Genomic DNA, 255,763 nt, shown 5'->3' on the forward strand with positions numbered 1-255,763 from the left:
ATCAGGGAAATACAAATCAAAACCACACTCAGATATCACCTCACGCCAGTCAGAGTGGCCAAAATGAACAAATCAGGAGACTATAGATGCTGGAGAGGATGTGGAGAAACGGGAACCCTCTTGCACTGTTGGTGGGAATGCAAACTGGTGCAGCCACTCTGGAAAACAGTGTGGAGGTTCCTCAGAAAATTAAAAATAGACCTACCCTATGACCTAGCAATAGCACTGCTAGGAATTTACTCAAGGGATACAGGAATACTGATGCATAGGGGCACTGGTACCCCAATGTTTATAGCAGCACTCTCAACAATAGCCAAATTGTGGAAAGAGCCTAAATGTCCATCAACTGATGAATGGATAAAAAAATTGTGGTTTATATACACAATGGAGTACTACATGGCAATGATAAAGAATGAAATATGGCCCTTTGTAGCAACGTGGATGGAACTGGAGAGTGTGATGCTAAGTGAAATAAGCCATACAGAGAAAGACATATACCATATGGTTTCACTCTTATGTGGATCCTGAGAAACTTAACAGAAACCCATGGGGGAGGGGAAGAAAGAAAAAAAAAAAAAAAGAGGTTAGAGTGGGAGAGAGCCAAAGCATGAGAGACTCTTAAAAACTGAGAACAAACTGAGGGTTGATGGGGGGAGGGAGGGAGGGGAGGGTGGGGGATGGGTATTGAGGAGAGCACCTTTTGGGATGAGCACTGGGTGTTGTATGGAAACCAATTTGACAATAAATTTCATATATTGAAAAAAAAAAGATGAGAAACTTGGAAGTTGGGAAAAATTAAGCAATAAATAGTAAGTGGTTCTCTCTTAAACAAAAAAGAAAAAAGAAAGAAAACTTCTAAAACTCAACAACAAAAACAAACAATTTGAGTCAGAAATGGGCAAAAGACTTAAACAGACATTTCTCCAAAGAAGGCATACAGATGGTCCATAAACACATGAAAAGATGCTCAATATCACTAATCATTAAAGAAATGCAAACCAAAACCACAATGAGATACCACCTCACGAGGATGGCAACAAAGAGAAAAACAAGCAAACAAAAATCAAACAAGTGTCCTCAAGGATGTGGAGAAATTGGAACCCTTGCACACTGTTGGTGGGAATATAAAATGGTACCGTTGCTGCGGAAAACAGTATGGCAGTTCCTCAAAAAATTAAACATAGAATTACCGTATGATACATCAACATCACTCCCTCCCTACCCCTGCAAAACTGAAAGCAGGGTCTCAAAGAGACATTTGTATACCCATGTTCATAGCAGTATTATTCACAATACCAAAAACAGAAGCAACCTAACGGTCCATCAACGGATAAATTTAGATAAGCAAACTGTGGTAAATACACACAATAAGATATTATTCAGCCTTAAAAAGGCAGGAAATTCTGACACATTTGACAGCATGGTTAAACCTGAGGACATTGTGCTAAGTGACATAAACCAGTCAAAAAGAGATAAAAAATGCATGAGTTCACTGAGGTGCTATACTTAAAGTCACAGAAAGTAGAAGGGTGGTTATCAGGGGCTGAGGAAAAGGAAGAATGGAGGTTACTGTTTAATGGGCATAGAATTTCAGTTTTATAAGACGAAAAGAGTTCTAAAGATGCATGGTGGTGAGGGTAGCTCTTTATAAATGTGTTTAATACCATAAGCTGCACACTTAAAACTATTAAAATGGTAAATTTTATGTTTCTATCCTTTAACACATTAAAAGAACTGAAAAAAAAAAGTCAAAGTCTTGAGTGCAAGCATCAGACTGGGTACCTGGAGATTTTGGCCCCTGTTTCTAGATACAGAGGCTGGTAAGGAACCACTTCCTACTTCCAGAAACAGAGGCACAGCCCTGCCCTCCATCCTGCTTGGCATGAAACGAAACAGGTAGAGTGTTCTGTGAAGACTAAACCACAAAGATCTCTCATTCATCCTGTTGAAATGAAACAGCCATAGGGAGCTTTTATTCTCATCATCTGTCAAAACTAAGCTGGCTGGAATTCTTGGTTTTCCTGGACTGCTTGCCCTGCCCTGCACTGCCACCCTCCCCTGTGCTATCCACAATGTGGAAGTCCCCATGGCTGTGCAGGAAAGTCAGCGAGCTCTTTTCAAAATGAAGGACATAGGTCTCTGACTTCCTTCCAATTAACCAATGCATCACTTTTATTCACTCATCACTCATTCATTCAACACATGTGTACTTCTACATGCCTCGCACAGAGTCCAGTCCTGGAAATATAGTTATGAACTTGAAAGACAGTCAAAGCCCTAATGGAATGTATAGTCCAGTGACTCAATATTCACCCCTATGGAACCCTATAGAATATTCTTCTCTGGAGGCTGCTCATAATCCCCTAAATTGTGATCAGCATCATGGCCTCCAAGCAGCTATCCCTAAAACAAAACAAAACAAAACAAAACAAAACAAAACTGACCCCAATGACTCCTAAATTTCCCTCATCCTATGGGATATGTAAAGTTTTCAGATGTTGAGCTTTTTCATATTTTTAGAACTCTTGTAAACAGGTGACTATGAAGGAATAGAAATTACTCCATTAAATGGAGTTCCCTGAGATTTAAAACAGCAAAGCAGCCAGCTGTGGCTGTTTCTCTGATTACAGTTAGGCGTATTTCACACAAGGAGGTACAAGGCTAAGTAAACACAGACATTCTGATGGTCCCCAGGTATCCCTCTCTGGCCCTCAAAGCTTGCCTTTCAGAATAAAGTTGACTTTTATTTTGAAAAGACAACAAAGCTTTCAGCAGCTTCTCACCAATAAGCCTTGGAGAAGATAGAAAGTCTAGGAGGGTAATTACTCGACTTTGAGTTAAATGGGATATATATATATAAATTTATTTATGAGGTATTTTTATAAATCATTTTGTATCTGTTCTTAAAACCAACAGGACGGGCTGACAGGTTGTCAAATGGGACACAGACTCAATGCCAAGGAACACATGCATTTGGTATAAATACATAAAGTAGGCTGGGTGTAGGAAGAGAAGTCCTATTCTTGTATTGCAAATAAGAATAAATAAGCACTATTGTATATGATTAATCAAGTTCAACAAATCATGGTCATGTAACATCACTATAGGTTGCCTGCCTCGAGAAATGGAAAGGCAACCTACCTAGGTAGACCTTCTGGCTATACCTTTTATTAGTTGCACAACATCGGCCACTTTGCATCACATTTTGGCATTTTAAAGATTCAAGTGTAGAATATGAAACTCAAACCAGAAGAACCCTAAAGCCCTTTTTACCAACATAATAAAATATTTTCAGAGTCTAACATGTGCCCTACACTTTACACATACTGTACCTCCCAACAAAGATGAAAGATAACCATTATTATGTCCATTTTTCAGATGAGGGAATCAAGGCTCAGAGAATGTAGGTATGGCTGGCACTAGACTTCAGATCAATCTGGTTCCAAAGCCTGTGTTATTTCACTCTATAGTATTTTCCACTATGTATCCACGGATATGCATATAGGCCCCTGCAATTCTAAGGAAGCATGAGAGTAAAGACACAGTCTCATAACCTAAGCCTAAACCAAGCCAGCAAATCAGCAAGGGAAAATGCAGAAAATTGTATACAGCTAATGGAAAGCAAGGGGCAGAGGGAGAAGAAATAAAGAAAAAGAATGCTAAACAGAAAATATAAAATCATTATCTATGATAACTAGAAATGGAATAAATTACCTACTGAGTTGTGTCATTAAGGATATTGTTTCTTTCCATCTTCTGCTCTGCCTCTCTGTGTCCTGTGTCTATAAAGCTTGATTCTCCTCAAGGTCATAGAATAGCTGCTAGTTCAACTGGAGCTACGTGCTTCCTCATTCCAATCTGCCAAGAGAAATTTTGAGTATTTCAAGCAAGAGTCCCAAAGTTCACAGAATGACTTCTTAGGTCACACTCCCACCCCTGAAACCATGACCATAGCCAGAGCAGTAGGATGGCCTAATCCTCACCAAAACACTGTCCTTACTAACAGCTTCTCCCCTTTCTTCCTACTTTACCGGCCTTGCTTCCTCATTCACCCCACTGATTCTCAGATACAGCTTCAAGGACGTGTGACATGTGCAGCCACACAGGGCTTCACTCTTGGTTTAATGCTCTGCTGTCACCGTCTTGAAATTTTTAGTAAGTTTCGAACAAAGGGCCCCACATTTTCATTTTGCATTAATTAGGTTCTGCAAATTATGTAGCCAGTTGTTAACTACTCTTCTTCCCAATCTCTGCCTTGGGAGTGCCTTTAGGATTGATCTTGGACCCTCTTCCTTTCTCTGTTATCTCTCTTTGTGCTCTTGCTTAGGTGAATCATTTCTACGGCTTTAAATGTTCTCCATATGATAATAATTTCCAAAGATATTATTTAGCTCAGACATTCCTGAGCTCATCTGCTTATGTCCAACTTGACATCTTGATACCTCAACCTGGATGCCTTAACAGGCACCACACACTTAAAAATATATCAAATATGAATCTTTTTATTTCCTCCCCCAAATATGTCTTCTCCCATGCTCACTACAATCAAGCCTCTTTGGATAAACTTCTGTACCTTTCTACATCATCCCCCTTTCCTGACTCTAAGCATTTGTGTTTTTTGTTTCCTCTGTCCACCAGAAAGTTTGTATCAATTTACACTTCCACAAGCAATCTATCTTAAAGCTCATTTACCCACACCCTGACCATGACAGGTCATTCTTTCTTCTAGTCATTTGACAGATATAAAAAAATAATTTCTTATTGTCTTTTGTATTCCTTCAATTATGAAAAAGGCCAATTAATTGACATTTGCCTTTCTTCTTTGAAGAACTGACTTCTTTGTTCTATGTGTCCATTTTCCCTTGTGGAGTATCTTATAAATTTTTATGAGACCATTATATATGGAAAATATCAATTGTCTGTATTAATAAAAGAAAGTTAGAACAAACATGGAACAAGAAAAGACAAATCATTAGGAGGTCTCAATGGTCTCAATGTTCTTGATTCTCAGACTATAAAGATCTAAAGGGAGGGGCGCCTGGGTGGCTCAGTTGGTTGAGCGTCTGACTTCAGCTCAGGTCATGACCCCACAGTTGGTGAGTTTGGGCCCTGCATCGGGCTCTGTGCTGACAGCTCAGAGCCTGCAGCCTGCTTTGGATTCTGTCTCCCTCTCTCTCTGCCCCTCCATGACTCTCTCTCTCTCTCTGCCACTCAAAAATAAAGAACATTTTTAAAAATTTTTTAAAAAATCTTCTAAAAGATCTAAAGGAAGAGTGTTGCAGGCAAAGGGCAAAATCAGGTGCAAATGCCTTGCTTAGGAATTGAATTTTGCATGCTTGTGTTGCCAGATGGGTCCCTATGTGGTTGCCATTTGTGCATCAGGACTTTAAATGAATTCCACATGGATATGAGTCAATGGGCTTTAGTGAGACAAATCTACCAAAGTCAAGGCAAGCAGAAGAATAACAGGCAGGGGCCCCCATCCTCTCACAGAGATAGGCCGTGGTGGGGGTCTCTGATGGATACATTTGCAATCCGGTTGAGGGAGCTTGACCCACTTTTTCTCCCTTCATATGAAAGGTCAAGTACAACAAAGCTTTGTCAGACTGGTTGATGACATTCTGGCTTAGGGGTGACTTACACTAGGTAATCAGCAAAAATAGAAGTTGTCCATGTACATATTGACAGTAGACCCTGCAAAACTTGCTGATAGATTTGGATGTGATAAAGTGAGGGGGGGGGTGGAGGTTTCAGGGATGACTCTTGGGTTTTGTTTTGAGCACCTGGTAGGCAGTAGAGCCATTTATTAATATTGGAGAAGACTAGGGAAGAAGATATAGATGCAGATGACACTAAGCTTCAAATCCCAGTAGTTACTGATGCACCAGGTTTGAATAGGGAAATAGAAATAGGAATGAATTGTTTCTACAACCTTGTGTTTGAGGAAGTGGGCTATTCGAGAAGTGCTTAGGAGGTAACTGGTATCATTTCAATTCCACCACCTTTGGAAAGGTGAAGTTTGAAGGTAAGTAAAGATTCAGAACATTCTTGATTCAAGAACACAAAATTTGTTTCCAATGTGAAGGCTACAACTACAGTTATGCTTCTAGAATTCTCTATTTCTTATTGATAAACTCAGTGCCCAATATAATTCAAATATTAATTCTTCTGGGTCCCTGAATACAATTGCAGAGGCATCGTCACAGGCTGTTAACCTGTTTCTATTAAGATAGGAAGATTAGGAAAACTCACACAATTAACCTAGCTAACCTAAGAACTCCTCTGGGGCCATTATTCTTTACTAAATTATATGGGTATATAGACATTTACTGAGCAGTTACCATGTGCCAAACAGTGTGCTAAATGCAACATATGCATTATCTCACCACCTTCACAACAACCCAGAGGTAGTCAGGTTTGGTAACACATCCAAGTTCACACTGCTCTTAATCCAATCTATACTAGAATTAGAACCCAACAATTCAACATTTTTTTTTTATGTTTATTTTTGAGATAGAGTGAGAGAGCGAGCAGGGGACGGACAAAGAGGGAGAGAGAATCCCAAGCAGGCTCTGCACTGTCAGCACAGAGCCCAAAGCAGGGCTCAAAATCACAAACCATGAGATTATCATTGGTCAGATGCTTAACCAACTGCGTCACCCAGGCACTCCTCAACATCACTGCTTTTCAAAGACAGCAACTGTCTTATCTCTTGGTCCTCCAGAACTGATCACAGTTCCCGGCCCATGGGAGGTCACTACAGAGTGAATTGAATGAGAGAGTTAATATATGCTTGTGCTCAATACCCTCTCAGACTAAGAAAATTGTATTTCAAAACAAACAAAAGCAAGCAACTACTTCTATCTGCCTCTTCCTTGGCTGAGGAGTAGGAGGGTTGACACAAAGGCCACTTACCTCCAGAAGTAGGACTGCCAACAATCACTAGAAGATTCAGGTCAGAATCAGGTAACAAAATGAAGAACTTCAAAATCTTTTATAACGATATCTCAATATCAATGTTTTTCTCCATAAATGAATTGGGAAGAATCCATTGATAATTTTTACAAATGTTGTAATTCTACTAGTTTTAGCTTTGGGAAAATTCAACCAATTTAGATATATAATTCAGACTATGTTTACTTGTGGGGAGAAAAAAAAAAGCTTAAAGCCTTCACACCATGTTTCATTACCATCCCCTATACCTATCCTTCACTTTTCTTCCCACAGGCACTTTCTGCTACAGCCCTTGCTTTACTGACTCAACCTCCCAGGCTTAATTTGTTTGGTTGTAACCAAATCTTTCACTGCCTCAGCTTAATCAGATGACATTCTCTTTTGCTATTTGCCACCATTAAAAAAACGTTTTTCAGCTCCACCAATCATTTTAAATGTATATAATTACAAAATTAGTAACTTGTGACATCTGAGTGCTTGCTGTTACCAAGCACAATTCTGAGAGCTTTACATGCATTATACCTCAGTCTTCAAAACCAGATTGTCATCATTTTACAGATGGAGAAACTGAGGCCAAAATGGTTAAGATCAACATAGTAGCTTAAACTGCAAAAATACAAGATTTGCTGGCAATAAATGTCTTTATTAGGATTTTGTTAAAACTTGGTTTCCTAAAGTAGCAGCAGAATTTAAAAAATACAAAAACAAAAACTACCCCAAGCTTCTTAATGATTCATTTGGATTAACTGTAAAATTAAATGCCTAATTATTTAATACCTTCTAAAATAACACAAAATATATATAATATGTAATACAAACCTCAATAATTCAATTCTCCTGTTATGCATTTACTTACAAACTCTGAACTAAAGAAAAGATTTAGCTAAACAGAATAATTTAAAAACATGTCCTCATATAATTCTATCGTAAGTAATCTATTCTTTGGAGAATTACTTAATATGTCAATTTTATCAATTTTAGTTACATTTTGTTGGTGCCTGGAAAATACAACTATTCTTTTTAAAGCTACTCTGAATTTGTAATACAGTTTAATAATTCAGATTGTCATCCCACCCTACTTAAAGGTATAGAACTTAATGATACCTTTTTTGATAAATGGAACTTAACAATGTATTTTCCTTTCTAAACTGTATAGTTTTATTCAGTTAGCTACATAATATTATACACTAGTAAACAAAGCAAGCAACATTACTCTTTTTTAAATAACATCTTTAATTAAAGTTTTTGCAAAGGTAAAATATTAAACTTAAAATAGGTCTTAGTACATCAAAATACTAAGTTCTCTAATTGTATTCCAAGATGGTCTTTAAAACATAATATCCTGTATATCACAGAAGAGCAACCTTGATCTGCAATTGTACAGAATGAATTTTACAAACATAATAAATATATTTACGCCCTTACACATAACAGTATGTACAACAGCAGTTGACAATAGTAGCTCAGAACAGCAAAAGGATTAGCCCCTCCCCCAAAATTGTAGCCCTGACACATACTGGACTGATTTAAGGAACCTTGACTAAAATAGTAGTTACTAATTCCATGTAGTTCTTCCCTTAAGGGAAGAACTTGTTCTTGTTCTCTTGTTCCTCAAAATAAACAAAAATAGTAAGCTCGGTGCTTAAAGTTCTTCCTTAAATCATAAAAATGACAAAAGATAGACTAAGGCAGGCTTAAAAAGGGAATTATAAACTTGAGAATAATTTCCATAGCATAATAGATTAAAATGCAAAACTATTTAACATAAACTCATGAGGAACTATTTAAAGCAACTATGTTTTAACCAATGAATTCAAAATCTGAAATAGCTGACAGATAGATGGGAAACAGACATGAGATAAAATGAAAATGTACAAAGATGGATCAATAAAATATTCCATTGCACAAAAGCTCAAAAAAGTTCAAGATGAAATAATCTGAAAATATAGGAATTTTCTCAAGTGGAAGAAAATGCAAAGTTATAAAGGGAACTCCCAAGAGGAAATTATGTCTACATTCCTGTACAAGGCATATTTACCTTTTGAAAAGAATGGTGACATTATTGCTATAAGATAACCAAAAATTACTCTTAGAGGGAGTCAACCCTTTTTATTCCTCCATAAAATCCAGAAAAAAGAAAACCAAATCCTTGATTTTCATATAGCAAAAGAAAATCTTTATACAAAAGCTATTATATTTTTATGTTCTTGCTGTCTAAAACGAAAATCTATTAGAATACGCTCTTCAAGAACACATTTTAATCACTATACACATCGCTCAGATCCTGATGTATTCCTAAGAATAACATCAAGGTGGCTTTGATTTTAAGAGGCAACAATATAAATGTGATATGATGGCATTTAATTAACAGAAAGAAATGTTAAATGTGAACATTTAAAAAAAAATATAAAAGCCCAATATAAAGATCCCCCTCATATAACAGACATTTTACTCTAGAAACTAATTGCACATTAGAGTTGGTTTAGCCAAATGTGGCTCTCTACAGAAATTAAATGTGCTCTCAGGCAATTCAAATGGTCTGATTATACAAATGACCACCAAAAAAGGGTACATATACTGAAAGGCACACATTTCCCCACTTTACCCAGAATTTTGTGTAAATTTTCCTTAGCACTGTTAACATTAATCTTTTTTTTTTTTTTTTGGAATAAAAGGTGCCATCACCATCTGTGCAAATCTAAACTAATCTTCTTCTGAAACCTTTACTTATTTTCATAATACCAAGTCTGAACTACTTTCCCTCTTTAAAGTAACATGTTATTTTCATTTTCAAAATCTGAAAGTGGGAATCCTTGCCTTTTCAAAGGAATGACATTTTATGGAACCTAATGAAATGATTTGTTAAATACATTAAAAGCATGATTAAGAATTCAAGTACAGTAAAAGAGAAGCAAGTGGCATTCTTATAGCAAGCCACTATAATAAAACTAAAACATTCTATTTGATTAAAAAGGAACACGCAGTAATATAGAAGAGCACAATTTGGTATGCAGTGTTGTTTGGACCAGCTTTCAGAATTTTCACAGGTAAAAGAAAAGCATTTGCCAAGTATGCCATAATTAATATGCAATATACAGGTGCAAATACAAATGGTTATTTCCTGCTTCAAAATAGCCCTAGTGAGTCATTCTGAAAGCAGTGGTTGTTCATGTTTGAAAACGTTATAAAAACAGGCCAGTACACAATTCTACTATGAATACAAATGTTTGTCTACATAGAGGGCCCAAAACATGAGCTGAATATCATATAGTAATCCAAGGTTCAGTAGCAGAACTACGAGATAGCCAAAGGGTTTCAATCAACATTGCAGCACTGCTAAACTTTTATAGGTAGTTCAGGTCATTGACTTCTTCATTGGGTAAATATAAACCTACTAACAACTATACTGAAGGACAAATGAACAACAGGACTTCTGTGATTTCACCCCCTCCCTTCTCTTCTCCCAGTCTCACTAACAAAAAAAACCTGTGTGTGCTTTGAGAGTAGTGGGGTAAATAAACCTCACCTCCAAAAAACTAAATAGAGTAAAAATTAAAACCGTATTACCAGTTAATGGCATCTAAATAAAACCTAACTACTAGCATGCTAGAAACCATCATTTACACCAAAGTTCAGAACATAAGTTAAAGGGTCCAAGATGGTATGTGGGGTGGGAAGTAAGTACGCACACGCACGCACACACACACACACACAAACTGATTTGCCTTTTTGAGAAGTTTAAAGATCTGTGTTAAAAAAAACAAACATATAATAGCTCACAGTTTCTCTTTGCAATGTAAAGCGTTTCTATGTTACTTCTAGAAACACATATAAAGGCAAATAAAAAGGAAGACAAAAATGGAAGACTTAAAAAAAAATCAATATATGAGTAACTTTACCACATGTGAATTTTGCCAAGATAGACCATGAAAAGAATTAGTTATAAGAAAATATAGGTGAAGACAAGTGATCCTACAGTTCTCCCAGGCAACTAGTTCACACGGAACACAGCACTGCCACATTGTTCTTTAGAGCCCCTTACAGAATACAGAGCTGTGTATTCTTAATATACATATTAAATTTCTATTATTCTTAATATACAAGTCAAATTTCTATGCTTTCTTCTCGATGTGCAAACTGGAGCCCATGTATACATTATCAATGGCCTGGAAGGGCCACCAAATCAAAGAGAGGTAAATATGTACTTAGTGGCCCATCCCCCTCTAACCCCCAAAATTTCCCCTCAAATTACAAAGTTGCAATTAAAAGTGTTTTTTTTTCCCCAATTAGAAGAGTTTTTAAATTCTTTACTAGTAAATACAGGAAACTTTAATAGTTACTGAATCGTTTAAGAAAAATCCAGGTCCTCACCACCTGCCCAATGAATGCTTCAATCAATACAGAGAATTATCTGAATATTTAGCTTAAAGATTAAACACATATATAAGCATATTCTTCAGTCCAACAGGAAAAAAAATCTATCTATTCATGTGTATGTAATTTCAGCTAGATGGTACCTCTGTGAACTAAAACTGTATTCCTGAGGAGCCACTCCGGGGTTTCTTTTTAAGGTATGGGACTAAAAAACAACAACAAAAAAAAAATATGATTTTTCTGGAAGGAAACCGAAGTCATCATTTTAATTCTGCTCAACTCAATGAGACCCTAGTCTTTAAATTACATTTAATGAGAACCTAATTAAAATAAATATCCATTCCTGGGTCAAATTTTGTCTCCAAACTGTGATCACTGATTACTTCCTTTAACTCTTAAACAGATGTTTCATAAAGCAGGGAAGGAAGAGGTATATATTACTGAGGGAGAATAGCTAGTAAAAATATTTAAGACCTATTATGAGAGTTCTAAATTGTTTCCTTATACAAGTGAATTAAAATTCAACACCATAATTCTTACCCTTTTGTAAAAAGCTCACACGCAATTTTTACCAAATATAACCACATACAATAAGCAGTTTCAGGTCAATCTATCAAAAGGGAATTTTCTTCAGTTCGTTCCAACAAATATCTTCTGATTGAACCCAAGTTGGAGGAAGGAATATAGACAAAGCTTTACATGCTAATTACTGGTGGCAGGTACCTGTATTTAAAATCGACAATTATGGTTTTCCAAAACCCCAGCCTCCCCCACCCCAACAACCCCAGGTGCTACAGTTCCATGGCTTGCCAGTTAGAAGTAGTGTCTATGTTGTCAAGGTCTCTTTGTTCCAGTAGCTTTGATTCTACTGCACTTTTCTGACATGCAGAAGTTAAGTTTTGGTTGGTGTATGTCCCAAGTTTCAAACTGTCCACTTAAAATTTTTTTTTAAGTTTCTTTTGTTTATTTATAAAATAAAAGAACCAACTCTTCACCATTCTGCATCTCCAATGGCTTTGGAAAATATATAATCTCTTCCATTAAGATTCATAATGCCATCCTTGAGATGAAATTTCCATTTGTTTTTACTTCTGTGTATCTAAAGAAACAAAAAAAGAACGTAAGAGATACAAAAGATAGGAAACGAAAACCCATTCACATCAAAAAAACTTTTGTACATTATTGCATTTACAAATTATTTTTAATTGACAGATAACAGGTAACATTAGTTTCTGCTGCACAACATGATTCGGTATTATAAAATGATCATAAGTCTAATTAACACTCATCACTATATATAGTTGCAAATTTGTTTTCTTGTGATGAGAACTTTTAAGATCTACTCTTGGAAAACTTTCAAATATATAATATGGCATTACCTATAATCAACATGCTGTATTTCACACCTGTAGGACTTACTTATTTTGTAACTGCAAGTTTGTACTTTTGACCCCCTTCACACATTTGCCCCAGTCTCCAACCTCTGGCCTCTGGCAATGACCATTTTGTTTCTATGAGTTCAGTTGTTTTTTGGTTTATTTTTGCTTGGTTGTTGTAGAATCCACAAATAAGTGAAATAATACAGTACGTGCCTTTCTCTGACTTACTTCACCTAGCATAATGCTCTCAAGGTCCATCCAAGTTGTCATAAACAAGCCTCCTTTCTTTTATATGGCTGCATACAATAATATACAAATACATTATGTGTATATAAACATATACCATGTTTTCTTTATCCACCCATCCACTGATGGACACTTAGGTTGCTTCCTTGTCTCGACTACTGTAAATTATGCTGCAATGAACATGGGAGGACATAAACCTTTCAGAGTTAGTGCTTTCATTTCCTTCGAATAACTACCCAGGAAGCAGAACTGCTGGATCATATGTGGTTCCATTTTTGATTTTTCAAGGAACCTCCACAGTTGTCCACAGTGGCTATACCAATTTACACTCCTACCGAAGGTATACAAGGATTCCCTTTTTCCCACAACCTCACCAACACTTGTTTTTCTTGTCATTTGATAATAGTCATTCTAACAGGTATGAGGTGGTATCTCATTATGGTTTTGATGTGTATTTCTGACAGATAGTGATGTTGAGTACCTTTTCATGTACCTGTTGGCCATTTTACGTCTTCTTTGGAAAAACATCTATTCAGTTCTTCTGCCCCTGTTTTATTTACTTTTTATTTTGTTAAGTTTATTTATTTTGAGAGAGACAGAAGTGAGGAGGGGGGGTGGGGGGGGAGAGGGAGAGAGAGAGAGAGCGAGCGCCCGACGGAGGGCTCAAACTCACAAACCAGGAGATCATGACCTGAGTGAGCTTCCATACATTTTGGATATTAACTCTTTATCAGATATATAATTTGCAAGTATTTTCTCCTATTCTGTAGGCTGCCTTTTCATTTTGTTGATGGTTTCCTTTGCTGTGCAGGAGCTTTTTAGTTTAATGTATTCCCGTTTATTTTTGCTCTTGTTGCCTTTGCTTTTGGTGCCAAATCTAAAAAATCATCACCAAGACCCATGTCAAGGAACTTACTTCCACGTTTTCTTCTAGTTTTATGGTTTCAGATCTCACATTCAAGTCTTTAATCCATCTTATGTTGTAAGATAGCAGTCCAGTTTCATTCCTTTGCATGTGCCTGCCCAGTTTTCCCAGCACCATTCATGTAAGAGACTGTCCTTTCCCTACTGTATATTCTTAGCTCCTTTGTTGTAAATCAATTGACTATGTATATGTAGATTTATTTCTGGGCTCTCTTCTGTTCCACTGATCTGAACGTCTGGTTTTATGTCAATACCATACTGTTTTTTTACAGTATTGTAATATAGAATAAAATCAAAAAGCATGATGCCTCTTTCTTTCTTAAGTTACCTTTGGTTTTTCAGGGTCTTTTGAATTTTAGAATTTTTTGTTCCATTTCTATGAAAATCCCTTGGAAATCTGGTAGGGACTGAACTAAATCAGTAGATCACTTTACGTAGTATGGACACTTTAATATTAACTCTTCCAATCAATGAGCACAAATATTTTTTCATTTATTTGTGTCTTCGTCAATTTCTTTCACCAATGTCTCAGTTTTCAGTGCACAGGTCTTTCATCTCCTTGGTTATATTCATTCCAAAGTATTTTATTCTTTTTGATGCAATTATAAATGGGATTGTTTTCTTGACTTCCCTGATAGTTTATTAGCATACAGAAATGCAACATATGTTGTATATTGATTTTATACCTGGCAACTTCACTGAATTACTAGTTTTTTTGGTGGGGTCTTTAGGGTTTTCTATATATAATATGTAATACTATGTCATCTGTAAATAGTGACAGTTTTACTTCTTCCTTTCCAATTTGGATGCTATTTATTTCCTTTTTCTTGCCTAAATGCTCTGGCTAGAGCCTCTACTATTATGTTGAATAAAAATGGCAAGAATTAAACACCCATCTTGTTCCTGATCTTAGAGGAAAAGCTTTCAGCTTTTCATCTTTGAGTATGTTACCTGCACGTTTGTCATGAGTGCCTTTTATTATGTTGAGGTACATACAGCCCCTCTAATATTCACTTTGTTGAATTTTTATCATAAATGCATGCTGAATTCAGCCAAATGTTTTTTCTGCATCTACTGAAATGATCTTAAGAGTTTAAAAATTTTTTTAATTAAAAAAGTTTAAAAATTTTTTTATCACATTGATTGATTTGTGTATGTTGAATCATCCTTGGATCCCCTAAAATAAAGACCACTTGGTCCTGGTCATGGTATATGATCATCTCAATACATTGTTGAATTCAGCTTGCTGCTATTTTATTGAGGATTTTGGCATCTGTGTTCATTAGGAATATTGGCCTACTATGATTTTCTTGTGGTGTCCTTGTCTGGTTTCGGTGTCAGGGTAATATTGAACTTACAAAATGATTTTAGTAGAATGTTCCCTCTTCTATGTTTTACAAGAGTTCGAGGGGCGCCTGGGTGGCTCACTTAAGCGTCTGACTTTGGCTCAAGTCATGATCTCGTGGTTCGTGAGTTCAAGCCCCACATCGGGCTCTGTGCTGACAGCTCAGGGCCTGGAGCCTACTTTGGATTCTGTGTCTCCCTCTCTTTGTCCCTCCCCTACTCCCACTCTATCTCTCTCTCTCAAATATAAACAAACATTTAAAAAAAAAAAATCTAAAAAAAAAAACCAATCACCTCTGCTTGACTTTTTCTATTTCTAAATGACCTGGTAACAACTCACCTTCCAAGCTTATTTCCTACCTCCACATTTCTCAAAGACTTTATTTCAATCAAAAGAAGTCTCATCCCTTGCTCCCATTTTTACAAATTCAATTCCTATTTCAAGATCCACCTCAAAAATAACTATTCTCAAAACTTTCCCTAATCACATCAGCTAAAAGTACTTTTTTTTTTTTTTAATTTATTTATTTTGAGAGAGAGAGACAGAGAGAGAGAGCACCACGCATGCACGTGGTGGGGGTTGGGGGAGTGAGAGACAAGAGAATCCCAGGCAGGCTCTGCAATGTTAGCGCAGAGCCCTATGCGGGGCTCAATCTCATGAACCATGAGATCATGACCTGAGCTGAAATCAAGAGCCAGATGCATAACAAAATGAGCCACCCAGGTGCCTCAAAAAGTAGTCTAATTGTTAATTTTCAGTGGTATTCCTAAACACATTTCTAGTATCATTTCTAAGTATATATATATATATATAAATTATTTTCTCCTACCAAAGTAAAACATTGTTTTCTTAAGACCTAACGTGGAACCTTATGCTTGGCAGTATTTAACAAATATATCTGATTACTTAGATTTCAAAAACTATGTATATCTGCAATTAAGCCAAAGGGGGAATGGCAGTGTTCAAACTGGACCAGACCTTGGGCACTCCCATCTTTACTTTCATTTATAGTTTTTAGTTGTTTGCAATTCATGGATTTAAGGGGAAAAAGAAGTCACAAAATTTAATCAACTGAAATGACCTTTCTTCCTTTTCCAAGTCCCATGTATCATTCAATTTTCGGTTCAAGCTCCACATCTTCAAAGAAAGACCAACCGTTCTCCCTCTTCTCTGGTTTAAAGTGACTTCAAAATTGAGTAGGTTAGGCTTTCATATTCGAAAGAAGAAATCATGCCTGGAGACGTTCAATGAGTTGACCAGGGGTATATTGCTAATAAGTGACAAAGATGATTCTCAAGTTCTGGTCCAACACACTTTTTACTAAATCAGGTCATTTCATATAATTATCCAGAAATGTTCACTTGTACAGATACGTTCTGAGAACTCATTCCTAAAATTCCACAGTCTAACTTCCCAATGCAAATATTTCCATAGCATATTCTTGGCAAACTGCTGTTCACTGTCTGCTTAAGTAGGATTGGGGGGGGGGGGTGTCAAAGAATTGCAAATTAAGTTATTCCATTCTGGGGCTGCTCTCTACAAGTCTTTCATATTTTACCGCTTACTGAAATCTGCTTTCTCGAAACTTCCACTTACTGATCCTAACTCTACCTTCAGGGACTTAATTAAAAAAACAAAAAACAAACAAAATACACACACCCACCCACCCACCCACCCACCCACCCACACACATATATATATATATATATATATATATATATATACCCTTCATGTATTTGAAAACTGTCATACTTTTCCCCTAGATCACTGAGTTAAACTATATACACATTTAATATTTACCAAATTTTTCTTACTTAATACAAGAAAATAGAGCAACATAAAATTAAAACTGTAGACTGGGCAGAAACTCTTGCATTAAGTGGTCTTATAGCTCTGGTGAAAAATACACTATGTAGATAAGATGTTAAACCTCACATCTTAAGATGGATGATTTGAATTCCAAAAGACATACCAAACTTAAATCCCAAACCAATCACTCTCTTCTCCTAAACCTGCTCCATCTTCGGCCTTTCCCTTCTGAGCTGATGGCATCTCCATTCTTCTTTCTGGGTCCTCATCAAAAAATGTTGGAATCATTCTTGATTCCTCTTTTTCTTTTCTACCACATAGCCAGGAAGAGAAAATCTTGCTGATTCTGCCTTCAAGACATATCCAAGATTCAGCTGCTTCTCACCATTTCCAACACTATCCCCCAAGCCTGACTCACCACTGTCTCTCACTTGGATTACAACATCCTGTTAGTCTCCTTGTTTCACCTCTGCTTCCTCTACACAATCTACTCTCAATAAAGAAAGCAAAGTAATCCTTTTAGAATTAAAATGTAAGTGATAACTACATCTATCTATTTGAAACCTTCCAGTAACTTCCCAATTCACGCACAAGAACCCACATCCTTGCGAAGTTCCACACCACCTGCCCCCACTTACCTCTGACTTAATCTACTACTATATCCCCTCCCCTGCATCCCCAGTCCAACAATTCTGGTCTGGCCCCTGTGCCACTCCTCACACACAACAGGCAGGCTCTGTTACCAGATAATGACAAGGCTAACTCTCTCCAAGAGGTTTTTGTTGTTGTTGTTGTTGTTGTTTTAAGTTTATTTATTTTGCAAAAGGGAGTGTGAGCAGGGGATGGGCAGAGAGAGGAGAGAGGGAGAGAGGGAGAGAGGGAGAGAGGGAGAGAGGGAGAGAGGGAGAGAGGGGGAGAGGGAGAGAGGGGGAGAGGGAGAGGGGGAGAGGGAGAGAGGGAGAGGGGGAGAGGGGGAGAGGGAGAGGGAGGGAGAGAGAGAGAGAGAGAGAGAATCTCAAGCTGGCTCTCCACTCCGTGGGGCTCGAGCCCATTACCATGAAAATCATGACCTAAGCCAAAATCAAGAGACACAGCCAACTGAGCCACCCAGGTACCCCAGCTCTCTTCAAGTCTTGTTCAAATGTTATTTTCTCAAAAGATCTAATAAGACTAAAAACTGTAACCTGTCCCTTTCCTACCAATTATCCATACCAATTATCAGCTTCTAACATACCATAATAATTTATTATTAAGTTTTAGCATCTGTTTCCCTTGACTAAACTTCCTAATAGAAGGAACTGTTTTATTTTGTTCACTAGAGTATGTCAACCTCCTAGCACAGTTTCCTGGTACATCATAGACACTCTGTTGAATGAAAAGACGTCTGTTTCCTCTTTTCTTTACCACTCCTACAGAGAAAGTAGTAGCTATCCAAAAATGGGTACACAAATTTATTTCCAGCATGAAGCAAGTGACTGCAACCTGAAAGACAATGGGATTATATAAACAAGAAAGTGATGAGTAGCCCAGAAAAAGAAGTTCCCCAGACAAGTAAAGAAATGGATGGCATTCTGCTGTAAGACAACATGCAAAAAGCAAATGTAGAAAAGTTTCAGGATCAAATAATAGTCCATATACTCAACACTTCAAGCATATTAAGTAAAATTACCAATAAAGCTGAAGCCTCAACACCTAATGCCATCAGTCTTTATTCATAATAAGAGAGAACTCTGCCTCATTATTAGGTTTAACTATGGTTTTGATTGGCAACACTGACTTCATTATTCTTTTTTTTTTTTTTTTAATTTTTTTTAACGTTTATTTATTTTTGAGACAGAGAGAGACAGAGCATGAACGGGGGAGGGGCAGAGAGAGAGGGAGACACAGAATCGGAAGCAGGCTCCAGGCTCTGAGCCATCAGCCCAGAGCCTGATGCGGGGCTCGAACCCACGGACCGCGAGATCGTGACCTGAGCTGAAGTCGGACGCTTAACCGACTTGAGCTACCCAGGCGCCCCTCATTATTCTTTCTATAAATAAGATAATGTATTCTAAAATTGACTCATTATTGAAATTTAAAGTTTAGGCTTCAAATATAAAATCCTAAAATACAAGTTGCTCAAACTATATCCAACCCTATTTTAACAAATTCATAGAACACCAGCGTTCTTTATCATTGACTAAAACATCAAGCCCAGCCCTCCAGAACTCATTTGATTCTACAAATTAGATCTCTGTAAACTTTACAATTGTTTATCATTCAATATACTATTTACAGCTATTTTGAGTTTCTGTTTAAAACATTAAAATGTTTTTAGGAGCAAATCAAACCAATTTGAACATTTCAAATATTATATGCACAATTTATAACAAAGGAGAATACAACCATTCTTATAATATGAAAATACTGAGAAGTATATTCTTCAATCTAGCTAGGGTAAAGGCCTCCCTAGCCCAATAAATCTGACCTCTTGTCATCGTGAAATTGTGTTCTGGGGGTGCTTGGGTGGCTCCATCAGTTAAGCGTCTGACTCTTGATTTCAGCTCAGGTCATAATCTCATGCATGTTTCATGAGTTCGATCCCCACGTCAGGCTGTGCGCCGACAGCACAGAACCTGCTTGGGATTGTCTATCTCCCTCTCTCTCTGCCCTTCCCCTGCTTGCATGCTTGAAAGCTCTTTCTCAAAAATAAATAAACATTTAAAAAAAAAAAAAAAAAAAAAAAAAAAAATGTGTTCTGGATAATTTAGTTGTATGAGGTTCCTTTCACGTTTCCTGACAACAAAGGTTTATTGGTATCTATTTTAACCTTAATACTCTTCCTCTACATAAATGTAACAAGAAATTACATTTATTATAACATAAGGTTTTAAGAAGCTTATCCAAAAGTCACACAGTACAAGAGTGGATGCTCTGGTAATTCGGTATCAATGGCCTCACGGACTTTATTCCATAATCTCTCTGATAAGTTAACTGGTTTGACTTTACCTTTTCATTACAAAATGTTAAGATTCATTGTTTTGACATTTCCCTACAGTTCTCTTTGCAATAAGCATGGCTACTTAGGAAATTCATTTCTATAGAAGCAACACAAATTTAAGCTCTTCATCATTTGTTAAGGAAATTCATGCAGAGCACAAATTTTGCATAATCATGATTGCAGCTCCAGTGCCTGGCACATGTAGATACTTAGTAAGTATTTGTTTCATGAATGAGTGGTGCTTACAAACAAAAACCCAATTGCTTCGGTTAGGGTTTTCATCATTTTGTAAAGACCACTGCTGAAATTAAATTATAAATGCAATATACTTTGTAGATTTATTATAAATTTAATGATTATAATCAGCAAACAATTTTATTCCAAATTAAATGTTTCAGTAAGTAACAAAATCTCAACAATAATGCCTATAACTACAACAAAGATACTTGGATGGTAGCATCCTTCTGGAGAACTAGGAAAACAAAGATTCAATAACCAATTCTCACACACCTAGTTTAAAAATACCTAATGCTACCAAAATAAAGCAAAGCTGAATAACTTTTTAAATGATTTTTAGTAAAAACACATCTATTTGTTATCAGTCCTGTTTATTGCCCTAGTTCTGTCCTTAGTAATAAAAAAAGTGACAGAATTCAATTAAAGCCTTTTAGTTTTAAAGTAGTTGAAGCTAAAGGGAAAATGGGGTTATTCCACTAGATTATTAATGTTAAAGGACAACCTCAAAGTGGCTCTGTTTACTTTGTTAACAAGTGGAAGACAGAGTAAATTGGAAAACGCCTACCTCTCATGATTTTACTGTAACATTTTTCAAATGTACAGCTACATAAATAATTTCTCATTTTATTAAAATAATCAACTATAACAATGTTTTCATTCACTGTTTATACTGAATATAAGAGGCATCAATTAGCTGCCCAAATGTTTGAACAAGGTAGAACAGATATTTAGGGAAGAAATCATAACAAAAAAATGTCAGTAATCTGATAAAATCCTTACCTTATCATATTGGCATACAACAACATTTTCTGTATCAAAGAGTTCCTGTCCTTCCTCATCACTCACATCATCTTCACTGTTGAGGGGCTCCTACAAATAAGAAAGAACAGGATTTATTTGTACTTCATGTGTTACTAGAAAAAGCCCCTTCTAATACACAGTGACTTTGATGTTCTTTGAGAATGAAGGGTCAGATAGAAGCATACACACACACACATATACACCACAAACATATTGTTAATCAGCTATGGTTAAGACTTTGCCAAGGTTACTGAAATGCCAGCAAGAAACCAAAAATTAAAGTAGTTAAGCTACATAACTTTAAAGTCTGAAAAGAGATTTTATTTCCTTCATTCTTTCAGAATAGCACACGATTATTCTCTTCAATAACTGTTTAAATGCCTAGAAGGGGACCTAAGAAAATACAAAGGTTTAATGAGATAATGGCATTATGTACCACCAGAAGTAGCAGAGTAAAAGGGGAAAAAAATGGTGAAGTTGGAGGAAAAAGGGGCTCTAAAACAGGCTAGGAGTCTGGCTTGTGTATACAACACTGAGGACTAAGACTGTTTATAATATTAGCAGGTCTACCATTCTGATGGTAATGGTGGAGGCTTGCAGTATAATTACCTAAGGCATTCAAATGAAAAGGGGACGTGTGGAAGGGTGGGAAAGGATCTCAGTCCCCAAAAGAATTAAAGACCAAGATCTAACTAGTGTATAAAATGACCAAAGATATTAAATTTGACCTCAGTTATTTGAGAGGATAAAAGATATAACCCAGATTTTTAATTAACAGAGAAAGAGAAGACAGGACAAAATAAAAGTGGAAAGGAAAATAAGGTGACATTAAGTCTATGTCTATAACTAGCCCTGTATCTCACATATATGTGTATGTATATGTATTCTTTCATTTAAAATAGATATCACCAACGTAAATGTAAAAGCAATTTATTGAGGTAAAATTCACATAAAATTCACCACTTTAACCATTTTAAAGTGTACAACCAATCATACTTAGTACATTCACAATGTGTGCAATTATCACCACTATTTAATTCCAGAATAATTTCATCACCTTTACCATTAAGCAGTCACTCCCCATTCCCACCTCTTCCCAGCCCCCGACTTACTGCTTTCTGTCACTATATATTTACCTCTAGATATTTCATATAAATGGAAACATACAATATACACATATAACCTGTGCTGTGGTTTCTTTAACTTATAATGAGTGAGGTTCATCCATGCTGTAGCATAAGCCAGTACTTTGTTCCTTTTCCTGGCTAAATAATACTTCATTGTATGGATAAACCACATTTTAATTTGTCCCTCCACCAACTGATAGACATTTGGGTTATTTACATTTTTTTTGGATTTTGTAAATAGTTTTGAACATTCACACACAAGCTTCTGTTTGAATACCTATTTTCAATTTTCCTATACATATACTTAGAAGAATTGCTGGGTCATACGATATTTTTACGCTTAACATTTTGAGGAACTCCCAAACCATATTCCACAGCAGCTACACCATTTTGCATCTCCATCAGCGATGCACAAGAATTCCAATTTCTCCACATCTCCAACAGTATCTGGTCTCTCTCTTATTAGCGTTTTTTGTTTTTTTGTTTTTTTTTTCTGCGAGAGTGCATGGGAGCGGAGGGAGGGGGGAGAGGGAGAGAGGGAGAGGGAGGCGGGGGGGGGGGGGGGAGAGAGAGAGAGAGAGAGAGAGAGAGAGACTATCCCATACAGGCTCAGTGTGGAGTTTGAGATGGGGCTTGATCTCACAACTGTCAGATCATGACCTCGGCCAAAATCAAGAGTCGGACACTTAACCAACTGAGCCACCCAGGCGTGCCCCACATCTGTCTCCCTTTTTTCTTTTGTGATTACAGCCATCCCGGTAAACATCAAGTGGTATCTCTTTGTGGTTTGGAGATTTGCATTTCTGTAATAAACAGTAATATTGAACATTTTTTCACAGGCTTGTTGGCTATCTGTATATCCTCCTTGGAGAAATGTCTATTTAAGTCCTTTGCTCATTTTGGAATAGAGTTGTTTGTTGTAGAATTTTAAAAGCTCTCTATTCTGGATATTAAGCTCTAATCAGGTATGTGATTTGCAAATACTTTCCCCTATTTTGTAGACGGTCTTTTCACTTTTTGGACATAGTCCTTAGACACACATAAGTTTTTAATCTATTAAGTCCATGTTATTATTATTATTATTTTTATTCCCTGTGCTTTTGGTGTCCCATCTAAGAAACTATTAACAAAACCAGTGTTGTGAGGCTTCTGTCCTGTTTTCCTCTAAGAGTTTTATAGTTTTAGCTCTTACATTTAGGTCTTTGACCCATTAAGAGCTAATTTTGTATATGGTGTGAGGTAGGGGTCCAACTTCACTGTTTTGCATGCGGATGGATATTTGGTTGCTACATTTGTTGAATAAGACCATTCTTTCCTACTGAATAGTCTTGGCCCATATAAAAATTTTGTAACATGACAGCATACATAGCAGTATTTCACATAAAAAAGACACGCTTAAAACTTAGGGATCCAAAAAGATGTCGAAGTAAAAGAATGAATAGAGCCATACCAGGCAGGCAAATTCTAACTGAACAAAGTTGATATGGCTCTATTAATGTCACACAAAACAGACTGTATGGGGAAAAAAATTGTAGATAAAACAGGAAACTATATAATCATAAATGGTTCAATTCACTGGAAACACATATTTAAGCTTATGTACATCCATTTTTAGGTTCAAATTATAAAAAGCATAATGAAAACAAAACAAATCCACCATCATAGTAGGAGATCTGAACATATCTCACTCAGTAATCAATGATGGTGTCAGCACACAAAAAATTTCAGTAAGGTAGACATATCTTACCTTAGATATGTAAGCAGACTATCCAAAGAAAACGATTAACAATCTAATTCTAATGGTACATACAGAAGACAACAAAACAACTGCAGAAAACAGTCTTTTCAAATATACAGAAGCATATGCAAATAGTGACCACATAAAGCAAGTCCCGTCACACAGATCATATTCTCTACAAATGAAACAGTTTAGTCACAACAAAAATTAATGAAATAGAAAAAAATACACTAACGAGAATAAAGCTAAAAGTTGATTCTTAAAAAACATCAATGAAATCAATATGCCTCTGGCAAAACTGAACAAGAAAAGAAGGGCAAGAAGACACAAATAATATCAGAAATGAGAATATTAAAAAAAAGGAAATGACTACATATGATTCTGACACCAAAAAGATTATCATTAACTTTATGCTAATTAAACATTTAAATATGTAATACTAGAAAATGTAACTTATTCAGTCTCAAAAAGAAAGATACTTGAACAGAGTAAAGACATTACTAGCATCAGATATTTTTAACAGCATACTTTAACAAATATTCACAGAACAATTAAGTATAATCTTAGAAAAAAAAAAGTCCAAGGAAGATGGAATATTTGCCAGAATTCATTTTATAAGACTATCATAAACCTGAAAACCTAGTAAAAAGAGTATGAGAACAGAAAATCAGACAGTATTGTTCATGAATATACATGCAAAAATCCTGAACTAAGTGTAAGTAATTCAGCAATTCATAAAAAGGGCAATACTCAAGTCATGCTATCCCAGGAATACAAAATTGGTTTACATGTAGAAAACCAATTAGTGCAATTAGTTATAAATAACAGATTAAGGATAAGAAATTGTATGATGATCTAATAGTTGCAGAAAAAGTGTTTAATAAAATTCAATATTTATTTATATAAAAAATAAAGCAAAGCTCTTAGTTAATTTGAATAAAAGAGAACTTCCTTAACCAGAGAAAAGATATCCATAAAAAAATCTATAGTAAACATTATATTAAATAGTGAATCATAGAAAGGGTTCCCTTTAAGATTAAGAATAAGATAAGAAAGGGGCATCTGGGTGGCTCAGTGGTTGAGCGTCTCTTGATGTGGCTCTTTATTTCAGCTCAGGTCATGATCCCAGGGTCCTGAGATTGAACCCTACGTGGCTCCACACTCAGTGGAGCTCGGCATTCTCTCTCCCCGTCTTTCTCTTCTCCTCCCCTGCTTGCACGCACGTACTCTCTCAAAATAAATAAATAAACTTAAAAAAAAAACAAAAACAAGATAAGGGTGCCTGCTATTTTTAATCAATATTGTTCTGGAAGGTTTAGCCAATGAGGTAAGAAAAGCTGCCCTTTTTAATATTTAATTGTCAATTGAGAAAACATGAAAGAATCAAAGATGATAAATATCATGATTAATCAAGGAAATGCAAATTAAAACCAAAAAGAAACACCACTTTCTACCTATCAGACTGCCAAAAATTAAGAAGCCTAACAATATCAAGTATCAGTGAAGACATTAGTACAATCTGGCATTTTATTGTAAAGCTGAAGATGTGCATGCCTTAGAATCTAGTAATTCAATGGTTAGGTATAACACTTAAAAGAAAGTCATGCGTGTGTCCTCAGAAGACACACTCCAAAATATTTATAACAGTAAACAAGTAGACACAACCCATCACATCAGATATGGATAAATAAGCTATGGTATATTCAACAGTGAAAATAATTCTAGGTATATGCAGTAACTTAGGTGAACCTCAGAAATACCACCTTGAGGGAAAAAAAAGTCAACCTGCAGAAGAATACAGAAATTACTCCATTTATGTTATAAATAGGCATTCACAATTAAACAATATGCTCTTCAGGAATATAAATACAGATGGTAAACACAAAATTCATGAGCATGGTTACTCTGATGACAGAAGGAAGAGGGAAGAGAATGGGGATTGGGGCGAGACACTCAGGGGACTTGAACAAAGTATAGGATTATTTTTAACTAGAGGTGGATGTAAGGATGTTTTTATCTTAAATATTTTTTAAAAAAAATTAGATAATTTAAAGAAATTTGTACTAGGATAAACAAATTTACATCTTAGGTTGCAGAAAGCAGTAACAACGAAAACTGTTAAGACAAATGTCACCTCGAACACAAGTAACTAAGCAAGAACACTAAGGAAAACAAAGATATATAAACAAAGATATACGCTTCTAGAAATACATAACTAAGAAAGACTAAGAAAGAATACTTTGCTTAACTCATGATGGACACTAAGAGTAGATAAAGTGATGTAAGGAACTGATATGGAATACAGACCAAAAGGAAGTCACATTCAGCTTTTTTCTCAAGTTTCCTCTCTTCCCAAATGTTGCCATACCTTTCTAATTACTGAAGCAAAAGATTGACCATATTTATCTGTTCTACCAATGTCGTATGTTTAAACTATATCGTGAATGCATAAGCCAGAAAACTAGCATTACGTGTACTGTCTCCACCCCCTTTATAAATACAACTCAATTTGATACACATTTATTGTCAGCTATATGAAACAATACTTCATGAAGATAAATACAACCAGAAAAATCTAAAACCCTTATTAGGTTAAAAATCTAACTTTATATTAAAATCTGTATTGTATAATACCCTAACGGCCTCTGAAAAAAATAGAATATAATTCATCAGTTTGGCACCGGGTAAAAGAAACTAATAGTTTCTCGTTTCAAGTCTTTTACTACAAACTTACTTCTTCTACCTGCCCATCCTCAGCTCCATCTTTCTCTTTGTCTTCCTCCTCATCATCATCATAGTCTTCTTCTTCATCTTCATCTTCTTCAGATGACGTATCCCCAGTTCCATCAACCTGTAACACCAATGGAGCTTGTGGCTGAGCAGGCTGGGCCTGTGGTTGCTGTTGGCCAGCTGCAGTTATCTGTGCCTGTGCCGGTGTTGGTGCAGCCACTGTTGTAGGTATAACTTGAGTCTTATTTCCTGTAAATAAGATTTGCTGTGGCTGAATGATGACACCCGTCTGTGGTGAAATCCCTCCAGGAAGAGGGGCCAGTACCTAAGGCAAAAGAAACCCATATTAGAAACTAGTCAGAGGACCAAGCAGCTCAGTTTCATGTGGTACACAGACAGACCTAAAAGCTGAAGAGTCACCAAAAATAACAGTATCTCACACCGTTAAAACTACCAAGGCATAAAAGGAATGTTTAGTATACTGATCCACTTCCATTTTACCAAATTTCTGAAGGAAAAAAGATTTTCTGAAAATAACTGTTTCATTTACTGAGCACTTGCTATGTATATGTACATGGCAGATTCTGGACTAAGAGTTACATATAAGTTTATTTATTTGATGTATGGATAGGTATAGTAACTCACCAACCTGCCAGTCACTAAAAGGCAAAATCTTAAGCTAGACTTTCTGACTTTGCTCTAATTATTATGTTACACTGCCTCCCTGTGGAGAACACCGCACTGGAAATGTGAAGTCTTAGGTCCTAGTTTTGTCTAAGATCCCAGATAGAGATGTAGCAGAGGCATGTCACTTAACCTCCCTTGGCTTTTGTCACTTCACTGTTATACTAGGATCAATGGTTCTCAAACCTGGCTGCAAATTACAACCACCTGGTAACTTAAAAAATACTGGTACTTGGGCCCCAGTCCTATTATTCTGATTTAACTGGTGTGAGCAGAAATGTAATCATTTAAAGCTCCCCAGGTGATTCTCACCATGCAACCACACCAGATCAATTTCTCAAGTTCCTTTCAGCATCTGGAATTCTAAGGTAAACCACAACTCAAAAAGAACATACCAACAAATATTAATTATATCTTTTATAATAAACATATTTATAATTATACTTCTTAATAAATAAAAAGCAGAGACTTCCTAGTGATAAATAAAAACAATGAATGGCAATTACTTGCCTTTAGTTTCAAGGAATGCAAGATAAAACAATATTTCTCTTAAGAAGTTTACAGATTAATGGTGCATAGGCAAAGCAATAAAACAACTCAAGAAGATAGAAGGCTTAAGGACATCTGGGTGGCTCAAGTTGGGTGAGTGTCCAACTCTTGGTTTCAGAGTTCAAGCTCTGGACTTCATGCTGACAGTGCACAGCCTGCTTGGGATTCTCTCTCCCTCTCTCTCTGCCCCTCCCCTGCTTGCACGCTCTAATAAACAAACTTTAAAGAAAAAAAAAGACAGAAGGTGTAACAGAAATATGATATGATGTTATGAAAACACGGGACAGAGTATTAAATTCAGCTTGAGGGACAAGGTATGGTCAGAGAAGCCTTCCTAATAGGTTAATACTTGAGTTCATTTGTGCTTGGAAGATTAGCCAGGTTTTTCCATTTGGTCAGTTGGTTGGTTTGCCTGGGGGGCAGCGGGAGTGGAGGAAGTTGCTGGAACGAAGGCCAAAGGACATTCTAAGTAGAAGAGTAGTATCAAGTGAAACCCAAAAGTAATAGCAGGAGAAAATCTGGAAAGCTGTAAATCAGATGGATTAATGCTTCTCTGATCTTACCTCTATCTTCATACTATTATACAAACATTATGTATTTATGTGTCTCTTTTTTAAAGTACCTAAGTTCCTCAAGAAAATAACCATTTCTCTTTCCTCTTTGTCTTCATAGTATAAGAGTTTAACACCTGGCACACAAGTAGATACAAATATTTAACTTTAATCTAAACAGCAGCTGAAGCAGATAACTAGAAGCATGGCAAGAAATAAACCTGAAGAGAACAAAAAAACAAGATCCAAAAAAACCCAAAGATCCTGTGAACCATGCTGAGGAGTTTAGACTTTTTCCAATAGGCAAGGGGAAATCATTATTTTAAGGATTTTAGAAAAATAACTACAAATACAGAGTAACAGGTTAGGAGGGCACAAGACTAGAGTCAGGGAAATCAATTAGGAGGATAACATATAGTATTAAAGTGTGTATATATATGTATATAGTGTGTGTAATTTTATATATATATATATATATATATATATATATATATATATATACACACACACATATGTATATACACACACCTTCACATTTTTTTTAAATTTTATTTATTTTTTTTTTTAATTTTTTTTTTCAACATTTATTTATTTTTGGGAGAGAGAGAGACAGAGCATGAACGGGGGAGGGGCAGAGAGAGAGGGAGACACAGAATCGGAAACAGGCTCCAGGCTCTGAGCCATCAGCCCAGAGCCTGACGCGGGGCTCGAACTCCCGGACCGCGAGATCGTGACCTGGCTGAAGTCGGACGCTTAACCGACTGCGCCACCCAGGCGCCCCTTTAAATTTTATTTTTAACATTTATTTATTTTTGAGAGACAGAGAGAGACAGAGCACTACTGGGGGAGGGGCGGGACACAGAATCCAAACCAGGCTCCAGGCTCTGAGCTGCTAGCACACAGCCTGATGCAGGGCTCAAACTCACAGACCACGAGATCATGACCTGAGCCAAAGGCGGCCGCTTAACCAACTGAGCCACCGAGGTGCCCCGCTCACATTTTACACATAGTATATAGCGTGTGTGTATATATATATATAGTATTGAGAGGATAATTGTATTTTAAGTGAGAAATTAAGAAAGCATGAACTAAGGAAATGATAAGAGAGTCTGAGAAAAGAAAACTAGTTTCAAACCTATTAAGGAACTGCAAACATGTTAAAACTGCAGTCTGAAAAAAAAGGAGCTATTAAGAATTGGTAGGAAGGGGCGCCTGGGTGGCGCAGTCGGTTAAGCGTCCGACTTCAGCCAGGTCACGATCTCGCGGTCCGTGAGTTCGAGCCCCGCGTCGGGCTCTGGGCTGATGGCTCAGAGCCTGGAGCCTGTTTCCGATTCTGTGTCTCCCTCTCTCTCTGCCCCTCCCCCGTTCGTGCTCTGTCTCTCTCTGTCCCAAAAATAAATAAACGTTGAAAAAAAAAAAAATTAAAAAAAAAAAAAGAATTGGTAGGAATTTGTGATACGTTGCATATTAAAGGTAAAGGAGGGGGAGGATCCCACACCCCACACCCACTTCCAGAAAATGTATAAGCTTCATGAAACTAGATTCATGCCTGCCCTGTTCACTCTTAAATCTCTAGTCCCTTGCAAAGACCCTGATACACAGCCACAAAGTAAATATTTGTTGAATGAATACCAGATAACTTGGGAGGCTTAGGAAGCTGGAGAGTGGTGCCACTGACTGAAAAACATGTTCGGAGGGATGATGAAAGATAAGCAAGGATAATGACAACTTAGTCTTAAACATATTGAATATAAGTTAAGCTGTGACGTATACAGGAGTAATTTAGAATGACAGGATGTATAGTATTAGAGAATAGTCTAAGCATTCGTATAGACAAAGCCATGAGAAAGACAAAGGGAACCACCCAGAGAATTCAAACAGAAGAAGAAAAAAGAACCCCATGGTGATCATAACTTATGACTCTATTACCTGTTGTATAACAGGGGCTTGTACTCCACCAGGCTGCATTTGTGGTATAACTTGTTGTTGTAGAACCACTGACTGCTGAGGCTGGAAGATATACTGGGCACCATTGGCTGCTCTGACTACTTGAAGAAGCTGGCCTAAAGCAAAACATATATATTACAAGTTACCATTTTAGCAGTAACCATCTCAAAATAAATGAATTCATGGTAAATTTCAAACCACCAAAATGCCCTATTAATTCTCAAATAAGAAGTCTAACGATTTTATTAAGCGTTGTCACCCATACACAGCAAACTTACCTTCTTCACTTTTCTCCATGTTTTATAAATGTTTTAAAATGTTTTCTTTTCATTACTTATCCTCATAAAACTCTTTTCCAATAAAGTTTTAACAACAGATTATGAGAATTGATTAGAAGTTTAAATTATCTTTACTAACATGTTAGGAGTCATGAAAGAGCAATAAGCAAGATCAGATGTTTTCAGGGGCTCTTTGTTTTTAAAGCTTAAAGACATGGAAGTGTAACAGTTCGTTAGTATCTTGAGCCAAAGCACCAGGGTACTTAGTTCAAAATGCTTAAAAACAATCAAAGCTTGCTGAACCAATTATCATTGCCACATAATCCTAACTGTATGCATGGCTTATACACACAGAAGTGAATCCCTCTCTTTGTTGTTTTAGATGATGCAGAATCTTCAAATAATTAAAAAGCAACAATTACACGTTAAAAATATGTAGAAAGTTCTTTACAAATTTAGAATTTTATTGGCAAAATAATAAGAAATTATATAATTACGATTACAGAAAGAATACTTAAAAGCCACATAAATTCTTCCAACGTTAATATGCCAAAAATCCCAAGTAAATTTTGTTTATGCAGACATGCTATATAAAACAGAGTACTTAGTTTGATATCACAAATTTGTTCAAAGGAGTCAAGTTTAATTTATTTGGCAAGTTAAAGGTGTTTAATCTATGTAAGTATTAAATCTATGTACATATTAATCTATGTAAAGGTGTAAAAACCTATGTATTTCTATATGATTATACTTCATTCAATAAATAGGATTCTTATTCACAGGTCAAAAACTCAAGTGCAATTTTCATCTTCCCTACTGCATCCTCAGCAATAATTATCATTTAATGTGCAGTAGTACTTGATCTTATTTTAATAACCTAATAAGCTAAATCACAAAAGAAACACTGATTTTTTTTCAATGAGGACAAAACAAAGACTAGATGGTACAATTTTCTGAGTTATACATATAAATAATGGTGCTGTTATTCCTAATTACCTGAATTTGTTAATATCTGTTGAACAGGAGTCACGCCTGCAGGGAGTGCCAAGGTAGCAGCTGTAGCAGCAGCGCTCTGGGTGGGGGGGGAGCAAAGGAAAAAAATCAAAACCACATATGGGCACAAGAGTACCTCAGTTTAACTCTGGCACATTTTCATAGTATTTGGAAGTTTATTGTTTAGTGTATACTAATACTAAAAGTTCTAATGAGACTAAATCCCATTTTATAAAATGATACAATAAAGACTACCTAGCCTAAATGCTTTGTTTAAGTACTTCAACTGAGTAATATGAAGCGCCTGGGTGGCTCAGTCAGTTAAGTGTCTGACTTTGGCTCAGGTCATGATCTCATGGTTTGTGGGTTCGAGCCCCTCTTCACTGCTAGCACAGAGCCCACTTTGGATCCTCTGTCTCCCACTCTCTGCCCCTCCCCTGCTCACACAGTGCTCTCTCTCTCTCTCTCAAAAATAAACATTAAAAAAGAAAAGAAAAAGAAAATGTGTTTCTTCTTGTCATTTAATAGGCCTAAGTAATTTCTACACCTAAAGCCTCAAATTCCCACTATGTCCCCAGAATACAGCTATAGCCCCACCAGGTTCTCTTCATGAAATGCAGGTCCTGCATTTCATTTATTTTAATAAATCTTGTCTGTATAGGCAAATGAAAGGTAATCTAAGTCTGAGGAATAAGTTAACAGCCATTTACTACTGAGAAATATTATTTAGAAATACGAAGGGCCTAGAGGCACCTGGGTGGCCAGTTGCTTAGGCATCCGACTTCGGTCCTGGTCACGATCTCACAGTTTGTAGGTTAAGGCCCCATGTCAGGCTCTGTGCTGACAGCATGGAGCCTGCTTCGCATTCTCTGTCTCCCTCTCTCTCTGTCCTTCCCCCACTCGCTTTCTCTCTCTCAAACTAAACATTAAAAAAACATATTAAGGGCTTATAATTCATATTTTATAAGATTAATAGATCTCCCTATACTGGCAAAGTGACAACTCTAGTTTCTACACATCATACATGACACAATGACCACCTACACACCTCTACACGTTCAAGCTGCTACCAATAAATATTTCTGGAGTGACATACCATACACAAACCATCCTTTATTGATATCTACTGAAAATTTATTCTTGTATTATATGAAATAGCATTAGAATAATGCATTAGAGCAATTATTTCATAAAGAGAACCTGCAACACTGGTTTGATAGAAGATCCTGTTTTGTTTTTAATATTTTTGAAGTTTATTTATTTTGAGAGAGAGAGAGAGAGAGAGAGAGAGAGAGAGAGAGAGAGAGAGAGAAACTACAAGCAGGGAGGGCAGAGAGAGGGAAGATATGAAGAAAGCTCCACACTGTCAGCACAGAGCTGACAGATGGAGGCTTGAGCTGACTAACTAGGAGATCAAGACCTGAGCCAAAACCAAGAGTCGAACACATACCCAACTGAGCCACCCTGGTACCCTGGTCTTGTTTTGTAATTTCTCTGAAATACCTTTCTACCTAATATATTACCACTATCTTCCATTCTTACTGAATTACTTTACTTTTCAATGTGTTCATTTCCAAAGCATGCATAACTATTAAAAAAATCAAAACTGGGGTGCCTGGCTGGCTCAGTCAGTACAGCATGTGACCCAAGAGTTCAAGCCTCATGCTGGGTGTGGAGATTGCTTAAAAATAAAATCATTTTTTTAAAAAAAATTACAACTTTAAAAAAAAAATCTTTTTAAGTTTATTTATTCTGGGAGAGACAGAGACAGCATAAGTGGGCGAGGAGCAGAGAGAGAGAGGGAGACAGAGAATCCCAAGCAGACTCTGCACTGTTATCATGGAGCCTGACATGGGGCTCAAACTCACAAAACAGTGAGATCAGGACCTGAGCCAAACGAAGAGTCAGATGCGTAACCAACTGAGCCACCCAGTTTAATGGCTATCTTCTAATCAGGAATAATAATGCAAACAAAACCCAAAAACCTGTTATTGGTAAGGAGCCCACAGTGATTATGTTTCAGAACGTATAAAATGTATGAGGCAAATACTGACTGACAACATCAAGTAAAATACTAAAATACACATATATGCTAAGGCATTTTATTGACTGACGTTTCTGACCCATGATCTGTTTAAATACATGCTTTTTGAAATCAAGGAGATGTAAAAAACAGGTAAGAGATGGGCTACTGATTTTTCCCCAGTCTCTTTAAACACAACTTTAATTCAAAATTCTTTCGCAAACACTTAAAATTCTTAGAAAGTCTAAGTAAGATGGGCCTACTCCAAGTGATTCTACAAAACTTGGTTTTAAAATGACACAAGTTATTCCCTAGGAAACAGTCTCAATAGTACCAACTGCAATATATATCCTACAGTTACACTTTTATTTTTAAGGGTGGAGGTTAAAAAAAAATAATTGGGGGTATTAGACCTGAAATGGAATTTTTGAATGATAAAAATTCTTGTGATTCCATAATAGACTGGAATTTTGTGATTTTCATGCAGAAAAAATTAATTCCAGCAACTTTAACTGGAAGTACAAATAGATATGCTTGATTTTTTTTGTGAATTTAAAAACTGTAATTTCCACTATAGTGCAGAAATTTGCAATTCTGTCAAGTTATAAATTTATAAGGCTGGCATATTTTAAAAGGAATCATTTGTTTAGTAGGTGAGCCCTGTTTCCTATCTGGCTTATCAATCACAAATGAGTTTGAGGTTAACTACTCATCACTCACCAAACAGAAGTGATTTTTTAAAAAATACTCCTTTTTCAGGGGCACCTGGGTGGCTCAGTCGGTTAAGCGTCTGACTTCAGCTCAGGTCATGATCTCACAGTTCGTGAGTTCAAGCCCCGCCTCGGGCTCTGTGCTAACAGCTCAGAGTCTGGAGCCTGCTTCAGATTCTGTGTCTCCCTCTCTCTCTGCCCCTCCCATGCTCATGCACTGTCTCTGTCTCAAAAATAAACATTAAAAAAAAAATTAAAATACTCCTTTTTCATTTAAAAAAAAAAACTATCTGAAAAAAAATCTCATTGCTGGCGTTAGGCTAAGATTTTTTTTTAAAATGGTTCTTTAATCATTTAAATGACTCTTATGATTAAGTGATAACCATTTAATGATTCTTTAATCATTAAATAAAAGATCTGGCTGAATTTAAGAATGAAATGTTAGAACTGAGACACCACTAACAGTCTATATATTGTAAACAGAAGAAAAGTCATTTATAAGAAAGTGCTGGAGTAACTATTCTAATAAGACTTCATTTTAATGTTTTACTAAAAAAAAGCTTTAAGTATAGGTAAGGATTCTCTAAGGATCTGAAAAGGTTTTTTGAATTTTAGTTATATGGTACTGTATTTGATGGGAAATACTGTATGCCCTAAACGAAATGTGAAAATTTAAGGACTTATGTTCAGTGAATATCCCTTAGAAATATCAAAAGACTAATACATAACTCAACCGGTTAAAATGCACTTTAAAGTAGTAACATACACGTCGTAATAAATCTTAAAAGGCTATGCTATGGTTAAATCAGAGCAAAACTTTTTAAAAGTTTCATCTTAAAAAGTTATCTTGAACTATGCAAATAGTTCATTTTCATTTTTAGAGCTTATAATTCTCAGCATTCCTGACCTCTTGCAATTAATGGATCTTCTGAAACAGAACTATAATTGGCACAGTATGTCTGGTAGGTCTCAAAACCTATTTTCAAAAATAGCATGGAATAAAACAGCTCTCACAAAGCACCATTCTTTTGGTATTTTCAACAGAAAACTGTATAATTTTATGAACCTCAATGTCTAAGTATCAAGCTAAACTTTAGATTTGCTGCTAAATCCAGTATTTAGGAAACTAAATAAAACAGCCATTTTGCTCAAGTTTTGAATAAACTTCAGACTGTTAATACACAACATACCCAGGCATAATCACAATTTTGAGTTAAAGTAGAGCCAAGCAAAGTGCTACATTTTGAGTCTCACCATGTTTGATGCATTCATATGTTGTATCAGCTTAGAATCAGGAACTATAACTTGTGGTGCAGCAGCTAGTAAAAAGAAAAAAAAAAAAAAAGACACATGCAAACAAGGAACCATGAGGTTGTTTCATAATCCTAAGAATGCTATACAATGCTGAAAATTTTTTTCACATTTTCTGCATTCAAATGCCTTCAACCCATTTGATATCTCAGAATGTTATAAATATCTATAAATAACAGCTGTGACATACCCATCTTATACTAGAAAACATCAATGAAAAAAAGAATTAAGTAACAATACATAAGGACACAAGAGAATTTGGGAACATGAAGTAGTGAGACACCTAATATGTATACGTATACAGCTCTGTGCATTCTTAAACTGGAAATCATCAAACACAATTTAATCCTGTCTTGGTAACTCAGCATGAACTATTTTATCGATATAATGATGCTATTGTTGGAATGAATTATTAACCCCTTAAGAATGAGCTAAAAAAAAAACTCTAGTTTTTTTTAAACCTACAGAGCCCTTTTGTCCCATTTGACAGTTGCCAGAATCTTAAGTTACTTCCAACAATGTTTTTAAAAATATAAATCAGAAATAATGGCAATATTACAGAAGTATAAAAGGAATTAAGTGTTTGATTCCGCAAATTTCAGAGAATAAATGATAATCCCATTATCCTAATATTCTCTGAGTGAAGAAAATCAAATTTTAATTTATGATGACCTAAAATCCTAGTGCCAGACCTGAAGGCAATAGGAGGAACAGTCATCAAAACAGATTAAAAGGAATAAAAACAAACTAAAAACAAAAAAAGATTAAAAGGATAAAATTATTTGATGCAGATACAGAATAAAATCAAATATTAAAAGTCATATTTGGCATAACAGTAAAATAACCCAAATAGACAGTTCTACTGTACATCATTTACCATATATCACTATCAATTTTAAGTCTTAAGTATATTCTCAGATACTCTCAAATGAGGCATATGGGTAACTAAACTGTTACTTTGAAATAAAATTTTTTCATATACCTTCATTCTCCTTTCCAATAACAAGATTTACAAAACTCAAATGCTCGGAAGTTTCATAACTGAACACGTTTGTCATGACAGAAAATACTTGTTATATGCAACAGGCCAAGCTTCTTAGCCTTTTCAGGGCCCAAATTTTCCTGAGCATTGAAATGTTCGAAGAGCTACTTCCCAAAGCTTTTGTAAAGCTTCAGTGACACAAAATCTATGAAATTACTTGCACAGTACAAAGCACTATGGACACAATCTATAAATACTTGGTTTTTCTTACCTTGAAACCAAGTAATATAAATTAAGATATGTTATATATACACTCTTCGCTTAAAAGAAATCTAATTCAGTCAATTTACACTTACTAAATTACTAGGAAATTGAAATTTCCAATTGCCATCATTACAAAAATTCTCCAATGTTTCAGATATATTTATAAAAACTAAACTTAAATAGGTCTTTGGAGGAATAAATCAATTTCATTACGAAAGTAGATGATTTTCCCATATAAAATAATGAAACCCTTAAATAAACCTTTATAGATTTGACTTATTGTAGGAAATCCAGCATTATGTAGACTTCTCAAAAGTATTAATACACTTACCTGAATATCATCTTAGGCTCTCAATTAGTTAACCAGTTGTTTACTACAAAAATAAAATCTACTTTTTAAAATCTGTCGGCAAATATATATACACCAATCCCTCCGCCAATAGAAAGGAAAAACCTAGAGTATTTCTCTTCTTTGAAAATGACAAATTTCAATTCCAAGTTGTAAGTAGAAAAATATACCCAGCCTCACCTTGCTGTGAGGCAGGAATAAGGACCTGCTGGGTCTGCGCTTGCTGAGGTACCGTCTGCTGCGGTTGAGTTTGCTGATGGTGGTGGTGGTGGTGATGCTGCTGTTGCTGAGGTTGATGTTGTTGTTGAACTTGCAGTAAAAGCTGTTGCTCTTCTGAATGAAATCCATCGACTGCCCTAGACTGCATTAGTTTATTCTCCCACAACTAAGGTAAAGAAAAGAACATTCTAAGTGAACATCAAGGAAGATAAATCCAGACATGGACAAAACATATTTTATTAGTCTGTTCATAAAATTCTTCCATTTTCAAAACTGATACAACCACAAAATAAACCAACCCCTAATTCTTATCCAAGTGTATGCAATAACCAAAACTAATTTTTAAAGTATCAAATTTCAGGGGGGTCTGGGTGGTTCAGTCAGTTGAGCATCCGACTCTTGGCTCAAGACATGATCTCACGGATTGGTCTACACTCTCAGAACAGAGCCTGCTTAGGATTTGCTCTCTCTCTCTGTCCCCCCCATGCCCATATGCTCTCTCAAAATAAACAAAAAAACATTAAAGAAAGTATCAAATTTCATTTTTTGCTATCTTAGAGTACTGGAGAATTTTCTTTTTATATCTTCAAACTTTCTACAGTAATTCCTTAGTAATTCCACTCAGTTTCACAGAAGCAAGTTTTTAATAATCAAAGATTATCCTTTTGTAACACCAAATCAATTACTATTTTTATGGAAATCTTTAATGAAATACCTTTTAAATTATATATGCAAAACATAAATTCATCTTCTCTTGATTTGAACGAGAAACATTATACAGGCAATCCTCAAGTTAGAAAAAGGTAACTTTCCATCTGTCCAATCCTACACAAGGATAAAGCAGCAGCAATGCCCTAAGGCTTTTAGAGGCACGCTCAACCCTCTACACCTTTTGAAATTCCCCTGTCTTCCATCATGACAAGAAATGACAACCCTTTTCTGCTTTTCCCCTTCTCTTTTCTCATCACACCATAGGACAGCTTTTATGATGGGGGGGGGGGGGAGATCAAGACATGGGCAAAAGGAACACAGAAAATAAAGTTATTTATGACTATTTCATCCTTCTTCCTAACACATTTCCTCTCTACCAGACTGTGTTCAATCTAGAGAGCCTCAACCTTATAAGAAACTGCCCAAGAAAGGAACAAACTGTTCTTTAAATATACAAATGAAATTTAATTCAGTCATTTTGTACACAAGCACCTACACATACTTTGTTTTCTCCCCTAAGATATGCTCTTGGAATATTGCCTAACTCACCTGAGGCTTCTATCAGATCCTTCAAGAAGCTCCCTTTACCAATACTCACAAAGATTTTTATAATCTCCCGACACTTCCAACTTCTAGAAATTCTATATTTGTAGCTACATGCTAATTACAATTCCAGCATAGCTCTAATGGCTTGCTGAAAAAGTAAATTAATGGTCAATTTCCCAAAGCAACCATTCCCCTAACAGGCTTAGTATTTAGACTTGCCTGAAGACTATTCTTACAGAGATAGTAACAATATCTATCTCCTGGTTTGCTGTGAGGACTAAATAACATATTCATGTAGTTATCAGAGTCTAGCATAAAGTCAGCACTAATAAATGTTATTTTCATTATTATGGTGGTGGTGGTTATTAATTGTGTAACAGAACATGACACCAGAAGTCAGAAATCCAGTTAGTCCTAGTCTGGCCACTATTTAGCTTTGTGGACAAATTACATATCTTTCTTGGGCATTTTCCTCATCTAAAAACAGAACAAGTTCAATTACTTCTAAACTTTCAGCTAAGAAATCTAAGTCTCTGAAAAATCTCAGATTGAAAACAGCTAGAGTTCTTTCTAGGGTAACAAAGAATGACTTTCTTGGAGCCCAAGTTGCATCTGGTTCATCTCCATGAAGTGGGCATCTAGCATAGCACGCAGAGCAAAATGGACACCTACACGTTGAATAAAACACATTCCAACTAACATATAGTAAGGCTTCCAAACAGTCTGCACTCACCCAAACCTTCTACACTTTTGTCTGTTCTAAAACAAAACTGGAGCACCTGGGTAGCTCAGCTGGTTAAGCATTCGACTTCAGCATAGGTCATGATCTCACAGTCCGTAAGTTCGACCCCATGTCAGGTTCTGTGCTGACAGCTCAGAGCCTGGAGCCTGCTTCAGATTCTGTGTCTCCCTTTTTCTCTGCCCCTCCCCTCCCTCTCAAATATAAACATTAAAAAAAAAAAAAAAAGAGTCTAAAACAAAACAAAACCTGGTCTCTGGTGAGCCAAAAATCACGGTAAAAAAAGTACTATTAATTAATGCTTTAAAAAACAGTTGTGTTTAATCCATGTTTTTATTAAATTGAAAACTTCAGTTTTATCACCTCCAATTGATTTACCCACTGCAATCTGATCCATCACATTACTTCAATGAAACTTCCATGGAAATGGCAAATATTAGTAATTATGTATCATGTGCTAAGGGCTGGGTACTACTCACCTAGCCTCTGAAGTCAATGACCTATGGGTCAGAATCCACCCAACACCTCATCACTACCGTCACTATCCTTTCCAGAGGATTGTTTACTGTTATGGGCCTGCTTCAAGTCCTCTCCTCCCACCAGCACTACTGTAAACTGTAATGACTAAGTCCTCTGAGCTCCCCACATCAAGTCATAAATTCTGCAAATAATTACTGAGATCTCCTATCTACTAGACACTGATAGAGGCATTGAGAACAGTGAACAAACCTGATAAATATCCTTCTCCTCACAGAGACTACATTCTAGTGAAAACTTGTTCTTCCAATCTATCCTCTATTACAATAATCAGTGGTTCTCAAAATGTGGTCCCAGGACAAACAGCATCAGCATCACCTGAGAAACTGTTAGACATACCAATTCTCAGGCCCCACCCCAGACCCACTGAATCAGCAACTCTTGGGATAGAGCCAAAAATCTGTTTTAATAGTCTGTCCAGGTCACTTTAATGCATGCTATTAAAGTCTAAACTAATGCATTTCTAACTGCATACTGCAGCCCTTTAGTGGGTTGTTAAAATTTAATTTAATTTTTTTTTGTAAATATAACTGAATTAAAAAACAAATGTCAGACTACCTCTCTATCAAGTCACTCGCTGGAGCAGAAGTCCAAAAATCTGCATTTAACTAGCATCCCAGAGAATCTTTCTCACTTTAAGAAAAAATCAAGCTCCTTAGTACAGAATATGTCACCTCTCCTAGCTGCTACTATAACTTGTATTCTATTTTCCTAACAGTGTCCAACTACTTGCAGTTCCCAGAATACAGCATACATTATCTCATGTCTAAATCTTAGTAAACTACTCCCTCTGACAGTCTTTCCTCACAATTCCCCAAACAATGCAAATGTCAAAGTCACACAGCCTCAATGAAATCACTGACTGCCTCCATACCCTAGAAATATTTCTTCTGTACTGTACCCTGTATCATACAGGGTAGTGCCATAGGAAGTGTACAGAAAATACAGCATTCCTGGCTGTAGCCTACTAAATGCCAAGGGTGTCCACTAGTCACTAAGACAAGCAAACATGGCCCCATACATTTCCAACTGCTGGGGGTTGTGGGGAAGACAGAAGAAAGGGGTGATGGGAGTAGTCCACAAAGAATCCCCATTTACTAAGCACCAAATACTAGGTAATGTAAAAAATACAAATACAGTACCCTAAATACTTAACATTAAAATTTAACATCACATAATATAAAGTTGAAATTGGCTGAATGTTTTCTCTCCAATTTCATTTTTTATATGATTTTAATTGTATTTATCAAAATATTCTATTTTTTAAATTATCAGCTATTTAAACTAAACAATACCTACTTTCAACAGAGATAACATTAATACTAACAACAACCAAGAATACTGAATTGTTACTTACTTATTTATTTATTTATTTATTTATTTATTTATTTATTTATTTATTTTGCTAAGGAAATAGGAAGAACTATTTTTCTTCCTTTTCATAATACTATTTTCGCTCCAACACAGTAGCTATTATTTCTGGCAATCCTACTTCAGCCATCTTTGCCAGGTCTCTGAAATTAGACACGGAGAAAATTCTTTTTCTGTTCCCCAAATGACTCAGATATACACCTGTGTATCATGTTAACTAGACTAATACTGTATTCTAACTGTGCACTTTGTGAGTACTTTATAGGTACAGACTCATTTTTACAAAATCCTAGAACACTGACATTGTTACTAGCTCCTTTTTACAGCAAAAGAACCCAAGGAACAAGAAGTTATATAATTTATCCAAGACCACCAACTAAAAGCAGGCAAAAATGAAGAACAATCCAGGCAGCCTGACTCCACTGTTTCCAGTCAGGGCTGGACTCTGAGAGTGAGCAGGCACACTAGGCAACCTGCTTGCCTCACCCTAATCCCAGCTCTGGTCCAAGTTTCTAAACTCTACACTATATTCCTGTTATCAGAGCAGGCCTAGTCACAACTCTGGTACCTTCTTTTTACTGGTAAGTATTGAACGTCATCTGGAGACAAAGGCCTAGGTTCAAGTCTCTAGCCCATGATAAATGACCCCGTCAAAGCATATTCTCTCCAAGTCTATTTTTTGACCTATAAATTTTTATTAATCTACCGCTTCCTGGCAGTCTGCTAGGCTAGAAATTCTGAAGGATTCTACTTTCACAAAATATCTAGCTCCTGAATAAAACATAAGACAAATTCATTTACGTATGGGCTCTCTTGAACTGGGGTTGGGGAACAGAGTTTTCCACAGGGACAAATGAAATGGAATAATGGATTATTGTTCAAGTTATGACCCAAGTATTTATATATAACTAGAATATATTTAGAATAATCGTTCTCCATCAGGGGTGGTTTTGCCCCCAGGGACATTTGGCAATGCATGGACACATTTTTGGTTGTCAGAAATGAAGGGTGCTACTGGCATCTAGTGGGTAGAGGCCAGGTATGCTGCTAACATTCTACAATGAACAGGACAGCCCTCTACAACAAAGAATTAACAAATGACAGAAGTGTCAAGGTTGAGAAACCTGATCTAGAGACAAAGTGAGTTTCAGATTTGTCTCCAATCGAGAAAATTTTTTCTCGCGGTTTTATTGAGAAAAGAGGCCATGGTTTTTGTTTTTTATTTAAATCCAAGTTAGTTAACATATAGTGTAATGATGGTTTCAGGAGTAGAATTTAGTGATACATCACTTACATGTAACACCCAGTGCTCATCCCAACAAGTGCCCTCCCTAATGCCCATTATGCAGTTAGCCCATCCCCCACCCAACACCCCTCCAGCAACCCTTCCTTTCTTCTCTATATTTAAGAATCTCTTATGGTCTGCCTCCCTTTTTATCCAATTATGTTCATCTGTTTTCTTAAATTCCACATAAGTGAAATCATGATATCTACCTTTCCCTGACTTACTTCGCTTATTAGCATAATACACTCTAGTTCCATCCACGTTGTTGAAACAGCAAGATCTCATTTTTTTTGATTGCTGAGTAATAATCCATTGTGTGGAATATTATATATATGTGTGTGTGTGTGTACATATACATACATACACACACGTGCACAAACCACATCTTTTTCCATTCGTCAGTCGAGGGACGTTTGGACTCCTTCCATAATTTGGCTATTGTTGATAGTGTTGCTATCAACACTGGGGTGCATGTGTCCCTTCAAATCAGCATTTTTGTAACCTTTGGATAAATACCTAGTAGTGTATTGCTGAGTTGTAGGGTAGTTCTATTTTTAATTTTTTGAGTAACCTCTGTACTGTTTTCCAGAGAGACTGTGTCAGGTTGCATTCCCACCAGCAGTACAAAAGTGTTCCTCTTTCTCCACATCCTTGCCAACATCTGCTGTTTCCTGAGTTGTTAACTTTAGGAGAGGCCATGTTTTATATCTCCCATAGTATTTGCTGTTGAGATATGGGGAGCTCTGACAGTGTAGAAAGAAAGATGATTTTATCATTCACTTTAAAGAGGATTTCTAGACTGTCATTCCCATCCATAATCACTCACCAATCCAAATCACAACTTACATTCAAATAGAGATTAAAAAATGGGGCGCCTAGGTGGCTAAGTTGTTTAAGGGTCCAAGTTTGGCTCAGTCTCGCGGTTCATGGGTTTGAGTTTCGCGTCGGGCTCTGTGCTGATAGCTCAGAGCCTGGAACCTGCTTCAGATTCTGTGTCTCCCTCTCCCTCTGCCTCTGCCCCAACCCCACTCGTGCTCTGTGTCTCTAGTTCTCAAAAATAAACAGTAAAAAAATATATTTAAGGGGTGCCTGGGTGGCTCAGTTGGTTAAACATCCAACTTCAGTTCAGGTCATAATCTCATGGCTCCTGAGTTTGAGCCCAGCACTAGTCTCTGTGCTGACAGCTTAGAGCCTGGAGCCTGCTTCAGATTCTGTCTCCCTCTCTCTCTACCCCTCCCCGGCTTGCGCTCAGTCTCTCTCTCTCTCTCTCATATAAACAAACATTAAAAACATTTTTTAAATACATATATTTAAAATATGTATGTATAGATAGATCAAAAATCAAGACTGTGGTGTTTTTTTTTAATTTCCCATAGTTTATACATTAAAGTAGGCCTATAGTGTTTCAAGAGATAACCTAGAAAATTGGGTTGAATTTTTTTTTAAGTTTATTTTGAGAGAGAGAGAGAGAACATGCACAAGCAGGGGAGGGGCAGAGACAGAGAGAGGAAGAGAGAGAATCCCAAGCTGGCTCTGCACTGTCAGTGTGGAGCCCAATGCAGGGCTTAAAGTCATGAACTGTGAGATCATGACCTGAGCTGAAACCAAGAGTTGGATACTTAACCAACTGAGCCACCCTGGTGCCCGGGTTGATTTTTTTTTCCCCATCACTTCCCTTCCAGCATTATCTAGTTAAACTTTAAATTACATGCACAGTCACAACTCATCTTAATTCATAATCTATTCACCATGTATCCTTCACAGCAGTAGGGAAATTTTTGATAAAAGTTTGTGAAATAGCCCAAAAGAGGAGAGGAGGGGCTAGAACTAATGACAAAGTTCTTTGTAAAACATAAAACACAAAATCAATTGTTAGTCTTTATTAGCAAGAATGTCTAAACCTGTAGAATCTAATACAATATCCCCTAGCCACATACACATGGTGATTTAAATTGGAATTATAATTAAAAACTCAGTTCTTCAGTTCCACTAACTACATTTCCAGTGCTTAACAGCCATATGCTGCTAGTGGCTACTATACTGGAGAACACAGATATGGAATGTTTTCATCACCACAGACAGGGCACATTCTGGAAATTCTAATGAGATTCTGAAGAAATTTAGTACAGAGAATTAAAATAACATAAACTCAGTTTAGTCTAACAGTTTATTTTTAAATCCAGTGACAATCTAGAAAAGAAGAGTATGTCCCATTTGGAAAAACAGTAAAAATATTACAGTACTTTGTTCAGTTAGATTATGGAGTCATGTTTGTTATTAACCAATTTAATTAAATATTTACTGAATACCAACCACATATGGAAAGCACTGTGTTAGAGGCTAGGGATTCAAAGATGAGTAATTCACAATTTTTGTTATTAAAAACTAGCCACTAAACAAACAAAAGGTGCAAAATATATATATATATTATTCAATATATTACATACTCCATTGTATAGATTACACTAATATATATTTAAATAGCCAAACATAATAAAAATACAGGTAGAGCTATTTAATCTCAAAGACAACTCATTCTCTTTGAGAGAATGCCTTGATTCTATTGGAACCATTCAGAAAAACCAATTCCCCACACTTTGTGAAAAGCAAGAGTAGATAACCAACAACCTGGATTAACTGCCAGTATGACTTAAGGTAAGTCTTTGGGGCTGATTTCCTACATTTAAAAATGTTGCATCTTCTAAATAAGTTCAAAGTACTTTAAGGTCAACCATTATACCAGTGTAATGTAAACAGCAAAGTATTTGCTCCACAGAACACAAAGGAATCAAACTAATCTTACTCTTTTCTTATTCATACCCTGAGATACTTTATGCTGTTTCAGTAGTTCATATTGCTATTCTTCCAACTCATGCCTCAAGAGTTGGTGTCCTTTCACTAGCAATTCTGGATACCTACTCTTTACTTTTAGTAACCATTACATTTCTCTCAAGGTAAATAAAAATTTCCTCATTTCACTTAAATCTATATATTTTTCCTTCCTCCCACAGGCAGATTCTTGTTAAAAACTCTACAGAAGTTGCCCACAGATGCCTAAACACCCTAAGATACATTTTATCACCATAATAAATATGAGGTTTGCTTTATTTAAAGTAAGTTGCTAGGGGCACCTGGGTGGCTCAGTCTGTTAAGCAACCGACTTTGGCTCATGTCATGATCTCACAGTTTCTGGGTCCGAGCCCCGTCAGGCTCTGTGCTGGCAGCTCGGAGCCTGAAGCCTGCTTTGGTTTCTGGGTCTCCCCATCTCCCTGCCCCTCCCTAACTTGTGCTCTGTCTCTCTTTCTCTCAAAAATAAACATTAAAAAAATTAAAAAATAATAAAATAAGTTGCTAAGCTGCAGCCTCCACACTTCCACTGAATGGATAAATAATGCCAAAACAAATGTTCTTAGCATTGTGATTACTGTCCTCAAGGAACTCAATATCCAATTTCTAAGCCAGCAGTTCTAAACCTTTTTGGTCTCAGGATCTTTTATTCCTTTCAAAAATTACTGAGGACCTCAAAAAGCTTTTATGAAATTATAACTAAGTTGTTTTTTTTTTTATGTTTACGAATGCATTTAAAAACAGCAATGTATCCATTACATGTTAACATAAATAACATATCTTTAAAAAAAATAACCATATTTTCCAGATCAAATTTAGTTGACAAGTAGCTGAAAGAAAAAAAATAGCTGGATTCTCCTATCTGCTTCTACATCTACTTTGTTGTTTTGGTTGAAGTAGAAGAAAGTCTGTCTTCCCACAGCTAAGCAGTTGGGAAAAGAAAAAGTATTTTATTTTATTTTTTTTTTTAATTTTTTTTTTTTTCAACGTTTATTTATTTTTGGGACAGAGAGAGACAGAGCATGAACGGGGGAGGGGCAGAGAGAGAGGGAGACACAGAATCGGAAACAGGCTCCAGGCTCTGAGCCATCAGCCCAGAGCCTGACGCGGGGCTCGAACTCATGGACCGCGAGATCGTGACCTGGCTGAAGTCGGACGCTTAACCGACTGCGCCACCCAGGTGCCCCAAGAAAAAGTATTTTAAATTATGGTTTCTTAAAAGTTAGCTATAATATGGAATCTGAAACCATACACAAAATCCATTAATTTATCTTTCACTTTGAAAGGATTTTGCAACATCATGCATTGGTCATTTGGAAAATACAAATTCACTGAATTATGCAGATATTCCAAATGTTAATACATTTCATTAAAGAGTATCAAATAATGGCACTTCTTAATAGTAACAGTGATCTCCTCTGGACCCTTAAGTAAACATCTTTTTAATATTCACTGCATCAAAATGGGATGCATACATAAAGCACTGTGCATATGAAACAGTTACCTCAAGGAAAAGCACTTGTGCATTTGAGTAGCTACTTTAACTGGCCACTTCTCAGAACACAACTTTTACTGGAAATATGACAAACTATGATTTCCAGACTTGGGCATTTGGCCAACCTCATGGACCCCCTGAGGAAACCTCAGGACTCCACAGACCTTATTTTGAGAACCACTGTTCTGAGCAATATGGCAAAAAGATTGCATGATTTATTTCATGAGTCTTTACAATACCAAGAAAACATAAATGCTAAATAAGAATATCGAACTGCTTCCGCTTAAATCCAAAAAAATCCAAGAGACAGAAAACCAGTTCCAAAGTAAAATAGATTATAAACCCAATATTTGGCCCATGTAAAAAAAAAAAAAAAAAACAAACAAAAACAAAAAAACAAAAAAAACTTAAGAACGTGAATTTCTTTCACCCAGCACTTAATTTCTACAACATAAATACATTTTAGAATATATGTACATTAAAACCATAGAAATAAGGAAGAAAAAAAAAACTGCCAAATAATTAGACCATAACCATCCATTAATGGACTAAAACAAACCTATAAGGGGGAGCTTGGGTAGCTCAGTTGCTTAAGCCTCGGACTCTCAATTTTGGCTCAGGTTATATCTCACAGTTGTGAGATCGAGCTCCACACTGGGCTCTGCACTGAAAGCACAGAACCTGCTTGGGATTCTCTCCCTCTCTCACTCAAAATAAATAAACTTAAAAAAAAAAAAAAAAAAGGTAAGTCCTACTAATTTCCACATCACATACAAAGAAACTGAAATATAAGCAATGTGCCTAAAGTCAGAGGGAGGATGGACTGTAGTGCTGGTATTTAAAACTAGCACCCTTCACCTAACTTTATACTGCCTCCTGCAGCAAAGTTGAACGTTCATCCCATGGAAAAATTAGGGATCAGTCGCGGATTGAAGAGAGTATTTTAAGGGAGGAAGGAAAAAGTATGACTACTAAAAACAACAACAAAAAGAGGGAGGCAAACTCACAGTTTTCAGTTCCATCAGAACTTGCTCATCAACTCCATCATCCAAAAAGATGTCTCTCACATCGTTAATAACATCTTCAATCACAGATCTATACAATTTAGGCTTTAAAGGAAAAATAAAAGACTTGAAAAAGATCATTTTTTACATATTAAATGTATGACACGTTTTCACAAATTCAAAACAAATTAAATATAATCGTTTCTCCAAATATCTAAAACTTATTTTAGAAGATACAACTTTAAAGATATCACCATCTTAACAAACCTCATTTGCTTCAGTTAAAATGAATTATTTCATGACTGCATATTTTTTTAAAAGGCGTAGACTACTTAATGTAATTTGTATAGGGAAGATACTTACACATATAAGGTCCACACAATTTCCAGTTATAATTTCCTATGTTGTTATACTCAAAGCACCTAATGTGATCCAATAACAGCTTTACGGGTTGCTATGTCTGGTTCCCATTATTCTTTCCTTTGTTTGACTCCTCTTCTATCTCAGAACCTCCTCATTAAGCTTTAAACTAGAGAACCTTCATCCTACAGTTATTTGTGACATCTGCAACCTAAAAAACATTCAAATTTAAGTATCACCTAATTTTTTGTTGTTGTTGTTGTTGTTATTAACCAGTCTGTGCCTTTAAGCTACACCATTATACTGTTCATATACCCACACTAACAGGTCTCAGGGGTCCCAGAGAAACAAGCACACTGATCTCTTTCCCAAGATTTCTTTCCTTCAACCACTGCCCAAATGATATTATGAAATGGAATCATGGACAGCCTCAATGTTTGTTTTTTAAATTATTATTACTATTATTGTTGTTATTTCTTGGGAGGGGTTGGGGGGAAAGATGACTTCTAGAAAGTTGCCAGAAGAATAAAATGAAAACAGATGTGAAAGCACTTTCAAAAGCATAAAGTATTTTTTAAAAATCAAAAGGTGATAGACAGTAATTGGCCCAACCCACATCCTATTTTTAACATGTTAGGCAAAAAGTTTGCATGTCAGTGGGACAAAACTAGTGGTGCCTCATTATAAATCCTACCCATTATCACACACAGTTAAGATTATCAGACTTTTCCTTTTAATGTTTGTCATTTGTGTTTTATATCCTGCTTATAGTAAAAATTACTGGTTACCCAATAAAACCAAGGGTTTGCTCTCATAACCAAAGCTCAAACAAATTTAAATGTTTCATTAGCATCTCTATCAACAACATGGTTATCACAGGAGAACCCTCTAAGAAAATGTGTCCTTGCAATGCCCAAAATATAAATAATGAGTTCCACTGTACAATTTACCTCAACTATTAAAAATTATTCGTTCCTCTTCATTACAACCAGAAAAACAATTCACATATCTGGGTTCTCACTTTTGCTATTCCACTCACTAACCTTTTATTTTGCCAAATCTGCCTCTGTGAACTTTAAATTTTCACATGCAAAATGTAAAACTCTACAGGGCCTCCTTATGTTTAACATTGATTCTATATATAAGGAAAGTGTAACTGACTATGGGTATCACCTTATCCATGGTGACTTAACCACTGAATTACAAAAATAACATTTAAAAAGTTGTTTTATTTTAAGCCAGCAATGATCCTTAAAGCATTATAAAGAGGTGGTGAAACTTTAAATCGGTACTCGGAATCTTAAATTGATGATGAAAATTATTTTTTCAGCCAACTGGATACTTTGGTGTTTTCTGAAGTCAATCACTCCTAAAAATCTCCAGCTTGGAGATCCAGGCATTTACAAGTACAAAATTTGTTTTCTTCAGGTACTCCCCATTTAATGAAACCATTCTGTTTTAGGATTGTGCTTATGTGCAAAATCACCCACAACCTGACCATTTAAAGGATTCTTAAAAGCACTGTAGCTGAAAGGAAATGTGTATTCTTCATGAAGTATAAACACACAGAGAATAATTTAGCATTATTGTTCATAAGTTGATAAGTCCTCAAAATACTGATGTTTTTAAAAGCATGGAGGTACAAACACACTATTTGAAACAAGCAATTTCCAAGTTACTATTTAAAATGCTAAACCTTACTTGAGCCAAAATTTTTGCCTTCTACAAAATACCAAGTAATTTAGGTTTGTCCTGGTTTTCTTAACACAGATATTCCAAACTTAAAAACTGGTAAATGAAAGAGTCAAGACAGTGGCAGTACCCAATGATTAATTAGAAGGTTCCTTTCAAAAGTGTTAGTCTCCTGGGGTAATACTGGGAAATAAATTGGATTAACTTCTGTATGGGATATCGATATGCAATGAAACAAAATACTATCTACTTAGAATTTTAATTTTTTTCAATCCGGTTTGCACTAAACTTCTTCACTCTTACTATTTACAATTCCCTTATAGGTAAATGTACCGTGGGCATAAGGTCCTATGTTGCAGCTTTTAGGCACTTAACTATTTCTTCGAAAAGCTTTTTGTCTCCAACACTTAATAGAAAAACATGACACATCAGAAGCTTTGTTTCTAACATATTTTCTGAATACTTAATGATCAAAACACTACCAAAGTCCCCTGAAGCCGTTAATGTAGGAAGCATTTTTTTTTAATCCCCGTCAATAACGCACTTATTTTCCAATACAAAAACGATTTGACATCTGAGCTACAATTCTCTTTAAAAGCAAAAATAAAAATGAAAAGAATGGACACCAATTCTATTTTCCCCTAACAAAGACAGGAAATCCTAGCTACTGCACCAAAACAATAAAAAACTTGGGGCTCTGAGAGCGGCCCTGTTGGGTGCGAAATAACAGGGTAAGGAAAGGACCTAGAAATAAACTGAGCTCTGCACGTTCCTGCCTCTCGCCTCGGGAGCACGCACCTCCCAGCCCCGCTCTCAGCAGCTCTCACTATTTAAAGCCGGATCTAGTGTTTAAATGGAGAGGCGGTGACGTAGGCCTGAAAAGCACCTTCCCATCCTGGCAGAGTCTATATTAGAGAGCGGCAATGGCTCTATATAAACAGGGCAGCCAAAGGGAGGAGGACCACAAGGCTCAGGGACTGAAAAGCAGGGTAAGCGGCCGCAGCCATGATGGATCGACCCGAGTCGCCAACGGTACGGAGTCGGGCGGCCGCGGGCTTGTCTGCGGCATTTGGGACCGGGCAAAAACGTGTTTTATTGTCAGAATAAAAATAAGAGTGGGGTGGACTAGTGATCATATTGCGTTCGTGACTGAAAAGGTTATTTATGTGACTGCTTTTTGCAAACCTACGTGATCGCAAGTAACCAAAAAGGGTCAATGGGAGAAGTAGGCAAATTTCAAGGCGAAAGCGGGGGCACTTTGACCACTGTAGGCTTTTTTTTGTTTGCTTTGGTGCTTTTGCTAGTGGAAGATACGATGGGGGTTTTGCTTCCCCTTCGCCATTTTACCGATTCGGAAGGAACCGAGATAAGTGCTTTTCAACCTTCGTCCTTTTTTTTTTTTAAAAGAAATATAAAATGGCCCCAGTGAAGTCTCCCTAAGCACAACCGCCAGAAACACCCCAAGTAACCCCCAAAGTAGCCGTTCACCTTCCACCGCATTGAAGTGGACCACGGTGGGTATTGGGGACTCGCCCAATTCCCCAGACGCGGTTTTTGTTCTGAGGCTGCTCCGGGAGCCCTTCTCGAGCCAGTGTGGCCGGACCCGTCTCGGGGGGAAGCGGCGGTTTCCCACCCGCCCTCTCTCCCTCCCGGCGGCCGGGGTCTGGGGCCAGGGCCGCGCGCTCGCCCCGGCCCAACGGCCTTCGAGGCCCGGACCGCCCCGCGGCGGCCCCAGGCCCGGCCGGCGCCCCCGCCCTCCCCGCCGCTGCCGCCGCCGCCGCCGCGAGCCCGAGGCGCCCCCCCGCGCCCGCCGCCCCGGCCCGCTCCGCCCGAGGCGGGAAGTGGCGGCGGCGGCCGCGCGGGCGGCTGAGGAGAGTAGAGGCCGGGAGTCGCCGCCGTCCCCGCCCCCGCCCGGTCCGGCCGTTGCTGCCGCCTGAACGAAGCCCCCGCCGGCCACCAAACCACGTCCTTACCACGGTGTTTGTATTTGCCGAGTTCGCCATTTCCACACACAACACAAACAAGAGGGGGGCAAGCCCGAGAAAACAAGATAAAAACAAAACCAAAAAAGAAAAAGAAAACCAAAACACCCGGAGGGTGGCCCAAGCCACCGCAAGACTGGGGGTAAAAATTTCAAACAAAATCGGATCCTGAAAGAGTAGAGGGGAGCGGTGAGAAGAGGAGGAGGAGGGGGGCAGTCCTCCCGGAGCTAAAAAACCTCGAGAATCGCCCTTAAGAAAAAAGCCACGACCCTCGTGGGGTCCGGGGGGCGTTGCCCGCTCCCCACCCCGCGCCAAGGAGGGAAACCACCACCGGTCGCCGCTCCCCGCGCCGCCGCTGCCGCCACCGGCTGCAGCTCCAGCCGTCCGGTCCGCCCGCTTCTCCCCTTTATATAGTGAGCCAACGAGCTGCGCGAGCCGCCGCCGCCGCCGCTGCCGCCGAGAGACAGGGCGGAGGGGGAGGGAGGGGCGGAAAGGGCGGGGGCAGAGGTGGGCGGGGCTGAGCGCGAGACACCGCGAGAGCCGCGTGCGCAGGCGCGCCGGGGCGGAGGCCACCTTGGGCCGCGTCGTCACGCGCCGTGGAGAGCGCTGGGCGGGCGGAGCCTTGTGGCCTGGAGTAGTGAAGTCGCCCCGCAGGTTTCCCAAGTCTCGCGTGATCACGTGGTGGCCCCCACAGGCGGAAGTGTCCGGCAGCTCTTTTGGGATAAGAGGCTTTTAAAGTATTGCTGGAAACGACGTGAGTTCTGGTGACACTCGAGTTCAAAGCTACCTGGGACCCCTCTTGTCACGTGTTTCTGCATCTCCCTGAGCTGGAGGAGCTAAGAAATATGGAAGGGGCGCTGGCAAGCTGCCTCGCTAGCAATGGCTGCGGCCGAGGACTAGTCACGTGACCCCACTTCCGGTCCCGGAGGCGCTCGGACTCCGGGCAGAGTTTTAAATGCGGAGTCATCTCAAGAGAGTGAGCTAGTCTTGTACTTAGAGCGCCGAGGCTTTCGGTCGACTTGCGGAGGTTGGGCCTTTGGCCTGCGAAATTGTGTGCCTGTGCCTAAAGGGGAGGAAAGCTGGCTTGGGCCCACTGTTAACACATTGCAGAATTAGTAACCTCTGAAACCGTTTGAGTTGTCTCCCCCAGTACAGCTAAAAGTCTCTGGGTTTCATTTCCCTCAAGGTTAGTCCACCTAGTAGACCGTGTACTTTAAGTGATTTGTTGCGGTAGTGGAAATGCCAGAAACACACAACAATGAAACATGAGCCATCGGATTATGACAGCACCATAACGTTCCCCCCTTCGTTGTTTTGTTTTGTTAATACTGCCCAAATTCTGTGATTCCACGTGGACTGCGTGCAGTGACTAACACCTAAAATACTTGCCCTTGACCCACCAATTCTCGTGGCCTCTCGCTGTGAGAGAGCCGGCAGAAAAAGTCCATGTCTTGGAGTGTAATTAAATAGGCGTTTGCCCTGCTCTGCTCAGGCAAATCACGCCTTTATGGCAACATTTCACGCAGAACAGAGAATGCTCTGTTTGGAAGGCAGAACTCACAGTACCTAATTCTCTTGTACGTAGGAATTTTGAGAGACATGCGGAATGTAGTCTGGACAAGTGAAGGAGTTTATCCTCATAAAGCAAAACGAAATGTCACAGTTATATGCCTCTGAATGCAGATTTGGAGAATATCAAAGGCAGCTTACCAGAGAGGAAAATATGCGACCTGCCAGGACCTGAAGGAAGAACTTAGAGAAAGCAGAGCCATTAATACTCAGGAAATGGGAAGTTGTCGGTATGTTTGTGATGGGCAGAGAGAATATCAAATAATTTTGAGATTTCTTTTAAAACCTCCTGACCCTAAATTCTTGCCTTAACACTCAGGTGCATTTCAGTTCCCTGCACAGCTGCCTGTTTGTTGAGGAAACTTAAAGAAAAAAGTCGTAGGAAAACAGTGCTCTTGATACATAAAAATGGGGTTCCATCAATATTTGTAATTCATTTAATATTCAGGTGAACATTAGCCCGATAAGGTATTCTAAACAGTACAGACCCTGGTAAATTTTACCGCTTATTATTTTAAGAGGACTCCTTTTTACCTCATTATGTGTACATACTACCGAGTAATTTGCACATGGAATCCCTCTCCTTCCACCTCATTTTCTTCCCTAACCATTTGGTATTAACTAAATGATAAGATGTTTTGCCATCAGTTAAGATTAAGACCACTGTATACAGAACGTGGGTTAGAATCTAGATTTACTCTCCATGGACTTATTCCCAGGGGTATTAGTGACAGTTATATTCTGATTGAGTCTCATCTATGAAGTAACAAAATATAGTTTTTGGATTAAAAAGGCAGAAAACCCAGCCTTGCACTCCTTAAGACCTTCATACTTCCTAGAGGCTCTGAGATGGCCTCTTTCACACATTTTAAAAGCACTTGGCTAATATTTACCTAGAACTCTTCCCTCTCCCTCCAGTGTGCGGCACCTAAGTAACCACCATGTATTCCGTTCCAGTTTACTGTTTTCCAAATGCTCATTTAGTTGTAATATGCCTCCAATCACTATATATGTGTGCCAGCCAGCTTAATTTCAGGAAGAGATATTACCTTATCTTGCACCAAAATAGTCGGTGTGAATAATTTGAAGGCCACAGCCATTTAATTCACAAAACTGGAAATCTGTGAACAGAAATCTCTTCTCACGTAAGACTAGATTTAGCATTATTTTTAAATTGTTTTTATATGAACTTTTTGGGGAGGAGCAGAGCTTAAATATCTTTTCTAATTTTAGTACTTCTTGTACCATATATGAAGTATTTATACTGGATTATCAGTTTGCAAACTCATACTTTGTAACAACTATATACTTAAACAGATACATAATAGTGCTCTCTTTCTTTGTGATGAATCTTTTTTTTTTCAAAATTTACTGGATGAGAAAAAGTTACTTCTTTTAATGTTAATATTCTGCCTAAACCACTGGATAACTGCCAAACAACAAAAGCAAAGGAAAAATGTAGTGCATGAATTTTAATATTAAACAAAATGACACCAAACCTTGTATGTCCAAACATTAAAATGTTTTACTGTCCACATGACTATTTTAACAACAATGCCAAGAAAGAAAAAAATCTAAAAAGATTGCACCTGGAAATTTAGATTGCATTAAAATCTCATTATATAACTTACCTGCAGTCTCCATGTTCTTAAAATAATAGATCGGTAAAGCTAATTCTGGCATATTTAGGCATCACACAGCCCTTATATGCTCAATAATTTTGGGCGCTTGTGGAGAATATAGAAGTGAAGAGGAAAGATCTTGTTGCTCAAGCTTACCAATCCTAATGAAAGCCCCTATTGTAAAGTTAGTGCATAGTTACAGCATTTATTCAAGATCTTAGAAGCCCTGATGTATTTCAGTCCTACCAAAAAAATAATATTCAGAGTTCACCTATTTTTTAGGCTTTTGCAAGACAACAACAACAACAACAAAAAACCTGTTGGTTTCCATATGCAGTGATGTTTGATGTAGTATATAAAAAGAAATTACTGTTCACACAAATTACTTTTATACACATGAGGTGGAGATTTTTTAAATCTTTTTTTTTAATGTTCTCTCCCTCCCTTGTAACTTGCAGTTTAAAATTGCTACTCCATATCTTAAAACAGCAACTAACTTGCAATTCTTTTTTGTATATGGAAATATAAGTCAGTTAGTGGCGGCTTAGCAAAAATAACTTAGTGCAGAGTCTGTGCAATCAAGTTTGACAATGCGATTACTTTACTGTGAGACCTTCTGCAGTAACTAAACCTCTCTGTGCTGATAAGATGAAATAGTAACCACCACCTATGATTGTTAGGAAGATCAAGGGTACTAGAAAGTGTTTTGATAAGTATTGGGTGGATGTATTTATTATTAATGGTAAGTGTATTAACAGCTACATCAACGTAGGGGGAAGGTCTTTTTAACTCACTTTGTAGAACACTAGTATGAGATTTTAATAATTATGCCAGTGGTTGATGATGAATTTATTCACAAAATAAATTTGTTACCTTAATTTTTTTTGTTACTTTAATTTCGTTACTTAATTTACCTTTGGCTAAATTTTGATACCTTAAGTGGCTAGTATATAGCGTAACTTTTGTATATAAATATAATATATGCTGTCATGAGATAAGATTCCTTAAGCAAAATGTTGATTTATCATTGGAATTAATCAGGTTGCTTGGTTACACACATGTACAGTTATATCTAGCAAATTACAGATGAATTTATCCATTGACCCAGCAACGCCAATTCTAGGACTCTATCTCACAGATATAGTAGCAAAAATATGAAAAGTGTATGCCCAAGACTATTCATTATGGGACTGCTTATAACACCCAAAGAAAGGAAACACCCTTATATGTCTTTATAAGGTTGAATAAACCACGGTATTTGCACACAGTGAAATACTATGCAGCTATAACAAGGAATGAGAAATATCTCTATTTACCACTGTAGACTAATTTTCTCTTTTTCCTAATTTTTTTAACATTTATTCATTTTTGAGAGACAGAGAGAGACAGAGCATGAGTGGGGAAGGGGCAGAGAGAGGGAGACACAGAATCTGAAACAGGCTCCAGGCTCTGAGCTGTCAGCACAGAGCCCGACGCGGGGCTCGAACTCACAAACTGTGAGATCCTGACCTGAGCCGAAGTCAGACGCTCAACTGACTGAGCCACCCAGGCACCCTAGACTAATTTTCATATAGTGTGTTATGTGAAAAAAACAAGTAGGGATAAGTGTTTGTATGTTACCGTTTAAGAAAAGAGGAACTATAAAAACGTGTGTACATACATACATACTTGTTTATGTTAAAAAAAATAAAAAAAGGAAAGATAAGCCATAATTTTTTTTAAGGAAGGTTACCTATGAAGACAAGGAGAAAATAATATGATGACAGGAATAGAAACTAGAAAATATATTTTTATATTTTACTCTGGAAACGTTCATTTAATTATAAAATAAAATTATTTATAAAATAAAATTAATTTTAATTAGTCTCAAAACTGAAAGACAATAAAGCAAGTAAAGCTAACAGTATTTCATAACACACAGAGAGGAAGGAACCTTTTCAAGTGACTTTAAAACACAGTAATTTGAGTCTGCATCTTTAGTGAGATATTTTCTAAAAACAAATGTGAAAAAAAATATTTGCTCTTCTCTGTATTGTTGATGATAATGTTTGTATATCCTGTTTTTTTAATGGCATGTGGGATAAATAAAATGAGTAATTATGTGATGTTCTAATTACATTATCTCAATTATTCTTAAAAACTGAGATTCCCAACATGGGGGAAAGGAAATACAGATATAAGATAGAAGCGGGAAGAGTAAAAATTCTGTAGTCCTGAATCTGAATTAGAAGTATCATGGTGCAGGGGCACCTGGGTGGCTCATTAGGTTAAGCCTCCGACTTCAGCTCAGGTCATGATCTCATGGTTCGTGGATTTGAGCCCTGCATCAGGCTCTGTGCTGACAGCTCGGAGCCTGGAGCCTGCTTCAGATTCTGTGTCTCCCTCTCTCTCTCTCTCTGCCCCTTCCCCACTTGTGCTCGCTCACTCTCTCTCTCTCTCTCTCAAGAATAAATAAACATTGAAAAAAAATTTTTTTAAGTATCATGATGCATTTTGTCTTATTTTTTCCCCTGCCTCTGAAGAAGCCTAGAAATAACTAACCCAGTGGCAGTGAGTATACCTAGTACATAGATTATGGCCTTTCAAGAGCAGCACTCCTTGGATAAATGTCTTATTCTGATCCACATCAGGAACAAGAAATGTCTTTTTTTTTTTTAAATAATAAAAACCTAGACCCAATATATTTTAGCCTATGAAAGACACATAGCTCTGAAAGAGCCTAAACACAGTGACCAATCTAGTAACTGTGAGCATCTCTAGCTCCCAGATTATGATCTTGAAATACCATTTTCCACTGAAAGGAATCAAGGCTCCTTGCAGATATTGCTGACTCCAGAACTAGAGCAAGAAAAATATCAGTTTGAACCAAATGAAATTGCCAATTATTGCCTGACCTAATACAAACTGAATCTAGAATATATTTTCATACAGATAGCAAGGAAGATGTATTAGTTTGCCAGGGCAGCGGTGACAAAGTGCCACAAACTGGGTGGCTTAAGATAACGGAAATTCATGCTCTTACAGTCCTGGGAGCTAGAAGTCTGAAATCAAGGTGTCAGCAGGACCATGCTCTCCCTGACACTCTGAGTAGACTCCTCCCTTGCCTCTTCTCAGTTGCTGGTGGTGGCCAGCAGTCCTTCCTGTCTTTGGCTTAAGGTCACATCACTCCAATCTCTGCCTCCATCTGTACATGGCATTCTCCCTGTGTCTTCACATTGTTTTCCCTTTGCGCCTATCTGTCTCTGTGTCCAAAGTCCCCCTTTTTGTAAAGATGTCAGTCATATTGGATTAGGGCTTATTCTAATGACCACATTCTAACTTGACACCCTCTGTAAAGACCCTGTTTCCAAATAAGGCCACTTTCTGAAGTACTGGGGTTAGGATTTCAACATCTCTTTTTTGGAGGACACAATTCAGCCCATGAGAGAAGATATCAAAGACTCCTAGTGTCATGTCAAAAGAATTTAGGAGCCAACATGAAGAGGCTCCCACTGGACAAAGATGAGACACTTTCCATTAATTTATAATATCGCTACAAAACAAAATATGAAAATTCTAATTGGTCACTATTGGAGGATGCTAGGGATTAATTCATTATTTTGAAGATTGATAAATGGAGAAAAATAAGCATTTATCTAACCTTCCCTACATGAACTGTACCACCAAGTACCAAATAGTAGATGCAGTGGGTTGAATGGTGGCCCCCAAAAGAAAATGACCATGTCCTAACCCTCAAAACCTATGAATGTTATCTTACTTGAAAGGGGTCTCTACAGGTATAATTATGTCAAGGGTTTTGTGATGAGATTATCCTGGATTACCCTGATAGGCCCTAAATCCTATGGTGAGTGTTCTTATAGGAGATACATAGGGGTGCCTGGGTGGATTAGTCAGTTGAGCATCCGACTTCGGCTCAGGTCATGATCTCATGGTTCGTGAGTTCCAGTCCCACTTCTGGCCTGGAGCCTGCTCCAGATTCTGTGTCTCCCTCTTTCTCTGCCCCTCCCCTACTCACGCTCTGCCTCTCTCTCTCCCTCTCTCAAAAATAAATAAATGTTTAAAAATTTTTTAAAAAGATACATAGAAGTGAGTAAAAAGAAGAGGAAAGGGAAATGTAACCACAGTGGTAGAAATTGTAACAATGCACCCACAGGTAATGTGTAGCCCCCAGAAGTTGGAAGAAGCAAAGAACAGATTCTTCCCTAGAGCCTCTTGGGGGAATGTGGTCCTGGAAATACATTTATTTTAGACTTCTGGCCTCCACAACTGCAAGAGAATAAATTTCTGTTGGTGTTGAGCCACCAAGTTCATGCTTATTTCTTACAACAGCCTTAGGAAACTAATACAGTAGATGAAAAGAAGTTTCTCATTAAAGAAGTATTCCATCTAGGGGCACCTGGGTGGCTCAGTCAGCTAAGCATCCGACTCTTGATTTCATCTCAGGTCATGATCTCATGGTTTGTGAGATTGAGCCCCCCCTTTGAACTCCACTGGGTCAGCGTCAATGGGGAGCCTGCTTGGAATTCTCTCTCTCCTCTCCCTTTTTGCCCCTCCCCGACTTGTTCTCTCTCTCTTTCAAAATAAATAAATAAACATAAAAAAAGAGAAGTGTTCCAGCCAATAACCGAATAAAGAATGATAAAATATCACCATTGGGCAACCTCTAATGAATTGAGAGATGGAGGCGTTAAGCACTGACATCTGCCAACATTACAAAAAGGGAAACAACCAGAGGTATATGCCTTCCTGATAACATGCCACGACCTATAAGGTAGTCTTACCTTCATGACTACCACCGAAAAATATAAACCCAGAATCTAAGTTTGTAGACCCAACTAGCAATTCACAAAAAATACAGAGGGTTCAAGGACATATCAAACTATATATCAGGAATGCAATCAGCAAAAGCCAAGCCCTGGGAAGCTATAGTACAAATGGTCCAATTTCTTCAACAAATAAATTCAGGGAGAGAGGAACCTACAGATTAAAAGACACTTACGAGGGACGCCTGGGTGGCTCAGTCAGTTAAGTGTCTGACTTCAGCTCAGGTCTTGATCTCATGGTTTGTGAGGCTGAGCCCCTCATCAGCACAGAGCCTGCTTTGGATCCTCTGTCCCCCTCTCTCTCTGCCCCTACCCTGCTTGTCCTGTCTCTGTGTCTCTCTCTAAATAAATGAATGAATGAATAAATAAATAAATAAATTTTTTAGAAGGCACTTAAGAGACATATCAATTAATCACAATGTATGGAACTTATTTGGATCCCAATGCAAATAAACTGTAAAAGAAATGACAATTATGACACAATTTGAAATTTGAACTTATTGGATATTTGATGAAATTAAAGAGTTACTGAATTAAATGAAATTGTTCATGTAAAATATTAAAAATAAGCCAATGAAGCTTTATTTTACAATCAGTGATGATTCTTTATCCAGACAACTTGTCTTTCTGTCGAAAGACAGTTGATATTCCCAAGAAGGCCTGGTATTGTTACAAATGTAATTAATATTAAACACTTTAATTACATAGGTTTTTCTCTTTCTCTGTTTTTTGGACCTCAGCCACATATGCCTTTTTTTTGGGGGGGGGCACAAGTGAGCGAGGTGCAAAGAGAATCCCAGAAGGGGCAGAGGGAGAGAGAGAGAGAGAGAGAGAGAGAGAAGTAGAGAGAAAGAGAGAGAAAGTGAGGCTCTCCTGATGTGGGGTTCATGCCCAACTTGATGTGGGACTTGAACTCATGAACCATGAGATCATGACCTGAGCCAAAGTCAGATGCTTAACAACTGAGCCAACCAGGTGCCCTACATGTGCCTTATCTTGATTCACAAGTTGAACAGCTGTGCCTTAGGACAATTAAAAATGTTGAAAATGTGCTCTGATGTTTTTTATGTAAGTATTCTTCTAGTGGAGAAATTATCTTTGATTTACATGCCAACTTTATCTTCTTCATATACCTTCATCCAGATAGAGCCTCCTGATATGACAGGTAATTCTACATAGATAAGCTTCTTTCCTTTCTTCCCTTTCTTTCTTTCTTTCTGAGAGACAGAGGGAGAGAGCATGCACACATACTAGCAGGGGAGGGACAGAGGACAAGAGAGAATCTTGAGCAGACTCCACACCAGGAGCCAAGAGGGGGCTTGATCCCATTACTGTGAAATCATGACCTGAGCCAAAATCAAGAGTTGAACACTTAAACAACTGAGCCACCCAGGCACTCCTCTTTATTATTATTATTGTTGTTGTTGTTGTTGTTATTTTTTTTTAAGTAGGCTCCATGCCCAGCGTGGGGCTTGAACTCATGACCCTGAGATCAAGAGTCAGATGCTCTATCGACTGAGCCAGCCAGGTACCCCTACATAGATAACTTTATAATAAAATACATCACAGGGCTCAGTCTTGTGAGTTCGAGCTTCCAGTTGGGTTCTGGCTCTCTGTTGACAACATGGACCCTGCTTGGGATTCTCTCTCCTGCTCTTTCTGTCCCTACCCCACCTGTATGTACACTCTCTCTCTCTGTCTTACTTTCTCTCTCTCTCTCTTTCTCAAATAAATAAATAAGCTTAAAATAATACATTATAGAAGATAAATCTGCAGTTTATCTGTAAACTATATCTTAGAGAATTATTACTGTAACTGGAACTAGATGGACCCATTTCAGTTCTTCTCCTGAATCTACCTTCCTCTGGTAGCAGAGGTGGTAGAGATTGTAAAAGGGGAGGTGGCAGAAAGATTATCATAGATTCCAGACCAGAGTGGAAGTAAGGAATTGGCTTAACTACTGAGGGCTGGTCTTCCTTTTAATGGGTTTCTGTGAGAAAAATCAAGGGGTGTAGTTCAAATAACTTGTTGAAAACAAAGCTCTGGGTTAATGTTATTGGTTGTTTCTTCAAAGTAATGAGATAGCCAGTGGGCAAAAAATAATAGATGCTTAAGCAGGAAAAATGGAAATAAAAAAAAAAAAAGATGAGGAATTTGCCACTTTGTGTTCCTGCCAAGCTAAGAAACAACAACAACAACAACAACAATGGATTTATTGTAAAAGTTTTAATCACACAGTACCTCATTTAAAGCTTGTAACAGTCCAATGAGATAAGTAATATTATGCCTTTATTATGATTAGGAAACTGAGACTTACCTTCAACAGTGACTTGCCCAAGGTCATATTGCTGTTTACTTGTGAAATTTTAGAGGTACAAGTTCAGGGCTCTTTCCACCTGTCTTAGAAATAAGAAGCTGTCAATCCAGGAGAATGCAACGGTTTTGAATCGAATCATGTCGCTCCTTAAGTTTGTCAAGTATATGTTAATTATATAATGTGTTAAACTTCATTTGGGAGACAAGAAACTCTATGCAACATTGAGCCCTGAAACCAAGACTTTGCCCTGATTAAATATAATTGCCTTCATAAAAGTGTCATCAAGAAGCATTTATTAAATAATTTAAATAATCAATTCCTCTGTTTTTACATCACTTGAAAATCATCCATTTTCCATTTTAAATAGCACCTACTCAGTTACTCATTTCAGTTGAATGACTCAATTCAATTCTTGAATTTGTCAAGAACAGCCATTTTCTAGCAAGATTGTCTATAATCAAAACATTTATGTCTAGCTTTATCCTTACATTTTAAATGCTTTCATAAGACAAGAAAATAAAGGATGACCATTTTTAGAGGTAGAACATTAGGAAGGGGAATTCTTTCTATTTTATCTAATAAGCCAGTGGCATAACTCTAAATAAGTAGATAAAAAAAGTAAATTAAGCATGTGCTAATGTCATGGCACAATAAATTAGAAGAGGTAGTATATATCGATAGCTATACTGGTCTAGCAAGTATCCAAGCATGTGACCTTGGGTGTCAGGTAGACCAACATGCTTGTTCTTGCTCTGACCATGGGCAAGTGACCTCATCTGTAGAGTGGCAGGTTAGTAATATTACCTACTTTAGATAATTATGTGAGGATTAAGAAATGATCCACGTGCAGCCCCTTAGCACAATAACTGGCATAAAGTAGGTCCTTAGTAAATATTGAAGACCGTAGCAACAATAATAATATTGATGGTACAGAAAATTAAATGGGTTCCATTTTGTCTTTGTCTAGATCATGTTGAACAGTGGAGCGGAACAAATAGAAATTAGAACATATTTCTGAACTGAGTTCACCAATAAAGCAAAGCTGTATATATCTTCTGCACATGTAAGGTTTTTTTTTTTTTTCTTTCCCCGTCTATAAAATTAGAATCAAAGAAGGAAGCAATTCCAAGTTTGAGATGAAACACATACTACACTCTAAAGTAGTAAATTTTTCACCGGTTTCATTGAGGTTAAATCATTTGAATAACTGATTTCTGTTTCTACATCAGTTGAAAATCATCTACTTCCTGAAATGACTCAGACTGTTTAAAACTAGAAGCCTTATATAAATCTCTAGCCAAGAGATACAGTTGCTCATTTGTCAAGTGTAGAATGCATTACCATTCCTCAATAAATGTTAAATTGAAATGATAGATTTTTCAGCCCTCAGATATACTGTAGTGTGTGATAAAAGACAATCAATACTGCTATTTGGACACAGGATGACAAAATACACCTGAGCCCAGATAGAACGTAGAACCAGGAAACCACAGTCCCTTAGAGTGGTGTTCCATTTCTTCATAGATTTTGTAGCCTCCTTAGTAATAAATAACTATGGTCTTCTTTTCTTTATTATTTTTTAAAATGTTTATTTGTTTTTGAGAGAGAGAGACAGAGCGTAAGTGGGGGAGGGGCAGAGAGCGAGGGAGACACAGAATCAGAAGACAGGTTCCAGGCTCTGAGCTGTCAGGACAGAGACCGATGCACAGCTCAAACTCATGAACTGCAAGATCTTGACCTAAGCTGAAGTTGGACGCTTAACTGACAGAGCCACCCAAGTACCCCATGGTCTTATTTTCAAACGATAGAACTCATTATATAATTGCTTCTTAATTTTTCTCTGATTTTGGTGAACAACACAATTTCAAATCCCTTCTTTCTGTCTCCCCCTTTCCCTTCGTTTACTTTCCTTCCTCCCTCCCTCTTGCCTCCTCATTGTCTCCATTTGTCCCTTTGCTTTCCTTTTTACTTATTATTATCATTATTATTATTGAGAGAGTGAGCACACATGTGCATGCATGAGCAGGGGAGGTGCAGAGAGAGAGAGAGAAAGAGAGAGAGAGAATCCTAAGCAGGCCCCACGTCCAGCATGAGCCCAATGTGGGGCTTGATCTCACAATCATGAAATGATGACCTGAGCCAAAATCAAGAATCAGACGCCTAACCAACTGAGCCACCAAGTTGCCCCTTTTCTTCTTCTTTAATACAGTAGTTACAGAATACCAAACATAGCCTTTTTTCAATGCCCTTCATGTATTTTCATCCTTCCATTATTGGCTTAAAAAATCAAATCAAAATCTGTCTGACTTTTTAAAAATGGATAATGATTATCAAATACAGACCATTTTCAAAATCTCAGTATGTTCTTAGTCTCCATATTTAGCCCTCTTAATTTTATCCTTAAGCAATCATGACATTAAAAAAATATTTGGAAGGAAAAAAACACAACAAAACAAGAAAAATTAGATTACCCAAATCCATCAAATAAAAATATAAAAGATGAAATCTATGTATTTCTGTCTTTCCAATCATAGCTCTCAATCACATGTTTTTCCTATTTCCACAAAGCATCTCTGGATATATATATATGTAGATAAACATGACTACACTTTGTTTTTTACAAAAAAGAAATCATGCCTTTAATTTTATATACGATTTGCTTTTTCATATACCCAGTATATCACAGACCTCTTTCTAGACCAGTAAATGTTATGCTGTCTCAGGTGACTTTAAGTCACCTCTGTAGGTGCATAAAGGAATAGACTATTTCCTTTTGTGCTATTTTAAATTTTGCTACAACAATGTCCTTGTGAAGGTACCTTTATATACTTTTGCTATTATCTTTGTAGGATAGAGTCTTAGAAATGAAGTTGACTGATCTTAGGATTTCTACAAGTTAAATACTAGTCGATAGTCACAAGCCATCCATGGACGGGTTGTCCCCACTAGCTCTCTGACTCTATAAAGGTCCCACATAGCTGTCCTGTAAACTTGAGACCAATTCCTTTCTCATTCCTCCAGGAAAAGGAATTTTTAAAAATTTGTTTCTATATCTTTCTTCACATTGCACACTTACAATGTCTTTCTCCACTTACCTTTTTTCCTTTCTGGAAAAATCCAGCTCCTGGAAGCTTTAATTCCTTCCATTATTTCCCCCATCATTGTTTCTCTATATTTATTTTTGTAAATTATTTGGGAAGTGATCATATTTGATACAATTTCTTGCTTCAACATACATTCTAAAAGGAAAAGTAAGACAAATGTTTTCACAATGTTCTTTGTTCTTGGCTTATTTTTCTTTCATCCAAAAAGAAAGACTAAAGTTGTGTCTAATTCCCAAGATCTCCAAATATTCCCCTTTCTAAATTTTGTACACACTCCCATTTAAAAGAATGTATTATGATTCAGTTTTGCATGTCTGAGTCCCACTAGACTTTTCTTCCAATCACTCAAAAATATTCACTGAGAATCAGGCCCTATTCTAGGCTATGAGGGCACTAGTGTAAGAGAAAACAAACCAAATCCCCTTCCATTATGAAGCTCATGAGACTGATGAAATAGACAATAGACAAGATAAATAAGTAAAATGTTATACATTAGGCATTTGTAGAAATCCAGGTGAGTAGAGTGGAGGTAAGAAAGGTTCATCATAGGGGCACCTGGGTGGCTCAGTTGGTTAAGCCTCCAACTCTAGACTTCATGTCAGGTCATATTTTCAGGGTTCCTGAGATTGAGCCCTGCATTGGGCTCTGTGCTGACAGAGTGGAGCCTGTTTGGGATTCTCTCTCTCTGCCCCTCCCCCACTTGGGTGCTCTGTCTGTCTCTCTCTCAAAATAATAAAGTTTTTTTTTTTTTTTTTAAAAAAAAGATTCATCATATTTTTAAACTAGGTTTTTTCAAGTGATTTTTTTTAATGTTTATTTTTGAGAGTGAGAGAGCAGATGCATGAGAGTGGGGGAGGGGCACAGAGAGAGGAAGACAGAATCCCAGGCAGGCTCTGTGCTGAGCCTGATGTGGGGCTTGATGCAGGGCTTGAACTCATGAATTGTGACATCCTTAGCTGAGCCGAAATCAAGAGTCAGATCTTTAACCTATTGAGCTGCCCAGGAGCTCCCATCATATGTTTTGAAAAGGGATTCTGTAAGGCTTGCTTTGGATAGAACATGGGGTCTTAGAAAAATGAGCAAAGATTTTCACAGGTTTCTGTTAGGTAACTGGGAAGATGTTGGTGCCCTTTACGTAGGTTGGGGGAAATTGAGGGAAAGACACGTTTAGATGAGAAAAGTTCTGTTATGGTTAGGTTTAGGTGTCTGTTGAGCAGTCAAGTGGAGAGTCAAATAAACTGGTGAATACAAGCTTAGAACCCAGCAATTTGACCTAGAAATAAATGGGAATCATCTAACATATATAGGTACTTACAGCCATGGTAATGTATGAGATCCTGTGAGGAGTATAAGGGAAGAGAATAGAGGTATTCTGATGTTTAGAGAATGGACCAAGGAGAAAAAAAACCAAGAGCCAAAAAACAAGACTGGAAAGGAGTTGGCAATGATGTAGCATATAAACCAGGAGAACATTAGTGAGGGTGGGGGTGGGGGTGGACACCAAGGGAAGAGATTGCTGCAAGAAGAGAATAGTTAAAACTGTCAAATGCTGACGAGAAGCATATAAGATAGAAAAGATCTTAGATTTGTCAAGTTGCAGGACATTGATAAAAGTCATTATCATGTAGTAATGGAGATGGAAGATAAATTAAAGGCAACTGAGAAGAAAAGAAGTGAGAAAATGGTGAGAACAAATATATCTTCTTTGTATCTCTATGGTCAGAAATAGCAATCAGCAGTCAGAGCACAGATTCCCCATGTTCGGGGAACAGGGTCCTTTGTGTCTACTCTGGCTCCTGCAAGTGCATGCAAGCAGCTTCTGGAGGATGTACAGGGCTGCCTGCCACAGGGCTGGGAGGTGGGAAATGGGGAGCTGCTATTGTGCGAAGAGCTGACGTTGACTGAATCTAGCTGCAATTTACCGTCCAAGCCTTTGCCTGGAAGTTGCAAGCCTTCAATAGACTCCAGAGTTCCAACATGGTCATATCCCACAGATTCTGCCAATGCAATTGATGTCTAGGTGGGGAGACAGATTCCTGGTGCTTCAACTCCACCGACTTACCAGAGTCCTTTCTCCAAATCATTTTTTGAAGGTGGGATTTATTAGAAACTATTTCCAAGCTGCTGGGAATAGTCAACAGAAAAAAAAAACATAATGACACAAGAGAAATTGCATATGATTGCAGTCATCACTTTTTGAGAAATGCCAGTGAGGATAGGGTTCAGAGCAAAAAGGGAGCTGTTCATCTCTGCTGGGAACAGAGAGCTTCTACAAACTGTGCAACAAACAGGATGAGAACAAAGAAAGTTAGAATTGATGGTGGAAATGTGTAGGTGGGTTGATAGATTTGGTGGTCAGAAAGAAAAGAACTTCCCATGATGGTTTAAAATTTTTCAATAAAATACAACGGTTATCAGCTGAGAGTGCAGTTGTAAAATTGGGAAGGAATTGTTGAAGGTTTGAGAAGAGAGGAGAAAATATGAAATTGTCATTTTTTTGCAGGTAGAACATCAGATGTATTTTAAAAGTGTATAAGATTGTTATGGAAAAGCAATTGCTTTTTTGAGATTTAGGATAAGAATCATTATGGCTATGGTGCTTTTCTCTGGTCTCAGTCAGCTGCTTGTGGAAGACATAGAATAGGTAAATAATAGTGTTGCAGGTTGTTTTTTTTTTTACCTCGATACCCAGGATTTGTTCTCTTGCCACTTGGAAGAATAAAGAGGTGGACACAAAATAAAATGAGCAGTAGGCAAAAGTTCATAAGAGTATAAGATTAAGAAAGTAAGAACAGTATGAAAACTCTCATTGCAGAGAGGGGGCGTTCCAAAGTGAATGCCCATGACTATAGGCAAGGGACTTTGCTTTATAGGGTTTTGGTCAGCCCTCCCTTCCCTTCCCCCTTGCTCCTTCTCAGGTTCTACCATTATTGGCTTGATAACTCTAAATGCCTAGTCATTCCTTTTTGATTGGCTTGTTTCCATTGTATGAGGGGTGGTCTATGGCCATAGGTGCTTTGTGGGTCTGTTATTTTTAGCCAAGTCTTGTCAAATTCCTGAGGGAAACCTGAGGAGGAGTAGGTGGGGTCTGTCACATTCTCAAGAGGAACTTTATGCCTGAGGGAGTTTGCTCGAGGTCAGATGTTCCCAGAAGAAATGTTTTAAAATTTGTGTTTTTCCCCACCCGGGGACCTTCAAGACTTAGTCTCTCCCTTTCTGCCTACTGAATCCTATCTTTCCCTATCATAATAGGCTCAACTAATGTGACAAAGATCACTATCCCCAAATACCATTTTCCCCTTTCCTTTAGTAATAGAATTCCCTGAGTTTTAGCTGGTCTTATTCAGCAAGAGATTACATTTTTGAGCTTCCTTTGCAGCTGTCACCCTGTGCTTACATTTGATCCAATGGATATGTGATGTGGGCAACTTCTGGAACACTTTCCTAAAGGTGCCTTGGACCTCAGTGAGCGACTATTGACAAATAGTTCATAAATAGTTCATAAATAACAGAAAACCAATAAATCAGCAAAGTAGTAATTTGCAAAGGTTTATTGAGCACACACCAAAATACAGTTTGCAAACTGGGAGCATGCAAACCAAAGCATGGAATGAAGCTATTGTTGGATGACAATGGCCCTCCTGTAAGGGGTAGCTTATAGAGTGGAAAGGAAGTGATTATTTATACTTCACAGTGATTGGTTATATTAGAATTTTCTTAAATGATAGGGAATTGGTCAGTAGTGACTTCATATTAACCTTGGGAACCAGTTCAAGTTTTGCTTATGATTTCCAGATGCATAATTAAGAAATAACCCAGGTCAAGTTAGTCTTGCAAAATAAGCTAAATTAAGCTTTGTTTGTATGACTTGAAGGTCAATGAGATGGCAGTATTTGGGGTTATAGTGTCTGATAGCATGAATTTCATAGGATCTGAGTTTTGAAGAGGAAGGAGAATGATTGATGAAACTACAATAGAAGGCAAGTAGGATACTGCTTTCTCATCTTCAAGCCCAGAGGTACATGGTATAAGAGAAAAAAGCATGTCCTTTTGAGAAAAAAGCATGTCCCACATGCACAGCAGTGGGAGCAGTGTGCTCTTAGGGGATAACAGGATGGAATGAAGGGAGATGTGAGTGAAGGCACTGTCCAGAGAGGATATCACAGATCAAGAGTATTGATGACAGGTCTTGAGTCTTAGAGGCACAGAAAGTGTCCAGGGGGTTAGGGAGGAGTGTGAGAAGGAGTCATATTCATGGATGAATTGGGGTGATAGACTGAAAAGGATTTGGACTTCTAGTGGTTCCTGAATCTCATGGAAACACATATTGGCATAATGATCCTCAGTTCCAATTAGAGGAAGGTCAAGAATTGGTTTATGACAGGAAGCATGGGTGACCCAGCGCAGCCAGTTGTGGTCTAGCACCCAAAGGCAAAGACATCTTCTGAGAGTTTGGTCTCATGGACATTTTGCAGTGATGAGACAGCCACAGGAGCAGTAGTCTCACTGGAAGCTCCAGGAATTCTGTTAACTCACATTATTTTATGAAGTGAGTGGGATGGGGATGACAATAGTACTTACTTGATAATTATGGAGATTAAATATGCAGCAGATTGAATGGCTCCAATTCTTCACCCCTCCCTCTGTGCACACCCATGCCTGTGACTTTGCAGTATACTAAGTAGATGGAGTCTGTTTTCTCACCCCTTTAATCTGGGCCTGATCATGTGAGTCCATTGGCCAATAGAATTTGGTAGAAGTGTTGGTGTGCCATTTCTGACCTTAGGCCCTAAAAAGCCTATGTGTTTTTGTGCTCCTTCCTCTCCATGAAAATGACATACCCAGGGGCGCCTGGGTGGCGCAGTCGGTTAAGCGTCCGACTTCAGCCAGGTCACGATCTCGCGGTCCGTGAGTTCGAGCCCCGCGTCAGGCTCTGGGCTGATGGCTCAGAGCCTGGAGCCTGTTTCCGATTCTGTGTCTCCCTCTCTCTCTGCCCCTCGCCCGTTCATGCTCTGTCTCTCTCTCTGTCCCAAAAATAAATAAACGTTGAAAAAAAAAATTAAAAAAAAAAAAATAAAAATAAAAAAAAGAAAATGACATACCCAGTCAAGACTGTAAATTCCAAGAGGAAGATAAGAGATACCTACAGTGGATCTGTCCTTGCTAAGATGCCCCAGCCAAGCACAGGCTGGGCAGAGCTCCCAGGTAACACTTATATAAGTGAGCCTAGCCTTGGTCAGCCAATCCTCAACAGACCACACAACTCTGAGCTATAAAAATCAAGAACTATTGTGTTAAGCCCCTGAGGTTTCCAATGGCTTGCTACACAGAAATAGCTAAGTGATATAAAATACAAGGCATCCTACACAGTGTGTGGCACTTCTTAAATACTCAACGTTAGTGTTCTGGTGACTATGGCTATGTAACAAGTTGCCCCAGAACTTATTGGCCTGAAACCATTATTTATTAGGTTTAGGGGTTATGAGGATCGGAATTTGGACACAGTACAGCAGCAATGGCTTGTCTCTTCTCTGTGACATTGGGTGCCTCAGCTGGAAGACTCAAAGTCTGAGGGCTAGAATCCTCTAAATTTTCATGCACCTGTGTGTCTTCGTTGATTCCAGCTGTGAGCTGAGACCTTAGCTAAGACTGTTGAGTGGAATGCCTACATGTGGTCTCTGGGTTAAAAAATGTAACTCCTGGGGTTTGCTCTCAACAGGTGTAAAACAGATTTTATCTATTTCTGCTGCCTAGACTGTATGGGGGAGGAAAGGACAGGTAGTTTTGGCTCTAATTTCTTGTGAAAATATTATGTCATTTTTGAGACCTCTGAAGAAAAAAAATGTGTTTATGTAAATTCCTTTTGGAAATCTAAGATAGACTTCTCTCTGGTTTGGAAAGATACTTCAATGGGTCCATTACAGGGTGCAATGGAGTGGAACTAAAAATTGTTTTGCATAAGAAAGTGAACTATAATGGAGACTCATTATACGTCTATTCAAGTTATTCGGTCTGCCACTCCACTCAGTGGGTCTGTGAGGCAGATAAAAGATGCTGTCAAGCCTGAAATGGTCAATTCATGTTGGTAAAACTCAGGAAATAATTGTGACTCATTTTAATGGCTTCCCCACATTGACCATGAACTGGAACACATTGTTCAGGTAGCTGGGATTTGGGGCGTTGATGACTCTGTCAGTAATTCTCAATGAAGAAACTGAAAAATTAATTGAGGGTCATGGAGCAACTTTCATTAAAGAAGACTTACGCTTTTGTCTATTCTATGGCTACTTTGATTTTCAAGAGTGTTGACTTTAGAACTTAATCTCCACTTAACATGAGATTTTAAGAAGTTTTCAGTTTTCCCTTGGCAGTCAGGGAGACAGTAGTTTGGGGACTTGAGGTGTTGGTTCCATGTACTCAGACTAGAGACGAGGGAGAAAGATGTTTAACTATTCCCTCTGTGGGGTGTGAGCCATGAACTTTAGGTGCAGGGATGTCTGGCATTCAGTTTTAAATTCTTCCCTGTTTTGTGCTGCACTCACTATTAACTGCCACCCTTCAATAAATGTCAGTTGTACCATCAGCCTTGAATTATTAGTACCATGCAGAATGGAGAGGGGAGCTGCCTTCATTAGATAAGGATGCATCTAAAAGACTTAGCACACATGGTCGCATCAGAATATAAGCCCTACATAAATGCTAGCTCATGTTATGTTTCAGGAATACAGAAAGTTGCCCAGCATAGAGGACTAAAGAGGAAATAGAGGATCATGATGGAGAGGAGGTGGGAGGAGCTTGGAAAAGTGCTGACAAATGACACTGAGGATATTTAAATTCTCATCTTCACTTCCTCTCATTCTCAACTCCTCCTCCCCCACATGCTGAGAAACATTAAGGACATGCTTGGCTTCAAACAGCTACTTGCACAGTTATTCCATGTGAATATTAAAGGACAGGGGGACCTTAGCAGACTGAAACCTTGTGCCAATGTGGAACCTAGACAGGTCTCAAAACTTGGTTCAAGAGGATTCTTGGCAGACAGGGATAGGGGGAAGGAGTATATTATTCTTCAGATTCCCCAACCTAAGAAAATTTTATGCTGTTATTTGGCCATTAACCCTTCTGTGCATCTGCTATCAATTACTAATATCAGTTAATTTCAGACTGACCAGGCTATACAATTCTGTGTTCTGTTCAGCACAGAGTTCTTTCACTGGCAGGGGGCCATGGACCTGGTCTAAGTTCTCCTCTTAATAGATCACTGTATTTTGCAGTAAGATGTCTGTGGTCTATTTGAACTAAACACAAAGCTGTTTCTTTCTTGCCTTGTTTACTCCAAAAAAAGCCTTTGCTTTCTTTGCCCTTAAGCTTTCCTCTAGTCCAAAATATCTGGCACATTGTAGACAGATTAGCCTTTCTAGAATAATGCTTTATTAGTAAGATTCTAAAATGCCTTTGTAGCATTTACTAGACTGAGTCAACCTTAGACTAGATCTCAGCTTGGCTTCACTATCAACCTTCGGATGGGCAGGAACCCTTTGCTCAGGTCAGGCTCACCTCCTGCCAATCCAACATGCCACTTGTACACCTGACTTTTTCCAGTTCTAAACTCGCTTCCTCTTGCAACTGAGTCAAATTTTACCCCCACCTCAAGGTCTCACTTAAAAGTGATCTTTCCTCTGAAAACTTTCCAAGTATTCTAGTCCATATTGATTTTTTTCCCCAATCTGAATTTATGTTGACATTAGTCATTTGGATTCATCAATCGATTGAATAGTTATTTGTTGAGCGCTGACAGGAATATGTCAGGAACATATTGCAGAAATGATATTTTTTATGTATTCTTTTCTATTTCTCACTTACTATATGCATTTGCACTTATCACCAAGAAAACCTTAAGGGTTATATCATTTTAATTTGTTTTCTTGCACAATTGGGCACAAAATTGGAATGCAATAAATATATCTTGAATTGACTAAATTATATATATGATAAACTAGGATAAACAGTTTTTAATGTGTCACTTGTTAATTTGTCATCTTATGATCACACCACATTAACTGGGTGATAGGCCTTCTTTATAATAAACACTTTTCATTATGTCTTACCTCATTAAATCTTCCATGGTGACAGATTTTGTTAAAAAGTTTGTATTAATAGGATTTTAAGAAACAAAACAGATGAATGTATGGGAAGGGGGAAAAAGAGAGAGAGAGAGAGAGAGAAACCACACAAGACTTTACAGTAGAGAATGAACTGAGGATTGATAGAGGGAGGTGGGTGGGGGATGGGCTAGATGGGTGATGGCTGTTAAGGAGGCACTTGTTATGATGAGCACTGGGTGTTATATGTAAGTGATGAGTCACTAAATTCTACTCCTAAAAACAATAAAAAAAATTTATTAATAGCTCATTTTCATAGCTCAAAAAAAGGGTATTACAAATGAGAATCAGCAGAACAATTAAAAATAAAACCTCACCTCTATAAAGTTAGCCAGTGTGTAGACTTTATTACATAGGCACATATTCTTTTTTTTTTTTAAAGTAAACTGGTTTTACATAAAATTAATCACAATAGTACAAGAAGTTATATCAAATGAGGATGGATGATGAATGAAGGAAAAATACAAGCCTTGGATCAGCTGAATCACTCATTGGATCTAGGGTCCATCATCCTAACAGAATGAAATTCACTTACAGACATTACAAAAATGGAGGGTGAGAAGGAGTGCTCTTTCATCACACTCCCTAGCTAAAACACTGATTCTGTTTAATTTCTTGAATATGGTAGAGTTTTCTCCAGGCTCTGTTGGCAGGTGGACACAAAGGTTTAAATGAATGCTGGCTTAGGGTCAGAGGAGTTCATAATCTTCCTTTCTTTCACCCCCGTACTTCTAAACCCTTAAACCCTTTGGTCCAATAGGCTGCTGTCAGGTTCTGACTGCACATCTGCTTTCCCAGAACTGCTCACATTGGACACTACATGGAGTTGCTGATCCTGAAGCACATGGAGGCACGATGATGGTGGCTAGAGAGTGTCCATGACTGGCACTGAGGGTTTGATCCGAGGCACAGCATGGAGCTAAATAGGAAGGGGATGCCAGAATGTCTTGCTCTGTCCAGTTAGAATCGAGCCATTACATTTGACCCAATTCTAAGTATAAGAAACTAAAGTCACACTAACACATTAAAAAGATGGTATTTTGTAGCTTGTGCATGTTTAAAAAAAATTAAACTACATTTTCATGTTATTAAGAGACAGTGAGAATATAAAGAGGCCTGACCCTTTCTCTCATCTCATTTTGCCTTAACTGTTTTACAAATAGTCCCAGCATATTTACGGAGCACTTTTCCCCCCCTCCCTCAATTTCTGCAGTCTGTTGTGTAAAAGGACATATCTATAAATCACAGATCATTGTAACGTGGCCCCTCAGTACCTTGGAGGGTTAGATCTACTTCTGCTTCAAGTGATACTCAAATCCTAACATCCATTTCGGAGACCTGTTTGGTCTGTTCCTCTCCACATTCACACCACTGTTGTGCTGGGTGATGCCAGTGGAACTTACAGGGCAGTGTTCTAACTGATGTTCACCATCCTTTTGATACTCCAACTACACAATTACATAATAGAGGACTGTGTTTGTTGTCTGGGCAGATGGTAAGGGATGAAGACAGGAAAAGAAAAAAGATAGGCCAGCTGATTTTCCCAATCTTCAAATTTTAAATTTCTTGGTTCTTAAGACTATATGAAGAGCACCCATGACATGAAGTATCACTGACAGTGGCACCAAAGGATATTTTATAAAATAATCCATGAAACTGAAGTGGGCAGGGACCTAAGGGGACAATTAGTCCAGCTTCCTCACTTTTTTAGGTGAGGTTACTGAGTCCTTATTGGGAAAAGAGCAGGTTACTTCACATGGTGATTGTCTCCATGACTATGTCCTTCAAAGAGTCATAGAAACCCCAATTTTCCCTTGATAAAGTACACTCCCTCTGATGACTTCACATCAACAATTCTCAGTGTCCTTGGCTTTGACGTTACCTCCCTTTAGGGAAGCTGGCTGATAGCACAGCACTTTGACCAGAGTAGACACTTGATAAACATTTGTTGAACTGAAATCATTCTGTTTATCCTTGCTGCATAACCTTTTATTTGTCCCTTACTTTTAAGGGATAGCCTCTAGTTCAAGTTTGGTGGCTAGTGCTGTTTGTCACCTCTGTCCACTTTACCTTTTCATGTTGAAATTCTCATTTTTAAGTCTGCTCTTTTGTGGCTTTTCATTACCCACTATTATTTGCCTCTCTGTAGACACTACCAAACACCTTCCTATGGATAGTTTCTATCTGTACAGGCTTGGAATTGCAAGTTCAGAGATATATTTTTCCCCCAATTCTTAAAACAAACAAACAAAAAAAGATGAGACTCTCAGTCAGATTTGCTAAGGCACACTAGAAGAAATGTGAAACTCCGTATTTCTTCTTTGAGTTAATATGTGGGAAAATATTACTGATACATTTATTTTCTACATCTTGTTTACTTTTTAATTCCTTAAATACACAAATATAAGTCACAATACCCAATGCAAGTTTCCTTTACAAAAAGCACAATTAAGAAATGATGGAGAAATGGTGACTTGTAGGAAATTGGCAGACATCGGCAATGTTTAGAAAACATCTTGAAAACTTGGGGAGAATGAGATGACTATTTTTATATGAAGAGCAGTCATGGTTTGAATGGGACTTGGTATAAGTTGTTAAAGATGATTTGTTTACTAGGTGATTTTTTTTGTGTGTGTGGACATTTTTGGTCAGTTTTGTTTGAATTTTCTGTTAAATGGCATTCTTAACATGACCTAAAACTCTAGATATGCTAGAATTCACTTACGATCATCATCTGGAGAACCATTAAAGTTACCAGTCCCAAGTGGGAGAATTCTAAAAGTAGGCTAGGTGGCAATGCTTCCTACTGAAATTAATTTAATATTCCCAAGGCTTTTAGACAATTTCAGATCATTCTGTGCTTTCCCACAACTAACCTCATAAAGAGATTGAAAGCAGCTCTGAAATCATGATTTAATTTCACGAGTTTCATCCTTACCATCTCAGTCCTCCATCTGCCTATGGTGACAAAACACAGTAACACCAGTCAGTAGTTAATGGTGGGGAAACCAAAGACATAGCACACCAAGATTGGCCAAGCTTTCTCCTCCTGCTGACTATTCAAATGGGCAAGACATGTCTGACTTGAAGGAACAAAACTGAATCAATAATCTTGACTCATGGATAGCATCTGTGCTACTGTATTTTGGGCACAAAAATGTTTTTCAATATGAGTGAGAAAAACTGTAGTTTAAATTCAGCTGCACGTGAAGGCTATGTGCTGACAGTCATTAGTTGACAGTGGAAGCAGGAATAAAAAAAAAATTAAGTCTTTCAGGAAATAAAGCTTGCTTGCTTATTTTAATAGAAGTATTTGATGATAAGTAAGGGCTAACTTTCTTAGAGTTTCAGGTGAGTGTGCGTTTAACAAACATTTATTAAATACCTAATAATTTCTTTTTTTCTTTCTTTTAAAAGTAATCTCTACACCTAACATGGGGCTTGAACTCATGTCCCTGAGATCAAGAGTTGCAGGCTCCAGGCGCCTGAGTGGCTCAGTTGGTTAAGTGTTCAACTCTCGATTTCAGCTCTGGTCATGATCTCACGGTTCGTGAGATCGAGCCCTCTGTTGGGCACTGTGCTGGCAGAGCAGAACCTGCTTGGTATTCTTTCTCTACCTCTGTCTCTACTCCTCCCCTGCTTGCACACTGTCTCTCTCAAAATCAATAAAATAAATCTAAAGAAAACAAGGTGCATGCTCTACCAACTGAGCCAGCCAGGCACCCCCTAATAATTTCCTTTTATTTCACTAATATATGTTTGTCCTATCAGCAAGGATTTAAGGTGGCTGAAACCTTTCCCAAGCTTTCTCCTAGGTACTGAACATAAAGAATAAGATATATTCCTTGCCATCATGGATCATATTTCTTGGGGACTTTAATTTCTAAAGGAAATAAACTCTTGCTCTCACCCACTGGATTTGAATAGAAATTGCTCCCATTTCAAATAAGAAATATATTGCATTAAAAAAAATGTTCTCAAGGGTTATGAGTCCTGCCAATAATGCAGGAATGCTGAGAGCGGGGAAAGAACCAAACGAAAAAAAAAAATGTCCAGATGATATTTAAGTGAAATGTAAAATTTTGAGAAAAAATAACTAGTATTATGTTTACAAGAGTGACAAAGGGGGTTTAATGGCCCACCACAAAATACCTTAGCTTCTCTTGTTTGACATATCATGACAAGTACATTTCTTATCCTCTTTTACTATAAAGTCACAAAGCAAGCCATGAGACTCAAAAGAAAGCATAGCTCTTAATATCATGTGACATCTAATTTATGTTCTAATAGTAATACTATGTATTGGTAAAGTGAATTTACTTTTAATATCTTCACATTATTGATAACAAAGACAAGGACTACTTGTGACCACACACATACACACAATCCAGGTCCAGGGTAGTAAAAGAATCTGCACACCAAAAAGGTAATTTGCCTGTGTTTTCTATGTAGGCTATTCACATAACACTAGGCCTAAAAATAGATAGTATTATATCTCCCAAAGTCCCAAATGCTACCCATAATCAGTTTCCCGAAAACAGTAGTGGGAAAGCAAATTTGATGAAATCAAGGTGGTAGGTTTTTTTTTAAAAATTATTATTAATAATAATTTGCTTGCTGAATGCAGATAGCATGGAAAGGATTTTCCTAACCCTTGGTTGAAAGAAAAAAAAATCCACGTAAAAGCACAAAGGCAATGAGAATTAACTAAGATGGGGAGAAATCGTCCAACAGGCAGCACGCATGTGATGCTGGCAGGTGAGGCAGAGATCTTGACAGGGTGCGCAGGTGCTAACATTGGGTAAGGAAGGTGTCAGAATGACCTTCACCTTGCCAGTTCTTTAGCGCATCTTGATGTTTCTGTGAGGAATCTCATGTGCCTTTCGTACAACAGGGGAAGGGCTCTGCCTCACTTGACAGAGACCTTCAGGAAATCCCAATGTATTTCACAAAGTTTACAAAACCACTTATCAAGGAGAAAACAACTAGAGTTAGAGAGTTACTACTGAGATTAGCCTATATGCAAAAGGGATCTTGGGAGCCATCTAGCCCAAATCCAGTGCCCCTTTCACAGCATCTGGGATGGATGGTTATTTTAACCTTTGTTTGGGCATTTGCAGCAATAGGAAATATTACTACACAAGTCTTTTCCCCTTTAGAACCACCACATTTAGAACCTCTTATTAGAAAATTCTTTCTTATGTTGAAGCAAACATCTGTTATCTATAAAGTTCCTCTTTGTTCCTATTTTTGCCCTTTGAAGTTACACAGGTAAGTCTTATTCTTCTCCCTTGTTAAAACTCAACGGAAACTTCAGGGCAGCTATATTATTTTATTCTCTCCTATTCTATTCCCCTGTCCCTTATATAATTAGACCCTTCACAACCCTGGTCACCTGCCTCTGGACACAACTGATTAATGTCTCTCTCAAAACATAGCATCCACAATTGAATCCAACCCTCCATCCAAATGTGGACTGACCAGTGCAGCATGCAGGGCTCCCTGGGCTTCTGTTACCACAGGTTGAATGCATTAACTTTGTGATAGTCACCATACACTCCTAATTCAAAACTGAAGTCCTGTTTCCCTAAGAAAACATTTCTACAGGAACCATTGTGAAACCATGATTTTTCAACAACCTTCCTGTCAACACACACGTAGGTAACACCACTCTGTATTTAGAAGGTTGTATTTAAGCAACTCAGAATATAGTGTTTAAGCAACTCAGAATATAGTGTCTCGTTAATGCCTACTGAATTTTATCCTTTTAGTTTCAGTCTTAATTTCAGGTATTTCAAAAAAAATGGTAATGATGTCTATGTTCTAGTGTCAGTACGTAGTTACAATTCAGTGAAAATTCACTGGATAAATTAATCCCAAATCTGCCAGTTGAGACTGGATATATCATTTATTTCTCTGTGTCATCTGACAAATCTTACAGGTATGCTTTCTGTCCCCTTACTTTATTCTTCACAGGAGAAGAAGGCAGATAGAACCGGCCCTTAAGCTGCTGAGCAGGTATTCCCTTTGGGATGGCCAATATAGTTCCTTGTATGGTAAGGAGACACCAAGATAGAAATGAAGTAGAAGTACAGAATATAAGCAGGAACATATGAAGGGAAAGAAGATCGAGTGTCCCAGACTCTTGGAATCAGATTTAATGCTCCCAACATTAGAAAAATAGGCCTTTCCCCCATTTCTACCCTAGAGTCTTCTGCCTTTTAGATCTGTTACAATATTGTAATTATCAAACTCTGAATTTGGGGGGAGAGCTCATATACTAAAAGCTTGGTTTAAAACAGCTTTTAAATTTTTAAAACTAAAAGCTTAGTTTTAAAACAGCTTTTAAAATTATCTTTTCCACTTATATTTCCTGTAAAGTCTGAATTAAAGAGACATGCAACTGTCTATAGGCTTGAGGTATAAAAAGAGCTCCCAAATGCCCTGACAAATGCCTGAGGTATACATACATACATATATATATACACATATATATGTATATATATATATATATATAGGTGTGTGTATATATATGTGTGTGTGTATGTGTATATATATATATATATATATATATATATATATATCTCCATCCATTTGTTTCAGAAACAGAAATGGCCTGTATTTTTCAGTGTGAATTTGGGAATTCTCTGAGATTGAAGTTGTCTCCTGAATTGAATATTATGTTACAATTAATGGCCCTTTTCCCCAGAATGAAGAAAAATCAGCTCAGTTTTGCTTTCCCTTCAATAGCCACCCTTTGCAGAATGTGGGGCTAATCACAGAATAAAAAAGTATCCTATTGTGCCTTTTTTCCATTGTTTATTGTGACTCAGGGTGGTGAACCCTGGGAACAGAGAGATGGAAAAAGTGTTTTAATCAAAACCATCCAGAACTGGGAGGGAAACGTCTTGAAAACTTCTGTTGCATAGTGTTAACATTTAAAGAATGGAGACATGTACAAAGAGCCTAGTAGACCCAAAGAGGAAATTTGTTTTGTACTTCACCTCTTCTGAAGCTTTTTCTAGAGGGAGTGACAGAGGTGGATTCTGAATGAACTTTCTCAAGACTGTGTTTTCTAGAAAATCATGTAAGTGACAGATGAACATCAGAAGGAAATGGGGCCAACACTCATGTGGAAGGTTCTCTTCCTGACTCCAACAGTGACAACAAACCACACCCAACAGCTGTGAGATAAGCAGAGTGAAGAAAAGGAGGCTTAATTAGACAATAAGCCCCAAAAGTCAGGTGAACTAGGTGCATCATCAGGCATATCAGGGTCTCTCCAAAGCAACCACCTCAAGGTTCCCTGTTAAAATACAGGTAACTACAAAAGGAAGGTCCAAAATACTGTTCCCAACATGGAGTAGTCATGGTAGGTACTGACTTGAACTTCAGCTATTCATGAGAACTTGGGTCATGCCCCCTGCAGTAGGGCTTTGTCACTGGACCCCACACTCCTTGGGATTTTCCATTTCATCTCCTTCAAAGTCTGGCTTCAAACTCTTTTTTTGCTCAATTTCCACCTGCCAAGAATAGAAGTTGGAGAGAAATATCAGAAAGAGGAGAAAAACATCCCAATAATAAATAATCTCAAAGAGAATACCTCACCACGCTCGTTGAGATTCCCTGTAATTTTGTTAATGTTTTGGGCTTTAGCCACACTGAAGATACCGGCCCTGAGTATATTAGGATTATCTCCTTGCACATGCTCTTTGCTTGCTCTGGAATCCCCCTTCCTCACAGTCCACCTGGAAAATTCTTATTCTTTGTCTTGCATAGTTGTTCAAAGGTCACCTTGAGTCATGTTCCCAAGTCATTAGGTAGAGTGAGGCGTTCTTCCTGGGCATATTTCCACTGTACCTGGTACACCTGCCCGGCTCCCCCCCAACCACAGGCTCCATAGGACAGGGGTACGCCCTTGTTGACTGTTGTACTCCAATAATGTAGGTATACAGCAGGCGAGCACAAAGGTTTATCAAAATGACTGAATTCCTTTCCATCTGGCTGTTTATACTCTCCATTACTTTATCTCTTTCCAAAGTTAAGTATTCTAGTGTTTATAGTTCTTCCTGTGTCTCCTGCAAAATACGGCAGCTACAACTATGAAGGGATTAATAAATTCATCTTGCCTTGAAAGTGACACACGCTGAAGCCTTTGACAAGTCAGAAAGGAAATCTATCAAGCTAGAGAGTTTCATAATTAAAACTGCTCTTCTCTTCACCACTTTGGATATTTATGATGAAGGGAACAATTAAAGAAAAAACAGGGGCGCCTGGGTGGCGGAGTCGGTTAAGCGTCCGACTTCAGCCAGGTCACGATCTCGCGGTCCGTGAGTTCGAGCCCCGCGTCGGGCTCTGGGCTGATGGCTCAGAGCCTGGAGCCTGTTTCCGATTCTGTGTCTCCCTCTCTCTCTGCCCCTCCCCCGTTCATGCTCTGTCTCTCTCTGTCCCAAAAATAAATAAACGTTGAAAAAAAAATTTAAAAAAAAAAAAAAAAAAAGAAAAAACAGATGAGGGTCATGCTTGATGAAAGTGCTATATTTTCCCTGGCCACAAGATGGAGTATGTGTTCTTTTTGGTAGTTTAAGGTTTTAGATCACACAACTAAGGAAACATTGAAGAACAATAAATAACCTTGAAAAACTAAGGATATTATTATGAATAAAAAAATTATTAAACCGTTTGCAAAATAATTCTTCAATAACCCCCATTTTCTATCTTTGGCATTTAATCTGCTAGTGAATTTCCAATGCCTGAAGATAGAATCACTATTTATATCAGAACACTCCAACTTAGTTTCCTCCTTCCACAGCCCTGATCCTGTTACTATTACAGAAGCTTGCTTGGCTTTTGAATTTTGTCCTGGTATAGCCCAGTGACCAGGTCATAGGTGTCCTGACTTTACTCAGATCTACTTCACCAACTCTGAAGCTGAATGAAATACATGCTTTGGGTTAGCGCTTTCCTGAACTCCCCTCCACTTTCAAGTTCACAACTTCTGCAACATATATTATGAATGAGTAATACTAATTCCTTTACCCCATGACTCTTTTGTTGTTGTTCATGATGACTGAAAAACATTATACTCTCCTCTTTCATTCACCTCTTTATTTTTTCCCAACCTTTCTCTTGCCCACCAGTGAGACTATTCATTCAAATCAGAGCAGACTCATCCACGGCTATGCATGGTGTACCTCTCTCTAAGGCGGTAAGAGAACATCCTGCATTCAAGGCAGGCACTACTAAAGGGAACAAGACGGGAGGGGAAGGGGGTGAACAAATGGACCTGGAAACATTAGCCAGACGCCTCCCGAGGCTACCTTGTAGCTGTAGTGTGCAGAATAATTGACCCACTTCCTGACATCAGTCTTGTCTTCCACAGAGATGGATCTTACGGCAGCTTTAGAGGCAGAAGTTGTGGGCATGCTGAACTCAACATTCACGTGACTGGCAAATCTGGAAGGCACTTCCCGGTCAGAGCCAAGTTCAAGGTGGCAGAAGAAACAGTGTGGATGACCAGAAGCTATGAAAGGAAAAGAATTTAGACATTAGGTTCTTTGGGGAGGACATGGAAGAAGAGGCCAAAAGAGCCACTCAATAGCAAAGGAGGCTCAGCACCAGGCAGTCTTTCCGAGGGTCCAATGCTGAGCGGAGGACTTACAACAGAAATCACACTGCCTGTGTCTCAGACCCTTCTGATTACAGTAGCCTTGTATCCTAGCAATAAAACCCACGGCCTGAAAAACCCACTCAGGTCAGGGTGATAATGGGAACACAACACAAATAATAAGTAATAGAGGCTGTAAATTGGCAGGAAGGAATAAAAGGGATCAGCACTTAGCACCTAATAGAGCATCAATGGCAGCCATGTGGAGCAAAGTAATTAATTCCCTTTGAAAGATGGATTTTCTTTTTTTAATTAAAAAAAATTTAATGTTTATTTTTGAGAGACAGGGAGAGAGAGAGACAGAGTGCGAGCAAGGCAGGGGAAGAGAGAGAGGTAGACATAGAATCCAAAGCAGGCTCCAGGCTCTGAGATGTCAGCACAGAGCCCAACACGAAGCTCGAACCCACAAACCGCGAGATCATGACCTGAGCCAAAGTTGTAGACTTAACTAACTGAACCACCTAGGCACCCAGAAGATGAATTTTCTTAATCATCTTAATCATCTCATATTTTTACAAAGATGCTTTTGGAATGTCTCTGTGGGTAAATGGCACATGTAAATGATGAAGCCCTTATAAACAACAGCTTTGCATTAAGGAAGCACATGGTATGCTGGGTAGAACACAGGCCAACAGGACACCGAGTATGACTTCTAGCTCTCCTGCTAAGTGTCAGAAATCTTGCACCCACATCCTTGTTCTCTCCAGCTTCAAGTCCTGATTTGGGAAGTGGGGAAATGGAGGTAGGTCAATGCAAGGCACAGTCCTTTCCTGTTCTTTAATTCTACAAATCTATGGTTCATTCTACTGTACGTGGCTGAAAAACTTGAGGACCGTTATTAGCTATCTGAGTGAAAAGAGAGCTTAGTTCTGTGACTGTAACCTTTGAAGCATCGTTGTTTGTTGAGCATCCTTTACTGTCCCAGCTGCTGTGTGCACACCCTCTCCCCGCATCTTCATAACAATCCCTTGAGGTCATAGCCATTCCAGTCTACAGATGAGGCAACCAAGGCTTCGGGGAGGTAAAGCGAGCCGCCCAGTCAGAACTGCAAAGTGGCAGAATGAGAACTGAACCCAAGCAGTCAGTCTCCAAAGTGCTTTAGCCACTTAGTCTGAGTCACAGCCACCCTCATGGTCTCCCATCTCAAGACCAGGTTTTGCAGGGTGACATGAGTAGAGAAGTGAGCTGTAAGAACCCCCATACAACAACTAACCGTGGATAAACAACGTGACACGGCTTTGACTTTGTTATGTAACAGCAAGAGTCCTAAGTTATCTGAGCTTCCCCAAATGAACAATTTCAATTTTCTTTATTGGTCTGGACAGGACTTTTTAATCTCGGAGAGTGAGGACATACACACCCGCTCTCCAAGGAAAACATCACGCAGTGAAGTATTTGTTTTGCTCTATTTCACAAATAACATATTTCAGGGGTTATTTCTAAAGAGTAATACTTTGGGAAATTGAGAAACTTGCACTGGTTTCTAGGAAAGAAATTTAAATTTGATACATATGTTAGTAAAAATTATATTATCTAAAAATGAACCCAGGTGATTTATTTTAAATTACAATTGTGATTACACAGCTTTCAGTTACTGAGCATTTCTTACAGGCCAGAGACTGTGCTAAACACTTAAAAGCATTACCTAATTTCTATCTTAATGAGCTAGGTATTCATAATCCTCTTCTGTAAATGAGGAAAATAAGATTTCTCTGAGAGGTTTAAGTAAATGGCCTGAGGTCTTACAGCCACTAAATTGCAGCATTGGGAATAAAACTCAGATCTGACAGATTCCAAATTATGTCCTAAACTCCTCTCAATATATTGCTAGAGATTTAGATCACTCTGAAGTACACAGAGGAGTTTACTTTAATTCAATGGCAACTTGAACAACAGTTTTACCCAGTTACCCTTATTTAAACATTGTCAGAATACTGAGAAATCATTACTTTCCACAAAGCAGATGCCTCCTCTCACCTTCCAAAGTGTATTCACAGCAAACCCTATGAAAGCAGTATTCCCTCTGGATTCCAGGCGTCCACTAATGGACGCCCACGATGTATAGGGCTGAGGGACAGATAGGGATATGCAATTCTGAAAGCTAGTACAGTTTGATTTATGGTAATGAACTATGTGAACCCACACATTTTGTCATCTTCCTTGATGAAACCAAGAAAATTTAATTTAAAATTTAGATTTCTACTTTCCATAAAAGGTGAATTATATTGAAATTGTTTTTCTCTTGGTCTAATATTAGAGAACTGGAGTTCCAGCAAAGAAAGCTACCTGTGCAGGACAGAATGCTTTGTTTCCTGGCGGATGATCTGGGAAAGCAGTAGGACTTGTTCTGGTGCCTTCTAGGATTACGAAAAGCTTTTGGGGTCAGGGTGAAAAGGGTCCCCGAAGAGTGCAGGTGGGGGGGCAGGGGGCGTGGGGAGGGGATGACTGTACATGCACACAGCTGGGCTAGGCCCACCACTTCAGGCCACGTTGGACTCCAGTGGCAGCTTGTTAGTCTTTTGGTGACTGGGACTGGGACAAGCCCTCTGTGACTACAGCCTCAGATGCCAGCAAAGCCAGGGGTACAGACCTACAGACCCATGCTGCCTGTGGTCTGACTGTCCTGCCTGCTGCAAGTTAGGGATAGAGGGCCACTGCCGGTAGAAGTAAGCACGCAGAGGTTCAGGCCTCCTTTACTGTAAACAGAGGTGTGAGAATTATGGAAAATAACCTGTAAAAGGCACTTTCCCAAGGCTCTCTGAAGACCAAGATAGAGGAGCTCAGGAAAGGGATGATTACTAATAGATCATCAATTCGGTGGTTTCGTGGAGGGCACACTGGATGGGGACAGGAGGAGCTGGTCCCAGGGAACACCAGCAACGCTAAGAACCTGCTGTCTGACTTAATTCAGATTCCGTGTGTCTTGAGTTGCCAGAAAAGGGTGTTATCAATTTCCTGAACAGATCCAGAAATATACCATTGGTCAGGAGTAGTATTAGAAGCCCTTTGCCGGGGTGGGGGTGGGGGGTTGCTACTAAAAATGCATAACCATGAATAACAAAAGCAGGGATGAGGGGGTAGCTTAACTGAGAAACATTCCCAAATATCCTTATGCTGTCCTGGATTTCAAAAATCTTTCACAAAGGTTCCAGTAATCAGGAAATACATTTGTAATATATAAGCTTCATTAACTTGGCCTTGAGCCTACTGAACACTCACCTGCTGGGAAAGCATTAAAGAACGTGTTTGCTGAAGACCTATATTTACCCGTGTCCATTCCCCCCTTTCTTCTGGTAACAATCTTTTTCCCCTCCCTCTGCTTTGGGAGATAATCTTCCCCAGCACTGCATGTCATTTTGGAGGTCATGTCAGTCAAAATGCGCTGTCTTCCCCTTGACTCTTGACAGAAAACGGCTTGTGATGATTTATGCCAATAGCTGCGGACTGAGGAGGCATCTCACAGCTCTGCTTTCAAGAGCCATCCTTTCTATGCCTGCTCATTCAACCCTTCCAGCCTTTCCTTCAGCGCTCTGAGCTATCCTCCAATAATCTTTTGTTTCGTTTTGTTTTTGCTGCTTATAACCAAAACTCCTCATACAGTACTTTTAAATATTTGAGAGAAAGAACTTTGAAGCAAATGAGATAGAGGTGTACACATTGAGAAAACTGAAAATCTCTCTTGCCTTAGAGGAAGTTACTTCACGTCTGTGTCTATTTGGTGTCCTCTACTAAGAGGCAGCTGTGGTATTGAGAAAAGACCCCTGGATGTGGCTTTGTGACTTCAGATAAGTCCTATCACTCTCGGTCCTTAATTTTCTCATCTGTAGAATGAAGAGGTTTGACTCAAGTTATTCCCAAGGCCCCTTCCAGCTTGAAAACTCAGTAATCCCATAATGAAGTTATCTGAATCCATAGGTAACAAACTGAAGAGCTAAGCATTCTGATAAACATAAACCTGAGGCCTTGTCTTTTCTGATGTCAAGTCTCCAGCAGGTTAAACAGTGATTTGCTTTCTACCACCTCAGTCCTCTTCTCAGGGGCTTCTGTGCCAAAGGACAGTTCAGGGCTTCTCCTCTCCTCCGTCAGTTCAGGCGGGCCCCATGGCTGAGGTGGAGATCACCGTGCTATCACTAGGAGAATACAGTGCTGACCGGGAGAAACGAATATGCAAGCGCAGAGAGGAAGACTTTGTTTTTAAAAATCCTGTCAGTTTAGAAATGGCAGGGGGGCGGGGGATGGCCAACCCAGCCTCAAACACAGAGGTCCAATTGTCTTTTCATTTTGCACCGCTACACCCAGTGTCTGACACAGAATGCCCCGGTGTGTTCCACCCCCCTGGACTGCTTGGGGAGGTGACCAGATCATACTGCCTCTTGCCATCACATCACGATACATTTTGGGTACGATGACAGGACCACTCCACCCTCAGAACAGGAAATGAAGACTCTATAAACACACCACTAGGATTTAATAGTAGAATGGAAGAATATCTGCATAAGAGAAGGACATTTCCGTCAAGTTTTTCTAAACTTTACTCCTTTTGCTCGGCTCGGATATCTATTTGTTAACAGATGGGCACAATTTATTATAAACAAGAAGAGAAGTGCTTTAAAGGATCACAGGATCATGAGCTTACTGCCTGTCATGGGAGTCACTCGGACTTCCTCTAAGAAATAGGGCTATTAGAACTAGTTGGATCACTCCCTAGTTTTGTCATTTCGTTAAATTCACTGGACCCCTGAGGAAAGTCATTGCCTTCTGTGCTCACTCAAGCACAAAAGCCCCCCTGATAGCCGTGAGCAAGCCAGCTAGGGCTGGTTAGCTTGCTTTCTTTGTGTAATTCAAACATACCTTCCTTTATTGATTTGTTTTGTCTGACAGAATTTCAGCCCTATTGGACCTTCTGGTCCTGGCTGGATCTTCAGTCTCATCAGAGGCCATTTCTCCCCTTCCTGCATCCTCAAATCCCAACTCTGAGTTGGAGATGTTATGACTGACAGGTCTTGCACATGGTGACTGGAATCTTAAATCTAACTGAGAAAGATACCTCTTCAGAACCCAGAAGCCCGCTAGGATCTGGAAACAGCTTCCAGCACCACATATAATACTTATATGAGTCAGAAAAGAATACAAACTCAAAAGCTGCCCTGGAAACGTGCTTAGCGGCTCAACCCGCTAATAATGCAGAGTTCTCTGGAAGAAGCGTGATAACAAAGGGGTGAGAACATGTTGTGAACTGGGTCATTCACGTTTGTTCCTTACTCCGCACAAGTATTTTTGATTTTCTGGTCCCATTCCTCCATTACCATTTGTCACCCAACAGAAACCAGCACTTCATAGGGGAACAGAGTGTGGAACTTGGACCCCTGCTCTTCTGTAACCATGTGGCAGTTTTCACAGAAGAGAAGCCTGTACCTACCCGAGTTTTTGTCAGGCAGTCGGTTTATCCTCCACACAATGGAGTTGAAGGCATGCTCGTACTTGGCAGTTCCCAGAGTTACTCTCATGACAGGCTCAGAGCCAGATACACTAGTTGAACCAAAACTTGCCCCCCGGTTCACTTTAGCTTTTAGAGACTTTTCCCCCAGGACACTTTCCCTGCGGAAGTTTTTCACCCACTCACTGGGCACGGGGTAACGAACCATCACATTCTCACAGGGAACCTGGGTGAGAGGGTCTCGGTTAGAGGAGAAGCCGGTTGACATCCTCAGCCAGCTCTGCACCTCCACCTCTGCCCCATTGATGCTTGCTGCTGTCCTGAGTGTGAAAGGCAAGGTCTTTTCTGCAAATATTGTCCTGAACCGCATTAGCTCAAACCGGCAGGCGTCCAAAGGGTTGAACAGAATAACCCGTGAGCTGTTGAATACATCCTCATCCACGCACCCATGAAAATGGCACTGATGGAGCTTGATCCACTTTGTGGTGGTGGTCGGCATGATGTCCTGCCGGGAAACTATTTCGTTCCCTTTGACAAGGACATCGTTGAGGCCCAAGCGGCACTCTGCAAGCCCAGAGAGGAAACTCAGAATGTGGATCCGTGTCAGGACATGGTGCTGGAGAATCCGGTTGTCTCCCTTGCTCACAACGCCAGAGAACTCATCCCTGACATCCACAGTAATCTCCTCTTCAAGGTAGTTCAAGCCCACCGTGCTTAAGTCCATTGACAACACTGGCAGATTCATGAGCCGGTCCTGAACGGCTCGGATGAAACTGAGGAAGTCATCGTAATTGGTGGTGCCCAGCTTGATCACTTGTTCCCTCTCTGCTGTGTGGGCCACAGCAGGTTTGGGCTGGTATTTCTTCTTCTCCTTGTAGGTGACACGGTCTATTCGCAAGCTGTGGATCCTGCCATTCTCATCATAGTTTTGGAGCCGGGGTTCTGAAATTTCATGGCAGATCTCCAGCTTGAACTCACGGAATGGTTTTTCTAGGCCCTGCTCATAATACAGCTGCAAGTAACCACTGTCTGTCAGTTTGATGTAGATGGGTCCCCAGTGCCTAGACGACATGATGTTTTTCTTCTCAGGGATCCTTAGCATCATTGGCCATCCATCCCTGGGCTGGGACAGCACTGAACCAGGTGGGTGGTCATCTAGTTCAATCCAGGCTTTCGGGTCATCATCTGGTAGTGTCGCACTGCTTAAGTGATCAGGATCATCAATCTGGAGTTGTTTGAGTTTTTCAACGGCATCGGAGTGTGACTGGTTTTTGCTTGAGTCATCAAAACTGATGGCATCTTGGTAGATGACAATGAGAGAATCTCTTTGGCTTTTGCCTGTGGCACTGGAAATGGAATTGTTTTGGGAGCGTCTCTCCTGCTCCTCAAAAAAAGCAATGAAAGGGTTGATGGGGGAAGGCTGTACATCCTGCAGAGTCTCATTCAGGAAAGGATTGGTTGGCCTCCAAGGTGGAGCCTCGGTTATGGAAGGCGGATGGTTTAAGGAGGAAATGTCCAGCTTCTGAACTTTGGAAAAGTTCATCAATGTGCTCTTGGGACGTTCCCTCTTCTTAAATGACCCAGCTGAGTGATAAGGTACATCTGGGATCACAGATGCAGTAGGTGGTGGGTTTGGCTTCAGGGGAGAGGTGACTGGTGGCAAAGGGCAGCTGACTTCATTGTCATCAAAAGTGACCCAGCTGGGGAAACGAGCAGAAGTCACTGGAGTTGCAGGGTGTCCATTCGTGGCTGGACTACTGGCCGGCCAGCTGACAGCCTCCATCTCTACCTCTTCATCTTCCTGGAGTGAGGAAGAACTGTCTGCAAGAAAAAGGAGAGCTTATGAGGGCTGCTATTCAGGGCCTCTACAAGTACGGGAAACTGAGGTATGGGAATGAAGGATGAGTAGAATTTTATCTGGAATCTGATAAATTCAAAAGCAGCTCACTACCTGTCTCAAGTGCTAGTCTGGGCACAGAATCTCATAATTTTGTAATAAGCACACCAAAGGGGCCACACATCAAATGCAGTAAGAATACAAATAGGTCTATCAATACAGAAGCACTGATAGGCCCAAGGTCCCTTGCAGTTTAACTCTTATACATTCTCCCTTTATTTAATAGAAGTTTCTAGAATAGATTTTTTTTTTACTGTGCTATAAAGTATGCATTCTTAATTCTTAGACATTGAAAACCACCTCCTACATAAAATGATATAAAGCTGATCTCATTAGACAAGACATCTGCTCTACGTGATAATATGATTACAAATAACGTAATTGGGGGGAATTTGCCCAAATGTGATCAATAAATATTAAAAACAAAGTGTTAACATCCTGAATAAGGTCATACAGGTAAATAAGAAGGCTATAAAAACTCCAATAGAAATACAGACAAAGGACACATACAGAAAGCTCAGGAGAGAGAAACTAAAAATGTCTAATAAGCATGTGAAAATGTCCAATCTCACTGGAAATAAGAAAAAAATGCAGATTAAAAACAATCAGTGAAGATTCTTAAAGTTTTTACTCTTCAATGAAGGTAAGGGTACTATGATATGAACAGTAAATAGACTTTTAATAGGACTCTAAGTTGCTACAAACTCTCTGAAAGTGGTTTGGCCATTTGTATTAAGGCCTTACAAATGTGCATAAATAATAACTTTGTAATTCTTCCCTAAGGAAATAAATCTAAATTGTGAACGAAGTTTTGGGTGAATGTTAAGAAACCGAGGTACACAATAGAATACCCAGCCATTAAAATGTTTACAAGTATGCAATAACATGAGGAAATACTTATAATTTCTATTTTCTCTAAAATACTTTTCCATCTTGGAGTTTATTTTATGCAGATAAAAAAGTATTATTACAAATAAAACTCCACCCTGGCAGGGCCTTCAAGGAAGGGGAGGCAGAACTCGAGTTTCCATAAGGGAAAGATCCAAACCTTTCAGTCAGCATCAAGATCCTGTGTGTCTGCGGGGACTGTGGGAAGGGAGGGGAAAGTGAAGCCTTTAGCAAGGAGTGGATTCTGATGAAGGAGTGGCACGGAAAACAAATCTGGCATCCAGTAGATATTCAGTAAAAGTTTGTTGAGTGACTAAGTGAGAAAAGAGTTTGCACTGGAGCAGTTCTATTTACTCTGTTCCTGGAGAAATGTCGAGGGGGGACCTCTGCCACCACTTTACCCACTGTTTCTATTTCCAGTAATGTGGCATGAAAGAGAAATGGATGCTCAGTGGTTGAGTCAAGTAGTTGAGTTTTCTGACCACTTCCCTTAACTGTCACGAATATCATATCCGACCAAACCAAATTAGTAATGCTGCACATAAATGGAAGTAGAATTACATGTGGTGGGATGGCTGCTTGTCATTCATCTTTTTTTTTTTTTTAATTTATTTTGAGAGAGCATGAGGGAGGGGCAGAGAGAGAGGGGAGAGAGAATCCCAAGCAGGCTCTGTACTGTCAGTGCAAAACCCGATGTGGGGCTCAAACCCATGAACCTGGGTGAGATCATGACCTGAGCCGAAGTCAGGTGCTTAACTGACAGAGCCACCCAGGTGTCCCTCAAAGCATTTTAAAATTAAAAATGAGACTTCCCTTCAAATTAATCATTAATACACTTTTGTAGATGTGTGCTTTATTTTCTGAAAAAATGAAGGGAAAGGGGTCAAGAAAACCCAGGTTTGTAGGATTTATGTATTATTTTATTTATCTTTATTATCATTATCCTTATTACTACTATTACTGCAACAACTACTATTGTTATCATAATGAAGGCTAAAGGGAACAGTGTGGCCCGGAGTAAAATACAATCACTTCCTTGGAACAGTAACTGATCCTCCCTAGACAACTGGGGTTGCATCTCCAAACATCAGTTTCTTTTTTTTTTAATTTTTTTTTTCAACGTTTATTTATTTTTTTGGGACAGAGAGAGACAGAGCATGAACGGGGGAGGGGCAGAGAGAGAGGGAGACACAGAATCGGAAACAGGCTCCAGGCTCCGAGCCATCAGCCCAGAGCCGGACGCGGGGCTCGAACTCACGGACCGCGAGATCGTGACCTGGCTGAAGTCGGAACCAAACATCAGTTTCTTATGAAGCCACTCTAAGGAGCTTTTGTAACCTTAGTGCTCCCACCCGAACAGCCTGATACTGACCCAGCCCCTGTGGAGGGATATCCTTTTTGCCTTGGGGTTCATGACCACTCCCTCATTCAAACACGCCCAAGTCTTTTTCCTCTGGAGGGTGCTTTTCTGCCAAAGCTGTTTATTCTTGCTGCCAAAGGATTCCCTTCTGCTGGGAATCCTGTCCCCAAAATAGCATTTCTCATTTTCCTCTATGAAGCCAAAAAAGAAGGGGGGTGGAAAAAAAAAAAAAGAGGCTTTGTCTCCACTTGACACAATTTTCTTACAATAAATTTCTTTTTAAGTGAAGCTATTTAAAATCACACAAAGTCCTAGACGGTTTTGAAGCATTAGACTTAGGATACAATTTAAATGAATCTTCTTTAAATCTGGAGGGAAAGTTTTTAATTAAATTAATTTCTAGAGATTCTATATTCTCTTTGATGGCCATTGAAAAGTATTAAAAGACTTTGTTACAAAATATTCTCTCCTTTAACAGTTTCATCTCCCGTGATTACAAACTGCTTTAAAAAATCCATCATTTGGCACAGCAGTGGGACATAGGTCAAATTTCTGGAGATTTTTTTCCCTACAAAATCATTTATTAAATAAAAAATGTCTTAGGGGCACCTGGGTGGCTCAGTCGGCTAAGCATCCTACTCTTGGTTTTGGCTCAGGTCATGATCTCAGGGTTCAAGCCCTGCATTGGGCTCTGTGCTGACAGTGCAGAGTCTGCTTGGGATTCTCTCTCTCTCCCTCTCTCTCTCTGCCCCTCCCCTGTGTGCTCTGTCTCTCAAAATTAATAAATTTATAAAAAATGTCTTAATAAAGATACTTTTACAGATGAAAAGCAAAAGTGTCTCTAGCTCACATGAAAATAAAGCATTTCTTGGGGCAAACCCAAGGACTGACAAACACTACTTTGAAAAACTATCCCTTATTGACACTGACTTCTCTATTTGTAAGCTCTTAACTTTCTGTCATTTATCACTGAGATTTTCAATGGTTTTTGCAAAGATTAGGTCATATATTTTCTGAGTCTCTTTTAATTAAAACCTCTTTATTACATTATTTGAGACTTTCACATATAAAAAGTAACTTATCTGTATGTAAAATTTCTGGGGAAACATATATATCATATATGACAAAAACTTGACGTCCTTCACATAATAGTATGGTGTATTCTTTTTTTTTTTTTTTAATTTTTTTTTTAACGTTTATTTATTTTTGAGACAGAGAGAGACAGAGCATGAACGGGCAAGGGTCAGAGAGAGGGAGACACAGAATCTGAAACAGGCTCCAGGCTCTGAGCTGTCAGCACAGAGCCCGACGCGGGGCTCGAACTCACAGACCGCGAGATCATGACCTGAGCCGAAGTCGGCCACTTAACCGACTGAGCCACCCAGGTGCCCCAATAGTATGGTGTATTCTTAATAAAAATGACACACCCTTACAAAAATAAAGTAAAATAAAATAGGATAAGAACAGACAATTCATGGGGTACCTGGGTGTCTCAGTTGGTTGAGCATCCAACTTTTGGTTTTGGCTCAGGTCATGGTCTCATGGTTCATGGTTTGAGCCCCACATCGGGCTCTGTGATGACAGTGTGGAGTCTGCTTGGGATTCTCTCTCTCCCTCTCTCTGCCCTTCCCCCATTCACACTGTCTCTCTCTTAAAATAAAGATACTTTGAAAAAAAAAAAAAAGGAGGGGCGCCTGGGTGGCTCAGTTGTTTGGACGTCTGACTTCAGCTCAGGTCATGATCTCGTGGTTCATGGGTTCGAGCCTCGTGTCGGGCTCTGTGCTGACAGCTCAGAGGCTGGAGTCTGCTTTGGATTCTGTGTCTCCTTCTCTCTCTCTGTTCCTCCCCTGCTTGCACTCTGTCTCTCTCTCTCTCTCTCGAAGGTAAATAATATTTTAAAAATGTTTTTAAAAAGGAATAATTCACTAATGAAGAAATATAAATGTGTAATAACTATTTGGGAAAAAAAAAGAAGTTCAACCTTTTTATAAAACAATAAATACAATTCTCTCTGTGTCATAGAGACAAAAATTTGGAAAGATAATAATCATTATTGGTGACACAAGGAAACTTACACTCTGATGAAAGTTAAAAAAAATCTTTCTGGGGGCAATTTGAAAATTTGTACAAAAGTCTCAAAAAATGTGACCCCAAAATTCTACTCATACAACTGTATTGTAAGGAAAGAACAATACAGGCATGCAGAGATACATTTAGTGTAGGTTTATCACAGCAATGTTTGTATCAGAAAAATTGGAAAACAACATAAATGCCCAGCGATGGAGGATTGTTTATATCGAGTATTATGCTCCTAAAATAGAATCCCATGCAGCTATTAAGCACATGTTATTGACACATGTTTATTCACACAGAAGCTGATTATGACATACATTTTGCATGAACAGTAACAAGAGCCTACAATCTGGAGTCAAACTGCCTTGGTTTCAATTCCATACCTGTAGCACATTAGCCATGTGACTTTGGGCAAGTTTTTAAATTTCTCTGCACCTCAGTCTTCCCATCTATGACATTAAGAAAATATGATATCCCGGGGCTCTTGGGTGGCTCAGTTGGTTAAGTGTCTGACTCTTGATTTCAGCTCAGGTCATGGTCTCAAGGTTCATGGGATCGAGCCCCGTGTCGGGCTCTATGCTGACAGCGTGGAGCCTGCTTCAGATTATCTCTCTCCCATCCTCTCTCTGCCTCTCCCCTGCTTATGCTCTCTTTCTCTCTCAAAATAAATAAATACAACATTAAAAAAAATATTAAATCCTACCTGTCAGGGTTGTTGGGAAAATTTAATATAGATTTTAGAATTGTGCCTGGCAAGTAATAAATGGTAAGTGTTCAGGAGATGTTAGCTGCTATCACTACTCCTACTAGAAGGATACATTTTCATGATATAAAGTATACATATATTAAAAAAGCACTGGAATATAATATTTCAAAATATTTTGATGTGAAAACCAGTGTCTCCTGTGGGGTAAGAGGCGATTTAAAAAATATTAAATCTGTATTCTTTAAGAAAATGCTGTTTGCTTACAAGATAAATAGTAAAAGGTCAAAACACATCCTTAGCACTCCTGCTAATTAACCTTAGAGAAAGAGAACAGTTTAGCTGTAATCCACGTTGATAAAGCAGCAGTTAGATCTTTCCCATGACACTTATGACTAATGTAGTTGGTACTGAGAACAATGAGGGGAGAGAAAGAAAAAAAAAAAAAAGCCAGCAAATTTCTTCAGTAAGAAACAGGCAAAAACTAATTATGCTCAGAACAAAATTAACTATCATCCAGAATTTCATTTTATTGACTTATTAAAATAAAACCAAAGCCAAAAATCCAGCATAATTTTAATTACTATCTCTTCCACCTGCTACCTCCAAATTACTTTTATTATGAGTTGGGCTGCTGCCAAACCAAAGCCATGTATAAAAAATCAGGTTCTCATCGGCCCACTGGGAGAGCTAGCTAGTACCCACGAGCTTCCGAATGTCTTACTGATGCCAACAAAAAAGACACGGTGGATTCTTTCAATGCTAGACCACAATCTATTTTAAGTGCCCCAAAGACTCAGTTAAATGATTACAATGGTAGTCAAAGTTACCAAACCGAAGAAAAAGTAAGAACTATGGGGGAAGACTAAGTTTCTATATTTTGAATACAGCAGATACTCCGCCCTCTTCTTTCTCCATTTGTTAACCTAATTTGTTCATGCAATGACAAATGCAAAAACTGAGCGCTGTTCATTGAATTTATTTGCAGAGGCAAGAACAAATATTCTTAGATTATTGCCGTTTTCTCCAGATGAGACAGCAGTCACTATCACACAAGAGCATATACTTAAAACTGTATAAGCAGCCTCAGATGCACAGCAGGCCGTTACATATTTGTGGAATGATCTAGAAAGTGAAAAGAGGACCACAGAATTTTCAGGTTTGAAAAGATTTTAGAAATAATAAAACTTGACCTTCATTTTGCTGGGAAGACTGAGGGGCTCAGGAAGTTTAAGTAAAGTACCCAAGGTAACATTTACAAAGTCCTACTTTCAATGTTCACTACCTCTGTTATTTTCTTAATGCTTGTTCTCTAAGCTAAAATCTGGTTAATTTTTCCCACTGCCTTTGAGATGGGCAACAGTTACCTTGACACACAGCTTTTTGGGAGCACTGTTCAGTAGGGGAAAAGAAGTTAACTAAACAAGGATTTACATCCATTTACACAAAGAAGCCTCTGGGCATAAGGTCAGGTGATGTCAGCCCCTGATGTGTGAATGTGTAAGGGTGAGAAAAGAGTTAGTCATCTGAACCTTATCAACGGAGCTTCCAACTTGGATAAAGCAAGCTGAGACCTGCTTAGTCATCACAATACACTGATAAAGAGAGCCAGAGGGTTTTTGAGTCTCTTCATCTGTCCTTAGCATTATCCAGGAGAGGGGATGATTTGGCGCTGGTAAAGTTACCTGGTCAGGGATATCCCCAAAGTGAAGAAGCCAATTCATTAAACTAGTACTTCACCACTAGTTGACAGACTTCCTAGCAGGAGCATTTGACACTACATTCTGGTTTCTATTTGCTAAGAGGACCTATCAAGCAGTACTCAATTGCTCTGCCAACTCCCCCCACCCCTGCTTATCAAGATGAGCTCACCCAACACTCCTCATCTCTGTTTTGCTCAGAAAAGCAACATATATCATCTCTTGCTCAGAAAAGCAAGCATCAGACTTTAAGTTTGATGACTGTCCCAGGAACCTGTGTGTTCCTGGTGAATCTGTTCTCTCTGGTTCTAAACTTTTGTTTCTGCGTTATCACCCCCCACTTCACCGGTACTCAACCTTTGGATCCCTGCTTTTGGCTCCTTTCCTCTAACAACTAAATCTCCACTCAACTGGCTTACTGGTTCCCTGGCTTAATATCAGCTTCTCATGTTGTCTTAGACGAAGACTCTATTCTTCAACTCTCATCAGGGCAGAGATCCTACCAAAACACCTTGCTGTTGTCTGAGAGAGTCACTCCAGTTCCCCAGCAGAGGTCATAGGCAGGGAACAGGGATAGATGCCAATATCTATAACAAATTGAAAAATCAACATTCCATTTTATAAATTAATCTTTTAATATTTTACACACTGAGGTATATCAAAGACTTAACTAGTAATAAGGCCTGTTGAGAACCCAACCTGTGTTTTATTTGTCATTGCCATAGCAAAAAGCTCCTGTATTTCCTTCCTCAACTATTTGAGCACACCAAAGAGGGGTGAACAAAGGACTTTCTAGAGTCTAAGCCTTTTTGAACGGGCAATGAAGCTCTGCTTAATGGACCATAAAACTCTTCTATGGTCTCATAAATAGACATTTTCCAAAGAAGACATACAAATGGCCAACAGACATATGAAAAGATGCTCCACATCACTAATCATCAGCGAAATGCAAATCAAAACCACAATGAGTTATTCCCTTATACCATTCAGAATGGCTAAAATAAAAAAGGCAAGAAATAACAAGCATTGGTGAGGATGTGGAGGAAAAGTAACCCTCACAGACTGCTGGTGGGAATGTAAATTGGTACAGCCACCGTGGAAACAGTAAGGAGGTTCCTCCAAAAATTAAAAATAGAACTACCATATGACCCATTAATTCCACTACTAGTATTAACCAAAGAAAATGGAAACACTAATTTGATGAGATAGATGCACCCCTATGTTTATTACAGTATTATTTACAATAGCTGAGATCTAGAAGCAACCTAAGTGTCTACAGACAGATGAACAGATAAGGAATATCTCTCTCTCCTCTCTCTCTCTCTCTCTCTCTCTCTCTCTCTCTCTCTCTCACACACACACACACACACACACACACTATGCAGCCATAAAAATGATGAGGCTGTGCCAGTTGCAACAACATGGACAGACCCAGAAGGTATTATGATAAGTGAAATAAGTAAACTGAGAAAGACAAATACCATATGATTTCACTCATATGTGCAATCTAAAAAACAAATGAACAAACAAAAATAGACCTATAAATACAGAGGACAAACCGATAGTTGCTAGAGGGAAAGGAGTGCGGGGGGGGGGGGGGCGGGGGGGGGAGGGGCAAAATGAATGATGGGGACTGGGAGATGCAAGCCTCCAGTAATGGAATGAGTAAGTCACGAGAACAAAGAACACAGCATAGGGGATATAGTTAATGGTACTATAGTAGCATTGTATGGTGACAGATAGTAGTTACACTGTGGTGAGCATAGTAAGGTATAAGAGAAATTGAATCGCTATGTTGCGCATCTGAAACGAATGTAACCTCATGCGTCAACTATGTTCAAATAGAAATTAAAAACAACAACAACAACTCATCTCTGGTGTGATGAGAAGTAGAAAAGGTTCTTTTGGTTTAGGAGCTTAAAAGAGGAGAAGCATCCAGAAGTTACTCTAAGGGAGAACGTAAGGGAACGGCAAGGAAAAAAGAGGGTCTCCATCCTGACTCTAAGTGCAGCATGGTTTGCATATCCAGGAAGTGTCAGAGGTGCGGACCAGGACAAGGGCTACCTGCAGGGCCACTGGGACAGTGTCCTGAAAGAGTGGCAAGCCTACAGTGCCCATGCCCTTACTGTGACCAGGATAGCTGAGTCATTAGGACCGCCTGTCCCTCTGCCACTGTGGATGTGTCACTCATGTGTGCCCCCATATCCTTACTCACTATGCATCCGGCTACCATGTGAGGTAAGACCCCAGCAACCACCCACGTGAGTCTTAGTGACAGGGACTTGTTACTTCTCCAAGGTTGACCCGGTGAGTTCAACAGGGGGGTTGTGATAAGGGCAAAGGAACAGAGCTGGGGGCTCTCACACAGTATTACAGATGCTTGCTTGGGTACATGTGTGCTGGGGATGAGGAGCAAAGCGGGCTCCTAGCTCCATGTGTTAACTCTGCTAGGCTATAATACAGCTTCCAGGAGAAGTTCTAAAGGTCTGTTGGTGGTAGGGGTACCGTTAGCCAGTCTAAGATCACCCACAGAAAGGTTAAGGGCAATTGACAATAGCTGAAAAAATCTCTGTAAATCACTCCCTTTTCACCCATATTGCCCAAAGCTCATTGTTTTTCATGTGGACTTTCAGCAATGGCAGTAACAAAATAACCAACAGCTCGTGTGTGCAGTAAGCCACTTCTTCTCAATTGAATTTGGAGTTGGTAATTTCATTTCATTTCAGTACTTATCCAGCTCCTGTTTAGTTATCAAGATCGAAGGAGACATTCTTATGTAGACTGAGGGTAGATGAAACTTACAAACTGTAAACATATCAAGATAAGGTAATTTTTTAGAAAAACAGGAGAGCAACTAATTTCTAGCATGACAATAAATTTATTCTAGCTGGTGGAGCTCTATTTGTATTTCTGAACATCTCAAATTTTTCAGAAGCCCTCATGAGGTAGATAATCCACAGGCAAACAGTGAAGTGTTATTTCCAGATGATTTGCACACTTGGTACTTTTCCTGACTTGTTACAGCATTCCCACCATCTGGCATATATACACCAGCATCTCCTGAGTGGACACAAGGCTCACAAGGGAAAGGCTGGTTTAAAAGTGGTTTGTACCAGGGACGCCTGGGTGGCTCAGTTGGTTAAGCATCCGACTTCGGCTCAGGTCATGATCTCACCATTTGTGGGTTTGAACCCCATGTAGGGCTCTGTGCTGACAGCTCAGAGCCTGGAGCCTGCTTTAGATTCTGTCTGTCTGTCTGTCTGTCTGTCTCTCTCTCTGCCCCTCCTCCACTCACGCACTCACTCTCTCTCTCTCTTAAAAATAAGTAAACATTAAAAAAATTAAAAAAATTTTTAAAGTGGTTTGTACTAATGATGGATTGAATTCCTGGCTTCACGCTGGTCTCTACTGCCTGTTTTGTGTCACTGCAGACAGAAAAGGGTAAAGCTTGGGCTCTGGAGTCAGTTCGTCCAGGCTCTGCCATTAGAAAACTATGAGATCTTGGACACGTTACTTAACCCTCTCTAAACTGCAGGATTTCTCAATTCTCAAAGCAAATAATAACAGTACCCACTTAACAGGATTGTGAAGGGAAATGAGATCATTAACGGACACTGTATTTAACTGGGCTTCAGCTCAATAAATGTTAGCTATCACAATAAAAATATGTAAATATTATTAGAATTCTCAAGGAAGCAAAAGGAAGAGGGAAGGAAAAGAGGAGAGAGAATGCCTTTGAAGTTGTATTATCAATCTGATGGAGACTGAAGGGGAGACTGAAGAAGGAAAGGAGGAAGAAAACTGGAAGAAATGGAAAGGGGGATGGAGAGAGAAGAATATCTCAGGTTATGATTCCTTGAGTCCAAATCTTTCCACAATCATTGCATAGATAAATCCCCAAAGGCTTGGGAATGATAAGGGATCTGAGGGTCTGCATTCACAAAGTCATTGTGACTACAAAACAGCAGCACTAGCCTATCACATGAGGGAAGTGTTAAGTCTTGAGTACACTTTGGTCAAGACAGAACATCCAACTTTCTATTATTCCTCTGGTACAAAGAAGTGCCTTTGTAATTGTAGGGCAGGTCTAAGATGCTTTTGTATTCTGGACAAGTAATCCTCAAAGTGGAGAGGAATGCACTCAAGGAGGTATCCAGAATGATCCACTGGGGTGTGGGAAGAAAACATCAGAACCTCTATTTTTGTTCACTTTTTAACCCATCCTTTAAACATTTCTAATTTTTGTTTATATGTTCTAAAACATTTACTAAAATACCTAGTATGTTTGTAATATATAAATAAATTTATAATATATATACACACACAATACACACACACACACACACAAATATTAGAGGCTCATGATTAAGTCTTTGGAGAAACATGACCAAACATTTGGAGAAAATTGTTATAGTGCACTAGGCATGTTTCAAATACTTAGCATGACTTCACATACACACAAAGATATCACCTCTTCCCTGTCCTTTATAACAGTGGGCTGTTGTAACCAGAAAAAAAATGGTCTTGGTTATCAGTCCAAAGAGAGAAGTATTTTGCCAAATAAGATTTTTTATTCCCTTAAACTCTATTATTTGGGCAATAATTCAATCTTAAATACCCCAGTGCTCCTGTAGTCATGCTAACAACCTATCTCAGGTTTTCCCTCTTCCCTAGAATCATGCTAAATATGACTTCATCACCACTCCTCCCTGCTTTCTAGAAAGTTTTAGAAACAGTCTTCCAATTCTGCAGAAATTATGAAACTGACCTAAATAAATAACTGTTGGAGTCGATGCCAGGGCCAAAGACTGTGTGACCTCAATATCAGAACACCAGTCTCCTCATTTCCCTTTCTTGTTTACACTCTTGGTGCCCAGGGAATAAATAGCAATGGCAGGAAGATGTCTGTGAGATCCTGGTCCGTGCCAAGGACATCACCAGCTCAGCAAGTGTCTTCAAAGTAAATGTTTTAATTGTTGTTCAAGTAACAGGTTGCGACTGTTACCTTTGCTCTCAATAAAGCCCCGAGGAAAATTCAACCTACATGGTTCAGACCAGAAGGACAAAATCAATGGAGTCAACAATACCGATGGAAGAAATACTGTATTACCTATCCTGCAACCGCCACCCCCCCTATTTTGGGTAACCACTTCACAATCAGACTCCGCCCCCCCCCCCCGCCCCATTCAAGTCTTCATGGATCTTCACTCAGTGTGCCCCATCCATGGTGCATATGACCCAAGCAAAGTCAGATACTTGTTGGAAATCTTGAATAGACTGAAGCAAGCGCAGGAAAGTAGTGGGAGCTGAGTTATTCAGATAGAGGCACCCTAAAGAGCCTGCATATTAGTTCTTGCTGGCTTGATGCTTAAAGTTGCCAAGATTTCTGACCATCTCTGAGAGATGGCAAAAATGGCCTCAGATTCTTCTTTCCTCTCTCCACGCTCTTGGGCAGTCCCTTTCCATGTGGACTCTGAGCTGGAACATGGGATTCATTTTAGTCAGGATCAAATACACCACAAATGGAAACTTGAAAAGTGCTTGTGTGACGGTGCTTGCCCTCTTTTGCTGTACTTGGAACCCCAAGACCATGATGCAGTGAGTCTGCAGGGGGATAAATGACCATGTGGAGGAGATGCAAGGCACCCTAGCCAACCAGGCAGTGACTGCAGACCCATGAGTGAGCTCCTATGGTGAACAGCTTAGCCTGGCACAGACTAGGAATTGCTCAAGCTTGCCCGGACTGTGGATGTGCAGAATCTTGAGCTAAACAAATGATTGTTGGGGAGCTGGGTATGTGTGTGTGTCGGGGGCGGGGGGCTAATTTTCAATGTGGTTTTTATGTAGCACAGTAAAAGCTGATACACCAACTTCCTGGAGTTTGAGTTTTCAGCTTTTCTTCTAATTCTGTAAACTATCATATCCTTAGAATGAATTCATTTTACTTAAAGTTAGTAAAGTTGGCTTCTGTTGCTTGCAATCGAAATTATTTTAGTAGCCAGGTAGGAGACAGATGACCAGATCTTTGTAGGAAACATGGCAAATATAAATTTCTAGAAACTTCCAAACTTGTCTGTTTTTTCTTTTAATGTTTACTTATTTATTTTGAGAAAGAGAGAGCATGAGTGTGTGGGGGGTGGGGGGCAGAGAGAGAGAAAGAGTGAGAGAGAATCCCAAACAGGCTCCACACTGTCAGTGCAGAGCACCACACGGGGCTCAATCTCACGAACTGCGAGATCATGACCTCAGCCAAAATCAAGGGTCAGATGCTTAACAAACTGGGCCACCCAGGTGCCCCCAAACTTGTCTGGTTTTTGAGCAAAACTATTTTGTTGCTCCTCTCCATTCTCCCTTATTCTTTTCACAAGGAAATAGAATAGTATTCTTACTGTTGAAATAATATAAGACACACTTCAAACTCTAAGTTTAGAGGGGAGGAATTTTGAGACTCTTATTTGAAGAGCTGTCATCTTTGGTCTGGGTCACCCTAGACATAAACAGGTGGGAAGAAGTTAGGCTCTGACTGCATTGTCAAGTGGTCTGTGGACTGTGGCTCTAGCCTGGTTCATATCCTGGCTACTCTACCTATTAACATGGTGACCTTGGGCAAGTTACTTAAATGTAGTAGGCTTTAGTTCCCTCCACTGTAAAATGGAGATAATAATAATATTTACCTCTTAAGTGTGGTAAGGACTGAGTTAATACAGGTAAAGTTTACACAGCAAACATTACATAAATATTTGGTATTATTATTATAATGATTACTCCTTAGAGTCTAGGTTCCCTTGGGGAACATCTTGGAAAAAGACATTTGGTATTGTGCGAGCTTGGAAAAAGCCATGGAAGAGAAGGATTTATTGCTAGTCCTGGCTCTGCCACAAACCTGCTATGGTCTTGGGCAAGGCTCTTTGTGCCATTTCCCTCCCCATCTGTAACATGGGATAATCATAATCCCTGTTCTAGTTTGGAAGCAAATATGAAGTAACACACGTGAACATGTTTCTAAACATTCAAAAGTGCTCAATTGCTATTTGGTAAGGTCTATGATTATTATTCAGATAATGAGGTAGTTTTAGGTTCCAAATAAGTCCTACAACTTCTCATGCCATTTGAGTAGGTCCTAGGTGGAGAGTTATTGCATTTAGACAGAGAAAGAGAAATGCAAAAAGCAATCTTGGCATAAAGAGTTATTTACAGATATATTATACCAAAACCTGTGTGTTGAGGGGTGCCTGGGTGGGTCAGTCAGTTAAGCATCCAGCTCTTGATTTGATTTCAGGTCATGATCTCGGGGTGGTGGCATTGAGCCCTACATGGGACTCCGCACTGGCTGTGGAGCCTGCTTAAGATTCTCTCTCTCCCTCTGCCCTGCCCGGCTCATGCTATCTCAAACAAATTAATTAATTAAATTAAATAAATAACAGGAAAAAAACCCTGTATGTTGAGAGGCTTGATTACATATCAGATCAAAGAGGTCACAGCCTAGGGGTGCCTGGGTGGCTCAGCCAGTTAAGCGTGTGACTTTGGCTCAGCTCATGATCTCACAAGCTCAGGTCATGATCTCACAGTTCGTGAGTATGAAGCCCACATGGGGCTCTCTGCTCTCAGTATAGAGCCCACTTTGGATCCTCTGTCCCCCTCTCTCTCTGCCCCTCCCCCATGCATTCTCTCTCTCTCTCTCTCTCAAAAATAAACATTAAAAAAAAAAAAAGAGGTCATAGCCTTTTCAAAACTGTCCCAGAGACCATCAGTATTTCTGAGGATATAAATGGCATCAAGTAACCTGAGAGCAGGGAAAGTGGAAGACCAAAAACACATTCATACCTTTCTACATCCTGAAGTGACGGATGCTGCCTAATCAACTTGTTCCCCACCTGTCCACAGGACCAGGGTTGAGTGTTCTTTGCCTTAGCGGGGGACAACTCGGGATTTAAGGCCCAGTGAATCCAAGGCACTCATATGTGAATTCATGTTAAAGCACACTGGTTTTTTGAATTGTTCCAGTCACCAAGTTCTAATATAACTAACAATTTGTTTCTGTAATATAGAGGTTAACTTTTTTTGGATAATTTTAAGGAACAAGTTACATTTTAGAAAATTTGGATGGTGCAGAAACCCATACCATCAAAAGCACCTGAATCTTGCTGCCACTGGAGGTAAGTGACATCACATTCTAGTGTTTCCTTCAAGTTGTCTCACTGTGCAAGTACACATTCATGAACACACACCTATCTAAAAGTTAGGAGTATTCTGCATATACGGTTTTAGAACCTACTTTTGTTGTTGTTGTTAATATTCGCACATCAGAGTTTTCATGGGACAACACTGAAAACAGGCAGTGTGGAAGACAGTACGTGCCAGGAGCTGTTGGCAGTATCTGACCACGCTGTTAGGACGAGCATGATGGATGCTAAACGGGTTTGGAGGGCAGTTTGTATTAATTCCAGGATATACATGTAGTGTCTGGCTGCCTTGGTGGGGACATGCAGGGGACGTGAAGGGTCATGAGAAACTGAGATGCTGGATAAAGGGTGATCGATGCTGATAATTTGCTTCATGAAGTAAATGTGACTCCCACTGACATTTAGAGTCAGGGACTTCAGTAGACAGAGATGAGGTCATGGGATCAGGGCTTCTATTTTCAAATCTAAAGCTTGCCTGGCTGTGACATGCTGAAATGTTGACAAACATGCTGCCTTCCAGTCTTTAAAAATAGTAACCTTTGTTTCCCACACTGAGGGCATTTCCTAAGTGTCAGATCGAGTATCCTCTGCAGCTGGACACACAGCAGATTGGTATGTGTGGCTACCTGTTGCCCTGTCTTCGCATAAATGAGAGAAGTCAAGTGGAGGACATAAAGGCAGAATCATCCGCCCACTTCAAAGCATGAACCTTGGTGACTTTATAGGGCAGGTTGCACAACATAAAACAGAGGTTTGCTTCCTCAAAGACTTTTCAACAGCATGCACTACAGAGCAAAGGAATTTCTGCCCTATCTTCAAGAGCAGACTGGGGCAAATACACGAGTCAGCATTTGATAAAGGTTGTTAGCAAATAAAGAATAAATGGTCCCAAAAATATTTAGAGAGGATGAAGTATTCTAACGCCTTAAGATTTCTGGTTAAGAATAAGAGGGGTATGGTTAAGAATAAGAGAAGATAAGCACAAACTGTCTTCGGAAATCAGGGCAAAATTGAGCCATGGAAAGAGATCTTTATGGTGTTAGTTTTTCTTTAAAGTATTTCATTTGAGGGGCGCCTGGGTGGCGCAGTCGGTTAAGCGTCCGACTTCAGCCAGGTCACGATCTCGCGGTCCGTGAGTTCGAGCCCCGCGTCAGGCTCTGGGCTGATGGCTCAGAGCCTGGAGCCTGTTTCCGATTCTGTGTCTCCCTCGCTCTCTGCCCCTCCCCCGTTCATGCTCTGTCTCTCTCTGTCCCAAAAATAAATAAACGTTGAAAAAAAAAATTTTTTAAAGTATTTCATTTGAGATTGGATTGTCTAACCCCACATGGCCCTTGGTGACTTCTGGAGTGTGTCTAGAGTTCTCTGGTGACTTGAGGAGCAGACTTGAGGTCTTATGGCAAGAGAGGGAGCTGGAAGGAGAGAGGAAGAATAACTCACCACCGCCCCTATGTTCAAGACAACAGCAGTGGCTTGGCTGACGCTCCCCAATCGTGTACCGTATGCCAGATGCCCTGCTAGAACTGTATGGAAACTTTTAACTTGATCCTGGAACACTATATAACATAGATCCTACCTTCTCCCATTTTTATTGATGGGGACACTGAAGCACAGAGGTTAGATGACTTGACACAAGTCACAGACTAGTAAGTGGTGCAGCTAGAATCTGAACCCAGGAGGTCAGAGCTCACGACCTTCAGCTTGACCACTCTCGTGTACAGTAGCACTAGGATTGCAGCTCAACGTCTGTAGAACTAGCTAATCTCGAGCAAGTTACTCAATTTCTAAGTCTTAGTTTCCTCACTTTTAAAAAGGATAATAAAAATAAGCTGATCTATCTATCACAATAGGGTTGTGAGAACCAAACGAGACATGTGCATGTCACTTGTAAAATATGGCAAGCTACACATTTTTTTAAAAGCTTATTTATTTATTTATCTATTTACTTACTTATTTTGAGAGAGAGAGAAAGAGGGGGGGAGAGAGAGAGAGAGAGAGAGAGAGAGAATCCCAAGCAGGCTGAGCACTGTCAGTGCAGAGCCTAATGCGGGGCTCAAACTCATGACCTGTGAGATCATGACCTGAGCCAAAATCAGGAGTCAGATGCTTAACTGACTGAGCTACCCAGGTACCCCATGGCATGCTACACATTTTAAATTACTTTCATTATTACTGATGAAAGAAGAGAAAGAGGGCACTTATTTCTTCATTTTGAGGTTTGTTTTGTCTTGTTTTTGCTTAGTATGAACATTTTAATTTTAATAATCAACATAAAGCAACAAATATTCACTGGTAGGCACATTAGGTATTGAGAAAAAGCAGAAAACATTCCTGTATCAGGAACCTGTGACTAGAAAGAAAAAAAAAAATAGTGATTATTTTGACCAGGCAGTGACTTAGAATGACTTTGTGGGAGGCGGAGGGGCGGGGAGTGCTCTGCATCTCCAGTGATAAAAGCCTGTTCTGGGGCGCCTGGGTGGCGCAGTCGGTTAAGCGTCCGACTTCAGCCAGGTCACGATCTCGCCGTCCGTGAGTTCGAGCCCCGCGTCAGGCTCTGGGCTGATGGCTCAGAGCCTGGAGCCTGTTTCCGATTCTGTGTCTCCCTCTCTCTCTGCCCCTCCCCCCTACATGCTCTGTCTCTCTCTGTCCCAAAAATAAATAAACGTTGAAAAGCCTGTTCTAACTGCTGGCAGGCAAGTGACTCTTACTTCCCGGAAGTGGAATGAACTTTCAAGGACTTGTGGCTCTCCAGATAATGACTTCCAGTTCCATGAAAACAAAGCACAGCAGCTGGAAATAACAGCCTATCTGTTATTATCTAGTCCCTATTCCATATCTTAGAGCTATCATTCTCAGTCTGGTCTGACAGAGGTTTCTCCAGCTCCAGGATTCCAAATACCCAACTGTTTTGGATAGACATAAATGCCAGAACTTAAAACCAAGGTTAGAAGGGCACCTGGGTGGCTCAGTCAGTTGAGCGTCTGACTTTGGCTCAGGTCATGATCTCATGGTTCGAGGGTTCAAGCCCCACATTAGGCTTTGCACTGACAGGGCAGAGCCTGCTTCAGATTCTCTGTCTTCCTCTCTCTCTGCCCCTCTGCTGCTTATGCTCACTCTCTCTCTCTCTCAAAAATAAACAAACATTACAAAAAAAGTTTAGAAAGAATTACCTTTGAGCAAAATCACTCTGGAATCAGACCAACCTGCTGGAAGTCATTAAATTCTCAAGCAGGGCTAAAGTCCCTGATCTACACTTCTGCCAGAGCACACACAGGCATGATCTCTTTGTGTTTATTTTCCCACTCTGGCTACTACATTACAGTCTTTTGAACTTAATTGTGCTGGGAACTTCATCTAGGAACCCTAAGTTGGGAAAGCAGAAAAAAATGAACATCTTCAGAAATTAAGTAATAGAAAGATCAACAAAGAAGAGTTTAGTCATCTACCATTAAATTAAAAGGTGACTTGGGTATAATTTCAGAAAGAATTGATAGGAATGGGTCTAAAGTCTACTAATCTGTAATCTCATTAATTACACCAAAGGTTAAAAACTTCCTTCTAACACAAGCAGTTCATGTTCACTGAAGAAAATTTAGAAGATACAGGCAAGCGAAAAAAATAATAAAAAGCATCCAAAGTCCCACTTTTACCATCAAAATAAGAGACATCTGTACTATTATAAAGGTTGATGAAGGGGAAACTGAAAATAACATAGTTAACTGTAGGACTCAGGTGGGAATCATGGGACACAAAACTGTACTAGGACCTGGTGGTCACCTTACAATATGTGCCTGGGCTTCTGTCCTCTTAGGCAAGTCCTCTGAACCTCCTTGGAATATTACAGATGTTATTTACACACGCATACAATAATGTGTTGTATAAGAATATTTTGTGAGACCATCTCAATAAATGAATAAGATTTAATACCCATTTATGATAAAAACTTTCAGCATACTAGAAATGGAAGACAAATTCCTCAATCTGTTAAAGGGTGTATATATAAGAAAAAACTCAGCTAATATTATAATGATGAAATATTGAATGTTTTCTCCCAATTTCACTGCTTCTAGTCAATACTGTAGTGGAGTGCATATGCATGGCAACAAGGTAAGGAAAGGAAATGAAAAGCAAAATAAAGAGTTAAAATTCTTCATAGGTAGCATGATTATGTACTCAGCAAATCCAAAAATATCAACAAAATCATAGAAGTAATGAGTGAATACAGCAAGGTCTCAGGATACAAAATCATTACCTAAAAACAAATTGTATGTCTAAATACTAGTAACAAATGAATGGAAAATTTTATCTTATATTATTATTATTATGTATATTTTTTAAGTAGGGTTCACACCTATCGCAGAGCCCAACGTGGGGCTTGAACTCATGACCCTGAAATCAAGATCTGAGCTGAGATCAAGAGTAAGACACTTAACTTACTGAGCCACCCAGGCATCCCTGGAAAATGAAATTTTAAAAATTATGATTTACAATATGATAAAAATATCAAATACACAGAAGTAAATGTAATAAAAGATACAGAAGCTCTCTATACTTGAAAACCATGGAACACTGCTGAGTGACATTAAAGAAGGCGTAAATAATGGAGAGATTTCATGTTAATGGATTTGAAAAGTCAAAGTATAAGATGGAAAAATTTGTGAAATTGAATTATAGAGTCAATGCAATTCCAATCAAAATCCCCAGACTTTTTTTTTCCCTTTGGTAGAAATGGATAAGCTGTCAATTTTTATTAAAGCCTGTCAATAGCCAAGATAATCTTGAGGAAGAAAATTCTGGAGGGCTTACATTACTAAATTTTAAGATTTACAGTAAACACTCAGTAATTAAGACAGCATGATAGGAAAGACAAATAGGTTAATGGAACAGAATAGAGAGTCTAGAAGTAGACCCAAACATATACAGTCATTTGGGTTTTGACAAAAGTGCCAAAGAATTCAACGGGAAAGTTCTTTTCAATAAAATGTTCTAGAGCAACTAGACATACATGTGGAAAAAAAAAAATTGACCTTAATCTCTTCCTCTCTATATATATACTAAAATTAAACTGAGAAAGATCACAGATCTATATGAGAGCCAAAACTATAACACTTCTACAAGAAAACATAAAAAACCCACCTCATGACCTGTGGTAAGCAATGACTTCTGAGGACAAAGAAAGCACCACCATGAAGGAAAAAAAAAATTAATAAATTGATTTTGTCAAGTTATTTTTCTTTTTCATTTTTTAAAATTTTGTGTTTTTAATTTATACCCAAGTTAGCATATAGTGCAGCAATGATTTCAGGAGTAGATTCCTTAATGCCCCTTACCCATTTAGCCCATCCCCCCTCCCACAACCCCTATAGTAACCCTCTGTTGTTCTCCATATTTAAGAGTTTCTTATGTTTTGTCCCCCTCCCTGTTTTTATCTTATTTTTGCTTCCCTTCCCTTGTGTTCATCTGTTCTGTGTCTTAAAGTCCTCATGTGAGTGAAGTCATATGCTATTTGTCTTTCTCTGACTAATTTCGCTTAGCATAATACCCTCTAGTTCTATCCATGTAGTTGCAAATGGCAAGATTTCATTCTTTTTGATTGCCGAATAATACTCCATTGTATATATATACCACATCTTCTTTATCCATTCATCCATTGATGGACATTGGGCTTTTTCCATACTTTGGCTATTGTTGATTTTCTTAAATCAATTTATTTATCAAGATATCACTTTAACAGTAAAAAGGCAAGCTACCGAAAAGAGACATATTCAGAATACCTAAAGAATCCTCACAAATCAATAATAAAAAGAGAAATAACCCCCCCAAAACCCAGGCCCTTCATAAAAGAAGCTATATGAATGGCCACGGAGCACATGATAAGGTTATTAGACATCAAGGATGTGTAAATTAAACTACAATGAGATACCACACATCCACTAGAATGGCTAAAACTGGAAAGCATGATAATATCAAGTGTTACAGGATGAAGAACAACTAGAACTCTCTTATGTTGTTGGTTAGAGTATAAAGTTGTAAAATCACTTGGAAAAATGGTTTAGCAGCCTCTAATAAATTTACACATTCATCTAATGTATGATCCAGCAATTCCACTCCCATGTTTGTATACAAGAGAAGTGAAAAATATGTCCACAGATAGATTTGTTCAAGAATGTTCAGCAACTTTATTCATTAAAGAACTGGAAACACCCCAAATATCCATCAATAAGAGAATGGATAAGCAAATTGCATCATATTCATATAATAGAGGACTACAGTTATGATAAACCTAAATATTTAGACATGCAGCAACATGATAACCACTACCTGAATCTCAAAAGTCACTAGCACACCATCACTTACCCTGGTTCATTGATTCATCTAATCTCACACCAACCCTTCAAAGTAGATACTATTATCCATCAGTTTTAATAATGAAAAAGATTCACAGAGGAAAACTAATACCCAAGATTGTATTTACTCATTTATTAGTTCATTCAAGATTTACTGAGCATATACGGTTTGCTAACAGGTGGTGTGTCACATGCTAAGGATATAATGTTAGCAAAATTAGACACAAGATTTAAACTCAGTCCTTCCACTACACAACACTGCCAGGCACTGCAACAGGTCCTACATTTAAAAAAAAAACAATGTGTGCAGGATACAAAATCAATGTCCAGAAATCAGTTGCATTCTTATACACTAACAATGAAGCAACAGAAAGACAAATAAAGAAACTGATCCCATTTACAATTGCACCAAGAAGCATAAAATACCTAGGAATAAATCTAACCAAAGATGTAAAGGATCTGTATGCTGAAAACTATAGAAAGCTTATGAAGGCAATTGAAGAAGATTTAAAGAAATGGAAAGACATTCCCTGCTCATGGATTGGAAAAATAAATATTGTCAAAATGTCAATACTACCCAAAGCTATCTACACATTCAATGCAATCCCAATCAAAATTGCACCAGCATTCTTCTCGAAACTAGAACAAGCAATCCTAAAATTCATATGGAACCACAAAAGGCCCCGAATAGCCAAAGGAATTTTGAAGAAGAAGACCAAAGCAGGAGGCATCACAATCCCAGACTTCAGCCTCTACTACAAAGCTGTCATCATCAAGACAGCATGGTATTGGCACAAAAACAGACACACAGACCAATGGAATAGAATAGAAACCCCAGAACTAGACCCACAAACATATGGCCAACTCATCTTTGACAAAGCAGGAAAGAACATCCAATGGAAAAAAGACAGCCTCTTTAACAAATGGTGCTGGGAGAACTGGACAGCAACATGCAGAAGGTTGAAACTAGACCACTTTCTCACACCATTTACAAAAATAAACTCAAAATGGATAAAGGACCTAAATGTGAGACAGGAAACCATCAGAACCTTAGAGGAGAAAGCAGGAAAAGACCTCTCTGACCTCAGCCGTAGCAATCTCTTACTCGACACATCCCCAAAGGCAAGGGAATTAAAAGCAAAAGTGAATTACTGGGACCTTATGAAGATAAAAAGCTTCTGCACAGCAAAGGAAACAACCAACAAAACTAAAAGGCAACCAACGGAATGGGAAAAGATATTTGCAAATGACATATCGGACAAAGGGCTAGTATCTAAAATCTATAAAGAGCTCACCAAACTCCACACCCGAAAAACAAATAACCCAGTGAAGAAATGGGCAGAAAACATGAATAGACACTTCTCTAAAGAAGACATCCAGATGGCCAACTGGCACATGAAAAGATGTTCAGCGTCGCTCCTTATCAGGGAAATACAAATCAAAACCACACTCAGGTATCACCTCACGCCAGTCAGAGTGGCCAAAATGAACAAATCAGGAGACTATAGATGCTGGAGAGGATGTGGAGAAACGGGAACCCTCTTGCACTGTTGGTGGGAATGCAAATTGGTGCAGCCGCTCTGGAAAGCAGTGTGGAGGTTCCTCAGAAAATTAAAAATAGACCTACCGTATGACCCAGCAATAGCACTGCTAGGAATTTATCCAAGGGATACAGGAGTACTGATGCATAGGGGCACTTGTACCCCAATGTTCATAGCAGCACTCTCAACAATAGCCAAATTATGGAAAGAGCCTAAATGTCCATCAACTGATGAATGGATAAAGAAATTGTGGTTTATATACACAATGGAATACTACGTGGCAATGAGAAAAAATGAAATATGGCCTTTTGTAGCAACGTGGATGGAACTGGAGAGTGTGATGCTAAGTGAAATAAGCCATACAGAGAAAGACAGATACCATATGGTTTCACTCTTATGTGGATCCTGAGAAACTTAACAGGAACCCATGGGGGAGGGGAAGGAAAAAAAAAAAAAAAAAAAAAAAAAAGGACGTTAGAGTGGGAGAGAGCCAAAGCATAAGAGACTGTTAAAAACTGAGAACAAACTGAGGGTTGATGGGGGGTGGGAGGGAGGGGCGGGTGGGTGATGGGTATTGAGGAGGGCACCTTTTGGGATGAGCACTGGGTGTTGTATGGAAACCAATTTGTCAATAAACTTCATATAAAAAAAAAAATAAATAAATAAAAAAAAACAATGTGTAAGACACTGTCATTGCAATTATGATACAATACAAACTGTTCTCATAGGTTTATGCAAAGTGCTGTGTGATCCCAAAATGAAAAATGACTGATAATTCTGCCTGAGTTGGCTGAAGCCAAACTGGCAAAAGGAAGGGCATTTCAGCTGATAATATAACAGCAGATAGAATGCTTTCAGGCACTGAGGAAGAGTGGAAAGAGTATAAGATTTGGAACTAAGTCCACCTGGTTGGGATGCTGGCTCAGTACTGATATTTGTGAAATGTGAGTAACTATTCAGAAACTTGCGGGGTGGTTGTGAATACCTAAGGATCTAAGCACATGCAGAAGAAACTCAATTTATAGTAGCTTTTAGTTTTTGAACAAATAACTGGTGTTACTCATACTGCCAACATACATCTCCTATTGTAAATTGTGTGTCAATCTCCAGAAAGCCTTACCTCTCAAAACAAGAACATGATTGACTTTCTAGGCTTGAAAAGCTTAAGATTAGACCCCAAACCCATAGTGATTTGCTGGCTTTGATCTCCCTCCTCGTTTGAACATGACTTGTGCCCAATATACACCATGAGACTTGGGATTAAGTAGAGTTGGCTATCTTAGTTTGAGTGGCTTATACAGGGTTAGAAGCCAAGACCCAAAAACACTTGGACTAGTGGGAATAGCAGTCACTCTGCATTGTTCCTTTTTGTACAAAACCACTCAGAACATGTACTTTATCACTGTCTCCTCTGTGCCCAGCTCACAGCAATGCTCACTTTAATCTGCATGAGATACCCCTATCGGTGTACAGATTTCTAGAACAAAGGCTAGTGGTAAGAAATCAATCTGAGAGAGACAGCCTAGTAAGGGAAGACCAAAATGGCAGAATTTTCTCAATACATAAAGGCTCTTCCTGTGGCACCTGCATCCAAGATTTTAATATAGATCATGAAATAGGCTCAGTATCCCTTCCAATGGCACAGCAGGCTAGCGCTGCTGAATATTAAGGCATTTACAAAACAAGAGCTCAGAAGTTGTTTGCAAGGCTGAGTGGCTCTTTATTGACATATCCAGTCAAGGTAGAATAATTACAGCAAGAGTGACCATGGCACCAACCTCTCCTAACCACATAGGTTTATATGTGCACAGTTGACTGATGAACTGACTCAGAAGGGTGTTTACATTATTTAATCATCAGAGCAAACACTGCAAACAGCTTGACAATGAGCATGGCACGTGGGAGACAACAGGCTTGCTCTGTGGCAGCCACAAGCAGGCTGTAGATGATGTTAGGCAAATTATTTAAGTTCTTCAAGCCTCAGGTCCCTCACCTATAAAATGGAATAATGATGCCCTGCAAGATGCCGTGAGAGTTACAGATAATGTAGGCAAGTGCCTGGCATAATTCTTTGCATGTGCCAGACACCTAATAAGTGGTTATTCTTGTTATCATAATTAACCTAAGGCGTGGCTCTCTATAATTTGGGGGGAGCCAAGGAAAAGATACGTGCTACGAGTTGACTGCTTTTGTTGGATAGAGGCCATGTTCAATGGCTTTTAGCCTGCTTACATGGGGTGAATTTCAGGGAAGGGTTTGCATGTGATGGGGAGGGGGGTGTGCAAATGAGAACATGTACTGGGTGAGTGGAGGGTAACAGGACAAAGAGGGGAGAGAAGGGGGAAAAACGACTTTCAGAAAAAGAACTTGTATCTTATTACTAGACTATAAGCTATTTGAAGGCAAGGCCTATCTTTCATCTTATGTTATTTTTTACCCTGTTTTTATTCATCCCTACAAACTCCATCAGACTCTACCACAACACCTGACACCCAGTAGACACTCGGCAAATGTTTACTGATACACACCTGGATCAGACACTGACTCTCGCTCGCAGGTGTGGCTCTGACTAAGCAGGAAAAGGAAAAGGACAGTGGTGGTGTGGGACAACTGTCCAGCAGTGATTCTGATAAGCAGAAGTGCCCTTTGTCCCAGCAGCTGAGTCACCGTGCCTTCACACTGACACACTGCGACAGGTTCCACTCACAACACCAATAATGACATGAGGTCATTCCCTCAACAAAGCAATAAGCCCCAAACAAAGGCTCCAAATCTTAACACAGGGAAGGTCTGTCCCAGTCAGTCACCTTCTATCCCAGTTAGCACATCAGATACATGAAATATCTGTCCCATCCTGGACTAGGCATCCTACACACACTGCGTTCAATAATCCTCCTGACAACCCTATGGAAGGTGTTAGGTATAGTTTGGAGGTGAAGAAAATGAAATTCACAGGGGTTAAGTACCTTGCCTAAGGTCAAATGTCAACCAGGTTCAAAATCCTATAGGACAACACACATACTGAAAGGCGTACATATCAAAAATTTTTATATTCATGTAAGCAGTTCCAGCTGAAGAAACGAGTCCCCTCGTACTGCTTTCTTATCACACCCACTCCAAGGGCAGCCACTCTTCTGACTTCTCACAACTCTCTGAGTTTTGCTTGGAATACTCTAACATATTGTAATTTCTCCTTCCATTGAATTCTTCGATTTTTCTTATCTGTAATTTCCTAATACCCTCTTGTAGTGTCAATTATTTGTTCTTTTACATACCTTGTCTTTCTTTTTAAATTTTTTTTTTTTTCAACGTTTATTTATTTTTGGGACAGAGAGATACAGAGCATGAATGGGGGAGGGGCAGAGAGAGAGGGAGACACAGAATCGGAAACAGGCTCCAGGCTCTGAGCCATCAGCCCAGAGCCCGACGCGGGGCTCGAACTCACGGACCGCGAGATCGTGACCTGGCTGAAGTCGGACGCTTAACCGATTGCGCCACCCAGGCGCCCCACATACCTTGTCTTTCTAATTACTATTGTTATAAGCAACTCGAGGCCAAGGGTTTATACTTCTTTGCATTCCCCTGGTGCGTCCTGCATGGAGAAATGACTCCACAATATATGTACCTAACAGTTAACTTTTGCTTTCTGTGTACCTGGCACTGTTGTAAGCATTTTACCTGGATTATCTCATTTAATCCTTCTACCAGTCCAATGAGGTAGGTACTGCAATTGCCTCCCTTTTACAAATAACAATGCTGAGGCACAAAGCAGCAGCTTGCTCAAGGTCAAACAGTCAGAGACAGACAGGATTCAAACCCAGGCATTGTTATTCCAGGGCATGTGTCAATGGGAGGGCTTTCATTATTCTCTTCTCTTTTCCTAACGTTTTTATTCAAATATAAAACATCCGTAGAAAAAAGACAACATAAATCACACATTTAAAGTTCAATGCATTCTGAACGTGGGGAGAGCTTGTCTGAACTGGGCACTTGGATTCAGCGCCTTCATTTCCCACATGGAAGAAACGTACATGGATTCCCTGGATGCTGAAAAGCTATTACAATGCCCCTATGATAAAAACCACCAGATCAGGGCCTGTAGGTTTCTCTATCATCTTACCAAGTGCAGAAAGAATCATCCTGACGTCACAAACCAATTGGCTACTTGTCCCTTCACCAGGTTCCTTGGGCCAAAATCAGTCATCACATCTCAAGCTGTGATGATAAAAGTTGTATTAAGAAGAATGTTATCAACCAAACCAGGAACCCTAGAGGATAGGAGACTCTGGCTGAGAGCACATGGCAGTGCCTTCCTTGTGGTGAAGACTGGGATTAAGATCTATGGGAACAGAGCAGCACCCCCCTTTGTCTGGGGCACAGCCAACTACTGTGTCAACAACAGCCCCGCAGGCAACACACTTATGGAACATAAGAGTAACCTGGCTTCAGGCATGCGTATTCCCAAGTCTCTGCTCTATGTTCTGCCATGGAAAAACAATGGGAATGCCCAGCAACTGAATATCTACCTCATCAAATGCCAGACCCTAGAAGCTTCTTCCCACTAATAGTGGGATCATTTTTTGTCTCCTAATCTAATTATAGAAAGAAAAGCTATCTGTGACTTTCAAAATGACAAGCACCTTTCTTTTCTCCCTGCTTTGAATCTTCACTCATCTGATGCAAGAACCCTCTAACTCAGAAGAACTGTTTCAAATAAAGCATCAATGCAGATATCTTCAAAAAAATAAAAAATAAATACAATTCAATGGGTTTTTACAAAGTAAAGACACCTAGATAACTCACACCCAGATCAAGAGACAGAACATGGTCTGTACCCCAGAAGACCCCTTAGAGCCCCATTCTAGACACTAACTGCACCCTCCCAGGGTGTCCACTATCCTGACTCTTCACACCATATATTCATTTACTTACTGTTGAATTTTATATAAATGACATCATATAGTATGTCTTCTGTATATCCGTGAAATTCATTCACTTTGTTGCATACGGTGTGTTACTTTGCATTTCTATATTGTATTTTCTATACCGTATTGCATTTTCTATATTGAAGTGTGTGGGTGTGACATGATTTATCCATTCTGGCTGATGGACAGTTGATAGATTCCAAACTTAATTAACTGTAGCCAATGCTTCTGTGAATATTTTTATACGTGCTTTTTGGCACATACATGCGTGGGTTTTTCTTGGGTACCTAACCAGGTACAGAATTGAAATGACATTGGGTATGCAAAGTGATCATACCCACTTAAACTCCCATCTGCAGCGACTGAGAGTTCTTTTTGCTCTAAATCCTTGTCAACACTTGATATTGTCTAGTTTTTCATTTTAGCTATAATGGTAGGTGCGTGATGGTAGGTACTGTGGCTTTAATTGGGCTTTCGCTGATGCCTAATGAAGTTGTGCATGTACTGGTCATTTGGATATCCTCTTCTGCAAGCACCTTTTCAAGGCTTTTTTTCCATTGGGTGGTCTGCTGCTTTATAGAAGTTGATGTGTAGAAGTTCCTTATACATTCTGGATAGGAGTTCTCAGGTATGTATGTATTGCAAGTATCTTCTCTCGTGATGTAGCTTGCTTTTAACTCACCTACTGATAAACAGTTGTAACTTTAATGTAGTCTAGTTGATCAATTTTTTCCTTTACAGTTAGTACTTTCTGAGTCTTGTTTAAAATGTGCTTTTTAGGGGCGCCTGGGTGGCTCAGTCGGTTAAGCGTCCGACTTCGGCTCAGGTCATGATCTCGCGGTCCGTGAGTTCGAGCCCCGCGTCGGGCTCTGTGCTGACAGCTCAGAGCCTGGAGCCTGTTTCAGATTCTGTGTCTCCCTCTCTCTTTGACCCTCCCCCGTTCATGCTCTGTCTCTCTCTGTCTCAAAAATAAATAAACGTTAAAAAAATTTAAAAAAAATAAAATAAAATGTGCTTTTTAGGGGCTGCTTTATTAGAGACTGACTGGTGGGGCTGCCGGGCAAGGTCCCCAGTCTCCCTGAAGCCACATGTGCTAAGCTAAGCCACTGCAAAGCTCTTTCTCTGGAATTTTACTCTTTAGGAAAATAAAAATGAAACTGAAAATGGCTATTATTCATTCATCAAGATGACAGCACTGGAAGAAGCCACCTGCAAGTCCTCACTAGAGACCCAAATTCTGTTCTACCCCTGCTCTTTCTGAGTATGGCTTTTCAGCTTGATTTCTCAGTTTTTCCTTCAATTCTGTGAGCACACCTTTCCCCTCACCCCTCCATGTCCTTCCAATAAACTCTCCTTTAAAAAAAATTTCTGGGACACCTGGGTGGCTTTGTGGGTTAAGCATCCAACTCTTGATTTCGGCTCACATCACAATCTCACAGTTTGTGAGACTGAGCCCTGTGTTGGGCTCTGTACTGACAACACAGAGCCTGCTTGGGAGTCTCTCTCTCCCTCTCTCTCAAAATAAATAAATAAAATTAAAAAAATACTTTAAAAAACTTAACAATTTCTAGTTAGCCAGAGTCTATTTACTGTTGCTTACAATCAAAGAATTCTACTGATTCCTTCTTTCATTCTCCCTATATTGACATTACCTATTCATGTGGCACTAACCACAAAAGTATAGCTTGATCAGTTACACTGTGCAAATAAGAAATTTCATCTTCTTGAAACTCAGTCCTCAATTCTTTCATGACCGCAGTGTGATTTTTCTTTTCTTTTTACGTTTACTTATTTACTTTGAGAGGGAGAGAGAGAGAACAGGTGGGGGAGGAGCAGAGAGAGGACAGAGAAAACCTCTGTGCTGTCAGCGCAGAGCCTGACATGGGGCTCAATCCCATGAACCATGAGATCATAACCCCAGCTGATATCAATATCAAGTGTTGGATGCCCAACCAACTGAGCCACCCAGGTGCCCCAGTGCAGTACTGTTTTCAAAAACTATGAGCTTTCTGACATCCCAGAGATGGTTCTGCTGTGACACTTACATCAGGAAAAACAATGGCAGTTTCAACTCATTGGCTCCTAGAGAAATGAAGAAGGGGAAATCTAGCTAAATCTGTACATTCTCAAAAAAAAACCCCAGACAATAAAAAGGTATAACTGAGAGAGCATTAGCTACCCTCAACAAAGTATCAGGCAAAGATTGTTCTGCAGCTGTGCCTAAGTCTAATTACTATCTTTTCTTCACTGATAGCTATAATAATGAGCATTGATAATATAAGTAGAAGAGCAAACAATACTTTGTAGAATACTATTTAAATGAGCACTTCTAAAAATCAAATTATCCTAAGTAGGAAGCATGGGGGAAGGGGGTGGCAATCTGCAGAAGCACTGTTATAACTGGAAGGGTGTTTGGGGAACCAGCTCAATAATCATGCACCCAGACCCTTTATGTTTCACAAAATCAGACCACAGGTCAACATGAACAAGAGAGATTTTTTTAAAAACAAAGAAATTATATCTCCAAATGAGTCTAAGCTGGCAAGTCATACACATATTGCACTGATGCAGTTGTAACATTAGGCGTTTCTGGATTACATCTTTTTGAGATGTAATGTGTTTTTAGAAACTATGGTGTTTTTTTCAGCATGACCTTAATGGTGGCAAATCTCTATTCCTGGACATTGACTGGATTGGATTCTCAAAAACAGCCAAAACCCAGAGTCAAAGCTAGTGAGTAAATTTCTATAAATATATTTCCTTTTTTAAAAAATGGGGACAAACACATTGGGATGCCTGGTCGCTCAGTTCCTTGTATATCAGACTCTTGATTTTGGCCCAGGTCATGATCCCAGAGTTGTGGAACAGAGCCTCGCATTGGGCACCATGCTGAGCATGGAGTCTGTTTGAGATTCTCTCTCTCTCTCTCTCTCTCTCTCTCCCTTTGTCCCTCTCCCCCGCTTGTACTCTAAAATTAAAAAAAAAAAATTAATGAATTAAAAAAAATGGTAACACAACACAGTGTAGGCTTTGGAATTAGAGAAATCTGTATTATTATTATTTTTTAATTTTTTAGTGTTTTATTTTTATTTTTGAGTGAGAGACAGCACGAGCAGAGGAGGAGGGGAGAGAGAGAGAGAAAGAGGGAGACACAGAATCCGAAGTAGGCTTCAGGTTCTGAGCCGTTAGCACAGAGCCCGATGTGGGGCTTGAACCTGTGAACCAGAAGATCATGACCTGAGCCCAAGTCAGACGCCTAACTGACTGAGCCACCCAGGGTCCCCAAGAAATTTCTGACACTTGCTGGTATATGATCTTGAACACAAGACAGCCTACTTGAGTCCCAATATCCTTATATGTCAGAAGGGACTAACAGTCTGATGGGTGTAGTTGGTAAATGAGATAATGTATATGAAGCTATTATATCTTTAGCTTTTATTATTGTGACTAAGGAAGGAAAAGGCTTTTGTCTGTTGAGTGTAAACAGGTTCTGAAACGACTTGCCACAAAACAGTTTACAAATTTTAGTCATCACCATTAGTGAGTGACACAACTTGCACTGTCTGTGGATTTATGCAATCCAGCACAGACCCAGCAATTCTTTCTAAAAGGACCCTAAGAACAAAATACAATGACAGAGTCCAAGTACTAAAGCTGGAGCATTTATTCACAGGTGTGCCTCTTGGTGTCAGAGGAGGCCTAGATGCTCACGTTCTAATTCTGACCCATCCCTAGCAATGCCCATGATGAGGCCCATGCAGAGATGGTAGCTTTTGGTGCAGGGGAAAATGAAAGAACTGATGGAGGAAGGAGAAGGGAAACCGGATTCACTCAGAGGACATCTTTAACCCATAGACATATACACTAAGGCACTGCAGGAGGATCAGGGTCAGGATGGCTGCTTTAATAAGCTGCATCTTCAAAATTCAGAAGGGCTGTTTTCTACGGTGGTACTAGCCAGGAAGAATAGGCTGGTCTTCTGATGGTCAAGCTTCATTTGTTTCAGCAACTGAATTAACAATCTTTCCTTGGTGTTTGCCTAAAACCTTACTCTGCTCTACTTCTCTGGGAACAAAAATAGGTCATCAAACACCCCACAAAATCTGGTTACCTTGACCCCTGAGTCTTAGTGTCCTTGTCAATAAGATGAGGAAAATCACACCTATTTCACAGTACTATGCAAATTAAATGTGATCTCATAAAAGCATCATTATAGTGTCTGACACATAGTAGTTGCTTGATGAATAAGTTTTTATTGGCTTGAAACAAAGAAGCAAATGCAAAATGTTGCATCTGAACTACAAAGAAGATAATCTATAGATTGAGAGAAAAACTTAGTCTAGTCTGGATAATTCTACAATTTGCTGAATCTTGGTTTTGAACAATTGCTATTATATCTTTAATGTATATTTTCTCCAGATACTTTCTCTATACATCCTTGTTTATCTACATATATCTTACAATTTTGCTTTATTAAAAGAATTAAAAGCCACTTAACCAATTATCCTTGAGAAAATCTATTCATGAATATCCAGGTCTTGTGCTCCACAGGTCTGACATTTTCTTTGAATTACAGAGCTAGAGGATGAGATTCCACAGAGGATGGATATTCACTAGATGATGAAATATTCCTTCAATCAATCCCCTGGACCATGTGTGGAGTACAGGGGGTCTGTTTCTGTTGTGATCATGACTGTATACCTAACAGCACAGAGTTAGTAGAGGAGTTCTTTTTCAGAGGGGAAAAACAGGAACTGTTCATTCTGTCATCACTGCCTTTTTCACATAATAGATGTGTATGTCCTGTAGCGAGTCAGGGGTAATGTGCCAAAGACAGGAAGAGACTGGGTCAAAGGTGTGATTATCTTGTTTGAGACTTCTCCACACAGATGACCACCTTCACGCTTCAAAAACAATGGCTCTCCAATTGTTTTATGGCGATGGTCACTTTGGAAGAGCAATAAACCAAAAGACCAAACACAGGGGACCCTGAATTAGGGCTGGAAGACCTGTCCTTCTGCCACTCAGGGAGTTCATTTAATACCCTTGGGCCTCAACTTCCACATCTGTAAAGTGAGTAGGGTGAATTAAATAACACTGAATTTGTCTCGTGTTTAAAACTGTATAATTTATACCCATTCTTCTACTTTTTTATTGTGAAAGACACCAATGGAAACCACCCCACTTTCACCAGAATGAAGAATAAAATATGGCTTTGATCATAAAAATGAAAGAAATGATAAAATATGAATTCAAGTTAAACATATATACAGTGCTGGGGTACCTGGGTGGCATCTTAACCTGTCCATTAAGCATCTGACTTTGGCTCAGGTCATGATCTCACAGCATGTGAGTTTGAGCCCTGCATCGGACTGTCTGCTGTCAGCACAGAGCCCACTTTGGATCCTCTGTCCCCGCCCCTTCCCCACCCCTCCCCTGCTGGTGTGCGCTCTCAAAAATAAAATAAAACATATACATATACATACACACACACACACACACACACACACACACACACACATACTGCCATCCTGCAGTCATTATCAGAGAGCTGCCTGCCCCTTGTGTGAATGACAGAACACTATCTGTGAATCCTCAAAATGGCTCATTTAATTCCAACTTATGAACTGTCAAGACTAACCAGGGCTGCAGACAGATGTGATGCCTCCTCCCCACTAACTGTGGTCGACACGTAAGCTGTAGGCAGCATCAGGAACAAGTGGTGGAGGTTAAGTCACGTTGAACTGGGAAGCAAAAGTGGCAGCCAAATTGCTGAATACAGAGGTGTTCTGCATGAGCTGATCATGGCTAACATTTGTTGAGTATTTATTGGGCTTATAGGCATGTGCTTTATATACATTACCTAATGTTTACCACCTGTACTTTGTGGGTCAGGAGGCTAGGGCTACAGAAGCTTAGGGTCCCAGCTCTGCTACTCAGCTATAATGTAATGGCCACTCTTTCACAGAGGGGCTGAACCGGGAACCTCCTGTTTCCTTTCTCCTGTGCCTTCTTTCCAGGTCCAGTGATTCATATTCCTTCCTCTCATTCCTGAGAGATTGGGTAGCTCAGAAAGTTTGACACTTGACTTGCTCTTTGACTTTTAAACAGAGTTTTCCTCTAGGTGCCAAATTGTTCCATGACTACTCCTGTCTTCCTTGATCAAATCAACTCATACCAGTGGTAACCCTAGGGCGCTTGCTATGTTAGACATTAGTTGGTGTGGTCAGTTTGAGCTAGGATTTGAGCGTTTACAGCAAGACATGTTGTAGACTTGCAGAATAGGTAAAAGTGGGTCAGGAACTTAGATTACCACTTCCTAGAAGACAGAGCTGAATGCACATTCCTTTTTGCACTGCACTCAGTTTTGCATCCAGCCATCAACAGGTAAAGAATCAGTATGATATACCAGAAAGAGCAATGGAATAGGAGGGAGTAGAAGAACATGGGCACAGGTCTCCATCACCCCCATTCCTGCCCAGCCACTGCTCCCCTCTCTTCTGCCCACACTGGAATAAACCCTGATATTGAGAACTACCAAATGTCAAGGGGTGTTTCTAACTCAGGAGGAGGAAAGAAGAAAAAAGGCTGAAATCTCGTCATCATATTAAAAATGGCAACAAGTTTTCAACATACACTATATGCCAGACACTGTGCAAAAAATTTTTCTTAGATGATCTTATTTCCTTCCCACAAGGCTCCTATGAGAGAGACATTATTATTAACTCCATATAAAGACAAAGAAAATGAGGCACAGAGATGTTAAATAACATGCCCAAGCTGTACAGGTAGGAGCTGGTAGAGCTGAGATTTAAGAGAAGCTTTGCCACTGGAAACAAAGGGATTTAAAGAATTGTGTGAAAGTGCTAGAAAAGGGCAAATTCCTAGGAAACCAAGAGACGCCTGGAGCTGACCTGCTCTGAAACTACCTTGCAAGGGGATATCAAATAGAAAGGCAACACATTCCACATATTATCTTTGTTGAGCATAGTTTTGTAAATGAAGGAGGGGCCAGTTAATAATGCTTCGTGAGACACGTGAGCCTGATGGCCTGGCTGTTTGTCAACTCAACACAGTTACGTCCTGGTCTTTGGCCAACATGGCATACCGTACTATCTCTGCCCAAGTAAGTGAACAAGCAGAGTGGACATACGTGTGCATGTGTGCGCGCATGTGTGTGTGTGTGTGTGTGTGTGTGTGTGTAGGATGTGTGCAGCGTAGGCACAAAGCCCATAGGCACACCTTGCATTCTTGGCTAAAATTCCTTCCTCCCCATAAAGAAGAGAGATTATGTGACTGTTTTAGTCATTCTTCTCTTCCTGGAATGGCTTTGGGAGGCCTGTAGTCTGGCTGGGGTTTAACCCCCCGGTGGACCAAGCCTAAAGGCTGGCGACTGACACCCTCTGGGCCTGTGGGTTTGGGTGAGAAAGGGAAGCAGGAACAAGTGTGCAGGCAAAGGCTGTGCTCTGCCGGGAAAGCTGAACTCTCTAAAGAGAGTCAGAAGAGACACTACACCTCTCTCAGCTATCCATACTCTCTATACCTGTTCTCAAGATAAATTGAAGTTATTTGGCTTTTCGAAGCTAGAGATTTCATGCTTTCTACAGAAGCTTAATCAGTATAACCTCCCTAAGTCACTCTCCTCCAAACTGCAACTCAGTGAGACCAAAAGGAGTTAGTTGTATTTTCTAATTTAATCAACTCCCCCCTCTTCCTCCTGTACCTGGTTGATGAATTCTCGCTTTTCCCTCCTGGCAGCATCTGGTCTAGGCTTACTGTTCAAATGTGCAATGCTAGCTCTGGTTTCATAATGCGAAGGCCTGTATTGATCCTAACTGTACTGGTTTACAGGAACCTGCCAATCCTCTGGAAAATTGGTATCTTCCTGGTTTTTAAAGCAAAGAGATTTCTGGAGTCCCGTCAACTCTTTGTGTGCTTATAATCACCTTTTGATTGCAAACTCTTTGTGTTTCCATTACTCAACACTTCAGGTAAGAATTCTGTTTAAGAAACATGTCCTTGCTTGTAAAACCTGTCAGTCACATAAGGACACTTACAGGCAAATTAATTAAAAAGATAGAACCACATGATTTCAAAGCTCTTCTTGCTGTCTCCTCCTCCTCCTCCCTCCCTCCCTCCCTCCCTCTCTCTCTTTTTTTTTCTTTTTCATCCACTGCTTTTATTCTCTATACTGTCTTCTAACAACCTCCTTCCAGGACCTTGCTTCAGTTCATGGATTTTGTCACAAAAGACTAACCAGTCCCATCAAGGAAAATGAAAATCTATCTAATGATCAGATCAATGACAAGAGCCCTGGGTTTTTTGTTAATTTCTTACAGCATATTCTGGGTATGGGTTGAGATGGTAGGGAAGAGAAACAGGACAAGTAAATATGAAGAACCTGAAGGGCACAGACTGTGATGTGATCATCTTTGCACCCTCCAGACAGCCAAATGCAGCACTGTCAGTCTAAAACAAATGTTTACTGAGTGACTCCTATGCAGAATCAATGGTGAACAAAACAGATTGGGTGTTTGCCTCCCAAAGACCTTAGCCTCATTATGAGAGAGAAAATTGACTTAAAAAAAAATGGGGTGCCTGGATGGCTCAGTCAGCTAAGTGTCCAACTCTTGATTTCGGCTCAGATCACGATTTCACGGTTTTGTGAGTTTAAGCCTCGCATCGGGCTCCACACTGACAGTGTGGAGCCTGTCTGGGATTCTCTGTCTCCCTCCCTCTTTGCCCCTCCCCAACTCACTCTGTCTCTGTCTCTCTCAAAATAAATAAACTTAAAAAAAAAAGATAATTACAAACTATACTAAGTATGATGAAATAAAGGAACACGCTTAGCAGGGAGCATATGCCTGGAGCCCTTGCTCTAGCCTGGGGGGTCAGGGAAGTCTTCCCTGAGGAATCTTTGACACTGAAGTGTAGGCCTAAAGTATGAGGAGTTAAAGGAGCTGCAAATTACAAGACCTTCAAGAAAGCAAAGGCATTTTCTACTTTTCCAACAACCGGAGTTCCAGCTTTTGTGTGTGTATGAGAGACGTGAATGAAATGTTAGCAATGTCATCCACATCTCTCATTCTATATGCAGTGGAATTAAAATCCCCACTTGAGCTGCCCAAGGCCACTCAGGTTAGGACTAGACCCCCCAGGGGCTGCTGGCTCCCAGCCCAGAGCCCACTGGACCACACCGCAAGAACTGGGAGTTTCAGTGGCCACACCAGACTTAAAAAGCAGTGCTGAGGGAACTCTGAGACATACAGACCAAGGGCTTATCCCATATTCAAATGGTATGTAGTGGGTCAGGGATAAAAGTTTTTAAATTTTTTTTTTACATTTCTTTATGAGAGACAATGAGAGAGCACAAGTGGGGGAGGGGCAGAGAGAGAATGAGACACAGAATCGGAAGCAGGCTCCAGGTTCTGAGCTTTCAGCACAGAGCCCGATGTGAGCTCGAACCCACAAACCGTGAGATCATGACCTGAGCCAAAGTCGGACTCCCAACCCAAATGAGCCACCCAGGCGCCATAAAAGTTTTTAAAATGGAACTTTTAAGAACTCAGTGCTGCTTCTAAAGAATGGCTGGAGACGTTCAGATATTTCTGACCAAAATGTTTTTGTAAACCAGCAACAAAGAGTGAACCAGGCAGATTTCTCCATCTGTGTGCAAAGTGAAAACACTACTGTGGTGATGTGATTAATCAATTCAAAGTGGTATTTAAGGTCTGCTGACTTCACCCATTAGTCCAACAATAACTACAATTAGCCCTAAACTCTAATCTTAACCCACCTGAGAAGCAGCCCCGAGTAAACAGGCAGGGCATTTTTTAAATGCCAGTGACAGACACCTCCTGGGAAGTTAATACCACCTAAGTGACTTTTCCTCAGCAGCTTCCCCATTTTCGTTACTCTCTTTGCAACACTGCTACAGCAAGTAAAGACTAACACCTCCATTTCTCAGTCTCAGTTAACTTGTCCTTCCTTCTCAACAAAGATACAGAGTTGATTAGAAGGACTGGTAAATACAGAGGGAAAGACCCACATTCTGGTCGACTCTGGCATCTCCAAACTTAGAAGTGAACACAACACGGGCAATAATCCAAGAGCCTCACTACCACCTATTTGTTAAGCAAAGACAGTAAGAGAAAGGTTCCCGAGAGAGAGAGAGAGAGAGAGAGAGAGAGAGAGAGAGAGAGAGAGAAAGGTTTCCAAAAGCTGCCAGGAGGCATCTCTCAGAAGACAGGTCTCATTAAGAAGGCAGGGAAAGATACTATAGACTACCTCTAAACCTCAAATCCTTCTCCACTTCACATCTCTTCAGGGGACAAAAGATTGGAAATGTCCCTCCAATCAAAACAAGATCTCTCTCAGCCTTTCCATGATTCTTAGCCCCTGCTTTGTGTTGGCTTCTTTGTGTCTGCAAAGAAGCTGCTTCATTGAAACATCATAGAAAACACACACACACACACACACACACACACACACACACACACACACACAGTTGTCCCTCAGACAATGAGGTCGCCTGCATACAGGCATTTCCAATGTAGGCAGGAGACAAAGCCTGCAGAATTCTCAACCTGTTGCTATAGTAGCAGAAAGAATGTGATTCAGGCAGCTCTGCTGAGATCCATATCCAAATCCCTCCAGCTCCCAAAGAGAACATTAACCCTTCACTACCCCTTCTTGGGGGCAGAATCACTTGGGAAGAATCCTAAATTTGTCCTAGGCACTAGATGTCACACTCTCAGCATCCACTCACTCATGCATTCACTTAGTACCTAATTAGATTCTCTTATGTTGGATCCTAGGTTTTTGGTGGTAAACAATGCAGCTATGGCCCTTGAGACTGAGTAAGAGGAGGTGTAGGATATTAAATTATTGCTCAAATAACAATATATTATGCAGCATTAGTGTTATATGGGAGACACAAGAGGTTTCCAGCAAAACCATCACCAGAATGGAAACAACCTATCCAAGAGAACCAGCTTATACAGTAATGGTAGCAGACTCCATACATTCAGAGCCATTGCAATTACTTGATTGTTTGCATGTGCTAATTTGACAAGACTACCCCTAGAAATGCCTGTTCCAATCATATCATGGCTCCTACGAAGCATTAGTTTAAGTGAGTTGTTTAATTAAATCAGCTTTCCACATAAAATAGAAAGAGCGTTGTTTGTTAGAGAACCACTGCAAGCAATTGCTGAACAGTCACTAAGCAACAGAAATGGCAGGTGAGGGCTCAGAAAATACATGAAATAAGTACAGTCACAGGGACCCTGGGAGGACTTCTATCTAAACAGTCCCCACCCCAATTTATTTCTGTGATCAAAACAGTAACAAAGAAACCTTAGGAAATAGAATTTAGAAATGACCTATAATCCAGCTTATTTTCCTTAACATTATAATACAGAAATCTTATATTATTGAATACCTTCCTGCTAGAATTCTTTATTTCCCATGGAGCATAAATATTAGGAGGGAGGGGCTTTTTAGGAAGAGAAAGCCATTAGGTAATCGTAGCCTCATCTGCTTTTTGTGAAACAAGGCAGCATCGATAAGACTGCCAAGAAAAAGCTGAAAAACCAAGAGGACAGGTTTCTAATCTCAGATGGCCAGTAGATGTGGCTTCATGAAGTTACATAATCTTTTGTATCTCAGTTTCCTCGGAAGTAAATTTAATACACTATGCAGATCCAAAAGCACAGAATGGTCAATAGCAATGCCTATAAACCTGTGGCCTGAAATAAAGTACAGTTGACCCCTGAACAACCTGGGAGTTGGGGAAACGGACAACCCACACAGTTGAAAAATCCACATGTAACTTTTGACTCCCCAAAACCTAACCACTAATAGCCTACGGTTGACCACAAGCGTTACTGATAAGATTAACCCATGGGGCGCCTGGGTGGCGCAGTCGGTTAAGCGTCCGACTTCAGCCAGGTCACGATCTCGCAGTCCGTGAGTTCGAGCCCCGCGTCAGGCTCTGGGCTGATGGCTCAGAGCCTGGAGCCTGTTTCCGATTCTGTGTCTCCCTCTCTCTCTGCCCCTCCCCCGTTCATGCTCTGTCTCTCTCTGTCCCAAAAATAAATAAACGTTGAAAAAAAAATTTTTTTTTTAAAAAAAAAGATTAACCGTCAATTAACATATTTTGTATATGTTTTATATGCTGTATTCTTAATACTGTAAGCTAGAGGAAAGCAAATGTTATTAAGAAAATCATAAAGAAGAGAAAAATACATTTACATTACTGTAAAAAATCCATGTATATATGGACTTGTGCAGTTCAAACCCACGTTGTTCAACATCAACTGTACTCCATTGTTATTCTTAGTAACACCGTAAAACATAGTTTCTGTTGTGGAGAATATCTGAGAAGCTCAATCATATTTCGGAACATGGGTTTCCTATCTCGACCAGAGGCACAGGACTATAGATCTTTCATTAAGCAATCCAGAAAGAGACAGGCAATCAAAAAGTATATTCACGAAAATCTCTTTTAACCACTGCAACATTGGGCTAGTATTTGGGAAAAGGTTCCAAATGATCTGACTAGATGGAAACTCATTTCTTTTTGCCTTGGAAAGAAGTGATGGTAGCAAAGGGATGTGATGTGACCTAACACAATGACTTCACCCCAAATCATGCCCTTCCTGGAAGTGGCCAGTGAATAACCGAACTCATGATCCCTTTACATGTCAGGGAATGGGGTGAGAATAGAAATGGAGGCATTCTAGTGCCATCTTTCTTATCTATCAAGTTTGAGGTAATTATAGAAATTTTTTTCCCTTTAACACTCCATTGCAGATCACAGCAGCAAAGACACTTACTTCTACACTTTCTGGAACCCAGTTTTGACTTCACCAGCTTTTCAAAGAAGGAAAAAATATAAATCCCTCACATGTCCTTCCCCCATCATGGGAGTTTACTTTAATGACCCTAATTCTTTACTTCTCTCTGTACCCATGCCCTCTGCCACGTGACTTTGCGGTTTCTCTCTGCAAATTTGTATTTCCCTAGCTTTTGACAGTAGATTTGGCCATATGACCTGCTTTGTCCACCAGGATGTTAACAGTCAATGGCATAACCCAGAAGCTTGAAATGAGCTATAGCTCATTGTGGCTTCTTCTCTTCTATGTCTGCTATCATTGTGAGAAGAACGTGCCCAAACAGTTGATCCGAGAGAAAAATTGAGGGACATGTAAAATAAAGCCACCCCCGATGAAGCTAAGTCAAGATCAGTTGATTCTTCCCACCCTAACTTGCAGACATAGGGGTTAATAAAAATACATTGTTGTGGGGCACCCAGGTATCTCATTCAGTTAAGGATCCTACTCTCGGTTTTGGTTCAGGTCATGATCTCATGGTTCCTGGGATTGAGCCCCAGGTAGGGTTCTGTGCTGATGGTGCTGAGCCTGCTTGGGACTCTTTCTCCCTGTCTCTCTGCCCCTCCCTCCCCCCCCCCCATGAACTCATGCCTATTCTCTCTCTCAAAAATAAATAAATGAACTTAAAAAAAAAAGTGTATTGTTGTGTGCTAGTGAGATTTTGTGGTTGTTTGTACTGTAACGTTATTGTAGCAACAACTGATACACCCACCACAGCAAAAATACACCTGTAGTTTAAGGGCTAAAACATTGTTTGCCTTGTTTTCTTAATAAGTAACAAGGGCCCTATTACATCCCCAATGCCAAAGACTTATTCAGGAAATCTATACAATGTTCTAAATCTCACGGGATACAATAGTAAAAGTGTATAATTGCAGCCATCAATCTGCACCTGTGAACTTTTCTCATCCAGGATCCGGTCAATGTGATTGCTCAAAGGTGACTATAAACTTTTCTTATGGGGCTCGAGATACAGTAAAACCTTGATTTGCAAGCAAAACTCATTCCAGAAACATGCTTGTAATCCAAAGCACTTGTCTATCAAAGCGAATTTTGAGAATTGCCTCAGTTGTGATCATGTGACATTCAGCATCACGCACTACTCGTATTGCCAGACATTGCTCGTTTATCAAATTAAAATGTATTAGAAATGTTGCTCGTCTTGCGGAACACTCACAAAACAAGTTACTCGTGATCCAAGGTTGTACATATATCAAATCAGTAAAGAACTCTGAACCGCTGGAGTGTTGTTTGCCTAAGTACAGAGGAACCGGAATCACTGCATCTTTCAGTAATGTAAGGGACTAACAAGACCATTGGCTTACTGGTTTTCAATCCTAGCCAATCACCAGAGCTTTCTAAATTACAGATTCCTAGTCCCGTCTATAGATATTTAGTTGAATAATCTGACATAGGTATATGTGTTGTTAAAAAGTTCTCAAAGTAATGTTGATGATCACAAGAATTGGAAATGTCCCCCATCTAACAGAGTTCCTCCATTGACTGAATTTCTCATGCTGAGTTGCGCCAAGCATTTGTGGTGATGTTAGCAGACCAAGAAGTGAACACAGGAGCACTATCTCCAGGTGACCACACGAATTCATTCGTTATTATTAGCATAACAAACCATTCCAATGTTCAGTAGCTGAAAACAATATGCACTACTTATTGCTCCTGAGTCTTCGGACCCATTTGTGTGACCTCTCCTGGGCCCACTCACATGTCAGGTCAGCTGGCTGGTCCAGGATTTCCTCCTCACATATCTGCTCAAGACCACCATCAGCTGGGGATACAAGGGTCTCTGGGCCACAGCAAGTGGGTCCAGGAGTGTCCATATGGTGACCGGGCTAGATTCTAGGTGAGCAAGTAGAAGTATGAGAGGCCACTTAAGCCCTATGCTGGGGACTGGTACACATTCACCCTTCTACTTCTGCACATTCTATCGGTCAGAGTAAGTTACAAGGCCAAGCCCACATTCAGGGGCTGGGTAATTAGACCCTACCTCTTGACAAGAGGAGCTACAAAGTCATATCACAAGAGATTAGCTTCAAAGTCTATTATACAACCAAAGGGAGAAAAAGGTTGCCTTAAGTCAAATATGATTTCTCAGTGCGGGCCGAGGTTTTCACCCTAACCTCAGAAAAAGTTATACAATCGTTAGGGTGAAGTTTCATCTGATATTCCTCATTTCTACTCCTGCCTGCATTCACACACCTTACTTACTCCTCAAGACCTCGGTCTCATTCCTTTCAGCACTTTCATATTATCCTCTGAGGTTTTTAAAGATGATGTGAATGACATGCCATCCTTATGAGGACTTGTTCAGGGTGAGTCTTTCCATGATGTCTCTTCTTGGCTTAGGATGTGTCTACAGATGAAATGTGACCAAATGATCATAGGGCTACATCCTGCAAAGGACCCCACAGCATTAACCGAAGAGCACCAATGCCTAAGAAATATTACAGGAAAAAGATAACACACTAGACCAGAAAAGAGCCCTGAGGAGCAGGAAACTGGCACTCACTGAAGATTCCAGACCGAGGCTAATTATATTCTAGCCGCCAGCTGCTTCATTCCACTCCTACTTCACTCGCCGGTGTTTGATCACTTAGGAAGCGCACTAAAAGGGCGGTGACTGGATCAACAACCGTGCCCCTGACCCAGGCCCTAAGATGTATGCAGCCTGGGGGTATGTAGCAGCCACTTATTACAGCATCCCTACAATAAAGGTGTTGCTTCCTGTTTTTTTAGAAAAACCACCACGACCTTTGGAAGTCTCTAAACACCTCCTTGTGAGGTTTCGGACAGCAGGGGGTGGTAGGGAAAAGAATTCCAGCAACCAGGAAACACAGGATGGCAGAGAAGTGGCCAGAGCTGGGTAGTAGCGCGTGGAGGCTCTTTGGAAGGGATGTGGATACAAAGAATGGAAGGAGAAAGCATGTGCTGCTCACACGCAAGGTTGTCTTAAGTGCATATTTGGTTCCCAAGCATGTGGCCAGTCTTCAATCTGCTTGCTATCACTGCTCGAAAGACTAAGCAACAGGACTGGATGAAAAACACAATGAAATGAAAAGAAATGCTAAACTCACCAGAAAGATGCCTCAGAAAAGCCAAATTCAAGAAGGTATTGCGTATAATTTAGTTTGAGAAAAAAACTCCATAAAGTTTTGAAAATGTGTGGACAGGCCATCAATAGGAGGAAATGTTGCTGCACCCCTCCAAATTGTCTTCCACTCCCGAGCACTTGATCGGGGAGTGAGGAAGGTATGGTAGGACTGGTGATGTTTTACACCTGAACACGTAGGAACCAAACCGCAAACACTCGTGAAGGCTAGAAGCGCTACCAAGCGCGGTCAACTCTGCGGGTGGCTTGGAGTGGCATCCGTCTGTTCCTCAATCACAACTCAATAGAGTCGAAAATATAAACTTCGCATCCCAGGTAAAATTACCATAATCGTGCCCACCCTCACTAGGCAAAAAAAAAAAAAAAAAAAACAACAAAGTAAGTGACATTCTTGGATGGTCTCTTAATGAGCTGGCTGATTGGGCTGCAGTCAGACTATGCTTTTGATTAATTAGCCAAGAGGAAACCAAAGATATAAGAAAACAAACTACTCGTATGATCACCACAGGAACCTTGATAATGATAATGATGACGAATTACTCATTTCTTTTCAACAAAAGATAAAATGTATCGTCCTGAAACTCAGAAGAAGGGTATGCAATCTAAGAAGGGGATTTTCACCCTGCCTGTGCCCCTTCCCACTTACACACACACACATGCACACACAACTTCATACCCTTCTTGGTACAGTACTTTTTAGGGCTACTGTTTACCGCTGCTCTGAAAACTTACCTATGTGATGTACAGGTTGCTCCTTATAGAGAATCCTTAAGTTGCCTGCACAGTGGTGCCAAGAATGAACCTGTACTATATTTGCAGGGACACTTGGGCACAGGCCAAACTTCCACATGTGTCATGGGAGTGCCTCAGCTTTGGGCAGTTTCTAAGCCATTCTCTTACAAAACCCCCTTAGCTCAGATGTAACCACAATACAATTCCTCAAGGCTAAAGGAATGGGGCCGTCTCAAATATACTATAGTGGTGTAGTTTCAAATTCACATTACACTTCTAGCTTTATCTTTCCTACAACCTTTTTCCTGAAATCTCCCCAGGTAGTAAAGTTTGGGCTAGGCCAGGAACCAGAGGCAGCAGTTTTATTCTTTCCCATGCCAGTGCAATCAATGGCTTGTGTTTAGAATAAATATTTGAAACTCAGAAGCCTGCTAACAATGCAGCACTTGATTACTCTGAATTACTCTCACCCACAGCAATTGAGGGAGAAGTCGTTGGCACCAGCCCCACGAAAAAAAAAAAAAAACCTGCTTCCCAGCCTCCTCCGTTTGCCTTCCAACCCTCCCCTCAAAGAAGTCTCAACACACTACACAAAGATCTCAGTTTTCTCCCTTAAATACCACATGAATCCCACATTGAACATCTGACTTTCTTCTTCCCACAGCAGCACAGATTTACTTCAATACTTTCATGTTCATATATATTTAATTAGACCAACTTATCTTGTAACTCTCTTATTCACACCCCTCTGCCAGCATCCTTCATTCAACACTGAAATCTTTTAAAAAGGGTTTTCTGTTTGCTCATTTTAAGACAAAATGTCATCTTGGTCTGTTCTAAAGCTATAGTAACAAGCTACTTTTCAATTTAGTCAGAGGTGCCCATGTATTAAAATGGCCACAATCCTTAGCACTTTCCTTCCTTCAAAAGCTATCTGGTAAATGATATTCTTTGGGTTTCTTTCTTTCTTTCTTTCTTTCTTTCTTTTCTTTTTCTTTTTCTTTTTCTTTTCTTTTTTTTTAGGAGGGCCAAAAGGGTAAACTGTACTAACCAGAAATAATTAGTATGTTAAGTTTTGTTTCAAGGCCAGACTAACAGGTTACAAGTTCTAATAAACCCTGCTGGGGGAAGACATTTCTTTGTCTTGGGACCACTGAGAGCAAACAAACAAAACACCTTTAATTCCACCAGAAACTCTCCCATCTAAACATAACTGAAAAGAAAAGCCAACACCAAAGCAAATGAACTAAGTGGTCCCGCTGCTGGCAGCCCTTACCATTGGGAGCAGAGGCCCCCTCCGGACCCCCGCAGGGGCTCTGGCTCCTCCTGGGGTGGGGTAAGGGTGGTGAGGGGTCCAGGACTTGGGTGCAGGTAGAGGTATGCTCCGTGCATGCTTGAACAGGACTCACCGCCGTCTGCCTGCCTGTCTGCCACTCCGTCCTCTCGTCTGGGTGGGAAGGGCCAAGATGAAAAAAAAAAAAATGTGCAGGTTACTCACTGGCCTTCCCAGGCAGGCACACCCAGGAGGAGGGAGAGGCCAAGCACAGACAGGGAGATTCTTCAGAGGCCATGCCTGAGATCTTGATTCTGATTCCTTTTGTTAATACTTCCTGAACTTTAAACCCAATCTGCACCAACATGGGTATTTTGGGGGAGGCCAATAACACTTGGGTAATTAGATTCCAAGAGCTTCATGCAAAGGTTACTTTGAAAAGGCAGTGCTTTAGTGCACGTACTTTTAAATTTAATCCTGAAATTTGTTTCCGCTGTGTTTGAGCATTAACACTAGAACAGGAAATGAGAGTAAGGGGGCAACCTTGGTGCAGGGGCCTGGAAATGCCTGGAGCAGGCAAACCTGGGTGTGATTAAGACAGTGAATTTCTCTATCTTTTAGGCACTAAATTTTAGAGAAACAGGATTCTCAACAGTCTCCTAAAGTCTGTGAACCTTGCCTTGTATAAGAGACACAGGCTTGAAATAAATAGGTATCCAGAAATCAAGATTTTAGAAATGGATTCCCACTGAAAATGCAAGACCTTGTTTCCTGATAGCCTGACTTCTGATAAATCCTGAAATGAAGCCTTTCATAAATGGAGGGACCATTCAGTAATTTGTCCTTTTATCAATAGAAGGAGATGGGGAGATAGAGCCAAGGGTGAGGAGGACGGAACTAACCCTATTAGTACCGACTGTGGACGAGGTACTTCTCTTACCTAATCCTAAAAATGCCGTTCTGAGGGAAGTATTCTTCCTCCTTCACATGTGAGCACCCTGAGACTCTGAGGTTAGGTAGCCTGGCTAGGGCTCAGCCAGCTAGGGAATGGAAGACCCAGGATTTGGACCCAGGTTTGCTTGAATCTGAGACCCAGACTCATCCACCAGGTATGTCACCCACAGTTATGTCACCCAAATTTCCTGGTATTCCACCAGGTGTGTCCCCCACAATTCCTGAAGAAATAGTCACCTTTTCTCCTTTTGCAGTCCACCTAAGCCTAAGTTACCTTTTCTTAAATTTTTACATCAGTTCCAAAACTGATGTGCCGTGAAATACAATTCTGCAGGATATTAACAGGTGTAACAAAGGTTAAAAACAATGTATTGTATAGTTTTCTGTATGGTAGCTTTTCACAATCTTTAGTATACTACCATATATGGTACACCTCCAAGCTCGAGACTTAGTGTGCCACACGTCCTTTCCTGAAGCCTTTGGGAGTGGGAAAAGAGGATATTTTGGGTTGGGGAAACACTGTTCTAGAGATGGGTCACTGTTGTACTTTTCTCCCCCTCTGCTACAATCTGAATGTTAGCTTCCTTCCAAAATTAACATGTGGCATCCTAATGCCCAAAGTGGTGTCAGGAGGTGGGGCCTCTGGGAGGTGATTACATAATAAGGGTGGAGCCCTCATGAAAGGGATTCCAAAGGGGTTTCCACACACTTGCCTAGCCCCTTCCACCATGTGAGGACACAAGGAATCTTCCACCTACAAGAGGACCCCTGTCTGACCACGTTCCCACCCCAATCTCAGATTTCCAGCCTCCAGAACTGTGAGAAATAAATTTCTGTTGTTTACAAGCTACCCAGTCTGTGGTATCTTGTTACAGCAGCCCAAGTAGACCAGGAAATCTTTTTTTTTTTTTTTAATTTATAAAAAAATTCATGACAAAAAAGTTCAAACAGCATACAAGGGTATAAAGGAAAAAGTGAGGATCTACCTATTCTTTGTAACCACCAGTCCCACTCCCCAGAGGTAAGCATTCTTAGAAATTTCTTAGGAATCTGCTTTAGAAATTTTTATGCATATGAAGCACATATGAACACCCTTTTTAAGATATCACAATTGGGATTAAAGCATACCCACAACGTGTTATTTGGCACTTAAAAAAATGTTAATGATAGAGTTGAGATTTTTCATATCAGCCTACAGAATTGCTACTGATAAATCAGAGAAAAGCAAAAGGAACATCTATAATATGGGATTACTGCTTTATAAAAGGGTCCCCTACCTGGGTCACAGTATACCTCAAGACTAGAAGTCACAATACCCAGCCTCGCCTTCCGGTTCTGTGTAACCTCCACACTTGACACTCATGTATAAGATGGAAAGAACCTAAACCCTACCTCATATCACAGGTTGTCGTGAGGATCAGTAACAATGATGACAATGACATCCCAGCCACCATTTATTGAGCAGCTACTCTGTGCCAGGCATTTTTCTTAATGCCTTCTATGTATTAATTTAAGCCTTGCTCTCAACAACCCTGTGAAGTAGGTATTACTATTAGACCCATTTTACACATTGAAAGAGCCATCTCCCACTGCATACCCAGCACACAAGTGCACAATAAATGCTTGAAGTTGTATCAATTAAGTAAACATGATGTCAGCAACCTTGATCTTTGACACAATATATTCCTCACAGTGGCACTGTAAAGCGGATCCCATTTTTCCCTTAATAATGTTATAATTAAGGGTTCTGTTCCCAAACCTCACCTTGGCTTACTATAAATTCTAGACATAATAAAGTCTTGTAGAAACACAGCTACAACAAATCTCATAATCATTCAAAACAGTGAAATGAGGTTCCATGGCTCAGAGCATTTGAGAGATTGGCTGCTACAACCCCTCCTCTTTATTGATCAATGAAATCATATCCAGAAAATATGTGGGTCTTGTCTAAGACCTTGTTACACTATCTCAGCATGAAACAATTTTTAATTGTGCATACATTTCAAACCCATGTGATTAAGGGACTCCAACATAATTCTATATGTATATACAAAATATACCGTATCACAAATCTGACACAACATTAATACACACGTTAGAACAAGCATCGAACATTTAATTAGAAGTAGCTTTCCCTGCCTCCTTAGAATTTTAAAGGTCATTTCAGGAATGGTGTGACTGACTCAGTTCTCCTAGAAAGACTAGGAATAATGTGAATACCATCTTATTCTCTCAATATATTTTCCTATAGAAGCCATAGGCCTTCAAAATTAGTCCACTGGGTACTTTTCCCCTACACGTGGTGGTGGAAGCACTTCTACAGTTTGAGGCATCACGCTGGGCCTTAACTTTAGTTCGGGGTGCCCATGCTTTGACCCGATCCTCCTGTCCATCTCTCTCTCATTCTTTTCTTTTTTTTTTTCCCTCCCCATCTACCTTCTCAAGCAAAGAAAGCCTTGACTCCTTCCCTCCTCCAGCTGTGACTCTCACACCCATATTAGACTCTGGTCAACAGCACAGGATTGAGAATGTGATAGGAGCTTATTCGTTTGGGGGGGTATTTGTCCCCCATCCTGCCCTCTTAATTTAGCACAATCTTCACGTCCAATGCATTATTTCTTATTCCCAGTTACATTCAGCCATGACCATCCACGAAGAAAGAAGTCTACGCCAGGAATGGATGGCGCAGCACTGCTCTGACATATGCACACACTTAAAAGACACGAAATGCTTGCTTCAGCTGCTCTACAATCAGCAGTTGGGAAGGGGGCGCCTGGGGGGCTCAGTCGATTAAGTGTCTGACTTCAGCTCAGGTCATGATCTCACAGTTTGTGGCTCTGTGCTGACAGCTGGGAACCTGGAGCCTGCTTGGGATTCTGGTCCCCCCCTCTCTCTCTCTGCTCCTCCCCCACTCACAGTCTGTCTCTCTCTCAAAAATAAATAAACATTAAAAAAAAAAAAAAGGGTTGGGAAGGAACAACAGTGCTCGATTGCATCCAAGACAGGGCTTGGGTCCCAGTTTAGTTATGTTCTGATGAAGTCAGAGGTCAGAGTTCCAGTTTCCTGGTCTCTAAAGTGAGAATCATCTACCTCATAAGGCTGTGATTGAAGATTAACTGAAAGAAGTATGTAAAACATTTTGTAAATGGCACAGCACCACACAAATGTCAGATAGTGACCATCACGGCTTCCGGCTCTCTAAATGTGTTGGCGGTGGAGCACGATAATCGCTTTAAAAGAGGAACCAAGTTGTTTCTGTTCATCATCTCCCACCACATGGCCTACTCAGCTGCTGTTCCCAAGGGAGGTCCATCACGATATTAACTGGCAGGTGAGCATAGATCCAGTAGAAAACAGACCATCTTAATTTCATGTGGACACAGACGTTTTCCTCCATTCTTGCTTTATCAGATTTTCTGAACTACTTCCTTTTAGCATAATTATAAACCTTTTTGCTTTAAGCTTTTAAACTTTTTGTTATAGGGGCACCTGGGTGACTCAGTTGGTTAAGTGTCCGACTCTTGATTTTGGCTCAGGTCATGATCTCATGGTTCATGGGTTTGAGGCCCACTTCGGGCTTTGTGCTGACAGCACTGAGCTTGCTTGGGATTCTCTCTCTCCCTCTTTCTCTGCCCCTCCCCAGCTCACACACATGCTCTGTCTCTCTCTCAAAATAAATAAACTTAAAAAAAATCTTTTTGTCATAAAAAATTTCAAGCATATATAAAAGTGGAGACAAAGGTGTAACAAACCTCCATGTATACATCACCAGCTTCAACAATTACCAACTCATTCACATCTTGTTTCACCCATTTCCCTCCCCATTCTGGATTATTTGGAAGCAAATTTTCAGTATCATATCATTTTATCCATATACATTTTTGCAGGTATCTCTAAAAGATAAGGATTCTGTGTGTAAACATAACCAAAATATTACATCAAAACTAAACTATAATTACTATATTACTGTAATCCAATATCCGGTTAGTGTTTAAATTTCTACAAATCTTTGAAAGATTTTTTTTTTTTTTTGTACTTTGGTCAAATCAATTAGGCAACTGGTAGATACATGTTGTCTTTTCTAATCCAAAGCTTCTTCATCCATCTTTATTTTTTTTTCCTTGCGATTTATTTGTTAAAGAAGCTGGTTCGTCATATAGACTATCCCACAACCACATCTTGACAATGGTGTGATTTAACATGTTCATCTGCCCCTGTATTTCCTGTGAATTCACAGTTAAATCTAGAGGCTTGACCCAATTCATGTTTGGTTTTTGGACAGAATAGTTACTTGATAGGTGTTCTTGTGTACTTCCATCGGGAAGCAACTCATATTTGATTACCTCTGGTTGTGTGCACTTGGCAGCATTGAGAATCAGCGTCGAGGGCATTACTTCATGGGGACTGGAAAATGGTGATTTTTCTCCCTTTACTTCTTCATTTATTAAATGGGATGCTATTATTATTAAAAGTTGATATTTGACTGAAATTAAAGCATGAAATGAAATGAAATGAAATGAAAGACAAAAAAAGAAAACCATTTTTGTCTGATATATTTAAATTTTTTTTTAAATGTTTATTTATTTTTGAGACAGAGAGAGACAGAGCATGAACGGGGGAGGGGCAGAGAGAGAGGGAGACACAGAATCAGAAGCAGGCTCCAGGCTCTGAGCCATCAGCCCAGAGCCCGACGCGGGGCTCGAACTCACAGACTGTGAGATCGTGACCTGGCTGAAGTCGGACGCTTAACCAACTGAGCCACCCAGGCGCCCCTGTCTGATATATTTTAAACAATATATCAGTTCCTTCCTATCTACATATCTCATTAATAATGAAAAGATCATTTTAAAGTTTAATTAAAAAAAAAAACTACTCGACTTATGAGGGAAACCTTCAATCAAAAGGTAGAGAAGGACTGGTCCATGGTACATCATTCAGATTCAAATGTGATTCCTTCAATTGTGAGCTTTTTTTTTTAATTTTTAAAAATGTTTATTTATTTTTGAGAGAGAGAAAGAGTGTGAGCAGAGAGAGAGAGGCAGAGAGAGTCAGAGACACAGAATCTGCTGCAGGCTCCAGGCTCTGAGCTGTCAGCACAGAGCCCGACGTGGGGCTTGAGCCCATAAGCCGTGAGATCATGACCTGAGCCAAAAGCAAGAGTTGGACACTTAACCAACTGAGGCACCCAGGCACCCCACAATTGTGAGCTTTAGGACTTTGCTCAAGGTTTTTGGCATTCTTACCTTCATTTGGCATCCTTATTCTCTTTTCTCATCTATAAAATAGGCATAATAATGCCTATCTTATGACTCCTGTGAGGATTTATGGTAAAGTATGCAAAGAGCCTGTTCCAGTGGCTGAAAAATAGTAGATGCTCAATAAATTATAGTTACTACTAGTTGACCATTGTCTCTCCTGTAACTAGCACAGTGCCTGGCAAACAGCAGTAGCTCAATAAATGCTGGGTGGAAAAAGTGTTGATTCTTTTTACTCTGTCCCAAGCTGATGGTACTTTAATATTTCAAGACATTGGGGATACAGATGTGAACAAAAAGTCCCGTTCATGAATTTATGCAGGAATGGAAGAGGGAATTCTTTGCTCCCAGGGGAATTATTCCAGTCGGCTCTTTTGAAAATAAGTCCTATTAGTAACCCATGGGGTCAGGACATGAGAAGGCAGCACGACGAACTCAACTACATGAGAAGACATGAGAAGACATCAATTTTCACCAAAAGGAAAATATACCAGCATTGTCATCATATTTGACCTGAGGTGCATTAAGGCCTCACTCAGTGTGCCGGGTTTAACTGTGTCCCACAGAAATGGAGGCTAAAGTCCTAAGCTTCAGATTTGAGAATGTGACTTTATCTGAAAATAGTCTTTGAGAATGTAGCCAAGTTAATATGAGATTTTACAGCATTAGTGGGGGGCTCTAAATCTGATGACTGGTGTCCTTATAAGAGGCACCAGAGGTATCAAGGTACACAGGAAAAAAGACGGGATGAAGATAGAGTCAGAAATTAGTTATGCTGCATAAACCAAGAAATGGCAAGGATTGCCAGTAACTACCAGAAACTACAAGAGGCAGGAAGGACTGACTTTTCCCTACAGCTATCTGAGGGAACATGGCCCCACTGACATGCTGTTTGGGATTTCTAGCCCACAGAACTGTGAGAGAAAAAATTTCTCTTGTTTTAGGTCACCCAGTTTGTGGTAAGTTGTTATGGCAGCACTAGGAAACGAATACATCCAGTGAACCGAGACCAAAGGTATAGACCAATCAGCCCACCTGTGCCTGTAACTGTCTAGTGAGAAAGAGGAAAGGAGAGGGGGGACTCCCAGACAAGAGAACCTGTTCCATTTTAATTCATCTTGTATCAACTGGGCCTATGACTGACTCTTCAAAGCTATGCAAGTACCAGCAGGCAAGCCTGCTTTACCTGAAAAGCAAGTAGGCAGAAGTCATGGAACTTGCTGGCACTGACACTTTGGGAATGAGCATGCTCTCTGTGGAATCTGGCAGGCGGAAAGGGGCAACAGTGCTGTCCAGGCAGGCGTGGTGGGGACAGCACTCTAGCCTAGGCATCCACCTTTCTATCCTTAGTGTATCTCAGGAAGTCTCTATGGTCTAAAGGTGATGCTCCCAAACACTCCGGTAGTCACCTAATCACGCTGAGCCCCAGCAGACCACCCCTCAACAGTTAGAAGTCAATGCAACGGTGTGGTAGGGGACCTGGCACGCAGATGGTACTGGCTTGGTACCCTTTGCAAAACCATTGTCTGGATATCTGTAAACAGAAAATTGTGATGGGGGCCATTCACAAACACTCACTGGGCCCCCTTTGTGTGCCAGGCACTGGGCTGGACACTGGAAAAATGAAGAATGAGCTACAGTCTTCGATAAAGTGATTGGATGGGACGTGGGATCGGAGATGGCTTTTTTCCTTAAAATGTCTTTTCATGTTATAATAATGTTTTACAATAAAATGCTTAAAATTGAAACTCAGATCTAATTTTTTTTTAAAGATGTGGGAAAAGCGGTCACAGGCAGCTGTTTTGTTATTTATTTATTTATTTCACAAATATATATGTGTGTATATTTACAACACTGCTCAATCCTTCAGCAAAGCAATGCTCCAGGCACCTAGGGAGATAGTGCTGCCCTCCAATTTACCCCCACCCACACTGCACGCTAACATGATTTCACACTTAATTGGTAGCTAATTATTTCAGATGTGCTAGTTTTATTTTCCCAGATTAGCTCCCCCACGGCAGGAATGCTCTCCTTTCACACCATCTGTTAGCACCTACTCAAAAGCCCACCATGCCCCAGGATTAGCTGGCCTTGCAGATGGAACTCTGTGACTGACTTCTACCTTACCAGAAAACGAGCCATGACAAGCTGCCCCAGTGGTTACGTTAGGGCAAGGGAGGAGGCAGAAGAGACTGTGACTAAGAATCCCGCTCACTTTTAGGATCTGTTTAATCATTTCCTATTCGTTTGCCCTGAAATGGCACCACTGAGAGCATAGGGCAAAACATGCGAGTGGGTCTAAGGGATCCACCTATGAGGCACCAGTGCCCAGGAGACAGATGTGAGCATGCGTGTACACATGCGTGCATGTGCACTGGCATGCGTACAACACCTGCAGCCTAAAGCCAATAAAGGCCTTCTCAGCGACTTTAGAATTTTATTGTCCACTGTGGCTGCCACAGATGCTTGGGATACTTGCTGGAAGCAACAAGGAGAATTGGCCCCACACGTCTCAGAAATGTGGGGGCAGGCATATTAAGTGACAGACACTGTGCTAAGTTCTTCACATCTACTCTTTTATTTATTCCATTCAGAGGCGCTACCAGGTCGTCCTGACCCTGTTTCAGTGGTTGGGAAACTGGCCAGAAGGAGCAGAGCCAGGATTGGATCTCGTGCCTTGGTGAGTCTAGCAAAGACTTCCTGCATGACCACAGTTCAACGTTATGGCCATATGTGCTGAAAGAACCAGGATCAAGCAAAACTGTTAGTCCCCAGCCTTTTTTTTCTTCCATACCCAAAGCCATTGCTCACCAGTAGAAGCACTGAACTTTGGAGAATCAAATGATTCCACAAGGCTGGCCTCTACACATACCTCCAGCCTTGGGCAGAGGAGAAAAAGAGAACCCCACTGTTAACTACCAAAGTAAGTTGAAAAGCTGCATCCTCCCTCCTCTGCATGCTCAGCAGCTAATTGAGGTTAGAGCCATAGAAACCAAACAAAAGGCTCCCAGGAGCCCACACTGCCTAGCCTAACTGCTGCCAGCCACTGTGGGAAGAGAAAAAGGGAGCCCCTCCCTCCTTCATTCCTCAACAGCTTAATGAAGATTTGGCCTGTCATCTTCCCAGGAACAAATTCTGTGGCTATCTGAAAGGGACTGATTTTTATTCTCAAACAACATAGCAGATCCGCCTTTGAAACCAGAGTCAGCAATAAAATGGGTCATAAACATGTATATGAGGTTATAAGACCTGAGAGGTGACTGGATTTCTCCCAGCCCTAAAATTAAACTCCTTAGGAAGTCCCTCAATGTCACCACTGGGGAGGGAGGGAAAGTTGGTGGAGGTCATGGCTTTCACTGTGCCACTAATACAGATGGCACTTTTTAGGCCAGGACCTCCTTGGTCTTGAAGCTACAGGCTTAGCTGCCTGATGCCATGTACCAGCAAATGAGAATATCCAGCTTTCTTTGCAAGTTAGGCATGATTCTGAAAAAAAGCCACATTCACACTCTAAAATGTCCACGATTCTAGCATACAAATGGCAGACTGATGGACTGACCAACTGAATGAATAAATAAGTACCATAAGCAAATACTATCTTTGAATCCAGCAAAGAAAACCCAATCATTTTCTTCTTAAAGTTATTTTTTAATCTTCTTTAAATCCCTCTTTCAGGGAGAGAAATTTCTCAGGAAGAAGCTGTCATGATTCAGATATTAGAATATTTTACTATTAATATTTCCAAGGGCCTTGAACTTCTTTGTTGTCTTCAAAGAACTAAGCCGACAAGTTGGCTATTTCTGGGACTGAGCATGTCTAGCTGTTTTCACAAAGGGAAGAAGTTATCACATGAAAACAGATAGATTTTTCCTTTATGGGTCTAAGACATGGTGATCATAATAACTCTAATTATTATTAGTGACTCTAAAAATTATTATGATTTTATTGGACGATATGACATCTATTAAATACATCTAATATATCAAGTGTTTTTCTTTGTGTATTATAGTGTTTTTATTCACCTTCATAAGAACCCTCTAAAACTGTTACTAGATGGGTCTAATTTTGCATATGAAGACACTGACGCTTGGGGCCCCTGGGTGGCTCAGTCGGTTAAGCGGTCTGATTCTTGATTTTGGCTCAGGTCATGATCCCAGGGTGATGAGATGAGCCAGGTCAGGCTCTGTGCTGGCTGTGGAGTCTGCTTAAGATTCTCTCTCACTCTCTGCCCCTCCCCTCCTTAAAATAAAATAAAAAAATAAAATAAAATAAAATAAAATAAAATAAAATAAAATAAAATAAAATAAAATAAAATAAAATAAATAAAAACAAAGACACTGAAGCTCAGAAAAGTTAAGTGCATTATACAAAGTCAAACTGCTAGTAAGTAGGGAAGCCAGTGTTCAAATTAGGCAGCTAGCCTCCAAAGGACTAGTGGGTAGATGGTAAAGTGATACCTCATCCACTGCAACGGTATATGAACACAGCACGGGTTGCCTCTCTAGGAAGTGCTTCCTTCAAAACAAGAGGTGTTCAGGCAATGACTACCAGAGTGAGAACTTCAGCTGCACTTGGGATTCAGGTCCCTGGTGATACTCAGCTCTGCCAATTCCACTGCATTGCACTACTTAGTATCAACACGCTTTTATTTTCTAGGTTTGGACGGATCCTATAGATAGATTTTTCATCTTTGTCAGAAAGTATGCCATTCAAAGAGCAGAGGATCAGTTTGGGATCCCAGGTGATATCCGGATTCCTATCTAAAGAAAAGGTCTTGGTTTGCACACCTGTTCTGAAACTGCCTCTCTGCCTTCGTCTTGGAAGCGGACGGCAATCTGAGCTTGTCAAAGTTTCTGTTCTAAAGCCAGTCTCTGCAGTGGGAAAGATGCTACACGGCACCTGCAGTGCACATTACTCTCAAGCAAGCTCCAGTCAGAATGGATGTCAAGGTTCAAGCACGGCCATGAGGCTAAAGATAATCCTGATAATAAGAGGCCAGGTAAGACTCCATTAAACCAGCCTTACATAAGTCACCGTGGTGCCTCCAGAGCATTAGTAACTGGCCAAACCAATGCCCACGTCCTCTCTGTTGGAAGTGCTGAATCTAACAAGTACCTATAAAAAGAGAAGTGAAATAATATATTTGTTGAAAGATGGCTCATTTTTCCTCCCTGTTTTTTTTTCCTTCTCTTCATTTACTTAAATATTAGGACACCATTCAAGTCTCACCACCCATTATACAGCTTTCAAAACAAAGGAGTTTGATAACGTGCTGAGTTCATCATCCAGCCATGAATTAATTAAGGTAAGAATCATGACTAAGTTTCTAGAACCTCTAAAATAGTGAAAACAACCACCTTTTATTTTTCTGAGGGCCCACAACTAGAATTCTAGCCCTTAAGCAAGCTCTTCATATCTGTCTCCCTTTCTGCTTCCAGTTCTTTGCCAATGTCTCCAAAATGCCTTTCCTGGGCATCTGGAAGAAAAGGGATCTTCCTTTAGGGATCTGAAGCATGTGGGCTGTTGTAACTTCCACAAGTGAGGCTGGTGCAAGGAAGCCCTGGCAAGTGGAAGGCAGAGATAGAGCAGGGGAAGAGCGATGAAGAATAAACACGCCAGGAGGTTTGGAAACACCCGACAGCAACTGGTGTGCCACCACGGGGAGCCAGGCTGCTCTCCTGAATAAAGATGTACTGCCCCTTCAAGCCATCTCACTTATAAAATTAATAAGTACTGGGGCGCCTGCATGGCTCAGTTGGTTAAACGTCCGAGTCTTGATTTCAGCTCAGGTCATGATCCCAGGATCATGGGATCTAGCCCTGCATCTGCCTCTATGATGAGCATGGAGCCTGCTTAACGTTCGCTCTTTCTCTCCCTCTGCCCCTCTCTTCCACTCACGTGCACACACACACTCTATCTCTAAAATAAAAAAAAAATTAAAATAAATACTAGGGATGTAATGTATAACATGATGAGCATAGTTAACACCACTGTAGGATATACAGAAAAGTTACTAAGAGAGTAGATCCTAAGATTCTCATCACAAAGAGAAAATTTTTTAATTTTCTTCTTTTATATGAGAAGATGGATATTAGCTGAACTTACTGTAGTAGGCATTTCACAACATATGTATATCAAATCATTCCATGGTACACCTTAAACTTATACAGTGATGTAAGTCAGCTACTTTTTTCAATAAAACTGGAAAGAAAGAATGCCTTCCTTCCCAAAAGACTGGCTGCCAATTTTAACTACAAGAGTCAGCACTAAAAATGTGACCCTTTCCCTGTATGAAGACTGACAAGAGATACTCTTCAAGAACCAGCTCTCTGTGGTAATGGAAAGGAAAGGAAATAGGAAGAAAGAACTGAGAGAAACAAAAGAAGAAAGTAGGGAACAAGAGATCTTAGTACAAACCCTAATCATGATGCTCTCAAAACTGACCAAGTATGTCTTCCCCACCCTAACATTCCTGCTGTTTCCATCTAACAAGATGTTCAGGGACGGTCTGGAGAGACAGATGAAACAGAAGAAGGTGCTGGTTGAAGAAAAGCCACTGTTTCACCTCTCAAGAGCTGTTCTTTCTTTTGGTTCCATGGACACAGCTGGACTGTCAGTCCTGTGGCTACATGAAAAATCCTGCATCTACAAGGGAGATACAGGACAGAATGGAGGGAGGGGAAAAAGATCTAAATTAGAGGGAGACCAGGATTTCAAACCACAGCTGTGCATTCCACAAGCTTCATAAATAATATTCTTGGATTTACTATGGAGTCAGTCCTGCCAAAATTTACACTACAATTTGAAACCTAACTGAGGAAGGTCTTTCAAAAAAATGTCAACATGAGGGGCGCCTGGGTGGCTTGGTCGGTTGAACGTCTGACGTCGGCTCAGGTCATGATCTCACGGTCCGTGAGTTCAAGCCCCGCATCGGGCTCTGTGCTGACAGCTCAGAGCCTGGAGCCTGTTTCAGATTCTGTGTCTCCCTCTCTCTCTGCCCCTCCCCTGTTCATGCTCTGTCTCTCTCTGTCTCAAAAATAAATAAACATTAAAAAAAAATTTTTTTAAATGTCAACATGAGAAAAGGCAACATTGAAAAAACTGTTTTGCTAAGAGTAAGAATTAATGAAGCATATTTAGGGGAGAGAGAATTTAGTGATGTGGGAGAGAGACAAATACACAATATGCAATGGGGTGGTGCTTGAAGGAGCTAGGTTCTTGATGAGGCAAAAGGATCAAATCAAAACTTTGGTTTTTAGCAGAGCTTAGCAGCATAGAGACTGTGAATATCTGGTAGGAGTCACCCAGGACTGACAACTGTCCAAGGGTATGGTGGCAGGTCAGGGTTCTCTGACTGAGAACTCTAAGGCTACTCGTAGAGTATTGAAGAAAAAAACTGCCCTTGGGGTCCAGCCAGGGTTGGAAAGCAAGTGAAACCAGGAAATCACCCAACAAGGTCCAGCTGAAAATGAGATCCGAAGCTTGGCATGTCATAGAACAGCTGAGAGGACAAGTTCCAGTAATAGCTGACATCTATATAATGTTCCTGGTTTATAAGGTAACTTGACATTGCCTACTTCCTTATTTCTCAACAAATCCTGTGAGGTAGTCAGGTAGAGTGGGTATCACTATCGCTGTGTTCCCGATGGAGACTTGGAGAGGTGAGGTGATTTGCCAAAGTCTTATCGCTGCTAAGCTGGAGAGCAAGCCCTCCAAATGCTCATTTCACTACACCACGACCTCAGAGTACTGGAAATATCATTAAAGGAAAGATAGACTTAAGAGGACATAAGTCAAGGGCCAACATCAGCAGTGTGATGTGCATGAACTGGGCAGACAGTGGTAGAAGTGGGGCACTGGAGGTTCACCTAAGAGTGTGGAATGATGGCAGGTCAACAGTGGCACCGAAAGTAATTTAGGGGAGTGGGCATTACACTAGTCCTCCCAAGGTTTGAGAAATTAAGGCCACTGAGAGAGCAGGGGAAGCCAGACTCCTTCAGGACAAGGAATTATGAGGAACACACTATACAGGCAGAGAAGGCCGGAATATTTCCTCACCAGCAGCTAGGGTTCAACAGCTACAAGACGGCTTGGGGTAGAGTGAGTGTATGCATTAGTGAGTGAATAAATGAACGGAAGCCAAAGGAGCAGGGCAGAGGGTTCTGACCTCCAATACATGATCAGCAACAGCACGGCTGAGCAAGATTTCAGGCCAAGAGGTGGTAGGGTTCCATCAGTGACAGGAAAGGAGGTAGAAGAGGTCATGGAACCTTCCCAAGATTCTAACTAGAATATTAGTGTGAGGATGTGAGAACTTCTGTGAGCTTCAACTGAGACAGCATACGTCAAAGTAGCTGATGGTGCCTGGCAAATGGTAGGTACTCAATAAACTTTGGCCAAAGCTGCAATTGAGTCACGTGGACCTTGGGGAGTTTTCTCCTCACTGTTGACTTGTCTCTCGGTGAAATGTTTACTGATACTATTCTAGGCAATGTGTTTGAGGTGATCTAATAAGGAATCAGACATTGACATTGCTCTTACCCCCAGGGCACATCTGATAGAGACTACAGTATAATCGGGTGGCGAATATTCACTTGGTCAGCAAATAATTATCAAGCATCCGCTATGTGCCAGGCACTGGTGATACATCAGCAACATCACAAAGTCTCTGCACACACAGACTTTATGTGGGCACGACAATCAGAAACAGGCAAATATCCTCAGATGGGGTTAAGTGCAATGGAGAAACACAAGCAGGTAAGGAGACAGTAAATTGGGTGCAGGTGACTCTGTGTTAGATGGGGTGATCCAAGGAGGTGGTAAACGAGCAGAGACCTGAATGGAATAAGAGAGCAAGATATGTGAAATTATTGAAGAACAGCCTTGCAGACAGAGGGAACAGCAAGGGAAAGAGCCTAGAGGCACAGAACACCAAGTGTTCAGTCTGGGATGAATATGATAAACAAGAAGTTGGTAGGGACACAGTGGAGCTACTGAGAAGTGACTCCTACCTTGGGGTGTTGGTGCATCTCTGGGGCGCATGACAAGGAATCCAAGGTGGCTTCCCAGAGGAGTAGGCACTTGGGCTGGACCTTAATAGAGAAACACCATTTGTACTCGTGGCAAAGGAACACTGCAAAGCAAAGTCCAAAGGGAGGAAAGCAAAAGGTGTATGTGTGGAGAACAAAAAAGTTTGGTTTGGATGGAGAGCACATTTGATAGAGGGAAATGGTTAAAAATCATACTGGAAAGGTAAGACAAGGCCAGAATTGAGGGAAGAAGGAGTGGGCAAGAAATGGCAGAAGGTAAGGAGACATGTAATTTTTGAACATGTACTATCCACTAGGCATGGGGATAGGTACTTTGTAATATTTCACTTAATTTTTATTTATTTCAATATATTTCTTAGTAAATACTTCCTGATACACATTGTCAGCCTCATGTTATAGGTGAGAAACAGGCTATGGAAGGTTACACCTGAGTGTGACTCGTGGATGTTGAGGTAAGGAGGTCAAAGTTTGAGCAGAGGAAATCACGGAAGGTTTGTAAACACAGGAGGGACATGGGCAGCACCATGCCACCCTGGGATGAAACAGGCTGTGACTCCAGGACCAGGGGACAAGCAAATGACAGTTCAGACCTCAGACTATCAAATTCTGGGATTAGTGGTCTTATTTCTCTTGTATTCCCAAGGCCACAGGGCACAACGCTAGGTCTACATTAGGTTGTCAGATCTTGATTAATAATCTACCTGACCTGAAGTTCAAAAACAAGAAAAGCACAGCACCTGTTCAATGTACTCCTCCTTGTCTTGTGAGTGGGGTTGTGTGTGAGACACCGGGGCTGTTCTTTCTGACAAGTCAAAAAGGAATGACTTACAGGTCCTTTGACACTGAAAAGTTGCATTTGTTTGTTTTAAATAAAACAGATTGTAACACACCAATACAATGGAACACTACTCATCAATAGAAAACAATGAATTACTGATACATGCAACATGGATGAGTCTCCAAATAATTATGCTGAGTGAAAGAACCCAAATTAGAGAGGCTACTGTATAATTCCATTTCTATAAATTCTTGAAAGTGCAAACAAATCTGCATAAGCAGAGAGTGGGTACCTGGGGCAGGAGGTGGGAGGACAGTGAGAAAGGGAGGGTTACAAATGGACATGAGGAACTATTGGGTGTTCCTCAGATATGCTCATTATCCTCATTATGGTGATGACTTCACAGATGTATATGTGTGTCAAAGCACATCACGCTGTACATTATAAATATTCATAATATAGTCTATGTCTATTACACTTCAGTAAAGCTGGGGAAAAATATAATGGTGTAGAGCTTAAACAGGGGCCCTGTAATCGTATGAATTTCTATAACTTTTGTGGCATAGACTTCTCATGTTCATAAATATTGGTGTTCTCTGCTTTCTGGCCACATACTTAGGCCACATTTTCCAGCCTCTCTGGCTATAAGGCGTGGCCAGGCCCTGAGTTCTGCCAATACGATGTTCTCCTTCCCCTCCCACCCACTACCTGACTGGAGGAGACTCTGAGGACACATCGTAGCTTGGGTCCCTGCACTCTGGAGCATGGAACCCTGTCCCCACCCTGCATTCACAGTGGTATGAATGAGAAATAAACTTGGAACCATATAGAAACACTGAAATCTTGGACTTGTTAGAGTGGTTAGTCTCCTAGACAAGGACATTATATAAATAATAATAATTAATACTTAGCAATATAATATACAGTCTATTAAACCTATAAAGTATAATGTAAAGTGTATCATTAGTATAATGTGTTATATAGTACATATTAATAAATTAATCAGTGTATTAATATTCCTAATACCAACATTAATATTGGTAGCAGAACAGAGAGCAAACCACTGAAACTTAATAGGCCTTAGTTTCCTCCTCTGTGAAAAGGGAGAAGGTTTTTCTGCTTATCTCACAGGCTATAATAAATAATAAATAAAATTATGTATGTGAAAGCTTTTTGAAAATAAGCGTACCTTTCACCTACAATATAATTACCGTAACTGCTATTATGAATATCTCTATTTGATTTCCTGAGGCCTAGTTTATGGTTTTACTTCCAGTGAGGTCCAGGTGACTTTTCTTTGTTCCAAGCCAGAAAGACCTCACCCTTAGCTCTAGTAAGTGCCTCATACTTGATATGATATGAGAAGATAGAATCTGAAGACCATTCATGGGGACCATTCTTTTTGGTACAAGACGGGAGACACATGGGTAGATACATTCAAATGTAAATTCATAGATAATGGATACATTTAAAAAAAAATAAAAATACTATCCACTATTCTTTTTTTTGTTGTTGTTAAAAAATTTTTTTCAAGTGTTTATTTTGAGAGAGACAGAGACAGCGCCAGTTGGGGGGGGGTGGAAAGAGAGGAAGAGAGAGAATCCCAAGCAGGCCCTATTGTCAGCACAGAGCCTGACATGGAGCTTGAACCCATGAAACTGCGAGATCATGACCTGCGCTGAAACCAAGAGGCAGATGCTTAATCGACTGAGCTGCCCAGGCACTCCTACTACCCACTATTCTTCATATTAGGGGCTTCATTTGTATTTTCTCATTTTATGAGTTTCCCCCCAAAATCTGAACCTGAATTTGATTTCTGGAAGGTCACAAGGGAAGTGACAAAAGACAGATGTATCGATAATTGAAACCATCACTACTGGAAAAAGGACCTGAAATGTCACTGAAGGCTAACAATTCACCAGCAGCAACAGAGGGATCACAGCAGTATGGGGCCTGGACGCGCCCACTCAAGAACTCCAGTCAACTCCTGGGATTTGTTTCAGACTCTCCTGGGTAGTGCTACCATGCACATAACAACAAAAAGCTGTGCCAATATCATATTTGAAGTGGGTAAAGTAGGACAACTTCAACGAATGTCACCTCTTCATTTTGGAATTAGTGACCTTAATCTAAACGATGCCACAGTTAACAGATAAGCCCAGAATCTCAATGGCTTATTACAAGATTTACATCTCACATCTATCAAGAATCTGCCACGATTCTGTCGCACATCATTCCAAGGCCCAGGCCGGAAGAGCGGCCCCTGTCTAGACCATCAGACTCACCCCCAAGCATTGGTGGGCACTGCCCTAAGGATTCAGATGCTGGCTAACATAGGTCTCAGTATTTAAAAGTACAGACCAAGCTAAAACCTGTTAAATGAAGTGTATCCTATCCTCCTCGATGAGTATGTGTTCATAACAAACCAGAAGGCCAAGATGGAATGGCAGCTTGTTAGACCCCTTGGGGCTCCACACAGAAACATCACTGTGTAGGAGGAAGTGGCCCCGCCTGAGGCTTGCCCCCTTCCTTCTCTTCCAGCCCAGCCCACCCCAGCCTGCACTGGGGAGGCTCCCCCTGGCCCCACACTCAAGCTCCATTCTCAGCCCGTCGGCCTGGGGCTGCACACACCAGCAGTGTGGGCTGTGCCTGGGTGCACAAGTCCAGGACGAAGCCAGGGAGCAGGCCCATGGCTGTGTAGGAAGAGGGTCCTGGAGTCCTGGGTACAGGGACTGTGCTCTGGAAGATGGGAAGTGAGGACCAGTGAAGCCAGAGGAACACCAAAACAGGGTCCAAGCCAGGGTCTGCCTGAGGGTGACATGTGGGGGCTCTGACAAAGGGAAAAGGAGTGGTGTTGGAAGCACACGGAACTCTGTGCCTGAAGTATCACGTCCACCTGCATTTCACTGGCCAAGTCTGATGTCAATGGGGCAGGAATAGAATATCATTCTGCAGGAGTGTATATGCGGGGGGGGGGGGGGGTGCTACATCAGAGAGAGGGATGGTGAATATTTTCACCAGGAATAGCATCTTCTTTCCTTAGACACCAGTACTGGGATGTTTAAGGAAGGAGGGGGAAAATATTCAGGAGTTTGAAAATAAATATTAACAGCTCACAACTGGTTGATTTCTAAACGCAGTGAAATGGCAAAGTGTCTTGCAAATAGCAAACACTCAGTGAAAAGGGGGGAACTGGACTGAAATATGCCAAAGTGGAAAATGCCCCCACAATCCCAGCATCCTCTGCAGGAAAAGGACAATTACTTGGCAAAGGGAAAACAGTAAGTCTCCCGGGATACATTCTGGCTCAAACTAATAACGTGTTGCTTGAGGCAACCAATTTGTACAAAACAAGCCAATCCTGAAGTCGGGGGTGGTGGGGCGGAGCGGGGCATGCAAGTAAACCTGGCAGCTGCTCCCGAAACCCCCGCTGTCCTCCCTCCCACCTCTTCTCAGGAAAGCTTTTCCTCCGGATCTCACTTCTGCAGAAAAAAGGCAGACACGAGTAGTTTCACAGGCATGTTGAGTGAGCCCACCCTTCAGCCAATGAGATCTGAGAGAATAAAAGAAACTGCCTTTCTGTAAAGGTGGTTTATAAAAACTAGCCAGACATAAAATAGAACATATTTGGGGCTTGATTTAGCTGTTTTTCTACAACTTTAAGAAATTTTCTTACCACAGACTGGATGCTAGCTCTTAAATAGGAGGAATTCTAAAAACTACATTATGTTGCCATCATCATAATGGCAACTCCTTACCATATTCCAGGAACTTTATGGACCTGGTCTCATTTAACCCTCAGAACAAGCTTGCAAGGTCAGTATTACCATTATTATTTCCATTCCACAGCTGAGACACTAAAAGTCAGTGTGATTAAGTAATTTGCTGACGGGGCACCTGGGTGGCTCAGTTGGTTGGGTGGCCGACTATAGCTCAGATCATCATCTTGCGGTCTGTGAGTTCAAGCCCCGCATCGGGCTCTGTCCTGAGTGCTCAGAACCTGGAGCCTGCTTCCGATTCTATGTCTCCCTCTCTCTCTGCCCCTTCCCTGCTTGCTCTCAGTGTCTGTCTGTCTGTCTCTCTCTCAAAAATAATAAACAATAAAAAAAATTTAAAAAGAAAATAATTTGCTGAATATCACAGAGCAGGAGAGTAGCGGAGATGGTGTTTGGTCTATCAAACCCAGAGAACAACAGCTTTCCATTACACTGTAACTACCTCCTGCCAAGAATAAACAACTAGCATTACATCAGTGAAAACTTAAACACAAGTACATGACTGCAGTATATGAAATACTAGCCAGCCCCCTCTAAAGCAAAGAGGCCAGCACTCAATACTCTCCCCCAACAAATAAGCCTGCCCCAAACAGACACATCTATCATATAAAAACTTTCAAAATAGCTTCTGTAACATATTTAATTTTCTAAATTCATTTTTCATTTTTTATTTTTTCTGATTTTTAGAGTGATCTAGGAATATTATACATAATTCAGATTTGCAGAAATGTAATAAGGAAAGTCCCTGAGATAATCAATATTATCAGTTTGGGATATATCTTGCCAAACTTTTTTCTATATACTTAGATATATATATATATATACATACACACACACACACACACACACACACACAACACACACACGCACGCACACACAGACGAATACAGCAAAAGTATATATAGGCCAATATAGCAAAATGATTATACATTCTATCCTCTAACCTTTTTCTTTTTTTTTTAATGTTTATTTATTTTGAGAGAGAGAAGTGGGGAGGGGCAGAGAGAAAGGGAGACAGAGAATCCCAAGCAGGCTCCAAGTTGTCAGCACAGAGTCCGATGTAGGGCTTGAACTCACAAACCATGAGATCGCGACCTGAGCCAAAACCAAGAGTCGCGCCACCCAGGCACCCCTTTAACCTCTCTTTTTCAATTAACAATATAATTGGATCACTTTCCCTGACTGCATAGCATTCCATTTTACTTGATTACTTGGTTGGATATTTGGGTTTTGTTTGCTTTTACTAATATAAACAGTGCTGCATGGCATACTCATGCCATACTCATGGCAGACTCATAATATGTCTAGTTATTTTCTAGGGACAAAATAACAGTTACAGAGTGTGACATTTAAATTAATACTAAGGGTTAGAAAGGTCTTTCCACACTCCAGGCATGCAAAGTCACAATTCTCCACTCCCAACACAAGAATGCTTTCAATCATTTACACTTTACCAAGCTAACAGATATTCTTGTTTAATCTGTACAACTGAATAGGGATTAATCAGCTCTTTATATCACTTCTTTGCATTTCTTCTTTTATGAACGAACATATTTACTTTTGAACTAGCATGTAAGCCAACAAGTCTAGCAGGACCCACCAAGCCATTCTGTAGATAAGCAGGTGAAAAGGCTGAGCGAGGGATTTATTAAGCATAAGCAATTCCTTTCCCCTTAGTATAGCTGTGGGAAGTAGGCTCTAAGTGGAGCATCAGATGCAGATTCCAGTTTCTATGGCAAGTCACACTGCTAATGATGGTTCCAGAAAGACTATAGATGACAAGTGTATAGTGTCAATCTGCATATCTTGGGCAGGGAAGGGAGAAGACTTTTAAGTTGTGTTTGCACCATGTTATGGGCTGAACTGTGTGTCCCCAAATTCATACGTTGAAATGTTAACCCCCTAGTACCTCAGCATGTGGTTGTATTTGGAGATAGGGTCTTTAAAGAGATTGTTAAATTAAAGTGAGGTCTCAAGGGTGGGCCCTAATCCAGTATGACCATCCTTGTAAGAAGAAGAGATCAGGACACAGACACACCTAGAGACAATACCATTTGAAGACATAGGGCAGAGACTTCAGAAGAAACCAACTCTACTAATGTCTTGATCTCAGACTTATGGCCTTCAGAATTATGAGGAAATAAATTTCTGTGGTTTAAGCCATTCAGCCTATGGCCGCCCTAGTAAACAAATACAATTAGCACTCCACGTAAGTTGTCCATTTCACAGTAAAAGAGCTGATGAACACCCTTGGTGCTTCCACTTTGAAGGGCTAACATCTTGTTGACATTTATAACCCTGTGTCTAGCACTTCTCTCTGTTTCTAGATGAACTGTAAGATGGTGACATGAATTTGTTCTTGAGGCTCATGGCAGATGTGACTCCTGCCAAAGACAGCTGCCCTTTTAGAGGAAATAGCATAATCCATTTCCTCACTTGATCCATAATCTATTTCCTCACTTAAGCTGAGAATTCATTCTCTCCCTTGAAAGAAGCATGAAAAGTTAACTCCCATTTCTGAAGAAAGCCTATGTTAATAAAACATTAATAAAGAGCCTTTCTAAGCTCTGAGGACTTTGCAAATGGAAGGAAGAGATGCCACTGTGGTAAAGTCAGGTAAGGTGAGAACAGATCTGTTAGGAAAAAAGCACTTTAGCACATCTTCAATAAGATGGCCTGCCACTCACTGCAAAAGAGCCCCCAAAGAGAATTACAAAGACCCAGACCTTGTCCCACCTAGACTTCAGCACCAGGAAAAGAAATGTGTGATCTAAAATACATTAGCTTGGGGGTCAAGAGACTTTCCATGGCCATGTCTCATCAAGACAAATAATTTTCTTAAAATTATTAAGAAAAAAAACAAAAAAAACCCAACATGATTCTTTGGATCTGAGGGGCTTTTAACTTGTTCATGAGTGAACTGAACCCTCAAGAAAGAGGATCCATTGCTTATTTCAGGGGGGAAAAAAAAGAAGATAAAACGTTTAGAGAGGACTGAAATGAAGAATAGCCAGTTGTGCCTGGCCAAAAATCTCTTAGGGTTTTAAATGATTCAAAGGGTGGATAAGGGACAAGGAATTATAAGGCCTGACTCTGCTGCTAATACTTAGTCCTTGGCTTTTCCCCCCCATAAAATGAAGAAATTCTACTAAGTGATCTCTTAAATTTCCTCTAACTTTAAAGGTCTATGATAGTTAAAGGATCCAAACCAATCATTATGATCCCAGACAAAATACGAAGCCGTCTATTTCCAGAAGCTTCTGGGCTAATGACAACACTTGAGAGGGCATGGCATACTAGCACTGTGGTTTGAGCTTTTTACGTCCACTGATATTTTGTTGAGTTTGAGTTAACATTTTATTACCTGAAAAAAGCACAGTTCATGATTCTTTTTGGAGCCTGACTTTGCTGGGTACTGAGTGCTTTGCACAAGAGCCTCAGTGAGCAAGCTCTAATCTCATTTACACCAGTGATATTATACCACTCACCTGGGGAGCTACTTAAAATGGAATATAACATCTTAAATGGGTGAATCTGATGACATACATTTAAAATATTCCATAAAATAATTAAAAATTATGACCAGATAAACTCATTTCTATTTTTCCAAATTCTCTTTCTAGATGAGTGTACTTGCGACCAAGGTACTTGGAAGCAAATTTTGCTTTTTTCTGAGGTGGGAGGCAAGGATATTACATTGATGCAATCTGGCAACAAGAGATGTGACTAAAAACATCCACTGGATACCTCATTAGTTCCAGACACTGTACTGGAGACCAGTCTGTTGGAACAATCCACGTAGGAAAATATCGGTGTTGCTGCCCTCAAGGACCTGAGTATCGTCGGGAAATGAATGAACCACTCAAAGACCTCTCCTGCCAAAAATAGAAGAGCTGGAACAGGTACTATGACCTAGAGTAAAGCTGGGGAGAGAACTTTCTCAGGGTAGCTCACTCAGGAATGCCCCATCTTTAGGAACATACACGGCACAAAGTAAGGATTCTGCATGAGAAAACTTCTTTTGAATTTTGTCTTAAACAATCAGTAAGACTTTGTCATATGGGGCGGGGGGGGGAAAGGAGTTACTCAGGGTAAAAAGCAGGAGTAAGTAGAGGAATAGAAATGGAACATTTTGGGGCACCTGGGTAGCTCAGTTGGTTAACTGTCTGACTTCAGCTCAGGTCATGATCTCATGGTTCGTGGGTTCAAGCCCCATGTCCGGCTCTGTGCTGACAGCTCAAAGGGTGGAGCCTGCTTCAGATTCTGTGTCTCCCTCTTTCTCTGTCCTCTCTCTCAAAATAAATAAATAAATAAATATAAATAAACATTAAAAAAAAGAAATGGAACATTTTGAAGCATAATGAGAGAAACAGTTATGATTGGGGTTCCATCCATTCTAAATACTAAATGTTTTTTGAATCTGTTCAGTTTCCTCTAATCTAATCCAGTCCCCTAGACCAGACCACCATATATGCCACCCAGATTACTGCAGTATGTTAGCACTACCAGTAATATAACCAATAACTACCATGATTCCCAAGGAGCAATGAGATGAGTGATCCTTTGAGATATCTGTCACAATGATAATGTGATATGGAAACACCTGTGATTTCTGTTGATGATTAAGTGGGAGGTACTTGTAGTACCACTGGGGTTTGTTGCCTGCATCCATAATTGAGGGAAATGCTCATTGTACTAACTTCCCTATAGGTGAGAGACAATAAATACCTATCCTCCAAATTCATGGCCCCTCTGGATTCTAAGTGGTCACAAATACCCAGTATTGATCACCTATTTAGAACTGAAAGAACAGAACATCTTAAACTCTGCCTTCTGGGACTGGGTACAGAGAAGTGGTCCTTCCAGTGAGCTTAGCCACAAGAGGGATACAGCTGCAGAGTGTTGACAAGCCTCGGTATCAATCTCAATTTTGTCACTTAACTAATGTGTGGCTCTGGGCATTGGTGTCCTCATCTATAAAAGGAAAATCATAAGACTGAAAAGAACACCACAGAAGATAATCAATAAAAGGCATTTCAGCTGTCACTTCCTCTTTAGGATTGACGCATTAGCAATTCTACAAATGACTTGTAGAATTTGATTGGAGACCACGTTTGTTTTTTTAATTTTTTTAAATGTCTATTTATTTTTGAAAGACAGAGAGACACAGAGTACAAGCAGCGGAGGAACAGAGAGAGAGGGAGACACAGAATCTGAAGCAGGCTCCAAGCTCTGAGCTGTCAGTATAGAGCCCAACGCAGGGCTGGAAACTCACAGACCACAAGATCATGATCTGAGCCCAAGTTGGACCCCCAACTGACTGAGCCACCCAGGTGCCCCAGGAGGCCACAGTTTTTAAGTTAAGTGGTCCCACAATATCTAGTTTAGATTCTCTGTTTGGAACACAGCATCTTAAACTCTGCCACTCTTTCTCAGATTTTGCTCCACACATTTGGTTTAATAGCCACAATAACCTATTTCACTAGCACAGAAAAGCCTTCCCCAACTCGCCATCTTTGCACTGTGGTGACTAAATAGGGAAGAGACTGCACAAAGTATAAGACAGGTGAGATTCTGAGACACCCAACTTAGAGAGTACCCCCCACCATACCCACACACAACCATGTACATTAATTTTTAAAAAACATTTAAAAGGTTACAGCAATCCCCCAAAACAGAACAGGAAAAACAAAATGAATGGAGACCGCCAGAGAGCTGCCCAACATTTTTTGAAGACAGGGGAAAGAGGTGTCCTTCCACACGAGCTGCTCCTACATGTCCTCTTAATTCCTTCCCATCATGAAGCTACAGTTCAATTGGCGAACACACTTAGGCATAGGTAAGTGGAGAGCAGGTCTGGGGAGAAGGGTCTCACAGACCCATATGAGAATAGTTGATTTCTTCCACAAAGATCTGCCATATAATTTCAATGTGCCAGGCAGCATGCTGAAAATGTAAAATGAAGAACGTGGCGTGGTTCCTGCTTCCAAGAGGGCCTCAGTTGAGTGGGACCCCCAAACAAGTCATTGCTGTCCAATAAGATGAGCTCATAAGGCACATTTGCACTTACCTCCTGGGGAACGCATAGGAGGCAGCAACAGCTGTGCAAAAGGGTCTCTATAACCGCTTCCCACAACCCACTGCGTTCATAAACACTGGCCTCTCATGGCACCAGGCAGGTGAGCCCACAAGACAGAGTTGGGTTGAATTCCAGCACTACCTTTTTGAGTTATATTAGTTCAGCCAAACCACTTAATCCCTTTAGCAATTGTTTCTGCATCCATAAAATGAGGGATCAATATCTATTTTTAAGATTGTGAAAATTAGAGATTGTGTGTGTGTGTGTGTGTGTGTGTGTGTGTGTGTGTGTGTTTAGCACATTCCTGGCACATAATCCATATTCCATAAATAGAAACTATTTTTAAAATTATGTATGAAAATCCTTTTAATGGCAAAGAATCCGTTTGCACATTATTACATATAACTTACCTATTTCTGTAGTCATAACAACTGGCAAATACCGGTTTTACTCAATAAACATTTGTGTTTCTGAGAAAACTTTGGAACCTCTCTGGAGAAACTTTCAAAGAAACCAGTCATTAGAGGTGTTTTTGCCTGTTTGTTTGTTTGTTTGTTTGTTTTAAGCACTGACTGAAATCCAAAATGCACAACTTAATAGGGACAAGAGTATCAAGGATCCTGGGGCACCCTAAAAACAGAAATGTGGCCAAATTTAGATACATTAATGAAAGAGAAAAATGATGTAATTTGTTTCTTAAAAACTGTTCTACTGTTCTTTAATTTTGAGGAAGAGACTATTGTTCAGGAAGAATATGAATATTGATGAAATTTGTAGCTAGGCAAAATAATTTAAAAAACAAATTAATTCATTTTTGTCTTCGAGGAAAATATATTCAAGGCAAAAAAAAATTCATGAAATATGAACGTGTCTTGAGAACAATAAGAATCCCCCTGTTACCCCACCATGCATGATGATAATTACCGTTTCCCGGGAATCTGGACCCCCAATTCCGGTCTACTGGTCTACCAGCTGCAGCAGGATTAGGACAAAACCGACAACAGAGAAACATGTCACATCTTGTAAGGAGTCACGCACCCCTGATGATTCTCTCCCACCATCCTTAACTAACAACAACCAGAGAAACATTCTGAGCATCTAAAAAGTTCTTGTCGGGTGCCTGGGTGGCGCAGTCGGTTAAGCGTCCGACTTCAGCCAGGTCACGATCTCGCGGTCCGTGAGTTCGAGCCCAGCGTCAGGCTCTGGGCTGATGGCTCAGAGCCTGGAGCCTGTTTCCGATTCTGTGTCTCCCTCTCTCTCTGCCCCTCCCCCGTTCATGCTCTGTCTCTCTCTGTTCCAAAAATAAATAAACGTTTAAAAAATAAAAATAAAAAAAATAATAAAATAAAAAGTTCTTGTCACAAAAATTGAGATCTTAAGTCCATAGCTTTCTACCCAGCATAAACACTTATTTCTGAGACAAAGAGTCAAGAATCCCTGGAGATATTCTACTGCTCTGGCAGAATTCCACTGCGATCAGTTAAATGCAATGAATCAAGAACATATGGTCTACATTTGTTTTAAAACCCATGAGGGTTTAACACAAAGTCTGGCAAAATGTAGTCCTGGGTCTGTTGAATCTAGAATTGAAAAAAAAAAAAAAATGGCCAAGAGGTGTAGCAGAGCATGAGACACAGCAGGGCTAACTCTGTAGATACAGGGAAATTCATCAAAATATTTTTTTCCGGTTTCTCTGGTTTCCCAACACTTTAGCAATGGCATGAACTTCCAAGTCAAATTTGCCAATTTATGTTATGTACGGGTTTTACTGACCAGGTAGTCAGTATGGGCTAATGGAAGGCTAAATGTATTTTTATATGTACATAAATATATGTGTGTATGTATGTATACAAAAATATATATATAAAGTATACCTATATACACACATACATACACTTGCAGAACTTCTCAAAGTCTTTCATAACCTAATACTTGCTAGGACTCTCCAACAAAGAGGGCACAGCATGATCTAACATACTGGCCCCCGGCATCTTGGCTTTTCTTGAACTGCTGCATGGAACACACTTGAGGGAAATGCTGGACTCCTAAACCCAAATGGGACACGGATGTCTGGGATGCAGATGACCCTCCCCACCTGCAATCTCCGTTCATTCAAGGACCCACTCAACTGACAATTATTAAACACATGCTGTGTGCTCTATCCAGTCTTGACATTCCTCAGTTGGCATATAATGCCTGAGCATTCTAATCCTACACTTAAACTCTGCACTTACCTGATAGGTAAAAGAAAATCAGAATGGAAGCCCACCACCTAAACAACAGCTTGTGCTACTGCAAACATTTCTGTGTTTTCTCTTTCCTGGTTGCAATGGACTTCCAAGGCAGAAGGCTTATTTTTATTCCCTCGACACTCTTCCTGTTTATCATCCCATGTAAAATTAGTGGCATTACAGAGCTCTGCTGACTGGTGAAGATGACAGGGCGTGCCTGTTATCTAGGGAAAGGGGGCCCCCTCAGGAAGTAGGGGGTGAGAGAGGAAACAAGTGTTAATAAAGCTCTTGCCTGTTCTCAGCTCTCCCGTCATTTGCTCTGGAGAGCTGCATCCCCGAACAAATATCAGCATACCCTGTGATGTAACCAAGGTGAGGGGATTTGTTTGCCTTCCTCCTCCTAATTACCCCCTTGGTGAGAAAATGAGAAGAAAATGTAGGCTGATCACAGAGTCTCTCCCTCCACAATTGTGCCGGGAATCAGGATTGCCCTGCAGGGCTGCCGGATCCCTGCAGAAGTCCTGCCACAGAAGACAGGGAGGAGTCTGCGGCTTGCTGCAGCCCAGCATGGAGCAGTGGGGCCAAGGGACACAGGCTGGACCCGGGCCCCCATAACCCCCTGCACACATAAGATGAATCACAGAGTTTCACACTCACACAGCATGCTGCCAGGGAAAGCCCGGGCCAGCTAGGCTGAGGGGTCTCCTGATGGAGGCTGCAATTCTTCACCCTCTACCTCCCTCTGCAGTGCTAAAAGGCATGGGGCAGGGGAGGCAGATAAATACCTCAAGTCTCCCCAAGGCAGTTCCTCCCAAGGACCCTCAAGGCCTCGGTACAGAAACTAACCACACTGAACTTCCCACAGCACCTGTCTGCATGCACCCATGGCTCACTTCGGAGGACTGCAAAACCCTCCTCAGGTCTCATCCCACCACGTACACAGTTTACCGTCCTCTTTAGGGCAGTAAAGGAGTAGGCAGAAATTATCCTTATTTCCCATATCAGAGGGAAATGAGGCACAGAGCTATGGAATCAGGATTTTATTTTGTGAATTCCTACTGCACTTTGCACCGTACGAAGCACCTTCACACACACCCTGTTGCCCAGCCTGGACACGGACCCTCTGCCCCACTTCCCAGATGAGGAACGACAGCTCCGGGGAGAGGGCTGTGCCCAGAAATACGGACAGATGAGGATCTGCTCCATGGCCTCACGATGATTTCGTTTATCCTGACTGAACGATCCAGCCTCCAAGTAGAGCCTTCCAAGAGTTGGCCACTGACACAGCCCTGGTGCCAGGCGGTGGGCAGGTAGTCAGTACAGAATAATAATCAGCACAGATCTCTTGGAAGCTCTCAATAGCTCAAATGAAAGCATTTATAACTTCTCTACAACTGAAGTAGAAAGATAAATGTCACAGGGTTAGAAATATTTGGTCACTCTCCTAAACCTTGTATTTACTTATCCAGGAAGAGTTAAAGGCTTTTCAAAGCCAGAACTCTAACATGACTACACAAGTCAGGATGTTCAGAAAGAGGCTCATGCAGGTCTTATATCTGGGGCTGTATCCAGAGGTGGTCCACACAGCCTAGGCCGCTCACCACCCTGCCTTTCATTTTTCCAGGGCCCAAAGGGACACTGCTTGCCACTTTTGGGCCTAGAAGAATAGGTGGGTGAAGAGGGAAGGGAGGTGGCTCTACCCTACACAGATGGAGGCATTCCTCTGGGCCAACCTGGACCCTTGGCTGATTACTAAAGAATGAGGAGATTTCTTTTCAAAGTGGAGTGTCCAGAAACGTGTTTACATAACACCATACTGTGGGCACATAGCAGTTATCTATCAGCACTCATATCTGTTAAGGGAACATGAACTGTTTCCTCAGACTCCACCTACTATACACCTTATTTAAAAACCTTTTGATTCTATTTACGTTAAACATAAACCCACGGTAAAATATGTCATATATTCATATGCATCCTCTACCCTATCTGTATAGAAGGTCTGGAGGGTAACTTAGCAAAATGATAAACATGATGACTCTGGGGCACCACTAGGTTTGAGAACCATGGGGAAAGGCTTTGGAACTTTGGTTGAAATCCAGGCACATCCATTTCTTAGTAGTACTGTCTCAGACAAGCATCTTAACCTCCCAGACTCAGGGTCAACCAGGAAATGGGGAGAAAGATTCCTCCCTCGCAGGACTGTTGTAAAGGCCAGAGATGATACACATCATGTACTGGCACACAGCACAAGCTGTGTGCTGGCTATGATTATGATTGCTTCTGTAAAAAAGGATGGTTGCCAAAAGGCCACACCTCTAGCCTCCTGTAACTACAGAAACTATCTCGTGCTGAAGGAGAGATGTAGGAGCATCGCTCATCATTCTACAGCCCTAGTTTTGCCTTCGCTTCTCCAGAGTGACCCTGGACTCCAGGCCACTGAATTCCTGGTGGAGATGAAAGTGTGTTGGCTATTCTCCACATGCTTCACCCGCACCATCACCCCAAATCCATTCTCCCACCCTTCTCCACAGCTCTATGCCCTGGTGGCTGATCTCTGTGGGTTGCCTCACCAGGGCCCTGTGCCCTTTGACTTCCAGCTGGGATCTGCCAGTGGGAAGCATGAGCACAAGATCTGGGCATTTATTCCCCCCTACTCCCCACTTCACCAAATCTCTGGCAGTGGCTCTGTCCTTCATACAGCCACAGCACCTGTTGGCCAGCCCCTCTTCCCATGATTCTAGCTCTTGCTGCCTCTGTAAGAGTCGTTTCATTAAACCCTCTTCAAATAAAACCTTTTTGAGGATACCATCTGCCACCTGCCAGGACCCTGATCAAAACAATGAGAGAAGATGTTTTCTCAGTGGGAACTGTAATACTGTTAGCATGGCTTCAGAAAAGGGAGATACTGAAAACAATTATACGCTTTGGAGACAGATTAATAATGTCCAGTTCTGACTAGAACTCTGATTTTCATCACTAGAACCTGTAGGAATTAAAGCAATTTTCATCTAAGCAGAGAGGCCACTGAAAAAAACCAACCTGAGCCTAGAGGTCCTGACTTTCACACTGTGACGGGCCCTCTTCTACCTCTCTGAAACAGTAAGAACCCTGGGGCGAGAGAGGGGAAAACAACCAGATCCTTGCTGATCACTTATTCTGTGGCCAGCATCATATAAGTTGCTGTATATAAACTGTCTCACTTGGAGCTATTAACAACTTGGTAAGGTAAGTACTACTATTATCTCCATTTTCCAGGTGAGGGAACTGAATCAAAAAGACATTAAGGATCTTGCCCAAAGTCACACAGCTGGTACATGGAAGAATGAGGATCTGAGCAGTCTAACCCCAAAGTCTGAGTACTCCTGACCAATGTGTTTGTTCTATGTGTCCTCTATGGGAAGGCTGGTGGTTGAGGGCGAGGAGGCGAAGTAAGGGGTGAGTACAGCCTCTTTTCCTAATTGCCTTGGCTTCTGATGGTGCCTTCCCAACATGAGACTTTCCCCACAGTGGAGATGGGCTTGTCACAGTTCAGCCACTGACCGTGATCCTCAGCCATAGAGATTAAACAGAATGGAGAGGGTGTAAAAACAAAATGCTATAAAGAACTGGGGCTCGTGAAGACAGACTATGATAAACTAGGATTCTTTGCAATACTATCAAATACCAAACCAAATCCTGTCTGAACCCTTTAGTCTGCAAGAAATCTCTCTCTCCATGTGTAGAATCCTCCAATAACATATAGCATAAGGACGAATGTTACCCAAATTTGAAAAATGATCCAGAGACAAATTCCTAAACAATGTTTTTGAGAAAAACAAAATTATTGGATACACCTGGCAAATTTATCCACAGAGAAATTATTAGTAACTTTATTACTTTCAAAGGAAAATAATCCCTTGGGCCAAATAAACAAAACACCAAGAATGCACTACATCTATCCAATGCCATTCTAAACCTAACCCAGATACAGTGCTTATTAATAGGCCCTTATTGCACCTGCTAAGCCAGGCAGCATCCTTCCTACACCTCTTAGAAATTTAATAAATGAGAGCACAGGATGTTACAGACTGATGTATATAGCTCAATTCAAGCACAAAAGAAAAAATATAACTGCAAAATGATTTGTGGTCTGGACACAATGGCTGAGTCCTGACTCATTCCACTTGACATAACATTTGCTTTTTCTCTGCTCAAATCTACCTCCCTCTTGCTGAAAACAAAAGATGCATGGGTGGCTGGGTGAAAGATTCAGCCTTGTGCATACTATGTATAGTTCAGTCATCCAAGGAGAAAATAAATTGACAAGGAACAGAACTTGTACCGAATAGTAGAAAATAACACATTAAGATATATTGTCAAATGGTTTCCCAATATTAACATCCTGCCAACTAATCAGCCAATCTGTGTACGTGTTTTTTCCCAATGCAATTTTGAACCACTCTATCCTAACTTTTTGACTGTAGGACTACTACATCTGAATTCATTCTGCAAACAAAGCTGCAGAGATTTTAGGAGTGGCAACAGGTCACCAAAAGTGATCTTCAAAGCCCTGTGGGCTCCATCTTACCAGTCGAGTCAGCCTGAGAAGCCCTGCTACTCATCTGTTCCTCCGCATTGATAAGCTGCAGGTCGGTGTATGAGGGATCAAAACTAGGACTACTGGTGTCTTCAGAATGTGTGGTCCAGCTGCTCTCAGAGGTCAGAGGGCATCTCCTTAAGGAGTCGAAGGAAGGGCACGTCCAGCAGGGCATGGTCAATGGTATGGCTGGGGACAGACCAAAAACCAAAAGCAGACAATATAAATTGGTTGTGCTCATTGATCTTTAGTGCTTGTCTTACCTTGATGGTGCTCAGGTCCTACGAAATCTCAACAGCCATACAAGGGAAGGAAATGATGGAAATATCACTTATGACAGGGCAAAATAACTGACTGAGCCCCCACATTGTAAGTCCGTATCAAAACCAGTACCACAAATAAGAGCTCTCATGACTCTCAAATCAAAGAAAATCTCACTAAAGAAAAGTAGTGATTTTCGGCTCTACTTTTATTTCTAAACTTAGATTTGTTTCATTCAAACGAAAACTTCATGAATCCATTTTTAGTGGTATGCCAACTTCCCAAAATATACTGCAAAATTACAGCTAGGTTAGGTTAATGGCTAAGAGAAGATAGGTGAATATATATGTACTCGCATAGGAAGGTGATATGCCTCTGGAGTCTCACTGTAACTGGAGATTCTGCAGACAGTTACATATACAAATTGAGATTTCCTGGGGCTGCTGATCTGCAATACAATGAACAAACTTCAAGGGAGGAATGCACAGGGCTTGACTTTATCTCCTGAACGCTGAGCAGCAAACTCAGCCTTTCAAAACCACTTTGGAAAGTTTCTTTTTTTAAAATGAAGTTTTCTAACGTTTATTTGTCTTCAGTTAATTGCCTACCACACGGTTTCTCCATGGAATTGCATGAGAATCTTACTGCAAATTAATTGATAAGTACTAAAAACAAGTGCTGAAAGCAGTGTGGACAGGGAAGGAAAAACAAAAGAAAAAGAACTAGCATTTCTTGAGTACTCATGAAATGTCAGACACTTATACAAATGTTACTTCACTTCACTATCAATCCTGAGAGACAGGCACTGGTCTCATCTGACACAAGGGGAAACCACCTCAAAAGAGGTTAAAGAGCTGGTTCAAGAAGGGTCAGTTCTCCTACGGGTGTCTGGGTGGCTCAGTTGGTTGAGCGTCTAACTCTTGCTCTCTGCTCAGGCCATGACCTCATGGTTTGTGGGTTCAGACCATGCGTGGAGTTCTGCGCTGGCAGCTCAAAGCCTGTTGGGATTCTCTCTCCCTCTTTCTCTCTCTCTCCCTCTGCCCTTGCCCTGCACACATGCATGTGCTCTTTCTCTCAAAATTAATAAACTACAATAAAATTTTTAAAAACAGTCAGTTCTCCTAGCTAGGGAATCAAAATTACTGAGAGTTGGGTTCAGAGAAATTTGGGTAAAGAGAAAATTGAGATTTAGGAGGGAAAAAAATAATAAATAGCAATATATGTGACATAGAACAAATATGAAACCACGGAGAATTTTCATTCCATATTCTCTTAGACATTTATAAGACATGAAGGTCTTTTCTCTGTCTGGAGTGCTCATGGCTCACACCCCCTATTCTTTAAAAATATTACCCTCCCAGTAAGGTATTCCTGAGCTATTCTCTCCAAAAATGCAAAGTCCCTTCTCTCCTTCATTTCTCCTTAGTATTATCACCATCTAATGTACTACATAATGCAGGGTCTTCCCCACTAGAATCCAAGCTTCTTGGGGATGGGGTTGGGGCGGCAGGGATTTTGGTCCATTTTACTCACTTCTGCATCCCCATTCCTAGAATACTGTCTGGTGTGAATAGGTACTCAATATTTGTTGGTTTTATCAACAGAAGTACCAGAAACACTCATAACAGTCTATGAGAAGCACTCATAACAGTCTATGCTAAGTACAGACTGTTAAAACTAAACTTGTACCTATAAAACTCCTACACAAACATAGAAAAAAATCAAACTGATAAAGAAGAACAAAATAAACAATCAAACAGCCCAAAGCAAAACTGAACTTGTAAAGGCTTATTATAGGACTGCCATTTCCTACAATATAATGGATTAGACACCTTACTGTGGAAAAAAATTAAATAAAACGTAATAACATTATTTAAAATATATTAGAGGGTGAGCAAGAAAGAATTATCAGAGGCCAAGTTCAAGCTGGAATCCAGAATGGTAAACAGAGCACTCATCCTGATTTTCAGACCCCGAGGCTTTTGAGCAAACCAAGGAGACTTCTGAGTTTGAGTTTTTTAAAGGTCTTGTGAAGAAGGCAAAGAAGGAAAACAACCTAGGGCTAACCCAAGATGGGAAATCTGACAGAAGATGTGATGCCTGAAGCTTGAATTCCTAAAGGGCTCAATTAAAGGGTAAATTAGCAATAAGCCCCACCCCCAAGCTAAGGACAGCAAGGAAAATTGTCTGCCTTAAGCCTGGGTGCAAGGTAGAGAAAAGAAATCTCCTAAGAATTTATAACTATAAGCTGTCCCACATAGGGGCTTACGGCTGAAACTACTTGTGTGGTCTGAAAACCTTCCAGTCTGAGAACGTAGCTGAAGTATTTCCAGGTTGGTAGTGGCCTCGGGCACCTGGGAAAAGCAAATACTAATCCTTTCTGGAGGAAGATACCTCAAAGCCAGCCTTCCCAGACAGAATGTTCCTTAGTTACACATGGTAATAAAATAAAAAATAAAAATAAATAAACCATGAAATACATAAGAAATCAAGTTACCATAAACACAAACCAGAGCCAGCAAGGGGGCCAGGGATGGGGGAAAGCCAGAATCAGACCTGCAAAGAATTCAGACACTAGAATTATTTAGCAGGAAATATAAGTATGTTTAATATGTTTAAGGAAACAAGAAAATACGAAAGAAAATGAAAATATTAGAAAAGAAGACACAGAATTGAAAAAGAACTAAATGAGCTTCTGGAGAAGAAAACTACTACTGTAAATACAAAATTATCTAGATAGCATAGAGAGACACAGATGAAAACATGAGAGATTAAAACACATGGGAGGGGCACCTGGCTTAGTTGGTAGAATGTGCAACTCTTGAACTTCAGGTTGTGAGTTTGAGCCCCATGTTGGACAGAGTGGTAAAAGCTCATAGGTAACTATCTAACCTGAATTCCTAAGGAGAAGAGGGAGAGAATGAGAGACAATATTAAAAAAAAAAACAAAAAAACAAAAAAACAAACAAAAAAAAACACTGGCTGAGAATTTCCAGAATTTATGAAAGATTTTTTCGTCAGATTAGAAATCTCATGGTATCTCAAGCAGGGTAACCAAAAATAACTGTGCAAATAGACATCGAAACTATACAAGACCAACAACAAAGAGAAGATCTTAAATAAGACTACTTTCAAAGGAATGATGATTAGACTGACTACCATCTTCTCAACAAGAGAAGCCAATGCTTCAATAAGCTGACAGAAAATGACCAAATAGGACTGTTTATTCAGTGAGGAGATGTTCAGAGAGCAAGGGAAAAATAAAGACAATTTAGACAAACAAAAACTACAAACTACAATTAATGTAAAAGAAGGAAAGACAAGAAAAATAAACATATGATTATAGAAATAAACTATATCAGTACTTGATAATAAACATAAATGGACTAAAATTTCCAGTTAAAAGAAAAAGACTATCAAACTGAAAAATCAAATGAAATCCAACATGCTGTTCACAAAAGACACATCTAAAATACAAAGATTTGGAGCACCTGGCTGGCTCAGCTGGTTACGTGTCCGACTCTTGATTTTGGCTTAGTCATGATCTCGCAGTTCATGAGTTCAGGCCCCACATAAGACTCTGCTGACAGTGTGGAGCATACTTAGGATTCTCTGTCTCTCTCTTTCAGCCCCTCCCCCACTCATGCTCACTCTCTCTCAACAATAAATAAACTTAAAAAAATACGAAGATTCAACAATGATAAAAGTAAAGGGATAAAAAATCCATATAAGACAAAATATTAATGAAAAAAAACCCTGATATATTGTTGCCTATAAATAGACTTTAAAGTAAAAGCATTATTAGAAAGGGTTACAACAAAATTACTATATGTTTTAATTCATCAGAAATATATGATAATAATAATTCTAAGTTGGTATATATTTAATAACTTAGCCTCAAAATTATTAATACAAAAACTGACAGAAGTGCAGAAAGCAAGAAATGTCCATCATCATAATGGGAGATTTTTAATTACACCTCTCTCAGTAAGTGATAGATCAAAGAGGGAGAAGAATTACCAAGGAAACAGAAGATATAAACAACAAAATGAACAAGCTGATCTAATGGTCATACATAGACCAACAGGTGAAGAATGCATATTCTTCATAATCCACACCTAAAACTCTTATGGCAAGTGACCAGATGCTAGGACACAAAGCAGGTTTTAACAAATACCAAAAAACTGGTATCAAATAGACCATGAACACTGATCACAATACAATGATGTCTCTAGTTATCCAAACCAGTTATCTAGATATAACTAGCATCTACTTACCAAAACTAGATAGAAGACAATTTGAAAAATTTAGAAACTAAGAAACGTACTTTTAAATGAATTGTTGGTCAAAGAAGAAATATTAATGAATATTAGAAAATATCCAGAACCAAACAAAAATGAAAATAGTATATGTAAAAACTTTAAGAATACAGGTAAGCAGGGGTGCCTAGGTGGCTCATTTGGTTAAGTGTCTGACTTTGGCTTAGGTTATGATCTCACCGTTTGTGAGTTTGAGCCCCGTGTCTGGCTCTGTGCTGACAGCTCAGAGCCTGAAGCCTGCTTCTGATTCTGTGTCTCCCTCTCTCTCAGCCCCTCCCCCACTCACATTCTGTCTCTCTCTCTCTTTCAAAACTAAATAAACATTAAAAAATTTAAAAAAGAAAGAATGCAGGTAAGCAGTATTATCAGGGACAGGTGCATTGCTTATATTAGAAAAGAAGAACTGAAATTTAATACAATGAGCTTCTAACTTATCAAGTTACAGAAAGGGCTGCAAAATAAATCAGAGAATACTAGAAAGGAAATAATAATCATAGAAGCAGAAGTTATCGAAATTAAAAAGCACATAGGTAAAGATTCTTTAAGAAGATTATGTAATAGAATTGGAAAATTGTTAGGAAAATCAAGAAAAAACAAAGCACAAATAACCTTAAGAATGAAAAAGGGTACATAATTATACATGCTGTATATATCTAGAAGGCAATGAGAGGGAAATAATGAATGTCTTTATGCCAACATATTTGAAAAAAGAACTACAGAAGTTTCAAAAAAGTATAACTTCAAAACTGATCCAAGAAGAAAGTTAAAAACCTGACTTGTCCAATAATCATCAAATAAAGGGAATTCTTAAAATCTTCCCATAAGGAAAATGTAAGACCAGGTAGTTTTACTGAACAGTTCTATCAAACTTTAAAGGAAAAAAATTTTTTCAGAAAAAAAAAGAGACCACCCATCAAGTCATTTTATGAGGTCAGAACTTCCTGACATCAAAACCTGACAAAGTACATTGCATTTATACTTCTATTCTCCAAAATGAGAATTATAGGTCAACCTCAATCATGGACATAGATATAAGAATCTCAAATAAATTATCATCAAAGAGAATCTAGAGATCAATGAAAAGGAGAATTACATCATGACTAAATTGGATTTATCCAGTTAATACGAGTTTAGTTTATTTAACATGGTATTTCTCAACTTTTTTTCATTACTGCCCCACTAGCAGGTTTCTTCCCCAATCATCCTCTCCCTTGAATCCCCTCCTCTCCAGTAGAATAACATGACCAGGAACTTGATATTAATACAATCTACTGATCTTACTCAGATGTGCCCAGTTTTACATGTACTTATGTGTGTATTTAGTTCTATGTAATGTTATCAGTGTATAATAGGTTGTGTGTACACAGCCACAGTCAGGATGCAGAACAGTGCCATCACCACAAGGAATGTTGCCTTTTATATTCATTTCTATTTCTTCCTGTCATGCCCTGTTCCTAACCCCAGGCAACCACTAATTTGTTTTTCATTTCTATAATTTTGTCATTTCAAGAATGCTATATAAATAGCCCATGGGCTATTATCATTATGTTGGGCTTTTATCATTCATTATCATTCATCATAATGCCTCTGAGATTCATTCAAAGTGTTGAATGTATTGATACTTCATTCCTTTTGATTGCTGAGTAGTGTTTCATGGAATGGACTAAGCACAGTTAGTTTACACCTGTCAAAGAACATCTGGGCTGTTTCTGGTTCTTAGTTATTATGAATAACAGTGCTTTGAATATTCATGGAGAGGTTTTTGTATGAACCTAAGTTTCCATTTCTCTAGGATAAATGTCCCAGAGTACAACTGCTGGGTCATACAGTAGATCACTCATGCATTGCTGGTGAGAATGTAAACTGTAACTATGACTTTGGAAAACAGTTTGACAGTTCCTAATTAAACTAAACATGCAATTAATTTCTCTGAATACTCACTAGCATTTAATATTACCACTATTTTTATTTTAAGTCATCTGATACGTGTATAGCAATAACTCATTTCATTTGCATTTCACTATTGGTAACGATACTGAATGCCTTTTCAGATAGTTATCTGCCAGCTATATATCCTCTTCAGTGAAAAATATGTTTAATGTCTGTTGCTCATTTTCTAATTAGATTGCTTGGTTTTAAATTTTTTTTTTTTTTTCAACGTTTATTCATTTTTGGGACAGAGAGAGACAGAGCATGAACAGGGGAGGGGCAGAGAGAGAAGGAGACACAGAATCGGAAACAGGCTCCAGGCTCCGAGCCATCAGCCCAGAGCCCGACGCGGGGCTCGAACTCACAGACCGCGAGATCGTGACCTGGCTGAAGTCGGACGCTTAACCGACTGCGCCACCCAGGCGCCCCTAGATTGCTTGGTTTTTTCACTACTGAGTTTTAAGTTTTCTTTATATATTCTAGATACCAGTCCTTTGTTGGATATGTAGTTTGCAAATATCTTGTCACAGTCTATAGCTTCTCTCTTTATCCTCTTAACAGGGACTTTCATAAAGCAAAAGTTTTAATTTTGATGAAGTCCAATGTATCAATTCCCTCTTAAATTTTAACACGGAAGATATGTTGTATGTCTATCATGTACTGTATATATAGCTATGCTGTACATATAAAAAGAATAAGATTTCTCCCCCCCCCCAAAGAACTATTTTTAGCCCCATTGGAGGTAATATCACTCTGCTGATAATGTGTGGGTTAACATTACTGGATCAGTTAATATAATTCACCATAATAATACATTAAAGGAATAAAAAACATATTATCATCATAATGCATACAGAGAAAGCACTGAATAAATTTTAGTATCTTTTCATGGTAGTAATTTTTGGCAAACTAGAAACAGAAGAAGCTCCCTAAACCTAATAGAGCTAACCCCAAACCCCTACGGCAAACACCATGCAAGGGAGAACTTTCCCTCGGAGATCCTCATCAAGATGACGGGCACCCATTACTCCCACTTCTGCTCAACATCCTATTTGTGGTCAGAACCTGCACAGTAAGGCAGGAAGTAAAAGAGAGTGAAAACAACAAAACTCATTCTTTGCAGATGATATTTTTGTGTACATAAAATGCAAAAAAACCCTAATAAATTATCAAATTAATAAATTTAGCACAGTATTTGTTTTTAAATATATATACAAGTGATTGCATTTCTGAAAAGTAACAAAGAATATATAGAAAATTAATCTTAAAACAAGATAACATTTATAATAGCAACAGGGGCACCTGAGTGGCTCAGTTGGTTAAGAGTCCAACTTCGGCTCAGGTCATGATCTCACAGTTCATGGGTTTGAGACCCGCATCAGGCTGTGTGCTGACAGCTCGGAGCCTGGAGCCTGCTTTGGATTCTGTGTCTCCCTCTCTCTCTACCCCTCCCCTGCTTGTGTTCTGTCTTTCAAAAATAAAATAAATGTTAAAAAAAATGTATAATAGCAACAAAAAATATCTATATAGTAATAAATTTAACAAAATATGCACAAGGTCTCAGAGAAGATACTTTTAAGGTTTATTAACAGATTGTACAGAAGATCTAAATAACTGGAAAGAGATATTATACTAGGGTTTAAAAAGTTAGTGTGTAAAGATGTTAATTCTCAATCAAAAACTTTACGTATTTTTTCCTTGTATTAATAAGCAGAATCACACTATTTAGATGTGAACAAAATAGAAGGTTAATAATATACATTTAAAATGAATAAAATGATAATAGAAATAATGGTAAAATACTATATAGAAAAAATTGAAATTAGACTCCTACTTCACACCAAATGGAAAAATCAATTCTAGGTGGATTTAATATCAAAGTATAAAAGGCTCCACAAGAAATATTTTAGAAGAAATATACCCAAATATGCTCACAACTTCAGGATAAGGAAAGATTTCCTCTACCAAGACACAGAAAACACCAACCATAAAAGAAAAACAAATTTCATATCATTAAAATTAAGAACTTTTTACAAAAGGCACCATAAAGAGATGAAAAGACCATCCAATTTATTCTACATCCATGTGTAAGAGAGATCTGCCATGCATCATATCTGCAAGGAAGTCCTAGACATCAGCAACAAAAGGGGAGAGACCTCAACAAGAATATACCTGGACTTTTATGAAAGAAAAAAAAAATTCAGATGGCAAAAAATAAAGTTCAGTCTCATTAATAATCTAGAAAATGCAAATTAAAACCACATGAGAGTCCATTACTCTTCCCCCTTCCCTATCTCCCTGACTAAAATAGAGAAATACGACAATCCCAAGTGCAGACAAGGAAGTGCAAACACAGTATCTTATATATGGCTGATAAGAGTAAACTGGAACCACCTTAGAAAACGCCTTGGTGCTAAGTGAGAAAGTTGAGGATAAACTCAGCCTACAGCACAGCAATTCTCCTCTGACTTTTTAATTCAAGAGAAACGCTTACACATGTTCACAGGTTGTATGTTTAGAATGCTCACAGAGGGGCGCCTGGGTGGCTTAGTTGGTTGAGCTTTCAACTTTGGCTCAGGTCATGACCTCAAGGTTCGTGAGTTCAGCTCAGAGTTTGGAATTGGCTTTGGATTCTGTGTCTCCCTCTCTCACTGCCCTTCCCCTGCTCTCTCTCTCTCTCTCTCTCTCTCTCTCCCTGAAAAAATAAACATTAGAAAAAAAAAAGAATGCTCACAGAAAAACAAAAACAAAAAGGATGCTCATAGAAGGACATTCTTAAGTGCAAAAAACTAGAAACAAGGCAAATAACAAACTGTAATACAATGGATAAGTGAATTGTGGTATATCAGCATAATGGAATACACAGCAATAAAAACCAAAGGAACTATTGCTGCAGGTAATGATATGGGAAAATGTCACAAATAATGTGTTGAAGGAGCAAGCTATGAAATAATACATACAGTATTATTCCATTTACACAAGGTTCAAAAAGAAGTGAAATTAAATTATATCATTCTTGATGCATGTGTAGGCAGGAGAACTGTTAAGAAAAATAATGTAGTTAATATCACAAACCCCAGGAAGGTGGTGATATAGGAGGGAGGGATGGGATGTCTGGAAGAAAGAAGATATGATCAGTAGGAAAACCTGAGGGCTTGTGGGTGATGACAATATTCTATTTATTAAGTTGGGTGATGGGGTTGTACTGCTGTTCTTTATAATTTAATATACATTTTAAATATGTTCCTTTATATTTATTCAATAATAAAGCTTATTAAAACCACATATCAAAAGACTCTAATGCTGTGAAAGAAAGCTGTTTTAATTATTTGTATTTTCACACTGGCGTTTTACATTTGTTGGATAAAACTTGCAGTACTTCCCCTGAAAGAGAAGCTAGGAATAACACAGCTGGGAGAGGCAAAATCCCTACACCTCACACACTGTTCTCATTTGCTCTAATACTATTCATCTATCAACTTAGAAATCTTGGATGAATCACTTTACTTGGGCTCTGAAGCGAGTGTCCTCAGGCCACAAGATTAGTTGAAATGTTGAAGTGTGGAGCCTGGGGCTGATTTTTCTCCCAGGCGCCAGGCCTTTGATACCTGGGCCAGACAGTGCTGTCAGCAGGGCTCTTCACAGCCACAGCCGTCCAGCAAGGAATAAGGTGAAAAAAGGATAGAAACTGTCTCCTCCTTTCCTACAAGATTAGGTACAAGGCCCCTGGATCCAGACTGCCTGTCTTGTTCGGTATCCAGCCCTGCAGCCGGAGGCAAGTTACTTAATCCACCTGTTCTGCTGGGTTTTCACCTGTGCAAACGGAGCTTAAAGTTGTACCCACTTCACAGGGGGATTAGGTTAATATTGAAGAAGCACTTGGAAAAGTGCTTGGCACAAAGGAAGCGCTGAAAGGTCAAGTGGTAGTTATTACACCCAGATACAAACTTATGTCCAAATCTACTTGAAATCTCCACTTAGGTCTCTAACCTTACCTATTGGAAACCAAGTTCCTGTTACCCTCTCCACATGGGCTCCTTCATCCTCCTAGGTGCTCAGAATGAAATCTTGAGCCACCCTTGATTCGTCTCACAACTCGTCCACCACAGCTTCTGCTAGTCCTCCCTTCAAAATACATCTGAAATCCAATCACTTCCCACCATCTCCAAGCTACCACTGGCCGAACACACTGCTGTGTGACCCAGACTCGAGGGTGATGACCTGAAGCCTTCCTGAGTGCAGCCCCCTTCTCCCAACATTCTTGCTCATCTAACCTCACTTAAGTGCACCCTTGGGGCATGAAGTCCTCAATCAGCTCAGGAGATAGGACTGTGACACACAACTACTCCCCAACAGTCCCTCCGGGGTGGTCCACCAGCATGACTCCCCAGCCTGTAGGGCTATGAAAGAAGGTCTTATGGGAGGTGGGGTCACAGAGATCTACTCAGCTTGTAGCTGCCCAAGACCTGCCTCTGTCCCTAAGTCCCTTTAATAAACCGTTTGTTGTCAAACTGGACCTATCAGCCTTTGTCTATGGCCTTAGGGCTCCTTTGGCCTTTGGAAGTTGTTTTCCCACATGTCTCTTTCAGGGAACAACCATCCCTTTCTGGATAGTTACAGGGGCCTCCCACTTGGTCACCCCACTTCCCCAAGTGTCTTCCTCTTCTTGGTCTTCTCAACAGAGCAGCCACATAGCTTTAATAGAATTACCTGTTCAAATCGAAGTCAGACCTTACCACACCTCTGCTCAAAACCCTCTGATGGCTTCCCATCTTACCCACAGCAAAAGTCAAGGTCCTCCCCATGCCCTCCAAGCACATACATGGTCTGATTCCTCATGATCTGTCCGCCTCATCCCCTTCCCTTCTCCCCATGTCCCTCCACTCCAGTCACATACCACCAACACAGACAGACACCCATCAGAGGCTTGTCATGTGTGGTTACTTTCACCTGGACAGCTCCTTCCCCAATTTCTGCAAGGCTCACTCCTTGCCTCCCACATGTCTTTACCCAAAAGTTGCTGCTCAGAGTCACCCCCTGATCTTATGTAAAATTTCACATCCTCCCTACTCTATTCTTTCTTTCCGTCATGTGTCTCTCCTTCCTGCTAACCACTGTCTCACACACTGACACTGTATCTACACCTTTATTGTGTTTCTGGTACATCTTCTCCAGCACAAAGTATGTTCCATGGGGCAGGAATATTCCACTGTATCCCCAGTGCCCTGAACAGTGACTGCCACAGAGTGGGAATTCAAAACACCATTGGTTGAATAAACAATAAACTGATAAGTTGTCAGTTAAAACAATTAATACAGCAAAGACAAAATTTTTGTTTTTATCCTTTGGGATCCTAAATAGATTAAAATTTAAATACTTATGTATATTTTGATATCATATCCTTTATTTTATACTTTGGTATCTACTCACTAGGGCTGTGTGATTTTTCCAATGCTATAAACATGCCCATCCATGAATACAAAATAGATCTAATTCCATTCTTCATTTGTGGCTCCCCTGCTAGTTCATAGTTGGCAATACAAACAGCTGGTCCCAGGACTGGTTCAGAGGGCCCTTGCTTACCCCAGAAGGCTTTACTAGTAACAGACTGCCCAACCATTAGGTAACCTCAGCGTGGGGAGAGCAGGGGCTATGGCCAACTTTCTCATAATTGCATTCCCAACACCTAAATATTTTTTGCATGAATAAACTAGTTAATTAATGCATGCTTGGGCAGTTTATTGTGTTTTATGTCCCACGCTGAGGGTGAGATAGGCCACAAGGACCCCCTGGGTGAGTTAGCACATTCTTTGGATGAGGAGAATATTGTAGCTTTAATAAAATATTTTAAGGCCCATTTTACATAACTGGAAGTAATTTTCAAGAGATCCTCTCCCCTGCCCACATGGGATGATGGTAGTAGTTTCAAATATGACAAAAATATAATGGACAGGTTTAATTGCACTTTTTAAGGTAGCTCCCAGGGGGAAAAATACGTGTGTGTTTGTATAAATATATGTATCATATGTACATATGTTATGCCTATATTATATATGCATGTATATGTAAGTGCATATGTTACACACATACACTATGTGTGTATATGTATATTTGCATGTGTATCTGTGTGCCAGGTATATGAATCTGCGTGTGTGCACTCTGTGTATAATGATGGGAAATCAAAACTGATGATAGTCAGCTGGTGACATGATAGGGAAGAGGTTGGGCTATTTTCTTTGCCTAGTTTGTTAAAAAATATACATACTTCACAGAGGAAGCCATGCCTCAACTTCCACCTAATAGCTCATTCACTCCATAAATGGGAGTCAGTCATTCTGCAGTATGTTTCATATACATCTTTCATTCATTAATCCAACAGATACTAAGTGAGTACCTACTGAGTTCCATGCTCCATATTATACTATTGAGAGTAAATGAGATAGTCTCTTTCCCCTAGTGAGGAAGAGACAATAAACAAACTTATAACCTAATTTCAGGTAAAAACATGGGCTGTAAAGACATTTAATGCAGGAAAAGTTGGGGGGGGTGGGAGCAGGAGGAAATGATGCTTGAGCAGAGCTCTGAGTTGAAAACATAGAAGAGTTCTGGGGGCCAAGGGAACAGCAAGAGCAGTAATGAGCTTGTCAGGAACAGCAGAAGAGGTAGTGATTATAGCAGAGTGGTGTCCAGTGGGCAGGGGCAGAGGGCATCAGGCCCCAAGGAAGAAGGGCTTTGTTAGAATCCATTCCTTAGTATATCACTGTCTGAGATGGATTCCGGAAAGGTCATTAATTATTCTTAAAAGCAGAGAACATTTAAGGTATTAAAAGAAAATAAAACCTCCTCTGTTGAAGAGGGAAATACATATGCATACCAAAAGCAATGGGCCTTGGCTACACAGTCACCAAATGGTTGGGATCTTATTCCACCCCCACCCACCAATTCACCCTCAGTAGCTAGAATAAAAAGTATAATAGAAATTAACCACTGGGCTAGTCTTCTTCAGGATTAAGTCTCTCAGCTGTCACCCCTGCCTCCCTCTTAAGTGGCTGACATCATCTCTGGTCTTCCCCCCAAACAAGTGGCTCTTTCTCTGGCCCCAGATAATTAGCTTCCCCAGACACAATGGGAAGGCCTTAGCCCAAGCTTTTGGGGAAGACATTTGAAGCACAAGGGAATATTAGTGTTTTTCTTGGGCTGTGGAACAAATGCTCTGGAAATGAAAAAATTTTTGTGTTTGTAATTATGCATATCCTGCATCATCTGCATAATGGGTCCAATTCAGTCTTGGCCTTGCCGCAAAATTGCCATGTCTGTGGAGGAAGGTCAGCACATAACATGATGACTGAACAGGAAGCTTCACGCTGAAAATAGTGCCATAATTTTTTTTCTTTTAATTTTGGGAATGAACTTTGCTCTTTCAATTTATCTGCATGCATTTACAAACATATTCAAAGCACACACATACACTTATAAAATGCACATGAAATCAGCCTTGCTCTGAGAGGATGTTTATAAAGAATTTAGGTGTTATATGAGCTGACTGCTACATTCTTCCTGGTACAGAGTGGAATTTTAGAACAGAGGAGACAAAATACTAAAGTAAGAAAACTTCTTACCACCAGGGAAACTCAGAAACACTACTGCTAAGGGACTTGATGTGAATAAAATACCCCCTGGGGTTAGGTTCATTTTCAAAAATATTTCTTTAGAGAACTATATAGAGATTCAATTTTGATTTGAACAGATTCATCAGAAGTTTGTTGTGGTTTTTTTTTGCTTTTGTTTTTTTCTTATTTAACACTTTGGATCTGCTGTGTTTTTTTCTTATTTAACACTTTGGATCCGCTGTGTTCTGTTGCTGTTTTAAAGGTTTAGCAGGATATCTATGCATTAAGGTTCAGGGTTCAGCAAACAAGTTTTCATTTAAACTTCTTGACATTTTTTACCAGGTAACCCAGATGGATCATACAGCATTTTCACACTCAAGATGTGAACAGTATTCTGGTGGCTACTTTGTCTTAAGTTTAAGTATCTGGCAGTTAAGTTTCTAATAAAAATCATTTAAAGAGAATATTTATCAACAACATGGCCTGAGCCTAAGTGGTCTTGTTAAATAAAGGGGTACAAATTCCATACTGGACCTCCACCAAATTTTAGGGCTTTTAATGGAGGAAACGACATTTACCAAAGGGGCCTGATTTTATATGACCCTCACTCCAGGATCCTCAGGTCCAAAGAATTGATGCCAGCAATCTTTCTTATATATTTGGTTACAAAAAGGCTTTGTCACTGAATTAAGTGATTTTACTCATATTTTTACGAGAGAGATCATGTGTGTCTCCCTTTTCCCAGACCAACCAGGATGGCACTTTATCATTCAAATCCTGCACCAGTTGAAGTCCAAAACAAAGTTGTCCCCCTGATGGATTTAAAACATTCCTGGAGTTGTCTTCCCCATCAGCTGTCGCTCCTCCGTTACCAATCAACCTTGGTATGCTTCAGGGCACAATAAAATAAGTAGGTCACCAAGGTGGGGAGTAACAGCTCCCTGGCTTTTTGAAGTTCCCTAGTGCAGCTTCTGACAATTATATGCCACAAAAATAAGAGATTTACCACTAATGATGGTCTCTTTCTTTTTAATCCACGGTGCCTACAGCCTCCTGGCATTTTTATTTGGGCTAATAGTACAATCCCATTCCAGGCTGAAATGCAATGCTCCCTTGGTTTATTCATAGGTGGCATAACTTAAAAGGTAAGTCTTTTGTTTTCTGCTCTTCATTTGCCAGAAAAACTATGGACAGTAGAGGAACAGGAGCTGGGGGAATGGAAAAGGAGTATCCCAGATAACATCTCTCCACCTAACTCCTCCATGTGTGCACACATGCACTGTCTTTCCCAACTATTCCTTGCCAGCCCGGACGTGAAGGCACGGAACAGCTGGCTAAGTAAGGCTGCACTGTTTGCTTCCAGAAATCTAGACTGGCAACGGTGTTAATCAGTTCCACATATCCTCCTTTCTCATCCTCCCTATTTCTTTTAGGTCTACATCATGGTTGTCTCATGAAAACATATTTACAAAGAGGCTGCATGGGATGGGGCTGAGGGCGTTCAGAACAAGTCTCCTCAAAATGTGTCACTTTGGCATGTGGACTATTCTGAGCTAAAGTCAATTGAGACCCTGAAGGCTCAAGAGAAACGTCTGCCCCTCCCTTAACCACCTAGAAGAATCTAAATGGAGGGTGCCTGAGTGGCTCAGTCGGTTAAGTGTCTGACTTTGGCTCAGGTCATGATCTCATGGTTCATGGGTGGTTCATGGGTTCAAGTCCCATGTCAGGCTCTCTGCTGTCAGCGAGGGCCCACTTCAGATCCTCTGTCTCCCTCTCTCTCTCCCTCTGCCCCTCTCCCAGATCACACACAAGCACACGCTCTCTCTCTCTCAAAAATAAACATTAAAAAAAAGAAAAAGAAAGTAAATAAATGGAGTATCTTTCCCAGAATAAGAGTTATTACCAGAGATAAGTTTTATCTGAGTGACCTGTCTGCATGGCAGGGCAGGCATCTCATTATTAAACATCTACTCTTCTTCTTACCATCCTGTGAATCGCCCTCCTCCCCTTTGAAGCATCAGGCCCTATCCCATTCCTTAGCTCAGGATGGCATATACACCTCATTTTACCAGTCTATGAGCCTCTTGTATATGTAGCACAAAGTTACACTTTTTCCCATTAATTTCTTATGTCAATTTTTTTTAGGAGAGAGAGGTAGGGGAGGGGCAGTGGGAGAGAGAGAAAGAATCCCAAGCAGGCTCCACACTTAGCACAGACCCCGGTGCAGAGCTCGATCACAGGTCCCTGAGATCACAACCTGGGCCACAATCAAGAGTCAGACACAACTGACTGAGCCACCCAGGTGCCCCTGTCTCATGTCAATTTAGACTAGCCCAAAGAAATTTTGAGGGGTAGAGGAAACAGTTTCCCCTTTCTCCTGACACAGAGCTGTCCAATCAGAAAGTGCTAAGCATGTAACAGAAGCAAACAGGACGTGGAAATAAAATGGGAAAAAAACAGAAAAGCTGCAACTACATTCTAGGAATGAGTGTTGCTCTGCTGATACTGATGTGATACTCTTGTGAATGAGAAAATGGCTGAAGCCATAAACAGTTTACTCAGACTTTCCTTATTTGTGGCTGCACTTCACCACCTACATGCATTGAGACACGCTGACATATTCCATAGTTCACCAACAGATTCCCAATTTCTGCACATTCAGTACAGCACAGCAAACATCTCTCCATTTCACGCACATGCTGCCCATACTAAAAAAAGTTCACTTGATACACACAGCTACGGCCGAAAACAGGCCCAGCGTCTGCTAGCTGGAAACTAATAAACTAAGAGAAGCATTTTTTAAAGTGGATAAATGAGAAATTGATGGACAAACCATTTCTATACTGTCAGATTAAACTGAAAAGAACCAGATGGACACTTATTTTGTAGAAGGTGGCCACCCAGCCAACACATAGCTTTCTCCAAGTGGGCACCATTGATCTAGGGCAAAACTGAACAAGAGCCCTGGAGAAGACCCACAATCAATGGATATATAACAAGGGGAAATGCTTTAAGTTCTCATTTTCATCCTTCCCAAGAAGAGATGATAGACAGGCCTGGCTATAAAATGAAACTTTTAGGCAAGCAATTCTCCCAACATCCACTTCTTCCTTTGTTTTCTCAAAGAAGCCTCAGATTTTTAGCTAAGTCTCAGATTTTTAGCTACCATGAAGTGGAAAGCTTTTTTTTTTTTTTTTTTTTTTTTTTTTTAAAGACATGCAGTGGTTGAAAGATGGTCAACTGGAGGCAGATGGAGAAATCATGGAAGCACAGGCTGGCTCTGGTTTCATACTAGAGGACCCAGGAAGAAACTCAACGGGCTTCTGTTAAATTCTGAGCACTTATGTTACTCAGCTTTGTATATGAATGTCTGCATCTATGACAACTACACAGAGGAGATGCTTAATAAATATTTGGTGATTCAATGAATAAACTATAAAAGGCTGTCAAGTTTGAAAGTAAAACATACCGGCTAACACATCTACTTAATAAATGGCCTGCACTATTACAGATGCTCCTCTAGCCCAGACTGACTCATTTTCAGCCTTATGCAAATGGCTCTGCTTTAGGATTTTGGACACTTGGTCCATTAGTTAACTGTGGCTGCTGTAACAAACTTGGTGGGTTAAAACAAGAGAACTTTGTTTCCTCCCAGTTCTGGAAGTGAGAAGTTTGAAGTCAGAATCACTAGGTAGAAATCAAGATACCTGCCTGGCAAGCACTCCCTCCATAGGCTCTGGGAAAGAACACATTCCTTGCGTAGGCCTCAGGCTTCCGGGGGCTGCCAGCATCCCTTGACTGTGGCCTCAACATTCCACTTTACAAGGTTGCCATCTTCAAATACCCTTCTGTTCTGTCTTTGCATTGTCTTCTTTGTGTGGGCACAATCTCCCTCTGCCTCCCTTTTATAAGGGATACATGTGATTACATTTAGGGCCCACCTAGATAATCCAGGATTATCTCTCTATCAAAATCCTTAACTTTTTCTTTAAGTTTATTTATTTATTTTGACAGAGAGAGAGAGAGAGGGAAAGAGAGAGAGAGAGAGAATAGGGGAGGGGCAGAGAGAGAGGGAGAGAGAGAGAATCCCAAGCAGGCTCCACACTGTCAGCACAGAGACCAATGCGGAGCTCAAACTCATGAAGCATGAGATCATGATCTGAGCCCAACTCAGATGCTTAACTGACTGAGACACCCAGGTGCCCCCCAAAATCCTTAACTTCATCCCATCTGCAAAGACCGTTTCTTCAAATAAGATAACATTTACAGGTTCCAGGGAGTGGGTCCTGATATCTTTGGAGGCCATTATTTAGCTGAGTATTACCAAACTGAGTATTACCAAAAGAATAGAGCAGGCAGCAGTGATTGTAAGAAACCTCAGACTGTCTCTATCACTATGAGGATACTTGCTGCACAGATCTGTGTATTTTGGTGTAATGCCTGCAGTTACGTATGAGATATTATTGACATTGCACAAGTTCTCAAATCTGTTGAATTTAAATCAAAATCTGAGCTGCCCGACAGCTGTCAGAATGGAACTGTCTATCTTGGGAGAGATCTGCATTATCTGTGTTGAGAGGGTGGAAGCCTCCTTTCTCCTTATCATGTGACCTTAGCTCTACCAACCACTCTGCCTTGTTGTCAAACCCAATCTGTGTAAGGAAATCCACGAGGGAATTAGCATACATGGGTGAGGTTGGTTTGGGTAATAGAGATATTGATGGGTCAAGGCTGGGTATTGGCAGAAGAGTTGGGATTGGAGCCTTGGATTTATTACCATTTTCTTTACCACTCTGATGCTTAACACATGGTTCTTGGGTCCCTAGAATACTACCTGAGGTAATATTTAGGGCTGGCCCTAAACATGGCTTATTCCTGCTTGTTGCCCACACATTGAGCCTCAAGTCTGCTGTGAAACCAGTCTACAGGCTCCCCCTAAGGCAGAGAGCTCTACCTCCATAAGGCTGAGTTAAATCTTCATATGTGGAAACATATGGAATTGTTGTCTGAACAATTTTCAAGGCAACATAATGCTTTCAACACATTTGAAAACTATCATTTCTTGATTTGTTCTATAGTAATATCCATACATCCCATATCCTTATTACAATGCAGACCTGGGACTAGGGTAAGGCAAGTGAGGAACTCCCTTTGGGTGCAAAATTTAGGGGGTAACAAAAATCTCAGGAATCAAGTAACATTTTAAATGCGGTATTTTAAAAATATCAAATGAGAAAATTATGGCCCACAGACTTAGCCACCTATTTTTGTAAATAAAATTTTATTGGAACTAGGGCCAGGATTAGGGTACCAGTGAGATAGTCATGCAAGTATAGGTTGAATCTTATTTTTTAAAATACTGATACTTCGTTCATCAAGGATTTTTTTGCATTATTTTCATTTTTGAATGAAAATTTGAATAACTTTAAAATAATTGTGATTTTCTAAATGAATTTTTTTATTAAACAAATTTTAGGGGCACTTTGATGGCTCAGTCAATTATGCGTCCGACTTTGGCTTAGATCATGACGTCACAGTTTGTGAATTCTAGCCGTGCATTGGGCTGTCTCCTGTCAGCACAGAGCCCGCTTCAGATTCCCTGTCCCTTTTCTCTCTCTCTGCCCCTTCCCCATGCTTTCTCTTTCTCTCAAAAATAAATAGACATTTAAAAAAAATTTTAACCCAATTTTTTTTCCAAGACAACCATTTTTATTCAAGATAACTGTTACACTTGAGTATGGCACAGAAGTGCTTTATGCCATTTTGTCACAGAGAATATTAAAAAGATGTATTTAAGAATCAAGATTTAATAAAATTCAATAAAATTAATAATTTTTACTACTTTATCAAGGATATTATGTTGAAATTGACTTCTTTTTTTAGTATGGGTACATGGTGGCCAGAATCTTTACTCGCCATTACTTTTGTACCATACAAATTCAAATGCAGTGAAAAAGGCAATCTTAGAATTATTATGAAAATAATTTGACCCCAAGGACCCTTTGAGAGATTTTTGGGCAATCCCAGTGATCTATAAACCACACTTTGAGAACTGCTGCATTAAAGGATAAGGTTTTAAAAATATGTCAAAAGCACTATCAATGGCAAGCTAAGATCCTCAGTCAGATGGAGGCAACGTAATTAGTACTAACACCAGAGTTAGTTTTGCAAAAATAAGTGGTGAAGAGTTGAAGCAAACTGACCATCTATACGACCATCATTTACATAATTCTGAACCACCAAGAAATCTTTGAGGCTAACGGTAAGGTATGAACAAGATGTGAGCAATCTGAATGCCATGAATACAGCAGTGACCTGAAAGCAGGGCCATTTTGGGGCAAGTGAGTAGAGAAACACCATTGCACCTATGCTCAACTCCCCAGCCTCCCAGAATGAGGGAGCAGAGAAAAGCATGCCAGGAACAGCAGGACATGGGAGCAAATTAAGTCATGGCGCATCCCTGGACTGTTCCAAGATCCTGGGGCCAGTCTGCCTGGCTTTGAAGCTGTCCCCTGCCACTTGCCAGCATACAACCTTGGGCAAATTCCTCAACCACTGTCTGTCTCAGTCTCTTCATGTCCAATATAATGTTAATGCTTTCCTCATATGATTGCTGTTAAGAGGTGCATTAAGATGATGTAGTTAAGACACTGAGCACGGTGCCCAAGAAAGTATTTGGTAAATATATCTTATTAAAATAAGGAACATATTTCTGTACTGCTTCACTCCCTAATGTCGGGTAACTCTTCCCCCACATGCATAAATGCTTAATCAGCCCACTGTTTTGCCAGCATTAGGTGTTCAGTAGAGGTTACTTCCTCCCACCAGCAAGACTGGGAAGCCTGTCTGGACCTGTCATTTCATCCTTGCTGCTCTGAGTGTCATGGCTCTCTCACCAATGATTCACTGAGAAATCTGATGTTTAAATGTGAAAAGGTATATATAACATGCGAATTGGTATGTAAAAATTGAAGTATTTATTATATAAAATTATGTTTTATATTTTCTTAAAATTGTTTTATTGGTGCTGAAAACATGTTTGAAAACAAAAAGGATTATTTTTAAAAATTAAAACTAGCAAAACATTTAAGCCACCAACAAAAATAATACCAACCATGCTTTTTTCTAGTAGGGCTCTATGGTAGGCAACATAATGCCCCCCACCCCCGCAAAGATATCCACATCCTTCCCCAGAACTGTGAATATGTCACCTTACATGGCAAAAGGGACTTCGCAGATATGATTAAATTAAGGGCCCTGGGATGGGGAGATTATCCTGGATTATCCTGGTGGGCCCAATGTAGTCATAAGGTCCTTAAAAGCGGAAGAGATGGGCAGAAGTCAATCAGTTAGAGATGTGACTACAGAAGAAAGGCACAGAGAGCTCCAACATTGCTGGCTTTGGAGACAAAGGAAGGTACCATGTGCCAAGGAATGTGGGCAGCATCCAAAAGCTAGAAAGAGCAAGGAAACAGATTTCCTGGTTTCCCCAGAACCTCCTGGAAGGAATGCAGCCTTGCCAACACCTTGAATTAGCCCAGTGATGCCCATTTGGACTTCTGAATTACAGAAACATAAGATAATAAAGTTTATGTTGTTTAAACCACTAGGTTTATGGTAGTTTGCTATGCAGCAAACAGAAAACTAAGATAGTCACAAAGGTTATCCAATCAGTGCTGGTATGCTTTGGTACACAATCAAATAAGCAGCCAGGTCACCAGGATGGGGACTAACAACTCCTCTGGCTTCACTAAGCTCCCCAGTGCAGCTTCTCGCTGTTTAAATGCCACAAAAATAAGAGAATTATCATTAACAGCAGTCCCTACCCCTGAAGATTTAGATTCAACAGGTCTGGGACACAAGAATATCCATATGTAACTAGTGACTCTATTAGAAATTGATGGTGGTCCATGCTCTGAAAGGCATTCACTTCTGCTTGTAAGGAGCTTATAATTTAGGTGCTGGGTAAATATAATTGCAATACCTAATAGAGAGATAAGTAAATATTCATTCTTCCAAAGACAAGTTAACAGCCAGGGACAAGTATAAAAAGCAAGAAATGGCCCAAAACACATTAATCCTTCCATATGCTTTGTTAACAAAAACTAGTTGTAGAATTAAGTCAGATGAGATCTCTGCCAGCTCTTTTGTATGGCCAGTGCCAGAGGGCTCTGGTAAACCAGCACCCTGGCAGCCCCCACCCACTTCTCCCCAGTGAGCATAGACGTAAGTCAGAACCCTTCGCAGCCTCCCACCTGTCTCCCTTGTTTCCTTATGAGGTGGTGACGTGCTGGCCCAGGGTGTGTCATCTTCAAACTGAACCCAGTTGCTGAAGGCCGAGGCCAGGTCAGGTGGGGGCTGCTCGGGGCTCCCAGGAGGAGACGCCGCTTCAGAGATGAGGCCCAACTTTTCAGAGGAGTCATCCTGCTCTGAGTGGGAAAGTTCCTGAGAGCCTCCATGTGCCACATGGTTCTCCCCGGAGGAGCTCTCAGACCGGTCTGAGTAAGAAGACAGTCCTGGGAGGTGCTCTTCGGTGCCCCCTGAAACAGATACCAGACACTGCCATCAATCATGTGAGGGAGGCCACTCTTCAAAACTGTCTCGTGGAGGAAAAACCAAGGATAGGTAAGGGATGATCACAAGACTCACCATTCTGGTGGGTGAGGGTGAAGAAACAGCCATGCCCATCTGTCTCTATGCCCAAGGAGTGTTTCCCTAATAATGGGTACAAAGGATAACCTCTGCATGTCCACAGTCAGTATCCAGGCAGGCTGAGACTCCCAGTCTTACTCACTATTCTGACCCCAGTGCCTATTCCAGTGCTTGGTAGTCACAAACAAAAATGTTTATAGAGGCCAAACAGGAATATAACTGAGTCGAATGAGGAAAGCAAAAGGCAACAAGGACTGGTAGACACACTGAACAAGAAAGCATCCGTCTGGACTGAACACCTTGAAATTCAAACTTTAACCTCTGTGCAGTCGAAACTACACATGTCTGCAGACTGCCAGGTGCAAACTCCGTACCAATGATAAGCTGAATGAGGCCCAGAAGCTTCTCCCCTAGCTTTCTAGCACTTTATTGGTGCGGGAACACTTCACAGTCTTCAAAAAAAATTTTTTTTCTTAAAGAACTGTCCTAATTGTGGCGGTGGTTACACAAATCTATACACGTGTTAAAGTTTATCAAATGTGTACCAAAAGCAGTCAAGCTCTATTACATGAAAACTTTTTAAAAATCAAAGAATATAAAACTTTTTTCTCTCATCCTTCGCCAAACTAGTCCATCTGCATGTGACCAAACCCTTTAGACTAGTGCTGCCCAAGAGAAATAAAAGGTGAACCACATAAGTAATTTAAAATTTTTTAGTAGCCATATTAAAAAAAGTAAAAAGAAAGAGGTTAACTACATTTACTAATATAAATTTCAACTCAGTGTGTTGAAAATGTATGATTCTAACAGGTCATTAATATAACGTTATTAATGAAATATTTACTTTCGCTAGGTCTTTGAAATTCAATGTGGGTATTTTATACTTCAAACACATTTCAATTTGGACTCGCCACATTTCAAGGACTCAAGAGCCACGTGGCTCCATCCTGGAGAGCTCACCTGTACACTCACACTTTCCAGGTGCTGTAAGTGAAGCTGGGCAGATACCAGTTGACAGCAGCAGCTGCAGTGGAACAGAACCAGCTGACAAGGCTCTGCAAATATCTCCTGACCCCTACCTTGACCTTCATCCCTGAGCACCAGTTCCCTGGAAGTCATTTAGCCATCTTTATCATGATCATGGATGACAATTAACTGAGCTCTTTCCGTGTGCCAGGAACTGGTCTAAGTCCTTTACATATATTAATTCATTTAACCCTCACAGCCACCCCGAGGAAGCGACTGTGATTGCCCCTACTGCTCAGATAAACTACCGCTCAAAGAAGTTGAATAAACAATCTACCCAAGGGCACATAACTTATTTGTGACAGAGCCAGGATTTGGGCCCAAGCAGTCTGGCTCTAACGCCTGTCACTCTCCGCAACTATGCTTTAGAAACTGAGGAAATCCAAATTGCTGGTGGGAGGAACACCCTAAAAGGCCAAGTGTAGAGTGGTTTGTAAATACGAAGTTTATGCTCCTTGGAAGAAAGCAGCCAATACTTTTGCTGTTTCCAGACCCTTTTGTTTGGGATTCTAAGGTTCCTAAGGCTTCTAAGAAGGCTTCTAAGTGGAAGAATCTGCACCTCAGGAAGGTGACACACTGGCTCTTTTGTACATATTAAGGTCCCACCCAAAGAATGATCAAGTAGAAGTCATTGTAAACAGTTATGGTTCTTTGCTAATCTTTTCACCTAAGAAATGAAAGTGTTCCTTACCCTCAGAAGGAACAGGAAAGAGTGGCTCCTCATTGAAGGAGACCCACTCTGACTGGTGGGTAGCAATCACATGGTCCAAGGAAGTCATGCTAGGAAGGCACTGGTCATCTTCACACTGATGGCCTCGGGCAGACCCCAGAGTAATGTCTGGGGTGGGGTATGGTGGCACGCTGGACTTGGGCCTCAGCTCTGTTATGAGGGTCTTGTAGACAGCGGCACTCAGAACGTAGATAGATTGGCCCTTCTTGTCTGGCTAATCTGCCAAGCAGAAATCTGTGTAAAAAAATAATAAAAGTTAAAATGACAACTGTCACCTTATATCCAATACACACAGGTCCAGGGTTTTCAACATTGCCCACAGGGGGGTCTGGACAGTTTCCAACTTGTATTCCTTCTCTCTGCCCTGTCTTGTCCCCAATTCTCGTACAAGTAAAACCTTGGTTTGTGAGCAGAATTTGTTCTGGAAACATGCTTGCAATACAAAGAACTTGTCTATCAAAACAAATTTCAAGATCCGTTGGCTCAGTTGTGATCATGTGACGTTTGGTGTCACATACTACTTGTATTACAAGACATCGATTGTTCATCGAGTTAAAATTTATTAGAAATGTTTGCTTATCTTGCGGAACACTCACAGAACAAGTTACTCGCGATCCAAGGTTTTACTGTATCTGCCTTTAGCATCAAGATCTCTGTACGTGACTTCATATCAGATTTGCAAATAATCATGCAAATTTTAGCAATTAGATTCCCAAATTTCCCCAATTATCATATTTTAGACATACTTTTATTTGTAATATAATGCCATTAGGGTAAAACAAAAGTTAAAACTTTTCAAAGTACTTTCACTTTCTTTTACAGGACAGTAAAATAAAAGCCTGTTTTTTCCTATTAAATCAATGCAGTTTCTTGCCTTAGGCAGGTAGCTTTTTAGCAGGCCTGATTTAAATTCTTGGCAGAAACCCAACCATCTCCAGATGGTACCTCCAAGCATGGTTTACCAATCAAGAAAAACAGAAATGGAGTCATCTTTTTCATTTGGAGTAAAGGGGGAGGGAATATTTGCTTTAGTGAAACATGTGAGTTAAAGAAACATATTTTCAATCTAGCCCATTTTCAATCTACTATGAAATAGTACATAAAAGTCTAGCCTTTACTCACATTGCAATTATGTTCTATGTATATAGAACTTAATAGACTTAATAGACTTATAATTCTGTTTGTACTATTAATGTCCATTTACAACTTGAACCTAGCTCTTGCTCTCATAATAAATTAATGAAATCTGAATTAATGCAAAATTAATGTGTTTCCACAAAAGAGTTACCATCTGCCCTGAACACTACCAGTTCTTATTAATGGAATATTCACAATATTCATTTTAGTCCAGGACAATTTAACTCACAGTCTTCTGACTGGTGTATAACACAAAGAACATGTTGAGGAAATTTTAGTGTAGATTATTATCTGCTATAAATCATCTATGCTGGGCTTAATCTGAATAGAAATATGTAATAGTTTTTGCCTTTTTTGGTAACTAAAACAGTTTTGCTGTACAATACTCCCTAAAAATAACTGCTTGCAGACATTTATAATTTTCAGAAACATATTTTCATACCATACCTCATTTGATTTGATAGCCATTTTAGTTGAGTAAGATATTTAACTATATATTCCTTTACAGATGAAGAAATTTGGGGTGAGAGGAGTGACTTATCCAACATTTTTGTTGTTTCCAGGCCTTTGTTTGGTGCCCTAAGATGTTTCCTCCAGGATTCCAAGTGGAAAAATTCACACATCCCAGGACAGTGACAAATGGACTCTTTTTTTTCCTCTATAAGATCCCATCCACAGAATGATCAATTAGAGGCCATATTAAGCAGGTGTGTTCAATGCACCAAGCTATCAATGACACCCTTAAACCTGGGTCTTCTGGTGCCAAAACACTCTGATCTTTGGGTCAAAGCCACAAAAACAGTACTAGAACATATGCAGACTATCGTCCAACTAAAGCACTTTACAAACATCAATGGCAATGGAACCATAATGAAATGATCAGTGGAACTCCCCATGTGGAAATCTGCCAGGGCATTCCAGCTGTACAGAAAATGGAAAGCCTGGAAATCTCTCTTCCAAGTCCCTCTCCTAAGATTCTTACCAACCACAAGACCAGACGTGTGCAAACAGCCCAGAGAGTGCAATGCTCCAAACCCGGATCTCACCAGAAAACCACGCAGAAGCCCAAAGACCTTAAGAGCTGACACCAGCAGGCTTCTCCCATAAAGCCTTTCTCAAGTGCCATCAGACATCAGCGTCACTCAGTGTGGTAATGGCTGCAGGCCACGATAAGACAGCAAAATTGAAGAGTCAGACTCCTCCTCTCCCAATAACAGCAGTATGTAAACCAGATCCAACAGCAACAAAAAAGCCACAATACAAATTCATGTGCTGACACATGCAGCATCATAGCTCAACGGGGAAAACATCCTCCTAACCCCGTGATGATGAATCCAGCAAAATTCACAGATGAGTGTGGGTGGGGGATGGGACAAGGGAAGAGGAAAAGGAAAAGGGTGAGGGTAATGGGAAAAAATACCTAGAAATTGTAGAGCTCAAAGGTTTTAAAGACCAACAGTCCAGCTCTCAAGTTCACAGATGAGGAAACTGAGGTCCAAGGAAATCAAATGTAGCAACAGAGAATAAAAGCATGGGCCTGGGATTTGAATCCTCTGCAGCTTTTAAGACTCATTTTACCTCTGTACAGAAGGAATAACAAAATTCACTTCATAATTTTAAGGATTAAGAGAGATAATACATACTGAGAGTACTGGGAGTAATAAGCACTCTGTAACAATGACAATGATAATAGCAGGTGACCTTACAGAGGGCTTACTATATGCCTGCCAGGCCCCATTCCACACACCTTATAAATGTCAGCTATAACCACTGCTGTTATTAAATTACTTGCCAGAAGTTACACAGCTCGTTAGTAGAAGTCTTGGGACTAGAATACAAATTCATGAAACCACCCTTTTCTGTCACTTACACATTCTGGCTTTAGTCATTTCTCTTTTCAATCATTTTTAGAGAAGTTCTCCCAGATGTTAAGCAGAGTCAAGCACTCAACCTCCTCTTTAGAGATACAAGCACACTTTGGCTGAGGAATCAAGACCACTACTCAGAAAGTATGAATGAAAGAAGAGTCCCAAGGATTTATCTACCCTTCCTTAGCTTGTCCATCTCAGATCTAGATACAAGCTGGTTGTTGATAATAAGCAGTCCCAAGAAAGCCTGGTGGAACAAATTTGTTACAGGGAACCCTTTATCATAACCCAGTGAAATGGATTCTAGCTATCTGCCACGAAACAGCCACATCTAATAAATCATGAGATGCTAGGCCTTGCGGGTGCTGTGCTAGCAGCTAGAAACCACAGAGGAACCCAATAATTGTGAGGCTAAGTTCACAGTAGAATTGGTTTCTCTATAAAAACCTCACCCCATTTTTAGAATGTGAATCATAAAGTTAGGCTGAAAATCACCACAAATGGTAGTGACTCAGTATCAGCAGCAGGACTGACCAAGAGACACTGCAAATTTCATTGCAGTCTCTGGCTTGCCACTTCAGAGAACAGCTTCTTTCTCAGCGGCCTTACACACTAAAATCTGGGGGTGGAGAACAGTTGGCTGAAAAGATGGGAGTCGCAGAAATAGATCTATCTTGTGCCAATCCTCTAATACACATTCATGGGTCCTATGTGTTTGGAAATGTACTAAGCACCCTTTGAAACAGTGACCCACAAGCAGCTTGCAATCTAGCTGGAGACACAGAAGAGCAAACACAACAAATCCAGGAATAATCCTGCTGGAGGACACACCAAAAATGCTGCTCAGCCACTTAGAGATCTCCAAGGGCTGGAGCCATAAAGAATTGAGCAGATTTCTTGGATCTGAAGGACATCCTTGGTTCTGGGCCACCGGAAGGGAGGAGTAAGGATATTTGAGGGCATCCCCGGGACAAAGGATCACCATTAAGTGAAGATTAAGAGTCAGACCTTTGTGGGCTTGTTTCTAGGTGGGTGAAGAGGTCAGTCTGATGAGAGCTGAGGTGTTTACTGGGGAAATGTGGGGAGAGAGAATTGGTAGCCTTAACAGCTGAGGAAAAGAGTTCAGTGGGAAATGTTAAGCTGCCAAAGGTTTGGTTGGAGAGTGACCGAAGAAATGTACCTACAGGAGATGAATGCTCCTTGGACCACACAGACAAGGAGCTTGGAGATGAAAGCTATTGGTCACACCAGGACCTCAGTGTGCCTGGCAAAGTAAGGGGGCAGCATCATCAGAAACATGTACTGAGTTCTCTGTGCTGGGCCCATTTTAGGGCCTGAGTGTACAAGGAAAAACAAGAACTGGCCTCAAGTAGTTCAAAGCAGATGGCAGGGGGGTATGGCGGCAACATAAAACACTAATACAGTAGGCTCTCTAACCTATTATGACAGGTGATCCCTCAAAACAATGACAGCAGAGCATAAAGGTATTAAGAGACTACTGAACAGTAGGTGGTCATGAGCTACACCTTAAACTGGAAGGGAGGGCTCTTAGCAAGACAGCAGAGGGCAAAGGCATTTTAGGAAGGGGGAACAGGACTGGTATGTCTAGTTGACAGTGAGTTACGTTCTGTTTACAGATGGTAGGAGTGGTGTTGAGTGCACTGGAAAAGGAGGGGCTGGAATAGTGACAGTTCTCAATCTTAGAATGAGTTTGAACACATGAAACTACCATTCCCATTCCCACTGCCAATGCCTTGATTCATCCCCTTATTGTCTCTCATCCAGATAATCACCAGTGTCTTACCTGTTTCCCTGCCTTCATGGTCACACCCCTCCAACCGATTACCCAATGTATTATGCCAGAGTACTCTTCTTAAAACCTGAAATGTCCATGCCATGGCTCTGCTTACAAACTCCTCAATGGCCCTCATAGCCACAAACTCCTTCTCTCCTTATGTTAGCCAGAGTTGGTTTCGGTTGCTTATAATCAAGAACTCTGATATATGGTACCTTTCCCTGACTTCCACTAATTCCACTTGTCCCTATCTTCTATGTGCTGATGGTATCTTACTTACACTAATTTACCAAATTATAATGAAATTACTTGCTAATGTGGGTCTCATGCCAATTAGCCTGTATGTTCCCTGGAAAAGGGGACTATTTTGTTGTTGATGTCTTCAACTCTTAGAATAGGGTCTTGCATTTATTAAATGTTGAGTAGATGGTGAAATTAGTGAATGAACAAATTAACTTATTTTGTCACTCTTTAGGGCTTTGAGCAGGTAAATGTTTTAGTAAGGTTAATTTAACCTCTTTACATAAGATAGCTTCAGGAACATTCTAGATATAAGGCAACACATACATCCCCTTTTCTCTTTGATCTAAAACTGTGCTATCCAATTTAGGGGGCGCCTGGGTGGCTCAGTCAGTTGAGTATCCAATTCTTGATTTCAGATCAAGTCATGATCTCATAGTTTGTGAGTTTGGGCCCCAAATCAGGGTCTGCACTGGCAGTGCAGAGCCTGCTTGGGGTTCTCTATCTTCTTGTCCCCTGCTCACACTCTCTCTCAAAAGAATAAACATTAAATAAATAAATAGATAGGTAGATAGATAGATAAAACTGTGCTATCCAATTTCAATACAGTAGCCACTTGACACAAAAAAAGTACTGACATGTGGCCAGTCTAAATTGAGTTGTTCTTTGACAAGGAGGTCCACTTTCAGCATCATTATTCAACATAGCATTGGAAGTCCTAGCCTCTGCAATCAGACAACACAAAGAAATGAAAGGCATCCAAATTGGCAAGGAGGAAGTCAAACTTTTACTCTTCGCAGATGACATGATACTCTATGTGGAAAACCCAAAAGACTCCACCAAAAAATTGCTAGAACTGATCCATGAATTCAGCAAAGTTGCAGGAAATAAAATCAATGTACAGAAATCGGCTGTATTTCCATACATAATAATGAAGCAGCAGAAAGAGAAATCAAGGAATTGATCCCATTTACAATTGCACCAAAAGTATAAAATACCTAAGAATAAACCTAACCAAGGAGGTGAAAAATCTATACACTGAAAACTATAGAAAGCTTATGAAAGAAACTGAAGAAGACACACACAAAAAAAAATGGAAAAACATTCCATGTTCATGGATTGGAAGAACAAATACTGTTAAAATGTCAATGCTACCCAAAGCAATCTACATATTCAATGCAATCCCTATCAAAATAACACCAGCATTCTTCACAGAGCCAGAACAAACAATCTTAAAATTTGTATGGAACCAGAAAAGACCCTGAATAGCCAAAACAATCCTGAAAAAGAAAACCAAAGCTGGAGGCATCACAATTCCAGACTTCAAGCTGTACTATAAAGCTGTAATCATCAAGACAATATGGTGCTAGCACAAAATATAGACACTCAGATCAATGGAACAGAGCAGAGAACCCAGAAATGGACACACAAACGTATGGCCAAATTAATTTTTGACAAAGCAGGAAAGAATATCCAAGGGAATGAAGACAGTCTCTTCAGCAAGTGGTGCTGGGAAAACTGGACAGCAACATGCAGAAGAATGAACCTGGACCACTTTCTTACACCATACACAAAAATAAACTCAAAGTGGAAGAATGACCTCAATGTAAGACAGGAAGCCATCAAAATCCTCCAGGAGAAAGCAGGCAGAAACCTCTCTGATCTTGCCCACAGCAATTTCTTACTCAACACGTCTCCAGAGGCAAAGGAAACAAAAGCAAAAATGAACTACTGGGACCTCATCAAAATAAAAAGCTTCTGCACCGTGAATGAAACAATCAGCAAAACTGAAATGCAACCGACAGAATGGAAGAAGATATTTGCAAATGACATATCAGATAAAGGGTTAGTATCCAAAGAACTTATCAAACTCAACACCCAAAAAACCAAATAATCCAGTGAAGAAATGGGTAAAAGACATGAATAGACACTTCTCCAAAGAAGACATCCAGATGGCCAACCCACACATGAAAAAATGCTCAAAATCACTCATCATCAGGGAAATACAAATGAAAACCACAATGAGATACCACCTCACACCTGTCAGAATGGCTAAAATTAACAACTCAGGCAACAACATATGTTGGCAAGGATGCAGAGAAAGAGGAACCCTTTTGCATTGCTGATGGGAATGCAAACTAGTGCAGCCACTCTGGAAAACAGTATGGAGGTTCCTCAAAAAATTAAAAATAGAACTACTCTACAGCCCAGCAATTTCACTACTAGGTATTTATTCAAAGGATACAGGAGTGCTGATTCAAAGGGACACATGCACCCCAATGTTTATAACAGCACTATCAACAATAGCCAAAGTATGGAAAGAGCCCAGATGTCCATCAACTGACGAATGGATAAAGAAGATGTGGTATATATATATACAATGGGATATTACTCAGTGATCAAAAAGAATGAAATCTTGCCATCTGCAACAACATGGATAGAACTAGAGTGTACAATGCTAAGTGAAATGTTAGAGGAAGACAAATATGATTTCACTTATATGTAGAATTTAAGAAACAAAACAGATGAACATAAGTGAAGGGAAGCAAAAATGAGAGGAAGACAAACCATAAGAGACTCTTAAATACAGAGAACTGAGGGTTGCTGGTGGGGTGTTGGGTGGGTGGATGGGCTAAATGGGTGATGGGCATTAAGGAGGGCACTTCGTGGGATGAGCACTGGGTGTTATATGTAAGTGATGAATCGCTAAATTATATTCCTGAAATCATTATTACACTATATGTTAACTTGGATTTAAATTTTTAAAAATAAAAAAATAAAATAAAATAATAAATTTTGTTCTTTATGTATAAAATATATATCAGATTTCAAAGCATACAAAAATGTGTAAAATACCTATTTAATAATGTTTATATTGACTACATGTTAAAAATATATTAGATATACCAGGTCCAAAAGAACATATTGTTAAAATTAATTTCACCTGTTTCTTTTAACATTTTTTAAATGGAGGCAACTAGAAAAGTTTGGACTATATTTCTATTGAACAGCATGGCTCTAAAATAATCCATTCTTTATTTTATCTTTTTTTTTTTCAAGAATATTTTTCAGTAGACATTTTTCAGTAGAATTTGAGAATTTGAGAATTTGAGATTGACTTTTCTTCAGTATTTTATCTTTTGCTCTCAATTTTTTTTAATGTGTATTTATTTTTGAGAGACAGAGAGACAGAGTGCAAGTAGTGGAGGGGCAGAGAAAGAGAGAAACACAGAATCCAAGGCAGGCTCCAGGCTCTGAGGTGTCAGCACAGAGCCTGACATTGGACTTGAACTCAGGAGATGCGAGATCATGACCTGAGCTGAAGTTGGACACTTAACTAAGTCACCCAGGAGCCCCTGGTCTCTATTGTTTCTGATGAGGAGTTGACTTTGATTCTTATGTTGTTGTTAATTTTTTCCCTTTCTCTTTGGTTGTCAGCAATTATCTATGATATGTGTAGATGTGGTTTTCTTAGAACTTACCCTATTTAAAGTTTGTGTACTATTTTGAATCTGTATGTCATTTTTTTTGTTATATTTGGAAAAATTCAGTCACTATTTCCTCTAATACGTTTTTCTGCCCCCTTTCTCTATCTCCTCTCCTACTGGTCTGTTTTCAAGTTTATCGGTTCTTCTATCATCTTCATTTCCTGTTAAGCTTATCCGGTGATTTTTTCATCTCAGTTACTCAACTTTTCTATTTTAGAATAGATTCATTAGATACTTTTATAGTTTCTATTTCTCTGCTAAGATGCCCTATATATTCTCTCATTACAACAATATTTTCCTTTAGTTCTTTGAACATATTTATAATACCTCCTTTACAGATTTTGTCTGCCAAACCCAACATCTGGGCCATTTGGAGATTAGTTTCTATTGACTGTTTGTTTTGTTTTGTTTTTGACTAGGGGTAATATTTACCTATTTTTTTGCATCCCTACTAATTGTTGATGATACACAGAAGATTTCTGAATTTGAAGACAATCAACTCTGCAGAGTTGATTTTTGCCAGAAGTCAAACTGCTTGCTCACATTCATCTTGTCTGGGCTTGGCCTTCCACTTTGTTGGATGAATTTGTGAAAAGCCGAAGATGTCTCCTAAGCTCCTCTGACTGCAGATCTCAACTTTCAAAGTCAATCTCCATGGCAGATTTTGACAGCTCTGGCTTTGTTAGGGTGGGTTTAGAGTAGGTCTTACTGTAGAGCAGCAGCTGGCAAACTACAGCCATGACCCAAGTCTGGCCCTCTGCCTTTCTTTATGAATAAAATTATATTGAGACAAAACCATGCCCATTCATTTACATACTGTCTATGGCTGCTTTTGTCCTATTAATAGCAAAATTGAGTAGTTATAACAGATGCTGTATAGCTCATAAGATCTAGAATAATTACTACCTAAATCTATTTAAAAAATTACCAACCTTGGTTGAAAGCATGTTTCTTACCCCTAAGACACAGACTTTCTATCTTTCCTAGATGCTTAGAATGTGTTAAGGAGGTCTTTTCAATGTGGCTAGGCTGGACTGCCACTATCTCCCAATATTGCTTGACCTCTAGTATTTCTGTCCCATTCTCAATCCTGGAGCCACCACTTCTGAGAAATCTCGTATGGTTTCAGTCTGTATATTTGCACTCCAGCCAGGCCAAGGATTCCCTGGGTACACCCAGACACACTTCTGTTCCCCCATCCCCCATGCAATTCTCTCTTCTCTAATGCCCTGCCCAGCAGATTCCAGCTGCTTCGCTGTCCCAGACTCTGATCTCTGTTTCCTTAGCTCAGCAGGACTGCTGTGCTCAGTGCAGACTCCAGCATACGATGCTGCAGTCAGAAAACTTTCCCCTGGAAGAGAGCCAAGGTGATCATCAGGTTCACCTCACGAGCTTTCTTTCTCTCACGATTGAAATACTGTGCTTTCTGTTGACCAATACTTAAAAACAGTTGCCTCATACAGTTGTCCAGTAGTTTCACGGTTGTTCACTGCACAAGGACTAGTATGTTACCAGTTATAGCCAAAATCGTAAGTCTTCCCCTGAAACACTCCCTTCTGACTTGTAATCATTTTTAATAAGAAAAAAGAAGTCCAGTTCAGGTAATCTACATTAGGGTGATTTTACAGTGATGTCTTGGAAATGTTAATTAGAAGTTTTAGAAAACTTTCATACATCATATGAAAAGGAAAGGAGAGTTTCATGTAGCTATATGGATTAATTCCATCCCTTCAGAGCTGAGAAAATGTTTTTATTTTGTTAGAGGAGCCATGGTTTATACTACTGTAACATAATTCTTATTTGGTTAGTGATCCAAAAAGGTAATTTAAATCTGAGAATGTAACCATCTCCCTCTTGTATCTCTCTGCCATATATATTCAACAAGATGGCTACTTTGGAAATCTTTGCACCCACTTGTTGGGTTTTGAGGCTACTGGCAATGCTATCCAGCCATCTGTCTGGGGTTTATGCAGAAACATCTCAAACTAGATCCTAGTGCCCATTCCAAATCCCAAAGCAGGCCTCAGCTTTTTTCTGATCAAAGACAAGCATCTAAAGGTCAAAAAGAAAACTGGGAAGAAAGAAAGGATGAAAAAAAACTAAGACTGCATAGATTATATGTATTTCTGTAAAGCTTTCTTCCAAAGCAAGACATTCAACCAACGTACTGAACGTCTACTATGAACTCAGCATTTGCAATGTAGAATACAAAATAATACCAAGCATGGTTTTATACTCCAAGACCTCTGTCACAGTGGGCTAAAGAAACCACAACGATTTAATCACAAAGTTAAAGTAACCCTGCCACTTGTTTCATAACTTCTTAAAATAAACAGAAGCCCAGAAGGCACAATTACCCTATGGCAAAGACCTATATCAGATTCAGGACTTGGAACACTGCTTTTCTTCCTTCTTCTAAAGTCTTTTCCTTTAGGAGAGAACAGAATTCATTTTAACAGAATCTGAACACTGGAAAACACACACATACACACACGCCCTTTATTTATTTATTTATTTTTTCAACGTTTATTTATTTTTGGGACAGAGAGAGACAGAGCATGAACGGGGGAGGGGCAGAGAGAGAGGGAGACACAGAATCGGAAACAGGCTCCAGGCTCTGAGCCATCAGCCCAGAGCCTGACGCGGGGCTCGAACTCCCGGACCGCGAGATCGTGACCTGGCTGAAGTCGGACGCTTAACCGACTGCGCCACCCAGGTGCCCCACACACACGCCCTTTAATTAACAGGTGCTTTGATGTTCCCCAAGGGAAAAGGTAAGGGGCTTTGGTTACATGCTCTTATCTTTTCACCATTTTTTTCTTTCGTTCTTTCATTTAAATATAATATTCTTTAAAATTTTTTTTTAAAATGGGGCATCTGGGTGGCTAAGATGGTTAGTTGTCCATCTCTTGGTTTTGGCTCAGGTCATGATCTCACAGTTTGTGAGTTCAAGCACCGCATCAGGCTCCACATTGTCAGCAAGGAGTCTGCTTGGGATTCCCTCTCTCTCTCTCTCTCTCTCTCTCTCTCTCTCTGTCTCTGTCTCTCTGTCTCTCTTTCTCTCTTTCTCTCTCTCTGCCCCTCCCTCACTTGCTCTCTCAAAATAAATACATTTTTAAAAATAAAAATAAATAAATAAAATTTTTTAAAAAGAGTGATCACTCCTCTTCCACTGGAAATTGGTGAATAAAATGAATACCCCAGCCTCAAGTCAAACATACACAAGAACTCCAAAAGGAATATATGTCATATTTCAACTAATGTCAGTATGTATCGATGATTCTCCACTATTTTTCTTTCAATCACATACATCATAATTCCCTATCTCTAGATATCTGTTTTTGTCCTCTCGAAAGTCACATTATATGTGTGTGTATACACATACACGTACACAAACACATATACGTATATATTTACACGCATGCATATATGTATATCTCAATGTTATAATTACAAATATTCTATTGTGTGATTTTTATTCAAAATAACAATCCTGTTATTAAAGAACTCTATGACTCCACATTCAGAGTCAAGGATCTAAGTCACACTTGGCCTGAAAAACAGGTTGTCTCTGATCTTTGGTGCATTCCTGAGGCAGTGACCCTGAAGGACATCCCCAGGTGCTTGAACAGTGTGTTACATACAGAGTGTAATGAATAACCCTGACAGGTCACCCCTTAAAGTTTGCAGAACACTTTCTAGTACCTCCAACTCTTAGAAGGATCTGGTTTCCTCCATCTTGGTAAACTCATCTTGCTCACTTTAGTTTCATATTTGGAATAGGAATACTACTATTTTGCCTGTATGAAAGTAGGACGTTGGTGTGGATAATTTCTTTCCATCTACATTTTAGAGCCATGAATCTATCACTTTAGATGTTCCATCATAAGGCGTTGATGTCCGTTGCCTAGGTGTCTATAGGAGTCCTATGGATCCCAATGGTGGTCATATTTCCTAGGCGTAACCCTAAGACTTTCCAAGAAGCTAAGCAAAATATTATTATCATGCTTCATTGAAACTAAGGCCCCATGGATTATAAAATGCATCTCATTTTAGAGATTATAAAATATTTTTAAATATGTATACTTATACGTGTATATATATAGACACATACATATATATACACACATTTCTTTGCATCAATGAAATGTACTCTTAATACTGACCAAAAATTGTAATTAGTATGTATTTCCAGGATGCAAATAACTTCATTAATTATTTCAATTCATTTTTACAATAACCCTGAGATAAGTAAAGCAAATATTTCTCTCATTTGATAGATATGTGAACTGGCTCAGGGAGGTTGCTTGACTAGGCTAAGGTCACGCAGAGAACCACGACAGAGTTGGGTCAGGATCACAAGTCTTCTGACTCTAACTTCTATACTCTCTCCTCCACCACATTGTGCTTTTCAGAAAATAGGTATAACAGGTATGTTGGCTGAATCCCCAACATTCATTTCTTCTCCTCATCCAGCACCAGGGGATGGACTGTTACTGGTTAATAAGCCAATCACAAAAATTTCTATTCCTGCTCCCAGCCTCCCTTGCACCTAGGGGTGGCCACCTGACCAAGTTCTGGCAAATGAGACATAGATGGAGGTATGGTGAGATCTAAAGCTCTGAGAAGTGGTTTCTGTCTTTGCTTTGTCTTGCTTTGTATTGCATGTCTCAATGAAGGACACAGATAATGCTCATGCAGGCCCGATTCTTTCCTTTTCTCTTTTTTCCTGTCTTGAATATGGTCATGATGGCTGCATTGTGATAATCACACTGCAACCACAAATGAAAAGGCAAGCGAATCACAGTCATTGGCCCTGATGTCACTAAGCCACTGATGCTGTATCAATAATCATTTAACTCTATTTATTGTTAGATGAAAAAAAATGTTTTTGTTTAAACTATTATGATCAGTTTTTCTGATACAGGCGGATGAATGCAATTCTAGGTTAACTGTGGCAATCAGAATTCTAAGATGACCCCTATGATCTCCATGTCCTGGTGCAACTTCCATAATTATGTCATATTGAATGGTAAAAGGGATTTTCAGATAATAGCCAGTTGCCATTAAGATAGGGTGACTAAAATCAGAGAGTTTTCTCTGGCTAGTAGCAAAAGAGGTAGTTCAGAGAAGTTCAAAGCAGGAGAGGAAGGTTCTCCATTGCTCAGATGGAGATGACCACAGGGGGACTACAATCCTAAAACCACAAGGAACTGAATCCTGCCAACAACAAGCATAAGTTTGGAGAAGTCTCTGAGTTCCAAGTGAGCACACAGTGGGCCAATCCTTAATTTCAACCCTGTTGAAATTACTCTGGATAGAGAACCCAACCATCCTGTGCTAGCATCATAGTTTAGAAATGGGAGGAAAATTTATTTGAGAGTTCAAAATCTTGAGGAACAAAGACTTTCTAACATAACCTCCCAGTGTGGATAAGGGACTGGACCTCAACTGACATCAACTACTACTCCTAGTAGGAAACAAATTAAAAAAATAATACAAAATAGCAAAAGAACACAAAATTATACATGTAGCATTTTGGAACATATTACAAAGGATCTCTCTCCAAAAAGTTTGTCTTTTTCTGCCTTGCTTAGACTACTGCAAAATTAGCCGGCCTTTCCAGAGACATGGGGCAAGGCTGGAAGGGTGATTGTTTTTAAAACAAAAAGTTAAATTACAATTTTGGGTATCTTTCCTTTGAACATCACGAGGCTAATGAACATTCAACCAGTTTACTGGTGCAGTAATGATGATATCATACCATTGCCTCTTCCTAACAATAGGGATGTCAACATTTTGGAATGTATTAAAAGTCAGCCAAGGGGAGAGTGAGCAAAAAGGAAGGAAAGGAGAAGTAGAACAGATTGTGGAATCTCCTCTCAAACTTTTTTAAAAAAATAGGATATTTACTAATTCATCCACCAAATTGTTAGCAAACATCTGCTAGATGTTCAGGATACAAAAGTAATCAAGATAAATATAGACCAAGATAAATATAGACCCTGCCTTCAAGGGGCTTACATCCAAGAGGGGAAAACAAGGATGAAACAAATCAACTGTAAACATGTACAATATCTGCAAATCAATACAAGGTTAAGACCAGGAATAACAAGGGATCTTAATTATTAGGGTGATAGATCTCTCTGAAAAGCTGACATTTAATTACTACTTCAAGGGTAAGAAGAAGCCAACTATGACCAGCAAGAAGTACAAAGCATTCAAGGTGGAGGGAACCAAAGGCAGAGTCTGAGATAGAAACAAAAAAGAAAAAACTGACAGTAGAATGAGCCAGGAGGACAGAAGCCTAAGATATGGTTATAAAGGTGTTTCCTTTTTAGGAATATGGGTCTTATCAGCCAAATTTAGATATTTAGATTTTATTCTAAGTACAATGAGAAGTCAACGAAGGATTTAAAGAACCATAAAATTTAATTTGCCTTTTCAGAAGCTGAGTGGAGAACAGATTGGGAGGGTTAAGAGTGGAAGTGGAGAGAACAATTAAGAGGCTGTCACATAGCTGAGATGAAAGATGATGGCGGCCTGAAACAACTCAAGTGTCCTTCCATGGAAGAATGGATAAAAATGTGGTATCTACATAGGACAGAATATTATTTAGCCTTCAAAAGGAAGGAAATTCTGGGGCGCCTGGGTGGCTCAGTCGGTTGAGTGTCCAACTTTGGCTCAGGTCATGATCTCACAGTTCATGAGTTCAAGCTCCACATCAGGCTTACTGCTGTCAGCACAGAGCCCACTTTGGATCCTCTGTCTCCCGCCTCTCTCTGCCCCTCCCCTGCTCACACTCTCTCTCTTAAAAATAAATAAACATCAAAAAAAGTGGGGGGAAGGAAATTCTGCTACATACAACATGGATGAACCTTGAGGACACACAGTAAGGGAAATAAGCCTGTCACAAAAGGACAAATACCATTTGATTCCACAGAATGTCCCTGAAGTGGTCACATTCACAGAAACAGAAAGTAGAACGATGGTAACCAGTGGCTGAAATGGCTGGGGAGTTAGTATTTAATAAGTACAGAATTTCAGTTCTCAAAGATGAAAACAGTTATGGAAACAGATGGTAGGGATGGTTGCCCAACAATGTGAATGTACTTAATCCCACTGAACCATCACTGAAAAATGGTTAAGATGGCAAATTTCATATGTATTTCAACAAAATTTTTAAAATAAAATTTTTCATAAAAAATGACCATGTAAGCTGAAACTATGCAAAGCAATTTTCATAATCAAAGAGAAAAATTTGACTGTTTTGTGGTCTTTAAAACCTTTTGTCAAAACATTAAGAACTCTTACTGATTATAAATGTATAGGGTAATAAAGACAATCACAAAACTAACATCACTTAGTACACTGTCATTGAAAAATTAAAGTGATTTCTTTTATCAAGAAAAAAAAATATAGTGGCCAGAATCAGGATGGGAGCAATGAAGATGGACAGAATGAAGCATATCTGAGATAGATGGTGGAGGTAGGATCTATAAAACTTTCTGATGGATGCCATACATAGGGAGAGGAAGGGTGGAACAGTTAACTCCTGGATTATGGTTGAGGACTGGGTGGATGGCACTGCCATTGACTGAGTTGAGGGAAAGAGTCAGAATTTTGGGGTAAAGTAAATATTTCTTTTTAAACATGATGCATTTGGGATGCTTATTAGACATCCAAGAGACATGTCAACTGTGAACTTGAACATGCGAGTCTGGAGCTCAGTGCTGGAGATATACATTGAAAAGTTATCACTACACAGAATGGATCAAGTCTACTAGAGAGAGACTGTAGGAAGGGTGGCTAAAGTTCTTATATGCATGGCCAGTGTGGAGGTACACCACAAGACTCAAGTCCCAGGGCCCAGTGACTCCAACTGGAAAGAAAAGAGGAGGGAGCCCAAGTTAGGGGGTGCTGCCATACTCTGCTCTTCAATACATGGGCATGTGGGAGACAGAGGTCCTAAACCAACCAGGCCATTCTATACCCGACCATGTGGAAATAGAAAAAGAGTTTGAAGTGGGGCTTTCTCCATGAAATGCTTTGAATCCCAGTCTTGGAGAAAAAAAACTTGAAAATGCTTCTAAAGAACTCAGTAAATCCAAATATCTTCAGTACTAACTCTGTCAGCAGGAGAGGGGCAGGTACCAGGCATGTTATAACAAAGGCAGGAATTTCCTGAAACCACAGGCAATTTTACAATTCTGAATAATTATTAAGTGAAACAAAGTGGGTGAGAGTAGTCAGTAGATTGCAGCATTATTCTAAAAGTAAGGTCTGCACATCGTTATCAATCAAGCAGCAGAATGAGGAAACAGCACCCTGAAAACAAAGTCAGGTGCTTTGGCAACTCTCCTGGAGCCACCAATCATTCTTCTGCACGGCTGGTTGGGGAGGCACAGGCTCAGGGAAGGGCAGCAGCTGGAGTGGCTCTCCCTTTATCAACAATGATGCCCACAGACCTATCTCCTACCTCTCCCAGTCTATACCCAAGCACCCTTCATGTACAAGCTCACTTCTGTCATCCCATAGATGAGGCACATTATCCCCTTTGTTCCTCCAACCAACATTCTAAGGTAGGTACTATTAGTGATATCACCATTTTAGAGATGACAAAAGCTGAGAACAGAGAGATTAAGTAACTTCTTCATGTCAGAACACTAGTAAATGGTAGTGCTGGGATTCTAACCAAAATCATTCTAAGTTCTGAGACTGTTCTCTAACAATCATTGACTCATTCATTCTGCCAACCAACAAGCACTGAGAGCCTATGATGTGCCAAGCCCTGACTGTGCTAGTTTTAGGGATAGAGAAATAGATGACAGAATCCAGAAAGGCTATAATTAGCCAACCGCCTCATACTCATGAAGGACTTTAATATTATTAAAAATGGATACAGGGGCACCTGGGTGGCTCAGTTGGCTGGGCATCCAACTTGGGCTCTGGTCACGATATCATGGCTCATGAGACCGAGCTCCACATCATTCTCACTGCTGTCAGCGCAGAGCCCACTTTGGATCCTCTGTCTGTCCACACACCCCCCCCCAGCCCCTCCTCCACTTGTCTCTCTCTCTCAAAAATAAATAAACATTAAAAAAAATGGAAGCACACATTTAGTCACAGGAATACACCGAAAGGATTGAAAGAGGTGCCTCCTACAACCTTCAGTTCATGCCCCATTACCAAACCACTCTGCCTAGAGAGTTCAACGAATATCATTTATAACTCCTATAGTTATCTTGTGTGTAGCAAAATTATATTTTCTGTGTTTCTGTATGGGTTTCTGTGTTTTTCTGTGTAAGAATATGCATTAAAGGTTTTAATTTGGTTAAATGCAAATACACAAGAAAGGTCATAATATTTTTCTAACCCTGTCTTGGAACTCTTTCAATCTTTAATGTATTGGGAACCTCAGAAAAAGGAAGGAACATAGGTCTCTCTCTACTACCTCTAAGAGGCACTGAACTTGAATGACAGCATGGGTAACTATGGAGGATGACCAAAGGTCACAGGGGTGGAGAAGCTCAGGCAGGCTTCCTAGAAGAGGCCTATCTTGGGTCTTAGGAAGCTGAATTACACACGGATTCAGAGCACAAGCTCTGTGTGCAGTCATGCAGGCCAAGCCCATCACTGTTAACTGTAATCATGGGAATATCTCAAACTCTCCAAACCTGAATTTTACCTAACAGTTTCAGAGAGTCCTATAGGGATAGAAAGAGATGCTGCATGTAAGATTTTCAGCACACTGAATAAAGAGTAGTTTACTATATTACTATTTCTAAGGATGAGTAGGAGTTAGCCTGGCAAGGAGACCAGGCAACAACTTGCTGATTTCATTCCTGTGGTCATGGCATTCAGGAAGTGAAAGTGGAAGGAAAGGAGAGACCTTAGAAATTTGGGAAAAAAAGGAAGTAGTGGTGTGAGCTTCAGCATGATGCAGGAAATGGCCCAGCCAGCAGGATGGGAGGTATTATTAGTTGGCCTGGAAATGCCTCGCAGGGACATTACACAGGACAACTCTGGGACTCCATTTGCAGATCTTCTACGTGAGCAATGTCCATGGAGGGTGCGTGGCACAACCCGTGTGGCTGAAGACAGCAACTGGCCTGGGCAGGTGCTCCAAGGGTCCTGCACCTTGGCCACCACTGCCACATAGCTCCTCCCACTGTTGGTGTGTCCAAATCATCTGGGCTGCTTCGGTAAACGGGGCAGTAGCACAACCAGCACTGCCACCAACCCCTTTGGGCCACATGGAAACCATATCTAAAAGGGTCCAGTTGTGACAAGAGTATCTGGGATTATCCCAATCTATCAGTACAGTGGCAGCAACGTGGGACCTTCATTTTAGAAACTCCTGCCAATGCTCCCTGTATCAAGAATGACAAAAATTAGAGGAAAATCAAGCTCCCGGCCACAGATCTCAAGCTTGGTGGGTGGCTCTAAATGAGGTTAGCTCAGTGCAGATTTGTCTAGAAAAACACAGAGCTTTATTCTCACAGAGCTAGAGGGCAAAGAGAAAAACTATTTCCCCATATTTCCCTCTTTCACAGAAATAGGACTTTCCTCCTGGGCTGCACTGCCAGTCCCCCTTAACTCTGTCCCGGCCACTGTAGTCTTCAGCATCCCTTCCCCCCAGAAGCCCTCACCAGCACTCCATCCCCTGGCACCCTAACACCCCCACAAAACTGTGCTGCACAACTCTGGGGGGCACCATTCATGTACACATGATGTGAAGGGAACGGTGCCTAAGGGGATGCTGCCCCAATGCCTTCCCTAAGAGGAACGGTGTTCCCTAAGGGGAACGGTGCCTGGGGAATGCTGCCCCAATGCCTTCCCAGAGCTGTGCAATCCAGCAGCCCATACTCATTCACCACTCACCCACGCTTAAGAAACAGCAGGGAGATGATAAATGTTTGGGAGAAAACCCTGACTGGGAAAGAAGATGGAAGTAAATGTCTACAGTCATAGGGATCCCTGTGATTATTCTTCGTGCAACAGAACAAAAGAAACCACAGTGATAGGAAATACAATCCCACCTGAGTGATCAGGAGGATGACAGCGGAACAGAGGGCAGAGAAGGGCCTGCTAAGTATTCTAAGGAAAGGAGGAGGGTGGGATTAATTGGCAGTGGAGGTGGGCAGAGAATTTTAATTGGGGGTATGCTGAGATTCGAGGATTGTGAAACAAAAGGGTAGATATAGAAAATGGAGGTCTGGGGCCTAGAGAAGTAAGGGGTAGAAAGTTAGATAAGAGACACACATACACACAACCCAAAAAAGAGGATACATGAAGCCAAGGAAAGGAACAGGTTACCAACCGAGGAAGAAGACGACAAAAGAAGATGGCTGAGTCCTGCAGCATGTCTTTATATATAGGAAAATGGGGAGGTGAGAAGGAAAAAAGTGGGCGCCCAAAGTGACAGAGCCCAATGTGAGAGAAGAGAAGAACCACAGGCCACTGGGGTCATGAGAGAAAGAAAAGTCTCAAGAAGGTGGGTTTCTCTAGTGTCAGATGTTGTAGAGAGACATTACAGGCGCTTGGACGGTCACTGTCTGACCCTTCAGAAGGTTCACTGCAGTGACAGCTCCTTGAAGGATGGTCTGTGCCCTTTCTCACTGTATTCCCAATGCTCAGGGCCAGCTACACAGAAGGAAAGCAGCAAGTGTTTGTGGAACAGAGTAAAGCAGCTGGACTAGAAGGCCTATTGTAAGGAGTTAATAATATACCATAATTACAGTTTAAAGTTTAATGACTCTTAATACAACTTTGTAAAGGAAGGCAAAAAATTACTTTTTTTTTTTTTTTAACAGTGTACACTCTGTTAATCCCCATTACAAACTTCTATGGAGGAAGTACTTTTCTTTTTTACCTGGCATGAATTGAAACTCACCTCAGATAAGGAGCAAGAGATTTCCTGGGATCTTCCCTGCCACAAATTCTTTGAATGACCACAGCAAAGTTGCAAAACCTTTCCGCTTTTGTTTCCACAAATGTATTAATTTGGGATCAGTATAAACTTATTTGCAACCTTGAAAATACTTAAAAGACGGGAAACATATTTAACTAGTCTCAAACCGTATGTGATTCTCACACGTTGCACAAAATAAAATACCTAGCAGGTAACCGCTGCTTCCATGCAAGGGTTTTAGCATGCCTTCCCACCTGTTTCAACAAGTATAAAACTGGCCTGAGGTTTACCAAAAAAGCCCCTCCCGAAAACCCAACAAAACGTTTAAGGGCTAAAAAAAAAATATATATATATATATATATATCACCTTACATTTGTTTCCTATCCAGAGATTAACCCTCTCTCATTCTCAAATTGTACTGTGAAGACAGAATAACAACTATAGCAACTACCTTCTGACAGCTTACTCTGTAAGGCACTGTGCTAAGGGTCTTACAGGCATCGTCTTACCTGATCTCTACAACCACTCTAGGGGAATGTTATTGTTAATCCCTATTTCCAGATGAGGAAACTAAAGCTTGGATCAGCTAACTTTCTCAAAGCTACACACATTGGAAGTGGTGAAGGTAAGCTTTAAACCCAGAATGTATCACACATCCTCACGGGATCAATTTTCACAGCTGTATTGCTGACATTCAAAGATAGATGTCTGATGTGTTTTTTTTTTAATTAGAAATATTTTTAAAAATAGGAAACCATGGAACAGATAGCTAGCCTACACAGGGACCAGATCCACAGGTTACAAATGATGGATCTTTTACTACTGATAGACCCATCTTCCCAGTTCCTCCAAATGAGGGCAGCCAGTGTTACAGAAAAAGAGAGAACAGGGGATGGAGGATTGAAGGCTCAGACTCCCAGTCATGCCCTGTCAGATCCATACCCTAGAGACCACCTGATCTGTAGTGTTCCTCCCTCTTCTTCTACCTTCACTGGCCCCCGTTTCTCTAGGGAAAGAGTGGTAAGTGTGAATGTGTCTTAGGCTGTATTGCTCAGAAATGAGAGCCTGAGACCAAACTTCTAGGCCATTTTAGCAATCCCAGGAAGCTTGAGTTTAGAAAAAGAAGTGAGACAGCAAAATCAAATAACAAATGGGGCAGGACCAATCATGGCTTCACAATAAACAAAACTTCTCACTCGGTCATATGGGACACCCCCAAAGAGGCTGGTAGAGATTACAGCCTCCCAAAAGTTTCCATCAAATGGAGCGATACTCTGAGAGGGAAAATGTCTGCCATCACCTGACTCTCTCTTATTCCCCACGGGGCCAAAGTTCATTCCATGGTGACCCAACATCCCCCACACTTTTGGGGTGTATTGTCTTGCTCCTTCAGCAGCAAATGAGGAAGCTAGATCCCATACCTACAGGGTGGTGCTTCATCTGAGTCCAGAAGTGGTGGGAGTAAGCCCAACATGGCGTTGGATGGTAGAATGGTACAGTCCAGCAGAGCTGGTCACCAAGGCAACTGAGAAAGAAGTGGGGCTAAGAGGATTTCAGATGGTGTGTAAGGGGCAGCCAACAGAGGAAGGTTAACCTAGAGACGAACCAGTACTGGTGTGCAATTTCACATTCACAGAAAGTGGAAGAGATGATCTAATAAATCTCCTTGGACTGTGGGTTATTTGTGCTCCTTGATCTTCTGCAGGTTCTTAGAATTCTGTCACAGGACATCATCCATTCTACAGTCATTCAGTAAGCATTTCTTCAGCATCTCCTATTGCTAGGCATGTCCTAGTGAAATTCTAGAGATAGAGAGAAGACTAAGAGAGAGAGAAGGAGACAGGCAAATAAACAGACAATCACAATACAGTGAACCCAACAGTGCCATTAGCACACAGAGGAGTGGCACCCAGTCCAATCTTGGGGTCAGTAAAGAATAACTGAGGGAAGGTGATACCTGGGAAGGGGCTTGAAAGGTGAACAGAAATTAGTTGGGGGCAGGGAAAAGGGAGATTCCAAGCTGGCAGCATAGCATCTATAAGAATAAAACAGGACAATGCAACTTAATTAGAGGGTGCCATTTTACTTAGGCATGTTTAAACAGTTGTGTTAACACGCAAAACCAGTTTGGTACCAAAAAGTATGTGCAATAGACATCCCTGTCTCTCACATCATCCCCAGACCTCCTGCCTACCTAACCCATTCTTGAACATCACTCATCACTGACCTCAACCCCTGGAGTATGTATGAATCAGTGATGGGGTAGGATCTGGAGATACAAGTAAGGCATGGCGTGAGGTGAAGATGAGGCTAAGGAAAGAGGTTCAAGTTCAAGGATGACCTGAGATTTAGGGGTGGTATTAGGAATGGGCAGGAGGCAAGGATGGGGGTGATGCAGAGCTAGACTGTTCTGTACATGACTTAGAACCTTGAAGTGTGACAGTTTTTTTTATAAGTTCCCCCACTTAAAAACAGCTATAATAAAATGTGATACATTCATACAAAGTGTAGAAGATGAATGAAAGCATGTTGTGCTTTCTAAACTACAAGCAGCTCAGAGAAGAGAGAAGAGAGAAGAGAGAAGAGAGAAGAGAGAAGAGAGAAGAGAGAAGAGAAGAGAAGAGAAGAGAAGAGAAGAGAAGAGAAGAGAAGAGAAGAGGCTGGAAAGATGAGGAGTCAGAAGGGTCTTGTAAGCCATGCCAAGGTTGGGTTTTGGAGGGCAATGGAGATCAATTAAACAATTTTAAATGAAGAAATAATACGATTCAATCATATTTTAGGAAAATCATTCTGGAAGCAATGAGGAAGATGGACTGGAGGGTGGGAAGATCACCTAGTAATTATAGTGATCAGGCATTGCAAGATGAGGGATAAACAGGAGGGATGTTTTTCATGAGCCATTTAAAATGAAAGATCATCAAGACATGGGGATAAAGTCTATTTGAAGCTCATTTAGATTGAGGGAGGCAGTGATGTGGTCAGCGGATAAAAAAGATCTTTGGAAGACTGGATAGGTTTCTGGCCATTCACCGGCCTTCAGAAGGACTTCATAGGGAAGAATGATTGAGGGGTGGTAGGGATATGATGAGTTCAGTTTTAAACCCAGTGAGTTTGATGCACCTGTCGGACAACCACAGAGACGTCTTAGGGCCTATTAAACAGGTCAAGAAGTCAGAAGAAGAGAGGTATTGATTATACAGATTAAAAGGTATTGGCAGCCAAGGGTTTGGAGGTCACCTAGAGAAAATGTGCAATGTGAGGAGAAACAAGAAGCAAGGGTGGGAAGGTCAACACTCATGTGTGGGGCACTGGATAAACAGCCACGTGGCAGTTCACTCACTGTACATGTCTGCTTTCATCATCATCATGAAGGCCTGCACCGAATCCAGCCTTCCATTGCAGGAAAAATCAACCTGGTTTGCTTAGAGCCCAGAGAAAAACCAGGTAAAAGAGGTATTAGTGTTCATTTCAACAAGCTAACTCTTCAGGTAATACAGAGTTAAGGGAACTCTGTGTGGGCTCAAGGACAACAGAAAGAGGAGAATAGGAAGCATTAGAACTGCAGGGATTGTGCATTTCTGGATTTCCAGCTTTCCAGCACTTGAAGTAGTGAAACCTTCCTCACCTTTCTTGCAGCACAGGCTTCTGTGGGTGCACCTGAGATGTGCCTATTTACACTAATACTTCAACTACAAACACATCATCCATTAGGAAGAGTTCTCTAGTTAGAGTCAAGGCCAATATGTGTAACTCAAACTTGAACATCTCCCCCTAGAACTGGGTCTTAGCCTTTTTTTTTTTTTTTTTTTTTTTTTTTTTTTTAGTATGGCTCTCTGGATCTGAGGTACAATTTAAGCCAGAGACCCTCATCTCCGAGTAAATACACATACATGCAACATATTTAAAATTTCAGGTGCTTCACAGACACCTTTCCCAAAGTCCCTCCATGAATCCCGTAGGGGTCTCTGGACTCCCTGTTGAAAGCTCCACCCTAGAACAATTTATCTAGCTCATGTCACTTTCAGAAAGTTCAAAACAAAACCAACTCATTCCAGAAGAGCACAGCAAAAGGAAGCCAGGCACTGTGGCTTCCACTGACCCTGAACTGATAATTCCTTATTTCCGTTTTCAGTAAGGCAGAGGATATCTCCTTCCCTTTTCTAAGAATCCCCGTCCTTCCCCCAACAAAATAGACCTCAGGCACAGAAACCAAAACAACGCAGCTGAACACAAAAACTCAGGCCTCCACAGTGGGCCTCGTGAGGAGCAGCTCCAAGGGCTCCAGGCTGACTGTGACATTATCCTCATGCAGCCATCCCCCTGTAAACAAGAAACATCCCTAGTTCATGTCTGCTGAGACAGGGGCAAGAAGGGGTCTCCAACCACTGGGGATAGTGGCCAGGAATATAGCCACACTGGGTGGGCTTGGCACAGTGTGAGAGTCAAATAAATATCTGTTGCCTGAGCGCTGGCTCTGCTCTCCTAGAGCAGGGTCTTGGGTTTTGATGGGTGACAGGTATGGCTGACACCCAGTACATTCTTGAAGATTGTAAATTTAGACAGCAGGTAAGTTAGGAAGTGTTACGACTTATAGGGCAAAATAATCCTGTTATAAAATGCAAGGAACTCGGCACCTTTAAATGGAGACAACTCACCCATCTCCACACTCCTAGTAAATTTCCCTCTTTTGCATCTATTTTTTGTATTATTTATATATATTTTATTATAAAAGGAACACACTCTCACTAAAGAAAATTTGGGAAATATAGAAAAGTATAACCACCACTTACTTCTGAAATGATGTGATTTATTTCTTCATTTGCATGTACCTTTTCAGCTTCCCAGGGACACTTGCATTGTTCAAGGGTGAGGCGTTCCTTTTTGGGGGGAGGGGGGCTGTCACCACAGACAAATGGGACAGGATCCTTTGACCTTGTGACTCTCTGGGCTCTCACCTCGTGGCCAAGAATTATTTATTCTATTGTGTTTTCCAAGTTGATGGAAATTTCCCACCATTTATGCCTATTCTCTTCACTTCCTTAACCTGAAAGACCAGAAAGAAAAATTTAATCACTGGAAGCTCTTTCCTATTATTTTTTCTGCTTCGGTATTTCGAATGTTTTCTTTCAGCCCTCACACCACCCACCGCCATCTGGAGAGGTTTTCTCAAAAATTCTAGCAGGGATTTAGAAACCAACCACACCGTTACATGTATTTGGTCCTGCCACCACTAATAGCTGTATTTCTTTTGGTGAATGTCTCACTGACAGTAACTCTTGCAAAACAGAAAAGCCACAAGTTCAAAGCATATAAACCACAAATGCAAACACAGCAGACATGCTAATTAAAGAATCCAGAGAAAAGACTTCAGAATTTGATTTCCCCTGCCTCTGGATTCTTATGTAGCTTTGAGAGGGAGACTTTTTAAAAAATAGATTCAGAATCATATTATTTGCTGAGAGAAATCAAGTGTCTCGAATACTTTCTCCAACCAAGTGTAAAACTGGAATTTAAAACAGTAAGGGAGAGGGAACCTGGGTGGCTCTGTTGGTTAAGCATCTGACTTTGGCTCAGGTCATGATCTTGTGGTTCGTGGGCTTGAGCCCTCCGCTGGGCTCTGTGCTGACAGCTCAGAGCCTGGAGCCTGCTTCGGATTCTGTGTCTCCCTTTCTCTCTGCCCCTCCCCAGCTTGTGCTCTGTCTCTTCCTCTCAAAAATAAATAAACATTAAAAACTAAAAAAAAAAAAAAAAAACGTAAGGGAGGATCAGTTTACTAGAGAAGTGAGAACCTTCTCACCTGCCTCACAGTGGTAAAGAGCACATATGAGGTTAGCGTTTGTGATGTTGAAATACTGTCATTGCTAGGATATCCATTTTCTTCTGTGTTTCGCTTTCCTCTGAATGCTTGTGTATCTGGGATTCATGTACCAACTGCCATATACACGGGCCAGACTTGATTTCTGGATGCAGCGTTTCAGTTATGCTTTCAGGGAAAGCATAAATGGCTGACATATGTGTGTGGAATTTATTGTAGTATCTTCTTGACCTCTTTTACTTTTAATAAGAACAAAAAAAAAATAGTAGCAGTATGGGTTAAATTAAAATGTGGCTTGCAATTCAGGGGAAATTCAAAGAGCTTTAAAAATGTGTGAGCTGTTACCGCTCCTTACTTCCAACCACTCTGGCACGAACAGTGAGAATTTTACAATGATCAAACGATTAACAGCTTCATAGCACTGATACAGCTGCACTCACTGAACCCCTCAAACCCCCGAGATGGGAGTTTTTACTACCAGTTCCCATCTCCAGATAAGGAAACTGAGACTCTGATGGTAAGTAGCTTGCCCAAGGGCACAAAGGTAGGAAGAGGTCAAGTGGTATCTAACCCTAGTTTATTGACTCAGAAGTCCAAGCATTATAGAGCTCAAATGATAAACTATCCAAAGCAAATGCCAGCATCAAATGGGTCCACACTTCATTTCCCTCTAGCAAGCCAAGAAAGCAAACTGGAAAAGTAGAGCCGGCTTGACTTTTTCACTAGAGCTGGAATGCCCCCAGGTTCAGCTCCAGAGCCCCTTCTCTTCTTGGTCTAATTTAATCCCTTCACGAATTTAACTCTCATCTACAGCCAAGGACCCCTACATCGATGTGTCCAGCCCTGACCTCTCACCTGATGCCCACTGACTGCCTTCACGACAGCGTTTAATAGGTCTCTCAAAGGTCACATATCCATGACTGGATAGCGACGCTCCCTCCAAAGCTGCTCTACCAGAAGCCTTCTGCATCCAACATGATGGCAGTTTATCTTGGCAGTGGCGTTGGTCACAACATCAAGTCATCCTAGACTCCCCTCTTCTTCCTACATGGTTTCTCTCATGTTCATTTTAGGCAGCGGACAAATAGATTTCTCCTATGCTTCTTTAAAACAGCAAGCTCCCCTAGTACACATAGTAAGACTTCATTTGCACACAACTCAGCAGGAGCACCTTTCCCAAAGCAGTTAGGTGAGCTTCATCCACCATAGCACTGCCTACCCACATATAGCGATGTCCACCTACCACTTTTTTTTTTGCGTGCTATTAGGTAACACTTCTGTCTCCCAGACAGTGGTCTCAAAGTGCTTTACAGCTAATTAGCACTAGAGAATTCATGTAATCCTCATAGGAACTCTCTGAAGTAGACACCACTATTCTCTTTCAGTAGATAAGGAAACTAAGATACAGGGAGATTAACCAGCTTGCCCAACACCACACGATTCAAACCTGGACAGTCTAGCTCTGGTGTGCATGCTCTTAACCACTTCACCATGCTCCATCCATGAAACATACTTTTTCCTCTAAGTACAGAAAGGAACCTATACTCTTATCTTGCTTTCTTATGGCCAGGGCCCACCTCTGCCAAGTTCCTGGCCAGGACTGACTGCACCTTCTCTGTCCTCTTCACAGGAAAGTGGCAACTAAATGACAAGAGACCAAAGCCCCTTGTCCCATGAGCACTGGGCTGTGACCAGCCAAGTCATCTAGCTGAATCTGAGATATGACAGCACATGACCCTGCCTCCTTGGAACTGCCTCCCCAAGGCCTGCTCGGGGATCAGGAACTGAACACCAACCAACAGCAGAGCATGAGAGCTCCAGGGCCTCTGAATGTGATGGATGGTGCGGCTGGAGGGGCTGCTTCAGAGGATACTGCCCACCTGGGTCAATTAGGCTGTTGGTGAGTGACTGGGATGTGCTGAATGTACTCAAATAGATGCCCCCAAAAGACCCCTCTTTTAGATGTTACTTTAATACCAAACATATTAAGGAGAAAGAAATAGATAAAAGAAGAGAAGCAAGTGTGCTTCAACAGCCCTGTTGACAGTGAAGCCAAACAAGGAGCAAAAACAAGGACAGTTCTTCTGGCAGGATCTCTGTGGGTGTGCCCGGAGTGCACAGACCGCCCCCCACCCCTTAACTGTTTAGAGGACTTTTCCTTCTGTTTCCAGATAGAATAGGGACTAAGGGCACAGCTTCTAGAACTGAGAGATTAAGAGGTGGGGTCAAAGCCCTATCTCCACCACAACCTCCGACAGATTACTTACCCTTGCAGATACTACTAATGCCCCACCTCACAGAGTTGAGGCGGAAATTCAGCTAATGTGGAGTAAAATGCTAGCAGAAGACCTGGGACACAGTAAAACTCCATGAATGATGGCTACTTATGGTAATTTTGATAATCTCAATAATAAAAGTTGTTCACACCCTTCAAGTGTTTAGAGGGTTAAGTGAAGGGAAATGTAGGGACAAGGAATGACGCAGAGAAAAATTAATACTTTGTGTTTGGCAAGGGTGGGAAAATACAATAGGAAAACTGTATTTGTGACAGCTATGTCTTGTTTTTTTTGTTTTTTGTTTTTTTTAATGTGTGACAGTTCACACATTTAAATAACATTTAACTGAGTAAGCTCACTGACTATGGATCACCCTAACCTTACCCACTTCACTATGGTATCATATTCTTTCTTCTTTAAAAACTTAAGTCGAAAAAGACAGACAAATATAGTTTCTAAAGCAAACAGAGGAATAAAATCTGTTTTCATTTAAAGCATCTCACTTTTTTTTTTTTTAAGCAATTAGCTAACTTCAAAGGGCAACCAATGCAGTGATTCTATCAAGCTGGCAAGGGTCTGGTGTCTCACTTCAAAGTTTAGGCAGATTGAAAGCCACTGATAGACCTGCTATACTGGCTGGCATCTGGCATGAAAAGTGCTGAGAATACCAATTCATTCAGATGGTGTGTGCGCACAGACCCACAGCACTAAAACGGTACCTCTTTCAATGAGAGCCCCTGTTACGCCTGAAAGAGAAGGGTGTAATCATCCCACCTCCAAATTAAAATTAATGAGGGTCATTGGGATTAAGGCTGAGGGCCTCTATGGGATAAAAGAGTGATGGAGAAAGTCCTAATTGGATGGAAGGGTCCCCAAGTGCTTAGTGAATATCTGTAAAGCAACTTAAGCTGGACACCAGGGGAGGTGGGACCAATGAGCACAGAAGTGCCAGGGGATACCTGCACGACTTTAAACAAGCTGCTTGACCTTCCCAGGTCACCTTGCAAGTGGAGTGAGACCAACCGCCTGCCAGTTTGACAGAGTTTATGATAGGATTAAATTTTATTTATAAAGAGGTTTGACATTCTTAGCTCCAAAGTGCTCTCCTATTAATAAAGTGAACATGTTAAGAGGACAAATTAGAGTCCAGAGTACTCATTTGCCAAAAAATCACCAGATGGCATTTTTCAGGAGGTGACACAAGCCATCAGAATACTGGAATTAGACAATCAGATGGCAGTCAAGAAAGGAAGACTTTAAGAAGCTGTCTACCTCAGACTTCTCTGTCCTCTTCTACTTGACTCCTTTGCTCTAGAAGTCTAGCCACAGACCTGGAACAAGCTTGTGTGGACCGTCAGAGCCATGGTTCGCTGAGGTCCATTCCCTAAAACCTGATGTGCCCACCTAAACTCCATTTCTACTTCCAATCCAATGCAACTGCTCCTCCGTGAACCTTCCCAGCCTAGCAACACCTCAGAAAGATTCTGTCTCTGAATTCACAGCTTGCGGTGCCCCCTTTAATTATATGGCTGGCCCCACTATTATTTGACTACTATTAATTCTGTATAAATATTATGCCCTTTCACTCCCAGATTAGAGGCTGTGTCCAAAGAATAAGCATTACACTTCTCTGAATTCCTCACATCATCCTCAGAACCTTGCACCCAGAAGATACCCAATGCCATTCCTGTGAAACCATCTTCCAAAGATTTTACTGGGCCATTAGCAATCTGCAAAGTAGCTTCACACTCGTGATCACACTGCACAAAGAACAATAAGCTTCTCTTAGCTGTTACCTGTTAGTGAGGCTACCTCAGAGCCTAAGTCTGGGTTAGTTTGAGGCCAGCTGGGATGATGGGAGTAGACACAATGAACAGAAAATTCAAAGGACTTTAAGTTTTCAATCCTGCCCTTCCACCATCTGTCTATAGAATTTTGGCCAACTGTTTCTCAGTAATCGCGATTCAGAAAAATGACAGTGCAAGAAACCTACCTCTTGAAACTGCTAGAGATGTGAAAATATACATATATATATTACATTTAACATTTATTAAATACAAACATATAGAGAAGATACTATTTATGTAGTGGTTTAATGTGTATTTTTTTTAAATATCAAATTCCTGGATAAATGCTTTCCAATGGGGAAGAGTAACACTTTATAGTGAATATATTCAGCATTTTAGATCCCTCCTGGCTAGTTTAAGTCCCTTCCCTCACTGGCTCTCACTCAGGCCTAGGGTTTTGTCTGCTACATCTTTTGCAACTTTATTTTTTTTAATGTTTTATTTATTTTTGAGAGAGAGCAGGGGAGGGGCAGAGAGAGGGGGTGACAAAGGATCCAACGGGGATCGCTGACAGCAGCGAGCCTGATGTAGGGCTCAGGAACCATGAGATCATGACCTGAGTCGAAGTCAGACACCTAACTGACAGCTATCCAGGTGCCCCACAACTTTAGATCAAGTTTCCTGGAGACCTGAGACCGAGGGAGCTACAGGGTTCCACTACAGAGCTGACCAAGGGAAGGCCACGTCTGCAGGAGGAAGTGAAACAGTTGATTTTCCAAAATTACCTGGAGAGGGAATCAGACCAACAGAGATGGCCTCAGGACTCCTGGCCAGAGGTCATGGTTCCAAATTTTCTCATCCACCTCTGGAGGTATGCAGAACCTTAGGGAATTCTCTTGTTTCAAAAAGCACACCTTTTAGGTGTGAATTGTCAAATCTCAATTAGGAAAAAGGGTCTTTTCAAATATTACTCATTTCATTTTATAGCTTGGGCCTACCATGACATTTCTTGTTTTATACAAATTTCCTATGCATATTTCTAAGATAGTGTATCCACGTCTCAATGGATCATTTTAGACTCACACCACCTTGAAACAAATACTGTAACCTGCTGGCCAGCACTCAAAATGTTGACTCTGAAAGTATTTCATGTATTCATACAGTGTGGGCAGGCATATCACTGATTATCTGGACCCGGTAGAGTCAAAACTTTTTCCACATCTAGAATTGAGAAAAAAATAGTAAAAAGAAAACAAACGCTCACTATGTTCTATTTCTTGTGTCATCTTGTACACGCCAACATATTTTCTCCTTAACGTCCATTCTTGGAATGTTCTCTCATTACAGGAGTGGTGAGTCACAGTGAAAGGAATTGATGGGACTCGCTCCACCCATTAGCATAAGCTAAACTATGGACATCTTGAGTTCTCAGGGGGTTAGTTATCTTGGGAGGGTTGATCACAATTTGCATGATCATATGGTACAGAGGTGTATTCATGAAGATGACCTCAAGTGAAGCAAGAAATTTCTCGGTGTATTTTACAATTCAGCCAAACATCTACCCAGTGGGCAAACCCCAGTTCCAAAAGAAATTAAAACTGGGAGGACAAGAAGTGTGATGGATCAGAGACTGGAATACGCTGAGCTGACAAACTTAAGTGAGAGGGCTGGAGCCAGACAAAAGGGTGTGTGCTCAAGGACATGCCGGATGGTGGGGGGGTGGGGCAGAATTACAAAAGGAGGGGATAAAGTAGCACTTGTATGTTTCTTCTATGAATCCAAGCTCCTTTCATGTCCTTACTGTGAGAATTATATCTGCAATTTAATATAAACCTAGAGACTCAGTCACTCTTACAGACCCCAATGCCACTGCCAGCCTTCAGCAAATCTGCCAAATGGAGAATGCTGAGACCTTCCAGACTTCTTCCCCTTTCCATTAGGCCCTTCTATTCAGGCCTTTCCCTCAACCACATTTGGGGGTGGGGGGTGCTCAAGTGAGCAAGGAGCAGAGACAGAATCCCACAAGGGGCAGAGAGAAAAAGAGAGAGAGTAGTGGGGCTCGTGCTCCCCTGAAGTGGGTGAGCTCACCCACTTTGGGACTCGAACTCACAAACTATGAGATCATGACCTGAGCAAAAGTCAGATGCTTAACAACTGAGCCACAAGGTGCCCTCCTCAACCACATCTTAATTTCTCCCTTTAGTTCAGTGGTTTTTGGACTGGCAGCATCAGCATCACCTGAGCACTTGTCAGAAATGCTAACTCCCAGGTGCCACCCCAGATCTATTAAGAAACTCTGGCGGTGTGACCCACAAATCTGTGTTTTCTCAAGGGCTCTAGGTGATTCTGAGGCACACTAAAGTTTGAAAACTGCTGCTTTAGATGATACCATAAAATACTTTAGGATGAAGGAGCATATACATTTTAAGAGAGGACAAAGGAGAATCATTCAAGTGCCCAGGGAATAATTTTCTAACAGTTGAATCTCGAGTCATGTGAAAGATAGTGAAGGAGATTTGAGGCTGCTGAATTCGTTGGGGCACTCACCATCTTTACCTTTTAATCCCACCTATTTTGGTCTTCTCCCCACATTGCCACTAGAGACATGTGTTTGGCCTGAAAAATCTGACCATGTCAAACCCCAACTTAAAACCCTCAACGGCTGCTCCCTGCCCATAGGATAAAGTCCCAGGACATGATCCAGGGCCCCTCATCACCTGCCTCTGGGCCACCTCCCTTGCCCTGTTTCCTTCTGCACTTTCCCTCCTACTCAGCCATTCTTCACTGTCTGCAGGAGGCTTAGACTCCCCCTTACCACTGACATTGGGTCTGCCTGTGTGGCTTACCTTGGCCAACAGCATGAGAGTTGAAGTGATGTCTGCTATCTCTGAGCAGGTATTAAGTGCCATATTTTTGTTCTATCACATTCTCTTTTTCCCCCTTCCCATAAATGAGATCAGTACTGCCCCAGGAAGAGGCTGTTTCTTAAGCCTCTGGGGATCTCAGAAGGAACCAGATAAGGAGCAGAACCACAACTAACCTACACTGGACATGCAGCAATCGTGACAAATACACCTCAGTTGTTGTAAGCCACTGAGATTTGGGAATTATTTGTTATTTTGCCTAAGCTGACCATTATAGCACATTGGATCTCCCATATCCCCTCTGCCTGGAATGTCTCTCTCCTCTGCTCTACCTTTCCTTCCAATCCCACCTCAATCCTATCTGCATAAGAGACCTGCTCATCATTCTTCACTCAGCTCAGGTGTCATCTCCTCAATCAAGTCTTTTTTATTCCCAGATATACCCGATCGACTCTCACCTGTAGGATCCCTTTTGAATGCTACAGACCAGTAACTATGTCCTTGGAACTTTGCTGGGGACTTTCCATTTATTAGCACTATCCTTACAACAACTCCTCTCTAAAATAAATAAATAAATAAATAAGCCCTCATTTTACAGAGTGGGAGACTCTGGCACAGAAAAGCAAAGCGACTTGTCCAGCCATCAGCCACAGAGACAGAGTTTTCACCAAGTGTGGGTATGGCTCTGATCGCAGCAATCTTTCCTGTGCCCCACTCACCTCCCTCCCTCCTCTATCAGCAAGCTTTCATATCCTCCCACTGTGGTGGTGAGAGTAAAAGTCTCCTTATCCACAACTAAAAGGTTGTGGAATTAATCTGACACTTGAAAGACTTGCATCTGGAAGTGGGCTTCTTACCCCCTGAGAAGATAATCACTTTCTCTAAGTGGATGGATTTATTCGAAGGCTCCTGGCAAGTAAATGCACTGGAGCCTTTGGAGAACTGGGACATTCTGTCTGTACCTTTCCCAGGTAGTGTGGTGTGTTAAGACAGGTAGATTCCCACTGACATTGCCCTTGGGAACCTGTGGGAAGGTCCTTTTGGGTTTGCCACAAGGTAGGAGGTTAAGTAGCAGAGGGTTCAGAATTCCAAGCAAGTTGGCTACATATAGATATTTTAAGTCAATGAACAAGGAAAAGAAAACGAGGATAATAAAGTGACACAGTGGCAAAGAATTGAACCAGACCACCCAAGTCAGACACCAAAATAACTGCCTAAAGTAGGAACTGCAATTTTAGGTTTCTGTGAGCTGCTGGCGTTTTGTTGTGTGGTTGAGCTTTTTATTTGTTTTTCTCATCTTCCGCCTCTCTTTAAAGTTGTTTCAGGGAGGAGTTTGGAAAGTATAAGAACCTTCAAGTCCTCCCCCATCAGCCATTATTAGTGAAAGATAAGCATTCAACAAAACACCAAGATATTCTTCTCACACAACATTCATAACAACTTTTTCAGGGTTTGCAAAGCTTTTCTCAGTTACTTGTTGGAATCCATTTATCTCTCTCACCATTCCAATGGAGTTTTGTGTTTTTTTTAATTCCCTCAAAGGACATTATTACATTTAAATGATACCATCGGTAACATTAATAATAGCATTTTTCCCCTTCGAGTTTAGAAAGCTGTTCAGAACTCCAAATGGTCACTGGGCCAGTGAGAACACGTCTGACTTACTCTTTAAAAAACCATCCACTCCGTATAACAAATAATAAGAGCCAGCATTTACTGGGTACTTAGTGTTGTGCTCAGTGTTTTGGGGGCACTGGTTTATTTAATCCTCAAAACAAGGCTATCAAGCAGGTGCAACCATTTATGGCCACTTTACAGATTAAGAGAGTGAGGCACATAAGAGCATGAAGGACCTGCCTGAGAGAAAGGGTGTCTCTCCCTTTCAGAGGTCAGTAGCTGCACAAGACGACAGTTAATGATTCACCCACAGCCCTCGGGGAGCTCCTTTCAGTAAGGGCAACATAGGCACATTCTCTCGGTGTCTCTGTCTCTGTCTCTATCTCTATCTCTCATCTTCAACTCTTCCTCACCCAGCGAGAGGCGGGTGTCCAGCAAATTGCTTGGCAATACACAGAGGAAACTCCATCCAAAGTCCGGGTCTGCTGGGTCCAGGCCGCCTCTGGGCGCTGTCCAGCGGGCAGCGCGCCTGAGTGACCAGGCTGGGGTCCTGTCTCCGACACCCCGAAGGTGGGGCGGAACGCCAAGGCCGGGATTTCGAGCGGTGGGGGGGGGAGGGGTGGGAAAGGCACCGTCCCCAGGGACACCTGTTGTCGCCTTGGGCCAACGAAGACGTCGCGGGGACTCACATCTCAGGGAGGACACCCGTCTGCAGTGTCCGCGTACGGGAGCGGGGGTCGCAAGTGTCTTCCCCCACCCCCACCGCCCCTTCTCCGCCTTAGGGGGGCTGACCTCACCCCCTCCCACCCCTGGACGCCGGCAGCCAGTGGAAATGTCGCGCCTCCGCGGGGCTCCGGCCGAGGCACGCACGGAGGCGTGGGGACACGCGGGGCGAGGGGCAGCCCCCGCGGCGCTAGGACCTCGCGGCCGGCCCGCCCCCACCCCCACCCCTCGCCGGCTCCACCTGCGGAGCCCCTCCGGCAGGGCACGCTGGCCCTCCACCGCGGGGCGCGGGCGCGGTTACCTGCGACGCCGCCCGCAGGGTCCCAAGTGTCGGCCGGAATGTCGCCACGGCAGAGCCCGCTGGGCTGGCCCGGGGATCCTCGCCCAGCCCCACTGCTCCCGCTGCCCTCCCTCGCGGCCGCAGCGCCGCCGCCGGCTCCCGACTCTCTAGGCTCGCTCCGCGCCCGCCGGCTCCTGGCCCCTCTCCCGCAGCTCCTGATTGGCCGCGGCGCGCGCCCGAGCCGCGCCCTGATTGGGCAGCCGGGAGCCGGGGCGGGGGGACGGACCCGGCGCCGCCTGGACCTGCTCTGGGTGCCCCCGGCGCCGCTGCTTCGCGCCGCTGCTTCGCGTCCCCGCAGCACCTCGCGGCCGCGATCCAGACGCCGAACCCGGGATCCTGCCCTCTGCGCCGAGTGGTGTCGGTTGTCCAGGCACCGGGCGGAGCGGAAAGTGGCACGAGTAGCAGGGGGGTGGCGGGGAGCGGGTATCGCCTTGGAGTCTCTCCTACACCCCCTGCCAAGGCTGGACTCCTACATGCGGTTTTGACCGCGTGTTTACTCTTACAGTTTTTACTATAAAAAGGCCATAGGACGCAAGACAGTGGCTTGTAAACCGTGGGCGCCAAAATGTGTTTGTGGTCTTAGGTTGGGCTTGATGCATAATCTTTATGTGGTCCAACTAGAGTTGGCGAAAGGGAAGCAACTTGTGCGAGGTCCTCGTCTTGTCAACAAATTAGTAAGAGCGAGAAAAATGGTGACATAGATCTTCACTTACAAGGAACTTAATACCTAACTAAGGAGATGGGGCTGAATAATAATGGTAATAGTAATTATAATAATAATGATGACCCTAACGTTTTCATGGCTCTTATTATTTGCCGGGCACTTTTCTAAGTGCTTTACATATATTAATACAGAAATACAGGAAACAGCTGACATAAGGATGTCCACATGTCCTGTGAAACGTGTGCACAAGTGATATAAGTTCTGAGTGTGAGAGGTTTTTATCTGGAAGACACCCCAGCAGTCATTCCACACCGCAGTGCAAAGGCACAAGTTAGAACGGAAAGAGCATTGGGATTTAAAATTGTTGCATCTTCGGAGCTGGAGAGTGTTATGCTAAGTGAAATAAGTCATACAGAGAAAGACAGATACCATATGTTTTCACTCTTATGTGGATCCTGAGAAACTTAACAGAAGACCATGGGGGAGGGGAAGAAAAAAAAAGAGGTCAGAGAGGGAGGAAGCTAAAACACAAGGGACTCTTAAAAACTGAGAACTGAGGGTTGATGCGGGGTGGGAGGGAGGGGAGGGTGGGTGATGCGTATTGAGGAGGGCACCTGTTGGGATGAGTACTGTGTGTTGTATGGAAACTAATTTGACAATAAATTTCATATTTAAAATAAATAAAATAAAATAAAATGAATAAAATTGTTCCATCTTCGATTTCTTCTCCCACAGTTCTGTAGCCCTCCGAACATTTTTTCTCAACTGCACTGGGCCTTTCTAAAGAATAAAAACAATCACTATAAATCAGGGTGCCACCAGAACTTTGTTTTGCCACTCATAAAAGGAGCCCTCTCTAAGCATTCAGGTAACAGTGAGTAGAAATAATCAGCACAGGTTATATTCTAGCACTTATGACTCCAGGTGTATTCATACCTTGGAAGTAAGTATGGAGCCATTTTCCACAAGTATCTCCCCTCGTTGTATTCTCCTATGTTGACAGAACCTAGAGGGAGAAATTTGGGTTGGTAGAGAAATAAACACCTGAGTGAAAACCAGCTTGACCTACTCTGAACAGCCTGATTTTTACCTTCGCGTAAGCTTAAAGTCACTTATTTTGAGGATCCCAAGACCCTTGGAGGAAATTAGCTCACTGTTCCCAATTTATATCAACGGACAAGCAAGTAGTTCATTCTGTATTGAAAAGATGGCCTGGCATGAGTAGAGCCTTACCTGGTAGGAACACCACAGCCAAATAGACTGTGAGAATGGTTCCTATACCAGCATCCATCTCCAAGCTTCAGAAACACATGAAGACATCAGCCTATCTTTCCAGTTGCTCACTTTCCATTGTGGTGGCTTTTGCCAAAGCAGAAGTTCCATTTGGACTGGTCACCCTATCTCTCCAAAGAAGAAAGGTTATTTTAGCTGGAGAACTAGGTTGACCCAAGATGATTTCTTAAATTCATAGCCCTGGTTGGATCACACTAAACTCAGCCTTCTGAGGGATGAGAAGTGAAAGAAGAATCTGGATTCCACCATGTCCTTCTGGAATGGTCTTGTGGGCAGGAACTAGTTATGTATCTGTCTATGCCTAATTTATTTCTTTTTAAACCTTTTTAATGCATATTTATTTTTGAAAGAGAAAGGCAGAGCAGGAGAGGGGCAGAGAAAGAGGGAGACAGAGGGTCCCAAGTGAGCTCTGTGTTGACAGCAGAGAGCGGGGTGTGGGGCTTGAACTCACAAACCATGAGTTGGACTCTTAACCAAGCCCCGCCCAGGTGCTCCTATCCCCATTTCATCCCCCCAAAAATGCTTTGCTTAGTGTGCCTCCTGTGTTGCATGTCTTCTGTGGCAAATCCTATTTATCACTCAAAACTCAACTAAAATGTCCTTTGTGAGGCTTTTGCTAACTCTTCCAGGCAACAATAGTGATCCCTGTGCCCATGTTATATTCTCAGTACGGCACAAAGCAACAGTATTCTAGTGATCCATTTACATGGCCATCCCTCCAACTAATTATTACCAACGCCTGGCCTAGTTCATAGAACTCAGTAGTAAGTACTCAATAAACTTGAACTGATTGACTAAAATCCCTTACAGGCTAATAGGGTGGCATTAAGGAGACTGGGGCCACACCACTCTGCTATTCAACAGGGCATCCTCCAGTTCCAGGCTGGATGGGTGTTTGATGTGAGTCAAAGTGATCATCTATCCACTCGAATAGGGAATAGGTAGTTTCTGTATGTGAGGCACTGTCAGGTAAAAAGAAGAATAAGGTCTCTCTTAAGTGTACACAGGATGAAATGATGCAGCTGGTTTAGAAAATAGTTTGGCAATTCCTCAAAGAGTTAAACACAGAGTTACCATAAGACCCAGTAATTCTATTCCTAGGTACATACTCAAGAGAATTTAAAACATATACCCATACAGAAAAAAAAATTCATGAATATTCATAGAAACATTATTTATAATAGCTGAAAAATGTAAACAACCCAAATATCCATTAACTGGTGAATAGATAAACAAAATGTGGTACATCCATACAGTGGAATATTATTATTCAGCCATAAGAAGGAATGAATACTGATACATGCTACAACATGGGGGGACCTGGGAAACATAATGCTAAATGAAGGAAGCCAGACACAAAAAGCCACATATTGTATGATTCCATTTAGATGAAATATCCAGAGGAGGCAAATATATATAGACTGAAAGTAGATTAGTGGTTGCCAAGGGGTCAGGGGAAAGAGGAATGGAGAGTAATTGCTTAGTGGATATTGGGTTTCCTTTTGGGTTGATGAAAATGTTCTGGAATTGAATGGTGGTTATGGGCACACAACTTGGTGAATATACTAAAAACCGTTGAGTTATTAAAAACAAAACAAAATACACACAGCAGGCATTCAGAAAGTTTAGAAACCATCAATGAAGGAAATGTTAGTTAAATCATAAAGTGTTTAGTAGCTAACAGTGTAAAAGTGTAGAGGAACAGAAAAGCCAGTAAAACATAGTTAAAAAGTTGGCTGGTCTCTCCCTCATGCTCCCACCTTCAGTAACTTAGAGGGGATCTACTCCTTAGATCTGCATTGCCCAATTGAATATTCTATGATAATGGAAATCTTTCTCTGAGCTATTCAATATGGAAGCCACTAATATGGTTAGTGCAACTGAAGAACTGAATTTTAATTGTGTTTAAATTTAAATTGCCACGTGTGGCTAGAGGCTACTCTACTGGCAGTGTAGCTTTTGCTGGTTGAGAGGACTGGAGCCATCTTAACTGGCAGTTTGGGATAATACTGGAGAGTGGGAGAGTCAATGTCTATATGTTCCATAGCCTGACTCAAGCCTGTATCCACTAGAAATCCTTCAATAGGATCTCACTGCTCCCACCCTTCTCCCTTCTATGAACTTTTAATGAACTTCAGTCAATAATACAGCATTTAGTTTTGTCTTTATGGCAAAACTTCCATTCCAAAAATATTTATGGAACAAGCACTATGTGGAAGTCTGAGAAGAGGAAGGATTGTAGACAAGGTCAGCCAAATTCCAAAGGGTTGGTCTTGAGAAGGCAGGCAGGGAGAAGGGACAAGATAAATCCATTATAGGAACCTGGCTCCTTACTTCCTTCCCTCCAACATCCCCCATTAACAACACATACACATACTCTTTCAAGTGGGAAATCTTGCTATTAAGATGCTGAAGTGATGTTGAATCTTTATTTAGATTTCCTGTTTCCAATTTAAGCCTTGTAACATCCTTAACTCCTTCAATACCCCTTTCACTTTATGTTGATCTTTCCCTTCTTTGAACTTTCACTGAATTTGAAATTGATAGAATGTAATGACTTTCTAAGTGTTTTTCCTTAATGTGGTGTCCCCACAGCAAGATTCATTTGTTGCACAAATGTTTATTGAGCTCCTGCTTATTTTTGTACCAGAACAGTCCTAGGAGCTGTGGATAAAAACAAAGACAGGGTCTCTGGGAAGTTTAGAGCCTTATGCAGAGGCACACAAAGAAATTGTTTTGTGAAGTTTGGCCTAAATGTGTAGGAAGTTCACTGAAAGCACAGGACAAGCAGCAGGTGGGTGTACACAGAGAAATCAGGGAAGGCTTCTCAGTGGAGGTGACATTTACGCTAAAGGAACTTGAAGGATGAGTAAGAGTTTTTAAAACATTTTTTTAAATTTAATTCATTTATACTGTTCACTTTCCAAAATTGGATTTGAGGTAGTATGTTAGAAGTTTTAGAGAACAGTGTTTGAAAGAATAAATTAGCAACAAGATCCAGCTCAATATCTGTGACAACGTTTTGCATTGCTAACAAGGGTACTAACTGGACAGTTATTCTTACTGCTCTCAAGGCTTATTCCTGAGTGAATATATATATATATATATATATATATATATATATATATATAGCTCTCTGATCTCAAGGAATTTAAAATATCTCACCTCTACTATTGCAATATCCTTCTTAGTAGTCTCTTGTGTTTAATCTTATTTTCTTCTTTTCCAGTTATCCCAAATATCAGGCGTTTGTGCCCTACTGTCACCATGCCCTACTGTCAGCAGCCTTTCCATATCCATGTATCATCTGCACCATCATGTACTTGTTTCTTTACATTGGCTCTCATCTTGCTCAACTTCATTGAAAAGGAATTTGTATCTCGTTATCATCAGTGAAAAACTAGTATCACTTGCCATAAATAGAATGTTAACCACAAAAATAATACAATGAAAGTAAAACCACATTATCTCATCTTAGCTGGATACTGTTGGCTGCCAAAAGTTCTGAGTTTGAGGCCCTGCAATTTCTTTCATAAAGAAAAAGATTATCAAGACTTAAAGAGTATTAAAGACATATCAGCACCAAACATTTCTCCTTGGTCCAATCAAATTGACTGAAAGAGAATTGAAAAAAGAATAACTCCCAGGGCGTTTGAGTGTCTCATTCGGTTAAGTGTCTGATTCTGGTTTGGGCTCAGGTCATGATTTCACAGTGTGTGGGTTCGAGCCCTGCATCAGGCTCCACGCTGACCATGTGGAGCCTGCTTGGGATTCTGTCTCTCCCTCTCTCTCTTCCCCTCCCCCATTCACTCTCTCTACCTCTCTCAAAGTAAATCAACTTTTAAAAAATTTTTAAAAAAGAAAAAAGAATAACTCTTCACACGAGCCAATGAAATTTAATGTCCCTCTTGCATTCCTCTTAAAACCAGCTTCAGCACCAAAAAAAGTCTGTGCTCATCCTGGGTACCACACACTTGTAAACACTGCTCTGATCCATCCCTATCAGAATGATCTAACTTTCTCCCTCCTATTCAAAATCCTTCAATAGCTCTTCATTACCTAAGGGAAGAAATCTGAGTTCCTTACCATGGGATACAAGGTCCTCCTGGATCAGGCTTAGCCTACCTCTCCACCTTCAACTTTTGTCATCTTACTCTTTAACTCTATGCCACCAACGCTGAACTCTTTGTAGTTCTCAGAATGTACCATATATTCTCATGCCTCTGTGCTGTTCCCTCTGCCAGGTATGCTGTTCCCCTACTACATGCACCTTATCTTCCATTTCCCTTCTCTGCTCATTTCTACTTATCTGCTTAGTGCCCTGCACACACACACACACACACACACACACACACACAAACTATAACAGGATTCCTTCCAAAACCACCTGCCTCTTTCTTCTGGGGGATCTTCCTCCACTGCCTCACCCATGTGTCTCTACAAAGCGCCGACAAGTTATCAAACCACTCTGCACCCCTTATTACAACCGATTGGCCTATAGGTGAGCAATAGAACGAAGGTGAAGTCCCAGCTGATAATTTCCTACCAGGAGCAAAAAGTTGGAGTCACTCTTTCTCTGTTTTAAGATGCAGAGAGAAACAGAGGCAAGCAAAGTATGAGTCAGAGTCTCCACTCCATTTGTGCAGCAGACCAGCCATTTCCTTGTCCCTCCTTCTTTAAGGTCATTCACCTTTTCCTTTTATTTTGTGAAAGAGACCCAGTTAAGTCTCTTTTTCCTAAGCTACTCTGAGTTGAGTTTATTACTTACAACCAAGCTTCCTAATAGAGTCCTAATCACCCTTGAAGCCCTAGCACAAATATATTCCTTTGTGAAGCCCTCCCTGACTCTTCCAGGCCTACAAAGGTGCCTCTTCTCTTATACCTTCCTGCATCTTGTAACACTGGATCCATGACCAGCAAGTATCTTTGTAATCTTGACATTTTGGTGTGAGAAATAGTGTGTTCTGTCCTCTTTGCCAGTTTTGATTATTCCATTTACCACCTGATGGGAAGGGAAACTTAGAACACAGCAACCTATTGACATTGTGCCAGAAGTAAAGTCAATATTGAGGGGGAAAAATCTCTTAAGTTTTAGCTGCTCCACTATGAAGATTTTTTTTAACCAAATTTAATCCTAAGAAGAACTTTAAAAATGTGCCAACTACAAGAACGCTCCGCTCCTCTGCTGCCCCACCAGGATGGAACTAGAAATACACTCCATAAATAACAACCACCGAGGGGGAGGTGGCATCTGGATATGCAGCAGGAAGGACTGAGGAACACATGGAGGGGAGGGTCAGATGAAAAAGGGAGGTCTGGGAAAGAAGGAACCTTAAGAGTCCCATTTGTCACTGAATCTCTGTGAATGAAAAGGCAGCCCCATAAAGAAATGGTTTCCACCATCCATGAACTTCCATCTGTGATCATATTTGGCTAAATAAGATTAACTTCTTGTAGGTAGTTGATTGGGCCTACACACTCTTTCAAGTGTTAAGAGGCAGCCTGAGGTCATATCTGTATATTTATCTCATTTCTGGACTGGAAGCTCCTTTTCAAAAGAGATTCTTTCAATCTTGGCATGCTGGGCATCAGCATCTAGCCCAGTCTCGAGTTGAACTTTGATGCTTATAGTCTGTATTTAAGTTAGGAATGCTTCCCAGCTGCAAGTATCAGAATAACCAGTTATAATGGTTCAAGCAGTAAAGACACGTAATTGTTGGACACGAACATTCTGGATGCCGGCAGCCCCAAGGTAGAGTGTTCCATGACATCTAAAGGACCTAGGCTCTTTCTGCTCCTCCATCCTTGGCTTTTTGGTTTTATCTTAGGCTGGCTGTCTTGTAAACGCAACATGGTTGCCACAACTCCAGGTTTCTCATCTTTAGGAAAGCATGTACAAGGAAAAAAGGAAGTGGACTGAGCTGGGAAAGAAATTTTCCTTTGTCGGGGAGGAAAACCGTTCTCAAACAGCCCTTCCTCCCCATCTGGTGAAGTTCTCTTTATATCCCATTGGCTGGAAATGAGCTTGTGACCATCCCTGGCTGCAAGAGAGGCTGGAGGAACTAGCACAGTCTGGGACTCTGCCAGCCATAACTGTGAGGAGGACATTGCCATGTACCACTACTGGCAGTGACACCCTTAGGCAGGCAACCAGGCCCCTGGCCGTCTCCACAATTTTCTTCTCTGTGCCCCAGACTGGCTGGGGCTAACAGTGCTATCTAGGTGGGGTTTTCTGAGCCGAGGCTGGGACCCAGATGTGCCTCTTCCCCTCATTACCACTTCTTGGTGTGGGCACTCCTGGACCCTCTATTCTGCACATGGACTTGACCAGAGACCCTGAAGAGCTACTTAGATTCACACCCATGGGATCTTTTTAGTTGCATGTGGCTGGAGGGTGACCTGTAGCACAGACTGCCTCACTGGCCCGTATGTCACTTAATTTGCAGGATCGCACAAGATTGGGCTGCCAGAATGGTGCTGGCCTGCCGATTTGGGGCGACTCTCACATCTTACACAAGATGAATTTAGGGCTCTGGGCTGCACATGTTGGCTTGAGCTGTGTATGTGGGCCCACGCGCTGGTCTTGACTGGCCATATTCCAACTGCAGTGCTGCCTCTGCTCTACCCGAGGGCAGCTGGGGTGGGGGCAGGCGTTCTTCACTCTGTGCTGGCACCCAGGGCAGTTACCCCAGCCTCTCCATGGGCTTCCCGCCAGGTTTCCAGGAGTGCTCACACCTATGTCCTCCTGGAGATTTCCAGCCCATTGCTCCACAACGCCAGCACACCCTTCTGGGTGGGGTCCTGTCTTGTCTCTGACCAATGTGGTGACATCATGCCCTCCCTGCTCAGTCTTCAGCCATGTAGCAGGCGATGGATGTTCCTTGGGCTCTTCTCATCCACCCCCTCCTCCCCATTGGGGGGCAGTGTGTGCAGGTAGGAGTGTGGTGCACACTGAAAGTGATCACATTCTAGGAATTCTATGGGGTTCAAGGGAAGACCTGGCTGGAAGATGTTTTCTACCTTGATATGGTTGCTGGGAGGGTCAAATGAAATTGAGCCCCTGAGACTCCTTTGTGACCTATACAAGTGCACACAGATATTAGTTATTTTTAATACTTTCACTTGAAATATAAGAAAACTAAAAAGGAAGAAAGCTAAGTGACACTCCCCCACCACCTCCACCAAGATGAAGAGGCACCATGGGAGTATTTTTGAGAGGGAGTATTCTGATTTCAGATGACCTGGTATTGACATTCAGCTCTGCCTTCTCCCAGCTGTGGGATGCTAGTTTGGTTTCTGGGCCTCAGTTCCACATTTATAAAGTGGGGTAATAATATACCTACATCAGAGGATTTGGGTAAGCATTAAAAGAGGAGATACTTAACATTGTTCCTGACGCATAGTGGGTACCTGATAAATAGTAACTATTATTCCTATTTTACTACACAGATATTTGTCGCAGAGCTACAGATCTCCTGGATGACGGCCCTGCTCTGCACGAGGAATAAGTTACAAGAAGGCATTTTCAAAAGGAGACTGACAGGGACTGCACTGATATGTTAGGGTATCTGGCATTTGAGAGACAAGATAGCAGCAGGTGGGTAGGAGTACAGAGCTGGGAGCCAGGAGGCTTGGGTTGGAATCCTGGCTCACTCGTGTCACAGATACAAGTTGTCACGCTTGGCAAGTTGCTTAGCCTCTCACTGTGCCTCCATTTCTTCATCTGTAAAATGAGTCCTTGTGAGGAGTGAATGAGTTAAGGTACATCAAGTGTTTAGGATCATGGCTGGCACATGTGTTAGAAGTTATTCAATGCTATTAACATTGTAATTTTGAATCCATCTAAAATTCAAAATAAAGTATGTTCTTAAAAATCCCAACTGGCTTTTATTTTCAAGGGGCCTGCATTTTGGCGACTGAGGAAAAAAAAAAAAAAAAAAGCACAGAGACACACGCCCTGTCTTTGTGCCATTACTGTGCCGTCCCCCTTGAAGTGTCTCCTCTGGCCCCATGAAACTGCTGCTCGGTCTCCACTGCCCCCGGGCCAGAGCTCATTCCCTCCTGCTCCCGTCTCTCAAACAGAACTCAAGTCTTCTTTTCAGTCATCTGTGTATTTCCTGACGCTCTCGGTAAGTGTTTCTTCAATGGAAAGGTGAAAGAGACTAAGGGGAATGCTTTAGAAACTCTTGTATTTTGCAGACAAATACAGAATTGTGGTTCAGAGTGGAATGGACCCCCTTCCTCTCAGCGGATGAAGGGACTGGCAGAGGACTGCAGGAGATGGTGCCTCTAAACACCCGGAGGGAAACATGCTAAGAATAACAAACAATCCCACCTTGAACTGGAAGGAGCTCCAGCTCCCAGAGCTGCAACCGTCACCTAAAGTGAACCTGAGTGGGCTGTGGACCCAGGAGAGCTTTCGTCTGAATTCACGATCTGTCATTCAGCGGCTGGTTGGCCTTCAAGCAAAACATCTGAGCCTATTTTCTTACCTATGAAATTAGAGTAACACCAGCCTCGAGGGGGTAATTTCGATGATAAAATGAGATAGTGCAATGCCTGGCAAACAGAAAGTGCTTAATTAATGTTTGTTAAGTGAATGAACAGTTCTTAAAAAAAAAAAACCAAAAAACAAACCCTAAACATCAGTACCATCGTTGGATGAAACCGAAAGCACAGCATTGTTTGATATTGTCCACGACTTGTCCTTATCGGCATGTCGTTCCCCAAACCATCAGGGAGGCCTTCACACAGCTTCTCAGACTCTCAGTCTGGGGTTAATCTGCAATCAAGAAGCCCAGGCAGGCGGACATTTGGCAAACACCTTCCCCAAACCCTTCCCCTCTCCGGCTGGCCCAGAAAAGCTTCACATTTGCAGCTTCCATGGCAATTACAAGAACCTACTCCCTTTTATTGTTTTTCTTTTTCTAATGATGGAGCAATCACATGGTTTCAACAGGAAAAACAACTCTGGAATCAGAGACCAACCGTCTGGATTGAGCCACAGACTTTCTAGTCTCCGAGTCTGAGTCCCTAGAGAGAAAAGACATCTGATGCTGGGGTGGGAGGGGGGATGAACTGGATAAGGAGCATGGCCAGAACATGCTCACCCCAGGCTGGCCAACTGAACGGGTTCTGTTTCAGGATGAAAAACGGTACGATCCTAACTAGGAGCTCGTATTTACCCAGTGCTGAGGACCAGGCACTTTACAGGCATTGTCAAGCTTAATCATTATAAGGATCTAAGAGTGTTTATTGTCATTGTATCTGTGAGGAGAATGAGGCTCAGAGAGGGGCACACGGGAGTCAAGGGCTTTGGTAGCATTCCACACCTTTTTGCAAGACCCCCAGAGCCCGTGTGTTCAATCTCCTAGCCTCACCAAACCCTAAAGAGCGCACAGATCTCCTGGGATCTTGGGGAAGTGCAAAGTTCGGAATCACTAGGTCCAGAATAGGGTCCGAGACTTTGCATCTCTAACAGACTTCCTGAGGATGACACATATCCAGGGACTTTAACTGCAAGGGTAAGGCCAGTGGTCTCTCACCTCGGCTGCATATTGGGATCGCCTGGGAGCTCTTGAAATGCTGATGCCAAGGCCCGGTCCTAGAGATTCCAATTTGATGGGGTACAACTCCGCACAGGACTGCCAAAACTCCCTAGTGACTGCGTGTGCCACCAGGGCTGAGACAGCCCTTCCCTGGGTCCTGCAGGGTCCTGAGGCTCCCGGGTCACCCGGCGCTCCCCTTTCCCAGCAACAGAGGCTCTATGGCTGGGCTTTGAGGTCGCCCTTCCAGAGGCCTCTGTCAGCAAACTCCCAGCCTAGAACCAGCCCTGAGCCGCCACCTGTTTCCTTGAAATAGTTCGCAGCTGTGCTGGTGACCTCACCACCCTGGCTCTGCTTCTGGCGGAGCTGCGATCTGTGAAGCCCTCCTCCCCCAGTCGTTCCTTCTAGTCGGCTTCGGGCTCCCCCTTGCGGCCGGGCAGCGGAGGGAGAAGAGCCCCCACGGGGCGGGAGCCGTAGGGCTGGGGCGGGCGGAGCGGGGGGGGGGGGGGGGGGGGGGGGGCGGCTGCTGCACCGGGACCCCAGCTGGCCCGTCTGTGAGCACAGCTGGCAGCCTCGCCCTTGCCTCCCTCCTCATCACTTGGGAATTGATGAAATCACAAGTTCTCCTCCTCCCTTTAAATGATATATAAACAAACCAAAGTTGGAGCACACAAATGAAAATGGAAAGTACTCTCCTCTCCCCTTTATGCTTCCCAAAGGCGACCACAGGTAGCCATTGGGCTCATATCCATCCAGACCTTTTGCTGTGTATAAAATGTGTATATTTACACACACACGTAATATTGTTTTATAAACAGAAATCATCATGTGATATTTTTCCAACACTATCTTGGGTTATATTTTCCATACATACACATATACACACACAAATCATTTTAGTGCGTCTCCAACTTGTCTGGAAATCAGAATATCTTGGGGACACTTTTTAAACACAGAGTCTCACCCTAGACTTGCTGAGCCAGAATTTCTCAGAGAGAGGCCTGAGAAGTTCTTACAGATTTGTAGTTTTAATAAGTGTCTCAGGTGGTTCTTTAAAAAAAATTTTTTTTAAGTTTATTTTTTTATTTTGAAAGAGAGAGAGAGAGAGAGAGCACGAGCAGGGGAAGGCCAGAGAGCAAGCGAGCAAGCGAAAGAATCCCAAGCAGGCTCTGCACTGACAGCATGGAGCCTGATGCAGGGCTCGAAATCACGAGCTGTGACATCATGATCTGAGCCGAAAACCAAGAGTCAGATGCTTAACTGACTAAGCCACCAAGGTGGACTTTTTTTTTTTTTTTTTTTTTTTTAATTTTTAAAATTTTAGAGGTGCCTGGCTGGCTCAGTTGGAAGACCATGCGACTCTTGATCTCAGGGTCATGAGTTTGAGCCCCCTGTTGGGTATAGAGATTACTTCATTTTTAAATTTTTTATGTTGAGATATAATTGATACATAACATTGTTTTGGTTTTAGGTGCAACATTTCAGGTGGTTCTTATGGTTCAAAATGTCTTGTCTTTCTAATAGTTGCACAAGTCTGACATAAGGATGTACCATTGTTTATTTGCCAATCCTCAATCATTGAACATTTAGGTTGTTTCCAGTATTTTCTTCAAGCTATACACAATACTACAAACATCTGCATATTGTACAGGCACCTACGCATGTGTTTCTGAAGGATAGTTTCCCAGGAGCAGAATACCTAAGTACCAAGCTTGCCTGGAACTTCTCTTCCCGTCTCAGAGTGTTTATGTTTGAAACATGGAACCTCATAGCAGGAGAGAAACTGAAAACCTGCATAGTCAAGACCAGCACTGTCTAATGAAAATATAATGTGAGTTACATATATCATTTAAGATTTTCAGTAACGTGGGGGGTTGGGAGAGAGGGGAAAGTGAGTGATGGGCATGGAGGAGGGCACTTGTTGGAATGAGCACTGGGTATTGTAGGGAAGCCAATTTGACAATAAATTATATTAAATAAATAAAATAAAATTTTCAGTACCCACGCTCATTTTAATAATATCTTTTATTTAAGCTGATATGTTAAATCTTTGAAAATTGGTCTGAATTTTACACTTGACAACACACCTCACCTCACCTCAAACTAGTCACATTTCAAGTGTTCAGCAGTCACATGGGGCAAATGGCTATTGTATAGTAAAGTGCAGATCTGGATCTTTTATTTTACTGGGGGGATAATTACAGGGGACAAGAAACAAACAATTATATAGCAGCCACAATCTACTTATCCATGAAGGGGCACTTAACATTCATTACTGTTAACTGAGGGGTGAGGTTTCTGCAGAAGAGTAAGCTGAATAATATTTCAAGTTAGAGACATTGTCTCTTCAGGGGTGCCTGGGTGGCTCAGTTGGTTAAGCATCCGACTTTGGCTCAGGTCATGATCTCTGAGCTCGTGAGTTCGAGCCCGGCATCAGGCTCTGTGCTGACAGCTCAGTGCCTGCATCCTGCTTTGGATTCTGTGTCTCCCTGTCTCTACCCCTCCCCTGCTCTATTTTTCTCTCCGTTTCAGGAAATGAATAAACATTTAAAAGAACAATTTAAAGACATTGTCTCTTCATAACAACCCTATGAAGAAGGCAGGGCATGGTTTCTATGATGCCCAGTGTTTCATCTTGAGGTCGATAACTTGTGTAGATCACAGAGCCACCAACACAGGGGTGGAACGAGAATCGTGTCTTCAGATTTCAGGGCCTATGTTTTTTTTTAATCCCACAGATATCTCGATGACAGTTATTCAAAGTCAATTCTTACATTAATGGTGAAGAGAGACCTGGTAACAAATTAAGTGAATTAAGAAGTTGCATCCTCAATGGAATCTGAACAGTAAGCCATTCGGTAGACTGGTGTTTAAAAACATGTGTGCTGATGCCTCCTGGTGGAAGTCAGAGTTATTGCAAGCCGCTAGATACGCCTTTGAGGGCCTTCCTAGTTCTTGAACCGAAAATACAAAAATATGACTATTACATACAGGTCATGGAAATTAAAAAAAATTATTCCTCATACTGGGAGAAGTTGGGAATCATTGAAATAGATTCTTTTTGTCTCAGACTATCAGAGGGACAGTCACAAACAGTGAATAGTTGCAGGTTTGGGCTCAGATATGTCTTCTTTTTTAATTTTTAAAGTGTGTATGATTGTACTTGGTCATTTATCAGTTTTTAAGTTCACTAATGGGTGTGTTAATGTGCCTATACTCCAGCTAGGCTGTCAACTCCTTAGGGGAAAGACTTGAAGTCTTAGTTTATGGCTCTGGACACTCTGGGCACTTGAAAAAATATTGTAGATTGCCTGGGGAAAAGATGGTTTAAGAGCACAAAATAAATATGGCATTTGTAATGGAATCTATTGATTTCTCCCGCTGAAAATCCTTTCCTTACCTCCCCCTCAATCCCCCCACAACTGCACAGCCCCTAGTGAGGCTGTCAATCAATACCCTGCTTCTCCTAGTTGACAGGTGGGCCTAGAGCTTTGATCTTTACAGAGTGACAGGGGCAATACTTCATATTCAACAGCTGGGCTATTTCAATTAGCTAGACTTTTAGAGCTGTCTGATGGGTCAGTTTTTTGTAGTAGGATTCTGAGACCTACTCCACAGCCTAATGATAAATTTATTTTTCATTATTTACAGAATAAATCTAAAATATAACATATTACATTTCAATCTAATTCTGCTTCCATTTGGAGATTTGAGCAAGTTCTCATAAGTGGCAAAGGAATGGAAGATTTCCAGTTGTCAAGTATACAGCTAGCTATTTTTCTCTGGAGATCAAAATGATAACTGACAACTAATTTGATAAGAATTGTCTTTTAGGGGCACTGGGGTGGCTCAGTTGGTTCAGCGTCCAGCTCTTGATCTCAGCTCAGGTCCTGATCTCAGGGTTGTGACTTCAAGACCTGTGTTGGGTTCTGCACTGGGTATGAAGCCTACTTTTAAAAAAATGTTAGGGGCGCCTGGGTGGCTCAGTCGGTTGAGTGTATGACTTCGGCTCAGGGCATGATCTCATGGTTCGTGGGTTTGAGCCCCATGTCGGTCTCTGTGCTGACAGCTCAGAGTCTGGACACTGCTTCGTATTCTGTGTCTCCCTCTCTCTCTGCCACATCCCTGCTTGTGCTCTCTCTCTCTCTCTCTCAAAAATGAATAAAAACATTAAAAAATAAAAAAAATAAAAATGTTAGACTACAGTTTGATAGTCTCTAAGGGTTTGGGGCACCAGCCAGACCTATTGGATGATGAAAATGAGAGACCCCTTGTGAAGAAAGTGGTATGGCTTCAGACTGGTACCTATTGAAGTTGGAAGACTAGAAGTTTAGGCTCCTGGTGACGGAGCCACATTGCACCCCCTTTTTTCATTAACCATGATTGCAGCAGGCTGACTTGGGGAACTAGGTCCTCCATTACTCAAAAGAGATCCATCGAGGTCAGCTTCTCTGCTAACCCTATGGGTCCCACCCACCTCTTATGACCTCTCCCTCCCTACTGGACCCATGCTCCTGACCCACCACAACCTCCACTAACCTTAACGCCTCAGCAGGAAGGACCACATCCTGACCTCCACCCACAGATCCTCAGATTCTGTCTCCACTTTTGGCCAGGCTCCATTGACCAGAGAAAGATCTGGGTCCTTCCACCAAAGCTAAGGTGGCAGCTCTGAGATATTGTTGAAGACCATATTCTTAAGTATTAAAAAAAAATCGAACATTGACAAATTCAAGGTGGTATGACAACAATACCAACACAATGATGTCACCACTGCTGACTGCTAATAGCTGTAGACAAGCTACCATATTCATAGTGCTTCCATGCCCTCTGAAAAGAATGTCAGCGATCTCCATGGGATTTTTGGATTTTGCTCATGATTTTATATAATTGTCAACAAAATGCTCTAGTAGTGGCTTTTTGACTAAGCCATGGGTTCTATTAAGAGTGGAACCAGTACTCAGTTCATGAATCCATACTTAATACTCAATACCTGTTGATGGCAACCTGGTGACTAAATTTAGAGAAGAGCTTAGTGAAGCTTCATCCAGATGGGTGACAACCTTAATGACAGAAAGGGGAAGGATCCAGCAAACTGAACGTGTAAGGAACTCCTCATTGGCTTACGATTTTCCATGCCTAGAAAGCGAGTCATTGAAGGCAGGAGTGTTTGGGGGGAATTTTGACTGCAGAATATTCACCAAATCATGCAGGGACTCTTTACCCAGAGTTTACTGTGGCAAGTGTGAAAAGTCATTGTGTCAACAACAATGGGGACAAGCCACATCTGGCCATTGGGAGTTACCTGTGTGCTTGGGCAAAGAGATGAAAATGGAAGTCTGGGGAGCTCCATTTGCGGCTCCACACAGAGTTTTCTCTGTGGTGTGGACGTGTGATGGAAAACCCTGCGATGATAAAATCTTACTCCTACATTGTAGGAATAGAAAATGGAGACAAAAGCCACTTGCTGTTCTGCTGGGTCCTTAAATCTAGCTACTGAGAGAATCCTTCATTTGGTGATGCAAAAGTGGAACCCTACTAATTTTGCAAGCAAAATTAAATGTTTAAAGAAGATCCACCAAAAAGTATAAATGCTGTTGCATTCAGATTTTTAACTTTTTTTTTCCATTTTATTTATTTTAGAGAGAGAGAGAGAGAAAGCATGAGCAGGGGAGGGGTGGAGGGAGAGAGAATCTTAAGCAGGCCCCACACTCAGCACAGACCTCCATGTGGGGATCCATCCCACGACCCTGGGATCATGACCTGAGCCAAAATCAAGAGTCAGATGCTCGACCCATTGAGCCACCCAGGAGCCCCTAAATATCTTAGAATTTTATATGGCAATTTACCTCAACAAAGCTCAAATTGAAAAAAAAATATCTTGTGAGTCCTTTTCCACTTCAGGGCTGGTTAACACAGCATTTATCCCCTGAAGACATACGGGGCTCACACATATGTGAGCCTCCTTGTTTGTTTTGGATTCCCTTTCTGTGGCACATATGGGGGGGAGGGGGCATTTCCCTCACCACACCCAGCTGTTTCCTTTCTCAGTCCATCACACTTGTTTTTCTCCTCACAAATGATTGCCAACCCTTGCCCAGCCTTCCTGGAGCTGAACCAGCTTCCTGCTTCTGACCTGTGTCTATTCTTTTTGTTCATCAGGAGCAGAGCCAGGTTGGAGGGTTGGCCAGAGGGTGGCGGGGGGGGGGGGGGGGGGGAACCCCTCAGGTCACAAGGGGCAAGTAAATGTCACCAAAATGCTAAAAACACCCCATGAAATGCAACCAGATGAAGAATTCCTCTCAGGGAGGGTACATCTGGAGGGAGGGGGAGGACCCCTACCTTGCCCATGACACCTGCTCCAGGAGACCTGGTGGCCGCCAGCTGCCTTCCAGGGAGGAGGGTCTCATTGACATAGAGCATGTTTCCTGAGTGAGGTATGCACATTCATGGTGAGTAGAACTGCTCAGGACAGTATGGGGAGGCTGAGCTGCCTCCCACCTTTGCTCTCTCCACCATCCAGCCTATTCTCTAAATGAATTCAGTTTACAGCAAGAGGTTAACTTGCTTAATATATAGAAAGCTCATAGAAATCAATGAGGATCAACAATCCCACTAGAAAAAGCAAGCAAATGAAATGAGTAATGGTTCACAGAGAGTTGCATGTGACCTCCGGTACATGGAGATGGTCAGTCTCACTCATAAAAGAAATGCAAGCTGGGGCCCCTGGGTGACTCAGTCGGTTAAGCGTCCAACTTCAGCTCAGGTCATGATCTCAAGGTTCGTAGGTTCGAGCCTTGCATCAGGCTCTGTGCTGACAGCTCGGAGCCTGGAGCCTGCTTCAGATTCTGTGTCTCCCCCTCTCTCTGCCCCTCCCCTCCCTCCCTCTCTCTCTCTTTCAAAAATGAATAAGCATTAAAAAAAAATAACAGGAATGCAAGGTAAAACAACACTGAGAGGCTCTGGGAGGCTCTGGAGATTCTTACTGGGAAAATGAGAACATCTTATATGGCAGACATTCTCCCCGCCCATTGTGAGTTACCTGTAGCGAGACTCACTTCTTGTGCACAAAGAGGTAAACTGAGGCAACCTTAGAAAGATGAGTTTATTCAGGAAGAGCAGAGAAATTGCAATTTGGGACAAGTGAACTGTGGGCGAGTCTGCTGAGGGTTTGGGCTAGCCGTGTTTGTGGGAAGGGTATGGAAAGATAGGAGAGCTCAGTTCAAGTAACAAAAAAAAAAAAAAAAAAAAATGGAAACCAGCTTTGAAAGCTTCCTGAGCAGACAAAACTAGTCCAGTCACACAAACAAGGCTCAAGTCAGCATGCTTTGTGGGAGCAACCCGACCTGGTCAGCTCCTGCTCACACGTCTGGCAAAGCTTGCCAGGGTTGATGGGAGACAACCCCTGATCAACTTATCATCCAAGAAAATTCCAACACTATCACTTTTCTGTAAATCGGGCACCTCTGGGAAATCTGTCTCTTAGTCCTCAAGTTTTGTCTTCCTGAGGGCACACGTGGGACCTTTTTCCATTTTGTTTCTTCCGGTTCTATTTTAGATCGAAATTCTTTTACACCCACAAGTGCCTGCTTCTATCTGCTTCTCAGCTTCTCGAGGGCGTGGAAGGAACAAGAATGAACGAAAGACAGAGGACAAGGAGGTCTCAGGAAGTGGCGTAATGTTTGGGCCCCTGGGAGCTGGTCTTTGTGTCCTGTGTCCTTGTATTCAAAGCCAGGTAGACAGGACGACTTGTCCGGTTGGTGTCAGACAGCCTTTGTCCTCTGCTACCTCAGTGTTTTTTAAAACAAAACACAACAGGGGCGCCTGGGTGGCTTGGTCGATTAGACGTCCGACTTCGGCTCAGGTCATGATCTCATGGCTTGTGAGTTCAAGCTCCGCGTCGGGTCGGGCTCTGTGCTGGCAGCTCCGAGCCTGGAGCCTGCTTCGGATTCTGTGTCTCCTTCTCTCTCTCTGCCCCTCCCCTGCTCGTCCTCTGTCTCTTTCTCTCTCTTTCAAAAATGAATAAATGCTAAAAAAAATTCATTTAAAAAACAAAAGAAAACTAGGGGCGCCTGGGTGGCGCAGTCGGTTAAGCGTCCGACTTCAGCCAGGTCACGATCTCGCGGTCCGGGAGTTCGAGCCCCGCGTCGGGCTCTGGGCTGATGGCTCAGAGCCTGGAGCCTGTTTCCGATTCTGTGTCTCCCTCTCTCTCTGCCCCTCGCCCGTTCATGCTCTGTCTCTCTCTGTCCCAAAAATAAATAAACGTTGAAAAAAAAAAAAAATTAAAAAAAAAAAAACAAAAACAAAAGAAAACGACACAAGAGGGGCAAGGAGACAGCACTGATGACAAAGAGAGGCCCAGACGATAAATACAAGGAATTTGGAGGACGGAAAAATACCTGTGGGTGTAGGTAAAGGAACTCTTCAACCTGCGTGCCTTGAGAGCCAGATGTGCAGAGGCAGGGGGGCCTCAGATTAAGAATCTAAGCTGTGTTTGCTGAGGATCCTGCCTTGTGTCAGGATCTTCATGGGAAAGAACTCACTGAGAGCAGTTGAAGCATGAAGATATGTACCAGGGAGGGGCGTCTGGTGGCTCAGTTAAGCATCCGACTTTGGCTCAGGTCATGATCTCCCGGTTCGTGAGTTCGAGCCCTGCATCGGAGTCTGTGCTGACATTTTGGAGCCTGGAGCCTGCTTCAGATTCTATGTCTCCTTCTCTGTCTGCCCCTTCCCCACTCTTTCTCTCTCTCTTTCTAAAATAAATAAACATCGGAAAAATAAACATATGTACCAAGGACAACGGACTAGAGATGGAGGAGAAGACAAATCTAAGTACAGCCTAGGGTCTGGACCTTAGTCTGTGTCTCTGTGTCCCAGCTTCCTGCGAGAGTCTGAAGGGTGACTATAAAACTGCCCGAACTGCTTCTTGAACATCTCTCTTCATGGTGGGAGCACACTGTGAAGCTGCTTTGGAGCCAGTGAATGGATGCGGCTGAGGGACACATTCTCCCCGGGGACTAACTCAGAGCACCTGGGGGCAGGGGCCCACATCATACAAAAGAAGTAGCACCCACTGGAGAAGACAGGAGTCATCACTCTAGTTAGCAGGAGATTCCAAGACCATGTCTGAACCTGCCTGGAGACTCTTAAGACTAAATGGAAGGAATTTGCGATGGGTCCAGGGTTCTCACAGCGAGGGGGGAGCTGGAGCCAAAGAAATAGTGTCAATATGAAAATATTTTTACCTCTAGCGTGCCAGTGTCTGTGAAAACACAGGATTGGTTAGATGGGAGACAGGTGAGGTAAGAAGGGCCAAATTGTTGGGATTCTGGCAGCAAGTGCGGGGAGGGCTTTAGCCTGTCATGGGGAGCCATGGAGGGTTCTTGAGCAGATAAAATGTGTGTTGTAAATTGTTTGAGGAATTAGTCTGGTATACAGCGGAGATCGAAGGGGAGAGGAGCAGAGATGGCATGGAGATGCTAAACGGTAGATTGGAAGGTCTTAACCAACACGGTAACAGCAGGAATGAAGAGGGTGGCGGAGGAAGCATCTGTTTTCAGACAGGGGTGTCTCCTCCGCCTGCAGCCCCTAGCTCCCCCTTTCCTGGCTGACTCCAAATTGTCCTCTACACGCCAGCTCTTCTTTCAGAAAGCCCCCTAACTACCACCTCCCTCCGCCAACCAGGAGCGGCGGGGCCACACCTCCATCACCCCCCTTACCCACTGAGTTGGAAGTATGGCCTGGTCTGTCCCCTCTCTGGACTGTGTGTCTCTCTCAAGAACAGTGAGCTTGATTTTTCAGTGTTATGTTGGGTGCCTAACCTGCAGATTATGTGTACTTATGGGCTAGAAAAGAGGGAAGAGTCTAAAACACTTTTTATGGGATGGCTGCCTGGCTCATACAAAAGAAATATCATCCATTGGAGAAGACGGGAGACATTACTCTAGTTAGCAGGAGATTCTAAGAACACACAACTCTTATCTCAGAGTCACGAGTTCAAGCCCCACATTGGGTGTGGAGCCTACTTTAAAAAAATAAAATAGGGGTGCCTGGGTGACTCAGTCAGTTAAGTGTCCAACTCTTGATATCAGCTCAGGTCATGATCTCACAGTCATGGACCAAGCCCCACATAGGGCTCCATGCTGAGTGTGGAGCCTGCTTGGGACTCTCTCTCTCCCTCTCTCAGTGCCCTTCTCTCCTCAAAATAAATAAATAAACATTTTAAAAAATACAATAAAATCCTTTTTTCTGAGGGGGGAAAAACTTCATAGGTTCTAGTTTTTGTTTTTGTTTTTTTTTAATTTTCTTTCTTTTTGTTTTGTTATATCTCAATTTTTCTAGACGTCATCTTAGCAAGTAAAAGCAGTACTGATGTATATGCAGCATAGGGGTTAGGGTAGGATTCTCAACTTTTCAAAAACTATCATTCCCCAATGGAACTTTTTTTAGGTTATTTTTCTCCTAGTCGTCTTCCTCCCAGCTCCCCATGAATACAATCTTAATGCCACACACACACTCTGTGTATGCACTGTGGTCCTATGGAGGTGACAACCCATTGTAATATCTAAGATTTTTTTCACATACTCCCTCCCCCAATTAAAAAAAAAATGGGGGGCACTTGAGTCGCTCAGTCAGTTAAGCTCTCGACTTTAGATTTCTGCTCAGGTCATGACCTCATGGTTTGCGAGTTCGAGCTCTGCATTGGGCTCCAACTGTCAGTGGAGAGCCCACCTCGGATTCTCTCTCTCCACCTCTCATGTGCTTTCAAAAATAAATAAATAAACTTAAAAAAATTGTCTCCCCTTTGGGGGCCATGTCATCCTCACTGAGAATACATGGTATAGGGTGATTGTAATGGTTTCTTTGGACTGTTGTAACAAATTGCCACGAACGTGGCGGCTTAAGACAGCAGAAATCTATTGTCTGTTCTGGAGCCCAGGGGTCCAAAATCAAGGTGTCAGCAGGGCTGTGCTCCCGCCAAGGCTCTAGGGGAGAATTCTGTGGCTTCTTCTAGCTTCTGGTGGCTCCAGGCGCTTGCTGGCTTGTATCTGCATTACTCCAATCTCTGCCTTGAGTTCCCATGGACTCACTCCTCTGTCTTCCCCTCTTCTATCTGCGTCAAATCTCCTTTCTCTCAGAAGGACACCTGTCACTGGACTCAGGGCCCACCCTGATAATCCATAATCTCATCTCGAGATTCTTAACTTTTTCCAGAAAAGGCCATATTGACAGGTGCCAGGGTGAAGATATGAAAATGTCTTTTTGGGAAGCACCACTGAACCTACTACAGTAAAATATTTTAGGTGGCAGAAGCAAGAAAGCTTTGTGGACACTTCACAACTCACAGTGCTGGTCTGGTGCGATTATTAAAGTTCTGATTTTATTGGGGGAAGCCAGGAGGATAGACTCCTCAGACTTTCCCCAGAAAAGACTGCTGCCCCCTTTCCTCTGGTGTGGCCCTTGGGCGCCCTCTAGTGGATCTTGTGGTAACAACGAAGTCTTAATTTTCCAAGGAAAAGAATCCGATTTTAAATGATTAGCTGTGAGAGCCGTAGAATACCAATTAAACCACAGCGGAAGGGACTTGGAGCTGTTACATTATAACCCAACACAACTTACTGTACACCCTCGGAGCACCGGTCCCAGGCAGAGGACACGGGCTGCGCTGTGGCTTTTGTACTAATGTTTTCTGCTTTTCAATTCGCAAAGGGCTCCATCACTTCAAAGGGCTGCCTTCAGTGCAGCGTCCTCCAGCCCTCTGTCTGGAGCACAGCCACCCCTCTGTGGGGCCTCCACAGCCCGTGAAAGCACCCACTGCTTTTCCTCCCCGCCTAGAAAGGGCGGCTTTCTTTTTTTTTTTCAACGTATATTTATTTTTGGGACAGAGAGAGACAGAGCATGAACGGGGGAGGGGCAGAGAGAGAGGGAGACACAGAATCGGAAACAGGCTCCAGGCTCCGAGCCATCAGCCCAGAGCCCGACGCGGGGCTCGAACTCACGGACTGCGAGATCGTGACCTGGGCTGAAGTCGGACGCTTAACCGACTGCGCCACCCAGGCGCCCCGAAAGGGCGGCTTTCTAGTAGGGATTTCTCCTCCTTGGGTGGCAATTGGGAGAACAGAGCAGGGGGAACAGGGGAATCTTAGTCCAAGTGAGTAAATCACACACTAATAAACCCTTCAAGTACATCGGCATTTAAACAAGTGTTCTCAAGAGCTGACTCTGGATCTTCATCATCTTTTACAATGTTATTTTTAAGTCCATCCACGAATTCCAACATTAACTGAATTGATTTGTGTGTCTGGCATCATGCCAAGCTCTGGGCACACATTGGTGAATACGAGGGAAATGGTGTCTGTCTTCCTCGGATTTACCAGCAGGGAGACCTAGAATGGACAACCTCTGCGAATAATCAATGATAGGAAGTGCTGTAAAGGGAAAATACGGGGGGATGCATAACAGGCGTACCCAAATTAACGGGGGGATAGGCAAGGAATTGAACCAAGCCTGGTCTGAACGCTGCACAGGAACACATCCACACTGGCTCTGTTAATTGTTTTCCACCAGTTCAGCTGTTTCAGGAAAGTAGATGTGGGAGGTCTTGTGCTAAATTTGTAGACAAATCAGGTGGGAGCATCTACAATTACATTAGAAGCTCTTAAAAATTGGAATTGGGGAAAGAAGCTTTGGTTGTGAGAAGCTCTTGGAAGCCATTAAAATATTGGTTTTAAATTTATTTTGGGAGGCAGCGCGGGTCGGGGGGCAGAGAGAGAGGGAGAGAGAGAGAATCCCAAGCAGTCTTTGTGCTCTCAGCACAGAGCCGGACATAGGGCTTGAACTCATGAACCATGAGATCATGGCCTGAGCTGAAATCAAGAGCCGGAGACTCAACGGATGGAGTCATCCAAGAACCATTTTTTAAAAATCACATTCATTTATTTTTGAGAGAGAGAGCACAAGTGGGGGAGGGACAGAGAGAGAAGGAGACACAGAATCCAAAGCAGGCTCCAGGCTCCAAGCTGTCAGCACAGAGCCAGACGCCGGGCTTGAACTCACAAACTGTGAGATCATGACCTGAGAGAAGTCAGATGCTTAACTGACTGAGCTACCCAGGTGCCCCTTGGAGGCCATTTTTAAATGCAGTCCTTGAGGATGGGCCTGATGTCTGATTCATCGTGTCCCCTTGTTTTCCCATAATTAATAGCAGGAGTTTTATACAGAGAAGTTATCTAGAAGCAGGTCAACTGCTGGTATTTCCATAACAGACTATTTGTTAAATTCAAAGGCTGCTGATGCCGCGAAGAACAAATGTGTGACTGTGGACGCCTGTCTCCAAGATGGCTGCGATCGTTTCCTTCCCTCTCTCTCTGCCCAGCTGATTCTCCACTAGGAGGTGGCATCTTCTCCTCTGCGCCACACCCGATAGATCTGGGCTGGCCTGGGTGACTCACTGACCCATAGGATGCAGTGGAAATGCTGTCTGGGACTTCCAAGGCCAGGTCCTAAGAAGCCTTACAGTTCCCCCCAGGCTCTTGGGATGCTCGTGACCCTGAGACCCCCACACACGGAGCGGGTGAGGCCAGCCAGAGCCCAGCTGTTCTGGCCATCCTAGCCCAGGCACCAGGTGTGAGTGAAGGAGCAGTCTTGGATGTGCTGGCTCTGGAATATGTCAAACAGAAGCTATTCAAGCCACCCCAGCAGAAGCCCCAGACAGGTGGAACAGGCATGAGCCAACCTCCATGTGCTCTAGATGTTTTTTTGTGCCTTTACATTTGTAAAGCAGCAGTAGATGCCTGCAAACACTGCTTTAGCAACACATGCTGAAAATAGAACAGCATGTTAGCAGGAACCAGCACAAGGCTGAGGGCACTGAAGAACGTTGTGCGTCTTGTTGTTACTTTTTCCTGTCCCCCCACCCCCCACCCAGCAGCGTGTTCACATCTCCACTATACACCCCCCCCATGCTGCACCGAGGAGACAGCATAGCACACTACTCAAGAGCTTGAATTTGATAGCTAAGACAGTCTCTCATTTGAATTCCAGTTTTATAACTTACACTAGCTCAGCAGCCTTGAGCAAACTGCTTAGCCTGGACTTCAGTTTCCTCATCTGTTAAATGGGAATGATACAAATAGTAGCAACATCGTGGAGTATTTGAGATTAATAATGCATGTAAAGCACTCAGGGCCTGTTATGTAGTCACATTTTGTGGTCAGTTAATCAAATGGTGATTGGGAGTGATCCCCAGAGCACAAGAGCCTGATCTTACTGTTTTTTTGTAAGTTTGTTTGTTTATTCATTGAGAGAGAGAGAGAGAGAGAGAGAGAGAGAGAGACAGGCAGAGAAAAAGGGAGAGAAATCCCAAGTAGGCTCTGCATTGTCAGCGCAGAGCCTGACACAGAGCTTGATCCCACGACCATGAGATCATGACCTGAGCCTAAATGAAGAGTCGTCACTCAAACAACTGAGCCACCCAGGTGCCCCTTCTCTTACTCATCTTTAAATTCAATGTACATTTCAGTGCCTGAAATAGTGGTTAATAAAGGGTGTTGCATGAATGACAAAACGAAATCCTATGTTATAAACTTGAAGATTGATCTTTTTTTAATAAATTTTGTTAATGGTTGTTTGTTTTTGAGAGAGAGAGAGAGAGAGAGAGTGCGAGCGGGGAGGGAAGACTGATCTTTTTAACATAAACGATAACTTTGCCAATAAATTCTCTGGAGCCAAACCCTTTAGGTCAGTGAAATATGT

General features: G+C 40.8%; 2 protein-coding genes, 1 long non-coding RNA gene, 1 other non-coding gene and 1 pseudogene across 10 annotated transcripts; 2 read left to right on the forward strand and 3 right to left on the reverse strand.

Moving 5' to 3' along the window:
- Positions 1-8,169: 8,169 nt before the first annotated feature.
- Positions 8,170-52,506, reverse strand: GTF2A1 (general transcription factor IIA subunit 1). Its single transcript, XM_030319723.1, has 9 exons — positions 52,065-52,506; positions 48,043-48,144; positions 37,466-37,670; positions 35,634-35,698; positions 31,650-31,725; positions 30,358-30,491; positions 26,649-26,969; positions 21,029-21,118; positions 8,170-12,427 (listed from the first exon to the last, which is right to left on the reverse strand). The coding sequence occupies exons 1-9, from the start codon at positions 52,092-52,094 to the stop codon at positions 12,320-12,322; spliced, it is 1,131 nt and encodes a 376-aa protein (XP_030175583.1). The 5' UTR covers positions 52,095-52,506; the 3' UTR covers positions 8,170-12,319.
- On the reverse strand, positions 36,268-36,410 carry LOC115517526. Its single transcript, XR_003969967.1, has one exon. It is a non-coding gene; the product is annotated as a small nucleolar RNA SNORA79 (small nucleolar RNA).
- On the forward strand, positions 51,018-63,534 carry LOC115516752. The gene is made up of 3 exons (XR_003969636.2): positions 51,018-51,123; positions 53,659-53,872; positions 63,372-63,534. It is a non-coding gene; the product is annotated as an uncharacterized LOC115516752 (long non-coding RNA).
- A 10,458-nt stretch (positions 63,535-73,992) lies between these two features.
- On the reverse strand, positions 73,993-229,597 carry STON2 (stonin 2). 7 transcript variants are annotated; one of them, XR_003969635.1, is made up of 9 exons: positions 229,469-229,597; positions 193,604-193,876; positions 191,490-191,774; positions 169,107-169,304; positions 136,417-136,587; positions 88,757-90,595; positions 82,991-83,193; positions 81,055-81,193; positions 73,993-74,589 (listed from the first exon to the last, which is right to left on the reverse strand). XR_003969635.1 is itself a non-coding variant. In XM_030319717.2 (9 exons), exons 3-9 carry the CDS (start codon positions 193,689-193,691, stop codon positions 81,110-81,112), a joined length of 2,868 nt encoding a protein of 955 aa, XP_030175577.1. In that variant the 5' UTR covers positions 193,692-193,876; positions 218,876-219,129; positions 229,469-229,597; the 3' UTR covers positions 73,993-81,109. The 7 variants fall into 7 exon arrangements, 6 of the variants coding, with proteins under 6 accessions (XP_030175577.1, XP_030175579.1, XP_030175576.1 ...); XM_030319717.2 differs by adding an exon at positions 218,876-219,129 and having other exon boundaries at positions 73,993-81,193; XM_030319719.2 differs by lacking the exon at positions 229,469-229,597 and adding exons at positions 208,112-208,116; positions 212,899-212,909 and having other exon boundaries at positions 73,993-81,193.
- On the forward strand, positions 117,265-118,276 carry LOC115516751 (annotated as a pseudogene).
- Positions 229,598-255,763: the final 26,166 nt, after the last annotated feature.

The sequence above is a fragment of the Lynx canadensis genome, chromosome B3 (genome assembly GCF_007474595.2).
Source record: "Lynx canadensis isolate LIC74 chromosome B3, mLynCan4.pri.v2, whole genome shotgun sequence".
Classification (NCBI taxonomy): Eukaryota; Metazoa; Chordata; class Mammalia; order Carnivora; family Felidae; genus Lynx; species Lynx canadensis.

Bases quoted from the DNA above. Each gene is read 5' to 3' on its own strand.
- GTF2A1 (XM_030319723.1), bottom strand. From the start codon at position 52,094: ATGGCGAACTCGGCAAATACAAACACCGTG. The intron at 48,145-52,064 runs GTAAGGACGTGG...TTTCCTTTAAAG, and splicing joins CGGCAAATACAAACACCGTG to CCTAAATTGTATAGATCTGT. The intron at 26,970-30,357 runs GTAATAGAGTCA...CTTTTGCCTTAG, and splicing joins AAGCCCCTGTTATACAACAG to GTACTGGCCCCTCTTCCTGG.
- STON2 (XM_030319716.2), bottom strand. From the start codon at position 193,691: ATGACTTCCTTGGACCATGTGATTGCTACCCACCAGTCAGAGTGGGTC. The intron at 169,305-191,489 runs GTGGGAGGCTGC...GTCTGTCCCCAG, and splicing joins TAAGGAAACAAGGGAGACAG to CCATACCATTGACCATGCCC. The intron at 81,194-82,990 runs GTAGCCTCGGGA...TATTCTTGGCAG, and splicing joins CTGCACACTACAGCTACAAG to GTGGAAATTGAGCAAAAAAA.